At 39.5% G+C, this 240016-nt stretch overlaps 3 protein-coding genes and 3 pseudogenes across 10 annotated transcripts; 4 read left to right on the plus strand and 2 right to left on the minus strand.

The window, feature by feature from the left end:
* Positions 1-41825: 41825 nt before the first annotated feature.
* Positions 41826-43568, plus strand: Gm19587 (annotated as a pseudogene).
* Gm8241 (predicted gene 8241) lies at positions 51966-55806 on the plus strand (annotated as a pseudogene).
* Gm26352 lies at positions 56769-56893 on the plus strand (annotated as a pseudogene).
* Positions 56894-87810: 30917 nt separating this feature from the next.
* Positions 87811-156841, plus strand: Tpp2 (tripeptidyl peptidase II). 4 transcript variants are annotated; one of them, XR_373249.4, is made up of 30 exons: positions 87811-88094; positions 93951-94079; positions 103153-103248; positions 104948-105052; positions 107098-107222; positions 108418-108581; positions 110312-110466; positions 111277-111353; positions 113925-114052; positions 114709-114808; positions 122723-122871; positions 124242-124357; positions 125405-125573; positions 126371-126528; positions 127285-127361; positions 129257-129363; positions 131048-131202; positions 132254-132370; positions 132576-132676; positions 134149-134245; positions 135571-135708; positions 136913-137157; positions 137355-137433; positions 139257-139295; positions 144352-144503; positions 145104-145200; positions 146105-146246; positions 153469-153676; positions 155160-155279; positions 155945-156841. XR_373249.4 is itself a non-coding variant. In NM_009418.3 (30 exons), the coding sequence occupies exons 1-30, from the start codon at positions 87930-87932 to the stop codon at positions 156032-156034; spliced, it is 3789 nt and encodes a 1262-aa protein (NP_033444.1). In that variant the 5' UTR covers positions 87835-87929; the 3' UTR covers positions 156035-156841. The 4 variants fall into 4 exon arrangements, 2 of the variants coding, with proteins under 2 accessions (NP_033444.1, NP_001297469.1); NM_009418.3 differs by having other exon boundaries at positions 87835-88094; positions 146105-146235; XR_001784011.2 differs by lacking the exon at positions 139257-139295.
* A 6398-nt stretch (positions 156842-163239) lies between these two features.
* Mettl21c (methyltransferase like 21C) lies at positions 163240-196461 on the minus strand. 4 transcript variants are annotated; one of them, XM_006496128.3, is made up of 5 exons: positions 196107-196461; positions 171027-171117; positions 167463-167614; positions 164373-164490; positions 163240-163874 (listed from the first exon to the last, which is right to left on the minus strand). In XM_006496128.3, the coding sequence occupies exons 2-5, from the start codon at positions 171106-171108 to the stop codon at positions 163480-163482; spliced, it is 747 nt and encodes a 248-aa protein (XP_006496191.1). In that variant the 5' UTR covers positions 171109-171117; positions 196107-196461; the 3' UTR covers positions 163240-163479. The 4 variants fall into 4 exon arrangements, with proteins under 4 accessions (XP_006496191.1, XP_006496190.1, XP_006496189.1 ...); XM_006496127.3 differs by having other exon boundaries at positions 171027-171253; XM_006496126.4 differs by lacking the exon at positions 196107-196461 and adding an exon at positions 173749-173906 and having other exon boundaries at positions 171027-171253.
* A 13248-nt stretch (positions 196462-209709) lies between these two features.
* On the minus strand, positions 209710-236288 carry Gm8251 (predicted gene 8251). 2 transcript variants are annotated; one of them, NM_001376984.1, is made up of 4 exons: positions 233216-233587; positions 233052-233088; positions 232739-232781; positions 209712-229296 (listed from the first exon to the last, which is right to left on the minus strand). In NM_001376984.1, exons 1-4 carry the CDS (start codon positions 233402-233404, stop codon positions 209793-209795), a joined length of 19773 nt encoding a protein of 6590 aa, NP_001363913.1. In that variant the 5' UTR covers positions 233405-233587; the 3' UTR covers positions 209712-209792. The 2 variants fall into 2 exon arrangements, with proteins under 2 accessions (XP_017168559.1, NP_001363913.1); XM_017313070.1 differs by lacking the exons at positions 232739-232781; positions 233052-233088 and having other exon boundaries at positions 209710-229352; positions 233216-236288.
* Positions 236289-240016: the final 3728 nt, after the last annotated feature.

Here is a 240016-nt window from a genome sequence, read left to right on the forward strand (position 1 = left end):
GCTATTCATCTCTCATGTTGATAGCCCCTTCCTCTCTGGACCACAAACAGCGGTACTCAGGCTCTTCTGTAGACTCCTCTCATGCTGGCATGTCACTCCTCCATTCATCTTCTGAGAGCTTTACTTTTCTCATATGAACAATAGGTATTATACTACTCACATCATATTGGCCAATATGTGCATTACTCTAAAATAACCTGCAATGAGACTGCTACACTAATGTTAGTTATCTGAGGTACAATTTTTTAAAGATTCAATGTGCTAAAATATGACGTTCATATAACATTTTTAAAGTTTTTGGCACAATTATTAATGTTTACTGTGTGTATAGTGTATGATGAATGTGTGGGCACATACATTTTATGGTACACGTGTGAAGATCAGGACAACTTGTGGAGTTGGTTCTTTCAATGATTTATTATTTTATATACGTGAATATGTTGTCACTCTCTTCAGACACATCAGAAAAGTACATCGAATTCCATTGCAGATGGATATACACCACCATGTGGTTGCTGGGAATTGAACTCAGGACCTTTGGAAGAGCAGTCAGTGATCTTAACTGCTGAGCCATCTCCCCAGCCCCAAGTTAGTTCTCTCTTTTTATCTTTGTATGAGCTCTGGGATTCACTCTCAGGTCCTTAGGTTTATGTGGTCAATGCTTTTTTTCCCACCTCTGAGTTGTGTTGCCAGCCCTCACATAGGTTTCTAGAAGTGTATTTTTTAGGAATAAACATGGAACAATCTTCCCAGCCTAAACCCTGACCAGGGACCCATCTGCTGCTTCTACATCGTCAGCATTCGTCCCTAAGCCAGCCCTCTCCAAAGACTCAGACACTCCAATTTCTTTCTCACTTTTGAGATTGAGCCGCTGAAATACCAGATCCTCTGTGCTGTAGAGTGGACGTTTATGTCCTCCTGAAACCTGTGTATGGTAACTAGGACCACAGGGTAATGTAATTAAGAGCCTCTGGCAGATTATCAAGTCACAAGTATGTAAGGAGTACTCATGAATGAGGTTCTATCCTTAGACGAGACCCTGAGAGCTCATGTATTCCTTCTGCCATGGGAACACAGCAAGAAGGCTGTAGTCAGGGACTGGATCTTTGGACCTCAGCAGACACCTAACCTGGCATCCTAACTTGGTATTTCCAGTGTTTCTGTGCTGGAAATTTATGTGACTTTTTTTTTTATAATGACAGACAATTTCTGTTGGGTTCCTGAAGTGGAAATATGCATGAGGCATGCACCATCTGCAAAAGAGTCTGTGGTGATGTGTAGATGGCAGCTTTGTGAAAGCAAAGACCAATGTCAATGTGGTCCTGTACAAGTGGGACAACACCTTTTGTCCCCAATTTCACGTTATTAGCTCTACTCCTTCTAGTAGCTGTCCTGCTAAAGTGGAAGACACTATTTCCCTGCAACTATATTTCTGTTATTATTATCTTCTATCAGCTATTTTTTTCCATTTTTATTAGGTATTTAGCTCATTTACATTTCCAATGCTATACCAAAAGTCCCCCATACCCACCCACCCCCACTCCCGTACCCACCCACTCCCCCTATTTGGCCCTGGCGTTCCCCTGTACTGGGGCATATAAAGTTTGCGTGTCCAATGGGCCTCTCTTTCCAGTGATGGCCGACTAGGCCATCTTTTGATACGTATGCAGCTAGAGTCAAGAGCTCCGGGGTACTGGTTAGTTCATAATGTTGTTCCACCTATAGGGTTGCAGATCCCTTTAGTTCCTTGGGTACTTTCTCTAGCTCCTCCATTGGGAGCCCTGTGATCCATCATTTGAAGATTTATTTATTTATTTATTTATTTTTCCATTTTTTATTAGGTATTTAACTCATTTACATTTCCAATGCTATACCAAAAGTCCCCCATATCCACCCACCCCCACTCCCCTGCCCACCCACTCCCCCTTTTTTGGCCCTGGTGCTCCCCTGTACTAGGGCATATAAAGTTTGCAAGTCCAATGGGCCTCTCTTTCCAGTGATGGCCGACTAGGCCATCTTTTGATATATATGCAGCTAGAGTCAAGAGCTCCGGGGTACTGGTTAGTTCATAATGTTGTTCCACCTATAGGGTTGCAGATCCCTTTAGCTCCTTGGCTACTTTCTCTAGCTCCTCCAGTTCTTCCCCAGAGGGACCTACGGCCTTTTACAAGGGTAACTGTACACTGGGGAAAAGGAAATAATCAGACTTTTCGGGGTCTGCTGGATACTGGTTCTGAGTTGACACTGATCCCAGGGGATCCCAAGAAACATTGTGGCCCTCCAGTTAAAGTAGGGGCTTATGGAGGGCAGGTGATTAATGGAGTTTTGACTGATGTCCGACTCACACTAGGTCCAGTAAGTCCCTGGACACATCCTGTGGTGATTTCCCCAGTTCCAGAATGTATAATTGGGATAGATATACTCAGAAATTGGCAGAATTCTCATATTGGTTCCCTGAACTGTAGAGTGAGGGCTATTATGGTTGGAAAGGCCAAATGGAAGCCTTTAGAGTTGCCTCTGCCAAAGAAAATAGTGAATCAAAAACAGTATCGTATTCCTGGAGGCATTGCAGAAATTACTGCCACTATCAAGGACTTGAAAGATGCAGGGGTGGTGGTTCCCACCACATCTCCATTTAACTCTCCTATCTGGCCAGTGCAGAAAACAGATGGATCATGGAGAATGACAGTTGATTACCGAAAACTAAATCAGGTAGTAACTCCAATTGCAGCTGCTGTACCAGATGTAGTTTCCTTACTTGAGCAAATTAACACATCTCCTGGCACCTGGTATGCGGCTATTGATCTGGCAAATGCCTTCTTCTCAGTACCTGTCCATAAGGACCACCAGAAGCAATTTGCTTTCAGTTGGCAAGGCCAACAGTATACCTTCACAGTTTTGCCTCAAGGATATATTAACTCTCCTGCCCTGTGTCATAATTTAGTTAGAAGGGATCTTGATCGTTTGGATCTTCCACAAAATATCACATTGGTGCACTATATTGATGACCAGGAATAGCCACTACAGGAGCCCTATGATCCATCCATTAGCTGACTGTGAGCATCCACTTCTGTGTTTGCTAGGCCCTGGCATAGTCTCACAAGAGACAGCTACATCTGGGTCCTTTCAATAAAATCTTGCTAGTGTATGCAATGGTGTCAGCGTTTGGATGCTGATTATGGGGTGGATCCCTGGATATGGCAGTCTCTACATGGTCCATCCTTTCATCTCAGCTCCAAACTTTGTCTCTGTAACTCCTTCCATGGGTGTTTTGTTCCCAAATCTAAGGAGGGGCATAGTGTCCACACTTCAGTCTTCATTCTTCTTGAGTTTCATGTGTTTAGCAAATTATATCTTATATCTTGGGTATCCTAGGTTTGGGGCTAATATCCACTTATCAGTGAATACATATTGTGTGAGTTTCTTTGTGAATGTGTTACCTCACTCAGGATGATGCCCTCCAGGTCCATCCATTTGGCTAGGAATTTCATAAATTCATTCTTTTTAATAGCTGAGTAGTACTCCATTGTGTAGATGTACCACATTTTCTGTATCCATTCCTCTGTTGAGGGGCATCTAGGTTCTTTCCAGCTTCTGGCTATTATAAATAAGGCTGCTATGAACATAGTGGAGCATGTGTCCTTCTTACCAGTTGGGGCATCTTCTGGATATCTGCCCAGGAGAGGTATTGCTGGATCCTCCGGTAGTACTATGTCCAGTTTTCTGAGGAACCGCCAGACTGATTTCCAGAGTGGTTGTACAAGCCTGCACTGCCACCAACAATGGAGGAGTGTTCCTCTTTCTCCACATCCACGCCAGCATCTGCTGTCACCTGAATTTTTGATCTTAGCCATTCTGACTGGTGTGAGGTGGAATCTCAGGGTTGTTTTGATTTGCATTTCCCTGATGATTAAGGATGTTGAACATTTTTTTCAAGTGCTTCTCTGCCATTCGGTATTCCTCAGGTGAGAATTCTTTGTTCAGTTCTGAGCCCCATTTTTTAATGGGGTTATTTGATTTTCTGAAGTCCACCTTCTTGAGTTCTTTATATATGTTGGATATTAGTCCCCTATCTGATTTAGGATAGGTAAAGATCCTTCCCCAATCTGTTGGTGGTCTTTTTGTCTTATTGACGGTGTCTTTTGCCTTGCAGAAACTTTGGAGTTTCATTAGGTCCCATTTGTCAATTCTCGATCTTACAGCACAAGCCATTGCTGTTCTGTTCAGGAATTTTTCCCCTGTGCCCATATCTTCAAGGCTTTTCCCCACTTTCTCCTCTATAAGTTTCAGTGTCTCTGGTTTTATGTGAAGTTCCTTGATCCACTTAGATTTGACCTTAGTACAAGGAGATAAGTATGGATCGACTCGCATTCTTCTACATGATAACAACCAGTTGTGCCAGCACCAATTGTTGAAAATGCTGTCTTTCTTCCACTGGATGGTTTTAGCTCCCTTGTCGAAGATCAAGTGACCATAGGTGTGTGGGTTCATTTCTGGGTCTTCAATTCTATTCCATTGGTCTACTTGTCTGTCTCTATACCAGTACCATGCAGTTTTTATCACAATTGCTCTGTAGTAAAGCTTTAGGTCTGGCATGGTGATTCCGCCAGAAGTTCTTTTATCCTTGAGAAGACTTTTTGCTATCCTAGGTTTTTTGTTATTCCAGACAAATTTGCAAATTGCTCCTTCCAATTCGTTGAAGAATTGAGTTGGAATTTTGATGGGGATTGCATTGAATCTGTAGATTGCTTTTGGCAAGATAGCCATTTTTACAATGTTGATCCTGCCAATCCATGAGCATGGGAGATCTTTCCATCTTCTGAGATCTTCCTTAATTTCTTTCTTCAGAGATTTGAAGTTTTTATCATACAGATCTTTCACTTCCTTAGTTAGAGTCACGCCAAGATATTTTATATTATTTGTGACTATTGAGAAGGGTGTTGTTTCCCTAATTTCTTTCTCAGCCTGTTTATTCTTTGTATAGAGAAAGGCCATTGACTTGTTTGAGTTTATTTTATATCCAGCTACTTCACCGAAGCTGTTTATCAGGTTTAGGAGTTCTCTGGTAGAATTTTTAGGGTCACTTATATATACTATCATATCATCTGCAAAAAGTGATATTTTGACTTCCTCTTTTCCAATTTGTATCCCCTTGATCTCCTTTTGTTGTTGAATTGCTCTGGCTAATACTTCAAGTACTATGTTGAAAAGGTAGGGAGAAAGTGGGCAGCCTTGTCTAGTCCCTGATTTTAGTGGGATTGCTTCCAGCTTCTCTCCATTTACTTTGATGTTGGCTACTGGTTTGCTGTAGATTGCTTTTATCATGTTTAGGTATGGGCCTTGAAATCCTGATCTTTCCAAAACTTTTATCATGAATGGGTGTTGGATCTTGTCAAATGCTTTTTCTGCATCTAACGAGATGATCATGTGGTTTTTGTCTTTGAGTTTGTTTATATAATGGATTACATTGATGGATTTTCGTATATTAAACCATCCCTGCATCCCTGGAATAAAACCTACTTGGTCAGGATGGATGATTGCTTTAATGTGTTCTTGGATTCGGTTAGCGAGAATTTTATTGAGGATTTTTGCATCGATATTCATAAGAGAAATTGGTCTGAAGTTCTCTATCTTTGTTGGATCTTTCTGTGGTTTAGGTATCAGAGTAATAGTGGCTTCATAAAATGAGTTGGGTAGAGTACCTTCTACTTCTATTTTGTGAAATAGTTTGTGCAGAATTGGAATTAGATCTTCTTTGAAGGTCTGATAGAACTCTGCACTAAACCCATCTGGTCCTGGGCTTTTTTTGGTTGGGAGACTATTAATAACTGCTTCTATTTCTTTAGGTGATATGGGACTGTTTAGATGGTCAACTTGATCCTGATTCAACTTTGGTACCTGGTATCTGTCCAGAAATTTGTCCATTTCGTCCAGGTTTTCCAGTTTTGTTGAGTATAGCCTTTTGTAGAAGGATCTGATGGTGTTTTGGATTTCTTCAGGATCTGTTGTTATGTCTCCCTTTTCATTTCTGATTTTGTTAATTAGGATTTTGTCCCTGTGCCCTTTAGTGAGTCTAGCTAAGGGTTTATCTATCTTGTTGATTTTCTCAAAGAACCAACTCCTCGTTTGGTTAATTCTTTGAATAGTTCTTCTTGTTTCCACTTGGTTGATTTCACCCCTGAGTTTGATTATTTCCTGCCGTCTACTCCTCTTGGGTGAATTTGCTTCCTTTTTTTCTAGAGCTTTTAGATGTGCTGTCAAGCTGCTAGTATGTGCTGTCTCCCGTTTCTTCTTGGAGGCACTCAGAGCTATGAGTTTCCCTCTTAGAAATGCTTTCATTGTGTCCCATTGGTTTGGGTACGTTGTGGCTTCATTTTCATTAAACTCTAAAAAGTCTTTAATTTCTTTCTTTATTCCTTCCTTGACCAAGGTATCATTGAGAAGAGTGTTATTCAGTTTCCACGTGAATGTTGGCTTTCCATTATTTATGTTGTTATTGAAGATCAGTCTTAGGCCATGGTGGTCTGATAGGATACATGGGACAATTTCAATAATTTTGTATCTATTGAGGCCTGTTTTGTGACCAATTATATGGTCAGTTTTGGAGAAGGTCCCGTGAGGTGCTGAGAAGAATGTATATCCTTTTGTTTTAGGATAAAATGTTCTGTAGATATCTGTCAAGTCCATTTGTTTCATAACTTCTGTTAGTTTCACTGTGTCCCTGTTTAGTTTCTGTTTCCACGATCTGTCCTTTGAAGAAAGTGGTGTGTTGAAGTCTCCCACTATTATTGTGTGAGGTGCAATGTATGCTTTGAGCTTTACTAAAGTGTCTCTAATGAATGTGGCTGCCCTTGCATTTGGTGCGTAGATATTCAGAATTGAGAGTTCCTCTTGGAGGATTTTACCTTTGATGAGTATGAAGTGTCCCTCCTTGTCTTTTTTGATAACTTTGGGTTGGAAGTCGATTTTATCCGATATTAAAATGGCTACTCCAGCTTGTTTCTTCAGTCCATTTGCTTGGAAAATTGTTTTCCAGCCTTTCATTCTGAGGTAGTGTCTGTCTTTTTCCCTGAGATGGGTTTCCTGTAAGCAGCAGAATGTTGGGTCCTGTTTGTGTAGCCAGTCTGTTAGTCTATGTCTTTTTATTGGGGAATTGAGTCCATTGATATTAAGAGATATTAAGGAAAAGTAATTGTTGCTCCCTTTTATTTTTGTTGTTAGAGTTGGCATTCTGTTCTTGTGGCTGTCTTCTTTTTGGTTTGTTGAATGATTACTTTCTTGGTTGTTCTAGGGCGTGATTTCCGTCCTTGTATTGCTTCTTTTCTGTTATTATCCTTTGAAGGGCTGGATTCGTGGAAAGATATTGTGTGAATTTGGTTTTGTCGTGGAATACTTTGGTTTCTCCATCTATGGTAATTGAGAGTTTGGCCGGGTATAGTAGCCTGGGCTGGCATTTGTGTTCTCTTAGTGTCTGTATAACATCTGTCCAGGCTCTTCTGGCTTTCATAGTCTCTGGTGAAAAGTCTGGTGTAATTCTGATAGGCCTTCCTTTATATGTTACTTGACCTTTCTCCCTTACTGCTTTTAATATTCTATCTTTATTTAGTGCATTTGTTGTTCTGATTATTATGTGTCGGGAGGAATTTCTTTTCTGGTCCAGTCTATTTGGAGTTCTGTAGGCTTCTTGTATGATCATGGGCATCTCTTTTTTTATGTTTGGGAAGTTTTCTTCTATTATTTTGTTGAAGATATTAGCTGGCCCTTTAAGTTGAAAATCTTCATTCTCATCAATTCCTATTATCCGTAGGTTTGGTCTTCTCATTGTGTCCTGGATTACCTGGATGTTTTGAGTTAGGATCCTTTTGCATTTTGTATTTTCTTTGACTGTTGTGTCGATGTTCTCTATGGAATCTTCTGCACCTGAGATTCTCTCTTCCATTTCTTGTATTCTGTTGCTGATGCTCGCATCTATGGTTCCAGATCTCTTTCCTAGGGTTTCTATCTCCAGCGTTGCCTCGCTTTGGGTTTTCTTTATTGTGTCTACTTCCCCTTTTAGTTCTAGTATGGTTTTGTTCATTTCCATCACCTGTTTGGATGTGTTTTCCTGTTTTTCTTTAATGATTTCTACCTGTTTGGCTGTGTTTTCCTGCTTTTCTTTAAGGGCCTGTAACTCTTTAGCAGTGCTCTCCTGTAATTCTTTAAGTGACTTATGAAAGTCCTTCTTGATGTCCTCTATCATCATCATGAGAAATGTTTTTAAATCTGGGTCTAGATTTTCGGTTGTGTTGGGGTGCCCAGGGCTAGGTGGGGTGGGAGTGCTGCATTCTGATGATGGTGAGTGGTCTTGATTTCTGTTAGTAGGATTCTTACGTTTGCCTTTCGCCATCTGGTAATCTCTGAAGCTAGCTGTTTTAGTTGTCACTGTTAAGAGCTTGTTCTTCAGGTGACTCTGTTAGCCTCTATAAGCAGACCTGGAGGGTAGCACTCTCCTTAGTTTCAGTGGGCAGAGTATTCTCTGCAGGCAAGCTCTCTTCTTGCAAGGCAGGTACCCAGATATCTGGTGTTCGAACCAGACTCCTGGCAGAAGTTGTGTTCCACTCACTAGAGGTCTTAGGATCACGTGTGGAATCCTGTGTGGGCCCTTGCGGGTGTCAGGCGTCTCAGCTGGCAAGGTAGCCCGGGGCTCGAGTCGAGCGGAAGGGACTTGTGCCCCAGATCAGGCCCGGGTAGCCTGCTTCCCTATGTGCCGCAGTCTCAGGTTCTGCGCGATTGGATTGGGGCAGGCGCTGTGTTCCACTCACCAGAGGTCTTAGGGTCCCGTGGGGAGTCCCGTGTGGGCCCTTGCGGGTGTTGGGCAAGACTCTGCTGGCAAGGTAGCCCGGGGGTCGAGTCTCGAGTCGAGCGGAAGGGACTTGTGCCCCAGATCAGGCCCGGGTAGCCTGCTTTCCTATGTACCGCAGTCTCAGGTTCCGCGCGATTGGATTGGGGCAGGCGCTGTGTTCCACTCACCAGAGGTCTTAGGGTCCCATGGGGAGTCCCGTGTGGGCCCTTGCGGGTGTTGGGCAAGACTCTGCTGGCAAGGTAGCCCGGGGGTCGAGTCTCGAGACGATTTATTTATTTATTTCATGTATGTGAGTACACTGTTGCTGTCTTCAGACACACCAGAAGAGGGCATCAGATCCCCATTACACATGGTTGTAAGCTACCATGTAGTTGCTTGGAATTGAACTCAGGACCTCTGGAAGAACAGTTAGTACTCTTAACTGTTGAGCCATCTCTCTAGCCCCAGCTATTTTTTTTCTTTAAATTAAAAGAGCATTCTATCTTCAATTTTCTAATCAAACTATATATTCCGAACTCAAAAAGAAAAATAAATTCAAGACAGTAGCATGAGACAAATGCCTTTTTATTACAAAGAGCATCTCCTCCAACAAGGAACTAATAGAACAGTCAAATTATGTGTCCCCCAGAATTACATTTATGTGTCTGAAGCATTAAAGAAAAGCATTTTGCTTTCCAAAACATATATTCTGTATTTTATAAGCACTAGTTACTGGTACTTGTAAAATACAGCAGAGCCAGCCTGTGACAAGAAGTATGTGAGGTTGAACGCAAGCCAAATTGTTTGTTTTTTTTTTTATGTTGAAATACCCAATCTTTATTTAGCTTTCATATTCTTAGCCTTTCTGTAAACTTTGGCACTGTTTACAATTCATTTCAACCATTAATTTATAAGAGCTACCCCCACTTGAAAACAGTCCCCTTCCCTCCCATCTTTTTTCTTCCCCCTCTTGTCTCCTTCTCTTTTCTGTTCTTTCTTTTTTATTTCTGAAACAAGGTCTCACTATGTAGCTCAGGCTGGTCTCAAACTCTCCACTCTTCTGCCTTAGCCTCCTAAGCTCTAAATATGCAGGCGCGCCATACCACATCTTTTCATTCAAACAGATTTTCTTTTCTGTAGCAGTGATGGCTTTTTCCTTTATATAATAGGAAAAACTTAACATTCTTTTCCTCTCCAATTATTTTTAAATTTTTAATTTAATTAATTACTTTATTTTCACGATTTGCTTCTATTCCCAGGACCTCTCCTAGGAAAGACAGAACAAATCATGGCTCCCACAGGCTCAGAATGATTTACAGATAGCAATCCCAAGTGTTTGCTGTGGTGTACAAGGCCCTTCAAGCCCTCTGGAAGGGGGTTTTCTGTTTTCTGTCCATGATTTCCACCCACATGGGTCTGCCTCCTCTGTTGAGTGCCCACAAGGAGCCCACAGGCACTGAAACTCTTCACTTGCTCATTCTTCTTTCTTCTCCATCTGGACTCTCTCCTCTAGGCCCCATGATGTCCTGTAAAGTCTCCCATCCTCTCTTGCATTCAGTAATTGCCCATCCATTGCACTCTCCTTTCCAACTTTCCCACCCAACACTCCTTTTTAGTTCAGTTCTATTGTGGGTTGGCCTGGTGCTGTTCGAATTATGATGTTAATTCTGGTTCCTCAGGAGAGCTGCCCCAGGCATGTGAACCTTCTCCCCATTTTAACTGGTCAATAAAGGCTAGAGTCTGTGATTGGGCAGTGGAGGGGAAAGGTGGGACTGGAGGTTGAGAAGGAGAAAAAGACAATAGGGGAAGGAGAGAGGACTCAAGAGGAAGAAGCATGATGGACCAGAATCATGTGGCCAGGAGAAACCACAAGTAGGAAAGGGGTCTTATAGCTAGGGAATAAGTTAGTATAGTGTTGTATCTGTCCAATCTAGACATATAGCTTAAAACTATAATAACTGAATTGTGTGTTTTTTATATGGGCTTATTGGAGTTGGAAATTCCAACAACACTGTTCATCTCAAATTCTAGATGTTCTTTCTTCTACCTTCCTCAAAGGATTGTTGCACACCTACTTCCATTCCCCCTTGTTGCTTTGTAAGTTATAGATGTTTAAAACATTTTTGCTAGATCTGGAAAGTCACCAAATGTTATGGTTGAGAGAAATAGGCCCCAACTCAGGTCATAGAGTCTTGTAGGAATAAGAAGTCAACTTTACCAAAATAGGCTACTTTAATAAAGCAGCCTGGTCTTATTTTTTTCCCTAAACAGAAAGGTTCACATACGTATTATTGAACTAGTCTATTAGTGTAGAATCTTACAAACATGGGAAAATCCAGTGTTTTCCAAATAAAACATGTCCATCTACTCAAATATAAATCATCTTGTCAGCTTAATATAAGAGCTTAATAGATCATATATTCACATATTTAAAATATACCATAAATAGTATGGTAAGTGCTTAATAGCATATGTGTGTGTGTATGTGTGTGTGTACATACACACACACATACATATATAGCTTTCATTTAAATCCATTGAAAATGGACTCAAGCTAGTAATGTATCATAGCAGTAGAAATTTTGTCTTTACCCATTACTTGATATGCAATATCTCATTTATAGTATATACGTGACAGCACACTACTTACTAGAGGAACAACAGATAGAGGTGAAGAGATTATGATGACAACAGATCAAGGTGTGTAATGCCCAAAATTAACCTGTATGCTTCACCTGCTCAGGGACCAGGTAACTTCCTAGAATACTGGAAATTGTATTTCTTGAAAAATAACAAAGTCCTATGGTTTGTCCTTATAAACCTCTGCAACACATGGCTCAAGGTCGTTCTCAGCTGGGAAATTCCAGGAAATGGTCCTGAGTAAAGTCCATCCCTTGGTCAATATTTAATATTTAAAGCTTGCTTTAAATTTGGCCCAAAATGCTGGAGCTGGTTTTTCTGGGCAATCTCAGGATTAAGAGTTGATGTAGAATAGTTCTCCTACCATCATTACAATTGTTCACTTGGTTACCAAAGACACCTAAGGTCACAGGTAAGGAGTTCTGTTATCAGGTGAAATGATACTATAGGAGAAGAACCCCAATTAAATGACTGTAAAGTATAATACATGTCAAAATCCCTAGGAGTCCTGAGAAAGGGCAAGGCCTTTCTCAAGCAGTAGCTCCCTGATCTCTCTGATTTTATTAGAAATCAGGAGTCTGTCTTCTCACTGTGCTTGGCTCTGGATGGGTTTTGTCCAGGGCTATGTAGCAAGAGGGCACCATCCAAGCTTGACAAGGATGGCTTTAGACAAGCTGTCTTCTGCCGTGGACTTTTTAATGCACCGAAGTGAAGAAGCCCATTCCTAAAGGCTCTACAGCAGATCTCCATCCCTTCCAGGCTCAATTAGCCAAGCTTAGTCCAGCTTTTGGTAAGGGATTGTCTAGTGAGAACCAATCATCATTTATCTGATTCTCAGAGCACACCCGGGTTTTGATAACAGGAGAGTGGTCATCTAGACAATAAATGTAGCTACATCAGGGTCATGACATTTAGGCTGCCCCAAGAGGTGTGTTACAAAATAGCACATAAGGCAAATGGTCCTGAAGGCAACCCCTTGGCGAATTGTTTGTTTTGAATAAAAGTTGCCATGCCTCTTCTTGCTTGTGAATCTTCTTGCTTGTGTCAGGCACTTAATCATCCCCTCTCTGCATATAGTAGACTGCAGCTTTAGTAATTCATTTTAATAGATTCCCACCAACTTCTTGGAATCCATTTCTGTTTCAAAAATAAAAGATAAAAATAGATTGTAACTGACAAGACCATGGTCATATTTTCAGTAGTTGTGCCAGAAGCATTTTATAGTAAGTGGATTTTTAATGTGGAAGACTGTACGAACTCTGTGGCTAAATAGGGGTGAGATGACTTAATGGAGGGTGCTGTGTACTCACATTTGAACCAACTTAAGGTCTGTCCCATAAAAATGTCCAAACTATGCCTGGGTTGCTTGTGTTCGAGTTGGAACCTCCCATTTTTCTGCTTGGGTTAGACTTGAATGATAAGAAACCTCATGAAGTTTGAAAAGACAAGCTTGTCAGAGGCCGTTTATCTTGGATGTTGTGACTTAGATGTGTATACAAGTCTTCCCACACTGCTGGCTGCGTGTATACAGAAGCTATGAAGCTTTCTTAGCAGCTCTCATTTTGTGGACATGGCAGAAATCTAGTGCTCCCTACTGTTAGCCCATTTGGCCTTTCAGGCAGCTGTCCTGGCAACCGTGTGCTCCCTGCTCTCGGAAAAGTCTTTCAGACTTTATCTTAGGCCCTTAAAACTCAGAATGTGCAGAATGACTACTGTTGTCCTCATCAAATCCAGACACACACACACCCACACCCACACCCACACCCACCCACCCACACACACACACACACATATATACTCACACACACACACATATATTTATACTCACACACACACAAACTCATACGTGTGTACACCTTCTTGATTCTGTGAGACTGGTGTCCAGCCAGCTCTAAGATCTGTCTGTCTCCTTCCCCTCCCACAGTACTGAGGTTACAAACACATAGGCACTATTAGCATTCTGTCTAAACTCTACCCCACAGTTACCTGGCAACAGCCAGGTAGGCCTGCCCCACTATAAAAGGGGCTGCTTGCCCCCTCCTCCCTCTCTTGATCTCATGTTCCTTTCTTGTTCTTTTGGGCTCTTTCTCTTCCCCTCCCCCTCCCCTCCTCTCCCTGTCCCCTTACACCCTATCTTTCCATGTGCTCATGCTCTCTCTCTCTCTCTCTCTCTCTCTCTCTCTCTCTCTCTCTCTGCCTCTACTACCCTCTTAACTCCCCTCTCCTTGCCCTGAATAAACTCTAGTCTATACTATGTACCGTTGGCTGGTCCCTCAGGGGGAAGGGATGCCTTGGCATGGGCCTGCTGAGACACACCCTTCCCCATACCTGACTACTCCCCATAGAATGTATCCTCTCTCTTTTTATCTTTATATAAACACATCAGGCACCATGCCTAATTTTCAGGTGGGTTCTGGGCATTTGAACACAGGTTCTCATGCTTGCACAAAAATCATTTCACCACTGAGCCATCTCTTCTGTCCCTCTAAATTGTTGACCTTAGACGAAAGCCTGGCAGCTTAAAACAAAGGTTTTGTAGAACGCATTCTTCCACCAGAAGACTTTCAAGATTTTTCCGGCCTTGTAATTCTTTAATTGGTAGAGAAAATGAACCTGACCAAGTCTCCTAAATGGTAAGGTAGGGTGCTGCTTACTGCGTTGTTCACTGTGGCCTGCTTAGCCTGCATTCCTATAGCACAAAGGACCACCAGCCCGGGAATGGCCCTCCCACATCAGTGACTGATGAAGAAAATGACTTACAGGCTTGCCTACAGCCCAATCTTACAGATCCTTTTTTACACTGTGGCTCTCTCCTCTGAGATGACTCCAGTTTGTGACATAAAACTAGGCAGAACATAAATGTTGACCCCCCCAAAAAAAATCTAAAAAAAAACCTAATAATGAAAATCTGATTTCTTAACTTTTTAAAAAAGATTTATTTATTTATTATATGTAAGTACATTGTATCTGTCTCCAGACATTCCAGAAGAGGGAGTCAGGTCTCATTATGGATGGTTGTGAGCCACCATGTGGTTGCTGGGATTTGAACTCAGGACCTTCGGAAGAGCAGACAGTGCTTTTAACCACTGGGCCTTAACTTTCTCTCTCCAATCCTTAACTTTCCATCTTAAGTACCAAATTTTTCATTTCTAATTCAGTATTCTTGGCTCTTAGCCTGAGAGTCTTTCAAGAAGGGATTTATAATATTCTTTTAGTAGTTTAGTGTTAGACTGAGCCGCATAAAATTAATGCTTTCTAGAGTTAAAGGCAGCTTAATATCTATAATGTATGGTTCATCCTATTACCAAAGTACAGGTGACATGGTCTACATTGAACAGTTATTGTACACACAAGGCTCTGTGTAACACGAAAATGATGTTGGAAAAGTATAAAGATAGAACAAGCATGAGGAATTCATGGTAATGAGAGCGAATGACAAGCTGTTTGGGTCTCCTGTTTGAGAGTTGAACTGCTTCCGCACAGATCCACAGTACAGAGGTGAAGCCAGTGTCCATTTGTTCCTTCTTTGGCCTTCCCAAATAAATTACACACACACACACACACACACACACTCTATCCTGCCCCTTTTCCCCATGGCAACTTCCCTGGCCTTGGTTCTTGGTGCCAGTGAACTTGCCCGCCAGAAAGCATCTTCCCAAAAAACTTGACTTTAATATAAAAAAAAGAAAAATACTCGAAGAAGCAATTGCTGATAAATTTTAAAAATTAAGATTGATACCAGCTACATAACTTTAAAATTTATAAAATATTTAATAAGATAAATAGATCTGGAAATTAAAAATATAAAGCCCTATAAATCAGAAATCCAAACAGCTACATCTGTAACCAAAACAACGAGCCTATCAAAAACCTAGGTGTTCCATATTTGAACTTCTGAGAAGAGAAAATTTTGAAGGCAACCAGAGAAATAACAGCAACATTAATACAGAAAAAATGAAAATAAGAATTATAGTAATTGTCATATCAGAACTTATAGTAGCTTGAAGGTATCTTTAACATGCCTACAGGAAGAAAGAAACTACTAATCCATAACTGTACATTCAAAGTAAAGTAAGGAAAATAAAGACGTGGACAGGCAAACAAATGTTGAGCACACATCATCTGTGTACTCAATTCAGTCAGAGGATCTACTTCACAAAAAAATACTTTTCAGGCAGGGAAGACTGTGCACCAGAGAGAAACCTGGCTCTATACTGTGCAAAACAAACAAACAAACAAACAAACAAACAAACAAAAAAAACCAAAAAAAACCCCCACAAAACTATGAATCAAATAAATGAAAGTTTAAATAACTTTTTATTTTAACTTTCTCTAAAAGAAAATTGGCGGTAGTAAAAATAGTATCAATAGTTTATATGTTTACAGAACATATAGAAGTAAAATATGTGCTAATGCTAATAACAGCACCACAAAGTTAGGAAGGAAAATTGAGAATGTATTATGTTAAGTGCATATAATTTGAAGGTAGATTCTGAATTTGCACCCAACCAATGGACAGAAGCAGCTGACCCATGTTGTTGAATTAGGGAAGGCTGAAAGAATTTGAGAAGAAGGGCAATCTTATAGGAGGACTAGAAGTCTTAATTAATCTGGACCCCTGAGATCTTTCAAACACTGGACCACCAAACAGACAGCATACACCAGCTGATCTGAGGCCCCCAACACACATACAGTAGAGGACTTCCAGGTCTATGTTCATTCAGAGATGATGCACCTAGCCCTCAAGAGACTGGAGGTCTCAGGCAGTTTAGAGGTCAAGTGGGGTGGAGGGTGGGGGCATCCATGTGGAGAAAGGGTGTGGTGGGGAGGAGGTGTGGGATGTGGAACAGTTGGAGGGTGGGAGGGGAGGGGCAGGGAATGGAATATGGAGTATAAAAAATGAATTACAAATAAAATTAAATTTAAAAAAAAGAAAAGAGTATACACTGTAAACACCAGGACACTACAAGCATTAAAAATAATTGTGAAAACATGTCCTGCAGATTAGGAAAGAGCTGGAACTTTAGAATCGTGTGGTCCCTTACTACAGGGACAAGCACTGGAGTCTCCTGGGAAGTCAGAGTAGAGCTGGCTGCATCACCTCAGGATCAAGTTTAGCAAATGTCATGTCATTTACTTTGGGCAAGTTAATAGAAGATAGATGTTGATGAATCATGGAATTCATTTGGCAGGCAGACATAAGTAAATGCTGCCAAAATCAAGTTTGTGTCTGTTCCCATTTAATGTGGTATAATCAGATGACTACACTGGTCTGAAAGAAAAGAAAATTTCTTAAATACACTATCATCATGAAGGACAACTATTTTGCAAAGAGCTACAGAAAGTTTAAAGTGGGTGTGAGGGTTTGAATACGATCGGCGCATGGGAAGTGACACTATTAGGAGGTGTGGCCTTGTAGGAGTGGATATGGCTCTATTGGAGGAAGTATGTCACTATAGAGGTGGGCTTTGATATCTTATGCTTAAGCTTTGCCCAGAGCAGAAGAGAGACCCTCCTAGCTGCCTGTAAAAGACAATCCCTTCTTGGCTGCCTTCAGATCAAGTTGTAGAACTCTCAGCTCTTTTTCCAGCACCATGTCTGCCTGCAGGCTGCCATGCTTCCTGTTAAGATCATCATAGACTGATCATTATCTGAAATTGAAAGTCAGCCCTCATTAAATGTTTACCTAATGGAATTTCATTCAGACATAAAAAGAGTGAAATTGTGACAGATCTTTGCAAGAAAATGGGGCCAAATTGAGATCATGTTAAGTAAATTAAGTCAGACTCAGAAATACAAATCTTGCGTTTTTCTCTTCTATGCCTAATCAACATTTCAACAGGAAGACATGGAAGTAGAAGGGCCTAAGTGGGGAGGAAGGCAAGAGAGGTAGTAGGTGGGCACTTATTATTAGTGTATGTAATGGCTATTCCTGGTTGTCAATTTGACTATATCTGGAATTAACTACAATCCAGAATTTTAGGGCTCACCTGTGATCCAGATCTTAAGGCTGGAAGACACAACTTTCTGACCTGGATCTTAGGGAAGAGATCTCTGAGTTCAAGGTCAGCCTGGGACAAAACAAGTCCTAGATCCAGGTGTGGTGGTACACACTTTTAATCTGGGTCACACCTTCTGCTGGAGACCTACATAAAGACATTGGAAGAAGGAATATTCACTCTTCTTTACCTGCTTGCAGTTAACTTACCAGCACATCTGTTGGAACCTGCTTCTACAGAAGACCAGCTGAAACAACTAGCTTTGTGGGGCTAAGCAACTACTAGATTCTTGGACTTCCCTTTCACAGCTGCCCATTGTTGGATAGCTGGACTACAGACTGTAAGTCATCATAACAAATTCCTTTACTATATAGAGTCTATCCATAAGTTCTGTGACTCTAATACAGTGTACACTGTCCACATGAACCAAAAATTATTATGAAACTCAGTGATGTAAGATTAACATATACTAATAAAATGGCTGTTTCTACAGATCTGTGTCACTTTCAACCTATCACATTACAGTAGTTAATATAAATTAGAGTACTACCTAAGTTGCAATGTCTTAGAGTTGGAATAAAGAATTGGATTCTTTATTTCTCCCTAGCCACGGCATGCTGCTGATAACCACTGTCTCCAAGACTCCTTCAAAGGTTCTTTGCTTCCTTCAATGCTTCCTGCCATTTTTCTTTTATCCTAGAGAAATGTCTCCAGCAGTCCCATTCCTTCTTGCAGGGTTGTGTTTGATCTACTGTGCATGGTTATTTATTCTTACTAATGCAACTACAAAATGTTTGTAGTAGTCCAGTTCTCTCAGGTCACCTTTCTTGGGGAAAGATGCCTTTGTGGTTTTGCAATGAATGACGGACTCCCAAGCTGATGCCATCAGTACAGCTTGTTCACCAAAAGAGCCACCCTTTGAGAAAAGCCTAGATGATGTGTTTTACATTTTTAAAATAATTTTTTAAATACTGACATTTTAAATAACTTAAAGTAAGTGCACAGGCACTTACCAGAGGCCTGTCCCAGCCTTAAGGAAACAGTTCTGGGGTAGAACATAGAGTTGGATGAAGGCTAAACAATTGAATGATCTCTGGCCTTATAATCTTATGAGTTGTGCTTTAATAAGCTCTGGTCTCTTACTCTCTAGCTTTCTTATTATTTGTGCTTAAATAAGTGTTGATTCCTTCCTCTGTAATTCTTAGTATATGTGCTTTAGTAAGTGCTGGTTTCTTATTATTTGTGCTTAAATATAAATGTGGATTCCTTTTGAATAGTACATGCTGTTTAGCAGTGGGGAATTAAGTAAAAGATTAATTGATAGTGTTCCTTTCTCTGGCAAGCCAGCCAGCAGCCCCTTACTGGCCAGGCAGGAGGCTCAGAGCTTGTTAACTCTTACTGAACCAGGGAGAAAAAGAAAAGGAAATAAAGAAGTCACTTACACAGACAACACACACACCAGATGAAACTGGAAATGGCTACACCATCTTTTTTTTTAATTATTACTTTCAGCTTTTTATAGCTTTTAGACAAAATGTTCTCTGTGTAAGAAAGAATTATCTCATACATAAAATGTTACAAAGAAAGGAAAAGAATTAAAATCATTTACACAGGCAAATATGCACAGACAAACACACACACACATTCTGCTTGGGTTTGACCACCTGTTTCATCTACCTCACAAGTATTCATGTATACCTACACACAGACAAACAGACATATATATATATATTCAGTGGATGGAGCAGAGCCCCAAATGCCATACACATACATTTTAATGGATGGATGGATAGGGCAGAGCCCCCCAAGCCACAAACTTATTTCTATTCTCTGGCCTTTTTTATAGACAAAAATTCTTAGAAAATTACCTCATAGATAAAGTGTTACACAAAAGGGAGTTACAAAAGGATGTTGTTATTAAGTTCAAATCAGTGTTCATCCTGTGAGTTCATTATAAGTTCAAAAGTTTCACTTTATCATAGTGCACACCTGTGGCTTCATCCTTGGGTCTGACCTTGAATGAATATTTTTCCTTGATCACAAATTTGTCCCAAGCCTATTTCTCTTTTTAGTGTAATCATGAAAGCTTATTGTATTCCTTATAATGCAGCCTTTACTATTATTTTATGAGGAGTGGGCACATTCTATTCTTGACTCTATCTTTATTATATCTTTCTGGTAAAGCAATTAAAACCATTTCTTAAGACTTTCTTTCTGTGTGAACACTTTGCCCCTTTTTAGAATTGGCAACAAAACACCCATGGAAGGAGTTACAGAGACAAAGTCCAGAGCTGAGATGAGAAAGGATGGACCATCCAGAGACTGCCCCATCCGGGAATCCATCCCATAATCAGCCACCAAACCCAGACACTATTGCATATGCCAGCAAGATTTTGCTGAAAGGGCCATGATATAGCTGTCTCTTGTGAGGCTATGCCAGTGCCTGGAAAATATAGAAGTGGATGCTCACAGTCAGCTATTGGATGGATCACAGGGCCCCCAATGGAGGAACTAGAGAAAGTACCCAAGGAGCTGAAGGGGTCAGCAACCCTATAGGTAGAACAACAATATGAACTAACCAGTACCCCCCAGAACTCGTGTCTCTAGCTGCATATGTAGCAGAAGATGGCCTAGTCGGCCATCATTGAGAAGAGAGGCACCTTGGTTTTGCAAACTTTATATGCCCCAGAAGTGGGAGTAGGTGGGTAGGGGAATGGGGGGGAGGCGTATAGGGGACTTTCAGGATAGCATTTGAAATGTAAATGAAGAAAATACCTAATAAATTGGAAAAAGAAAAAAAAACTTACTTTCTAAAATGATTTGAGTCGAGTCAGGAATACTATAATTAATTCATCTGAACAGTATTAATTCATGAAAGGTCATCTTTATGTTAATCTGCAGGAAATCTGCTCAACATCGTGGGCTAATGCCAAGGAATCCTTAGGTGATGTAATATTGACAGAAAAGGCATATTAGCAGCAAGAAGCAATCCTGGGAGGAAGTCTCTTGGGACCTAGCCTCTCAGAGCTCACCCATCTTAGGCCATGCAAAAAAGTGGGCCACCTTCAGCACAGCCACCTGCTAGCCTTAGCCTCTCCTAGATAGCTCCTGACACACTTAGGCTCATTCCTTAGCCAGAAATCTTTATCAACTGGGAATCCTTAGTAGTGACAAGTTGATCATAATGTGTGTCAATCTTTTTGGTTAATATCTAAGATATTCTATAGTCTGAATGTAATGTATTACTAGTATAAAGTTTCATGAGTCATTTTCCTCTTACTTATTACTATTTTAAACAGTAGGGGTTGGGTGTGCATGCTATGGTGCAAGATGAATAAGTTCTTTTCTTCCCCCTTTATGTGGGTCCTAGGATTGAACCCTGATCTTGTATCTTCTGACAAGAACAGTTTCTACCCTTTGAGCCATTTCACAGGCCCAGGTTCAGTGGATCAATACCAACTCTTATAGATTAAATCTTTATTTGGTGAAACTTAAAAGGTAGTCTGTTCCTTTCTCTGGAAAACAAGTTCAAGGAAGGTTTGTTTGTTTGTTTGTTTGTTTGTTTGTTTGTTTGAGTATGTGTAGTTTTAGCTTTTGGGTAGATGAAACTTTTAGAAGCAGAGGCCTCTTAAGGGTTGTGGGATCTTAAAAAAAATTCTCATCAGTGTGTAATAGTAGTGTTCCAGGTACCACTTAGTAACAATCAATGCTTGAAAGAAAAGTTTCATTTTAAGCCCATTCAGAGGCACAGATACAGAGCAGTGCTTCCCAACCAGGGAGAATTTCACCCTGCAGGGGACACTTTGGCAGTATATAGAGAAGTTTTTTTCCTTTCTCTCATGTGTATTGGAGGCTCAAGGTTGATGTTGTAAGTCTTCATATTTGTTGAAGCAGAGTCTTTCAGTTGAATTCATAGCTCTCAGGTATGCCTAATCTAGCTAGCCAGCTTGCCCAGGCAAACCATGTCTGCCTTCCCCACTTTAGAAATATAGGCAGATTGCCAACACCTACCTAGTGTTTATGTGGATGTTGGGGATCTGAACTATGGTTCTTATGTTTGTGTGTGTGGCAAGATCTTTAGCCATCAACCTATTTCTCAAGCCCCAAAAGACATTTTTTTGATTGTATGGCACAGAAGGGGATGTTGCTGGCTCCAGTGGCTAGAACCCTAGAAGTGGCTTATATTCTGCTCTTCCATCCCTAGCCCCACCCAGTGAAGAATCACTTGGTACACAGTGACCATAGTGCAGCTACTGAGATACTGGTGCAGGACACAGAATGACTGAAGACTGTGCTTTCGTCAGAGATTGCTCAGAACTTTTGGGTCATGTTCAACACAGCCTCTTGAGGAAGCAAACATTAGGACATAACGGTACAAGAGCTGAGTGTGAAGCACGGTCTTTCCAGTTCTTTCTCTAATGCAAGCCTCACCAGAAATATTCTGTGCTTGAGTTTCATTAAAACTTAATTGTTTCAGACTCCTTCTAGGTGTGTGTGTGTGTGTGTGTGTGTGTGTGTGTGTGTTTGAAGCATTTGGGCTTCAAATTTTTCCTTTGGGCTGGCTACAAAGTTTCCTTAATTTCCCTTCAAAAATTGCTCTTGTAGTTTGACATTTGTGCATAGAGATGAAGAAAGAAAGTAGACTGAATGGTAGATCATTTCCAGATAATCTTTAATCTGAATACCTCATCAAAGAAAGCAACAACCATTTAACAATTTGTATCATAAATGAGCAAAGAGAGGCATGTGAAAATCCTGCATTATGTAGAGTTTCAGATCCTTATTTGCTAAGGCTATGTGTCTCTAGAAGGAAGAAGCTAGGGATAGCAAGATCACAGACAAAGACAAACCAACCTTAAGCAATGAGAGGTGAACGATCCTCTCCATAGACCTTGAAATCATCTTGATTACATCATTTGCATCTGTTGCCTTTAAAACACACAGCAAAGCTAACAAAACCCCTAAGAACATTCATAAAGCACTTTTGGTTCCTTGGGGGAAAGGCTTTCAACAGAGACTGTGATATCATTCACACTGGAGTCAGCACAGTCATGAAATAAATATGAACATGTTGGACAGAGCTTAGATGAGTTCTTCTTTTCACCAGCTGATAGCCATCAGCAGCCCACAGAGGACCATACGGGGAGACTGTCACATGGTTCATATTATACTTTTAGCCTGGTATATTTATCTCAATTCCTCTATTTTAAACTGAAACAGAAAAGATGGACATATGATAATTTTTAAAGCATAGCATAATATGAACACCAGATATAAAGGCCTAGCAAATTGTTTTTTATCTAAAACAATTCAACTGAGGGGCTTGAGGTAGCTCGAATAGACTAAAGACCCTACTGTGAGTTGCATCTGATTGGCTCCTGTCTGCTTTTGGGGGTGGATCGCTAACACTTCCCTGGCACTACAGTTCCCTGTCAGCTTGAAAACATAAAGCACCAATTTAACTGTTAATCACACCAACTATGAATTTAAGAATAGTGAAGAAACAGGAACAAGAGTCACAGACTGGTTCTGGACCAACCTGATCAAGCTTGGTCACAGGCACTTCAGTATTTGCCCAATTGGATCCACAGTTATTTAGAGACATAGCCAAGAGACTCTTAGGGCTTTAAATAAACACAGGTGGCATATAAAAACACCATTGGTGTTACAGATCAAAACCATTGGGTTCTCAAGTTCATTCATGTGGAAATGGAAGAATCGAGAGCTGATGTCTAACTCTCCCACAAAGCACTTTCATTTATTCCTGTTGGGATATTTTGTTGATTAAACATCATCATTCTTCTTAGGGAGAATCTAGGGAGAATCATTCCTAGAATCATGATTCTAGGGAGAATCTAACAGTAGGAAACACCTTCCCAAGTACAGAGCAGGGCAGTAATAAGACTGGTTCCTATGCATACATCCTCCTGGCCGTTCATAATTTATTCAGAAAAATATTGTTGTTACTAAGAAAGTGTCTCCTGTGGAAGGTGAACCATCCAGAGACTGCCCCACCCGGGGATCCATCCCATAATCAGCCACCAAGAACAGACACTATTGCATATGCCAGCAAGATTTTGCTGACAGGACCCTGATATAGCTGTCTCCTGTGAGGCTATGCCAGTGCCTGGCAAATACAGAAGTGGATGCTCACAGTCATCTATAGGATGGAACACAGGGCCCCCAATGGAGGAGCTAGAGAAAGTACCCAAGGAGCTGAAGGGATCCGCAACCCTATAGGTAGAACAACAATATGAACTAACCAGTACCCTCCAGAGCTCATGTTTCTAGCTGCATATGTAGCAGAAGATGGCCTAATAGGCCATCATTGGGAAGAGAGGCCCCTTGGCCTTGCAAACTTTATATGCCCCAGTACAGGGGAACGCCAGGGCCAAGAAGTGGGAGTGGGTGGGTTGGGGAGCAGGGCTGGGGGGAGGGTATAGGGGACTTTCGGGATAGCATTTGAAATGTAAATGAAGAAAATATCTAATAAAAAATGTTAAAAAAAAAAAAAGAAGAAGAAGAAAAGAAAAGAGAAAGTGTCTCCTGGTCTGATTGTTTATCTCCCTCTAGTGTCCCTGTTTTACAATTTAGAACTGTTGCTATTATTGCCATGAGGTCAATTCTGTAAGTGTTCCAGGCTCAACAGGCTCAATTTAGTCTAGAAGTGTTCTCTCCATTGTCCCTGTAGAACTGTAGATGGATAGATACAGATTACAGATCTTGAGAGTTCTGAGAAGTTTTAAGAACACATCTCTTCACCAATGTTACTGAATGCAGACCAAAGTAGAAGATTAGAGCAATCTATCCTATGCCTGAGAGAGAAGTCAGAGCATACTTCCCTCAGGACTAAGCTATCTATCTATCCATCTTCTATCATCAATTCATCCAGCTGATTGATTTATCTTCATACTTTTTTATCAATTCATCCATTTTTCTAAATGTCTCTATAATGTCTTTCTTTAGCTAATTATTTGTTCATCTGTCTATCCATCTATTTTTCTCATTTACCTAACAATGTATTCTCAGTTAGGTATGTCCAATCTTTGGCCCATAGGTCATGTGCATAGCATGGTAGCAAAACAAATGAGTGTGTCTCAACACAGAATCATAGATGTACTTAAAGCAGTATGAGATTTTTGTGCTATTTTTTAAAAATTCAATTGTGCTGTTCTAGAGTGTAAATATTGCAGGTGACAAAAGATTGAGCCAGGCAGTGGTGGCACATACCTTTAATCCCAGCACTTGGGAGGCAAAGGCAGGGGGATTTTGGGTTTGAGGCCAGCCTGATCTACAAAGTGAGTTCCAAGACAGCCAAGGCTATACAGAGAAACCCTGTCTCGAAAAACCAAAAAAAAAAAAAAAAAAAAAAAGATTGCAAATTCCACTGTGTGTGTGTGCATTCTCTCTCCCCCCTCCTCAGTGTGTGTGTGTGTGTGTGTGTGTGTGTGAGAGAGAGAGAGAGAGAGAGAGAGAGAGAGAGAGAGAGAGAGAGATGAAATACCCTGAGTTACTCTGCTGACCTCAGGTTTAACTTGAATCCCTTGAAATCTCTCTGATGGAACTACTTTTAAAATGCTTTTCTGGGGAAACCTCTCTAAAAAGAGGGGAGGGGTGCCCCCTCCATTCCCTGCCTTGAAATTTTAGAGAGACTCAGCACTAGTTAGAGCAAATTCTTCAGGTCTGCTAAGCCTTTGAGTTCTGTTCTGGGCAGAGTGGCTGACAGGCAGATGCAAGTGACCTCATTCAATTGCTGAGGGGGAGTCACCAGCTGTTAGCTTCATGCTATTATTTGCTACTTACTGATTTCTTTTTCCTGAAAGAACTCAGAGTTACCTCCTCTCTGACCCTCACTCAGAGCCTGCACCTGACACCTACTGAGGGGGCTTTCTTTCTACTCTTTTCTCACCTTATGCTTAGAGTAAGTTAGAAGCTGGGTCTACAGGAGAAATCAAAGGAAATTAAATCCTGTGCAACTCCTGTGATTTCCCCACCTAGGTTTCCTCAGAGGGGAACAGCAGCTAAAGACTTTAATCTTACTATCTCTTTAAGGCATGATTCAAGGCAATTATCCTGGGGGAGTAGACTGATACTAAACTTCTATTTAAAGGAGAGAACAGAGTGTTTAATTTCCCCCTATATTCCAACAAAATGATACAATCAGGTTATTTGGTGACTCAGCTACTCAGACGATACAGCTAGCACATCACTCACATCTAAGGAAAAGAAGTGCAGGTCAGGGCAGCATTGTTGCCAGCTCCAGAACAGGAAATGTCAGGCTATGGCTTTGTTTCAGAAATATATTTTCCCCCAGAGCAGAAGAAAAATGTATTAGAGGCTGTAGAGAGGTAATCCTTACTGGCAAAGGAAAGGTCTGTGGGTGCCCTGAGGCCCTTAGCTTACCTTCCTCTTCCAACTTTACTCCATCTCCTCACGAGGTGCTGGGGCCACTAAGCAGTAGTGAGGACATTCTGGAGATGGGGACTTGAGGAAATTAGTAGTGCGCACCAGAATAACACTCCCTGCCTTTGTTTTCTTCAGACTAGGGAAGGGGTCAAGCTGTTTTGTGTCTCTTCCACTAAGCCAGAAAAATGTTTATGATTGCTTTCTATTAAATGACCAGTCTAAATCCTGACACTAGGTCATATAGCTTAAATTTTAGCTTTAAATTATTAAAATAGTTTGATGTTGGCAAAAGAATACATGGATTATTAGAATAGCATAGAAAGCCCTAAAAACACCAAATGCTCAAGGGAATTTATATTGCAATAACGTCAAAACTGTTGGAGAGGAGTGGGCTATTTAAAAATGATTAAGACACATGAAAAGAATCAGAACTCTCTTGACGCTAAATCTACCCCAAGTGTATTAGAACTTTAAAAAGTAGTCATGTGTTTGTGTGTGTCTGGGTGTATGTATGTGCACCACATGTATGAACGGGAGCCCTTTATGTCATAAGAATGGGTAGATCCCCTAAAACTGGAACTACAGGTGACTGTGTGCAGGCATTTTGGTGCTGGGAAGAACTGGGTGCTCTGCTCATAACCTCAGAGTCATCTCTCGTGCCCACAACTTAGGACTTAAGTGTGAAAGAGCTCTAAGCATGAGAGAACATTTACAGAACACTAAAAGCTGTGCAGCTCCCTTTAAACAATACTCAGAACCAAGATGGCGTAAAGAGTAAAAGTCAGTACACACGAGTCCATTAAAAATGTCTACATGGCTCTGCAGACAATGTGCAGAGGGAAGGTAGAATCCCACAGGACAGAGACAGCAGCATTGGCTTGGAGAATTACATGGCTCTGTGACGTGGCACTGGGGGAGCCCAGGTCTCAGGACATGTAATGAAGCTCCTGAGCTACAGGAAGCAGCTGTGGGTGCCAACTCTCTACTGTCCTTCAGGTTTATGCACAAAGCTGAGGTAGTCTGAATCCCTTTTTTAACTTAAGTCCTTCAAAGAACTCTATACCAAAGTGGAGCCTCTCACTCAGCAACACTTCCCTCATTATCTATCTGGTACATCTCTCCAGGGCTTCTGTTGTTCTGGAAAGGACATACACTGACCCGTAACTCACATTTCTCTGTTTTATTTTTCTTTTTGGAAACTTGCTGTCTCTATTATCATAGAACCCGAGTGTCATGTCTTTTTTTTTTTTTTTCTTTTTTTGGTTTTTCGAGACAGGGTTTCTCTGTATAGCCCTGGCTGTCCTGGAACTAACTCTGTAGACCAGGCTGGCCTTGAACTCAGAAATCTGCCTGCCTCTGCCTCCCAAGTGCTGGAATTAAAGGCGTGCACCATCATGCCCGGCTGTCATTTCTTTTTTTAATAAATTCACATTGTATCTCTTTTTAAGGTGTCCTTGACTCCACTTTTAACATGTGACTTCAGTGCCTGAAACATCACCCTCCTGCAATCCAGCTACATCTGTCCCTACATCCTGTCTCAGTTTTCTTTACTGTACACACTGTGTAGTAGTTACTTTTCTGTTGCTCTGATACCACATCTTGGCACTCCAACTTATAAATGAAAAAGTTTAATTGGGCTTATGGTGCTTGAGGGTTAGAGTCCATGATGACAGAGTGAAGGCGTGGTGACAGGGACAGCTGAGGGTTCACATGGACCAAAAGCAGGAGGCAGAAAACACATTGAGAATGTCAGGAGTCTTTGGAAACCTCAAAGCCCACCCCAAGCGACATATACATACCTCCTCCAACAAAGCCATACACCCTATTCCTTCTCAGGATTTCAAATATAAGAAGAACCTAAGAGCACATGTGCGCCATTCTCTTTCAAGCCACCACTACCACCTGTCATTCCAAGTCACATCCAAATGTTTGCTTGTTTTCAGTACCCTTTCCCCAGAGGCAAAATCCATGATGTAAGGCTCTTACCTCATTTTCTCAAATCCCCCTTACCTAAGACAAGTGTCTGTGTCCAGCTATTTTAGAATTCAAGTGAACATGTAACTCCTTTCCCTCCTTTCCCATGTAGCATTTGATAGGAAGCACTGTGTTTTGTCACTTTCTTCCCCCATTGTCTGTTTTATTCTTAGCAGCAGGCAGTGCAGAATGGGACTAGGTTTGATCTTACAATTGTGTTGCAACAGGAAACATTAAATATGAGTGATGCAGGGACAGGCTTTCTTTTTACCATAAGCATACCAAAGGGAATTTTATTCAATACAAGTCAAATACGTTTCAAAGGAACATATTCTTGCTGCTGGTGGTAGTAGTTTTGGTTTGTTTTAGTTTATTTTTTCTTGAGAGAGGGTTTCTCTGTGTATACCTAGCTGTTTCAGAATTCACTTTCCAGACTAGGTTGGCCTCAAACTCAGAAATATACCTGTCTATGTCTCCCAAGTGCTGGGATTAAAGATGTGTACCATCACGCCCAACTAGGAACAGGCCCTTAGCCCTAACTGGCAAACAAAATTTTGTGCTTATAGCAGCCGCTCTGCAGAAAGATTCTCCCAAAAATCAAAGCTCTCCTAAAGAGCTATAAAATCAAATTCTACTCTTCTTCCCTTTGGCTCTTTCCCCTGCAAGGTGGGCTGGTCATTTATTAAGTGGATCTAAATATGCCTTTCAGTAAGCCTGAAGGACAAACAGTAATTTTACAGTGATGTCATTATTTGTCAGTTTTGCAAAAGTAACAGTGGTTCTTCTTGGTCTTTTACAATGTTATAAGATAGTGTCTGAGAATGCACAGTATATAAAGAGCTTTCTTTTCCATGTGGGTTTTGAAATCCCAAGGCAAGGAGCCAGCCTATATTCTGCCTTTGGTGAGAGTCATCAAAGTTCTGTGAGCAGTAAAGAAGAAAAGCAATGTGTGGACAAGGGCACAGGGTGACAGAGGACTCCAGAATGTAAGGAAACTTAGCCTTTTTATTTATTTTTTTTTTTTGATTTTTCGAGACAGGGTTTCTCTGTGTAGCTCTGGCTGTCCTGGAACTCACTCTACTAGACCAGGCTGGCCCTGAACTCAGAAATCTGTCTGCCTCTGCCTCCCAAGTGCTGGGATTAAAGGCGTGTGCCACCACTGCCCGGCTTAACATTTTTTTATATATATATATAACAACCTATTGTTGCCATATGAGCTTGGTTTAAAGAGAACAACACTCATTTCTTTGTGATAACAGAGCCCACATGACCCATGATCATAAAGATACCACCACCTCTGGATGTTGCTACATTGGGTACCAAGCTTTAACATCAATTTCAGCAGGGACATACCACATTTAATCAGCAGTGGTAGGCAAAGCTACTGATCCCATAGTACAAGTCACAGCATCAGCACCCCATAGTCACATGACCTTGGGAAGAACCCCTACATGACTGATTTGTCAAACTCTGATTTTCTGTATTAAACACCACTGTTAGTAGAATTGGCAAACCATGGCTACTTAAAATTGACTATCTGGCAGATATTTTTTCAAAAATAAGCACCATGTCACTTCAAGGAAAATAAGTAGTTATGATTGTTGCCAACAATATTCAAAGTCGTAACTAATAACAGGAAACTTGGAAAACTTGAATGGCTCTCCAGTACTTGCAGACTTTTCTGATGAGATCAGTGGTGACTTGGGAGACCTGAGTAACTTGGTGAAGAGGATTTTCCACACAACCAACGCCTAATGTCACAGAGTCTTGTGTGGATGAAGAGTCTGATAATACATAAGACAGATGGAGGAATTTTCATGCCACAATATAAAAGTCATTGCTCACAGGTATTCATTGCACTATCAATATCCACATATACTTTAATAAGGTATGAAAATATTTCTCCAGTGTCTAATAACAATCTTGTAATCCTGCAGGTGTGGGCTGAGTTCATCAGCTTCAATCAAAACATTGTAAATGTAGCCAGCTCCCCATGGGTGGAGATGTCATACATCCTAGAAGAAAACCTAACTACTGCCATTTTTCTAAAATAATTAACTTATAACTGTATTTTAAATACCCTTATGTCTACCAGGAAGAGTACCTCTTATCCCTCACCTAAGCAATTTCTTTGACAACAGATGGAGGCAAGTAGAGAAATTCCAAACTGGTCAAAGTACAAAGAATATGATTCTGTGGGTGCCAATCCCAGATGATATGTCTACAACTCAACCCCTGTGCCTATGGCTCAAGAAAGATTACGGAGAGGGAAGAAAGTATTTTAGGAGCCAGAGGACCAGGGTTCCTGCTACTAGAAGTGCCCCATAGACATGACAGAGAAATGTACCCATGGATGCTCGAACAAGAATGCCATAAGAACAATAGTTATCATGCCAACATGGATGGTGGAAACATCACAAGGTCTCATTCCTCAATAAAGAGCTACAGGTGATCAATAACCATTGGGACTGGAAGAATCAGTTTCCGCCAGGGATGAGCTCCAACACAGGCTACCCTACCTCAAGTGGTCAGTCATGGACACATGTAGGTACAAGCAATGTGAGCAGTCCTTAATGAATTAAGTAGGTTTGGTGTATGTGTGTGTGCATGTGGGGTGTGTGTGTGTGTGTGTGTGTGTGTGTGTGTGTGTGTGACAGAGAGAAATTAAAGAAGTCATGAATTTAGAATGGAATGGGCAAGGCAGGAGTGATGTAGAAGCAGTGTCATGTATGGAATTCTAGAAAACAAAGTTGAAAAAATATATATCAAAGCAGATATGGGAACCCAGCCATTGAATAGATTCACAAAGTGTAAGACCACTATATTCTTCTTGCTACATTATTTCTTTTTGAAAAAAAAATCATGTTTGTATATTACAAATTTTATTTTTTAATTAAAAAAGTTTATGCAAATAAACATTTTATATTCTTTAAATTGTTTTTAATTCTGATGAACTCACAAAGACATCACACAGCTAGATCAAGGTAGCCACTCACAGGGAAACTTGTATACTCATTTAGATGTATAGAATTTGAGTCTGTACAATTATTTATCAATGCAGCAAGCTTATTGCATTTATGCTTAAATGCTTTTATGTACATGCTTTTAAATGTTTATATTTTCATTTATAATAAGGTAGATGCTGGTAGATATATTCCACTTACAAAAATCTTTGGAATTTTTAATAATTTTTAAGGAGAAAGGAGGTTGAAACTAAGACACCTATGAACTACTGACTATAGATAGCCTCGAATTTACTAAAGATGTGGGTTTATGCTTAGCCTCGCCTTTTGAGGCCATGTCTGACTCCAGAAAGCTGCTTTGGAAGAATAGTTCCTGGTGTTCTGGAAGCCAAGAAGAAGGCGGAACAGATGGTCCAGACCTGTTCTGGGAAAAATCTGGGCTTCTGTTTGAGGCACTGAGTGCCTTCCATATGCCTAGCTGAACAGCACATAAGCCATGTCCTATGGAAGCAGAAACGGTCTGTCCCGTAATCTCATCCTTACATTTCTAAAATGTTAGCCTTCAAGCGAGTCTGAGTTTGGAGTCTGAGTTTGACAGTGTAACTTGTTGCCACATACTAAATTTATGCTCAAGAATCATTCAATCCAGTTACAAAAATAAAGCACATGTGTGCACACACGCGCGCGCGCGCGCGCACACACACACACAGTCTCATAATGTTCCCAGTAAGTTGATGAGTTGGTATACCCAGCCTACAGGACCAGGGTTGAACATGCCTGAGGACATTTGTGGATATTAATTTGCTTTTAATACTAAGTTGAGTCAGGATGAATTTGCAATACTATTCATGTTGGCTGGGATTCTCTGGAAAATGAGGGACTGTTGTTAATAAGCAACACATGAAAACAGAGAAGCTGAGAACTATGAGACCTCTCATCTTGATGATAACCAATGAGGTTAATGCATTCACCCCAGGAAATTGCACTTTGCCCATATGTCAGCTATGATCAAATGATGGTCAGATTACATAACCTCCCACCCCCCCTTTAGGTTCAATTTTCTTGTTTCAAAAAAAAGAACATTCAGGAAAGGTATTATAGAAACAGTTTCTTGTTTCTCCTTTTTACATGTTTGTCTTGTGTAATTGAATTTAAAATATTTGCAACTTCACAGATCTTAGCCCCACAAACCTTGCTCTTTCCCAGGAGGTGACTAATCAGATCCTCCCTGGCAGAGGGAAGAGGAATAATCCACCAGGAAAGACCCTGAGATCTGCATGCTGTAACATCTTTTTTGCTGCACCAGGGTAAGTAGGAGCACACCAGATCCTGTCTGCCAAATCCCTGGAGCTTACATTCCTCAATGGATGGCTTCCCTGAAGGAACTCAACTTCCAGCCAGAAATTTTCTGACTTTGCCTCATGCACTGACACCCTGCTAATGGCCTGTCATAACCCCAGTTAATTTTTTACAGAAGTCTCCCTATTCTCTGAGCAGGTGGATACCACGGGAAGGGCTGCCCATCAGTTACTCTGATCTCTGAAGTCCCTTTCCGCCCACTTTTGGGATGTTCTACCATCATTAACAGTGTTGATAGAAAGCCTAGGATAACTATTTTTTGGAAATTACAGAGGATTTATGAAATGTGTCAAGATAGCGAAGGGCTTCTGATTTGATAAATCCTGACAAAGAATCCAGGTTCAGAAGATGATTTTACGATCAGTTTAATCCAAGGAAAGTTGATTCCATGATTTGCTTCAGGTCTAACTAAAATAGCTGAGCTGACCTGCCTAGCATCACCACTGGGAAAGGAGAATTCATACTCTAAAGCTGACGTGTGCTGAGGAGGACTCTCCCAGATCTGAATAGAGAAATGTATTCTTTCCTGAGCTAACTTGTAATACTCTCCAGGCCCCAGTTCCCTTATAGCAACACGTTATCCCCCCCAACTCCCACACTTCATGTTTGTTGTATTTTCTCTTACTTTTAGATTGCTAATTAAGGACATGGCTTCTTGTCTCTGTCCTGACTCTTAGCACAATATGAGACAGAGAAACTTCTTCAGGTGTTGCCTGAGTCCTCTGTCTTGCTCTGTGTCCCCCTTGGGTGCCTTGGGTGAGAAGGCATGAAGCTCAGACACCTGGAGCAGGTGAGAATGGGGAAGCAAACTCTTCAGGAGAGCTCTTTGTGCCCTCTACCTGTGTTCCATTGGTCCCAAGCAAGCGTGTCCTCCAAGTGGCAGTTCCCGAATCTCTGGGCTCTCAGGCAGGTTTCATTTTGGCTCTAATGCTGAAGTTACCTCTGCTGCTGTGCTGGCCCTACTCCCCGCGACTACACAGTCCCACTCGCCCGTTTATGCGGAAGTGGCCATCCCTGTGAGGTCTGCCATTCCTCCTACATTCAGGAACACTGGCTGAATGCCCATTTCTTTATATGGTGGCTCAGATTAACTTGAAAGACATACATGTTTTTCCAGTTTGAAACGTAGGCATGTTGACACACTTCCTCAGTGTAAAGCAAGAGCCCTGAAAATCCAGGTTAGTGGATTCAGGAGAAGAAACTGTGAATGATTTTTCTAGGAAATGTTTGCAGCTTGCAATTATATATCAAACTTTCACCTAAATTACAACCAAGTTAGTATGTGCTTTGAAATCTTTATGATTGTTCTGCGTACAGTGTATCCAACCTGTTCATAATTAACCTTTAAGAAAAACAATGTATTCAATCTTACTATGCTTTGACCTCCCTAAGGTATGATTTACTCTGTTTCTCCTTAATGATTCATTGGTTCCTAGCTCAGAGCCATGCATTTGTGCAAAAGATGTAGGGGCTAGAATTATGATCATTTGCTGGAAGCAGTAAGGTTTGAATCTCTCCCTCCAATGTTGAAAGCAGTATGTGGGCATAGATTAATAATACTGGGTTTTGTCCTTGGGTGATATTCTGAGTCAATAGGGTCAGAGAAACAGTTTTTCACTTTATGAGACCTCTGTAAAAACGCTGTAAAAATCTGTGGTGTTCCCTCCAAGATGAGTTGGAATAACAGTCAAGTCCCTATGCGCTGGAGGGGTGTAGGGATTCGAGGTACTGCCTTTCATTGAAGCATTTCCTGTTCACCCACTAATCAATGGTTGAGCAATGTCATATTATGTTTGAGGAACTCTTCTGGGTCCCAGAAACAGCAGTTAGATATGTCCCTTCTTCCATGCTCCGTGTGTGTGTGTGTGTGTGTGTGTGTGTGTGTGTGTGTGTGTGTGTGTGTTAATTATTTTAAAAATACTGGAAGGAACTCACAAGTAGACTTGTATTTAGATAAACTAAAAATTACTTTTAAAATTTTATCCCAAGACAGCCTCAGGATGTTTTGGATTTACAATAGTATGAACACAGTACAAATTCAGGAGAAACACACTTTGCATGTTGAATTTTCATCTTTTATTGGGCTAGTATTGTGTCTCTTTTAGGTTCTTGACAATATGCTCATGATTCTTTCGTTTTCCCTTCATGTGGCATCTGTGTTTGATATTACTTTGAAATATTTCAGCATCTGAGAAGGATTTGTGTCTAGTAGTTCTGTGAAAACTTGAGTTTGTGGTATTTTAGCTTCGCTTCTTTTGCTTTTGTTTGATCTTGAGGAAGAGAGAAGTTTGCAGACGGGTGTGGCCAGGTGTGGGGGCCTCATTTCCTCTTGAGTGGATTTCCTTTTCATCAACAATTATTCATACTACACATTTTTTCCTGTATCTGCTTTGTCATTTTTCCCCCTAAGATTTATGCATATCACTGTATTAGGCTTCTTTTTGTCCCTGGGACAAAATACCTTAGAGAAACTATTTAAAAGGGAGTAAGTTTTATTCTGGCTGATTGTTTTAGAGGTTCAGCATGTGGTGAGGTGTAGCATCATGGCCGAAGGCTGAGGCAGAGTAAAGTTGCTCACCTCCTGAAGGTCAGGAAGCAGAAAGTCAGCAAACACCAGAAACAGAAGATACTTTCCAAAGGCCTGTCCCCAGTGAACTGCTTTCTCCAACCAGGCACACGTCCTAATAAGCCCTGTGGGCTGTGTTGTCATCAATTACTTATTGATGAAATCAGAGTTTCATTACTCAATCATAAAAGCCCCTAACTGACATCCAAGATTTCATCAAGTGGAAATGTGGAGACATCTCATATCTAAGCCGTAACAGTGGGCTGGACTCATTTTCCTGTCTTCTGGTTTTTGTATTCCTGATGAGACGCCTGTGTTCAGTTTTGTTGTAATGCCCAGTGACTGGATGCTTTTTCTCTGGCTCTCTAGAGAAGCACCCCCCATGTCTATTTCTCTTCATATTCACTCACTAGGTCTTTGCATATTCTCTATCAATTTTTATATAAACCCCATCTACTCTGTAATCATAGTTTGAGAGTATATTTGATGATATCTTTCTCCAGACCAAAAAAAAAAAAAAAAATCTCGTTTGCTTTTTTGGACAGTGGATTGCTTAGTATGGTGATAGATTGAGATGATGATAGCCTGTTTCCGTGATGGGGGACCTCCCATTTCCGGCACTACTGAGTTGCAGTCTTTCTGAAATCTGAACTGGAAACATGAATATTTTCTAGATTTCTTGGTGAAAGAAAATGGCTTAGGTTATTTCCTTCGTGCCCCCTGGACTCTTGTGGAGCTATGCGTTCTTTTCAGCTGCTGCTGCTCACTCTGGCGTGTGCTTCACAGGATCTGTGGTCTCATTGGCAAACATCTTCTGGAAAAAAATAAGATCAGATGGTGGGCACCCTCCTGAGCTTCCCAATTCGAGTAGCTATTTACTTAATATTTATTTTATTTTTGTCTGGCATCTCTAGTCACATAGAGTGAGAAAACTTGCCTGGAGCAGTTTACTCTACTGCAGAAGCAAGCATCACACTGCTAAGCTGATGCGAATGAAGAACAGTTTTTCATATATAGGTACAGTTGTTCCCTGAACTTTACATGTGAGGGTAAACAGAATCTACCCAAGCTTCCTGTCATCCTGGTTTAGTACACACAGAGCTAGCTGTGTCCCCGCGGGAGGCTGGGCTAGTTGGCATCGTGGCTGGATGTTCTCACCCAGAATTAAGAGAGAAGTCCCTTGCGCATAACAACAGCCCCAGGACACATGTTCATCCAAAATCTGAAGTACCGGTTTTGTGGCTGACACTTTTCATAATTTTGTGTGGGGTGGTGAGCTGTGCACAGACAGCCTCATCCCCAGTCCAGCACAGGCCTTGAACCCCGGTGACCTTAAGGGACAGCAGGTGTTTGGCCATGCACAGCCCCCCCTCCCCCCAGAGAGGTGTGTGGCCATCAGTCATGTAGGCAATGCCCCTAGCTCCTGGTATTCTGTCTGGACTCCACCCCCACAGTTACCTGGCTGTTGCCAGGTAGGCCAGGCCCACTATAAAAGGGGCTGTTTGCTCTCTTCTCTCTCTCCCTCTCTCTTATTCTCTTGCTTTTACTCTCGTTCCCTTGCTCCCCCTCTTTCTGCCTTCCCTCCCCCCCTCTCTCCATGTGGCCATGACTGGTCTCTACTTCCCTACTCTCTTCCTCTCTCTTTCTTTCTACAATAAATGCCTTAAAACCATGGATTGATTGCCTCTTCTCATGAGGACCCGCCATGCTGGAGCAATGGAGCAGGTCTTTCCCTAATGAGCTGTGTGTCTAACCTCTCAGCATTCCCAGACAGTCTCCACCGCTGCCCGCCAAGCCTGCCTAGGATTCCACTCCCCGCAGGACCCAGCTGGAGCTCTCCCCCCACCCCCGCCCCGCCCTTTTCCCTTTAACCCTGTGCCAGAGACCGCCCACGAGTCTCCACTCTGTTCTCAGCTCCTCTGTGACATCCAGTGGCGTCTGAGGTGTCTAAGACTAAGAACCTGACATCCCTGGCCTCCTTTCGGCTCAGGGACCCCAGAACTGGCTCTTCTGTAGCTCCCAGCAGCATCTGTGGTGCCGAGAGTCTGAGCCTGACTGTCAGGTCCACTGGAATCCCAGACTGTGCCTTCCCTACCCTCTGAGTGGGATCCTGCAGCTTCTCACAGCCTGATGCCTGCCTGCAGGTACCTGTGCCATGTGGGGTGCGCACAGTCAAACTTCCTGCGTCCCACCTTGCTCAGGGGCCCTAGCCCGGAGCAGACGTGGGACTCCATTTTTACCCCACAATTTTGTAAGCTTGAAACATCAGTCAGACTATTGGAATTAGAGGGCCGATTTGTACTCTTTGTTTACTTATTAGTGCCAGACCATGAATCTCAGAAAAAGACAGATTTAAATTCCATAATTTCAATTTCCACCGTGGGTAACACAATCCTAAATAATAAGAAATTAGTACCCTGTTGAATTTTTTCATCAAAAAATAGAGACCAGTTGTTCCAAAGATGATACATAATATATAGGCATAGTCTGCTGGAATTCCTAAGAAATAAATTGGGGAATTTTGGATAATAGTAATCAAAAGAGATGGGAGATGTCTGGGCATATTTAATTGTAAAGTAGAATAGGAAAATTTATAAAAATATAACTGTGTAAAAAAATGTCCAGTTGGTTCCAGAGTTGCCGTGGGCCTGGGGAGGTTTCTCAGAAAGGAGATAGATAGATAGATGAATAGACAGACAGACAGACCCTGGCAAAGACAGAGCCACAGAAAAGCAGCAGTATACTATCATCAATCAGACATTTTAAGAGAAATAAGGTGCAGGAGGGAGGAGGCCAAAAGTACATGCAGCAGTGATGGGGTAAGGGAGACACTGGGACGGTACCTCCCCAGGCCTGAGCATCAGCAAGATATCTTTTTAAAAGACCACTACTATGTCAACAGCTCTCTGTCTCTCCTTGCTCTCTCTCTCTCTCTCTGTGTGTGTGTGTGTGTCTGTCTGTCTGTCTGTCTGTCTCTGTCTCTCTATCTCTCTGTCTCTCCTTGCTCTCTTTCTCTCTGTCTGTCTCTCTCTGTCTGTCTGTCTGTCTCTCTCTTTCTCTCTCTCTCTCTCTCTCTCTCTCACACACACACACACACACACACTCTTCTCTTGCTTTCTCTTGCTCTTTTTCTCCCAACCATCCTGACATGCCAAATGCTTCATGAAGAGATAGGAGAAAGTACGAAGGCACTTCGTTCTGGACACTGACAAACAGGTGCCCCTAGAGCAGTGGTTCTCAACCTGTGGGTCATGACCCCTTTGGGCAATGGTTCTCAATCTTCCTAACTTTGTGATCCTTTGATATAGTCCCTCATGTTGCAGTGACCCTGAACCATACAATATATTTTGTTACTATTTCATAAGTATAATTTTGCTACTGCTATGAATCATAATGTAAAATCTGTGTTTTCCAATGATTTTAGGGAATCCCTGTGAAGGGATCATTGAACCCACATAAGGGTCATAACAACTGCCTTTGGGGTGTCTCCAGAGTCAAACTGGTCACCTATCTTTATCTTTCCCTGGCAAATATTAAGCTACCATATGGAATAGATTTCTTTAAAAAATACCATTCCTATGACTAACAGATCCCAGACACCTCTAACAGTCTGATTAGTGAGTGGTTCTGCTTTCCTACAACCAGAGCTATTCCCCTTTTCTTGATTCATTTTCTTCCAGTTACATTTTTTTTCTGAGTGTTTGAAGTTTAAGAAAACAAGACATTGTTTTACATATTTCAAAGAAGGGCTGGTGAGATGGCTTAGCAGGTAAGAACACTGACTGCTCTTCCAAAGGTCATGAGTTCAAATCCCAGCAACCATATGGTGGTTCACAACCATCCGTAACGAGATCTGACTCCCTTTTCTGGAGTGTCTGAAGTCAGGTACAGTGTACTTACATATTAATAAATAAATAAATTGAAAAAAAGAAAAAAAAACATATTTCAAAGAAATAAATCACGTGACAAAAATAAAACCACACTGTATGTCAACAAATAGAGACCATAGAGCTGCATGAAATATATCTAAGATATTTCTTCTCTCTTGTTTCATATTAAATGTTTCAAACTTCTGTGCATATTTGCATTTATTAGAGGCTTAACATACTTTACAAATATTTATCTCCTCAAATCATTTCCTTTTCTCAAGTAAGGCCACCTTCTCTTCTAATGAATTGATTGAGTACTGTGTATTAAGCCCTCTGGGTGTCTTAATTTCGGGTAACATCTTTCCTTACCATTTTCTGAAACTTGTCTGTTAGCTTTCTGCTCTGTCCTTTGTGGTTTGCTCCAACCCAGTCAACAGCACAGAAACAATGAAATTGGAGGAAGTTCTGGACTCCAGTCCTCCCTCAGATTACCAAGTACCAAAGTACCAAACAATAATGGCATTACTTTATTCTTTCCCTGGTGACAAACAAACAAACAGGTTCCTGAATCAACCTCAGTGCTTAGAAAGAGAACCTCACCTTCCAGAGTGGACCGTTTGAAGTTAGGGTTTCACTCTAGTTGCTTATTTCACTGTCCCAGAGAGCAGTAGAACTTGATATAATACAAACAGCTCATGTGCATGCTCAGCACGGTCCCAATGTGTAGTTTGAAATAAAATTGTGTGATTGTTGTGCTTGTTGCTTGGTATCTGTCAGACAGTTTTATTTGTTTGTCTGTCCTCTTGACTTTTAAAAATGCTTTACCCCAGTGCTGAGCTGTTTTTGCAGAACAGATTTGGTCTTTCTGACAGTTTCTGTCTCTATTGTTGGTTTAGTTATGTTTCCATGTGTAGTAGGCATGCATGGCTTTATTCATCGATTTCTGTTTCCAAATCTCTATTATCAACTGCTTCTCCTCTTTCTTAGAAGCAGCTGAATTCATATAATCATGTGTTTCTAGATGTTTGACACACCGAAGAGAACTGTGTTCTACTGTTTGTGATCTTAAGCCAATCTAAGATGTACTATTAAAAATAATATATGGCCTTTCCCCTTGAAAGGTTATTCATGAGAATAAAAATCCTGTAAACATACTAAAGTTTAAAAAATAGTTAAGCTTAATGTATGTAAATATGGCAAAAATCCTACAGGATACTTTTAAGAAATCATTTTCTTACATTTATATGTATAATTAAGATAGTTATGAGTTAAGGGTAATTTCGTCTGCTTTTAAAAACAATGCATTTCATGTGTGTTGTGTGGTGGGGGGGAGGATACATCTGTGAGTCCTTGTTTGCTGTGCTACATAGAGCATCTAGCCAACAGGACCCCAAGCCTGCACACACTCTGCACTGCCCTAGTCCCGGCCAACTGAACTTCTTAAGCTTAAGTGGAAAAAAAAATAGTGCATAACAAATATAACAAATGTGCCTTTAAGATAAATGAGGAGACTTCTTATACAATATAGATAAGTAATTATAAAGATCTCTATAGGATTTACAGTTGAGTGAAAGGGGCTAATATGCTTTCATATTCAGAGCTCCTCCTGGGTGGAGCTGGGTGGGATCAAGCTGCCTCCAGGACCCTGAGATCTTGGTGTGACCAAGCTACTGGGATCCTTAGATCCTGTGGACCTGCATGTGTTAGAGCTCCTGAGAGTGGAGCTTTTTCTTAGTATTGTGGTACTGGCTGCAGAGTTAGAGCCCAACGTCTGCTCAGGACACCTCTGATCCTATGATACTCAGCATGTTAGAATGCCTGGGAATGGAGTTTCCTCTGGGTGTTGTGGGACTGGCTGCGAAATTCAAACTCAAGGTCTGTACAGGGCACCTGCCCAGACCAGAAGGAACCCGTGTCACTGGTCGGGCAGAGTTCCTGGGTTCCTAGGTCTTGCTGGTACCAGTTCCTTCTGGTGATGGGGCAGGCAGATGTGTCCTCCTCCCCTCTGATCCTGTAAAGTACTTTTCCTCCACCTATAATGCATTGTACAGTTTCACATTGTGCATGTGAAAATACAGTAAAGAAAAATAATTTAAAATAAGATCATAAGGCATTTTGAAGATGATGTCTTGTACTTGCTGGTTTTGTATTTCAACTTAAAATCAGCTGCAGTTATTACAGAGAAAGGAACTTCAGCTGAGGAAATGCCTCTAGCAGACCCAGATGTAAGGCGTTTTCTCAGTTAGGGTTCAAGAGGGGAGGTCCCAACAATTACAACACAGAACTTACTTAATGCATTTGGAAGATTCTATTGTAAGCAACATTCTTGTTTTCTTCTTTAAAACACACCTTTACTGCATAAGATGTTTAAAGCTAAGAGTACACGGGAACACTAAAACAAACACTTCTTGTTATTAGCACAGAGAGGAACACTCAGACATTCACGTTGTACTGTGTTTTGTGTAGCATCTATGTTAAAGTACTTTTCTTCCAGCTATATCAAATTGTACAATTTTCTGTGAAATGTGCACGTGAAAATACATTAAAGTAATGACATACAGTGTTGCAGACTAAAGAAAATCCAATAAGAATAAGAACTGTTTAATGCCTTTTGAACATGACGTCTACTGTGAGAAGATTTTCTGTTTTCTTCTTAACAACATTAATTTACCACCTAAGATGTACTCAGGAACACTTAAAAAAAACACTCTTCTCGTTATTAGCACACAGAGGAACATGCATTCATTCACGTTGTACTGTGTTTTCTCTAGCGTCTATGTTAAAGAACTTTTTTTTTCCAGCGGTAGATCATTTTACAGTTTTCTGTGAAATGTGTATGCAAAAATATATGAAAGTAATGACATAAAGTACCCCATATAAAGTAAATTAATTATAAATAAGAATGTTATGCAATTTGAATATGACATCTATTGTGAGTAAAATTCTTGTTTTCTTCTTAACAACACACCTTTACCTCCTATGATGTTTAAGCTAAGTATATATGGGAGTTCTAAACTAAACACCCTTCTGATTTCTAGCACAGCGCAGAATACACAGGCATTCACATTGTACTGTGTTTTGTGTAGCATCTATGTTAAAGTACTTTTTTAAAGCTATAACGCATTGGACAATTTTCTGTGAAATGGGCATGTAAAAAAACAATAAAGTAATGACATACAGTGTTGCAGACTAAAATGCAAGTAAGAACTTACTTAATGGAGAGCGAAACCAATGCCTGGCTGGGAGCAGCCGCCACGGAGGTCTTTGGCCAATATCGATTCCACCTGTCCACAAACATGGGGAATATCTTTGCAAACCTCTTCAAGGGCCTTTTTGGCAAAAAAGAAATGCACATTCTTATGGTGGGCCTGGATGCTGCAGGGAAGACAACAATTCTATACAAACTGAAGCTGCGCGAAATTGTGACCACCATTCCCACTATTGGTTTCAATACAAGAATACAAGAATATCAGCTTCACTGTGTGGGATGTGGGCGGCCAGGACAAGATCCCGCCGCTGTGGCGCCACTACTTCCAGAACACCCAAGGCTTGATCTTCGTAGTGGACAGCAATGACAGAGAGCGTGTGAACGAGGCCTGTGAAGAGCTCATGAGGATGCTAGCTGAAGATGAGCTCCGAGATGCTGTTCTCTTGGTGTTTGCCAGCAAGCAGAACCTCCCCAATGCCGTGAAAGCGGCCAAAATCACAGCGGTCACAAGCTGGGGCTGCACTCTCTACGCCACAGGAACTGGTACATTCAGGCCACCTGTGCCACCAGCGGGGACAGGCTCTATGAAGGACTAGATTGGCTGTCTAATCAGCTCCGGAACCAGAAGTGAACCAGACCCCCTCCATCCCCCTCACTTCCTCTTCTCTGCCCTCAGCTTTCCTCTCATGTGGCAAACGTGCAACTCTGTGGTCCTAAGTGCCAGAAGCTGTCTCCATGGGTTGGTCACATTGTGCATCGCACCGTGCTGTACATGTGCAGACGCAGCCTGCAGCCAGGTTTTTATTTAATGTAAATAGTTTCTGTTTCCACTGAGGCAGTTTCTGGTACTCCTATGCAATATTACTTAGCTTTTTTATTGTAAAAAGAGAATCAACTCACTGTCAGTACTGAGAAGGGATTTGGGTGTAGGGGCACCTGGCCTCCGGGAGCCATTGGGCTGTAAACTGGTGTCGGTATCCATTTGGTGGTTGGTTTTTAACCCAAACTCAGTGCATTTTTTTAAAAAAATAGTTAAAAATTCAGGACAAGAACACTTGAACACACAGAACGGAGACTATGCCTAGTGTAGGTTTTGCAGTTAATGGCCTGAATGCTAGTTATCAGATCACCTGTCTCGCTGTGGGAACAGGAGAGAAGGTGACAAACAAACCATCATCCGCCGCATGGTCACAGTAGAGCCCCCGTGACTCGCATGTCTTTGGGTCACCTGCATTCCATAGCATTGTGCTTGTACTTGTGCTCACACGATTACGTAGGGTAGGCTGGGAGCCATTGTGGGGTGCAGGGCCTGGCTTGTACTTGGTGTGTGCAAGGCCCAGTGGCAGCCTGCATACCCAGCCTACTCTTGGGCCCACTTGGACGCGCTGGCAGGAGGCCTGGGTCTCACCAGCAGGAGTGCGTGCAAGGTGGGAGGGTCGGCCCATTACAGACCCACATCCTGGAGCACCCCCATCTCCATGTGTGAAGTAGCTTCCTCCCTCAGCCTGCAAGGGTCCGATTTGCCATCGAAAGACGACCTCTACTTTTTTCTTTTGCATTTTGATAAACACTGAAGAAGCTGGAGCTGTTAAATTTATCTTGGGGAAATCTCAGAACTGGTTTATTTGGTGTCGTGGAACCTCTTACCGCTTTCAATACACAATTAGTAATCAACTGTTTTGTATACTTGTTTTCAGTTTTCATTTCTACAAGCACTGTAATTATAGCTGTTAGAATAAAGTCTCTTAACTATTAAAAAAAAAGAACTTACTTAATGTGTGTTGAACATGACATGTCTTGTGAGAAACCTTGTTTTCTTTTTTAAAAACACACCTTTATTGCCTAAGATATTCAAAGCTAACTGTACACGGGAACTCTGGATATCTCTAGTGCTAGCTGCACTCACTGTCTCTGCCTGGGGCCTGTCCCTCCGGTTATCTTGTTTGTGTCAGGACTCCTCAGGGTCCAGTTGTCTCTGTGATCCTGTGATCCTGAGATCCTGGGTATAAGAGCTCCTGGGAGTCAAGCTGCCTCTGGGATGCTGACGTCATGGTGTGACAAAGCTCCTGAGATCCTGTGATCCTGTGACCCTATGATCTTATGATCCTGGGTTGTGTGAGAGCACCTGGAAGTCCAGCTTCCTCTGTGTGCTATGTTCCTGGCATGTTAGAGCTCCTGGGGGTCCAGGTTCCTCTGGGTGCTGTCTTGTTGTCTTCTTAGAAATACATGTTTACTACCTAAGATATTTGAAAGTAACTGTACCTGGGAATATTTAAAGAAACACTCCCTGATTTTTAGCACTGACAGGAACATACAGGCATGCATATTGTGTTGTGATTTATGTAGCATTTATGTTAAATTACTTTTTTTTTCAACTATAATGAATTGTATGGTTTTCTGCAAAGTGCATAAATGAAAATACAGGAAAATAGTGACAAATTATATTACCATACTGAAGTAAATCCGTTAGAAAGCAGAACTTAGCCAGTTCCCACCTGTGCTTGCCAGGAGCAGAGACCCATCCCCACACATCCCACACCCCAGAAGCAGCTCGACTTCTCAGGTATGCAGACACATTCAGCTTCATAGCTGAGACTTTATACCCTGCCCCGAGACCTGGCTTATCAAGATCCCTGTGACCTGGGGAAGCAGATTCCCTGCCCAGTCAGAGTCACAGGCACCTTCTGCTTCCCAGCTCTGCTTGCTGGTAGCAGAGACCTGATCCCACAGAGCACAAACACCAGTGGCAGCTGGACTCCCCCAGGATCACAGAATGGACAGGCCCCAGTAAGAGACGAGGAACCCAGATAACAACAGAGATAACCAGATGGTGAGAGGCAAGCATAAGAACATAAACAAAAGACATCAATTTGGCTTGGCAACATCAGAACTCAGTTATCCCACTACAGCAAGTCCTGGGTACCCACACACACCCTTAAAACAAGATTGAGATCTAAACTCTCATTTCATGAAGATGATAGAAGGCTTTAAGAAGGACATAAATAGCTGCCTTAAAGAAACACAGAAGAACACAGGTAAACAGCTAAAAGCCCTTAAGGAGGAAACACATAAATCCCTTAAAGAAATACAGGAGAATGCAATAGACAGGTGAAGGAATTGAACAAAACCATTTAGGATCTAAAAGTGGAAATAGAATCATTAAAGAAAACTCAAAGGGGAAATGGAAAACCTAGGAAAGAGTACAGGAGTCACAGATACAAGCATCACCAGCAGAATACAAGAGGTACGACACCCTTTAAATAAATATATATATATATATATATATATATATATATATATATATATATATATATATAAATCACATATATAAAAAATACCTTGGTGTAACTCTAACTAAGCAAGTGAAAGATCTGTATGGCAACAACTTCAAGTTTCTGAAGAAAGAATTTGAAGAAATGGAAAGAACTCACATGATCGTGGATTGGCAGGATTAATATAGTAAAAATGGCCATTTTACCAAAAGCAACCTACAGATTCAATGTAATTCCCATCAAAATTCCATCTCAATTCTTCATAGACTTAGAAAGAACATTCTCAAATGCATTTGGGATAACAACAACAACAACAAAAACAGAATAGTGAAAATTATTCTCAACAATAAAATCTTCTGGGGGCATCACCATCCCTGACCTCAAGCTATACTACAGAGCAATAGTGACTAAAAGCTGCATGGTATTGGTACAGAAACAGGCAAGCAGATCAATGGAATAGAATTGAAGACCCAAACATGAACCCACATACTTATTTTTTTTAAGATTTATTTATTTATTATATGTAAGTACACTGTAGCTGTCTTCAGACACTCCAGAAGAGGGCGTCAGATCATGTTACAGATGGTTGTGAGCCACCATGTGGTTGCTGGGATTTGAACTTCGGACCTTCGGAAGAGCAGTCGGGTGCTCTTACCCACTGAGCCATTTCACCAGCCCAAAAACCCACATACTTATGGTCACTTGATCTTTAACAAAGAAGCTAAAACCATTCATTGGAAAAAAGACAGCATTTTCAACAAATGGTGCTGGTTCAACTGGAGGTCTGCATGTAGAAGAAAGCCAATTACTCCACAACTATCTCCTTGCATCAAGCTCAAATCCAAGTGGATCAAGGACCTCCACATAAAACCAGATACACTGAATCTAAAAGAACAGAAAGTGGGGAAGATCCTAGAATACTTGGTCACAGGGGAAAACTTCCTCAACAGAACACCAATGGATTATTCTTTGAGAGAAACAATTGACAAATGGGACCTCATAAAATTGAAAAGCTCCCAGCACTTGGGAGGCAGAGGCAGGTGGATTTCTGAGTTCGAGGCCAGCCTGGCCTACAGAGTGAGTTCCAGGACAGCCAGAGCTACACAGAGAAGCCCTGTCTCAAAAAAACAAAAAAACAAAAACCAAAAAACAAACTAACAAAAAAAGTGACAACCCACAGATTGGAAGAGGATATTTACCAACCCTACATCTGATAGAGGGCTAATCTCCAAAAAGAACTCAAGAAGGCAGACTCAGAGAACCAAAGAATCCTATTAAAAAGTGGAGTACAGAAGTAAATAGAAAATTCTCAACCGAAGAATCTCGAATGGCAGAGAAGTACTTAAAGAAATGTTCAACATCCTTAGTCATCAGGGAAATGCAAGTCAAAATGACCCTGAGATTCCACCTTACACCAGTCAGAATGGCTAAGGTCAAAAATGCAGGTGGCAGCAGATGCTGGTGAGAATGTAGAGAAAGAGGAACACTCCTCCATTGTTGGTGGGACAGCAAGCTAGTAAAACCACTTTGGAAATCAGTCTGGCGGTTCCTGAGAAAATTGGAAAGACCCAGATATACCGCTCCTGGGCATATACCCAAAAGGTGCTCCATGATATAACAAAAGCATACGCTCCACTATGTTCATAACAGCCTTGTTTATAATGGCCAGAAGCTGTAGGCAACCAAGATGCCCCTAAACAGTCGAATGGATACAGAAAATATGGTACATATACACTATGGTATAAAACAGGTATTAAAAACAATGACTTGGGCTGGAGAGATGGCTCAGTGGGTAAGAGCACCCGACTGCTCTTCCGAAGGTCCAAAGTTCAAATCCCAGCAACCACATGGTGGCTCACAACCACCCATAATGAGATCTGACGCCCTCTTCTGGTGCATCTGAAGACAGCTACAGTATACTTACATATATTAATAAAATAAATCTTAAAAAAAAAAAAAAAAAAACAATGACTTGCCAGGCGTGGTGACTCATTGTGGATGATTTTCGCTATTTTTTCCTTATTTAAAAATAAAGGTGATGCCGGGCGTGGTGGCGCACGCCTATAATCCCAGCACTTGGGAGGCAGAGGCAGGCCAGCCAGAGTGAGTTCCAGAACAGGCAGGGCTACACAGAGAAACCCTGTCTTGAAAAACCAAAAAAAGAAAAAAAGAAAAGAAAGAAAAAAACAATGACTTCATGAAACTTGCAGGCAAATGGATGGAACTAGGAATATCATGATTGAGGTAACCCAGACACAAAAGAACACACATAGTATGTACTCACTAGTAAGTGATTATTAACCTAAAAGCAGAATTTACTGAATACGTTTTTGAAGATGACATCTTTTGTGAGAAACGTTCTTGTTGTCTTCTTAAAAACATACATTCTCTGCATAAGATATTTAAACCTAACTGTATATGCGAATACTCACAGAAACACTGTTCTGTTTGTTAGCACAGAGAGGAACACACAGGCACGCACATTGTACGGTGATTTGTGTAGCTTCTATGAGAAAATATTTCCCTTCTGCCAAAATGAATTGCACTGTTATATGTATATCAGAACCCAGCCCTCCCACCACAGCAAGCTTTCAAAGTTTGTTTAATTGTAGTCCGTAAAACAGAGCATATGCAGCTATCCTGTAACCTTCGTGAGTCTGAACCCACTTCTTAAGGTCTTTCTCCACTCTTTCCCAAAGTTTTATACTTAGTGTTCCTTCCTCAGGAAACCAAGGGCTAACTTCTTGGAAAAAAATTCATAAACTCTTGAGGGAATTCAAAATGCAAAGAAATTCCCTTCTTTTTCATAGCTTGCTGCAATATTTTATAATCTAGAGCTCTCAGCGTGGAGCCTGTCTGTCCCATGATTATTCACTCTTCCTACCTGGCTTTATCTCTTACCAGGGAGTCTGCTACACTCTGAATGCAAGCCTTTCTAAACCTTATCTGTGCTCAATATATATATATATTTTATGTACCTTCCCTTATTTCAGGTCCCTGTCTCTGGGCACCACTTGCCAGAGGCCCAGCCTAAAGGAGCAATTCAATAATGACTTGGCGTCACTAGTAAACTCAAGCAGTTCCAACAATTCTCAGTATTTGCTTCAACTTCAGCTTAATTGTTCTTCAGCTTAGTGACTAGAGAGAGCCTATCAGTCTTTTATTTACTAAAGCTACAACATGAAGGCTTTCATCATTGTTAATAATTATCAAGAATTCTTAAATTTACATGAACATATGAGTCCTGGATCAATAGTCCCAGCACTCGTTTCCTTCAAGCAGAACCAAGCACAAAGCAAAAGCTCATTTACTTATAGGTTTGCACAGCCTGTTCTTTGTGGGGAGCTAGGCACAGCTCTTCCAGTTTTCTGGTACAGCACACAGCAGCCTTTAGTAACTACTCTCACATAAAAACAGAAAAATAACAGACTACTAAAATGAAATCGATTCCTTACAAAGCGCTGGATTTATGTAAGTAAAGTGGTTAGCTCTGTCTAATATCTTCCCAGGCAGTGTTATTTTCAATTGGCTGAAAAACAGAGTACTACTTTTGTATATACTTCTACATCCTCATTTCCTCATGCTAGCAATTCCATAACTTCATGTACTCTCCTCCTGATACTGTTTATTCCTAAATCATATATAATTTCTTATTTTTCTATTCATACCTTTTCTTCCTAAAAGCCACTCTAACTCTCTATTCCTGATGTTCCCAAGTTCACCCTGGCTAATCAATGCAGCAGACATTGGACCAGAGGTTACATGTGCTTCAGTATGAGTCCAAAATCAAGGCCAAGTCTGCCAATGAACCATTTCCATAAAGGACCATGTAGGCCTTTATGGCCCTTGTGGTTATATTGTCTAGATCCTTTCCCATGACCCTAAAGGCCAAGCAGAAAGCCTGTTTCTCATCCTCCACAGCCTCATGACCATTCCTCGTTCCTGAAAACTGAATCTGCCTCATTTACCATGATGTTAGTAGCTCTGAGTAATGGGGGAAGTATATTCCCAGAAAGAAAGATTGAAAGTAGAGTAATAAAGACAGCAGATCAGCTTTTGGGCAACAGCAACCATCAGCACATGTGGGGATCATAGGATCAACAATGTGGCAATGCACCAGGGGCAGGAACTGTGTTAGTCCTCCTTTTACACAGCCATGCTGGACCCAGCATAGATCTACCTGAAGACAGCCAACTATACCACTCACCCACAGCCTGTCAGTCAACTACAGAACAAGGCCTCATCTTCACAGTCATCCACAGTGGAAGGCAACAGCCTGTCTGTCATTCATCCACAGGAAAAGGTCAAATCTTGACAGTCGTCCATAGTAAATGCACACAGCCTGTCAATCATCCATAGGACATGGCTGCAGTCTGTTGATCATCCACAGGAAAGGTGCTCAATCTGTCAATCATTCATAGTAAACAATCCATAGCATGTCAATCATCCATAGAAAACACCCATAGCTTGCAATCATCTACAGCAGAAAGCCACAGCGTTTCAATTATCCACAGGAAAAGGACAAAGCCATCAGTCATTCATAATAAACACCCTTAGCCTGTCAGTCAGCCATAGGAAATCCCCAGAGCCTGGCATTTATCCACAAGACACAACCACAGCCTGTCAATCATTCATAGTAAACACCTGCTGCCTGTCAGTCATCCATAGGATACACCCACAGCCTGTCAATCAATCATAGTACTAGCCCAACTCCTGTCAATAATTCAGAGGACAAGGCCACAGCCTGTCAGTCATCCACAGGACAAGTCCAATGACTATTAGTCATCCACAGGAAATGTCTACAACATGTCAATCATCCATGGGAAACATCCACAGACTGGCAATCATCCAAAGAAAATGCTCACAGCCTGTCAGTCATCCACAGGAAATACCCATAGTTTGTCAATCACCCATAGGTCATGCCCACAGCCAGTCAATCATTCACACAAATGCCTATAATTCATTATTTATACATAGGAAACTCCCAAAGCCTGTCAATAATGCATAGGAAACCGTCACAGCCTACCAGTTATCCACTACACAAGCCCTCAGTGTGTCAATCTTCTGTAGGAAACACCTACATCTGGTAAATCATTCAAAAGGAACACCAACAGCCTGGCAATCATCCATGGACTATGCCTGCAGCCTGTCAATAATCTGTATAAAATGCTCAAAGCCTGTCAGGCATGCATATGACATGTCTACTGCCTGTCAATTATCCAAAGGAAATGCCCACAACAACTAAATAATCCGTAAGATAAGCCCAAAGCCTGTTAGTCATTCTTAGGACACACACACATGGCCTACAGTCATATACACAGGACATGCCCACAGCCTGACAATCAGCTGTGTGGAACACCCAGTCTGTCAATCATCCATAGGAAACATCCACACCCTGTCAGTCAACCACTGTACAAAGCCAAAGCCTGTCAGTCATACATACTAAGTGCCCTCAGACTGTCAATCATCCATAGGAAATGCCTACAGCCTGTCAATCATCAGCAGGTCAAGACCTTGTAATCATCCAGAAAAGAAGGCTCATCCTGTCAGCCACACACAGGACAAGGAAAAATCCTGTTGGTCATCCATACTAAATGCCAAGAGCCTGTCAACCACCCATCGGAAATCCCCACAGACTGTCATTTGTGCATATAACACACCCACAACCTGTCAACCATTAATAGTAAACATCCAAAACCTATCAATCATCCAGAGTGTAGGAACACGGCCTGTAAATCATCCATAGTAAAGGATCGCAGCCTGTTAGTCATCGACAGAACACGTCCACAGCCATTAAATCATCCACAGGAAGCACCTTCAGTCTGTCAATCATGGGCACAGGACTTGTCCAAACATTCTAATCAACCACAGGACAAGGCCGCAGCCTGTCAGTTATCCACAGGAGAAGTCCACATCATGTCAGTCATCCACAGGATAAGGTCACAGTCTGTCAGTCATCCACAGGACAAAGCCAAAACCCGTCAGGCATCCATAGTTAAAGCCCACAGCCTGTCAGTTATTTATAGGAAATCCCCACAACCTGTCAATCATCTATATGACATGCCTACATCCTGTCATTCACCCACAGGAAACACCCACAGCCTGTCAGTCTTTCACAGAAAGTGACCACAGCCTGTCAATCATCCACAGGAAATGCATACTACATATCCCTCATTCATAGGAAATCTCATCAGCCTGTCAATCATCCATATGAAATGCCCACAGCTTGTCAATCAACCCCAAGACACGACAACAGCCTGTCCATCATCCATAGTAAAAGAACACACCCTGCCAGTCATCTACAGACAATGTCCAAAGCCTGTCAGTCACCCAAAGGACAAGACCACAGCCTGTCAGTCATGCACCAAACAAGACCCAAGTCTCTCTGACACCGAAAGTAAACTCCAAAAACCTCCCAGTCATCTGTAGGAAAGGCCCACAGCCTGTCATTCGTCCAGAGGACATGCCCACAACCTTTCTATCATTCATAGTAAAAGTAAACAGCCTTTCAATTATCCACACAATACACCCACCGGCTGTCAGTCAGACTATCATCCTTAGTAAAGGAACACAGCCTGTCAGTCATCCACAGACAATGCCCACCGCCCTGCAATCATCCTCAAAACAAGGCCACAGCCTGTCAGACATGAACAGGACAAAGCCAAAGCCTGTCTGTCGTCAAAAGTAAATTCTCACAGCCTGTTAGTCATCCACAGGAAAAGGCCAAATCCTGACAGTTATCTATAGTAAATGCACACAGCCTGTCAATCATCCATAGAACACAGTCACAGTCTGTTGATCATCCACAGGAAAGGCCCACAACCTGTCAGTCATTCATAGGAAACCCCGATAGCGTGTCATCCATCCATCCATAGAAAACATCAACAGGCCCTCCGCGGCTCACCGCTTCCCAACAGCCCGCGACTGTCGAAGCCAGGCAGCATTGGGGATTAGTGCGGAAAGCCAGGGTGGTGACCAGCGCAGCGGCTCCGTCATTGGGCGAGGAGCCTGAGGTGCATAAGGACACCACAACCTGTGGCCCCCCGCAGAGGAGGGCGATGGAGTCCAAGATGCCAAGCGGAAGGAGCCCGCCAAGTCCCTCCTCATCAAAGTCATCTCCATGGGCAACGCAGAAGTGGGGAAAAGCTGCATTATAAAGCGCTACTGTGAGAAGAGATTTGTGTCTAAGTACCTGTCAACCATTGGGATTGACTATGGAGTCCCAAAGGTCCAAGTCAGAGACAGAGAAATCAAAGTTAACATCTTTGACATGGCTGGATACCCCTTCTTTTTTGAGGTCCGAAATGAATGTTACAAGGACACACAAGGTGTGATACTGGTCTATGACGTTGGGCAGAAAGACGCATTTGATGCCCTTGATTCATGGCTGACAGAAAAGAAGCAGGAGCTTGGGCCGCACGGGAACGTGGACAACATTGTCTTTGTTGTATGTGCCAACATGATCGACTGACTGCTCCAAACACTGCTGCATCGATGAAAGTGAGGGGCGTCTCTGGACTGAAAGCAAAGGTACTTTGAAACATCAGCACAAACTGGCGAGGGAATCAAAGAGATGTTCCAGACCTTTTACATGTCCATAGTTGACTTGTGTGAAAATGGCGGGAAGCATCCTACGGCAAATAGCAGTGCTAGTTTCACCAAAGAACAAGCAGACACCATTCGCAGAACCTGAAATAGTTAAGGTCAGCTGGGAGATGCTGGGAGTCAGACCTGGGGCCTCAAGGGAGGAAGTTAATAAGGTCTACCGGAAGTTGGCTGTGCTGCTTCACCCGGACAAGTGCGTAGCACCTGGCAGTGAAGATGCCTTCAAAGCGTTGTGAAGGCTCAGACAGCCCTCCTAAAAAGCATCAAATAGAGGCAGAGGAAACTGCAAAGGAGCTCAAGTGCAAACAGACTCCCCTTGAGCCACCAGGGGGAGACAAACCAGTGCTAAGAGAGAGAGGCAGTGCCAGCCACAGGAGCTGGAGAACCTGAGGCTCATCCCAGGTCTTTGCTGTGCCCTAGAAATAGTTGCTAGTATCAAGCAGCAAGGAATGCTGTGTCCCTGGGAATGAGGGGCCCGACACCAGAACAGAAGCTCTTAGAGGGTGCATTGTAGGTTACTCGGGAGTGTGCGCTCAGTCACCCCGTACAGACGGAAAGGCCAGCTCGGGCCTTTCCTGAGCTCAGGCATGTTGGGCAGTAGGAGGGGCCCTGCATGAGACTCGTCCCTGCATCAGTCCTCACTACGGGTGGTGGGAGAGGCAGGGGGGTCCTCTTCCACAAGCCGATTTCTTTCTCATGTAAATCTGCTTCTCCTCTCACTCCACTCTTTGTTACATCCCGCATCTGCGACTGCCTTTCTTCTTGAATTCCTGGCATTGCCCTGGGCGCAGTTGACTTGAAATAAGTAGGATCCATTTGGGGCACAGCGGGACGTCTTGGGTCTGTGTGAGACAGAATCCCTACAGTTTCTGCTTGGACTCCAAATTTCTGAATAGTATTTTAAAACTACAAGTATGAAAACTCATGTTGCATAGAGAAGCCTTCCTCGTGCCTGGTCCACAGGAGCTGATGGAGTTGATGGAGCTGGACTCATGGCAGCCTTAGGGGAGAAGGCTCGTTACTCGACTCCTGTGATCCCTCTGAACTGTGGTATTCTTATTTTGAGCTGCAGCCATCTGTGTTACCCCCGACTTGAAGGATGACTTTTAAATACCTATCCCATAATGGTTGCCGGATAACATCTCTCCTCGTGCCTAAGAAGACGAGCTCTTGTCTTCCTGTCTAAACCCTTGCAGTCCTCTGGGTTTTTCCTTTCTCCATAGTGGTCTCACTTTGCATGGCTGTGCTGTACGCAGCTGCTCTGAGATTTAAAATGTTGTTCTTAGTGAACTCAGATCTATATAAAAAGATAAAGAGATCTGGTATATGGCTTTATGGCTTGAATTAGCTTCTGATTGAACTCCACCACCTCGTGCAGAACGTACCTGATTATCCAACTGTTCTTGGAACAGAAACTGGGAATCATGAGGATGAGGGATTGTGTGTGGTGCTGTCAGCCTGAGTGTGGGGCCCAGTCTGCGCCTCATTCAACAACAGGGACAGGTGAACAGTTACAGCAGGGCGCTTTAGTGTCCCATTCTGATCCCTCAGGTCCCTTGCTGATTCTTAGATCTTGAGACTTTATTCCTGACATCTTAGTTACTAACGTTCAGGGTGGCTGCATAGTATTTATTTATTTATTTATTTATTTATGTAATAGTAATGAAATGAAGAAGTGAAGCCTCAGGGTCCCAGAAATTTTCTGATTTCTGTAATCCATCAGCAGAGAATTAGGAAACAACAGAGCATAACTCAGGATAAAAAGCATTCTGAACCCTGGCTTCGTGATCCAGTACAGACCTCTGCATTTGTTTAAATTCCTGATGCAGGCGTGTGCTTTGTCCTTCGACATTTTGAAAACTATTTGCACAGTTAAGATCTTAGAACATCAACAGGAGTCGCAAATCAGTCATTTCAGCGGCTGAAAAGTTTTTATAATGAACCTTGCCCCCCCCCCCCAAAAAAAAGAGGGATAAAATATTTGAACAACTGTTATTTTAAAAAGCTGTGTCCTTTTCCATCTGAGTCACTAACCGGTGTCACCTCTTCGCCTTGTTGGAACTCCCTGGAGGCATTTCAGAGTCGGTCTTCCAGCCTTCGCAAGCACTTTAGAGCATCCTCCCCTTGGTGTCTGTGTCCTCTTGTGTCTCCCTGGGAACTGCTAGTCTTCACTCTCAGTATCTTACTAAGCAGTGCTTCTTTATTTTTCCATTTAAATGTGTCTGTGGCTCTACCAGCCTGTTAACTTACGAGTCCAGATGCTGAGGATAAGGCTGCTGTCCTTCTGTACGCTGTACACCATTCTTTAAGGCTTGTGTTTACCTCAGGAAACATATTCTAGTATCTTCTCACTGATTGAAATCTCAAGTGATAAATACTTCTTTATACCTGCAAAATGGTACCTGATTCTGTCTTAGTTCAGTGAGCCATAGGTCAGGCAGCTAGGTGGTTAGGTGGCTAAATGGCTTAAAGGTTGTCAGAGTAGAACAAGGAGCTCCTGACAGCACTGAGTCAGGGACAAATGGAGGGAAGACAGAGGGATTGCCACCTGAAGCTAGGAAGCAAGGAACCGGCATATCGCCTCTAGTGATTTACAGTGCTTCCTTCCAGGTCAGTTCAGTAGGTCCTATAAGGTTCTCTCACGCTGCCACCCATGGAGCTAAGTCCCCAGCGTTTTTTGTAAACCTTTTGAAGATGAATTTAGTCGCAAAATTAAGCTAAGCAATTTCCACTTCAGGCTTTGCAAGCAAAAAGCTATTGATCCTTCTCATCCTGGTGCTGAGCAGTTTTAGACCTGGTTAGTGCCCCTTGGACACTGATTGCTCCATTAACCGTCCCTGGGGAGGATGGATGTGCTTACTTGTGGTATGGGCAGGCAGTGGGTCTGTGTCTTAACACACAGTGCGGTGCTGGGCAGTCTGGAGAAGGCCCTTGGTGAAAGGCTGTTACTGAAGAGTTGGACAGTTTGGGTTAGCTCCCTGCACTGGTGCTGACCGCTCCCTGCACATCCTTTCCCTCGACTGTGAAAGCTCGTACAAGGTAATTTACATATTTGCTTTCTGTTGAAATAACTGTAAGGGTTAAATCTACCAGTTGTTTATGTCTTGTATACAGAGTGTCTTATACCTCATCTCAATTGCTCCATACAGTATCCACATTTCAGTTCCAATTAATATTTGGCATCTGTGTTGATATCTAGGAAACACAACTGCCCCATGAGGAATCATGACATCCTATGACCTGTCCAAAATGCAAAAGTGGTATGCAAACCTACCTCTCAAATTAAAAAATGTGAATCCAGTTTGCTGTCAAACTCTTAAAATGTATCATGATAGCCAATGAAATTGGAACACTACTCTAGGCTGCTTGGGAGAGGCCTTCAATATTGAATCTATTATTCCAACACAGCTATTATTTTGGAGATGTCCTTCTTAACATGGTGTTAAGGTGTGTCTCTGTATTTTAAATTGTTAGTTCTATACTGGCAGAGAGCTAAGTGCCAGTAGGATTTGCTATTGTAATTTCTATGATCCATCACCTGGTTTTCAATTTTGTAAATGTTTGTCCTTTCTCAGTTGCCTAAAGGCTATTTAAGATTTACCAAGTGTTGTCTCACTGCCGATTGGTTCTAAGAAAGAGCTGAGGACTGATAGCTGGGGCAGGAAATATGAAGATAAAATTTCCAGGCAAAGAGTATACCATAGGGGAAGGCAAGCTGAAGGAAGAAATTTGAAAGCAAGGAAGAAAGGGAACTGATACTGACTTCAGAGGGGCCAGGAGGTATAGAGCTAGCCATGTGGTGGGTTGTTGGCTAGAACAGTCAGGTTAAGTTTAAACAGTAGCAGAAGGCCTAAGCTTTAAACTGTATTAAAAGTATTCATGTCATTATTTAGACCACTAGTGGGCCCAAGAAAGTCCAGCATTACATTATTTTAGCCTAGGATAAACTTTTTCATGTCCATTCTTCTTATCACATAGTATAAACTCTTATCTAGCATGAACTCAAGCATGGCTAGTGCAAATCCTGATTAGGAATAATTTCTCACTCAATTAACAAAGTATCACTAGAACATTAAAAAAAAAAGGATTATTTCATTTCAGGTTTGGCTGCTTTGTCACTTTTGTGTCAGTAGGTGGCAGAGAGGACACATGCTATGTCTACTTTCAGTGTTCTGACCTATGAACATCTGAATGATTAGTAGCCTAAAATCCCTGGAAAAAAGTAAGCCTGAGATCAAAGACCGGTCTATCACCAGGGTTCCCAGACAGAGAGCTAGACTGTGGTCACCACTAGTCTGGCGCCATGCAGGCCTGAATGTTCAGACCATGCCAGAGTTGACGCCTACACAGTACATGAGTGGGGCATAGCACACCTGAGACCAATTCTGAGATGACTCCAAGTACTCAGCGACCCAGACCATCACTAAGAGGAGAAAGTAAGTCACGGAGAATGGAAGAGAAAGAGAAACAGAAGGATATGGGCACAGTGATTAGACAGAGAGAGAGAGAGAGAGAGAACTGGAGACTCAAGAATAGTGAGGACCAACCTCATGTGAGTAGTAGGTGATGCTACATGAGGCCATGTGGGGTCCTGGCCTAGGCTACCACCAGGGATCACATCAGCTCTTTCTAACTCTGTGAAGAACTGAGTTGGAATTTTGATGGGGATTGCATTGAATCTGTAGATTGCTTTTGATAAGATAGCCATTTTTACTATTTTAATCCTGCCAATCCATGAGCATGGGAGATCTTTCCATCTTCAGAATTCTTCTTTGATTTCTTTCTTCAGGAATTTGAAGGTCTTGTCATTTACATCTTTCACTTGCTTGGTTAGAGTCACACCAAAATATTTTATATTATTTGTGTCTATTGTGAAGGGTGTTGTTTCCCTAATTTCTTTCTCAACCTTCTTATCCTTTGAGTAGAGGAAGGCTACTGATTTGCTTGAGTTAATTTTATATCCAGTCACTTTGCTGAAGTTGTTTATCAGCTGTAGGAGTTCTCTGGGTGAATTTTGTGGGTCCCTTATGTATACTATCATATCATCTGCAAATAGTGTTATCTTGACTTCCTCCCTTCCAATTTGTGTCCCTTTGATCTCTTTTTGTTGTCTAATTGCTCTGGCTAGAATTTGAGGACAATATTTAATAGGTAAGGAGAGAGTGGGCAGCCTTGTCTAGTTCCTGATTTTAATGGGATTGCTTTGAATTTCTCCCCATTTAGTTTGATGTTGGCTATTGGTTTGCTTTTTATTGCTTTTATTATATTTAGGTATGCGCCCTCAATTCCTTCTTTCTCCAATACCTTCAACATGAATGGGTGTTGTATTTTGTCACTGGCTTTTTCTGCATCTAATGAGATGATCTTTTTCTTTGAGTTTGTTTTTATAGTGGATTACATGGATGGATTTTCATATACTGAACCATTTGTGCAGCCCTAGGATGAATCCTACTTGATCATGGAGGATGATCATTTGATGTGTTCTTGGATTCAACTTGGGAGAATTTTATTGAGTATTTTTGCATTGATATTCATAAGGGAAACTGGTCTGTAGTGTTCTTTCTTTGTTGGGTCTTTTTGTGGTTTAGGTACAAGTGTAACTGTGGTTTCATAGAAAGAATTGGGTAGAGACAACCGACCACCTTCCTGGAGAGAGCCACAGAGCTTCTGAGGTGGCGCCACCTTTGGCTCCAGACAACCGACCACCTTCCTGGCCAAAGCAACACAGCTTCTGGGAAAGATCCTGTTTTGGGCCTTCATCTTCAGCCAGGAGGAGGTGCAAACACCAGATAACTGTGCACCTTCCCTGAAAGAGGAGAGCTTGCCTGCAGAGACTGCTCTGACCACTGAAACTCAGAGGAGAGAGCTAGTCTCCCACGTCTGCTGATAGAGGGTAACAAAAGCAACAGAGGAACAATCTCTAAACAAAGACAACTATAACAACTAACTCCAGAGATTGCCAGATGGCGAAAGGTAAACGTAAGAATCCTACTAACAGGAACCAAGACCACTCACCATCATCAGAACCCAGCACTCCCACTTCGCCCAGTCCAGGACATCCTAACACACCTGAAAAGGTAGACCTGGATTTAAAAGCATTTCTCATGATGATGGTAGAGGACATAAAGAAGGAATTTAATAACTCACTTAAGGAAATACAGGAGAACACTGCTAAAGAGTTACAAGTCCTTAAAGAAAAACAGGAAAACACAACCAAACAGGTAGAAGTCCTTATAGAAAAACAGGAAAACACATCCAAACAGGTGATAGAAATGAACAAAACCATACTAGACCTAAAAAGGGAAGTAGACACAATAAAGAAAACCCAAAGTGAGGCAACGCTGGAGATAGAAACCCTAGGAAAGAAATCTGGAACCATAGATTTGAGCATCAGCAACAGAATACAAGAAATGGAAGAGAGAATCTCAGGTGCAGAAGATTCCATAGAGAACATCGACACAACAGTCAAAGAAAATGGAAAATGCAAAAGGATCCTAACTCAAAACATCCAGGAAATCCAGGACACAATGAGAAGACCAAACCTACGCATAATAGGAGTGGATGAGAATGAAGATTTTCAACTCAAAGGACCAGCAAACATCTTCAACAAAATTATTGAAGAAAACTTCCCAAATCTAAAGAAAGAGATGCCCATGAACATACAAGAAGCCTACAGAACTCCAAATAGACTGGACCAGAAAAGAAATTCCTCCCGACACATAATAATCAGAACATCAAATGCACTAAATAAAGATAGAATACTAAAAGCAGTAAGGGAAAAAGGTCAAGTAACATATAAAGGCAAGCCTATCAGAATTACACCAGATTTTTCACCAGAGACTATGAAAGCCAGAAGAGCCTGGACAGATGTTATACAGATACTAAGAGAACACAAATTCCAGCCCAGGCTACTATACCCAGCCACACTCTCAATTACCATAGATGGAGAAACCAAAGTATTCCACGACAAAACTAAATTCACCCATTATCTCTCCACGAATCCAGCCCTTCAAAGGATAATAACAGAAAAAAACCAATACAAGGACGGGAACCACGCCCTAGAAAAAACAAGAAGATAATCCCTCAACAAAACTAAAAGAAGACAGCCACAAGAACAGAATGCCAACTTTAACAACAAAAATAACAGGAAGCAACAATTACTTTTCCTTAATATCTCTTAATATCAATGGTTTCAACTCCCCAATAAAAAGACATAGACTAACAGACTGGCTACACAAACAGGACCCAACATTCTGCTGCTTACAGGAAACCCATCTCAGGGAAAAAGACAGACACTACCTCAGAGTGAAAGGCTGGAAAACAATTTTCCAAGCAAATGGTCTGAAGAAACAAGCTGGAGTAGCCATTTTAATATCGGATAAAATCGACTTCCAATCCAAAGTTATCAAAAAAGACAAGGAGGGACACTTCATACTCATCAAAGGTAAAATCCTCCAAGAGGAACTCACAATTCTGAATATCTACGCTCCAAATGCAAGGGCAGCCACATTCATTAAAGACACCTTAGTAAAGCTCAAAGCACACGTTGCACCTCACACAATAATAGTGGGAGACTTCAACACACCACTTTCATCAATGGACAGATCGTGGAAACAGAAACTAAACAGGGACACAGTGAAACTAACAGAAGTTATGAAACAAATGGACCTGACAGATATCTACAGAACATTTTATCCTAAAACAAAAGGATATACCTTCTTCTCAGCACCTCACGGGACCTTCTCCAAAATTGACCATATAATTGTCACAAAACAGGCCTCAAAAGATACAAAAATATTGAAATTGTCCCATGTATCCTATCAGACCACCATGGCCTAAGACTGATCTTCAATAACAACATAAATAACGGAAAGCCAACATTCACGTGGAAACTGAACAACACTCTTCTCAATGATACCTTGGTCAAGGAAGGAATAAAGAAAGAAATTAAAGACTTTTTAGAGTTTAATGAAAATGAAGCCACAACGTACCCAAACCAATGGGACACAATGAAAGCATTTCTAAGAGGGAAACTCATAGCTCTGAGTGCCTCCAAGAAGAAACGGGAGAGAGCACATACTAGCAGCTTGACAACACATCTAAAAGCTCTAGAAAAAAAGGAAGCAAATTCACCCAAGAGGAGTAGACGGCAGGAAATAATCAAACTCAGGGGTGAAATCAACCAAGTGGAAACAAGAAGAACTATTCAAAGAATTAACCAAACGAGGAGTTGGTTCTTTGAGAAAATCAACAAGATAGATAAACCCTTAGCTAGACTCACTAAAGGGCACAGGGACAAAATCCTAATTAACAAAATCAGAAATGAAAAGGGAGACATAACAACAGATCCTGAAGAAATCCAAAACACCATCAGATCCTTCTACAAAAGGCTATACTCAACAAAACTGGAAAACCTGGACGAAATGGACAAATTTCTGGACAGATACCAGGTACCAAAGTTGAATCAGGATCAAGTTGACCATCTAAACAGTCCCATATCACCTAAAGAAATAGAAGCAGTTATTAATAGTCTCCCAGCCAAAAAAAGCCCAGGACCAGACGGGTTTAGTGCAGAGTTCTATGAGACCTTCAAAGAAGATCTAATTCCAGTTCTGCACAAACTATTTCACAAAATAGAAGTAGAAGGTACTCTACCCAACTCATTTTATGAAGCTACTATTACTCTGATACCTAAACCACAGAAAGACCCAACAAAGATAGAGAACTTCAGAATAATCTCTCTTATGAATATCGATGCAAAAATCCTCAATAAAATTCTCGCTAACCGAATCCAAGAACATATTAAAGCAATCATCCATCCTGACCAAGTAGGATTTATTCCAGGGATGCAGGGATGGTTTAATATACGAAAATCCATCAATGTAATCCATTATATAAACAAACTCAAAGACAAAAACCATGTGATCATCTCGTTAGATGAGGAAAAAGCATTCCACAAGATCCAACACGCATTCATGATAAAAGTCTGGGAAAGATAAGGAATTCAAGGCCCATACCTAAACATGATAAAAGCAATGTACAGCAAACCAGTAGCCAACATCAAAGTAAATGGTGAGAAGCTGGAAGCAATCCCACTAAAATCAGGGACTAGACAAGGTTGCCCACTTTCTCCCTACCTATTCAACATAGTACTTGAAGTCCTAGCCAGAGCATTTCGACAACAAAAGGAGATCAAGGGGATACAGATTGGAAAAGATGAAGTCAAAATATCATTTTTTGCAGATGCTATGATAGTATATATAAGTGACCCTAAAAATTCTACCAGAGAACTCCTAAACCTGATAAACAGCTTCAGTGAAGTAGCTGGATATAAAATTAACTCAAACAAGTCAATGGCCTTTCTCTATACAAAGAATAAACAGGCTGAGAATGAAATTAGGGAAACAACACCCTTCTCAATAGTCACAAATAATATAAAATACCTTGGAGTGACTCTAACTAAGGAAGTGAAAGATCTGTATGATAAAAACTTCAAATCTCTGAAGAAAGAAATTAAAGAAGATCTCAGAAGATGGAAAGATTTCCCATGCTCATGGATTGGCAGGATCAACATTGTAAAAATGGCTATCTTGCCAAAAGCAATCTACAGATTCAATGCAATCCCCATCAAAATTCCAACTCAATTCTTCAACGAATTAGAAAGGGCAATTTGCAAATTCATCTGGAATAACAAAAAACCTAGGATAGCAAAAAGTCTTCTCAAGGATAAAAGAACCTCTGGTGGAATCACCATGCCTGACCTAAAGCTTTACTACAGAGCAATTGTGATAAAAACTGCATGGTACTGGTATAGAGACAGACAAGTAGACCAATGGAATAGAATTGAAGACCCAGAAATGAACCCACACACCTATGGTCACTTGATCTTCGACAAGGGAGCTAAAACCATCCAGTGGAAGAAAGACAGCATTTTCAACAATTGGTGCTGGCACAACTGGTTGTTATCGTGTAGAAGAATGCGAATCGATCCATACTTATCTCCTTGTACTAAGGTCAAATCTAAGTGGATCAAGGAACTTCACATAAAACCAGAGACACTGAAACTTATAGAGGAGAAAGTGGGGAAAAGCCTTGAAGATATGGGCACAGGGGAAAAATTCCTGAACAGAACAGTAATGGCTTGTACTGTAAGATCGAGAATTGACAAATGGGACCTAATGAAACTCCAAAGTTTCTGCAAGGCAAAAGACACCGTCAGTAAGACAAAAAGACCACCAACAGATTGGGAAAGGATCATTACCTATCCTAAATCAGATAGGGGACTAATATCCAACATATATAAAGAACTCAAGAAGGTGGACTTCAGAAAATCAAATAACCCCATTAAAAATGGGGTTCAGAACTGAACAAAGAATTCTCACCTGAGGAATATCGAATGGCAGAGAAACACCTGAGAAAATGTTCAACATCCTTAATCATCAGGGAAATGCAAATCAAAACAACCCTGAGATTCCACCTCACACCAGTCAGAATGGCTAAGATCAAAAATTCAGGTGACAGCAGATGCTGGCGTGGATGTGGAGAAAGAGGAACACTCCTCCATTGTTGGTGGGATTGCAGGCTTGTACAACCACTCTGGAAATCAGTCTGGCGGTTCCTCAGAAAACTGGACATAGTGCTACCGGAGGATCCAGCAATACCTCTCCTGGGCATATATCCAGAAGATGCCCCAATGGGTAAGAAGGACACATGCTCCACTATGTTCATAGCAGCCTTATTTATAATAGCCAGAAGCTGGAAAGAACCCAGATGCCCCTCAACAGAGGAATGGATACAGAAAATGTGGTACATCTACACAATGGAGTACTATTCAGCTATTAAAAAGAATGAATTTATGAAATTCCTAGCCAAATGGATGGACCTGGAGGGCATCATCCTGAGTGAGGTAACACATTCACAAAGAAACTCACACAATATGTACTCACTGATAAGTGGATATTAGCCCCAAACCTAGGATACCCAAGATCTAAGATACAATTTGCTAAACACATGAAACTCAAGAAGAATGAAGACTGAAGTGTGAACACTATGCCCCTCCTTAGAATTGGGAACAAAACACCCATGGAAGGAGTTACAGAGACAAAGTTTGGAGCTGAGATGAAAGGATGGACCATGTAGAGACTGCCATATCCAGGGATCCACCCTATAATCAGCATCCAAACGCTGACACCATTGCATACACTAGCAAGATTTTATTGAAAGGACCCAGATGTAGCTGTCTCTTGTGAGACTATGCCGGGGCCTAGCAAACACAGAAGTGGATGCTCACAGTCAGCTAATGGATGGATCACAGGGCTCCCAATGGAGGAGCTAGAGGAAGTAGCCAAGGAGCTAAAGGGATCTGCAACCCTATAGGTGGAACAACATTATGAACTAACCAGTACCCCGGAGCTCTTGACTCTAGCTGCATATATATCAAAAGATGGCCTAGTCGGCCATCATTGGAAAGAGAGGCCCATTGGACTTGCAAACTTTATATGCCCCAGTACAGGGGAACACCAGGGCCAAAAGGGGGAGTGGGTGGGCAGGGGAGTGGGGGTGGGTGGGTATGGGGGACTTTTGGTATAGCATTGGAAATGTAAATGAGCTAAATACCTAATAAAAAATGGAAAAAAAAAGAAAAGAAAGAATTGGGTAGTGTTCCTTCTGTTTCTATCTTATGGAATAATTTAAGGAGTATTGGTACTAGATCTTCTTTGATGGTCTGATAGAATTCTGCACTTAAACCATCTGGCCATGGACTTTTGTGGTTGGGAGACTTTTAATGACTTCATCTATTTCTTTGGGGGTTATGTGGCTGTTGAGACAGTTTATCTGATCCTGATTTAACTTTGGCACCTGGTATTTGTTGAGTATAGACTTTTGTAGTAGGATCTGATGATTCTTTGAATTTCCTCAGTTTCTGTTGTTATGTTTCCCTTTTCATTCCTGATTTTGTTAATCTGGTACTCTGTGCCCTCTCATTAGTCTGGCTAAGGATTTGTCTATCTTGTTGATTTTCTCAAAGAACCAGTTCCTGTTTGGTTGATTCTTTGTATAGTAGTTCTTTTTGTTTCTACTTGGTTGATCTCAGCCTGAGTTTGATTATTTCCTGCCCTCTACTCCTACTGGATGTATTTGCTTCTTCTTCTTCTTCTTCTTTTTTTTTTTCTAGAGCTTTCAGATGAGCTGTTAAGCTGATAGTAAATGATATCTCCAGTATCTTTGTGAAGGCACACAGACCTATGAGTTTTCCTCTTAGCATTGCTTTCATTGTATCCTATAAGTTTGGGTATGTTGTGCCTTCTTTTTCATTGAATTCTAGAAAGTCTTTAATTTCTTTCCTGACCAAGTTTTCATTGAGTAGATAATTGTTCAGCTTCCATGTGTATGTGGGCTTTCTGCTGTTTTTGTTACTGTCGAAGACCAGCCTTAGTCTGTGGTGGTCTGATAGAATACGGGATTAATTCAATGTTCTTGTGTCTGTTGAGGTTTGTTTTGTGTCCAAATTTATGGTCAATTTTTGAGAAGGTACCATGAGGTGCAGAGATGAGGTATATTCTTTTGTTTTAGGATGAAATGTTCTATTGATATCTGTTAAATCCATTTGGTTCATAAATGCTTTTAGTTTCACTGTGGGACTCAGTAAGTTATGGGAAAGGAGGAGGAGAGGAGAGGACAGAAGAGATTGAGAGAGAAACAGAGATAGAGTCAGAGACAGAGAGACACTGAGGGTGGAACTCATATCCTTGAATATGCTATGCATGCTCTCTACCACTGGGCTCCCTTTTGGATTTTAATCTTTTTTTTTAATTCAATTTTATTATATGAGTGTTTTGTCTGCATGTGTGTACCACCTGCATTCCTTTTGCCCAGGGTGCCCAGAAGGTATCAGATCTCTTGTGACTGGTGTTAGAGATGGTTAAAAACCTCCATGTGGGTGCTAGGGAGCAAACCTAATTCCTTTAAAAGAGCACCCAATGCTACAGCCACTTGACCACCTCTCCTGCCCCAGTGACTTTTAAGCTTTGGACAACATCACTAAATTTCCTATGATAAGCACGGACTCATGCTGTAGTCTAGACAGACCCTGAACCTATTAGCTATCTCTCAGCCATAGCCTCTGTATAGCAAAAATAATAGCTGAGCCTGTGCTACTAGCTCCAGATACTTAGAATATTTTAAGAAAGGAAATTAAGAACAAGAAACGAAAGGAGAAGTCTGAGAGAGGATCATCTCAGCCTTCTTCCATATGATAGCAGTGAAGCTATTGACATGAAGCAGCATTAACTAAGATGCTACAACAAAGCAATGTTGGAGGCGAGTGGGAGAAAGGTACAGTTAGGGCTTTGAGGACTCCAAACTGTTCAACTTTTATTCTGTGTAACGTAGCCTTTAAAAAGTTTTGAACAGAAAAGTTATAGCCAGTCCGTGATTTTGGAACAGCATGACTTACTGCTTTGTGAAAATAGATAAGTCAGGCAAAAACCAACTCAGGAGCACAGGTTTGGAGATGTGAATGATTCTTCCAGAGGGAGGGTAACACTGCCAAATTGCCCTGTTTGTTGGGTGTGTATTTTTAACCTACTTCCTAAAACTTATTTGTCACTATGAATCCAGTATGCAAGAAAGAAAAAAAAAAAAACCTTAAATACAAAACAGCTAAGTTCCCATCTAAGGTCAGATGGGGCAATATCCTATTTTTGTTTCCACCCTCATACATAAACACGTTGTATTTCCAAGTTCCATTTATTGACTCAGTATTTTGTTTTGTGTACAATGTTTGTGCTTTTGCTGGTTGATTTTGCTGTTTAAACTGATCCTCAAGTATAGATTTTAAACCAAAGAAAACTGAGATGTATGTGGAGAAAATACACCCATGGATAGGCTTCATTCATGCACAAGTTCTACTGCTATTGGCTGTGAATTCAGTGTTAAGGAATCAACAATTAGATCTTTCTAGAAAAAGAAACAGGAAGTTCCATAAGGTCTGTGTGAAGGCAATGCTGAAAGTGATGAACATAGCATTAGAGTGTAGAAAATGGAAAAAGATAGAAAAGCAGTTAAATTTATGGGTGAATGAAATGACCACAGATTAAAAGCCATAGCTGACTGGATTATATGGGTGCTGAAAGCCAAAGAATTTTGGGTCATGTTCCCTGGCATGGACATTGCCAGAAACCTGGGATGGAAGAGGCTCCAGAGAGTCTATGAGGGTGACTCTAGCTGAGACTCTTAGCAGTGGGGGATGTGGAGCATGGAATGGCCATCTCCTCTAGTCATACAGGACTCCCAGTGATAAGGATACCAAAACACCCACAAAAACTTTGGCCCAAAATTTGTCCTGCCTACAAGAAGTGCAGGAAAAAAGATGAAGTAGAGACAGAGTGAAAGAATGGCCCAAATTGAGACCCATCCCATGGGCAGGAACCAATCCCTGACCATTAATGACATTCCGTTATGTTTGCAGACAGGAGCCTAGCATAACTGTCCTCTGAGAGGCTCCACCCAGCAGATGACCAAATCAGATACAGAGACCCACAGTGAAACATTATATAGAGCTCAGGGAGTCTTGCGGAAGGGTTAGGGGAAGTATTGAGGAACTTCGAGGATAGGGACTCCACAAGAGGACAAACAGAGTCAACTAACAAGGCCTAGACTAGGCCCCACAGACATATATAGCAGATATTATCTTCATGCAGGTTTCCTAACAAATGGGACAGGGGCTGTTCCTCACTCTGTTGCTTGCCTGTGGGTCCTGTCTCTAACTGGGCTGCTTTGTCTGGCCTCAGTGGGGGAGAATGTGCATAGTCCTACAATGACTTGATGTGCTGGGGTGGGTTGGTACCCAGGGGGGCTCCTCCTTCTCAGTGGAGGTGAGAGGGCACGTGGAGAGGCTGTGTGAAGGGAGTCTGGGATGAGAAGGGACAGCAATGGTCAGTGTGGCAGAGGGAGGTAGCAATTTGTGAGTCATAAGATTTAAGAGATAGATGTCACTACAACATAGCCTATCTTGTACAGATACACCTTAACCAAAACATTCTGTTGGCTTTGATATATAAGTTAGCAGTAAAGAAGATATAGAGCAATACAGCCAACACATTTTCCTGATAGAGTGAAATAGAATGACAGCGTCAGGAGGTAAGAGTTGGGATCTGAACAACAGAAAACACGATGTTCCTAGGGACTGATAGTAGGAATGATGCTAGAAGAGAAAAAATATTGGGGAGGAAATTGACAATTAAGGTTTGTATGTACAAAGTTTGATATTCTCATTTGGTATCCAAGTGGAGATAACAAATAGTCAGCTGACATTTTGAAGATAAGACCAAGTAGATACTTGAGTTTTGTTATGTTCAGGACAGTGCTGGGGGCTATGCAGCCAAATTTCAACATCAGAGAAGCTAGGTGTACGGAGACTAAATTCCAGAGCTTGCAGGCGTCAGAGGTCACAAGGGAAGGACAAATTAGCAGAGGCATCAGATTGTTCTGATGGCCAGCAAATGAAAGCCTTCCAGAGTAAAAGCAGGGATCAGCCTGACTATGGGGGGTGGGGTGGAGGGGGGGGGTGTTCCAGCTTCAACGTGAGTCATCAAAGACTAGGGATACCTGGTAGGCAAATAGGAAAATGCATCAATTGAGGAAGCTGACAGGCTTGCTCATGCAGTGAGAGCTTCTGAGCTCAGGAGTCAGAGTGCTCTATAGATTTGACCCAGCCCCAGTCTTTTATTGAAATCATACAAGAAAGTTAGGTTACGAAGGTCATAGCGGGTGGGGTGGGTAAATGCTTCTTTATTTTTCTGTGCCAACATTTTCTTGTGATTCAGAGTAGTACAGATTTAGAACAGAAAAAAAGGAACTATAAAATCTCAAACATAAGGGTTTTATAGCAAGCTTTTTTTTTCTTTTAATATATCTCCTGACCACCAGTCTCCAGTGAGATCAGAGGCAACAGTACTGTGGTTACAAAGTCAATGTCTTTCAGACATGTGTGAGACAGTATGGTTTCATAAAAGGGCAAACATGAGGTCATACTGCTGACCCTGCAGTCTTTACAGTCCCATAGCAAGGTGCTCCAAGGTGATCTTAAAAATATAGCAAAGGGCACGTCCCTTCGCCAATATCCCTTTCTTGTACTGGGTCCCATCCCCTAATCTCATAAGATCTCCAATAATGTGTCAAACATTCACGATCCCATCTGTCTGTCTACAAAAGACATCCTCACTTAACCTCTATGGAGAATTCCTAGGGAGATGCCACATCGTCCCTGAACCCAAGGAACCCATTGCTGACTTTCTAGGAAATATCTGTATATAATTCCATCCTCAGTTTTGTAATAAAAATGTCCTGCTTCTATTAGAGAGAATTAAGAATAAGACTGGAGGAACAGCTGCAGATTTATTCATCTCTGCCAATGGCTCTCGGCTACTTTCATTTTCACCTCAAGCGAGTGACTGTAACATATCAAACTTTCCCAAGATGTTTTAACTATCATCATATCCAACTTTACATTGGGTGCAATTTCCCCAAATTTGTAGAGCTTCCTCTACAGTTAAACATCTAGTTCCTGGATATCAAGAGGGTTTCTACAGGTCACCAAATGCTAGTTTAATCAAGGGAGGAGAAAAGAGAAGGAACAGTAAATAGGTAAGGAGGATGATAAGTACACAGAATTGTTGTAGAAATGACATCATGAGGTGCTTTCGCCAAAGAAGCAGGCCTTGGGGCCTCTCGTTACTCATATTGGGCCCACAAGAGGCCATAGCTTCATGCTCTGAAACACAGTAGCCCCAGGAGGTTTTTCTTCCTTGTCACCAGGGGTCCCAGGCATCTCAAGCTTAATGTGGGGTGTCTCCTATACTTGACTATCAAATCTTCCCAATAACAGCCAAGTTAAAATAAAAAAAGATGAGAAACAACATTAAGGCCTCACAGGATGGTTATCTTTGAATGAACAGTTTCAAAGAAAAAGTTTCATCCTCCAGGGTTTCCAAGAAAACACAGTTTCAAAGCAAACTTTGTTTCTGCTTTTAGAAGAAAAAGACAAAAACAACAAAAACAAAATTAATCCCAGTGTTCTTAAGAAAACAGTAAAGACTAATTGTAGAAAAGCATGTAAATTTGTCAAAGTTTAAAAGTGAGGCAAAGAAGAACAAAAGAGAAGGGTAGATTTGCAACTGAGAAGTAATAAACAGATAACTGGCACACTACCCAATGGGATTCCTTTACATTTTAAAAAGAGATGGGGAGATAGCTCAGTCAGTAAAATACTCTTCTTGAAAACATGAGGAACTGTGTTCACTCTTTAGAATATATATAAACAAAAGCTAAGCATCATGCTGTATGCTTGTAACCCCAGCTCTGGAAAGCAGGGAGATCCCTAAAATGCCATGGCCAGCATTTGGTGAGTCTTGGTGAGTCTCAAGCCAATGAGAAACTTGTCTCAAAGAAAAAAAAAATGGTGATCAGCACATGAGGAAGGACACCTGATGTTGTTCCCTGACGTTCATATGTACATAAACATACACCATGCACCAACACACACACACACACACACACACACACACAAACACACATAAACACACACATACACACACACATACACACACATACATACACACACATACACACACACATACACTCACACACACACACACCTGCACACCTATGAACTCAAACAAATACACAGAAAAAGTTTCCATTTATTTTTCTCTATACACAACAGAGCTCTCTTAGATATACATTTAATGGCTAAGTAAAATTGAACTCAATGGCCCTCAACTTCTCCTAATGATAAAAATTACCTGGAATCTTTGTTATCTTTGTTTAAAATACAGATTATTGTGGACCTTCCTAAGAGACATTGATTTGGGATGTCTTAGCAATGCTTTCACGCTTTCTTTTAATCTCTCTCTGTGTATTGTATTATATACATGTATATGTATTCATGTAAGTATTAGTATTTTTGTGTGTAATCACTCTCACACACAAGAGTCAGGTTCTCTTACAGAAACCAAATTGGCTAGATCAACTAGAATACCTCATCAGAAAGCCCCTGGAATACACTTTTGTCTGCTCACCCCAGTAGTGGGATTATAGGGGTACATGCCGTGCTTTTATCTGGGTGTTGGAATACAAACTCAAGTTCTTCATGTTTGCAGGACAATTACTATGCTGAGTCATCTCTTAAGTCCCTTCTCTGTACTGTTAATAAGAGTATTGCATCATTTAGATCTTTGGGCAAGTTTGGAAACATTATTTGAGGAACTAGTTCTCTCAGTATTCAAATGTACTTCATTTTAATATACATATGATATGTGTGATATTTATGTGTATACATATGTCTAAATGTTATTTATCCTTTTTGTTTGAAATTGATAAGTATGCATTAAAATTCGTGAGAAACCCCACTAATTAGGAAATGAAAATTCATTTATCTTAAAATGTCTTGTTTCATTTTTTTACCTTTCACTGATTCTTCATCTTCAAACACCCCAAAAGGCTTTATGAATTGATTGGAATTGGATTGACCTAAACAAATACAAATAATTTCAGAAGATGAGAGAATTCTCAGCCTCCTCAATGCTCTGCCACTATATTTCACACACACACACACACACACACACACACACACACACACACACACACACACACACACAGAGAGAGAGAGAGAGAGAGAGAGAGTGAGTCATTTCTATAACCAGTTCTCCATTAGACATTCTTTCATATTTTATTTTTTATTTTATGTGTTTGGGTATCTTGTGTATGTTCAAATGTGTATATTGTGCTTACAGGCATTAGACCCCTGGAACTAGAGTCAAGAGACAGTTATGAGTTTACATGTAGTTTCTGGGAACTGAATATGGGCCCTCTAGAAGACTTGGCAGTGTTATGAACCACTGAACCATCCCTCCAGCCCTAGATATTAAAATGGTGCTGTGAAATTTGAGGATTATTTTACCACAGCAAATTAAATTATAGGAACTGAACATTTGTCAATAATATTTTACAAATTATAAACTGATTTAACTCACAGAGGAATGTAAAAATGCCTTTACCATATGCTTAAACTTACTTTTAAAATAACTTCTATCAAATGTAATAGTCCTTTAAAAATCTTACTGCCTATTAGCAAAATCTCACCTTGGAGTAACATAATGCTAACTGACTCATTTATTTATTGTCTAAACCATACACCAGGCACTACATGATAATAACAGCTATGCAATGCCATTGTGAAAAGTTTTGCATGTCATTGTTATAAACCCCCAACTTGTAGTTGAGTAAACAGAGACCTTGTTATAGGTCAGTAACCAATAAGTGACAGAACTAGGCTCAAAGGCAAGGTCTTTCAACTTTTGCCTAAATGCCTTGCAACCTACTTCCTGCCTCTCTGGGTCAACCTGCCTCTGCTTGGATCATTACTGAGATGATTCTTAAGTGGAGTCATAAGTCAAACATATTACTCTGCTACTCCAAGGTGTGGATCATGGTATGTAAAAAACTGTGCAGGACCACAAAAGTCAACAATTATACTTATGCAGGCACAGGCCTGACCCAAAGAGAGGTCCAAATCTCTGAAATACTTTCTGCAAGTAACCCAGGGACAGAAAGAATGATACCATGAACAAATCCCTCATTGTCATAAATAATACAGGTGTTGTCATCATCATAGTAATTACCTGCCTCCCCCCACCCAAAATCAGTGGGCATGTTTTTGCAGGCTAATATATACATCAGGGATTTGGATGAGTCCCAAAAAATACAATGTTGTGCCTTAGATCCTATGGCCTCGTGCTAAGAGCTGGTTATCACCCTCTTCCTCCCTATTCCCTTCCTGGCACCTGAAGCTGTAAAAGCTGAATTATAGTCCCCTCTTCCCTATCTCTTCCTGAGTTCCCATGACATCCAAGGACATGAGTCACGCCTGAGCCCAGCCTGACACCCAAGGCTGTCAAGGAGGATCGATGTTCCGGAGATAAGATGCAAAGTGCCCGCTGCCTGGCGCCTGACTTCGGCCCCCATGTCAGCAGTTGCCCACTTCTTTGTTCTTTGTATAATCCTCCCTCGACCCCTCCCATATTCCCCGAGATGTATGCTTTAAAAAGAAGGCACCTCAGCATAATAAACGAGACCTCGATAGGTACCCTTCCTGGTCTCCTATTTCTCTTTTTCTTCCTCCCATCTCCTTCCAGGTTTGCGGTCCCCCTCACACCCACGAATAACTGATTCCCGCGGGACGGGATAATTCAGACTACCACAACTAGTGTCCTAATACAGCTAATAGAGACTATGAACCAAAAGAGAACTTTTCTCTTTGTAAGTTGATCACCTTAGGTATTCACTATGGTAATGGAAAACTGCCTTGTTCTTCTTAAAGTTGTTTTTCGTCAAAGAAAATTAAATAAGAGTATTAAGTGTTACAAGGTAATCATATGCCAATCCAAAAGCAATCCTCCCTCGGTTGCTCTAAGAATAGAGCCATAGGTCAACAGTAGTCCTGGAAATCTTTAACTTCTGGGAAATTAGAACTTCTATAATCTGCACTCTATGAATACTCTGCATACTACATACTTTTCTAATTAGTCCTATCTGTCTCACTTACTGTCAGAAAGGATATGGAGCAGAGCCTTCCTGACCATTTAGCAGGGACCACATGGTCAATTCCTCTAAGAACAGAATGGGATGTATGTAAGACATATGTGAAAATTTGACTTTGTCAACACTGAAATAAATTAAGATTATTTTTGCATGAAAGATTTATGTTTTAAAAACCACTGTCCTTCAAGAAAGCTCTTGTTACCAACTTCACAACATTAATGGGGTTAAAAACATAATAATTAATTAATTATATTACAAATTAATAATGTACATGATCCAAAAACAAATAAATGTTTGTGATAATATTCACTGAGAAGTACTGAGAAGCAATTGCTATGTATAAGTTCAGGGACCATTGTGGGAGAGGGGGCAAAAGTATTTTAACAGTCAAGTGATCAAGACATCTGTTACAAGACAGTGTCTTGTAGATATGACACAAATCCTGCACCCATGAAATCTCAAAAATATGGGTACCTACACAATGATAATAGTAGACATGCCAACATAGATTGGGGAAATTTCACAAGGCCCCATCCCTAGATGGAGGGCTACAGATAATCAATAGCAGCTGGGAGAGGGAGAAGCAGTTTTCTGCAGGGAAATGATTCGCCTGGGAGGTTGTCCAAGCTCAGGTGGTCACTCTAAACACAGCTATAACAGCTACACTAAATAGGATCAGTAGGTGTATATATATACACATATATGTATGTAATAATAATTACAGAAGAAGAAGTCATGAATGTGAGAGGAAATAAGGGAAGGATATGGGAAGGTTTGGAGGGGAGAGGTTAAAAATATATAAATATAGTTTTTATACAGGAAATTCTCAAAAGATTAAAATAAAAATTAAAAACTCAGAGAAAGCAGGTATTGAGAAGTGAAATAAAAATGAAGTCAGTGAGAAAAATATAATATTCCAACATCTATGTAAAAGGGGAAGAGGGATTACAAACACACACATGTTCCTTGTACATGTAAGGTATTTCTAGAAAGATATATAATTTATCTTTATGTAATTTTAATCTTTGAGCTGAAGTGTGCTTTTTCTATGAAAGGGCAGAAATTATAATCTTTTGAAATTTTCTAACATGCTAATTTTTCTGACTTATAAAAATACCAAAGAAATCAAATTCAAGAGTACAAAATTGATAATAGCCAAATATCATGAACACTGAAGTATTAAAATGAAGTTGACTTGTGTACAGAGATTTTGAGAACTTATTCAGAGTTCAAGTAATGTGAAAGACACATGAGTATTAACGGAACTCAAATCCAGGAAAGATCTGTCATAGTTGAACTATTATTATTAGTGATAGGTGGTACATACTTAAAAACATATGACTCAGGAAACCTTGAGTATTTGATGTAGTCTCTTTAGGCGACCATTCATGAGCAGATACCAATCACAGTCTGCTTAGAAGTTCATGCAGGGGAACTAACTACAGAGAGAGTTTGCTCCCTTTTTTATGTTTTATACTTACTATCAATGTTTCACTGGAGTAAAAACAAGAAAATGATGATGGAATTATGAAAGTACAAAGACTGTTCAAGTAGCTTGTTTGCTATTTTTGCCATAGACTGTGTTTGTCCCTGACAGTCATACCTTAATATCTAATCCATAAAAGAAGCCGTGATTGGAGGTGAACTTTTGGGAGGTTATTAAGTCATGAGATGGAGCCATCATGAATGATGGTGAATGATTTGGTGAACTCCCTATGTAAGGCTATATTGAAAATGCAGCAGCCCATGAACTAGAAACTGGACGTTTCCCAGGCACTGAATTTTTAAAAATAAATCACTACTGTACTTCTCATCTTCTAAAATTATGGGAAATTAATGCTGTTTATAATCCACTTAGCCCACAGTAGTTTCAAATAGCCCACACAGATTAAGAGGTTCCCCTCGATCACATGATGAAAGGACACTTTTTTGCCCTCTTGAATTTGGGCTTGGTTGTAATACTTACTCTGACCAACCCAATATAAGCAGAATAAAAGTTTTAGAAGCCAGCACATGGTCCTCGTGTTATTTCCTCTGGCATGGCACCTAGCCATAATACAGATAGTTCTGCTCCTTCAGCCCAGCATGAAGACTTAAGAGAATCTAGATTTAGACCTTCCAATCTACCCAAAATGGAGATATAGTATTAATGAGAAATAAGCTTTGCATCCCAGAAACTTGACTTTACATGTTTCTACAGCACAGTCTATGCTATCCTGAATGACTAGGGATTCAAAGTAGTTCCAGCCTGAAGACCCATGAATGTTTACCTAGAAATGAGGCTCAAAGTACTGACCACTGTGTCCATTATGTAACACTTGGAAATCTGTGTTGTACAAAGAAAATAGCCTCCTACCAAAATTTTTTCTGGTTTTCTGAAGACACACTACTGATGTCATTAAACTCTTATATTGGTTGGTAGTTGTGGTGATTTGAATATGCTTGGTCCATGGGAAGTGGCAATACTAGGAGGTGTGGTCTTGTTGGAGGACATGTGTCAATGTGTAGGTGGGCTTTGAGGTCTCCTAGTACTCAAGTTCTGCCCAGTGCAAGAGAGATTCTTTTCTCCTGGCTGCCTTCAGTTCAAAATGTAAAACTCTTAGCTTCTCCAGCACATGTCTGCCAGCATGATGCCATGTTTCCCACTGTGATGATGATAGACTAATCCTCTGATCTGATTATAAAATATCTGTCAATCATAAGGTGAAGTAATACTGCAATGCAATGAGCTTGCATTCTTACATGGGCAGGTATTGGAAGAAGGCACATTACATCTGACTCAGCACTTCCTGCTTTAAGCAATCCTCCTCAGGAGTTTTTGGGAATCTTGCTTGTTACTTAACCTCACATAGGAGACAGATGCTTTCATCTAATGACCTGTTTTAGCATATCCCCCTCTTCCTTCTTCTCTAACATCTAGGCCTTGTTTTGTTTACTTAAATTTTATTGTTTTCTCACACTCAAAGTATCCTCTACTTATTTCCTTCCTATATCCAATGATCCAATTGTCCAGAAGTGCAAACTAAATATCTAAAAAATTCCTTCTATCTAGAAATTTCATTGCACCAAAGGAAGAAAAAATAAAACCATATAAGCATGTGTAACATGAGCTATTTTATAGATTGCTAATGAGCAGAAAAGGATTTTGAATTGAGTTAAAGTGGCTTCAGTCAAACTATGGTACAAAGTCATGGTTGTTTAACACAATTTTCAGATGCTTCTGGAACATTTTTTAAAGTTAACTTCCTGACAATGTCCTTATGGTAGAAGGACATATCTATTCTCCATTACACCTCTGTTTCATGACTAGGTCTACTTTTTTTTTTTTAAATGGGGGTATCATATATCCTGAATGTTGCTCATTGTTACTGCAGATGTAGTAGCCTTGGAAGAATACAAAATGGACAAACTGAAATACAGTAAAACTTAAAAATTGAAGTCCAATATCCTATACCATATAAAACTTAAATCAAGGTTTCCATCTGTGCCCAGGAGCTGACCTGTTGCTACAGCCCTCCACACCCCAATCCTGTCCAAAACAAGCTTGACTCCCAGATGTGCTGACACACCCAGCATCATAGGCTCACAAAGGGACAAGCTCTAGTTAGAGACAACAAGGCAACATAACACCAGAGATAACCAGATAGCTAGAGGCAAGTTCAAGAACATAAGCAACAGAAACCAATTCTATCTGACATCATCAGAACCCAGTTCACCCACCACAGCAAGCTCTGAATATACCAACACACCTGAAAAAGCAAGATTCTGATCTAAAATCAAATGTCATGATGAAAATGCTGTCTTTTTTCCACTGGATGGTTTTTGCTCCCTTGTCAAAGATCAAGTGACCATAGGTGTGTGGGTTCATTTCTGGGTCTTCAATTCTATTCCATTCGTCTACTTGTCTGTCACTATACCAGTACCATGCAGTTTTTATCACAATTGCTCTGTAGTACAGCTTTAGGTCAGGCATGGTGATTCCACCAGAGGTTCTTTTATCCTTGAGGAGAGTTTTTGCTATCCTAGGTTTTTTGTTATTCCAGATGAATTTGCAGATTGCCCTTTCTAATTCGTTGAAGAATTGAGTTGGAATTTTGATGGGGATTGCATTGAATCTGTAGATTGCTTTTGGCAAGATAGCCATTTTTACTGTATTGATCCTGACAATCCATGAGCATGGGAGATATTTCCATCTTCTGAGATCTTTCATTTCTTTCGTCATAGACTTGAAGTTCTTATCATACAGATCTTTCATTTCCTTAGTTAGAGTCACGCCAAGGTATTTTATATTATTTGTGACTATTGAGAAGGGTGTTGTTTCCCTAATTTCTTTCTCAACCTGTTTATCCTCAACAAATGGTGCTGGCACAATTGGCAGTTATCATGTAGAAGAATGCGAATTAATCCATTCCTATCTCCTTGTACTAAGGTCAAATCTAAGTGGATTAAGGAACTCCACATAAAACCAGAGACATTGAAACTTATAGAGGAGAAAGTAGGGAAAACCCTTGAAGATATGGGTACAGGGGAAAAATTCCTGAATAGAACAGCAATGGTTTGTGCTGTAAGATCGAGAATCGATAAATGGGACCTCATAAAATTGCAAAGCTTCTGCAAGGCAAAAGACACCGTCAATAAGACAAAAAGGCCACCAACAGATTGGGAAATTTTCTGTACCTATCCTAAATCAGATAGGGGACTAATATCCAATATATATAAAGAACTCAAGAAGGTGGACTCCAGAAAATCAAATAACCCCATTAAAAAATGGGGCTCAGAGCTAAACAAAGAATTCTCACCTGAGGAATACCGAATGGCTGAGAAACACCTGAAAAAATGTTCAGCATCCTTAATCATCAGGGAAATGCAAATCAAAACAACCCTGAGATTCCATCTCACACCAGTCAGAATGGCTAAAATCAAAAATTCAGGTGACAGCAGACCTGGCGAGGATGCAGAGAAAGAGGAACACTCCTCCATTGTTGGTGGGAATGCAAGCTTGTACAACCACTCTGGAAATCAGTCTGGCGGTTCCTCAGAAAATTGGACATAGTACTACTGGAGGATCCTGCAATACTTCTCCTGGGCATATATCCAGAAGGTGTTCCAACTGATAAGAAGGACACATGCTCCACTATGTTCATAGCAGCCTTATTTAAAATAACCAGAACCTGGAAAGAACCCAGATGCCCCTCAACAGAGGAATGGATACAGAAAATATGGTACATTTACACAATGGAGTACTACTCAGCTATTAAAAAGAATGAATTTACGAAATTCCTAGGCAAATGGATAGACCTGGAGGGCATCATCCTGAGTGAGGTAACACAATCACAAAGGAACTCGCACAATATGTACTCACTGATAAGTGGATATTAGCCCAGAAACTTAGAATACCCAAGATATAAGATACAATTTGCTAAATGCATGAAACTCAAGAAGAACGAAGATCAAAGTGTGGACACTTTGCCCCTTCTTAGAATTGGGAACAAAACACCCATGGAAGGAGTTACAGAGACAAAGTTTGCAGCTGAGACGTAAGGATGGACTATCTAGAGACTGCCATATCCGGGATCCATCCCATAATCAGCTTCCAAATGCTGACACCATTGCATACACTAGCAAGATTTTGCTGAAAGGACCCAGATATGGCTGTCTCTTGTGAGACTATGCCGGGGCCTGGCAAACACAGAAGTGGATGCTTACAGTCAGCTATTGGATGGATCACAGGGCCCCCAGTGGAGGAGCTAGATAAAGTACCCAAGGAGCTGAAGGAATCTGCAATCCTATAGGTGGAACAACAATATGAACCAACCAATACCCCCCTGGAGCTCGTGTCTCTAGTTGCATATGAATCAGAAGATGGCCTAGTCGGCCATCAGTGGAAAGAGAGGCCCATTGGTCGTGCAAACTTTGAATGCCTCAGTATAGGGGAATGCCGGGGCCAAGAAGTGGGACTGGGTGGGTGGGGGAGTGGGTGTGGGAGTGTGGGTGGGACTTTTGGAATAGCATTGGAAATGTAAATGAAATAAATACCCAATTAAAAAAATGTCATGATGATGATAGAGAATTTTAAGATGGACATAAATAAATACAGGAAAAATACAGGAGAAGCAATGCAGGAGAACACATGTAAACAGCTAGAAGCCCTTAAAGAAGATACACATAAATCGCTAAAAAAAAAAAATACAGGAAAAAAGCCAAACAGGTGAAGGAATTGAACAAAAACCATCCAGAATCTAAAAATAGAAATAGAAACAGGGGCCTGGCGAGATGGCTCAGTGGTTAAGAGCACCGCCTGTTCTTCTGAAGGTCCGGAGTTTAAATCCCAGAAACCACATGGTGGCTCACAACCATCCTTAACAAAATCGGATGCCCTCTTCTGGAGTATCTGAGGACAGCTATAGTGTACTTACATATAATAAATAAATAAATCTAAAAAAAAAAAAAAAAGAAAACAAGAAATAGAAACAGTAAAGAAATCTCAAGAGACAACACTGGAGATAGGAAACCTAGCAAAGAGAACAGGAATCATAGACACAAGCATCACCAACAGAATACAAGAGACAGAAAAGAGAATCTCAGGTGCAGAAGATACCATAGAAAACATTGATAACAACAGTCAAAGAAGATGCAAAATGCAAAAAGCTTTTAACTGAAAATATCCAGGAAATCCAGGATACAATGAGAAGACCAAACCTAAGGAAAATGGGTATAGAAGACAATGAAGATATCCAACTGTGATGGTTTGTATATTCTTGGACCAGGGAATTGCACCATTTGGAGGTGTGGCCTTGTTGGAATAGGTGTGACCTGGTTGGAGTAGGTGTGTCATTGTGGGTGTGGGCTTAATACTGTCACTCTAGGTGCCTAGAAGTCAGTCTTCCACTAGCAGCCTTTGGATGAAGACATAGAACTCTCAGCATTGCCTGAGCCATGCCTGCCTGGATACTGCCATGCTCCCACCTTGATGATAATGGATTGAAACTCTGAACCTGTAAAGCAGCCCCAATTAAACCTTTTTTATACAACTTGCCTTGGTCATGGTATCTGTTCACAGTAGTAAAACCCTAACTAAGACACCAACTTAAAAGGGCCAGTAACATCTTCAACAAAATTATAGAAGAAAACTTCCCTAATCTAAAGAAAGAGATGCCCATGAACATACACAAAGCCTACAGATCTCCAAATAGACTGGACCAGAAGAGAAATTCCTCCTGTCACAAAATAGTCAAAACACCAAATGCATTAAACAAAGAAAGAATATTAAAAGCAGTAAGGGAAAGAGGTCAAGTAACATATAAAGGCATACCTATCAGAATTATACCAGACTTCTCACCAGGGACTATGAAAGCCAGAAGATCCTGGGCAGATGTCATACAGACCCTAAGAGAACACAAATGTCAGCCCAGGCTACTATACCCAGCAAAACTCTCAATTACCATAGATGGAGAAACCAAAGTATTCCATGAGAAAAAAATTTACACAGTATCTTTCTACAAATCCAGCCCTACAAAGGATAATGAATGGATGGAAAACACCAACAGAAAGACAGAAACTACACTGAAGAAAAAGCAAGATATTAATCTTCTTACAAGAAACCCAAAAGATGAGAGTCACAAAAATATAATTCAACCTCTAACAACAAAAAGAACAGGAAGCAACAATCCTTGGTCCTTAATATCTCTTAACATCAGTGGACTCAATTCCCCAATAAAAAGACATAAACTAACGGACCAGGTATGTAAACAGGACTCAACACACAGAAACACACCTCAGTGATAAAGACAGACACTACCTCAGAGTAAAACGCTGGAAAAAAAAATTCCCAAGCAACTGGTCCAGAGAAACAAGATCGAGTAGCCATTCTAATATTAAATAAAATCGACTTTCAACCAAAACAGGCTGAGGACGGATATTTCATACTCATCAGAGAAAAAAAAAATCTACCAAGATGAATTCTCACTTCTGAACATCTATGACCCAAATGCAAGGGCACCCACATTTGTAAAAGAAATGTTACTAAAGTTCAAAGTACACATGGCACCTCACACAATAATAGTGGGAGGCTTCACCACCCCACTCTCAGCAATGGACAGATCTTGGAAACAAAAACTAAACAGAGACACAGTGAAACTAGCAGAAATTACTGTCTAAATGGATTTAACAGTTATCTATAGAACATTTTATCCTAAAACAAAAGAATATACCTTCTTCTCAGCACCTCATGGTACCTTCTCCCAATTAACTATATAATCAGGCACAAAACAAGCCGCAACCTCAACTTATAGAAGATTGAAATAAACCCATGCATACTAGCAGATCACCATGCAAAGCTGGTCTTCACTAACAACAAAAGCAACAGAAATCCTACATATACATGGAAACTGAACAACTCTCCGCTCAATGATAACATGGTCAGGGAAGAAATAAAGAAAGAAATTAGAGACTTTTTAGAATTTAACCAAAATGAAGGCACAAAATGATCCAACTCATGGAACACAATGGAAGCAGTGCTAAGAGGAAAACTCATAGCTCTGAGTGCCTTCACAAAGATACTGGAGATATCATTTACTAGCAGATTAACAGGACATCTGAAAGCTGTAGAAGACAAAGAAGCAAATACAACCAAGAGGAGTAGAAACCCAGAAATAATCAAACTCAGGGCTGAATCAACCAAGTAGAAACAAAGAGAACCACACAAAGAATCAACAAAACTAGGAGCTAGTTCTTTAAGAAAATCAACAAGATAGATAAGCCATTAGCCAGACTAACCAGAGGGTAAAAAGACAGTATCCAAATTAACAAAGTCAGAATGAAAAGGAAGATATAACAACAGAAACTGGAGAAATTAAAAAAATCATCAGTTCCAATTAGAAAAGCCTATATTCAACAAAAGTGGAATATCTAGATGAAATGGATGATTTTCCAGATACTTACCAGGTACCAAAGTTAAATCAGGTTCAGTTGAGCCATCTAAACAGTCCCATACACCCTAAAGAAATAGAAGCAGTCATTAATAGTCCCCCCACCAAAAGAAAAAAAAATCCCAGGATCAAATGAGTTTAGTGTAGAGTTCTATCAGACCTTCAAAGAAGACCTAATACCAATACTCTTCAAACTATTCCACAAATTAGAAACAGAAGGAACACTACCTAATTCATTCTATGAAGCCACAGTTATGCTGGCACCTAAACCACACAAAGACCCAACAAAGAAAGAGAACTTAATACCAACTTCCCTTATGAATATTGGTGCAAAAATATTCAATAAAATTCTACCAAACTGAATCTAAGAACCCATCAAATGATCATTCAGCATGATCAAGTAGGATTCATCACAGAGATGCAGGGATGGTTCAATATATGGAAATCCACCAATGTAATCCACTATATAAACAAACTCAAAGGGAAAAAAAAACAAGTAATCATCTAATTAGATGCTGAAAAATTATTCGACAAAATATAACAGCTCTTCATGTTAAAAATCTTGGCAAAGGGCCAAGAAGTGGGAGTGGGTGGGTAGGGGAGTGTGTGGGGGACTTTTGGGATAGCATTGGAAATGTAAATGAATAAATAACCAATTTTAAAAAAAAGTAAAAAGTGAAAAAAAAATTTACCTCAAAAGAAAAAAAAAAGTCTTGGCAAGTTTAGGAATTCAAGGTCCATACCTAAATGTAATAAAAGAAATATACAGGCAAACAAATAGGTAATATCAAACTAAATGGAGAGGAACTTGAAGCAATCCCACTAAAATCAGAGACCAGACAAGACTGCCCCCTCTCTCCCTTTCTATTCAATATAGTACTCAAAGTTCTAGCCTGAGCAAATAGACAACAATAGGTGGTTAAAGGGATACAAATTGGAAAGGAAGAAGTCAAGATATTCCTATCTGAGAATAGAATAAGTGACTCCAAAAATTCCACCAGAGAACTCCTAAACCTGATAATCAACTTTAGCAAAGTGGCTAGATATAAAATTAACTCACACTGATCTCTACTCTAAAGATAAGTGGGCTGAGAATGAAATTAAGGAAATGACACCCTTCATAATAGTCACAAACAATATAAAATACCTTGGTGTGACTTTAAGCAAGTGAAAGATGTGTATGACAAGAGCTTCAAGACTCTGAAGAAAGAAATCAAAGAATATCTCAGAAGATGGAAAGATCTCCCATGTTCATGGATCAGCAGGATTAACATAGTAAAAATGGCCATCTTTCCAAAAACAATCTACAGATTCAATGCAATCCCCATCAACATTCCAACCCAATTCTTCACAGAGATAAAGAGAGTAATTCTTAAATTCATCTGGAATAACAAAAAAACCTAGGATAGTGAAAACTATTCTCAACAATAAGAACTTCTGGGGGAATCACCCATCTCTGACCTCAAGGTGTACTATAGAGTAATAATGATAAATAGAGCATAGAGACAGACAAGTAGATCAACTGAATAGAATTGAAGATCCATAGTTAAACCCACACATCCATGGTCACCTGATCTTTGACAAAGAAGCCAAAATCATACAGTGGAAGAAAGACAGCATATTCAACAAATGGTGCTGGGTCAAGTAGGAGTTGACAAGTAGAAGAATGCAAATTGATCCATTCTTATCTCCTTGTATAAAACTCAAGTGGAAGTGGATCAAAGACCCCCACATAAAATTAGATACACTGAATCTAATAGAAGAGAAAGTAGGATAGAGCCTCAAACATATTAGCAGAGGGAAAAATTTCCTGATCAGAACACCAATGGTTCAGGCTCTAAGATCAACTGTAGACAAATGGGATCTCAAAGAATTGAAAAGCTTCTGTAAGGCAAAGGACACTGTCAATTGGGGAAAAAAAGGCAACCTACAGATTGGGAAAATATCTTGACCAACCCTACATCCAATAGAGGGCTAATATCAAATATATAAAAAGAACTCAGTAAGTTAGACTCTAGAGACCCAAGTAACCACACTAAAAATGGGGTACAGAGCAAAACAAATATTTCTCAACTGAGAAATCTCAATGCAAATCAAAACAACCATGAGATTCCACCTCAGACCAGTCAGAATAGCTAAGATCAGAAACTCAGGTGACATTAGATGCTCGCAAGGATGTGGTGGGATTGCAAGCTTGTACAACCACTCTGGAAATCAGTCCGGTGGTTCCTGAGAAAATTGGACAGAATACCACTTAAGGACCCAGATATATCATTCCTGGGCATATACCCAAAAAAAGATGCTCCAACATATAACAAGGACACATGCTAAACTATGTTCATAGCAGCCTTATTTAATAATAGCCAGAAGCTGGAAATGACCCAGATGTCCTTCAACTGAGGAATGGATATAGAAAATGTGGTACAATTACACAATGGGGTACTACTCAGTTATTAAAAACAATGACTTTATGAAATTCTTAGGCAAATGGGTAGATCTAGAAAATAACATTCTGAGTGAGGTAACCCAGTCACAAAACAACAACAACAAACAAAACAAAACAAAACAAAACAAAAAACCACACACAGTATGTACTCACTGATAAGTGGATATTAGGAAAAAAGTTAGGAATACCCACCATATGACTCACAGCTCATATGAAGCCCAAGAAGACTAAAGTGTGGGTGCTTCAGTCCTGCTTAGAAGATGGAACAAAATAATCATGGGAGGTAGAAGCAGGGAGAGAAGAGGGATGAAGAAAAAAGAGATCAGGTGTGGGAGGAGACAGAAGAGAATTCAGGAAATTGAATGGAGCAGTGTAGCAATAGGGAATGGGGAACTGGGGGGAGCCACTAGAAAGTCCCAGATGCCAGGAAAGCAAGAGGCTCCCAGGACCCAACGGGGATGACTTTAGCTAAAATACCCAAGAAAGAGGACAGAGAACCTGTAGAGAACATATCTAGAGGTAGGCCTGCACCTACCTCATAAATATTAACCCAGAATTGATTCTGTCTAAAGGAAATGCAGGGACAAGAGTGGATCAGAGCCGGGCGTGGTGGCGCACGCCTTTGATCCCAACACTCGGGAGGCAGAGGCAGGCGGATTTCTGAGTTCGAGGCCAGCCTGGTCTACAGGGTGAGTTCCAGGACAGCCAGGGCTATACAGAGAAACCCTGTCTCGAAAAAACCAAAAAAAAAAAAAAAAAAAGAGTGGATCAGAGACTGAAGGAAAGGTCATCCAGAGACTGCCCCACCTATTGGTCCATCCCATCAGGAGACACCAAACCCAGACACTATTGCTGATGCAAAGAAGCATTTGCTGACAGGAGTCTGGTATGGCTGTCTCCTGAGAGGCTGTGCCAGAGCTTTAACAAGCAGATGAGGATGCTTGCAGCCAACCATCAGACTGAGCAAGGAACCCTAATGGAAGAGTTAGGGGGAGGACTGAAGGACCTGAAGGGGTTTGCAACCCCACTGGAAGAACAACAAAATCAACCAACAAGACACCCCCCCCTTCCCCCCCAGAGCTCCCAGGAACTAAAGCACCAACCAGAGTACACATGAAAGGACCCATGGCTCCAGCTGCATATGTAGCAGAGCATATATGCCTTATCTAGCATACATGGAGGGAAGACCCTTGGTCCTGTGGTGGTTCCATGCCCCAGTGTAGGGGAATGCTAGATCAGTAAGGTGTGAGTGGGTTGGTGGATGGGTGGGGGAACTCGCTCATATAAGCAGGGGGCCAGGGGGATGAGATAGGGGGTTTGCTCCAAAGGGTAGCAGCTGATGGCTCTGATTTTATAAGAGACATACACGTGGGAATCTTATACTTATAACTAGAATAGCCTGGTTTTTTTTTTTAAGATTTATTTATTTTATGTATAGGAGTACACTGTAGCTGTCTTCAGACACACCAAAAGAGGGTATCAGATCCCATTACAGATGGTTGTGAGCCACCATGTGGATGCTGGGAATTGAACTCAGGACCTTCAGAAGAGCAGTCAGTGCTTTTATCCGCTGAGGCATCTCTCCAGCCCTAGAATAGCCTGTTATAAATGGAAATATGTCTAATTCTCATCAAACTTCTAGGGAAAAGCTGCCTTTTCTTTCCTCCCTTCCCTCCCATCCCATTTTTTGTTCATTTTAATCTTAAGATTTACTCATTGTTTTCATCAACTTTGTAATTGTAAGTTAACTTAATCCAAAAGAAAAAATTAACATTCTGATCCCAAGAAATTCTTTCAAGTTACAATTTAATATATTTTAATATATTTGCTCATAGAGCAAAGTATGAGGAGTCAATGGAAATGCTGTGGTTTGAAACAAATGGCATACACGGGATTCTAGGAACCTGCCTCTTAAACTGGAGACCATAGAAATGCACAGGGCCCATGATTGAATAGGAAAAAATTATTTTCATCCTCCACATGTTCTTAATTATGAACACAGGCAACCTTTGTTATTAAAGTGTGTAGTTTAGATATATTCAAATGCCATTTACAATTGTTTTCCAATTTAAAAATAACATTAGTTATTAGACTTGACGATGGCTCTGTTATTTAATTTTAAAAAGAGCACACATGTAATTACTTACATATATGAAACTATTGCAATACAACAAAAATTAAGTTGTTATAATTCTTTCAACCGTCTACTTCCTGTATAATCCTATATATTTCATCTTATGCATTTAAAGACATCTCTGTGGTAAGGTGTCTTGAGTTTGTCAATGGGATAATTAAGATTACTCTGGGCGCCTTCTTGCTGCTGGGACTTTTGGAGTAGACACAGCAGTCGCTGCCACTAAAGAGAAGAATTACCACACTTATGGCTGTGGTTCGGTGCTCAGTATTTCAGAGGCCTCCAGGCAGGCTACACACTGAAAAAACGTGCAGAATCTCTCACTGGTACAGAGTAGATTTGTCACAAATAGGAAAATATTAATTCACCCCCACAATATTCTTAATTATGAATGTTGGCAACCTTTGTTACTGGATAATCTGTGTAGTTTAAATTTCAAATGCCATTTACGATTGCTGTCACTGTGCATCCTAATGGGAAAAAAACCCCGCAAACTATGGCTCGGTAACTGTGTTACAAAGAGGAACTTCACTGGAGAAAAGGCAGGTATTTTTCTGAAATTCCGGATGCCAAGGGTAAGTAAGCCACGAAGACAGGAGGGAGCTCATTTCTGTCACGTGTTTTGCTTTGGGGACTCTGGCGACAAAACAGCCGACAACCCACTTCCTGTTGACTAAACAGCACCTCACCCTGCCAGAAAGGCCGGGCCGCTAAATCTGAGACTTCCGCGCTCGACTTTACAGGCTTCCGGTCCGCAGCGGGTTAAGCCAACCTCGGCGGCGTCGCGAGGATCCCACGCCTCAGGCAGACAGCCCGTTCCTCTCGCTGCTTCTCACGGAGAGTGACAGCTCGGAAGGCAAGAACCTCCCTCCAGTGCGTTGTCATCCGCAGCAGCGCACACTCCGTTCCAGCTCTGCAGCCTGGGTAACATTCCCTCGTCGTGACTCGTAGCGGCGCCGTTAGCTTACGTTGAAGCGTATGATTGGCTAGACACCTCTGACCGCACACGATTGGGTACTGGTGGCCAGGCTCCGCCCCTTCCCCACCTCCGTCCCGCGGTAGCCGGGTGTCCTCGCGCCGCTCGTCCGCGCGCTGCCTGGCAGTTTGCCTCTTCCTCGTCTGTCCTCCAGCTTGCGTCCATGGCCACCGCCGCGACCGAGGAGCCCTTTCCTTTCCACGGTCTTCTACCAAAGAAGGAGACCGGGGCCTCCTCCTTCCTGTGCCGCTACCCGGAGTATGACGGGCGCGGGGTGCTCATCGCCGTCCTGGACACAGGGGTCGATCCCGGGGCCCCGGGCATGCAGGTGAGGCGGCGCCCAAGGGCCCGTAGCCCAGAGGGCCGAGCCTGGAACAAGGCGGGGACCGGACGGGCCGGGGCGGCCCGGACAGCTCTGGGAGACCTCCAGGCCCTGTTCCCTGTCCACACAAAAGCGGTGTGGTCAGCGTGGCTGTTCGGGATCGGGGGCCGCGGGGAAGCTTTGCTGGTCAGCCTGGGCGTTCCAGGCCCCACACCTCTTCAGGGTCCGCACCCGACCTCGGCATGGGAAAATTTTACAGTTTTATAGGTCTGGGAGGGCGCGGGAGCGTGGGGGGCACCAACGATAGGGGTAACAGCCTTGAAGAGATCCTTAGTGATGTTTAAGAGATACTCGTTTTGGCAAGGCCAGCAAAGTGAGTTCCCAGAATTCGACCCAGTCCGCTTCCGGAATGGTTTCTTCTGATACTTTTGTTCTATTTTTAAGTTATTTGCTGGTGTTTGTTCAGGGTCCTTGAAATCTTTTGGGTTAGTCTTTTTTTTTTTTTTTTTTTCAAAGGGCCCGACTAATTTGTTTCGGGCGAACTTTTCAGGCCTTATAAAATGTGCATTTTAAACGAGAGAACATACTTTGATTACGACTTCCTAAAAATGACTTCATTTCCTTTATTCAAGTTAGAAGTCTTTAAGAGCAGGGACCTTACTGATGTTAAAAAAAAATGCCTGAATAAAATGTATTCTGTGTTTAAATAGCCTCTTACTAAAACCCCCTCATAAGTACTCTCTAACCTTTGTTGAAGAGCTTATCTGACTAAAACTAGAGTTTATTTACCCTCTTTTCGGTCCGTGGTCAGTTTATCAAATAGATAGATTAGATCACATTGATACCATCTTATCCTTGTTCCTCACAAAAGAGGGATACTAATTCCTCTCCTCCTAGCCCTTGATTTGTTTCCTCCAATCTTTAGTTTTCTCATTGTGCTGCCTAATAATTGACATAAATGGATGGGAAGGTAATTGACGTACATGTTAGAGGTTATTGGAAAGGATAGGAAAGAAGCCTGTGTGGACACTCTGGGACTCTCAGGGAATCCTGCTTCCAAGTGTTTGTTACTTCTTCCCCTTTCTGGTGCACACCTGAGCCCTGAAGCACACAGTGTCAGAGTCTCTGATTAGAAGTTCAAGTGACTACAGTTATTTTATTAATAGTAATTGCTAAGGTTTAAAACTTGGTAACAGCAATGACACGTTGTGAATTTATTACACAGTGGAAGTGCTTCCCAATACACAGGAGTGTGTGTTTACTTTTTGTAGGGTGTGGGAGAACAACTAGGGTAAGTGGCTCACTAGTTCTTAGCGTTAGAGGTTCAGAAAATCCTGAAGATTTTGGCGTAGTACTACTCAGTGGACATTTGTAGAATTTTTGGTTCTGGTTAGAGTATTTTGTTTCTGTAAAGTAACAGTTTTTACCCCATAGGATTACTTGATAATTGAGCAGCCAACACACATGATTTTACAGTGCTAAAGTGTTAAGTACTTTTTTTTTTTTTTAAAGTCCTGAATAAACACTAAATGCTAGCAGAAGGAGTTCATGTTGGGTCATTGTCTGAAGGGAAAATATGCTTGATATTTACACAAACATTAACATTTAGTCAATAAAACATTGAACCAAAAGAAAACATAAGATCATCCAGCATTTATTCTCAGATTCTAAACATGATCTTTTGTTTAAATTCAGCAAGGAACTTACATGGGTGACTTTGATTTTTTTTTTTTTTTCTTACCTGAGGAAATTATTTTGTAGCTCTGTGTGTACATCATTAAGGTAAAAAGCAAATAGAAATAAAAAGAGAAGGAGGCCTTTCTGGCTATTTGAGTTGTCAAATGGGATCTAAGTAAAGGACTAGAGGTTACAAATGAGAACTTGGAGAAACCAGCCAGTGTCTCCTCCTTTAACTTCCTTAGACCAAGTCCTTTTTTGTCACAGCTTCTGGGTGTATGCAAAGTAGAGGGCAGAGTCAGGTGTGATAGCACACTCCTGTATACAGACTGCATGAGGAGATTAATAATTACCTAAATGTTTAATATTCTCTCAGCAACCATTCAAGTACCTAGTATGTGGCTACAATTCCATTGAATAATGAAGTCCTGCAAACTATGACTGTTATAGAGATGCAGTGAAAATGACAGGAAAACTGACTGAGATCGTGAGTGAGTTTCCTGACAAGATGAAATTTGGTTTAAGCCATATAGATACAGAAGCAGTGCTCACTGCTACTAATCTCACCACTGATCCATGGTTTGCTTTTCCAAACCTACTATTTATCAAGAGCAAACCAAGTATCAACATCTTTGCTCAAAGTTTGCTTTTTTAATAAAACTCTAAAATTTCAAATTTTATTATAAGGCCCTTCCCCTACTAACGCTAACCTTTGAGTGTAGCCTCAGCAACACCCTTCACTCCTATACTTCACTCTTGAATATTTGATTTCTCTCTTTCCCAGGTACCCAGATGTCTCAGGTCCTAATACGTGTGTTTGCATGTGGTGTTTAAATTGCCCAACAGTTTTCTATAGTCACTTGCAAGCTGCTGCTTCATTCTTTTAAGACATCACAGATTTAATTCAGCCCTTTGCCTGCTCTACTGTTAAGGTCTGTGGCTTCAGAGAAAATATTTCCACTATTACCGATTGTATTTCCTACTTATCCCAAAGCTCGACTGCAAAATTTTCATGTGGTTTTTGCCTTTACATTCTTTTCTATCCCTCAATTTTGTGGTCTCTTTGAAAAATCTCCAGTGGAGCATATGTATTTTGCTTGCCGTGTGTGTGTGTGTGTGTGTGTGTGTGTGTGTGAAGTGCAGGTCACTTCTTATAAGTAAAACTTATGGAAATAGTACATGGTAAATAAACCATTAAATCCCGTCTGGCTTTTTTTTCTCTTACTGTTTTTGCTCACATACTGATAATGAGGATTTATTTTACTAGTTTAATATGATTTTGATACTTACTTTTTTTCCTGATTTGTGGTATTGAGCCTTCTGGTTATCATCAGTCTTCTAGTATAAATACTTAAAAAAAACTAAAGAATTGTTGTTCAGAAAAAGAATAGCTGAACCTGTCAGGCCCTTTGAAGCTTCATACTATCATGCTCTCGTTTTTTTGTTTTTTTTGGGGGGGGTGTGTGGTTGTTTTGTTTTTTTGGTTTTTCGAGTCAGTGTTTCTCTTTGTAGCCCTGGCTGTCCTGGAACTGACTCTGTAGACCAGGCTGACCTTGAACTCAGAAATCTGCCTGCCACTGCCTCCTGAGTGCTGGGACTAAAGGCGTGCGCCACAAAGCTCTCGGTTTTTCAAGGTGACAGGACAAAGAGTTTGGTGTGGGATCCACCAGCTGTACCTTCTTTGCCCTATCAAGAAAATAAATTCTGTCCTCCTATACGAGCCACTTCTTCCTTGAGTATATGTTAAATACAAAGCTTTGCATAGGCTATAGAGGGAATACTTTGTGTGGGAGAAAAGGTTCATAGTGGTAAAAAAGACTCAGTAGTCATGGCCATTAACTATGATTTTAAAGACTTACAGATTTTCTAGGTTGAAGAAAAGTCTAAAGAGTTTGTGGTTGTTAATTTTTGATATTTTTTGACATTTGGTATTTTTTTCTTTTTTCTTTTTTTTTTTCAGACTTTGTGTTTCCATACCTTATTCCAGCTAGTTTGTGTGTGTGTGTATGTACATGCAAATACAGTTTTTAACTAGTATGTGACTATATATATATATATATATATATGTACAAAATGATGAGTTTTTCATGACAGTTTTATATATGTATATCCCAAAAGACTTCAAGTAATAAATGGGAAAAAAGTTAGCTCTCAAAAGAACAGGACTTTTGAGTTGGCTCATTGAATAAGTATGGTTGCTGTCAATCCTGACAGTGAGTTGAATCTCCATGACCCACATGGTAGAAAGAGAGAACCAATTCCTACAAGTTGTCATCTGACTTATACTCAAACTCTGTGCTATGCTTGTTTTCACACCATACCCATACATACAAAATAAATGTGATTTTTTAAAATATTTGACTATTCAAAAAATAATGAAAAACTATTCAGCATCCTTAGCCATCAGAGCAACAAATGCTGTATTGAGACTTTAGCTTAACTAACTCAGAATTTCTGTCATCAAGAAAGCAATAGATGCTGATGAATTGGGACTGCAGAGAAGATATTTATATATTTTGGGTGGAAATATATATTAGAACAGCCACTGTGGAAATTAGTATTGAAGTTCCTTAAGTATATATTGTGTTTTCCTTAAGTATATATTGAATGCAACAACTTGCTTTTCAAAAACAAGCCCAAAAGAGCTCATCAATTGCTCAATGCGAGTACACCACTACAGTTACCCGTAGCAATAATATTGTGTCTCCATGAAAGTTTATGGCTAATAAAGAAACAGACCTTACCAGAATTAGAGCTAATGGCAAGTAATCAATGCTGGATCACTCAGTAGTCAACAAAAGAAAAGCACTGTTGTTGAGTGTATGTTGGCAAGTTGAATTGCATGGAGATATCACCTGTGCCCTTAGAACTTAAACTCTAATAGAAGAAACTGATGAGAGTCCCCCTAAGGTGTATTCATTACAAGTTGGATTATGTCTTATGAAGTGAAAAATGTATGAGAATCAAGTTTAGGATATATTAAATAATCATTGGAGAGTTTTTTTTCTGAAAGGGTGATCAACTTTTAATTTGATATTTATGTGCTGAGGAATGATGGAAAATATTACAAATTTTGTTTTTTGGGAATTGGACCATTAGGTTTCTATAAGAGTAGAAAATTTCATGCAGTAAAAATATTACAGTCTGTAGACTACAGTAGGGTCAAGTCAGCCTGAGGTGTTTCAAACAAGTATTCAATGAACTTTGTGGTATAATGGCCTGCACAGTACAGAGTATGTATGTTGACTGTTTAAAGCCAAGACCACAATGTTTATACAGTGCAGCTGGCATTAAGTGCTGCCACAAACATAGCGGATTCATTACACATGTAGTTTTGAATTAAGTTTTAGTTGTTGTATATTAGTGACCGTATACTGTTGCCAGGGTTTTTTTTGTGACACCACAGGAGATTGTTACAGGACCCTCACAAAGAGTGAGTTTCAACTCAGTTTAAGAAGCTGATACATGCTTTACGAAAGGAAGAAATGCTATTGGTTTGGCAAGTTGGCACAATGGTGATAAAAAGTAGAAAAATAGATTTAAATTTTGTTAGAGGAAGTACTTCCTCTTAGCTGTGATGCAAGGTGTAAGCTAGATAAACAGAGAAACACTTCTGTTTCTGCCTTGAACAACTGTGTCTATGATGATACCTAATAAGAGCATTTGAAGAAAAACAAATTTGGGAGTGTGCTACCTTTGAAGTTGGAACTTAGTAAATTTCAAGTACTGGTGTGACATTCAGTAATGAAATACTATTTTCTTTCTATTCTGAAGCTCACATTTTCCAGATATTTGCTCAGAATTCACCTCAGCAAGGCCTTCTTTGACCAACCAACTTAAAATAGAAAAATCCGTACCACTCTTGTCTTCTTGTTTAATTTCTCTCAGTATATTACATCTTTATATATTTGTCTACTTCCTCACTCTGCAATATCTAAGGGATTTTTGTGTACTATCAGCTGCTATATCCAACACCTAAAAGGTTGTAAATATTAAAGAAATAAATGAAACCACTTGAGTTGTATATTGTTTCTATGACTAATTTTTTTCATTAGTATTATACTTCAATTAAAGTTTTAATATAATTTTTTTCAGAGGCAATTTTATTTATATATATGTACATAGGGATTTGCATTGCATTTCTGTAAAGACAATAACTAATATTTTATTTGCCTCAATTTTTAGGTTACAACTGATGGAAAACCAAAAATCATTGATATCATTGATACAACAGGAAGTGGTGATGTAAATACTGCTACAGAAGTAGAACCAAAAGATGGTGAAATTATTGGTCTTTCTGGAAGAGTGCTTAAGGTTGGAACATTTCTCTTCTTACCGAATGTGTTTTTTTGTTTGTTGTTTTCTCTCCCTCTTTTTGTAATGTTGCCTCAAAACATGTTTTTTTTTTTTAAAAACCTAAGCAGGATAGTAGTGTTTACCTGTTACTTGCAAGCGAATTATTTCCAAACCCCATGGTTTAAAATAAGGAGGTGTTCCATTACTGTGTTCTAGGAGCTTAGGTGTGATCTTGATGGATGTATATAGTTGCGGATTTCTAATGAAGTTGTAAATTGTTGCCCAAGGCTGTGCTTTTATTTAAAGGCTTAGTTAGCTTACGTGCATTGGGAAGTTAAGCTGTTGCATGGATGTTTTGTTTTGTTTTGTTTTGTTTTTTTGAGACAGGGTCTCTCTGTAGTCCTTGCCATCCTGAAATTCTAGGTAGACCAGGCTGGCCTCAGACCAGATCTGTCTGCTTTTGCCTTCCAAGTGCTGGGATTAAAGCTGCAACACTACTATGTCTTGTTTCTTTGCCACATGACCTTCTCCACATAGTTGTTTTGTAGTGTAGCTACCTTCTCTCAGGGCAAGAGGTGTGAGAAAGTAAGGTGAAAGTCTTGGTCTTTTTATAAGGTTAACTTACAAGTGACAGTCCATCTCTTCTTGTATTCTACTTATTGAAAATGGCCAGTAAATAATCAGACACATGGAAGAGGTATCTCATAGCTGCATGCATGCATGCATATAGTAAGATGTGGATCATGAGGGCCATCTTAGAAGTTATTTGTTCAAGAAAGTACTTATAGTAGGGGTTGTTTTCTTTAATTGAGTTCAACAAATGGTTTTAACTTTTAAATAGAAAAACAGAAAGTAACCACCTATACAGTTTTGCTTTCATCTTTTTCTCAGTGACCCCGACCATGAAGAAATATTTAGACCCTAATCTGATTAATTTAAATGACTGGCTTTGTTTTAATTTTGTCCTTGGTATTCATGAGTTACTGGTTAATAGATTTAGAGAATGACAATTAAAAAATAGATTTAGGAGTGATTTTTTAAAAAATCTTTTAAAACAAGCAGACTTAGTTTTAAATGCGTTAGTTTATTTATTCTAAGACAGTAAATCACATTTCTAGTGAGCCTTGCAGATTTAGATCTACATAATTATTCTTAGTTGCTAATTTTTGGATAGCGGTAAACACTTAAACTTTAAATAAACCATAGAAACTGTTGTCACTAGTGCTCAAAAGGTAGAAATTGTAGCCGCCTGCGGCCACGTGAACTAGGTTCCCCAGAAAGGCGGGCTGGAGCTGAAAGAGATCAGACAGCAAAAAGAACGGGGCCAAGACAAACCTTGCTGTTCAAAGCCTCTGAAGTTTACTGAGAGAGTCTGTGCTTATAAAGAGGGTAGGTAGGCCCATCCCGCCAGCCCATTCTTGGTGCCTGGAGCCAGCCCATTCTTGGTGCCTGGAGCCAGCCCATAGGCGATCTCCAGGGAGTGTCTCAGGACCGTCCCAAGGATCTTTCAGCAGGAAGCAGAGTCTTGGAGAAGAGCAAATAAGAGCCATCAAGATCAGAAGGCTTTACCCTAGGTAATCTCCTTCTTAGTGGCAGCAAGGTCAAAGTCTGGATCAGCCTGCTTCAAGGCTGAGGGAGGCTACAAGAAATTATGTGTAATATATCATTCCTTACTAAATAAGATAAATCAATTAAGGCTGATAATTTTGCTTTTTACCCACATGCAGTCTGATATTCAGTGTGTTTCATTGCTTCATTTGCTCTGCACATTCTCCAGGAAGTTGGCATCTAAACCACCTTCTGAGTCTACATTGGGGTGTGTCTGCTGATGATTGGTTAAGTATAGATAGCTTGTGGAATGGAATGGTGGAAACTAACTGCATTTCATACACTTTTCTGCCAGCCTTTCCCTTCTTCATCCATGTATAATGCACTTACGGATGTTTTTCAGTAGTCAGGAAGGAATAATTATTAGTCACTGGTACCATAGCTACTTGGATCTCCTAAGCTCTTTAGGATACCTAAAAGCTCTTTAGGATACTGAAAGTAGCACAATAAGTTTCTCTGACTTAGCCATGTGTTCTAGTGAAGTAAATAACTGTCTCTTTTTCTCCTTCTTCCAAATACCCTTAAACAACCAACAGAACCTCATCTTGTAGTTTAAGACCAGGTACAAGGTAATGCTTGAACACATTGGTAGCCATTGTCTATAGATGACAATCCTCTGTACAATCCTTCTTACTCTCTTCTTCCAGATCACAACCTTTTTTTTTTTTTTTTTTTTTTTTGGGTTTTCGAGACAGGGCTTCTCTGTGTAGCCCTGGCTGCCCTGGAACTCTGTAGACTAGGCTAGCCTCGAACTCAGAAATCTGCCTGCCTCCGCCTCCCAAGTGCTGGGATTAAAGGCATGCACCACCACGCCCCGCTGATCACAACCTTTTTAAACTTACATGATAATCATTTCTTTTTCTTTCATTGTACATTTATATAAAATACATTATTAATTTAACCAACCTTTCATTAATGTCTTCATTTCTATGTCAGTTCTTCCTGTTGTTGACGTTGTCAAGATTTGAGATTCTTAAGACTGGCCTTTATTATTGTTGTAACAATAGTTTGTTCAGTTTCACTGTTGAGCAGTATGTTATGGTTTCTATACAGCATATTCTATTTGCTTTGCTGTATTAAACTGTTTCTTACAGTTTGGAACTGTTAGCTAACAGGTATTTCAAAAGCATTAGGCACAGTTCCTGTACCTTTGTGCAGATGTTTCCAGGACATATGGCAGAAATAGAATTGCTGAGTCATGGAGATACAGCTTTACTAGGTCATGGCTAACAGCTGTATCGTTTAGCTGGCCTTGAACTCTTCTGATAGTCCTGCCTCCACCTACCAAATTTGGGGATAACGAGTATATTCTACCATGCCTTGCCTACTATTAACTTCTAATACTTGGAATTTTCAGACCTTTTTTCAGTTTTTTAAAATAGGATGGCAATATTAGGATGGCAATATCAGTGAATCATTTTGTAGGTTTAATTTGCATTTATATAATGAAATCAGTCATTTTTTTTCCACAGAGTTAGGCTTTTAGGTCACCTCATAGTGCTCTTAAAGTTCACTTACCTTTTTCATTTTTCTGTTTTTTTGTTTTTTAATACTGCTAAGTTGGCCTGGCATGGTGGTGCATGCCTTTAATCCCAGCACTTGGGAGGCAGAGGCAGGCGAATTTCTGAGTTCGAGGCCAGCTTGGTCTACAGAGTGAGTTCCAGGACAGCCCAGGCTATAGAGAGAAACCCTGTCTCAAAAAAAGGCGAAAGATTTATACGATCTGAAGAGAAACCAGAGTGAGCAGAAGATGGCCTAGTCGGCCATCATTGGAAAGAGAGGCCCTTGGTCGTGCAAACTTTATATGCCTCTCAGTAGAGGGGAACGCCAGGGCCAAGAAGTGGGAGTGGGTGGGGGAGGGTATGGGGGACTTTTGGGATAGCATTTGAAATGTAAATGAAGAAAATACCTATTTAAAAAAAAAGAGAAGAAAGTCAGAAAAGCTCAAAAAAAGAATACTGCTAAGTTGTTCATTGCTTTGACTGGTGAGTTTTTTTTTTTAATATATCCATTTTCTATTTTATACTTGAAATTTTCAATTTTTACATACCAATTTTACATATATATACATATTTAATCAATGAAAACTCTTTTTAAATTAATTAAGTTTGTAACTGTATTCCTAGAAAATTGTGGTTTTTCTTACTTGTTCTAGAGAATTTGACTGGAAGTGATTTTTATGCTTAGTTTGAAGTTGGTGTCCTATTTTTCCCATAAGAATAGCCCATGTGCCAACATCACATTAACATTCCATTAGTTCCCCAGTAATACTCTTGTCTTTCTTTTTACATTGCAATCTTCAAAGTGTGTTAGCAGGTGTGTCCAACCTGAGGCACACAGGAGGCATTTCAGCCAAGAGAGCTATTGGTGTGACCCCAGAGAAAGATTTATGTAAGGTATCCAGTGAGGGCTGGGGTAGGGTGGGTTCTGGGTTGTTAACTTTGTATACAACAGTGTTGTGTAAGCAATAGCAAAAGGTTGGGCACACCTGTATGAAGTGAAAACTTAAGAACTCTTTGTAAAGTCAGTTGGATAGTGTTTTGTTGGGGCAAACATGTGAAGGCAAGTTTCGTTGAAGTGGACATAGGCGTGAAAGACTGAGGCAGACTCGTGAAGGAACATTTCGATGAAGCAGACACAGGAGAGAGGATGTTCTATTAAAGCAAACACATGAAGGGTTCTTTGCTAACAACATGCATGTATTGGTCCGTCTTACACTTCGTAGTTGAGCTCCATTTATCTGGAGTCCTTGGAATGGAGCTGATTGGATGCACATACTAAGGCAAGACAGGTGCTGAGAACATGTGATCTTTGGAGGATATAAATAGGACTTGATGGAATGATGGAAAGGAGCTTGGCTTGCTGGTACAGCTAGCTGTTCAGTGTGGGTCTCTGGTCTTCTCTGGCACAGCCAAGAACTTCTGGTGTTCTTCCTAGTCCCTCCTGATCACCAGAGCTGAGAGGCAAAGGCCTGGCTGACTTTGCTAGGTCATGTTGCTAAGCTGACTGTACCCAAACTGGACTGCTGCGTATCCATGAAGTGTTTGTGAGTGGATTGAGCTGCCGCTGCTAACTTGTAAAGTGAACTGCCGATTTCCAGACAACATAGATGGCAGTTGCTCCAAAGAACCTTTCTAAACAGGTCCACTTCCCCCCACTCCCTCCCATCCGTTCTTTCCCACTACCTCTGGTGGGTGGATACAAGGGAGGTTACAGCATTTAAGAGCTAACATTAAAAGTAAGGTTTGAAAAAAATTAAAGTTTAGTTCTTTTTGTCCTGTAGTTTTCCAGTAGTTTCTCTACTCCATTCTAACATTCGAAGCATTTTGGAAGGGAGCACCATGCTGTTTTTTCACTTTAACACACTAAGTTAAACATTTTTTAAAATCATCTATATTTGGTTTCAAATATTGACAAATCTTTTAAAAAGCTAATGTAGGCATACAGAATAGTGGTACTAGATATAGTATAGCCAGAGCAGATAGAATCTGAGTATACAAGGATGTGCTTGCTATTATAAAGCTGGAAAGACTGAAATAACATGGTCATGATGACACTTGATTCATTGAGAAAATCATCCGATTTATTAGGGACATCTCTTTAAGAGTTTCAGAAATGAACTGTAATTTGTAATTAAAGAGATTATGTACTCCAGACATAGGGATTTTGAGTTCCAGGCAAAGTGGATTTACATATACAACAATATATTATTTTTAAAAGAAGAGACAGCAATGGGGACCTGGGGAGATAGCTAAGTAGATAAAATATCTATTATGTGAGTATGAAAACGTGAGTGCAGATCCCAGCACCTATGTAAAATTGAGGTGTGGTAACATATGTTTATAATGTCAGCGCTTGAAGGTAGAATTAGTAGTAGAATTAGTAGTAGAATTAGTAGTAGAATTAGTAGAATCCCTGGATCTCAGTGGTCAGCTAATCTTTGAGCTTCGGTTTAGGCAGAGACTGTCTCAAAAAACAAAATGAAGAGCAATAGAGGAATTCTCCATCAACCTTTAGCATCCATGTGCTCCATGTGTGCAACACGGGCATAACCCCCCCACACACACACACATTACAAAGAGAAGAAAATCATTGTGATTATGATATGTAGTTTGATCCTTTTTAAAGATTTCTTAAAATGGTGAAAACATGAACTTTTGCTTCTTAAAGGTATCACACATAGCTTCAAAATGTGAACTAAATATATGAAATGGCATTTCATAATTGCCTAAGTTTAGATAGCATGACTTTAATTCTCTGAGATTTTTTTGTATAATTTTTAAAACTAGTCTACCTTTAAGGAAAACGTATAGTCATTGTCTTAGCCAGGGTTTCTATTCCTGCACAAACATCATGACCAAGAAGCAAGTTGGGGTGGAAAGGGTTTATTGGGCTTACACTTCCATACTGCTGTTCATTACCAAGGAAGTCAGGACTGGAACTCAAGCAGGTCAGGGAGCAGGAGCTGATGCAGAGGCCATGGAGGGATGTTCTTTATTGGCCTGCCCTCCCCTGGCTTGCTCAGCCTGCTCTCTTATAGAACCCAAGACTACCAGCCCAGAGATGGTCCCACCCACAAGAGGCCTTTCCCCCTTGATCACTAATTGAGAAAATGCCTTACAGTTGGATCTCATCGAGGCATTTCCTCAACTGAAGCTCCTTTCTCTGTGATAACTCCAGCTGTGTCGAGTTGACACAAAACTAGCCAGTACAGTCATAAATTTTAAGATGTATATGATCCCATGGATCCTGTACATTTTTTTTTGTTTTATTTATAGTTAAATATAAATCAACAACTGAATTATTGTCATTGTGTCATATATATGCTAGCTAGTGTGATTAAACATGTCTAATGGCTTGAGAGTTTTTCTTTGTTACATTTCAGGGCCTTTTGAATATTGTGAAGTTGTTCCTAGGCAGAGGTCACAAAGGTACATGTACAATGGCAATACTTTTTTGTTATGTCAAGAGCACTGCAAGACTATGAAGAACATGTTTTCTGAAGAAGATGGAAGGGGTCATTAGACAGCCGATTGATACAGAAAGTTTTAGTTAAAACATAGGCCTCTTAATAATTTTCATACATCTAATTGTGTGAAATTTTCACCCAAAAGTTTTCTACCTGGGAAATAATTCCTATGGAACATGGGAGTAAGCTGTGATACTATACAAGTGAGACAAGTGAGGATTCTTTTTAAATTATTTTTCTTTTGGGTTTTTAAAAACAGGGTCTCTGTCTATGTATCTCTGGCTATTCTGGAACTCATGTAAACCAGGATGGCCTCAAACTCACAGAGATCCACCTACCTCTGCTTTCAAGTGTGGAATTAAAGGTGTAAGCCAGCCAGGTGTGAGTTATTAGTAGTCAACTTTGTATTTATATTTAGTACATAGATAGCAGTTTTTTTATACTTAGGATGAATAGAAATTTTGAAATTTTAAAATAGTTGGTGCTCATTGCTCTTATTCATATAAGTCATAGAGTTATGACTTTTTAGCTTCGCTGTTTGGTAGAAGATCAACATGAGTGGTAAGAGCTAGACAACCAGGGTGATGTTCTCTGAGCAGCTTACCTGTCTATTGCGAATCCCAGATTTCATGATAAATTAAGCTTTAAATAACAGATGATCTTAATCCTGGAGAGGTAGAATGTATCAACCAACAGAGAACATGAGAACAGTCGTGAACATTTGAGTCAGTCTCAAAGGGAGTTAACTAAGAAACTGTGATGTATCTTGGCATTTGAATTTTCATAATGCTCCATTGTGATTAAATAACCTTGAAGCTGCTGATAGATAGATTAGTTGTTCCCACTGTGATAGATAGGTTGTTCTCAGTATATCAGAAACTAACGTTCAAGGGCATTTTCCCATGCATGCACTAATGAAGGGCCTGCATCCTCAAAAGACCCTAGCTTCATTACTTCACTTATTTTCTGGTTTTGTGTTTCCATGATTTGGGAAGAGAAGATGATCTCTTTACCCCATGAATATGCCACCCACCTCATAAATATTCATAGAAATGTCTAAAGCGTATATGTTAGCCCTACAGTGCTGCTAACTCACTTTTTAATGTTTTTTATTTTTAATCATTTTATTCATTTACATTTTAAATGATATCTCCTTTCCCAGTTAACTCTCCACAACTCCCCCATCCCACCCCCACCCCCACCCCCACCACCTTTGCCTCTGTGAGGGAGCTCCTCCACCCACTCACCCACTCCTGCCTCACTGCTCTAGCATCCTCCTACACTGGGACATCAAACATCCCAAAGAACCAACGGCCTCCCCTCCCATTGATTCCAGATAAGGCCATCCTCTGGTATATATGTGTCTGGAGCCATCGGTCCCTCCATGTATACTCTTTGGGGGTTTAGTCTCTGGGAGCTCGGAGTGGTCTGGTTAGTTGGTATTGTTCTTTCTACGGGGTTGCAATCCCCTTCAGCTCCTTCAGTCCCTCCCCTAGCTCTTCCATTGGGGTCACCAGGCTTGTCTGATGGTTGCCTGTGAGTATCTGCATCTGTATTGGTCCTGTGCTGGCAGAGCCTCTCAGGGAACGGCCATACCAGGCTCCTGTCAGCAAGTGCTTCTTAGCATCAGTGATAGTGTCATGGTTTGCCGCCTCACTTTTGAGTCACCCCAGTCTCCCCACTTCTTTGGAGTGCTTCCTTGCTTTGCTGTATCAGCTTTCTTTAAACTGTGTCTTGCAACTGGTATATTTGCTTCCAAAAACATTAGAGAGACCACATACATGCCCCCTGCCCCCAATAAATGGTCATTAGGTTTGGATTATGGAATAGTTTTCCCTTGTACAAAGAAGGAAATCATTGTATCCTCCCTTCCCACACTAGTGAAGTTTAGAACAATACCCACATTTATCTAATTTTAAATCTCATATCCTTTGAACTAAATTTTTTGGTTTCTATGATGGAACTAGATTCCAATTTTTACCTTCCTGTTGTTTATATAAGTGGTTTAATTTCATCTTTCTATTAAAAACTTTTTAAATACTATGAGATAATTTGAGAGAGTGTTATAGATCTTATATGAAATTAACATGATTTTATAGTGCTTTGTCTACAAGAATTCAAAGATCCTTGTTTTATATCTGTGCATTATCTATACGGTGCTGTTATAGAAGAATGACACTCTTACTCTAAATAGGAAATCAGATTGTGAAGAAAGTCCTGAATATTGTTCTTCCTCCCTGCTACTTAATTCACTCAAGTGAGGTAAAAGGAGAGATGAGATGTCAGCAATGTAAAGAACTGTTAAATGATCATGGTGGTTTAATACATTTTCAAAGGATTTTATAAACTATGAAACCATAGTGATACTTTAGTGACCACTTAGAATATTACAAGTATTTCTCATATGCATAAGCCTGTTTACCCAGTGTGAGCCAGTAGATAGATGTGAGTTTGTTCTCGCAGTGGTGTATCATTGGCATTGGAAAATGAGTGAACAATTTGTTTTACCTACAGATTCCTGCAAACTGGACAAATCCTTTAGGAAAATATCATATTGGCATTAAAAATGGTTATGACTTCTATCCAAAGGCTCTCAAGGAAAGGATACAGGTAATGACATTCATTATCAGCTTGCAAATGTATATGCTTAGATTGGATTCCTACTTGAAGAAAAACGATACTCTCATGAGGTCTTAAAGTCTTTGAGGGACTTGGACTTTGAAAGACTGTCCAAGAGTATGTTTTTTCTTAAAGTGGTTCTTAGTCTTCGGTACATGGACTAGTTTGTTTAAGGAAGGTTAAAACCAAACTAAGCTAAAGTTCAAGCGCTTGTCTTTTGAGGCAGGGTGTGGGTGGGCAGATGATATAAACTGAGCTTTAGGGTTTTTTTTCCAAGAGTTAATGTATAGACCTCTATTTTGTTTTCTTATTGTCTAGTCTTTTTCCTCTGAGGTTGTCATCATTTAGTATTATTCTGTTAATCAGATCTAATGCTATTGAAGTATGTGTATAAGAAACAAGTCTGGAACTGGAGAGATAGTGTAGCAGTTTAAAGATCTTATTGCCTTTGCATCAAACCATGGTTAAGTTCTCAATGTGCACATTAGATGACTCATAACCACCTGTAACTCCAGTTCCAGGGGATCTTATGCCCTCTTCTGGTTTCTGTGGGCATCACCATGCATATAGTGCATAAAAAAATAACAGACACACATACATGCACATAGATGAGATAAAAATGTATAAAGAAGAAAGTATGTTTAGGAGTCTGCTGTAAAGAGTCTATTCTATATAAAGTGGAACTTTCTTTGATGATGAAGATTTTTGAGTTTTTTTTTTTAATTTTTGTGTTTTTTTAGAGAGAGAGGAGAAGACAGGAGAGGAGTGAGAGCAATTTTTGAAGTTTTAAATATCTGCTCTATTAAGGGAAGTGCTATGGGTTATTGTATTGCATAGCACCATTTCTGAACACTGTGACACTAATCACTGATGTGAGTTCAGTACTTCAACAATGAAACAAAGTATCGTTTTTGACAGTAATCCTGATGTGTTGATATTGTCATCTAATCACAGTGTATTCTTCCTTTTAATATCCATGAACCAGGACTTATTTTAATGCACTTAGCTTTGATTGAATATGAAAACACAGATGTAATGACATTTTTAATTTAGTGTATTATACTCAGTTTTGGTAAAGACAATATCAACATGTGAATATAGATCAAATAGTTGAAGTAGAGTCTCCCTAGATAGTCCAGTTTATTAGTTTAATGAAAGGATTCTTTTATCTAGCAGACTCTTTTTAGGAGATACTATGTGATGAAGAATGGAGATAAGACAATTTCAGAAGCTTGGAGCCCTGTCCAAAGAAAGAGGATGAAGCATTATGGACAGGAGAATTGAGGATATCTACCCTTTCCAGTGAAGCTGTAGCCTGTCTTTAGTCATCACCTTGTATTTACCTATTTGCATTTTCCAATTTTGTATGGGCCCAAGATCATTATTTGTACTTTAAGTGATAGGGAATTCAGTTTGTTTCCTGATAGGATACACTGCATTTTGGAGAAGTGTGGGTATAAGTTGAGGAATAACGATATAAAACTATTTTGGTATGACTTGATTAAACTTGTTCTCTTAACCAATTTCATTTATTGATCCACTACTTTTACCTTCACGAGAAATGGTTTTGTAAGCCTTTGTTTAATAACTTTGTAGTATCTGAATTGCTAGCAAGGCAAAAGCATAACCATGTAGGTTTACCTGCTTATTTTGCCTGCCTGATTGTGGGGTGATTTTTTTATCTTTGCAGAAAGAACGGAAGGAAAAAATCTGGGATCCAATTCACAGAGTTGCACTTGCAGAAGCTTGTAGAAAACAAGAAGAATTTGATATTGCCAACAATGGCTCTTCCCAAGTTGGTGCTACTCATTTCTGTTTACATGTTTCATAGAATTAGAATGCTAAAGGGTTCAATAGACTGCATTTTCATAGGGTGCATCTGTTGACATTTTTTTCCAGTGAGTTACCAGTTCTGACATTATTTATACCAGGTCAATTTACATATGTATTTATGAATGTTTTAAAACATGGTCATGAAGACTTTCCTACCAGCTCACATAGAAATTCCTCTGTACCTCTTCTTAGCCACCATCTCAGTTGTCCTTGAAATAACCATGATTTTGTTTTCTAATGATATAGAATGGTTTTCCTCTTTAAAGTTTGTAAAATGAAACCATATAAAACTTTTATGCAGTTTCTTTTGCCAAGAATGTTAGAATATCTTCTGTGGCTTGGGTTTTAAAGTTTATTTTACTTCTATTTTTATAACTATAATACAGCTTGCTCATCTTGCACATAGGTACAGGTTTGTTTGTTTGGTTGGTTTTTTTGACAGTTATGTATAATGTTATTTTAGGAGTTAAAGAGATTGCTCGGCAGTTAAGAACACTTGCTGCTCTTGAGGATGGCCCAAAAATTAGTGTGTAGCTCTAGTTCCAGAAGATCCAATGTATTCTGGCCTCTACAAGCACCATCAGGCATGCAGGTGGTGCACATATATACATAAAAAACATACACATAAAATCAAAATCTTTTAAAAAAGAGAAAATCATTCTAAATATTGTTGGCTGTAGCTTTTCATAGACCATAAGGATTATGCCAGTTTATATTCCCACCATAGGCATATAAATGTACCTGCTAATGTTTTTAAAGATTTTGTTTATCTTTGTTTTATATGTATGAGTGTTTGTCCACACCATGTGTTCATGGTGCCCTCAGAGACCTAGAGAGGGTAGTGCATCACCTGGAAATTCAATTAGATAGTTATGAGTTACCATGTGGATGCTGGGAAGTAAACCTAGATCTACTTTACAATACTCCCTCACCCCTATTAAGTTTTAAAGTAGTCAAGTAGTTTATAGATGAAAAGAGTGTTCTTCTAGATGCTTTTGGTTTTATGCTTTTTCTTTAAAAAGAAAAACCAAGGAATGTTTATGCATCAACAGTGTTACAGTTTAGACTACAACATTGAAAGGGCAAACAGGCTTCTCAGTGTTTCCAACTTCCTGGGATTTTACTCTGAGATTCAGGAACAATAAATCAGTATTCCAGTTAAAACTATATTTTAAACAATTCTAGCAGTTGTCGTACTATAATTTGAATAGCTATAATTCTTCTGTTTTTTTTTGTTTTTTGTTTTTTTTTTTTTTGGTTTTTTGAGACAGGGTTTCTCTGTGTAGCCCTGGCTGTCCTGGAACTCACTTTGTAGACCAGGCTGGCCTCAGAAACTCATAAATCCGCCTGCCCCTGCCTCCCAAGTGCTGGGATTAAAGGCATGCACCACCATACCCAGCTATAATTCTTATTTAAAGAATAAAATACCCTTACATTTAGTATGACTTACAAAGAACTAGACCCTATGGAAAAAGTCAATAAAAACATTTAAATTTCCCGTCTTTCAGTAAGATAACAGCTACTCATGGTATCAAAGGTAGACAGTGCTGATTTTAGGGGCTTACCTTGCAGTGAAAATGTATTAAACCTTGAGAATGAATTCAAGGGACTTCCATGAAAAATACTATATATGTGAACTCATTAATAGTAAATATTTTGTTGTTATTGTGAAAATAATGTACTAGTTGCAGCAACTTTGGACAATCCAGGCATGAAAATAAGTAACAAAAAGTTTTTGAATTGTTCTTTTATTATGAATATACACTTTTCTTAATCAAAGGTGGAATTACGGACTAAGGATATAAGTTAGTGGTAGAGCACGTCCCTTATATATACAACACCCTAGATTCAGTCTCCAAACACTGCAGAAACATTTTGTTTCCTTATTATTTTTTCAAAGTGAAGTCATTTTTTTCTGTTTGTTCAACACTGTCTTTTGTCATATGTTAATACAACTGTCATGTATACAGAGTTTTATCTAATGTTAATCTGTTTTCTGACTAATAGGCCAATAAACTAATCAAGGAAGAGTTGCAAAGTCAAGTGGAATTACTTAATTCTTTTGAGAAAAAGTATAGTGATCCAGGCCCTGTATATGACTGCTTGGTGTGGCATGATGGTGAGACCTGGAGGTAATCTCAAGTATTCTGCAGATCTTCTTTATTAAAATGTTTTAATTTACCCTGAAGAACTTTAAACCCTCAGAGCTTTATATAGTCTGGTTTATATAGTCATATCACTTAGCAACATTATGTGAAGGACATACCAGCTTTTGTTAGTTGTGGACAAGCCTTTTGAACTTAGTATTTTTCACAGTAAACATTATGCTTATCTATTTTTTAAAAACTTACTTCATTAGCCACATTTTGGCAGATTGATCACTGATAAATACAGAAATGCTCCTTGTTAAGAACTGGACAATTTGGAGAGTAACCACAAATATTGCAGGATTTTTACTAAAAACATGTTGAAGGTACAAAAAAGAAAATTTGGGCTTAGAAGTTTTAAGTAGAGATAGAATAGCTAAGTTAACTTGGCAAAATAAAACAGTGATTAAATATTCACTTCTGGCTCAGGCAAAATGACTCATGTGTGCAGCCTTACTACTTGGTAGGCTAGGCAGGAGGATTACACAAGCTGCTTACTGAGTGTCAGTCCATTTGGGGCTGTGCAGCAAAACTGTCAGTAATCACCCAAACATGCACATACAAACGTACGCAAGGAGGGTTGGTCTTTACGTAACATGCATTTCATCTGTGACCTTTAGATGCAGTTAAACAGTCTGATAATGTGTTTAAAATATGTATCTTTTAATTTTTAGCAGTAATAAAATAGGTAAAGAGCAGGTAGAAAGAAAAACATAAAATTAGGTAGAAATTGTATTTTGTTTAAAAAAATATGTTTTCCTAAAGCTCTATGTGACTAAAGTTTAAAGTTTATAGTCATGTGGTGTCAGAAAGCTCCAAAGGCTGCTGGATTCACTATGGCAGCAATAAAAATAGTAGCAGGAAGTAAGATCCTTCATGTGGAACCATCCTAAAACTAGTCTACACTCCAAGCTAAGCTTTAGTATATACTTTTCACTTGCCCTGATGGTTCTCTGTATCATCTCTGACCATCCATGTCCTTGTGTGTGGGTTAGCATTGACTTCTGGGGAACTTCTGACCTAAGCCTAACTGCTTACTCTGTGAAACAAAGGAATGTAGTCATTGGATTTGAGTGGTGGGAGAGGAAAGCAATGAGAAGGTGACTGAGAAACTGTATTGTGTGATCTTTAAAAAGGAGTGGGAGGATAAATTTTAATGCCTATTTCTCCTTCCCAACAGAGCCTGTGTTGATTCAAATGAGAATGGGGACTTGAGTAAATGTGCCGTATTGAGAAACTACAAAGAGGCCCAAGAGTACAGTTCTTTTGGCACAGCTGAGATGCTGAATTACTCTGTGAACATTTATGACGATGGGAACCTGCTCTCCATTGTGACCAGCGGAGGTATCTGTCTCAAATTTACTAGTGAGATAGTCATGCAGTAGCTGAAGGATAAACTCCTGCAGCACAGAGTAAGGCTCTAGTTAATTCATTAGAGACATTTTTATTGACGGATGAAGCCTAGAAATTTTGTGACTTTTTTTAAATTATACACTGTGTAGAAGTAGTCCATAAATAAAACCAAACCTTAACATCTGAAAATCCATGAATAAATATGAAATGATTTTACTCGCAAATATTAACCTTTGAGAAATTCAACCCTAACTGTGGATATTTAAATAAAAAGACTCTCATTATAGTATTCTATGCAAGTTTTTAAAAATTGTCTACTAGCTATTTGTACTACTAGGTAACTATCCAAGACAGATTCTGCATACTTACATTATGATGTAAAATATTACATAATCAAAAATAATATATACAAAATGCTAAATAAATGAGTTTTAGTGAGAATATATCCATCATAAAATGCTTGTATAAAGTGGAAGAGCATGCTGAGTAATATTGTGGGCTGCAGATAGGCTTGGGTGCTTTTATGCTGAGACTGTAAAAACAAGTGGAAATGCCATGCTGCTTTTAGAATTGGGCAGGTGAGGAGAAAGGAGAATAAAGTCAGTTATGACTGTTAAGAAGAAAGACCAGAGAGATGGGAGTTCAAAAGAAGATAATGAAGACACAGTGTAATTAAAATACGATGAATATATACAAATATCATAATGATGTTTATTATTTTGTGTGTTAACATTAGAAAATCTAATAACCTTAATTTCATTCTCCCAAGGTAACTATCTTGATTTTCATTACTACACTCTTCATATGGGGATATTTATGTTACATCACAAGTGATAAAATAGTTTCAGTTTTCACATGATTTATCCTTTTTCCAATTACATAAATGGAATAAACTCAGTTTTTATATGAGACTAACTCAACCTTATGAACTTTATTTCAATGCATATTAATTCATATTGATTGTCAACTCTGTGGGTTAATATATTAAATAGCCATTTACTTTCCATGTGCCCTAAGTTATTTGGAATTTTGAATTATATAAATAATGCAGCCATGAACATTTTTGTGAATGTCTTGGTAAATATGTTTATACGTGTTTGTTGGATACTGGGACAAAGGTGAGACTACTAAATTAATAAGTATGCCTCTTCAGATTTCTTGAACAAGAACAGTGTGTGGTATTTTCTAAACTGTTGTCAACCTTTAACATCTTAGTTATGTTGTAAAGTACATAGGCATACTGCCTTGTGACAGTAATTTGTAATTCTCAGATGACTGATAAAGCAAACCATGTTTCCATGCTTTCTGTGCCTTGTGGACATCCTGCTTGTGAGATGACTTTTTCACATGTTTCACCCACTTTGCTTGGTGGACAGGGTGTTTCTACTCATATCTTCCTTTGTTGTATTTGAAAGATTTTTTTTTTATATACTTTGGATAACATGTTACTTGTGAATTTTATGTATTACAAATATGTGCTGTGTTCTGTCGCTTACATTTTTTTTCTTTTACTACAGAGCTGTATCCAGGGTAGACGAAAAAATAAACATGTAATTGAAATTTATTTTGTTTGACATGAATATATTTGAGATAATATTAGATATATAATTGGGTTATGTTTTTATAGATTATTTTGTCATAATGCACATGTTGGAATGGTTAAAATTTTCACATGTGATGACATTTTTTGTCATGCACTAACACCCTATTTCTGTTTATAGGAGCTCATGGAACCCATGTAGCAAGTATAGCCGCAGGGCATTTTCCAGAAGAGCCTGAACGGAATGGAGTTGCTCCTGGTGCTCAAATTCTATCCATTAAGATTGGTGATACACGGCTAAGCACTATGGAAACAGGCACAGGCCTCATCAGAGCTGTGAGTGTCTAGGAGTTCTTGCTATAGGTTAATAATGTAGGGGATTAGAAACTTGTGTTTATAAAATGGTGCTGGTTTATCAAGAGTATATGTGACAGTATCTTGATGTACAGTGTTTTCAGATGCAAACCAATGCTGATTAGTTGATCTTAAACTTTTTAAAGCTGCTAGGTGGCGGTGGCGCTTGTTTTTAATCCCAGCAAGGGATTAAAAACCAAGACAGGTGAATCTCTGAGTTGGAAGCTAGTCAGATCTGCAGTAAGTTTCAGGACAGCCAATACTACACAAGGAAACACTGTCTCAAAAAAAAAATAAAAACAGCAAAATTTAAAGTTAAAAATTGCCAAGAAAAAGTTTCTTGATTTAAAGTCTTTATAGAAAAAAAAAAAAAAAAGAATACTTTATACTCATTGTAGTAAATATCTTAGCAAACTTTTAAAGGTCATTTTTTTAAAAATATATAACTTGATCCAGTACTCTAAAAGAAAATTAAAGCTCTAAGTAAATTTAATATTTTGTATATTTGTTTGTCATATAACTTAAGTACTTTTAAAATCTAATCAGATCATTGTATTGCCTCTACCCATTTTCATCTATGGTTCTTACATTCTTAAAAGAATAGCTTCATTTTTAACTGGCAGTTTACTGAATTTGTTCCCCTGCTACCTTTTGGCATTAATTAGTGTATGCCTAAAAATACTTTATAAATTGGGATATGATTAGTCTGGACACTGTAGGATTATAAACTATTTCTTGGTTAATCTGTTTCTAAAAAAGACTTCCTAAACCAGAGTCTTAATCTTTTAATAGATGATAGAAGTTATAAATCATAAGTGTGATCTTGTCAACTACAGTTATGGAGAAGCAACTCATTGGCCAAATTCTGGGTAAGTATTTTGTGGGGGTAGGAGTTGTTACATCATAGAACCTACCTAATGAAGATGAAGATGATCAAATGTTTTATGTAAGTGAACTGAAATTAAAATAAAATAATCATGATCAGAAAATTGTGTTTTGTAAGTCAGACTCTCACTTGCATGTTATGCCTTTGATACCGGGTCTCATCAGTGCACTTTGCCAGACCATTCCAAGCATGGTCACTCCTCCATAATGGTGGGTCTGAAACTCAAAGCCTTCCAGGCACTCTGGCATTGGTCATTGATTCTGCATTTTCCTTCCTTTCCAAACAGTTTGGATTTGTTGGGCCATCCATCACCAAAATAGCTCATTCACAGAGATCCTGGGATTTCCCAGTGGTACTTACCTGACAACTGCCCAGATGTGCTCCTTGTTACTTCCTTTAGTCACTCAGCTATAAACCTTTCTGTTGTTACACACTGGCTCCACTTAAGCTGCTCAGTCCCCTCAGTCTGTGCTACTTCCTGTCCTGCTTCCCCTCCTTTCATGTAATTTTGTTTTGTGACAAAGGTTTCCTAGGAAGATGGTACACATAAGACCAAAATTCAGACACCATCAAAGTCCACCTTGGTGAACCAGTGAGTTTAATTGGGGTTATTTACAGGAGTATGGGTGAGAGGGTATTTGCAGGAGCAGAAATACTCAAAGACAGCTGCATCACCAAAGCCCACTGTAGCATGAGTGACAACTTAAGAAATCTGGGAATTTAGAGCATTCACAATAGCCTGCAAGCAGCTCAACAGGTTGGGAAATCTCTTCCAGGCACTTTGGCTGGTTTCTGCTTATCCTACACACAGCTGTTCTGGTCTGAGTGTACTTTGCAGTCTAGCTCTTCTGAGCATCTTCATAGCTGTTTAGCTTCATTCCTCTGGGAGGGACTCCCAGCTTTCTTGGCTTACTCTGGCAGGGAGGGGCCTGGTAAATTTAGTCAGGTTACTGCCTTCCTGAAGGAAGCCTTTTTGAGTTGTTTACCTTCCTGCTTACAGAGGAGCTTCACTTCAGGATGAAACATTTCAACCTCAGAGGAAACTCTTGCATATGTCATCTATATCCTTTCTTCTAAGTACAGTGTTGGCCTTAACTTGATATACCGTAGCTCCTTTCCTTTATATTTTATGTATCTGAAATATTTAGATCATTTTCTTAGTGATCAATGTATCTATAACTCTCAGCACCAAAGTATGTGAAGCTGTTTTAAGGTCCTATCAAAAGGAGAGCTCTATCAACCTAGATGCTGTTTATTGTTACCAAATGGTTCACCTTTTTTTTTTTTTTTTTTGCAGGTAATTGGGTTTCTTGTGAAGTATTTTTTTTATTGCCCTTGTAATATGTACGCTGCCAGTTTTCACCATTTCTTTCTATACTGTGCTCTTTTACCTTGTCATCTCATTAACTTTTTCACCTGAGTGATCTTTTCTCCTTTGTCAGTTACACTTATTCTCTCTGTCTCTGTCTCTGTCTCTGGTGTTGTTTGTGTGTGTGTGTGTGTGTGTGTGTGTGTGTGTGTGTGTGTTTCTCTTGTGCATAACATCTATGGAGGTCAGAAGAGGGCAGTAGTGTGTGTGTGTGTGTGTGTGTGTGTGTGTGTGTGTGTGTGTTTCACTTGTGCATAACATCTATGGAGGTCAGAAGAGGGCAGTAGATCCCTGGGAACTGGAATCATAGGCAGTTGTTAGCCACAATGTTGTGTGTGTGTTGGTAACTGAACTTGGATCTCTTGTTAGACATCACACATTGGATTTTGCAAAACTGTTTGGAGCTGGGTAATTTATAATCTCCAATTTCTTCATTAATCTTAACAGCATGTCCCTTATTTAATGCCAGTAAACTTTCTTGTTTGTTGTCGATCTTTAACTTGATTTCTTTGATTTTAAATTTCTTAGGTTTTCTATTAGTCTCTCCCCATCCCATCCCTCGTGGAACTTTGTCAATGAAGATACTAGCTAGCTTTTTTAGTCAATTAATCCATAGTCAAAATGTATGCAGGAGTCATTTCATTGTTTTGTTTTCTTTTGTTTGGTTTTCATTTTTCGCTCAATGTTACCACTTTACAACCCCTTTTAATATTTTAATGCTCTGTAGGTTTGAGGTTTTGTTTGTCTGTTTTCCACATTGGGTATTGTTTGTTTGCTTGCTTCTTTTGAGACAGGGTCTCACTATTTACCCTTGGCTGGCCTCAACATCTCTGTGTAAACCATATTGAATTCGAATTCATAAAGCTACTTTTCTTACTGCCTCTGGCGGGCTGAAACTAAAGGTGTGCACCATCACCCAGGCTATATCTTGTTTTTCTTGCATTTAACCTGATTTTACAATTCCATGAAACTTAACTAGGATATACTAGTTGTAATAGCATTGTGTCTTACTACAAGCCTACCTGTCCATGTATAGTTAATCGCATAACTGAATGTACCTGATACACATCTCCTCTCCTCATTTAAAGCTACTGTCAGTTACACAGCTTGGAGTCAATGTGATTTGTTTGGTTATAAATTAAATATGGAAGTTGTATTTGCTCAAAGTAATTCTTTCTTTTTCAGGAGAATTTGTGAAGTAATTAATGAAGCAGTATGGAAACATAATACAATTTATGTTTCAAGTGCTGGAAATAATGGTCCATGCCTTTCTACAGTGGGTTGTCCAGGAGGAACTACATCCAGTGTGATAGGTTAGTAAGCTTTAAATACAAGCAAAACAAGAGACTAAAGGAGGAAACGCACACATTTGATATTAGCCCATGATACTAGAGAGACCCCGTATCTAAAAATATATAAATTAAACAATAAACCACTGTTTAATCAAATATCATATCCTATCCTTTATATAAAACACTGAAGGCCCAGGTATTTTCAGTCACTTTACATTGTGACAGGAAGTTTTCATGTATAGAGTCAAGTTACATAAACAAACCTTCATAATGTTTTAAGTAAGCTTACAGTTTTGTGGGCTGCATATGTCCTGTGAGCTGTGGGGTTGTACATACCTTCACATAGACCTTAAATGTGTTCCTAGGAAAGTCTGAGGAACTGTGTTACCTAGAATTTATTGTAATTTAGGGAAAGTGGTTTAATGTGCACACAATTTGGCAGGTTTTCTTTTTTTTAATGCACATAATAATCCTGGAAGTTATGTGCCCAAAAGCAGTGTGCATAGTATAACGTAAACTTACTTTGTTTCTGTATTAAATGTTTTCCCTTAACATTTACAAGAGAGAGAGTGTGCTAATGATCATGTTAAGCATAGTGTTTTTCACTGGGGAAAAAAATTAGGATGCATGAGATGAAATGTGTTCCCCTTTGTTAATGGCAAAATCCATCCTAATAGGTGTTGGAGCTTATGTTTCCCCTGATATGATGGTTGCAGAGTATTCACTGAGAGAGAAACTGCCTGCAAATCAATATACATGGTCTTCTAGAGGCCCAAGGTAAGTATAAGTAATTATTGGGAGTAATACATGTATTTGATTAAACTTTGTACTGTTTGGAGGGTGGCTTATAGATAATAAATATTGATAGCCTTGTTTTGACCAGATTTGATATTTAAACTTTTGTGAAACAAATGTTGTGCTTTTATAACGGATCATAGCAACAGATCCTATGTTCATTTCCACATAAACTTCTTTGAGCATTTTGGGTGAGATCTATAAGTAAGCAAATTCTGATTGACAAGTTTTGGTTCTCTAACATCATTTGAAATATATGAGAAGCTTTTTTTTTTTCAATATGTTTAATGAAAGAGCATCATACTTAACACCCTGGATATAGTGTAAGTGAATTACAATACACTAAAGAAAATAATCAAAGGAATTCACATGAGTGTTTTGATTCCAGTTTTGATTATAAGAAAGTCAATACCATAACAACTAAAGACAGATCAATATCTGTCCAGAGTTTAGGGTGGAGAGAACAAAGGAAGATATCAGTCATCAAATGTAGTTTAAATTGATTTTGATTTCATGAAAACGTAAGTGACTATAAAACAAACTAATAAAAATTAATATATAATCAAAGACTGAAAAACATTAATATATAATCAAAGTCAAATATTCTAATACTGTAACAGTAAATTACTTACAACCCTAGTATGAAAAGGTGACAACATTTTTGAAAGGAAATTTAAACACATTTTACAAATAGTTTTTTAATATTTTCATACAGAATAATTATTTTAAGATATATTTTGTTGCTATGTCTCCATTTTCATTTCTGATTTTATTAATTTGGATACTATTATCTGTGCCTTCTCGTAAGTCTGGCTAAGGGTTTATCTATCTTGTTGATTTTCTCAAAGAACCAGCTCCTGGTTTGGTTGATTCATTTTGTTTCTACTTGGTTTATTTCAGCCCCGCTTTTGATTATTTCCTGCCGTCTACACCTCTTGTGTGTATTTGCTTCTTTTTGTTCTAGAGCTTTCAGGTGTGCTGTCAAGCTGCTAGTGTATGCTCAATCTAGTTTCTTTTTGGAGGCACTCAGAGCTATGAGTTTTCCTCTTAGAATTGATTTCATTGTTTCCCATAAGTCTGGGTATGTTGTGCCTTCATTTTCATTAAATTCTAAAAAGTATTTAATTTCTTTCTTTATTTCTTCCTTGACCAAGTTATCATTGAGTAGAGCGTATTTCAGCTTTCATGTGTATGTGTGCTTTCCATTGTTTTTGTTGGTATTTAAGACTAGTCTCAGTCTGTGGTGATCTGATAGGGTACATGGGATTATTTCAATCTTCTTATATCTGTTGCAGCATGTTTTGAGACTGATTATATATGGTCAGTTTTGGAGAAGGTACCATGAGGTGCTGAGAAGAAGGTATATTCTTTGGTTTTAGGATGAAATGTTCTACAAATATCTGTTAGATAGTTCATAAATTCTGTTAGTGTCCATGTGTCTCTGTTTAGTTTCTGGTTCCATGATCTGTCCATTGCTGAGAGTGGGGTGTTGAAGTCTCCCATTATTATTGTATTGGGTACAATATGTACTTTGAGCTTTGGTAGTTTCTCTTATGAATGTGGGTGCCTTTGCATTTGGAGCATAGATGTTCAGAATTTAGAGTTCATCTTGGTAGATTTTTCCTTTGACCAGTATGAAGTGTTCTTCCTTTGCATTTTGGTGACTTGGTTGAAAGTTGATTTTATTCAATGTTAGAATGGCTACTTCAGCTTGTTTCTTGGGATCATTTTCTTGGAAAATTGTTTTCCAACCTTTTACTCTGAAGTAGTATCTGTCTTTGTCATTGAGGTGCATTTCCAGTATGCAGCAAAATGCTGGGTCCTGTTTATGTATCCAGTCTGTCAGTCCATGTCTTTTTTATTGGAGAATTGAGTCCATTGATATTAGGAGATATTAAGAAAAAGTGATTGTTACTTCCTGTAATTTTTGTTGTTAGAGGTGGAAATAGGTTTATGTGGCTATCTTTTGAGTTTCTTGAAAGATTACTTTTTTGCTTTTTTCTAGGGTATAGTTTCCTTCTTTGTGTTGGTGTTTTCCATCTACTAACTTTTGTATGGCTGGATTTATGAAAAGATATTGTGATTTTTGTTTTGTCATGGAATACTTTGGTTTCTCCATTTATGGTAATTGAGAGTTTTGCTGCGTATAGTAGCCTGGGCTGGCATTTCTATTCTCTTAGGGTCTATATGGCATCTGCCCAGGATCTTCTCGCTTTAGTGGTCTCTGGTGAGAAGTCTGGTATAATGCTGATAGGTATGCCTTTATATATGTCACTTGACCTTTTTCCTTTACTGCTTTTAATATTCTTTCTTTGTTTAATGCATTTGGTGTTTTGATTATTATGTGTTGAGAGGAATATCTTTTCTGGTCCAGTAGATTTAGAGTTCTGTAGGCCTTCTTATGTGTTCATGGGCATCTATTTAGGTTAGGGAAGTTTTCTTCTATAATTTTGTTGAAAATATTTACTGGCTCTTTAAGTTGGGAATTTTCTTTTTTTAAAGATTTATTTATTATATATAAGTACACTGTAGCTGCCTTCAGACACACCAGAAGAGGGCATCTGATCTCATTATAGATGGTTGTGTGCCACAATGTGCTTGCTGGGAATTGAACTCAGGACCTCTGGAAGAGCAGCCAGTGCTCTTAACCGCTGAGCCATCTCCAGCCCTTAAGTTGGGAATTTTCACTCTCTTCTATACCTATTGGTCTTCTCATTGTGTCCTGGATTTCCTGGATGTTTTGGGTTAGGAGCTTTCTGCATTTTGGATTTTCTTTGATAAAGAACTCTTGTCAGTGTTTTTTCTATGTTATCTTCTGACCCTGAGATTCTCTCTTTTATCTCTTCTATTCTGTTGGTGATGCTTGTGTCTATGACTCCTGATCTCTTTCCTAGGTTTACTAACTCCAGGGTTGTCTCCCTTTGTGATTTATTTTTTCTATTTCCATTTTTAGATCTTTGATGGTTTTGTTTCCTGCACCTATTTAATTGTGTTTTCCTCTAATCCTTCAAGGGATTTTTGTGTTTCCTCTTTAAGGGCTTCTAGCTGTTTACCTGTGTTCTTCTGTATTTCTTTAAGGGAATTATTTATGTCTTGTATCATCATTTGGAGAAGTGATTTTAGATCCGAATCTTGCTTTTCTGGTGTGATGGTGTATCCAGGACTTGCTATGTTGGGAGAAGTGTGTTCTGATGATGCCAAGTAACCTTGGTTTCAGTTGCTTATATTCTTATGCTTGCCTCCCACCATCTGATTATCTCTCATGCTACCTGCCCTTGCTATACCTGTCTGGAGCCTGTCCTTCTTGTGATCCTGGTTGTGTCAGAACTCCTCTTAGTTCAGCTGTCACTGGGATCCTATGATTCTGTGATCCTGTGATCCTGAGATCCTTGGTGTATCAGAGCTCCTGGGCGTCAAGCTGCATCTGGGACCCTGAGTTCCTGGTGTGACCAAGCTCCTAGGATCTTGTTATCCTGTGGTCCTGTGTGTGTGTTAGAGTGCCTGGGAGCATCTTTTGGCAGTTGTAGGACTGGCTGCAGAGTTCATACCCAAGGTGTACTCAGGGCACTAGCCCAGACCTGAAGAAACCAGTTCCACTGGTCGGGCAGAGTTCTGCGTGCCTGGGTCCTGCTGGTCCCAGTTACTTTTGGTGTTGGGACAGATGTTGTATCCTTCTCACCTCTGATCCTATGATCCTGGGTGTGTTAGAGTTCCTGGGAGTGGAGCTTCCTCTGGGTGTTGTGGGACTGGCTTCTCAGGGCGCTGGCCCAGAGGGGAAGGCACTCTTGCCACTTGTCAGGCGGAATTCCTGTGTGCCTCAGAACTTGTTCTTTAATTAAGAGATTATATAAGTCTTAATTTTTAATAATACCTCATTAGGACTTCAGTGAGTACTGGCACCTGATTAAAAAATAATGTCCATTTTAATTCATCTCTTTATTTCTTTAGAGAAGATTTAGAAGAATTTTGATTTTGATTTACCAACTGACATTGTCAGATGGTGGAACAATAGGAGTAAGATGATTTGGTTAAACTGGTTCTAGAGGAGGTGGTCATGGTCTTGAAGGATGGATTAAATGTTAAGATACAGGAAGAAGTTCTATATGCAACAGTGCATGGAGTCAAAGATAAGTAGGTTTTTGTGTAGAACTAATTTACTATACTAACCTAATTTCTTAAGTATCAGGAAAGTTTGTCTTGTACCATCATCATAGGCTGCCCTCCTCCAACCATATGGTGTCAGTAACAATAGGTATAGATTGAGAATCCAAAGTATGAACTGAAGAGATGTCCCAGTATCTCAGAATACATAGTAAGAAGAACCCTTACAGAAGATCTGTGTTCAGTTTCCCACACCTATGTCAGGCAGCTCACACCAGGGTGCAACTCACCAGAGAACATAATACCTCTGTCCTCCAGACAGACAGTTACACACACACACACACACACACACACACACACACACACACACACACACACACAAATAATAAAATTCTTTAAATTTTTCAAAAAAAATCCTAAGTTCACAAAGGTTGTATGTTCAGTTAATACAAAAAGTTTATGTTCAGTTAATAAAAAAGTTATTAAATTACTTCTGAATCTGATTTCTAAATTACAAGTTTTATGTTGCAATTTAAAATGAAATTATGTTTAAAATAAAAACAAAGTATTATGGACTTATTTAAACTAATCTTTGCAAATGTCACTTGCTGTAGAAAATTTAAGGAGTTTCTTCAGATGATTGGGGTATAGTGCAGTGATAGAATATATGCTTAGCATATGTAAGGACTTAGATTTGCCCTTTAGCACCAAAACCAAAACTAATGCACAAAGAATTATTTTAGTAAAATCTACAACAAACTAATTGATCTAAGAATTGAGTTTGTCTTTATCTGGTATATAACAAGAAATACCTTAGCAGATATTTGGTTAAATTATCAAGGTATAAAGTAAAAGATGTGGGCTAATTATTACTGCGAAAAACATGTTTGATAGTGCTCTCTGAAAAACTGTCCTACCTCTCCCTCAGCATTAAACACTGGATATATAGATCTGATTTTGATTTCTTGTGTTCTCTATTGCAACTGAAACTTCAAACAGTGGCATATGGGAGCCTATTTGCAGGATTGTACCCCTATCACAGTGTCTGGTGTCAGTTATTCTCCATGACTCCCTCATTCTTGGCATTTAAAAAAAATTATCTTCAAAACCACCTGCACAATATTTATTACACTGCCATTTTCTGCTGTACTCTAAAGAGGTGGCCCATGCTTTGGACTACAACTATATCAGCCTCTGTGTGCTAACTCTAGAGAAATGTTTCTCATGCAGTGGTTTTCTTGTTGTTGTTCTTGATTATTATTATTATCATCATCATCATTATTTATTAATTAATTATTTACATCCTATATATCCCTCTCAGTCCCCTCTGACAATACCCCTATCTCTCCTCCCCTTGGCCTCTGAGAGAGTGCCCAACCCCAGGCATCCCCCTTCCCTGATGCATCAAGACTTTACAAGATTAGGCAAATTCTCTCCCACTTTGGCCAGGCAAGGCAGTCCTCTGGTACATATGTGCCAGGAGTCTTGGTCCATCTTTGGCTGGTGGCTTTGTCTCTAGGAGCTCCCAAGGGTTCAAGTTAGGTGACACTGTTGGTCTTTCTATGGGGTTGCCGTTCCGTTCAGTTCCTTCAGTCTTTCCCCTAACTCTTCCATGGGAATTCCTGACTTCAATCCAATGCTTGGCTATGAGTTTCTACATCTGTCTCAGTAGCTGCTGGTAGATCCTCTCAGATCCAGAGGCTCCTGTCTGCAAGCACAACATAGCATCAGGAATTGTATCAGGATTTGGTGACCTCCCGTGGAATGGATCCCAAGATGAAATCACTGGTTAGCCATTCCTTCAGGTTGTGCTCCATTTTTGCCCTTGCATTCTTTTGACAGGAACATTTTTCAGTCGAAGATTTTAAAGGTTCTTGGTGTCCCCATTTCTCCACTAGGGGCACTAGCTACGAGAGGTAGTCTCTTCAGGTTTCATCTCCCCACTGTTGGTCATTTCGGCTAAGATCACCCACATTGAGTCCTGGAAAAATCCTCCATCCCAGGTCTCTGGAACATTTTAGGGGTTCACCCCACCCTTGGCAGCTGCATATTTTCATTCATAAACATGGCCCTCTGGGCTTATCTCCTGTCTCCCCATATACTTGATACAGTTCCAAGTAAGGTCCATCAGACCAGGGAAGTTATGGGTTCAGAAGCTTGGGAGAACAGAGAAGAATACATGCTTCTTTGTAGCTCTGTTCACTATTTTCATTCCAGGGCACTGCCACAGGAAATGGTCCCATCCACCTTTAGGCTGGGTCTTCTCTTAGTCACCTACAAACATTCCCACAGTCCAACCCAATCTAGACAGTTACTTGTTAGAACTTTAGCCAAATGATTCTAGACTGTCAAGTTGACAATTAAAAGTAACCACAGAAAATATTTTTCCAAATTTTAAACATTTGTTGGTTCTTACTTAAACTCATTTTTAGATTAGCAATTTCAACAATTAAAGTCACTTTATGATTAGCTACTTTACAAGGTAGTCAGAAATTAGTTAAAAAACCAATAGGAAATCATTACATTTTTAACTCTTTGTAATTACTTTCTTCTAGTTGCTAGATACCTAGTCCTCATTGTGACTATTGGTTGATAGATACTGTAGATATTGTGAGCAAGAATGTGAAAATTGTCCCTAAATCTTCATATCTTGTATATAAATTTATGGATGACATTGTGAAGAACATAGTGTTATTTTTTTTATTATCCAAACACTGTTGTCTTTCAATAAGTGAATTATTTTGCAGACTAACTGCACCTAGCCTAATCATATTTCAGAGAGGTTCTGAAAGCACTGCCACCCACCCATTTGTGCAGTGGTGGAGTGCATTCCACTTTCTAGGGAACTGAAGTCAAATCACCCTAGTGTTCTTAGCTAGGAGTTTTTTAAAAATATAACAAGCATCACTCACTTTGGGTAAGAATCATGATAGGAAATCCAACAATCTCTGTGGGGAAATAGCATGTCCTTGTATCTTTCCATGAGACAGAGAATAGAGCTGTGCTGGGTGCTATTGCGATCTTACAGCTGATAAGATAATTGATTAAAGGTGTTCACTGCCTATACAGACCACTGGAATTTAATACTTAGGTCCCAGTCATGGAGAGAGCCAAATCCTGTAAGTTGTCTTCTGACCTACACAGATATACCATGATGCCAGTTTATGGCCTGCTCCCAACAGCTTATCTTTCTATTTCCCTGTCTCTCTTCTCTTCTCTCCCCATCTCCCTCCTTTTCTTCCTCTGTGTGAGGTTGCACACATACACAGGACGATTTTAAAATTCTTTAATGTGCCAGGTGGTGGTGGTGTTGCATGCCTTTAATCCCAATACACAGGAGGCAGAGACAGTCAGATCTCTGTGAGGTTAAGGCAAGTCTGGTCTACAGAATGAGTTCCATGATAGCCAGGGCTACACAGAGAAACTCTCAAACTTTAAACTTTAGAACATTTAAAATTAGGTATAAGGCAATGTTATGTTTCTGTTAGACAAAGTGAAATTTTTCTGGTATAGGTGAAAGAAATACCCTCATTAAGGGTTAGATTAGAGCATTCAAATAACTGACCCCTATGCCTTTCTCACATAAACATAGATAGCTACACACAGACATTTCACTTACAAGGAAAAAAGTAAGTGTGTTGAGAAATGAGCAGTGTTTGGTCATTTTCCTTCCATTATTGTCTCATAATAATATCTTTGTCCTTTTATAACTGCAATTATTATATCATTTAGACTATAATTAGGACCTTTTAAAGATTGTTCATGCTCAGCTACCCTCACCTTTTTTCTGTTTAGTGCTGATGGAGCCCTCGGTGTGAGCATCAGTGCACCAGGAGGTGCTATTGCTTCTGTGCCTAACTGGACATTGAGGGGGACTCAGCTAATGAATGGGACATCAATGTCTTCCCCCAATGCCTGTGGTGGCATTGCCCTGGTACTTTCAGGTAAGGATATTACATACTACTCTCTTTATTGTAGGCTATACTTTCTGAAGTTCTCATGGTAAGAGTGTATAGAATAGAAATGTCCTGGACACAAAATAAGATGTAAAGTAGAAAATGATTTATCTATTGAGTGTGTATTCAATCATTCAGGAAATAAAATCTATTGACTACTACTAATGATTTTCAAGTAATAATTTAGTTCTGGAGCTAAATCATTGGATAGAACATCAAAAGTACTTTGATGAAAAAGAATTTATTGCAGAAAGCAGACGACTATAAACAAATTGAAAATACTAATACTACATTACCAGGTGTTGAATAGTGTGCAGTATTAAATAGGGTGTCACCAGGTTACTTACAACTTAGACTTCTGCCTGAAGCCTGTCCTCTTCAAGTCTTACCTCCCACCTGCCTCTTCTAGTTCACTCCTTTTCTGACTCGTGTAACTTTCTCCTCTGCCCAGTATGGATGAGTCGTACTGGGGAGTAGTCTGCCTCCATCCCCAGTCAGTAATCACCAGACAGTGAGTCAGACCTCCAGGACAGATCCTAGTCTCTACTCATTTTTACTCCTTCAAACTCACCAAATAGCTCAAGGTCAGATGTCTGTCTCTCTTTGAATACTCAGCTCTCTCGCCTGCAAATCCTTTCTGCCATGTTTCAGATTTGAAAACTCATACATTCTACAAGAATCAGCTCATCTACCAGTTGTTCCTAATGGACTTTGATCTTTTTAGAATTCTCATGGAGGTGATTATAGCGTCCTTGGTTTGCATCATGGAGTATTTATTCCTTTCTTTTTTTTTTTTCTTTTCTTTTTTTTTTTTTTTTTTGGCACATTACAATATATTACTGGTGGATAATATATTGGCAATAGCCTTCTGTGTTTGAAATCTGGTTCTACGCTGTAATCACATGGTACTTAAGTCATTGAAGAGTCTGGTCTGCTGTGAAACATGACAGGTGTTTTTGATTTGTTTAAGTTCCACTGGTAATTATAAAATATAATTGAGTTGAAAATTGCTGTTACCAACTATAGTGCTGAATCTATGATATTTTAAAGAAAATGCCATTACAATGCCCCTAAGATGCCTGCTTGGTACATCCATGTCATATCTACGTAGCCTGCATTGATGTGATTGTGGGTTGGCATGCAATGAATTTTTTTCTTAAAGTACTTGTGTGATGCAAGCAGTTTAAATCAACTTTAATTTTTTTTTTCAACTTTAATTTTTAAGAAAACATTTAGAAGTGAGTGTTAAAAGAAAACAGCAGAAAAGAATACATATTAACATCTTGGTGAAGGGAGAGTGTTTCAACTAGTGAGTTCATTAACATTAGTTTCTTAGGTGTTTGTTTGTTTGTTTTTAGGGCTGAAAGCAAATAATGTTGACTATACTGTACACTCAGTCAGAAGAGCTCTAGAAAATACTGCAATAAAAGCTGACAATATAGAAGTATTTGCCCAAGGACATGGAATTATTCAGGTACTTGTTGTCTGTGTACTAAAATAACTAGAAAGCATTGAGATAATGTTGTAAATATTGCTCTGTAATAGTGATTCAGCATGTCTAAACTTTAGATGTGGCCATTATAGAACTATAATCAAAAAGGGCACAAAGGCTCTTTGTAGGTAAAAGAGATTAACTGCATTTAAGTAAAAGAAACATTTGGAGTATATAGAGATTAGAAAATCAAAGTGTTTAAAAGTCAGACGTAAGTTACCGAGTGATCTTAGCTCATGTGAGAATAACTGTGAATGCAGACTGAAGTAGAAACTATGCATCAATTAAATTTCAGAATGGTATTTTCTTTAAAAGCACAAATTTACTTTTCCTTTCCTTTCTCTTTCCCTCCCCACCCCACCCCCCTTTGGTTTTTGTTGTTGTTGTTGTTGTTGGTTTTTTGAGACAAGGTTTCTTTGTAGCCCTGGTTGTCCTGGAACTAGCTCTGTAGCCCAGGTTGGCTTCAAAACATAGAGATCTCCCTGTCTCCCACATGCTGGGATTAAAGGCATGGGCTACCACTACCCAGCTGATTTGCCATCTTAACTGTGTTATTGATTTATTTTAGAGAAATGAATATAGAGATTAGCTTTGCTACAGCTAAAATTTAATTGATGCATAATTTGTTGGTTTTAATTTAATTTTATTTGTAATTCATTTTTTACACTCCATATTCCATTTCCTGCCCCTCCCCTACCACCCTTCAACTGCTTCACATTCCACACCTCCTGACCACACCCTGTCTCCACGTGGATGACCCCACCCTCCACCCCACCTGACCTCTAAACTCCCTGGGGCCTGCAGTCTCTTGAGGGTTGTTAGGTGTATCATCTCTGTTTGAACACAGACTCGGAAGTCCTCTATTGAATGTGTGTTGGGGGCCTCATATAAGCTGGTGTATGCTACCTGTTTGGTGGTCCAGTGTTTGAAAGATCTCGGGGGTCCAGATTAATTAAGACTGATGCATAATTTGTAATAAAATATTTTCTTTACCTAGCCATTTACATGCTACCATTTATATTCTTTTAGGTTGACAAAGCTTATGACTACCTCATTCAAAATACATCATTTGCTAACAGATTAGGTTTTACAGTTACTGTTGGAAATAACCGTGGTATCTACCTCCGAGATCCTGTCCAGGTGGCTGCTCCTTCAGATCATGGTGTTGGCATTGAGCCTGTATTTCCAGAGAACACAGGTAAGTACTAGGGTGGCAGTAAGCAGAAGCATTTGTATTTGTGGCTTAAATGAATGGTAAATAAAAGAAGAATGCTGCTTTGCTTGTCTGATGTCTAAAGTAATGTTTACCCACCTTCCTAATACTGTTACCCTTTAATACAATTCCTCATGTTGTGGTGACTCCCAACCATAAAATTATAACTATAATTTTGTTAGTTATGAATTGTAATGTAAATATCTGTGTTTTCTGATGGTCTTAGGCAGTCACTGAAAGATTTGTCATGACCCAAACCACTCACTGTTCTTAGGAGAAAATACAAATTAACAAGTGATTATTTTAAAATTTAATAGATTTGGTGGAAAATATTTATTAGAGACCCCAGTACCATGGCAGTTCATTCAGGATCTTGACAATGAAGGAAAAGAGTGGGCCCCGGCCTTCAGTGGCCCATAATTTATTAAGCCTATAATAAAATTATAGTTTATTTTCTTTCCATATCTCATTCCTTGGATAGAAGGCAGAGCTTTAGGTGAGTGTGGGAAGTAAACACAGCTGTGAGTTGGTGAGGAACTGTTGTTTTGTATCTGGCAGTTTATTTTAGTCAGCTGCTTGATCTCTACGTGCAATGATACAAAAGGTCCACTAAACTGTTTATAAGGCTTAGCAGTGATGGATGAAAATATGTGTGAATCACAAGAAGATTCTGCATTTTTATTTAAGTTATAATTTTGGTATCCTATCTAATGTATTATACAGTTGACCAAACTAGAAAAAGAGGAAATGCTGAGTCTTAATTTTTTTTTTTTTAATGCCAGAAAACTCTGAAAAAATATCCTTTCAGCTTCATTTAGCTTTAACTTCAAATTCATCTTGGGTTCAGTGTCCCAGCCATTTGGAACTCATGAATCAGTGTCGGCACATAAACATACGTGTGGACCCCAGGGGCTTAAGAGAAGGGTTACATTATACAGAGGTATTGTAACATCTATTGTTTTTCTTTTCTCTTTGAAATGTTTGAGAAGGTGAAAGTAAATAATCTCTGATGTGTTTTCTCTCATTAAAAATCTAACCTTTTCACTTACTAGATTTTCTAACTTTTCTGTATCCATTTAAGCAGTTAGTTATATAGTGTTGCATTCTTCTGTGAAGAAGGCTGAGGGAGATAGAAATAGCAAAGCCTTTTTTTTTTTTTTTTTTTTTTTTTGGTTTTTCGAGACAGGGTTTCTCTGTATAGCTCTGGCTGTCCCTAGAACTCACTTTATAGACCAGGCTGGCCACAAATTCAGAAATCTGCCTGCCTCTGCCTCCCGAGTGCTGGGACTAAAGGCATGCGCCACCACGCCTGGCTACGCAAAGCCTTTTTGATCAGGCCTCTGTACTTTGTTAATTATGCAGTGTAGCTAAACTTGTGCTGTAGTTAGCTTTACTATTTAGAGGAAACATTTGTTAAACCTGACAGTTGTAAATAAACACAGAATAGTGTCATATAGCTAATCTTTATATTTTTTTAAACTTGATACCTTGTTACCTGTTCATCTCAGTCATGATTTGCTATTTGGTTGCTATTTGCTTTGGGTTGTTATATGAATTAATGTCAGTAATCTAGTATTAACTTACCTGCTAGATCTTTAAATTTTAAGACTAGATTATTCTATGCTTACATTACACCTTTTACTTATGTTTTGCAACTTTTTTCATGGGTGTTGAAACTTACCATTCTTTCTTCAAGGTATGTGGCTATGATATAGCATCCCCCAATGCAGGTCCTTTATTCAGAGTTCCAATCACTGCAGTTATAGCAGCAAAGTAAGTAAGATGTTTAGTTTATTATTATGTATACATTGTTAATGCCTATATTGTAATACAGTATTGATTTTTGGAGGATTGCTTAGAAGCAAGTAACTAGAAATATTAAGACAGAAGCAGGTAACCAGTTTCTGCTTCTAGCTAGCATCCTAGTTGGCATATAGTTAGCAATGCTTTCTATTAATTATTAGTTGAGGGTATCTGGCATCTGCCCACCTTCTATTGAAATGTCTTTGCCCATCCTACCACTGACTCCATATTGCCCTGTTGAGAGGCTATTTCTGCCTTCATTGTACCTCTTTCCTCACTTACTCAGGGATTCTTCATCCTCGTCCTTTGCGCCCCGCTTACCTTCCCGTGTCTGTGATTCTGCTGCCCTGATGCTTCTAGTTGCTTTCTATTTCCAGCCTTATTCTTTCCATCTCAAGCATCCTGGAATCGGGGAGTTTACTTTGGTGTATTAACTTCCTGCTTCAAACACACCAGCAGTGTTCCTTAAAGATCCGGTTTCATTCCTTTAAAAAGCCCACAAGAACAACTTAGAATTAACATCTCAGGTGGCTTCCTATCACTGAGTATACCAAAGTACACATTTTTAGCTATCTCCCTCTCTTGACACTCAATGGTTTCCTCAGTATTTATGCATTTGTTCCTTTGCCTCGTTTGCTCGTATGTTAAATAGCCAGACTTACTTCTGGGCATTCTCCGTGTGGGGATTTCCTTCCTTCCTCACTCTAACACTTTTTACAAGCTCCTGGACAGGCTTCAGCTAATGTGTTCCAATTTGTTTTTTAATATAATATATATCATTTGATTGCAAGCTGTATTTACACATTCTAAATTAATACCTTTGGTGGGGGTTATTTGAGTTAAATATTAATTATGTAATAGGCCTCAGCCAATGAGGCCTACAGGATAAAATTGATGAGATTAAAATATCCATGCACATGGGAAATTTACATCACAGTTAAATTCTCTGTTACATGTTTTGTGTAAGTTCAGTGGGAATTTGGACAAGACTTTTCAACCATCTGCAGGCTCACTCTTAGGATCCAAACCATTCTTCTATTTTTCTGTAACAATTCTTTTATGGAGCTTGCTATATTAAATGTTTTTTCTTTCCCTACCAGTTGTTATAGAGCAAAGAAAGGGTTGTTTTTTACTCATTGGAATATTTCTAGCTACAAATAACAGTACCTCATACACAGTAGGTATCCATTGCTTATTTGTAAAATTAAAGACAATGTAATTGCAACCCGCATTTTATTTCCATAGCACATAGTTACCCATTTGATGTTTACATTTCTTTGATTGCTTATGGAAGTAGTTTGGAGCATTTTGAAACTTCATGTGGGGATTCAATTTATTATGTTTTACTCATACATCTGTAAGACTATTGCTGACACAAAATATAGTGTGATTTTAACATTCAAAAATCATAGCTGGGTGTGGTGGTGCATACCTTTAATCCCAGAACTTGGGAGGCAGAGGTAGGCATATCTCCTGGGAATTTGAGGCCAGCCTGGTTTACAAAGGGAGATCCAGGTCAGCCAGGGGATACATCAGAAACCCTGTCTCAGAAAATTTTTATTTTTTAGAAATCAGAGTTGAGAGTCTTTGAATTTTGTAAAATTCCTTTAACAGGAGACAGCATAAGCTTTTTACTGTTTCTGTTACAATGTATAAAAATAGGTGAGTAGATCATCTGTGTGCTGCTGTCAGAGGTTATATCTACTGCTGTGGTACAGAATGAGGGAGTATTGTCCAGGGTTTATTTCTAGCAAACTCTTCACTTGCCTCTGTTGGATAACATCTAGAGTGTTGATGAGTGTATTGTTTATATAGAGTTTTATTTTTAGAGTATCATGTTTAATTTTTTTTTTTTTAATTTTCAGAGTAAATGAGTCATCACATTATGATCTAGCCTTTACAGATGTACATTTTAAACCTGGTCAGATTCGAAGACATTTTGTTGAGGTTCCTGAAGGGGCAACCTGGGCTGGTAAGTAAAATTTGTTTCTTATCTTTTTATTTTTTAAATCTGTTAGAGAATTTGTAAACTGGTGGTGATGTGCTATTGCTGTGTTGATTTCCTGCTAAGAGTTCTCAGGAATTACTCTTTGTATATCTATGTCTATGCTAGGCCCTTAGGAGGGCTGCTTCTAGAGGGTTTTTCTATAGAATACCTTACCAAAACTGACCGACTTGTTGAGAAAGAGGTAGAATGAAGTGGGAAGACACCACTTTAGGGAATGAGTCTGGGCTCCGGTATAGACTACTACTTAACTTGGAATACCTAGTTTTACATAGCTGACTTTCTATCTTAACTGATACTGCTTACCCTCATCTGTAAGAATAGACAATCATAAAGTGTTTCGTCTGTGTTAAATTAATCTCCGTACTCTTTAACAGTTTGGTGTACTTCACTCTTAACAGTTCGGTGTATTCAGTGACAGAAAGCTATTTACAGCTATAATTGTGAGTTGTCATTATAGGCTATTTTATGGTCAAGTTGTGGAGCTTCCTGTGCTGCAGTATTTACATAAAGCCTATTGGGGTTCTATAGCTCAGGGCTCTGATAAATTCATTACTAGTAGTACTAAAGAGTAAAACTCCTACCCATAGAAGTTTCTTGTTTCTGCCTAGCCCTTGCAGTTTACCCAGAGTCTGTTTTCTTTAATTACAAAAAGAAAAAGAAAAACACTTTGTTAGTTATGAGTCAGTAAATATAATCTTAAGAATGTAGAAATGTAGAATTTGAGAATGGTGGGTATTGTTATAAAACATTGAATGGGATAGAATGAACATGTCACATCATTTCAGTGTTAGCTTACAAATGTTCTGATGGCTTCTATTTCACATCATTCAAAATACTATCAAAATATATACGTCCTCGTAGCAAATAGTTATTTTCCCCTCTGTGCTCCCTGGTCTGTAAAAACCAAAATGAACCAAACCTTATTTTGATGCCCTTAAATTAGAGCAGGTGTTCCTTAAATAATCTTGCCTCCTCATGACTTTGGTTTACATCTGGCCATGCAGTACAGTAAAGCTAATAAATGGTGAAACTTCGGGGAAAGAAGTAGGAATACATACACGAGTAAGCAGGGATGACAATTTTGGCATGGTAAATAAGGTTTTCTAAAATTATAATCTTTTTATTGGGAATTAATTTGTTTTCCAATTAAAACAAGAAAAAGGGTTGGTTGGTTGGTTTGTTTGTTTCAAAGTCCTGGTTATAATTGTGTATAGATCCAGAAACAGTTTTGTTCTTTCCTAATGCCTGCAGTAAGCATTGAGAGTGGATTATTTCTTAGTTCTGTATCACCTATACACATACTTTGTTCTTTGTTTCTTCACAAAGCTTACAGCTTTACTTTGAAGATCCTAGTTTAGGGATTGGAGAAAAGAATGGTTAAGAGCACTTGCTGCTCTTCCAGAGAGACCTGGATTTGATTCTCAGCACCCATACAGAGGCTCCCAGTGTTCCTCCAGCAGGCACCAGATATGCACATGTTGTATAGACATACATGAATACAAACTCATATATAAAATATAAATAAATCTAAAACATAATAAAGAAGATACTATTTTTATTATCACCTAGACAGATGAAATTTTAATAATTAACCATTTTATGAGCATTTTAATTCTTGCCAGTTTAAAATTTAATTTCTTTATTTTAGAAGTTACCGTGTGTTCATGTTCTTCTGAGGTATCGGCAAAATTTGTTCTTCATGCAGTACAGCTTGTGAAGCAGAGAGCATATCGAAGTCATGAATTTTATAAGTTTTGTTCCCTTCCAGAAAAAGGAACACTTATTGAAGCTTTTCCTGTTTTGGTAAGTTTATGTAACAAGAAAATCGAGAGCACTCCCAAGACATTTCTATGTTTTGCCTAGACCATGATACAGATTCAGGTTCTTTTCATGCCTGTCAGATAAGGTAGGATGATAGGTAATTTAATGAAGAATACTGAAATCCAAGGCTGGCGAGAAGGCTCAGGGTTTAAGAGTACTTGCTGCCCTTGTGGAGGAGTCTGCGTCAGCTCACAGCACCCACTGGGCAGCTTACAACCATCTGTAGCTCTAGTTCCAAGGGATCCTATGCCCTCTCTGATCTGTGTTTCAGAAGTGAATTTTCCTTCTCTAGTCTCCTCTTCTTAAAGTGCTATGGTGGAACTCGGGGTCTGGGCATTCAGGGCAAGTAGATGAATTGTACCCCATCGAATATTCATCTCTCTTTAATTCTGATACTTCTGATAAAGAGATGTTCTAATCTTGGACCTTCATTTACATGGCACTTGTTATCTTACTCAACGTCCTACTGTTAAGAATCTCTATAAGGTAGTTTAATTTGCAGACAGAATTGTTGTCAGGTCTCTGCTTTTCCCCATGTTTGGAATGATAAGTCCTTCTTCATGGAAGGCGAATGCGCAGCTGTGCTTGCCGTGCTTGCTTCTTTGTGCTTTCAGTTCCTTTAGTAACATTATGTCTCTCATGTCTCTGTTCCTTTGAAATGGGGTGGTGTTAGCTTTATTCATCTCCTTAAATGTACTGGTACAACAGAGCTTAGGATACTCTTTTAAAATTGATCCTAAGAGTAGGATATGACTGTAACTTTATTGATACATACTCATGGCTATTGAGCATGCCTTATAAATTTTATAATATTTCTTCTCATTATGAATGTTAATTATGTTTAAATTGGGTCCTAGGGTTTTTTATTACTAATGTGCTATGTGCATAAATAAGTAAATATAAATAGATAATGATAAAATATTTTGTTTCTTGCTACAAATAAAAATTTTGTTTTGAAACAGGTAATATTTGGTGATATGAGGAAGAATTAGAAAACAGATTCATTCTTTAACATTCTCATTTTTATTTCCAGGGCGGAAAAGCAATTGAATTTTGTATTGCTCGTTGGTGGGCAAGTCTTAGTGATGTCAATATTGATTATACCATATCATTCCATGGGATAGTGTGTACTGCACCACAGTTAAACATTGTAAGTGCTATAACATTCTCATTATTTTTAGTGTCATTTTTGTTTTGAAAAATGACTTCTGTGGTAGATGTAAAACTTAATTAGAAACTAATCTATAAATCTGAATATATTCATTCATGGATATTGAAAACTTGCATTTATGAACATATATATAAAATATTGTCTATTAATATTCAAGAAATTAATTTTTAAATATGTTTTGTAGCATGCATCTGAAGGAATCAATCGTTTTGATGTTCAGTCCTCTTTAAAGTATGAAGATCTGGCTCCTTGCATAACTTTGAAGAGCTGGGTGCAAACGCTACGGTATCTCATTTTTTTAAGAGCTACAAAAGTTAAATGTTAATGCAAGAATTCTTTTAATTGCTTTTTGTTTGTTTTTCTAATTTTTATCTATGTGATAGTATATTTTAAAAAAAAAGTTTTATTTTGCTGTCTAGGAATCCTCTTGAGTTTCCAAAACATGGTTCAGTATTGCTTTCTACCCTCACTGATCCTATCATCAGTAGTGTCCCTATATGTTAGCCATTTCATTAGCATTTGAGACTGAGGCAGGAGAAAAGCAAGTTCAAGGCTACCTGGATAACTCAAAAAGTTGAGAAAAAGGATTGAGGAACTGCTTAACAATAGTGTTCACTTTCCATATGCAGTACCCTCAGTTTAATCTCGGATATTACACAAAGCAAATTAACAGTGTCAAATTTTTATTTTGTGAATTCATTCTTCATTGTTTGAAAAATTCAGAATCAGAAACTCTCCTTGACAATAAAAGAAATTTGTGTCCTGAGTGTGAGCCATAAGCGCCCTGCGGAAGCAGGGTTTGCCAAGGTGGTGTTCTGCTGCAGATACCTTTGCAGTGTCATCTCCTTAGGACAAGGACTAGCTATACCCTGCATACGATGTGGCCCAGGCCACGCGCATGCCCAGCACCAGCAAGTATGAGTGAGTGTACACATCAGAAATGTTCTTTAACTCTTTTGGTAATTGTCTTAGTCAGGGTCTCTATTCCTGCACAAACATCATGACTAAGAAACAAGTTGGGGAGGAAAGGGTTTATTCGGCTTACATTTCCACATTGCTGTTCATCATCAAAGGAAATCAGGACTGGAACTCAAGCAGGTCAGGAAGCAGGAGCTGATGCAGAGACCATGGAGGGATGTTCTTTACTGGCTTGCCTCACCTGGCTTGCTCAGCCTGCTCTCTTATAGAACCCAAGACTACCAGCCCAGAGATGGTCCCACCCACAAGGGTCTTTTCCCCTTGATCACTAATTGAGAAAATGCCTTAAAGTTGGATCTCATGGAGGTATTTCCTCAACTGAAGCTCCTTTCTCTGTGATACCTCCAGCTGTGTCAAGTTGACACAAAACTAGCCAGTACAGTAATCATCGCCCAAGAGTTGAGATTTGGTTCTGCTAAGAACTCTGTGGTAACATTTTTAAGACTTCTGTTCATGTCTTTGTAGTATTGTAGCAATTTAGTTAATATAGACTATATATTAATAATTGCAAGATTGTACAGTTTACTATAAAAGACAGTTTAAGAAGTGGTCTTCACCTTGCATGTTTAACTGCTTTCTTTAAATGAAGTCTTAGCTGGGCAGTGGTGGCGCACGCCTTTAATCCCAGTACTTGGGAGGTAGAGACAGGTGGATTTCTGAGTTTGAGGCCAGCCTGGTCTACAGAGTGAGTTCCAGGACAGCCAAGGCTATACAGAGAAACAAAAAAACAAAAACAAAAAGTCTTGACTTAATTCAGTGATGCAGTTGCCTTGTTACAGCCCAGTAAATGCAAAAACCAGACCTTTAGGATCAAGAGATGTTTTGCCAAATAATCGCCAGCTTTATGAGATGGTCCTTACATACAGCTTTCATCAGGTATGTGTTTTCTAGTAAAATATACCTGTGTAGTAAATTCTCATCTTATGTACTATGAAATCACAGTTGGAAAGATGTGACTGGTCTTTGAGGCTTCGTTTTTATTCATAATTTATTGAGGTTTTTTTGTTGATAGGACAGGTAACAGGAAGAAAGAAAAACATAAAGGAAGGACTTGCTACTCTGCCACACTGTTTCAGAGGGTACTCTCTGGGCTCTATGTGTCTGGGCTTGTAGTCCAGCAGTACACTGTACCGGAGCTCACCAGCACAAGTTGAACAATCTCTGAGGAGAGAGCAAGGATTAAAGATAGGAAAGGCAGAAAGAAGACAGAGGAGGACTGCTGGTCAGTACCACAGTAGCAGCAGTAAGACCTCTGTTCCCATCCAAATGCCTTTCTGTTCCTACCACTAAGGTCAATAGAATCTTCAGCCCTTCACTTGAGCCTCAAGTGTACCACCTCTTATCATTCCATGCCTCAGTAGGTCAGGAAATATGCCAACAAATGCTGACCCACCTTGACTCTGTCTGGCAGGCAGACTATTTTATTCTTTTTTTCTTTCTCTCTGCTTCAGAGAAACAGGCAAACTATTACTCTGCTTTTAAAAATAGGCAAATGGCTCCAGACAGTATACAATGGCAGTATGAACATTTAGTAGACTCAGCTCAGTTGACAAAGGACAGAGAGAAGGTACCAAGAAAAAAAAATTTAGAGCATGGCCCCTGCCAACCAACTTCCTCCAATGAAGCCCTGCCTCCTAGAATTTCAGTGATCTCCAAAACAACACAACATCACCAGCTGGGTATCAAGTATTCAGCATATGTGAGAGATACTACACCTCTTGACCATAACACAAGTCTCCATTTTTAACACCCAGGCCTGATTATGCTTTGCAAAGAGTTAATAGTCAGAGTACTTGAGATCATTGTAAATGTTGGATCCAGGGGGGTTTTAGAGTCAATGAGATTTCAGTTCATTTTATGCTTACTTTATTAAAGCATAATGTGACTTTAGTCTTAATGTTACATACTGGTAGATTTCAATAAATTGTTAGATTCCAGTTATATAAAGTAATGAGACTGTTTTAGAACTATATGTATTTGTTAGAAATGTGTGTGTGTGTGTGTGTGTGTGTGTGTGTGTGTGTGTGTGTGTGTGTAGGAAGAGCACTAGGTTATAGATTTTAAAGTGCATCTATTTAATGCCAAGATAGTAACTCTCGTATACTTTGAAAAGAAATAGTTATAAGAATGTATTTTGGATACTTTTTTGAAAAGTGTTATTGGTATTATGTATAAATCATATCAATAATTTTTTTTAATAGCCCAAGAGCGGAGAAGTAACACCTAGTTGTCCACTCCTTTGTGAATTGTTATATGAGTCAGAATTTGACAGTCAGTTGTGGATTATTTTCGACCAGAACAAAAGACAGATGGGCTCAGGCGATGCCTATCCACATCAGGTATAAATTATAAAAAGTAATAAATCCCAAATTTCTCGTTAAGGTGTAACATTTAAAAGGTTTTTTAAAAAGTACCATAAAGTCACATTCAATTTTCTGACACCTATAGAAATCTCTTTTGCTCATTGTAGTTATTAAGCAACAGACTTGACAACTTTTCTGCCATGTGACTAGAGGATGTTGCTTACAAGTACTGGCCAGCAGTGCACTTTTAGCTGAGAAGGGACTACACTGGTGACTTTGCACATGCTCGGCATGCACTCTTCCACTAGATTAGACCTCCAGTCCTAGTGTGTCTACCTGTTGCATTACTTCTCCCTCCTACGCACTGCTTCTACTCAAGATAGACAGTGAATGGGAGAGCGTAATGTGACCCCAGGTCTGAGTGGAACACAAGGGCTTGTGAGTACCTTCAAATCTGAAACCGTACTGAGCATTGACTGCGTGCTCTGGACTTTGTTTCCCACTGATACTAAAGGACATGGAACTACTTGGCAATTTTGTCTCTGGTTAAAATTGTATTTGAAGAAATAGGAGATATTTTTCTGAAATGCTCATGATTTTTTGCTGAATAATTAATTAAGTAATAAAATAATAAAAATTGTTTATGGAAGCTTTTGCATTTAAGGAATGGTCCAGTTTTCCCGTCAAGCAAGCAGCAATCTCATCACTATAGTCTGGAATGTTACTTGAGTTACACTTCACATTGGCTCAAAAGACATTGCTTCTGCAAAATACTGACAGTATCCCCATTCAGTGAGCATTTTAGCCGAGAGGGATGTAGTAGCTTTACAATCCTTGATCTCTACTGGCTCCTTGTTTTCCCTGCTTGTCATAAAGGGATGTGACACTTCACAGTTAAAACGTAACGTTTTACAGAAGTCACACATGTGCATACACATGAATGTTTATTTTAGATAATATACAAATCTAATTTTGACTTTTTTGACTACCACTTCATGTTTCTTACAACCTATAAACAAAACTATACTTGCTTTTCTTATGTATAACACTGATTGTGTGAATATGTTGATACGCTTGGGGTCAGGCGAGCCACTTAATACTTCAAATTCTGCCCCGCTCACTAGCACCTTAGATACTTTGAGTATAGATGTCTCATACCTTGTACACTCTGTAAATGGAACTGTGTCTTTTATCCTTTTACTGAGCTGAACTTACTTTTTCCAAATGTTTTCTTTTTTAGTATTCTCTGAAATTGGAGAAAGGAGATTATACAATTCGATTACAGATTCGTCATGAGCAAATCAGTGATTTGGATCGTCTCAAAGATCTTCCGTTTATTGTTTCACATAGGTTGTCTAATACCTTGAGCTTAGATATTCATGAAAATCATAGCCTTGCACTTCTAGGAAAGAAGAAATCAAGCAGCTTAACATTACCACCCAAATACAATCAGCCATTCTTTGTTACTTCCTTACCTGATGATAAGTAAGTGCTGATGTTGATGTATGTTACTCTACATCTATTATAATTTGCTATCATTTTAGTCTGAAGTTGTTTCTCAGTTTGATTTTTGAAAATTTGGACATGGGAAATATTTCAGTTTGATTTTGATGGTTTTCCTCTAAGTGTTTTTGTGAAACTTTTTCTTTTGTTACTTTTTCCCCTTTTAATTCTCTCATTAGAATACCTAAGGGGGCAGGACCCGGATGCTACCTTGCAGGCTCCTTGACATTGTCAAAGACTGAGCTTGGAAAGAAAGCTGTAAGTACTAGTGTTTTACACTGAAAGTACCTGTTTAAAATTTTCCATCCCTTTGAAGATGGGCTTTAAGTCCATCGTTCAGAAGGGGTAAAAGAATACTTGCAGGGAGGGAACAGTAATTGTTTTTCTTTTTCTTGAGCTGTTAATGAAGGTGGATTAATATTTGGTACCTTTTTAAATGTGTCATTAAAAAGTATTTTATGTTCTTTTCCACAAGCCCCATGCCCTAACCCTATTCCACCTCAGTCCCTAAAGTTCTTGACATCCAGATCACAATTGGTTGAAGCAAATGGGATGTGTAAAATTATAGCATACCCTAGCATTTCAACCAACATGTTATAGATACTGGAATAAGTCAAGTTCTCTTCATTTGTTTATAAAAACCAATCTGAAGGATATTTATTAATGGATATTGGCTCTCACATTTGTGAAGGCTTGCTGTGGTCTACAAGACCTCAGCAATTACGTGGATAGATGTATGGTGTTTCTTGTGATTCTGCTTTTTATAGTTTCAAAATGATGCTTTTTGTTTCTAGTTTAGAGATAACTTATTTAAAGCTTAAAGGTATTTATTTCAGGTTTTTCCATCTTGTTTTTATTACAGATTTGTTGCAGAGAATGTTTTTTATGTGGATCTGTCACCCTTTATCATAGGTCATTTTGGTGTAATACAATTCTTACATCTGTGCATTTCTCATTTAGCATTAGTTCATACAAAACTATGTAAGTCTACTTAACCTAATCCTGGGATCTATAAATGCTGTTGTCAGAGTGAATTCATCTCATTTATCTTGAAATGTATTTTTTTCTTGTCACTGTTCAACCAAGGTCATATATTCATAGCCATAAGGAGTAATTTGGGGATTTTGTGCTTGACATCTCTCAGGATGCATTTCATTGTGTACTCTTACTCACACATACTTCAGTGTCATTTGGAGTAAATCAGCACTTGATACTGGACTTTGTTCTTGAACTGATTTAAGAAATCCTCATAGATCTTTTTGGAGATTTACCTAGGTGGCTGCTTCTATGGGACTTCAACTGAGTTTTTCACCCAGATGATAGATAACTCATCTCAGAAGTCCACTTCTCATGGAAAGTATAGCAGAAAAGAATAATTGGCAGAAATATTCTTATAAGAATTCAGAAATAGTACTTCCTGACAATACTATCAGAGGCAATATTGAAATTATAAGTGCTTGGAATTGACTGTTGCTAGCTTTCTATAGATAGAAAGGTTGTTTATAAGAAAATAGCAATAATCTAAAGTTATTGAGTATAATTGCCTTTGGGTTCTTTATTTAAACTTTCCTCAGCAGTTTTATACTTCCTACATTTTGGTAGTTGGAAAGGAAGTGCCATTTTACCTTACTTTGCCTTTCATTGTAGCCCTGGTTTTTTTCTTTTTTCTTTTTTGTTTGTTTGGCTTTTTTTTTTTTTTTTTTTTTTTTAAGAATGATTTAGGCTTGTGTAATGGTCATGACCTCCTGTATACAATCAGACTCTGCAGACTGTCAGCTAAATTTAAATGTTTTTTTAATGTTTTAATGATAATGGAATTTAATCACTAAATATTTTAACCAAAATGCTGAAAGAATTTTGCCTTAAAATGGCATATTTGATTGCATTTTTGTTTTTAAAAATTGGCATGGTAGTGCTGCTTTCTTTAAAAGCATGCCATTTTGGTCACAGATCTGACCCTTCTGAGTACTGTGACAACATACAGATGGAATGTTAAATTGGAAGAAAGTTAGGCAGAGGTGGTATCTCCATCCTGTGTAGATTATGCATGTTTTCTTACAGAATGTCGTTCTAACTCCCAGGGGCAGTCTGCAGCAAAACGACAAGGAAAATTTAAAAAGGTACTGATTGTCAGTTCTTAAAAACGATGTCTTAAAGCCTTATTTACATAGTTATTAAACTTTTTTCTCTCACTATTATAAATCTTTATTTTTAAAGAATCTCTCCCTTAGTTTCCTTTCTTTATATTCTGCAGTATAGTTCTCTTAGTTAATACCTACAAGCAGTATTGACATAGTGTCTTTCTGAAAAAGGCTTTTTAAACCATACCCTATGGTTTATTTTCCATATTTATGGAATATGGAAACCATATTTATTAAACCATATTTTCCAATGGTATGGATGATTTTTATTGCTTCTCATTTGTTGGTATAGATAAGATATCAAATTTAAAAGTTTGAAGTTTTGCATATCCAAAGTCATAAAGAGATGAATGCAATGGAGAGCAAAGTCATTATTTTTAAAATCTAGGACTGACAAGATGACTCGATGGGTAAAGGTACCTGCTGACAAGTCTAACAACCTGAGTCTCATCTCCAGGACTCACATGATGGAAAGAGAGTTGTATTCTGACCTCTCTATGTATACCATGGCACTCACCTGTGTATACACACACACACACACACACACACACACACACACACACACTAAATAAATAAATAAATATTTGAAATTTGAGAAAAATGTAAAAAAAAAACAAACTTCTATATGTGTACCATGGCGCTCACCTGTATATACACACACACTCAATAAATAAATAAAAATTTGAAATTTGAGGAAAATGTAAAAAAAACCTTAAACTCTAAAAGCCATTTTAAGTAAAATGATTTTGTTAATAAACTAGTCTCTGCTCTTGCATCTATCCTAGTTATGGGAGGACAGATACAAAAAATAGTGAATAAGAACTTCTAACTAAATAAAAGTTGAGTCTGTAATAAAAATACAGACAGATTTGATGCTATGAGTATTGATTCTACTTGATTTCTGTTAACATATGAGAGTCTGTATTGACTGCTGGACCCCCATTTAACTTGAAGATCTCTACTCCGAGTACAGAGAAAGGGATACATTTGAGGAAGAGCCATTCAGTGGCCTATTTATCCAAGAGGTATTGTAATAGAAGAAACAGTTGTGTTTTATAGTATTGAAATGTTGTCCACAATGTTTTTTTTGTGTGTGTATTGATAAGCTCTGGTTCACCATGAAAAATCTTCTAGTTAACAAACTGAAGATGAGTATTTCTCAGATGGTTTGATTTGACCCATTTGTGCACAATCATAATCCATTTAATAGATCATAACTGAGCATTTAAAAAATCTTATTTAATGCATTGATATGTGCCTCTGAGTTGCCATGAAGACAGTTTTAAAAAGGTTTGCCAGGAACTCAACTACAAAAGGAAGCATATTTCAGTAAGGTTTAGGCATTGCTTTTCTTCCACTTGTATTTTTTAGTTGGCCTACAAAGTCTTGGGCTAAGGTTGTACAAGGTATAATAGATAATACTGAAGTGTGAGATTATTATTACTGGAAGCTGAATAAAGCTTGTGTAACAAACTTGGAATCTAGAATTACTTCTGTCCATCCCTTCCTCTCAGTACAAGTACATGGCATAGTACAGCTCTTTTATAAAAAACAAATACAAAGTTACAAAGAGAAATACTTACACATATAATATAAAATAATTTAGATACTTTCAATAAACCATAATTGCACCAGTGATATTAATCTTTAAAATAGTTGAGCTTTTATAAATCTTTTAGTTTCATAACTAAATTAATAATTGAAGCACTCAAGAAACAGCCTTTTGAACCAGATCTAAGTGATGTGTTATGCTGTCCACTGGGCAGTTACTGATTTTACAGGTAGCATTGCTTCTGAAAAATATTCTCAGTTTGAACACTGTTGAAATCTTTATGGATGGCTTACAAAGACTTTTTTTTCTTCTTCAATTTTAATACTAAGTTTCTTTTATTGAGAACTCCATAGCTTTTCTTCTATGAGTATTCTTGAATATCTTTTTTAAAACATCACAGTCGTTCATGATTTAAGGTACAAAATCATTAGTATTAAATTAACTATATATTGGTCCCTTAAGTGAGTTGAAAAAAAAATTATTAGAGAGTGTGATCATGGTGACACAATCTAAAACAACTCTCATTTTCCTTTTGATTAGGGTTTATAAATACTGCATTTATAATTTTGATAATAGAAAATTCTTGTGAAGTATTTTTATAATGTTTTACTATATTTTAATTGTACTGGTTATTGATTTTTTTCTAAGATCATAAACTTTTTAAACTCATTTTTAATGATAGTTCAAGCTTGCTATAATAGGATTTTATATTTTCTTAGGTGGTACCTTTTATCCTACATTAACATATTACTCATATTAAATTCTATTTTCCGTTTTCCATACTAAAACAGTAATAAAACATGCCTTATCTTTGAAATTCAGAGGAGAAAATGCCTTCCAAAACATAGGTTTCTCTATGTGGAAGTGTTTCCCACTTTCTAGCCTGCTAAATGAATAGGGACTGTCAGGCAAGTGGTGATTTATAGTCTGTATATCATGCTGTGTGAAGAACTTGATTCCAAAAGTGATAAAACTATATTTATAGTAAATGTTGGAGACTCCTTATATCCTCCTACTTAGACAGTTGTGAAGCTGCTTTCTTGAGAATTTGATACTATAGGGTCAGGTTTTTCAAATACCTTTTACTTTGTTTGGGGCAATACCCACTCAAGAAAGCAATCTGCAAGCAAGCAGTGGAGAAGAAAAAGAGCTGAGCATGGTGGAGCATGCCCATAATTCCAGCACTATCAGAGTTTGGGAGGAAGGACTCTGAGACAAAATCATGAATTCAGAGTCAACATGGCTTCTATTGCATGTCCTAGAGCTGGTCTCAGGAATAGAAACAGGAGTGGTGTTGAGGAAAGAAGGAATGGTTAGGTGGCAGGGTCCTAAAGAAGCAAGCCCAACAGTAGACCTGTTTCTTTTTCTAGTCTTGGATCTTGTGTGAGTTTTTCTTCTTGGGCTTTGGCTCCCTTACCCAGAGAATATAACAGTGGGCTGCAGATAAATTTCTAGGGCTTTCTCATTTCTGTTTTCTGCTTTTTAAATGGGTCATGAAGATATGGTGGTGTTTATTTTATAGTGAATTAATAATAAAGCTACAACAGTCATTCCTCATATACTATTGTATCATTTTATACCCCAGAATTGAGTATCAGATAGTGTTAAAATAGATGTCTTGCTTACACATAAAAGTCCAATTTGTGGGTCTCATGTTTTTCTGAAATAATGTCAAAAGGGTAGTATATATCCCTTTGGTAATATGTTTGTTCTAATGTTAGAAACTTCATTAAAATAAATGTAGATATTAACTTAGCAGCATTTTAATATAAACTTGAAAACAGAATTTGAAAATTAATGACTTACTTGAGGACAATCAGTTTGTTGCTAGAAATTAAGTCTAAGCATTGGTCAATATTTCCCAAGCGATGTATGTTTATAGGAAAGATTTATACTCCATAGACAAAGTAATCAGCTACCTTTTTTCTGCCATCTTCAAAGCAGAACGTTCTCAGAGTTGTAGGCTTATTCTCCTCTTCTCTGTATCTTTAGTTTTTGTCTCAGGATAGTACTCTTGCCAAGGTGATTAGCAGGCTCCTTGCAGCCAAGTCTCTTCTACATTATTCACCATCTTCCATCTGGTTTAGCAGTTGATCACCCCATTCTTTCGTTTGTTTGAAACTCATTTATTTATTCTGTGTGAGGAGTGGAGGAGAAAAAGAAAAGAAAAGGAAAGGTAAGGATGGCAGGAAGGAAGTCAGTTTTCTCCTTCTATTAGGTAAGGCCAGGAATCAGATTCAGGTTTTCATGCTCAGCACCAAGCACCTTCCCTGTCTCAGACATCTTGCCATCCTTACTGATTCTTTCTGCATGGACATCCTCAAGGATTTCAAAAACCCACATTCCTTTTGGTTGTTCCTGTCTTAGAGCATCTTTGGGCCAAGCAATAATACCAGATCTACTCTATTCTATTCTCTTACTTCTGTTAGCCTTATTCATGTCATGACTGTAAGCACTATTGGCAAACATTCTTAGCTCTGCCTTCAAAGAATATCTGTTCATTTTCTTTTGTTTTCTCAACTTATTATTTAGTTCCACACAATGTAGGGAGTCCTAGGCTTGTTTGCTGGTTTGTTTTCCTACCTCTACTTTTCTATAGTCTGTTCTCAAGACTTATACCATCAACAGTTATAAAACATAGCCCAATTTTTAACATATATATAAGATCAAATCATTAAAAAGCAAAGTCTTTAATCACTGCCTTACATAAAATATTTGATAGGCTTCTTTATAGATTTCAAATAGGATCTACATTTTTAACCATGTCCTATCAAACTCTCTGTGCCTGTAGCCCCCTTTCTTGGTTTATATAACTTTTCATATACTGGGTTCAGGTTTTTGTACTTGTTCAGTTTCTACTCCTAGGCTAACTCTTGGGGAGGGGCTTTTCATCTCTTCAGCTAGGTAATTCAAATGTATTCATTTATCTTCGCTGACCTTTCCATTACCACTTTGTTTGCATGGTTTTCCTATCTTACCCAACAGTCACTGTGTGTCCTTTATTGATTCATTTTTGTGTATTATATGTCACTATCAGAAATTATTTACTTGTGTGTTTGTCAGACTAACTCTAGGTAGAACATGTATTTATAAATAAGTATGTGTCTTCTCTGCCCTCTTACTAAGAAAAAAAATCTTATTTTAGTTTTAACTTGTTTTCTTCTGTTCAGCTTTAATTGTGAAAGTACAAGGTACACTGTAATTAAGGTGTCAAGTACAACTAAGAATGAGAAAGACACTCATAGAGAAAAATTCTTACCTCTTTTATTTTAATGGAATGGATTAAAACTTCAGTGTTTTTAAGGTTCAGAGGGAAAACTCTAGTAATTACAGATTGGTATTCTTTATATTTTTGACCTTTCAGATTTGGAATATAATTCAGGCAGGCACAATCCATGTTACAAAACTCTTAGCTTTTGACAATGATTTTTAAAGTGTGTGAAATGAAGTGTATTAACCTAAAACTTTCTTTCACCTTCCTAGGATGTGATCCCTGTTCATTACTATCTCATACCTCCACCAACAAAGATTAAGAATGGCAGCAAAGATAAAGAAAAGGATTCAGAAAAAGAGAAAGACTTGAAAGAAGAGTTTACTGAAGCATTACGCGATCTCAAAATTCAGTGGATGACCAAGTAGGTCATTTTAGTGGATTCCAAGACATTATCTTCTTTTGACTTAGCTTCATTGTACCATTACTTACTTACCCTGCACAGATTCTTATTGTTTGCTGGGGGCTTAGGTCCAGCCTAAAGACCTTATATGTTCTCCCTCCATCAAAAGTGCTCAGCTCATAAGCTGGGAAAATAACTCAGGAGTTAAGAGCATACACTGCTCTTCCAACAGACCAAAGTTTGGATCCCAACACTATATTAGGCAGATCAAAACTACCTGGAACTCCAACTCTGTATATATATATTTTGACCCCCCTCTTCTGGCTTCTGTGGACACCCAAATACATATGATAGACATCCACACAAACACAAGAGCATTGTGAGTTCCCACTGAGCCATGTCTCCAGCCCATGTCAATGCCTAGTTTCATCTAAATGTTTTATAGGACTCTTAACTGAAGTAATTTTCAGGTAGATATATTATGTGTAACTAGTCCCTATAATAATTATAACTTACATTATAAGATATTTTAATGACTACAACTGTAAAGCAATGTTTACATTTATTTTTAACCAAAATTTGCTTGTAATTGAAAATTACTAATAAGACTCTTTTACATAGGCTTGATTCTACTGACATTTACAATGAATTGAAAGAAACATATCCTGCTTACCTTCCTTTGTATGTTGCACGTCTTCATCAACTGGATGCTGAAAAGGTTAGATATAGTAGTTTTTTACTAATTCGCTTTTTGTACAATAGTAGCTAAAGTGTGTAATTTTGAGTAAAGGTATATCTCTTTCTGTCTTCTTTTTCTGCCTACTGAAAATTAATCTCTTCCACTTGATATGCCATTGAGATAATGATAAGAACTGGCCACTCCTGAGTTCAGTTTTGGTAATGAAGTGCAGCATGCATATGTAATAATGATGTAATGACGGGACTTGAATGGTTAATACAGGAAAAAGTATAAGGTCTGATTTGATGAGTTGTCCTGGGCAAGTGGAAATCTAAGCACTGTCAGTAACTACTTTGTTACGAAAATTTTTATAATTCCAGGTTGTCTAATGTGGACCATAGGCTAGCTGTTGTTACTCTTAATGGAAGTTGGAACATGCCAAAATCATGAAGATTTAGAGTGAATTAAAATAGAATATTTAAAGGAGGTCTCTCAAAAGCAGTTTGACAAAAGGGAAAATAACTAAACTATTGAAGATGGTTATAGTTAAGTAAGAGTCTTGGTTATAATCCTCTTATCTTTCTTATTTTAATGATTATTAGCTTGGAAATGAGGATTTGGGGGAATTTTACTTTCTGCTTTTTTGTGTGACAAGGCATAAAATAGAGATTGTTATCTCTAAAATCTTAATGATATGATAGAAAGGCACTTTCCTTGTTTAAAAATAAGTCATTTTGGTAAACTTTATATATTTGTTTTATTTTGAGTTCTGAACTACAGACTTAAGTTAGGTATTGTTACCCCTCAGCCTGTTTCCCAGGAATACTGGAAATGGTAAAAGTCACATCAGAAGATAGTACAGACATGCAGTTTCACGGCTGGGACAGTAGAAATAAAAATATTTCAATGCACTATTTTATACACTTCTTTTTTTTCTACCCAGGAACGAATGAAAAGACTTAATGAAATTGTTGATGCTGCCAATGCTGTTATTTCTCACATCGATCAAACCGCTCTTGCAGTTTACATTGCAATGAAGACTGACCCCAGGCCTGATGCAGCTACTATAAAAAAGTACCTAACCAGTAAATAATCTTTCTTGCATCTCATTCTTAGTTATTTGTTTTTAATAATTAGGGACTAGTATTAAAAATTTTTTTTAATTATTAGGTATTTTCCTCATTTACATTTCTAATGCTATCCCAAAAGTCCCCCATACCCTCCCCCCCCACACTCCCCTACCCACCCACTCCCACTTTTTGGCCCTGGCATTCCCCTGTACTGGGGCATATAAAGTTTGCAAGTCCAATGAGCCTCTCTTTCCAGTGATGGCCGACTAGGCCATCTTTTTGATACATATGCAGCTAGAGTCAAGAGCTCCGGGGTACTGGTTAGTTCATAATGTTGTTCCACCTATAGGGTTGCAGATCCCTTTAGCTCCTTGGCTACTTCCTCTAGCTCCTCCATTGGGAGCCCTGTGATCCATCCATTAGCTGACTGTGAGCATCCACTTCTGTGTTTGCTAGGCCCCGGCATAGTCTCACAAGAGACAGCTATATCAGGGTCCTTTCGATAAAATCTTGCTAGTGTATGCAACGGTGTCAGCGTTTGGAGGCTTATTATGGGATGGATTCCCGGATATGGCAGTCTCTAGATGGTCCATCCTTTTGTCTCAGCTCCAAACTTTATCTCTGTAACTCCTTCCATGGGTGTTTTGTTCCCAATTCTAAGAAGGGGCAAAGTGTCCACACTTTGGTCTTCGTTTTTCTTGAGTTTCATGTGTTTTGCAAATTGTAAATTATATCTTGGGTATTCTAAGTTTCTGGGCTAATATCCACTTATCAGTGAGTACCTATCATTTGAGTTCTTTTGTGATTGGGTTACCTCACTCAAGATAATGCCCTCCAGGTCCAACCATTTGCTAGAAATTTCATAAATTCATTCTTTTTAATAGCTGAGTAGTCCTCCATTGTGTAAATGTACCACATTTTCTGTATCCATTCCTCTGTTGAGGGACATCTGGGTTCTTTCCAGCTTCTGGCTATTATAAATAAGGCTGCTATGAACATAGTGGAGAATGTGTCTTTCTAAAGATTTTTTTATTTCTTTTAAAACATACAGTTAGGATTGACAGTTTTTTCCAACTCCCTCAGAAATTTCATAAATTTCTTCAGCTTTTTAAAACCCAGCACAAGAAAATAACTCATGCTCAGCCTTTGGTTGGTGGTTTAGTTTCTGTGAGCCCCGATGACTCCAGGTTAGTTGGCTGTCTTGTGGTGTCCTTGACACCTCCAACTTGCTCAGTCCTCTTCCCCAACAACTCATGATGATTAGATAGGGCTCGCTGCATGTTTTCCATTGGCTGCTGGATAAACCATCTCAGGAGACTCTGCAAGCATAGCAGACTATTAGTTTTAATGTTGTGGCTAGGCTCTTTCCCATGGGATGGGTTTCAAGTTGGGCCAGCCATTGGTTGGCCATTCCCTTAAATTCTGCTCCATCTATATCCCTGCACATCTTGTAGGCAGGATAAATTTTGGGTTGAAGGTTTTGTGGGTGGGTTGGAGTCCCCCTCCATCCACTGGAAGTCTTAGAAGTGACCAACCACTACAGTCTTCATGTCCCCAGCTGGTAGGAGTCTCAGATAGGGATACTCCTATAGACTCCTGGGAGCTTCCTTGTTCCAGATTTCATTCCAGAGATGTCCACCATTCACCGATTTACATTCTCTCTCCCATTCCCCAAACTTCCACAATGCTCTGGAGACCTGTTCCCCAACCCATGCCGTCCACCCAGTTCCCTTGCTTCTTCCACCTCCATAGCCTATTTTATTTCCTCTTCTGAGTGAGAGTCAGTCATCCTCCCTATTACTTAATCTCTTTGGGTCTATGGATTGTATAACATGGTTACCCTGCACTTTATAGCTAATGTCCACTTATAAGTGAGTACATACCATGTTTGTCTTTCTGGGTCTGGGTTACGTCACTCAGGGTGATATTTTCCAGTTCCATGTATTTGCTTGCAAATTTCATGCTGTAGTTGTTTTTAGTAGCTGAGAAGTAGTCCATTCTTCATTTGAGGGACGTCTAGGTTTCTTGCTATTGCAAATGCAGCTGCTGTGAACACAGTTGAGTAATTGTCCTTGTTGTATGGTATCTTTTGGGTATTGCTGAGGGGGAATATAACTGGCTCTAGAGGTAGAATTAGTCCCAGTTTTTTGAGAAACTGCCAAATTGATTTCCAATGCAGTTGTACAAATTTGTACTCCCAATAACAATGGGGGAGTATTCTCTTTGCTTCACAATTTCACCAGCATGTGATGTCATGTCACTTGAGTTTTTAATCTTAGCCATTCTGACAGGTATAAAATGATCTCAAGAGTCATTTTGATTTCCATTCTCCTCATGATTAAGGACGTTGAACATTTCTTTAAGTGCTTTTCTTTGTAGAGAACTCTGTTTAGTTTTGTACTTTATTTTTTAATTGAGCTATTTGGATTGTTGATGTCTAAGTTGAGTTTTTAGTATATTTTTTAGTCATCTGTCAGATCTTTTCCCATTCTGTAGGCTGCAGTTCTGTCTTATTGATGGTGTCCTTAGCCTTGCAAACCCCTTTCAATTTCATGAGGTTAATTCAGTTAATTTAGTTTTTCTTAGTGTCTGAGCCAGGAAATTGTCTCCTGTCCCAATGAGTTCAAGGCAGTTCCGCACTTTATCTTCTGTTAGATTTAGTGTATGTGGTTTTATGGTTAAGTCTTTGATCCATTTGGACTTGAGTTTTGTGCAGGGAAATAAGTATGGTTCTATTTGCATTCTTCTACATGCAGACATCCAGTTATAACAGCAGTATTTGTTGAAGATGCTTTCTTTTTTTATATTGTATGGTTTTGGCTTTCTCAAATATTAAGTGTCTGTTGGTGTTTGGGTTTATTTCTGCACCTTCAATTGTATTACGTTGATCAACCTGTCTGTTATTATGTCACATGATTTTTATTACTGTTGCTGTGTAATACAGCTTTAAGTCAGGAATAGTGATGCCTCCAGAAATTCTTTTGTTGTACAGTATTGTTTTAACTATCCTGGGTGTTTTTTTTTTTTTTTTCTATATGAAGTTGAGATTGCTCTTTCAAGGTCTCTAAAGAATTGAGTTGGAATTTTGGGAGGAATTGAGTCTGTAGACTGCTTTTGGTAAGACCGATGTTTATTCTGTTAGTCCTGCAGGGAATGAGCATGAGAGATCTTTCAATCTTCTGAGATTTTCTTTTTTAGAGACTTAAAGTTCTTCTCATACAGGTCTTTCACTTGCTTGGTTAGAGTTTACATCGAGATATTTTTATAGTCTTTATGACTACTGTAAAGCATGTCGCTTCCCTAATTTCTCCCTTGGCCTGTTTATCATTTGTATGAAGGAGTGAAGGCTAATGATTGTGTGTGTGTGTGTGTGTCTGTCTGTCTGTCTGTCTGTATGTATGTGTGTATGTGTATGAAGGAGTGAGGGCTACTGATTGTGTGTGTGCCACTTCACTGAAGGTGTTTATCAGCTAGGAGTCCTCTGGTAGAATTTCTGAGGTCCCGTATGTATACCATCTTATTATCTGGGACTATCTGTACTTTGACTTATTCCTTTCCAATTTGTATCCTCTTCATGTCTTTTAGCTGATTTATTGCTCTAGCTAGAACATCAAGTACTATATTGAATAGGTAGGGACAGAGTGGACAACTTGTCCCTGATTTTAGTGGAATTGATTTTAAGTTTCTCTCCAGTTAATTTGATGTTGGCTACTAGCTTCATTTTGTTTGCTTCATTTTGCCTTTATTATGTTTAGGTTTGTTCCTTAGGTCCCCTGATCTCTCCAAAACTTTTAACATGAAGGGGTATTGTATTTTGTCAAAGCAGTCTGATAAGATGATCATGTGATTTTAATCTTTCAGTTTGTTTATATGGTGGATTACATAGATGGATTTTTGTATATTGAACCACCCCTGCATCCCTGGGAAAAAAACATAATTGATCGTGGTGAATGATAGTTTGGATGTGACCTTGGAGTCAGTTTGCAAGTATTCAGTTTATTATTTTTGCATCTATGTCCATAAGCAAAATTGGTCTGAGGTTCTCTTTCTTTGTTGACTCTTTGTGTGGTTAAGGTATCAAGAGTAACTGTGGCCTCATAGAATGAATTTGGTAGTGTTCTTTTGTTTCTATTTTGTGCAATAGTTTGAGGAGTATTGGCATTAACTCGTCTTTGAAAGTCTGGTAGAATTCTGCACTTGGAACCGTCTGTCCCTGTCCTTTCTTTTGGTTGGCAGGTTTTTAGTGACTGCTTGTATTTCCTTAAGGGTTATTGGACTGTTTTGATAAGTTTCCCTGATCTTGGTTTAACTTTGGTACATGTTCTGAAAATCATCTATTACATCTAGATTTTCCAGTTTTGTTGAATATAGGCTTTTGTAGTAGGATCTGATAATTTTTTTAATTTCTTAAGTTTCTATTGTTATGTCTTCATTTTCATTTCTGAGTTCCTCTAGTTAGTCTCTGTGCCCTCTAGTTAATCTGGATAAAGGTTTATCTATCTTGAATTTCTCAAAGAACCAGCTTTTGTTGATTCTTTATATTATTTTCTTTGTTCCTAATTGACTGATTTTTAGCCCTGAGTTTAGCTATTTACTGCCCTTAACTCCTCTTGGGTATATTTGCTTCTTTTTGTTCTAGAGCTTTCAGGTGTGCTTTTAAGTTATAAAGGCACTGAGTGGTAAGATAGTTTTTTTTTTTTTTTCCTCTTAAGACTGCTTTCATTGTGACTCATAAGTTGGGTATGCTGTGCCTTCATTTTCATTGAATTCTAGAACGTCTTTAATTTCTTTATTTCTTCCCTGACCAAGTTTTCATTGACTACAGAGTTTATGGGCTTTCTGTTGTTTCTGTTTTTATTGAAGTCCAGCCTTAGTCCATGGTGATCTGATAGGATTCAAGGGATTATTTCAGACTTCCTGTATCTGTTGAGGTTTGCTTTGTGTCTGATTATATGTGTCAGTTTTGAAAAAGGTTGGGCAAGGTGCTGAGAAGAAGGTATCTTGTTTTGGTTTTGGGTTAAATGTTCTGTAGATATCTGTTAAATCAACTTGGCTCATAACATGTTAGTTTCATTGCATCTCTGTTTCGTTTCTGTTTCGATGACCTACCCATTAGTAAGAGACAGATGTTGAAGTCTCTCACTATTGCTTGGGGTTCAATGTGTGTTTTGAGCTCTAGTTAAGTTTCTTTTACGAATGTTGGTTCCCTTGCATTTGGGTATAAATGTTCAGAATTGAGACTTCATTGTGGTGGATTTTTTTCCTTTGATGAGTATGAAGTGTCCTTCCCCACCTCTTTTGTTGACTTTTGGTTGAAAGTCTATTTTATTGGCTATCAGAATGGCTATCCCAGCTTGTTTCTTGAGACCATTTGCATTGGAAACTTTTGTCCAATCCTTTACTCTGAGGTAGTGACTATCTTCTTTGTTGCTGAAGTGTGTTTCTTGTATGCAGCAGAATGATGGATCCTGTTTATGTATCTAGTCTGTCTGTTAGCCTGTGTTGTTTTATTGGGGAATTGAGTTAATTGATCTTGAGACATATTAATGCCATATTTTGTTGTTGGAGGTGGTAGTCTCTGTGTGTGTGTGTGTGTGTGTGTGTGTGTGTGTGTGTGTTCCTCTTCTTTTGGGTTTGTGGTGAGATAGTTAATTTTGTGTGCTTTCATGGGTGTTGTTAACCTTCTTGTGTTGGAGTACTTCCTTCTAGTATCCTCTGTAGGGCTGGATTTATAAAAAGATATTGTTTAAATTTAGTTTTAGTTTTGTTATGGAGTTTCTTGGTTTCTCCATCTATGGCAATTGAGAGTTTTGCAGGGCATAGTATCCTGTGGTCTCTTAGGGTCTACAAGACATCTGTCCAGGATCTTCTTGGTTTTAGATTCTCTGTTGAGAAGTCAGGTATAATTCTGATGGTCTGCCTTTGTGTGTTACTTGGCCTTTCTCCCTTACAGCTTTTGATATTCTTTCTTTGTTCTGTACATTTAGTGTTTTGATTATTATGTGGTGAGAGGATTTTCTTCTTTTCTGATCCAATCTATTTGGTGTTCTGAAGGCTTCTTGTACAGTTTATGCCCATCTCTTTCTTTAGGTTAGGGAAGTTTTCTTCTATGATTTTGTTGAAGATGTTTTCTGGCCCTTTGAAGTGGGAATCCCCTCCCTCTTCTATTCCTGTTATTCTTAAGTTTGGTCTTTTCAGTGTCCCAAATTTCCTGGATGTATCTGCACTAGGAACTTGGCAGTTTTTTGACCGATGTGTCAATATCTTCTGTGTATCTTATATGCCTGTGATGCTCTCTTCCATCTCTTGTATTCTGTTAGTTAGTGATGCTTTTGCTATAGTTTGCATTGCCTTTCCTAGGTTTTCCAGCTCCAGGGTTGCCTTCCTTTGTGATTTCTTTATTGTTTCTATTTCCATTTTTAGGTCTTGTACCATTTTGTTTTGGTTGTATTTCCTGTGTTTAATTAAGGGATTTGTTTCCTCTTTAAGGGCTTCTAACTTTTGCCTGTGTTTTCCTATATGTCTTTAATGGGTTTATTCATTTCCTCTTTAAAGGCTTTCTTTCTAAGACTTGATTTAAGTTCATCCCTTGTGCTTCCATTGTGTTGGTGCCATATGGCCTTGGCTCTTGTTGGTTGTGTTCTTACCCTGACTTAGCCATCTGGTTGTCCTAGTTGGTCCTATGTTCCTGATGCCAGCAATACTCCTCATGGAGTTGGGGAGAGCCATGGACCTGTATCTTCCTGGGTCCTCGCATGCCTCTTCAGGATGGTAGACAGGCTCTTAGGCCAGACATTGGAGGTCAGGGTACTGAGTGCCGTTCAATGTTTGTTGGCTCTACCCCAGGTAAACCAGGTAGTCAGGGAATTGTTGGGAGGGCGCTCCACTTTTTTTTTTTTTTTAAATGGAAAGACTTAACTGCCCTTCTTAAAATTTGTGTAGCTGGCATAACAACTGAATAATCCTTCAACTCTGACATTCTCCTTTAACCAAGTACAATTGCCTTAACTGATTTCATCTCTATATATGATAAGCCTTATGATACTAATAACAATGTCTTTTGATGTATAACACAATTTTGTTACACATCATGGATGTTAATTTTGTTACACAATATGGATATATAAAATTTATGCATGGTAAGTTTTAGAGAAAAGAATGTCTATACTTCAAGTAAAATCATCCTTTGGAAAACATTTAACTAACGTGTGAAAAAAAATTTTTATTTGCTCTCCAGTGATATGGACAAGCAGAAATCCACCCTGATAGATGCCCTCTGCAGGAAAGGATGTGCCCTGGCAGATCACCTTCTTCATACACAGCCTCACGACGGGGCAGCAGCTGGAGATGCTGAAGCAAAGGAAGAAGAAGGAGAAAGTACCATGGAATCTCTATCGGAAACCTATTGGGAAACTACAAAGTGGACAGATCTTTTTGACACTAAGGTAACTCACCCTTCTGCTATTGGTCTTGGTAGTGATCTTTCATTCCTTCTTGTGCTCTGTCTGCCAAAGAGGATGAAGATGAGTCTCCACTCTCAAGAAGATGCAGTTTAACCAAGTACCTTGCATTTGTCCAAACTGTTTTAAAGTGTTCAACAATGATTTTGAAAACAATTTTGATGATATTCATAGTAGCCTTTTAAGATATATATATGATCTTCTAGAAAGTTGTCCTTTTTCTTCCCTAAATTTTTTAATGTTAATTCTGAGGGTGAAATATGCTCTTTAGATATTATTTTCCTGAAAACTCTGAACTCTGTAACTTCTATATGTCTCCGTTTTTAGCCACCAGTTTTAAACAAATGTTTGGAAAAGCAAGTTGAAACTCTTTGGATTTGGGTTTTTAAAAAATACATTTACTGTCGTTTGTCTTTTTTTTTTAAGCTGTATTTACTCATATATGTGCGTACACTGTTGCTTTGTCACAAGTTACTGAACATTGATGCCTATTTCTTACCTGTAAGTTATGAGTATATATTAAGTTAATGGAAAGTCCTTGGTCGTATTGATGGTATTGCTGTTAATTGTTAACAGTTATTGAAGGTCTACTCTTTTCTAAATACTGCTTCCTCCTTGAAATAGAAATAACTAGTCTCTGTCTTTGAGAACTGTAACAAGGTGGTAAATACTTATAATCACCATAGTGAGATTGTTACACATACTTCTGTCTTCATAGTGACACTGCTGACCATGGGTAATGCACTACAGTACTGATCTGTTTACCCTGTTAATTGAACATTTTTTAATACATGTCTTGGCCCTAAAGGAACAAATTAGTATAACAGAATTTCTTTCTTTGAAGATAGTTTCCAGACTCTGCAGTTCAGGCAAAACATAGAAACAGTGTGACAGAAAGATATGTTTATGTAAAACATGTCCTTTAAAAATTTAATGATTGGTGTTGTCCATTTTTATTTCTACTGTTTGTTTTCTGTAATTATGTAAACTATGGTTTATTTTGCACAAAGTAATGGTTTAAAGTAGATTTTAGTAGCGTATGTAATTATTTGCCCATAAAAGATGCCTTTTTAAATTTTTCTGATACAACATACTCAGATTAAAAGCTATACTTTCAGAGGCTGGGGAGATGGCTCACTCAGTAAATTGCCTGCCACAAAAGTATGAGGACGTGAGTTCAATCCCTTGCACCAACGTAAAAGAAAAGCCAAGCACTATGACGTGCACCCATAATTCCAGAGCTGCTGCAGCAGTATTGGAATGATCTGTGGGACCACCACTCTGGCCAAACCAACCTTAATAAGGTTTCGCAATTAAGAAAGAGACCTTGTACTGATTTCTGGCCTCTACATACACATGTGTGCCCACACACAAAAAACTATACTTCTGTGAAAGCCTCATTTCATTGTTAAAGCCATATGCCTTAAAATGTATGTATGCCATAAATAATCTCTATTTTATTTTATAGGTTTTGATATTTGCATACAAGCATGCATTAGTAAATAAGATGTATGGGAGAGGCCTTAAGTTTGCAACCAAACTCGTAGAAGAAAAACCAACAAAAGAAAACTGGAAAAATTGTATTCAAGTAAGTAATTATACTGTATATTACTTCCATACTGTGTAGTGACTAGAACACTGGGGGGGGGGGGGGGGCCGGGGGGACCTGTGTGCATTATAAAAAAAATACTTATTCTACTGTGGTCTGTTGTTACCATTACTAAACCAGTTTCAAAATTACTTTCTGTAGTTAGATGATGTTTTCTCTTTTGAAGGAAGAAGCATTCCTTCTTAATGTATGTTGCATTGGTTCTAAAATCATTGAATTTGTGGAGTTAATATTTTCTTTTTTGTCTGAGATGATTTCTAACTTTATTAATTTACCATATATTGCATATGCAAAGGAAAACTAGTTGGATCTTTTTCTGTGAGTTAGCTTGAGATATGAAGGAAATTATTTTAATGCCATCTTGTTTTCTGTCTATGTTCATCACTCAGTACAAATGGTAAGACAGTTTAAGTCCTTTGGGTCTTGATTAGATTAAAGAACCTCTTTCTGGAGTTTGTGTCCTATGAAAAAGATTGTGTTTTGTTAGGAAGGGTTAGGAAGGATATTCAGTGGGTAGATATACTAATGAATGATAGCCTAATAGAAGGAAAATTTATGTTCATTGTGACTGTTACTATTAAATTATTCTGAAATTTGGGTTTGGGACCTGTCACGTTCTTTACTAACTCTTTCTTTCATTATAGCTCATGAAATTACTTGGATGGACCCACTGTGCATCTTTTACTGAAAACTGGCTCCCCATCATGTATCCTCCTGATTATTGTGTATTCTAAAATAAGAACCAAAACTTTACATTTCAAAACAGAAAATTTTATAGTGAATGGATATATGAAGAATTGTGTGGCATTTTTAGTCTGACTAATGCATGTTTTCATCTACCATTCAATACTGATCATTAAAACTATATGTATTTATCAGAGAACTCAGTGGCGTGTGGCTTAATACATGTAATACAGACCTCTGACATCATGCTGCTTTCCTACTGCCTCCGACACTCGGCAAGTAGAGAGCACTCCCTGCCTGCCAGCCCCACCTGAGTTGGATGCAGCTGCACACTGCATGAGAGGTTTTCATGTTTTAATTTTAGCTGTAAAATGTCATCCTGTTTTTTATTTTATAAATCACAAAGGTTAAAACATGCTAAATTTTTCCAATTATATAGAGGCCTTAAAAATGCTACATTAGGTGTAGCTAAATTATTTATTTGACTAAAAAATATGGGAACATAATTTCCAGACTTTTTTTCTAAAAATAAATTCAATTAGTGGGGATGGTGGGGGGCATAAACAAATGGCAACTGGGAAAAGAAACATGTTAAGGAAATCTCCATAAGGAGTCATAACAAAAACAAGGTGTTTTTAGAGCACCCTCAATTACATAGCATCAGAATGAGTTAAAATTTCTTGTGTTGGTGACAGACAGCTGAATCTATCTGGTTTTGTAAAGAAATACACAGTATGTTTATAACATTGAAATCATGTAAAATACATGAATAAACGTGCAAAACCACAGGCACAGTACACCATATGCACTCTGATACCTTATTTTTTTTTTATAAATAAAAGTAAATATTAAAGCTATTCACAATTGGTCTTAATTTTTCATAAAGTTTGGGGTTAGAACACAGACTTAATTTATTACATCTGTAGACCAAAAAGTGAGGTGATTTATTTTATAATGTTTCCTATGGGTTTGCAGTTATTTGAATATATTTCCAGTGCTCAACATGTGGTTAAGTCTTATATATGTTTAATTTGTGTGTGTGTGTGTTTTTTTGTGAGATCTTTGTTTCTTCATTTACTGCTATAAAAGATCTAGTTAATCTTGTCATTTGTAACTTTTTTTAATTAGAGCTTTATGAAAAATACAAATATGCTTTAAAATGTTTTGCATGCAGTTTTTGCAGGATCTAGAGTCTTAACATCCTTCTGTGGATGCTAGCTGAGTGCATGAGCTCTCATATGTGTTTTTACCTGTACACATACAGGCACATAATCTAGTCTTAGATCAGAAAGATTATAGCAACTTCCAAAGATCACTTCAGACCAATTACTAATTTCAGAATCTGTTTTACCAGCCAAGTCTTGCCCCTTCATCTAAAGTACCTCAGCGAGGGTCAGTAAACTATGTCCATTGAGCCATATGTAGATAGTTTTATTGGTATAGTTCTGTAGTTGGGAGAGACAGGGTGCTACCATGTATCATTTCCTGTCTGGATCATACAGTGCTTCTCGATAACAGATGATTTCAAGTAAGCTCTACACTAGACCGTATCCTCAAACCAAAAAATTTGTAGAATGATGCATGGATGAGGTGGTGACAGAAAGTCATTGTATCCAAATGCCTACACTACTCACACTGAAAACAACTGGAGAACTAGGGAAAGATACTTCCTAAAGAAACATTAGAGCTGCAGAGTGTGCTTGGGATTGCTTCCTGAGGACATGTCCAGCTATAAGCAGTTTGTCATGGGATGTTCTACTCCTTAATACTGTTACCTACATCCTAGAATTACATATTCTTTATTTACCTTTGAAAAGGCCAGTTCTACCTTAGACACACAAGACTCAATCTCCCTTGTGGTGCCCATTGCCTTATTGCATTAACTAGAGACTAGATAACTTGACACCTACCTTCCCTTGCAGTCTAATCTGTAGGCACTCAAAAGCCCTTGAATTGACCATGTCCCATGAGAAAGTCATGGTGCATTACGGGTGCTGTCCATTCAAAAACTGCTTATTTGATTTAACTTTAGCTTTTGTGCCAGGTTTTTTTCAATAAGCCAATACTTGAAAAAAACCTGCATCTTTATCCTCTGCCTATAAGGTATAAGAAGCCTGCATGTAGGGAGGTGGGTAAGGTAGCATGCACAAAACTTCTTGAATGGACTTTCTCTTTGAAGAATAAGAAAGTAATAAATAAGCTAGACTTGAGTCTAAAACCAAAAATAGAAAGACATGAGTACTGCTCTACCAGGGAGGGTTGGTGGCAGACAACTCTCCCTGACAGAATTTCTAACTGCCCTCCTGGCCCTCTGAATCCAGAGGGAGAATTGTTCTTGCAAAGTAATGACTACTCACTGGCCTAAAAAGGTGCTGGTTTAATTTCTTGTAGAACATTCACTATTGTGAGAAGATCTTGAACAGCTAGTCATTATATGGTTTATTCAATACGTCTTGTCCATACAACAGTTAATATGCAATGACACTTCTGCAGTGAGTACACAGCTGTCTCTTTTCCATGTACACCAAATATGTCTCCCCAGCTGTGTACACCCAATGAATTCAGGAATCAGACTGCCAACTCTTAACAAAAATGTGCACAGGATATAGAGGAGCTGTTTAATTCCCTTTGTTTTCATTTGTGAGTTTACAAGTTATTACATAGCACATATCGGCAATGATTCCATGATCTAACTGCCTCAAAACTCAGCTTATAGCAGCAAATTTTGTTACTAGCTGATTCCAAGTCTGAGCCATCAGAATGTATGATTTACAAGAATAAAAGCATATGGAACAGTATGTAGAAATCGCCTAGCCCAAAAAGAAAAAGAAACAGACTTTTGGGAGTCTCTTGAGATAACTATGGATGCTATGTAATGGGGCAATGGAATTTGTACACTATGTTTTTATTGCTAAGTTATTTTACTTAAGAAAAGTATTTTAGAGTCAAGAACTGGTGGCACAAGCCTTTAATTCCAGGACTCAGGAGGCAGAGACAGTTGAGTTCAAGGCTAGCCTGGTCTACAGAACAATTTCCAGTATAGCCAAGGCTGGACAGCGAAACCCTGTCTCAAAAAAGGTTTACATCTCATACTGTACTTGGAGAAGAAAAGGTTTTCCTGCAATTTTCTTCAACTTTGTGACAGTGAAAAAGTTAACTGGAGGTTTAGAGGGGAAAAAACGACTTCCAGTGAGTTGAAATCCTATGGGGATGGGAGGCCCGGAGGCTGGTCTACGTCTGGTGTTACGGTGAGCTGTGGTGGTGGCTCTGTGATGAACAGTATATGAGAGACCAGGCCGTAGTTTTTCTCCTTACTCTAACTATAGTCAGTCCAGCCTTTCTGTAAATATTCTGTCCGGTTACAGAATAGCATGGAATTTGTGTCCTACCCTAGAAATACAAATAAGGAGTATCTGTAAGTCCAAGAAGATGCTTAGAAGACAGGATCCATTTGCTATCATTTTATTTCTCTACATTATATACTTCAAAGGTAGTGCATCTAAAAAGAAATGGGCTCTATTTGAGAGACTTTTTTGTTGTTTTGTTTTTTAACATTTTTAGTGTTTTTGTTTGGTTACATTTGTGTGGCGTGTGCACCCATTCAAGGCAATCAACACCTAGTGGGGGTGGATTCTTAGCCACCGGTTGATTGTGAAGGTTGAACTGAGGCCATCAGGCTGGAGGCAACCTTGGTTACCACCTGAATCACGTCACAAGCCACGAGCACAGCCTGTGTTGTTTTAAACTAGTCATTGGTCCATAATGTAGTCAATTTCCACTCTTACCCTGTCCCTAAACAAGCCATGGCCTGCTTCTAGTCACTACAATTTTGAGTTTTCTTCCAGTTTTGGACTGACAAAATGGAAAATCTCTTTAGTCTTTCTTAATGCAGTATTCTTGAGTTTAATGCACACTGTAGGCTGGCCAGTGGTGAGTGGGGGATACACGGTTAACCCTGATATATAATTACATAACATAATACATAATGTACTCATTCTGGCTATCTGCTTACCCAGTGTCAGGATTTATAGTTACTTTGGGGTAAATATTTTGGAACAAAATTGCTGTTTATTGAGTTGTTTGTTTGTTTAATGTAAGAAACTTTCAAATTGTCTTCCAGCGTGGATGTGCTGATTTAAATGTCTTACCTGCCAAGTAAGAGGCATGGGCTTCTGAGGTCTCCTGTGGTGGCGATGCTTTTGGTTTTCAGTCTTCTCAGTACTTAATGATGTTACTTTTAAAACTAGGTAGTGCTTGTCTTAGCTCTTTGTGGTTTTAATCTGCATTCCCACAATGAACAGTGTGTTTGTTAAACATGTATTGCTTCTTTAGGGAAGGCTCTTCCAAATTTTGTCCACTTTTTTGTTTTATTGTATTTCAGTTCTTTGCATATATTTGGTACATAAAGTGCTTTATTATATAGGTGTAAATTTTTTAAGTTTTCTGCTAGTACATTTTAAAAGGCAAAGATTTTTGAGGTTGGTATAGTCCAATTGCATGTTTTTTATTTTATTTTTATTTTTATTGTATTTTATTTAGGTACTATCTCACTATTTAATCCTGACTGATCTGGAACTCACTATGTAGGCCAGGCTAACTGGAGATTCCCCTATCTCTGCCTCCTAAGTGCTAATATTATAGGTGTGTGCCACAGAATAGTTTTTTTGGTTGGTTGGTTGGTTGGTTTTTATACGTTGTACTTTACATATCATTTCTAATACATCTTTGTTTAGTCCAAAGTTACAGAGATTTTTACCTTATGTTTTACATTTTTTAAAATTATTAGTATTTCAGTGTATATTTTTGTTTGTTTAGTCTATGAAGTTGACCAAGATTCAAAGGTGTATTATATAGGTGTGTACAGGGTATTTATTCTTGTATCTGGGGTTTACTGCTTTCCCATTGAATGACCATGACTTTGTCAGAATTGGTTGACTGTGAGACTTTGTGAACTTGATTTTGTTCCATTGACCTCACCATCACCACCATGGCTATGCTGTGGCTCTTTCATACTGGTTACTGTAATTCACACTGAGAAACCAATGATTTCCACATTGATTCTCCCACCCATCCTCAACAGGGAAACAACAGCAAGTAAAACCAGAGTTTTGTTGTAGATTCCCAGATAAATAACCCTGTGCTTGCCATACGTTGTGCAGTTGCCAAAAACTGTCCTTTTCTATTTTCTTCTGTGAAGCTTGATCCTGTAACTTTTGTATCTTAAAGAAGAGGACTCCAAAATAGAGAAAGTACAGTGCTGCACTGGCAAAGATTGTTTTATTTGGTAAAAGTAGAGAATACATTGTGTGTGTGTGTGTGTGTGTGTGTGTGTGTGTGTGTGTGTGTGTGTGTTTTAAGAGTTTCAGAATTTCGTGTATGTAAGTGTGTTCCTGCATACATGCATGTGCACTGGGTGCCAAGCTTTGGCCCACGGAGACTAGAAGAATGTTGAATCCTCTGCAACTGCAACTCCAGTTGTGAACTACCATATGGGTTCTGGGAACTACACAAATACCGTCCTCTGTTTGAGCAGCAAGTTCTCTTAACCACTGAGTTGTCTTCCTAGCCCAGACACTTTTTATTTTTATTCTTTTAGAATTTCATACAGTGTATTTTGATCATATTATTTCTCCTCCCTGAACTCCTAGATTCTGCCTTCTACCCAACTTCATATTCTTTCTCACTTTAAACCCACTTGTGCACACACATGTACACACACACACACACACACACACACATACACACACACACACACACACGAGCTGTGGAGTCTGGTGTGTGTTGGTCAGCTGTTATAAACCCAGTGTGACCTCATTGAAGAAAAGTGTTTCCCTCTCCAAGTAGCTATCATTTGCAAGTAGCTTCTTGGCTAGGGATAGGACTTTGTCAGGTTTTATAAAGCAAGCCTTCCCACCATATTCTTGAGTATCCTGACACCTCTTGGCCTTTTCATTTTAGTGTAGTTCGAATCTACAGAACAAGTTCATCGCACAGGAATGTATGTTGGGAATTTGACAGTAAGTGACTTCACATCTATTGATAGAGCTTAGAGAAATTAATCTTTGGACTGCCTTCTAGTGTAGGAATTTTTGTTGTCATCCCATTTACTTACTGTCTTTAGTTTTTCTCAATAATTCTGTAAAATTGGGTAGGATTCTAGCATATCTGTTAATAGACCATCAAGTATTTGGCACTACTGTGGTAAGGGGAGTTGTAGTTCCTGAGATGTACAGCTAGAATATATAATGCACTTTGCATTCTGATGTTTATCTTTTTGGCTAAACTATTAGAAATCCTAAGTCCTGCTGCATATGACTTACACATCCATGGGCTGTCAGGGTGCCCTGAAAGCCATATCCACATACACGCAAAAATATAGTTAAGTTTTTATAAATGATGGTAAAGGAAAAAAAATGTTGATGCTGTTGTTCTACAGAAGTATTAATCTGATCCTGACCCAACACCATCCCATCAGGCGTGAATATTGTATGTGTATTTGTATTTAAAGTTTTCTTTGCCACAAAAGCTAAAGTGCATACGTACACATATCAACATGTATATATGAAATAATGGTAGTCAGAATTGTGTTTTCCCTTTCTCAAGCTCTGCTCTATAATTGCAATATTGCATTGGGAGTAGTGTACATATTCATGTATGTGCATATGTATGTGATAGCTAGAAGTCAACACTGGATGTCTTCCTCAATCACTATCTACCTTTTTGAGACAAGTCTCTGAACTTGAAGCTTACCAATTATGATAGGTAACCATTCCTATCCTGGCTGTCCACCAAGCACCAGGCATTCTCCCATCTTTACCTCCCCAGCACTGCGATTTCATAAGTGTGCTGCTGTGCTCAGCTTTTTATATGTGTGTGTGAGTATGTGCACCTGTGGTACTCAGAATCCTGAAGAGACCATCAGATCCCTCAGCTATAAAGAGTTGTTTGCCGAATACCAACTTGTTATGTTGGTATTGAGATCTTGTCACCGTGATTGCAAACCAGTTAATCTTACCTGCTAAACCATCTTGCCGATGCCTCAGGGGAGGTTCTTAAGACATCTCTTTCCTCATTCCATCAATTTCCACACTTCCACCTTTTCTAGCTACAATAAGGCAATCACTGTGGCACACGGCTGTAATCAGGCAGGTGCATATCTATTTCAAAGCTGCCATGGGCTATACACAATGAGACCCTGTCAATCTCAGCGTCAGTAATTATGACAAGCATGTTGGCACATGTACAATCCAGGGACTAGAGCAGAAACAGAGGAACCCACCTGTTTATTTACTTCTTTGTATAAACTCTTATTTAAGTGCTTAATACATTGGAAAGTCATGTATCTATTTACTTTCTATAGATACTTTGACCACATAATCTTATCATCTTAGAAAGTTGTATATTGAATTGCATTTATTTTAGCCATACCAGTGTGGCATGGTGCACCTTCGAATATCTTCACAAGACACTGATGGTTTGAAAGACGCTTCACATTTCACTCCCACTTTAATATCCCTTTAAACAGCTTGACAGATGATTCTGAATATTCAGCCAAGAGAGTGGTATCAAAGGCTTGCTTAAACTTACCTAAAAATTCATAGTCAGCACTAAATCTGAATTTGTTTGCCCACAGCACCACAGTGCCTGGCTGGGAAAGGTACACCATGGTAGCGAGCAGCTTGTCCAGGAAGTAGTGGTGGTAGACAACATCAGAGGCCAGCACGTAGTCATAACAACAGGTTGACTTAGGGAAGCTCTGCTCCAGGTCTTCCCCCCATACCAGTTCTCTCACTTCAGGTAGATGAGCTGTGCATTCTAGTGTGTTTTTTAAAATATTGTATTGAAGATTTCCTAGAACATCAGGCAGGTCTGTTGCTGTGACTTGAGCTCCTATGAGAAAAAGAAATGGTAATGCTGCCTCGAGATGTGGGCAGCCACAAGTTCCTTTCCTAAGAGTTAGATAGGAACCGTCTACATGTCTGACTCCTGCCTCTGTCGGTATATAGGCTGAGAAAACTGATGAAACTTAAATGAGGCAGCTTCCTCCTGTAATCCTGACCAAGGATGATTAGCTCCACATTTGATGTCAGGAGCACCCCAACTTAAACCCCCACCCCCACTCATGAATGTCAGCGGGATTCAGTTTCATACCTTTGAACTCTGAACTTTGAACTCTGAACTTCCATGCATGAAAACTAGGTAAAGTAACTACTTGAAGACTAATCAATGTCTCCAAGACTATTTGAATAACTAATGATGCATGTCATGTGACATTTAGAGGCAATTCAATATAATTGTGGCCAAGCCACACCCTATCAGTAGTAACAAATCAGAATTGTCACAGAAGAGGTTTTTTTTTTTTTTCAATGAGAACAAGACAAAACAAACCTAAAAGACTGGATACAATGGAAACAAGGCCTGCTCCAGCACCAATTTCAAGTATTTTAGCATCTTGGAGATTTAATTCCTCTGTATGGTCTTCTAAATATTGACACAGAGCTGTAGCCTAAAAGACATTAACAATTTTTCTCTTTGAGATTGGATCATTAGAAACCAGGAGCAAGTCATTGTTGCTTGAGTTGAACATTAAAGCATAACCCTAAATATTTTCAGTTTAATAAGTGTTATATAAGAAACAGTATAGCCAGATACAGTGGCTCAGACCTGTAAGCACTAGGAACTTGAGTGAGCCTGAGTTACTATGCGATTCTTCCCCCCGGTCCAAAAACAAGCAAAACAGAAAGAAAAACTTAATATAATACCCATCTCTACCATGAATGCTGTAATTCTACCTAAAAACCTGGAGAATCAGTTCCACTCTTAAATCAGGAATGTGCACTGAAAAATAACAAAATCTTCCCAGCGTTTTCATGTTGGTTCTCTTAAGTGCTTCATGTAAGTTATATAAATTTGAACACTTTTCTCCCAGCTCTTTTATGAAACTATGGATTAATTAGTTTCTTACAATAGACAACTGACCACTTCCTCTCTCTCTCTCCCCTCCCTCCTCTTGGGTGACAAACATTGCCAAAATAGTACTTGTCAAAGTGTTCGGAGTAGTTTGTTAAAGACTCAGATCCTTGGCTTCTGCAGGTCTACATGTCTAGATCAGCCCTGGCAAATTCGTTTTAATTCATGATACTAAAAGTCCTTCTTATTCTTTGTTTCTAGTTTTCATAACTTTTCTGTAATGAGATAAACCATTTCATTGATTCATAAAAATGTTATTTATGTCAGATATGCATGGTGGCGCACACCTTTATTCCCAGTACTTGGGAAGGAAAGGGACAAGGATCCCTGGGAGTTCACGGCCAACTTCAGCTACATAGTAAGTCCCAAGACAGCCAGGGCCTTGTTGCCAAAACAGTATTTGGTGTGGGGAGTGGAAGAGACACACATATATACATGTGCAGATGAAATATCAGCAAGCCCCGGGAAAGACTGAAAAGGTAAGTACTCACAAAAGAGTAACAGACCCATGTATACACACACCAGGGTGTGTGTGTCTAAAGGTGAGGACATGGAGGTGCAAAGCAGTTGAGCTCTGATTTGCACTCTGCTTTTTATTTGGACTAGGCAGAAAGTTAGTGACCAGGGAATTCCTCAACTCCTGCTCTCACCATTGCAGGTCATAGGGTGAATAGCACAGTAACCCTATCCCAATGCATCCTGTGTTCTTGCTGAACAGATAATCTAGGCTGTCAAGGTACTCTAGTGATGGGTAAGACATGTGAACCAGTTACAAATTACTGTGTTCTATGTAGCATAAACGAGGCATACAGGTGGGACTGGGCAGAATAGAGATCACTCGGAAGTCAGTACTGCCTCCCTGATGCAGGGAGAGGTGAGCCAGCTGAGGAAAGATGAATGTGGCCTGCCAGGTGCAGATGCCAGACAGAACCAAAGCAAGGGAGGGGGTTTTGGTTGGCAAGGAGAAAGTTCTTATATGGACCTTTAGTACTGAGTGTCGCCTACAGTGTTCCAGAGAGTACTCTGAGCAGTCTTGTGAAGATTACTGAAGTCAGCCTCCCTCTGAGCTCTGGAAACACCCTGCCCTCCAGTGTGTGTCACCTGGAGGGTCATTTTGACATTGCAACGCCCCTACTTTATCTCTCAAAGCAAATTCTGATGTAATCTCTCTCCATGGACAGCTGCACCAGAAATCATATATTCACTTTGTGCAGCTGTCTGAAATCTCAGTGCAGGCCCATTTGGTATAGGACAGGCTGGAGCCTTAATTGTTATAAAGTCTTACCATCACTATAGTTATGTGTTTGCCTGGTGTAATAGGTTGGTGTTTTTAAACTTCTGGTTAGGCAAAAGACCACTGCTGGAAGAAAATCATACCTATGTATAAATAACTAAAAGCACCCATACCTGAAGCCCTGGCTCCAAGACCACCTGGAGAGTCCAATGGGGCTCTGCTCATGACTACTCAGTGTTCCACAGTGCCACCATCATGACTTTCTAGTTCAGAGTCCCTTTACCATGTATATGTATCATTGGACAGTTTTTAAGAAACAGTCACCTCCTTTCCCTACTCAGTCATCAAAATATTTAAAGATCTCACTATAACTCCCAAACGTCTGCAAACTTAATGCTCTGGACCCTTTTCTAATGTGAGCAGCCTCACACTGGAGAAAATGGTAATATTGGGCCTCAGACCACTCAAGAGTTGAGGTTTGCCAAACCTATGAATTTCACTGGAGTTGTGGTATGCTCAGCTGTGAGGTAGGAACAATGTTTCACCAGTCACTACAGCTAACATGGGCCTAGGAATAGTGCCTCATTAAATCTTCACAATCGTGTTAGCAACTAATGGTTACCAGTAGTTCACATTTTAAATATGGACACAAGATAAATGGACAGTGCCTGGCCATGATCACACAACCTGAAAATACAGAATTTTGTACGTTTCAGGACCATCCTTACAAGAATGGGAAGCGAGATGTAGAGAAATGACTCCTGGATGTTTCTTCTGAATTATTTACTGTTTACCATGTGAAAGAGTCTGAAATCACTGAATGCCTGAGAATAAGGGGGAGCCCAAAAGTGCCTATTGCAAATTCTAAACTATAAATTTTTAACGTTTTTCAAATAGTAGTTGTATCATTTTTACAGCCCATTTCCAATGTATCCTACTATGTCAGCTGAAAATATTTCAATAAATATTGATTAGGGCTAGGGGTGTGTGTGATGGATCACTGGTCTATCATGATGAGGAGGAAGGGAGAGGGTGGGCAAGGAGCAAGGGGAGGAAGGTACAGGAATGGGAGAGAAGGATTTTACTTCAAAGCCAGTGCTGCTGGGAGAAATACTGTATGTCTGAAGAGCCCAAATTCCTGGGAAACCAGGCAGTTATTCACTAGCTGTGAAAGCACAGAGGTAAGAAGGCACATGGCCAGTTGTTGTAGGCAACACAGAAGTACAAAATGTTTTATCTCCAGAAAGCTGGACCTCATAGGTAGCAATTCTCACCCCTGGCCACACCACTGTGCCATAGTTCTCAATGGATTCTTGAATGATGATCTTCTTGCCTGCGAACTGATAATGCTCTTGTGTGTAGCTGGCATAGTCTGTAGGAACAAATTTCTGGATGCTACGAAGAGATGATTCTATCCTGTCGAACTCTGTGAAGCAGAAAAATCAGATGGGCATCAATAAGATGATAATAGATGAAACTTTCTCTAACAGGAGAACAACCATCAATAGCTGTGACTGTAGATAGAACACAAAACTGAATTACATAGGGTGATAGGGACATGGAATTCACATGTGACAAAATGACAAAGTATGCCCCTGGTCTTTTCTTAAGAGAGGACAGAAGAGGTGACACCCCATCCCCATTTTCTTGCCACCAAGAGGAAGTGATGTTACCTGGTTACATACAAAGTGGCCTGAGTGAACTTTGTGAACATGGAGGAGCTAGATAAATATGCATATGGCTGTGTTTTGGATTTTGGGGTGAGATACATTCCCACATGTTAGCAGGAGTATGTTCTCTTAAATCCACAACTACCCGTCAAAAGGCCTAAGCTACCCACAGTGGAGCCAGCTTTCCAAGCCTGGGAAAGCTATTAGCCAAACTGCAGATATTAAATTACAACTGCTTTAAATACTCCTTGAGCCCTATAAACCATGATGGCAGTTCTCACATGTCATAAAATGGGAAGAGAGCACCTAACGGGGCTATCATGCAGTCACAAATCTTCATAGGTTTTCCAGTGTTTAAGAGGAGCAGTGAGGTGAAATGTCAGGGAGGCTGAGGATACTAAGCACGTGATCTACTGTTGGCTAAGAACTAAAGTGATACCAACAATGGGGATTCTGGCTTGGAGCAGAAGGGTCATGTATGGCCTTTGTCTTTGTATCCTAGGATATGATAGATTTTGACAGTAGAATCTGGCCTCTAGAAAAGATATGGGAGAGCAATCAATGAGCATTTGATGTCTTTCAGAACAGCCACTCGAGGTAAAAAGGAAGGAGATGAGTTTGGAAAGAACCCTACATAGTTGTAGCTTCCTTCAGGGCAGGCCCTACAGTGACTTCAGATGACATTAACTGTTGCATGGAATTTTAAAAATAAATCCACAACTACACGTCAAAAGGCCTAAGCTACCCATAGTTTATGTGAATATATATGTTTTCATTTTTATTTCCTAGAAGTTTGTTGCATTTTAAGATGGTATCAGTGTGGGACATATTAGGAACAGTTTCTTACCAATAGTAAGGGTGATTGAGTCGTTTATATATTAACCTAGGGGAAACCTTGGTTCCTTTGATGGTATCATGGTTGTTAACAAGCAGGCAATTCTGACTTACACCACTCAAAAGAGAGAAACTTCTATACTGACTCAACAGCTAAGCTTCAATAAGCTTGTAGGAACTTGCTCATCAAGAGCCAGCGTGGTCATTGGGCCACTCTTTCCACTGTAAAGCTGTAACACATAGACCCACAGCCTTCACAGTTACCTGACAAATAAGCCCCATCTTTATGAATGATTGATGAAGCCCTAGAATCATGGGACTGTGAGCTGATCTTGAATCTAGTTTAGACAGATAGAAAGCCAAGGAACACAATGGAAAATGTTTTACTCCCAGATTCTACAAAGAAGAAGAGACACTGATTCACAAGTATTTACAAGAATCCCGTATAAACCTAACCCACCCACCATGAGTGGTGTGTGTTCCAGCAACAGAGAAAATGGAAGTAACATGAAAAGCATATGTCACAGTGAGATGTGTAAGATGACTAAAGGTGAGATTTGAGTAGTTTTTAAAATTTATTTTCATGTCTGGGTATTTTGCCTACAAGTATTCAGGTATGTCTGTGTGCCATGTGGGTACAGTGTATGGTGTAGTGTCTACAGAGGCCATAAGAAGATATCAGATCTGGAACTGGAGTTAAGATGGCTATGAGCCACCGTGGGTACTAGGAATCCAACCTGGATCCTCTGGAAGAGTACTCAACACTCCTAACCAGTGAAAGGTCCCGCCAGCTTGAGATTTGAGAGTTGTAGTTAACTTTGGTCTTTAGTGTAATCTGTCTGTTAGTTACATAACATCAAATGTTTCTTGGCCACAAGTAACAACCAGATCCAAAGTTCATGACATTCACAGCCAGAATAGGCTGTCTCCAGTACACCAGGCCATCAGGGATTCCTGCCAGCTCCATCAGGTTCCTCTAATCCTACCTACCACACCCAGCATATACCTCTATCCTTTTCTCCCAAGGACCACCATTGTGGCAACAGTTTTGTCTCAGTGCTACAGATAAGTTGGTGGGTTGATTTTGTAAGTAAACAAGTATTAAGCTTGGCAGTTACACTATCAATATCAATATTATTCATTTTATTTATTTACTTATTTTGAGATATGTAAAACAAGTGGATTTTGATTTCTTGATTCCCCTGTCTCAGCTTCTCCTATATTGGAAATACTGGTGTGCACCACTGTCCCTTGCTTCAGTCAATCAATATTACTTTAAAAATTGATTGCTGCCGGGTGTGGTGGCGCACACCTTTAGTCCCAGCACTCAGAAGGCAGAGGCAAGTGGATTTCTGAGTTCGAGGCCAGCCTGGTCTACAAAGTGAGTTCCAGGACAGCCAGGGCTACACAGAGAAACCCTGTCTCAAAAAACAAAACAAAAAAAAACAAAAAAAAAAAACAAAAAAAAGAAAAAGAAAAAAAATTGATTGCTACAAATTTTTCTCTGACCTCTACACACATACTGTGGCATGCACAATCTTGTACACACATAATTAAAAATGTATTAAAAATAAAACCAGGCATTGGTTGCATGAGATAGCTCAGCAGTTAAAGGTGCTTGCTTCTGAGCCTGAGGACCTATACTTATTCCTGAACCCTCACGGTAGAAGTAGAGAACTCACTCTGGGCAAGTTACCTCCTGCTTTCCACATGTGTGCCAGGACATGCACAGCAAAACACAAATGTAATACAAGTTTAAACACAAGCATATAAAGAGTTTTATGTAAGACCCTCTGAAGGTCTATAAAGAGAAAAATATCTGTATTATACTTTAGTTTCATTTATTAATAGTAAATAGATCAGAATTCTAGAAACAGTTATATTTTATGAAAAAATATGGAAAAATAAGTTAACACCCTCTTTAGCAGAAGCGAAACTTTTTTTTTTACCACTGTAAATGGTTCTCAGGACATCCTTGGTTATGTCTATTATTTATTTGCTTCTGAATCCATGCCTAGACATAATTTTAAATTTTCACATGGCTCTAAGAGGAAATACCTCTGACAGGGAACCACTGTCAGAAAAGGATGCCAGGAATATATCTGAGTGAGAAGCAAAAAGCAACTCTAAATTCCCTTTTGATGGTTTTAAAAGTTGTTCAAACATATAGCACTCTTAGACCTGCACACATGATAAGACATTGTGGAAGTGATAACAATGAAAACTAGAAGGTAATGGATTCTGTTTTCTGCTCCTTTTTATTGTAGTTTAAAAAATCATAGAGTTTAAAAGGAACACATATTCTTATGGCTGAGAAATGCTGTAAGAGCTTACCTACTGAGGGTCCTGCAAAACCATCTTCCTGTGGAGTCCCCGAGAGTAGGGGCTGCTGGGCTATGTGGAGATGCTGATCCATAGCCAGAGCCTGGTGAGAGGGAAAAGACACTCGAGGCTCAGCCTTGCAAGGTTCCCAGGAGCACTGCTCATCAACTTGGTTCCTCAGGGTGAGTAAAGTAAGGCAGCCACCCAAGGAGCTAGTTTCACAGTGTAAGATGCAGCCCCTGTGATCAAGGAGAAATGTAATCCAGAGCAGGTACACCTGGGAGCATTATGTTTCTGCTCCTTGTCACAATCTGAGACTGTATAGCTCACCATTAAGTTCTGAAGTTAAAATTATTTCGGATTACATTTGGAAGAAATGTCAATGAAGAAAGCCTGTCCAAAATTGGATGCCACTGGGGACACTTGTGAAGAAACCCAGCTTGGATCAGACTCTGAGACTGTGTTGGAACACAGCTCTAGCTAGGAGACTGATCTGGCTCCCCACTTTAAGTACTTGGAGTCTCCTTAGTCCCCTCACTCACATACAAGAAGACTGATTTACAAGAGAATTGGCCAGAGACCACTGATAGGCACAAAAGCCATAGGCCTATTGGACCTGGGAGATCCAGGGCACTTGGTGTTTGCTGAGTATAAAAGCAGATGCTGCCGTTTGAAGGTTGGTGAGATAAATAGAAACATTACCAGCACTAGGAATGTGTGGATCCTCACTATGTTCAAAATCACAATAACCCCTATCACTATCCCACCTACCTAGGAGGTGAGGCAGATGATTCACAAGTTCAAGGGCAGCCCTGGCAATATAAGAGGTCCTGTCTCAAAATTAAAACAGAATGGTAGCTGAGTAGTAGACCATTAGCTTGCACCAAGCTAATGTTCAGTCAACAGTTAAGAGGTGGGTCAGGGAAGAGAATCCCAGATAAAGATGAAGTTGATCAGTGACAGAGGCAGGGGTCTAAGTGGATATACAGCTGCAACCCACTTTGCTGCCTATTTCAACATGGCTTTTCTTTTTTTTTTATGGATATTTTATTTCCTTTATTTGAGAAACTTAAGTCTTGGGTACATCAAAACCAATTTCTGGGATGAGGGAAAAAAACCAGAACCCACAATAGGAAAAAAAAAAGTTATCATCTGGGTCACAACAGAACCCAGAGAATATATTCTTATAATTGAAAAATTATAGGTGCTTCATAATTGACCTTCTGATACAAAATGACCTATTGAATTTGCAACTTGGTTCTTGGTGTGGCGGTCCACAGACAAACTAGGACGTCTTCAGACCTTAGCTGGATGCCATGAGGGGTTTTTGGCTTTTGACTTTTCTTCTTGTCTAAGAGGTAGTAGCAGCAGCAACAGTGCCCACCTCTGGGCAGCTTCTTTCTTGGCATGGTGAGCCTGCAGGACTGCCACAGCTTCATCTACTTTGGAGCGGAGGGACTCGGGGGACTCCAGCACAACATGGTTTTTCTTAAATGACTCCCAGTGTTTAGTGTCTATTAAGTCCACACTGTACACTGGCATTTTTATCTTTCTAACAAGTTTTTGTAGATTTTTTTGTCATCTGCATTTACTATCTTGAGTTTATTGCCATGTGCAAAAGTTGCCCCATTCTACTGTTTCAGCTACTGAGGACACCCCAGCCAAAAGCACTCCTACAGAACTTGCTTAATTCCAATCACTCAGTCCTATGAATGAGCAGTATATGCAGACGCACTCCAGCCAGGAAGCATCTTTTAACATGTGCAGAGGATGTGTGCCCCTGGAGTCCCTGTCCATGTCAAATGAGATTGTGATGGATGTGATGTGGCTGCATGTTTCTGGCATCTCTGGTGAAGGAAGTGTCTAAAAAACTAGACTGCCATGGATAGGTGTGATATGGTATTTTAATCAGCTCACGCACTCAAGCCATCAAGTAATTACCTTAATTCTCCAGTTTACCAAGCTACCCAACAGTGTTCCACCCATGTGCCTCACAGAAGCATCTTTCCCCTTGCAGACACTTTCTTAGCTTTTAATTTTTCAGCTTCTCAATGACCTCAGGAAGTTAATGGTTCTACCTTTTAAAAGTAGAAAACATTACTGTGAGGTTCAGAAACTATCCTTGATGTGATGAGAAGCTGTGTTAGAATGTTGGCTCTATTATGCAGAACCTGCTTTGAAAATGAGTTAATTGCGACACCACGTGAAGTTGGAGGATTGAGAGCTATAATCCAGCAAAGCCTCTCTCACACATGCAGTCCTCCACTGCTGTTGCCACCTCCAGCACAATAGAGTGGACATTCAATATGACTACTTCCAGGGCGATGGAGTGGACACACTCACTGTATAACCACCTCCAGGATATGAAATAAGAATGCAATATAACCCTGTAATAAAGTGCCTGTCTGTCACCATGGGATACCACAAATATAATCTAAGACGATGTTTTATTTCACATGCAAAGGAGGGAGAACATGTTTCAGATAAGGGATAGGTGACAGTTCCTGAGAAGTCAAATGACCCCTCCCACCACTGTTGTTGGTGTCAACAAGGTAGCTTGTGTATTGAAAAATCAATCTAGTACAATTACTGTTACCTTTTTAGAGTCTTACATTAGTTTTACATACGTTAGTATTTACTATTAAAGAATTTGATCTTTCTTAAAGCAACTCCTGGTTATTGCCTTCAAACCCCTCAGAACCTTTTCAAATTATCAGTTTAAACATGCCTTTACCTTATGAAGCAGAGATCGCAGCTTGTGTGGCCTCAAGTCCCCAGTGTTTTTTATATAGGTCCACACTTGAAATGATGAGCTCTTTATGATCAAAAGCCAGCTAGTTGGAGTTCAAGTTATTTATGGTAGCATTACCCAGACCTCTCACAGACACATTACTAGACTGACACCTCTCTCTCCCTCCCTTTTCCCTCCCTCCTTCCTTTCCTCTTTCCTTCCTCTCCTTCCTCTCTCCCCACCATTTCTCTCCTGCCCCAACCTGAAATGGAATGTCCCCCAAAGATCCATAATGTCTAGATAGAAACAAGTTCTCTGTGGATGGGGGCAGGGTAAAATGGAAATTTTTGTTTCAGTTCTAGAAAGAAATGGGAGGTCAATAAATGGGATCAAAGTGTAGCACATGAGTATGAAAATCCCATAATGAAACCCAGGACTTTGTAGCTAACCTAAAAGAAATGTAATTAAAAATAAACAGGAGTATAGCTTGAGTGGTTAGGGTTTCACACAGACCTGCAAACACTCCTGTGGTTCAAGAGGCATGCCTGCCCAGGGCACTGCCCAAGATGCTGAGCCTAGCAGCCAAGAACAACAGGAGCCACTACCCAGAATAAAGCAAAGTGGTTTCCAGGAAGAGAGAACTGCTTATAGGAAGGGACGAAAGTTAAAGCTTTAAACCTCTCTGCAGGGTGTTTGAAGTTGGGTCAGAGGGAAGAGAACTTAAGAAAGACTTCATCTGGAAAAAGCTATGGCGAGAAGCTCATGAAAAAGCTCAGGGAGGAAGCTCCAGAACTCTTAAAATAGAATCCAGGTCATGAAAATTAAAGCTGCAGGCAGATGGGACTTAATGAAGTATCCAGAGTAAAAGTGATTAACTTGCATACACATAAAAACCGACGTTCACTTCTCTATACAACCTTAGTACACATTCTGCTATCATCATCATTATTGCACTCTGTCACATTCTCTGAACTTGGGGTCCTTGCCTAACTCCTAGGGTTCCATGCATGCTGGATCTTCTTTCTTGTAACTTGAGGGGACAAGATGCCCTAATATTTTCCCAACCCTATCAGTTGGACATTCTCTTCCTCCCAATAATACCTGTTTTCTGGCTACACTGTTGTTTCTAATACTTATTTCTACCAGTTTCCTTCATCTCCACGAAAACAGTATCAACATGGTCACAATTTGGTTTAAGAGATATGGGAAATTTTGGAAAATGGATTGCTTGGTGTCACACAACTGTAATCTGGTTGAAAGAAAGAGGATCAAAAGTTAGAGGCTAGCCTGAGCAATTTAGGGCACTTTATTTCAAAATAAAAATAAATAAATAAAATAAAATAAAATAAAGGGTTTGAAGTGTTGCTCAGTGGTAGAGGACTTGCCTAGCCTGTAAACTTTAAAACTGACTGCAGTGCATATGTTGTAAATAATTAAACATATTCATTCTAAAAGTTTCAACATGAAGAAAAGGGAATAAAAGGGAAATTAAATATACTTAATCCTAATATAAGAAAAGATCAACATAACTAGTACTTTTTGTATTGTCATTTCTATATACTTTTTATATAAAATTTTAAACTACATTAAAAAGTAGGTTTTTTTAAACTGTAGAAAAATGGCTGGATGGGAGTGTGTCTTTTATTTTAGGATTTGTTTGTAATAATCTCTTTGATAGCCTCTAGAACTGCTTTTAATTTATTTGTTCACTTTATCTCCTGATCACAAGACCCCTCCTTGCTCTCCTCCCAGTCCCCCTATTATCCTCTTTCCTTCTCCTCAAAGAAGGGGATGCCCTGCTTAGATACCATTGAGGACTAAACTCATCCCCTCCTACTGAGGCATAACCATGCAGTCCAACTAGAGGACAGGAATTCAGAGGCAGGCAACAGTCAGAGATAACACCCCCACACACACACACACACACACTCCAGTTGTTAAGGGACTCACATGAAGACCAATGTGCACATCTAACACAAATCTGTAAAGCCTAGATCCAGCCTATGCATGCTGTCTGGTTGGTAGTTCAGTTTCCATGAGCCCCATGGGCCCAAGTTAGTTGACTCTCTAGGTCTTGTGGTGCCCTTGACATCTCCAGTTCATTCAATCTTATTCCACACTCTTCTCTACAACTTCCTAAGCACCACCTGATGTTTTGCTGTAGGTCTCTGCCTCTACAGGTATGCTAGGTGCCTGTCTGCAAGCATAACAGTATCATTAATAGTGTCAGGTTTGGTTTTTCCCATGGGATGGGTCTCTTGTTGGGCTAGTCATTGGTTGGCTATTCCTTCCATCTGTGCTCCATCTTTACCCCTGCACATCGTATAGGCATGAGATATTTTGAGTTGAAGGTTTTGTGGGTGGTTTGGTGTCCCCCTCCCTCCACTGGAAGTTTTGCCAGGATAAAGGAGATGGCCACTTGAGTCTCCAAATCCCCAGCTCCGAAGCCTCCCCAGTTTCAGGTCTCCAGCTAGTACTGGAGATGCCCCCCACTGAAATATGTTCTCTCTCCCACCCCTCCTCTCAGCACCTGATCCCTATCCCTGTTCCCCTCCTCATCCACTCTCCCACCCAGTTTCCTCCCTCCATCCACCAATGAAGATGAAGGCACAACATGCACTATGGGAACTTTGAGAAGTAAATCATAACTGTTTCCTGGATCTCAAATGAGTTAGATCAGAGTTTCTTAAACACGAGACCATTGAGACCATTGGAAACTATGTCAGAAATCTGTAGAAGCTTTAAAATCCCTGGTAAGTCTTGCTTAGAGGCTTGGAAAGGAGCCTGGAGGCTTGAATTTTCCAACCAAGAATTATCCACTGACCTCCAGGCAGGTGCAGTTGCTATTTTTGCTCTTGAACCTTGGAGTGCCAGGGGTTCACAGCAATCTAAGGGAGATGACAGGGACACACTGTTTTGAGTGCCAACCCATGGAGGATTAGGACTTTGTAGGGCACACTGATGAAGTAAGATCCCTGAGTTGGCTTCGGGCTCAATAGGAAAGAACTTTCAAACAAGCACTCCTCAGAACAGCTGTTCATGGGAAGCCCTACAAAATGGAAAGTGGGCCAGATCTAGAGTGAGAAGATACTGAAGGCTGACAGACCTAGACAGGGCCAATAGGCATTGTCACTTAATCTCTCCCTCAGCACAAACCTGATTTTTATTTGCTTTTCTGGCCTAACCTACCTCTGTCACCTCTGGTGCTCATAGGAATCCATCCTCCCCTCCAACAGAGGACAATGAACAATTTGTAGAGGTATGCTTACTTGTCACATCAGTGGACAGGGGTGGTATTAGCATTGAGTGGCTGGAATCCAGAGTGTGGCTCAAACTCCCACAACAAACAGGGAAGCACTGAGAATGATTATCCGGCCCTAAATGTCAACGGGGCTAAATCCAAAAGCTCCACACAGGCCATGGATCAGAATTGTGATATGGGAAGTTTGTAGTGGGCATCCTGAAAAAGCCATCTACTGTCTGGGTAAGCTTGGTATCCTCTCTCCCCTGCCCCTCAGTGTCCTCATGTATGAAATAGAGATGGGTTGGCATTCACAGAGCAGTTAGCACATCAACAGTTGTGAGCTAGCTATTTCTTCCAAGTATCCAGCATCCCTGATATTAATGAGTGTCCATTCTCCAAGAAACACAGAGACTGTAATTCAATTGAAAGCATTTTATTTGTAAAGTGTAATTAACACAGTAAAGAAGGTAAAAAATTAATACCGTATGAGTTATCTGCCACTAATATAGAAAACAGTACTGAGAGTGGGATTGTTGGAGTGATAAACCTGACCATTTCCCACATGGATGAACTTTCAGTTTCCATGACCAGGTCCAGGTAGAGCCTGGCCTCCATGCACCACAGTTGCAGCAGCTTTTGTATACAGTTGCCTTTTGTTGAAGTATTTTATCCCATCAACAGAAAAGTACAGTGTTTGCTCACAATTATTTTAGATAACCTGGATCTTTTTCATTTCCATACAGTTTTTAAGATTATTTTTTTCTATTTCTATAAAAAAGATAGCATTGGGATTTTTAACTTATGTTGCTTTGGATCTGTAGATTGTTTTGGGTAGGATGGTTATTTTCGCAATATGAATTTCTCTGATCCATGATCATGGGTTGCTCTAGTTCTTAAAACATACTTCCATACTTTGTTATAACTGTAAATAGTAAAACAGCTTCAGTTTTATATAAATAACAACTGGCAATCACCAGGTTGCCTATTACCATAGTAGCCAAGAATGCACTGCAACTGAATTATAAGCCTGAGAATTAATTACAAGGAGGATGCCATGATTGGGAAACAGGTTTGGATGAGAAATTCTGATAGAACAATTTCCAGTGAGCAGCGAGATGGCTCAGCAGCCACAAGTACGGCCTGAAGACTGCAGGTGACCTGAATTTGATCCCTGAAACCCAAAGTAGAAGAACTCAGTCCTGAAAGTGGTCTTCTGTCATAATGTGACCTACATGCTTGTGTGTTCATGCATGCACATGAGTGTACATACATTGGGTGGATTCCAGCCACTCAATGCTAATACCACCCCTGTCCACTGATGTGACAACTAAGCATACCTCTACAAGTTTGTGTGTGTGAGCATATATAATATATATGATATATAATATATATGATACATTTTTAATATTTAAAGGGGTTTTAAAATAAGATTGAGTTTGATAGCAATATTTTTTCCTGTCTTATACTTTAATAAATGGCATGTTTCTGACTTAATCCTAACCAAGCACATGTTATGCCAAATGTATACAAGAAAACATATTTTCTACTAAAGCCATTTTTTTGGTGAGCTTGAGAGCACAAGCTACTCACTACCCTGATGGAGCCAAACACCTCCAGCAACATCATTGTTTCCATAATGCCACCCATGGCTTGGAAGTACAACTTTTTAAAAGACTTAATTGTAGCTGTTGAAGCTCTGATTTTAGCTACATCTCTTGATCACTGTTCAGAAAGATAATTTTTCCCAACAGATTTCTATTAGGAAAGAATGTGTTTATCTGGCAGAACTATCCTGGAATGTTCCATGGTATGACATGCCTTGCATTCCCCCCCAACCCCACCCCTTCTAGAGTAGACTTAGTTTGAGGAGCAGTTCTGTGAGAGAACACTGTCAGAGCTCCGAGGGGTTTGCTTAGTTTTAGTCAAGCACCAATCCTGGCTTTAAAATCTGAGAAAGCTTCTGTCCCTTGGAAACTTTGTCTTCCACATTCTGACTTTGTAACCTCAGACAAGCCAGTCTCTAAGGATCTCTCTCCTTCTTCTATCAGAAACATAAATGCCTGAAGTATATCTACTCCAAAATGTTCTGAAAGGAAACACCTCTGGGCCAATGTCTTGTTTTTCTTTTCATCCCTAGATGAAGCATAAGCCTTTGTTTTTCTTTTCATCCCTAGGTGAAGCATAAGCCTGGGCAGAGAGATGATGGGATCTTTCCATCAAGCTGAGCTGCCTCATGAAGAAGGCTGCCCCAAAGAGTTAGTTTCACCACCATCCTATATGGTCAACACAAAAAATTATGAGAATACATGAGCACAATAATTATCACAATTGATTCCAGGGTAAACTGACTTATGATTCATATGTGTGCAGATGTGTGTATGGTCTTCTCACTGTAACTACGTGAACATGAAGAAAAGCCAAAGATATTAGTGGGAACTGATATTAGTGGGATATTAGTGGAAACTGATAAAGAAGAAATTAGGTGGAAGCAAGGAAGAAACTAATAAATAGTCCAACATAATAAAAATGATGATGATAACAATAAAACCTACAGTTATACAAATTATTTGTGGTGTGATCCCATGCATGCATGAATAAATAATAATCCAAATGTTAATCCTCATTTCATCTGGATGGTTGCATTTTGAGTAGATTTCTTTGCTTCACCATCTTAGCCTGTGCTCCTCTTGAGGATGAGTTAGAAGTGGTCTTTAGGACCAGGGAGAGAAATACAAAGGCATATGGGTGGATGGATTTCAAGTTGCTTATTGCTACAAGCAATCAGAACTCACTTCTGATGAACTTCATAAAATGTACATCAAAATTAATGTCCCAGAGGACCTGTTGAACAGGGCTACACCAGGAGCAAATTCTGCATGTTTCCAGGTTGCTCAACCAAGGGAGCTCCAGCTTGACAAGAGGGCTCAGTTATCTTGCATCAAAAAACACCGTGTAGAGGAGCATGTCTGCTGTGCTGATCAATCTTGACTATCAACTTGCTAGGATTTAGAACCAAACCCAGAACAAACCTAGTAGACACACCTCAGAATGAAGGTCTAGATTGAGTTAAATGAGGTGAAAGTATCCATCCCCTGACCCCAGTGTGAATGACACCAGTGTATGGATTGATCCTGAACTGGTTAGAAATGAAGAAGTAAGCTGATCATCAGAATTCGTCTCGGTTTGCTTCCTGGCTACAGATGCAATATGGCCAACCACCTGAAGCTTCTACCTCCATGACTTCTCTGCCAACGTCTATGCCCTTGAACTGTGAGCCAAAAAGAAACCCTTCCTTCCAATAATTGTCTTTTGTTAGGTGTTTTGTTACAACCAGAAGAAAAGTAACTACTTGATGTTTCTTGGGGCAACCAGAAAGCAGAGAAATGGGGGAAGGTACTAGGGTCAAGATACATCCTTAAAAGAAACACACTCCAAGTATTGTCATTGTCTGAATATTAAACATGCCTAGAAGTACCTTTGTTGAACATTTGGTGATCTCAGCTTACAATGCCTAGGTAGCTAGAGGAAATGGGCTTGAGGGTGTTAACTCTTTCTGATCCTCCATGTTATAACAAGTCTGAAAAAGCTCCTGCAGAATATCTCCCCATTTTGATGGCCTGGAAGTACCTGAAACTGAGAGCCAAAATTAGTCCTTCCTCCCTGGAGAGCTTCTGTCAGGCTTTTTGTTGTCATAGTATAAAAGTAACCAATGAACCCATCTAGTCATGAACTTGTCAATGGGTTAATTTACAGATGAGGCCAACACTTTCATGCACCAACTACCCAATACTGGACACAAAGCTTTCAGCACATGGATCTTAAGGGTAAACACTTCATATTCGAACCATAACGGGTGGTCTGGAAAGGCAAAACAACAGAGAGAACAAAAGAACTACTGGCTGTTAAGTGGGGAGAAGTGGGGGCTGGGGGGACAAACAGAACAGGGGAAGTTTAGGACAGTATAATTACTCTGTAATACTGCAATAGTGAATATATGCCACAACATTTATCCCAACCAGAGAATATGCAACATTGAAAGTTGTGAAGAGCCGTGCCGTGAGCAATCGCCATTATAAGATGGCGCTGGCTTCCACTGCGCCTAACTAGTAAATAAGCCTTATGCACAAGTGCAAGAGTGAATTCACGCCCAGTCACTGCCCATCTTGCGGCGTAGTAATGGCGTGATGGGCAAGCAACGAATCAGGAGCTGTCACGCCACATCAGGTGCTGAAACGTCACGCTGCGGGCTATATAAGCAGCGCCATTTTCCCGGTTCGGTGCCAGCAGGGACAAAAGCTCGGGCAATAGAAAGTGAGCTGCCGTGTGCACCAGAGACTTTACTCCTTAAGTCCTTAATGATGTTAATGTAGACTGATTGTAACAGTGTGCCCCTGTGGTACTGTCAGAGCTGTGAAAGGATATATCACACAATTATGCTGTGACCTAAAAATTCTATTTTAAAAATCCATTTGAAAACAAGGTTTCACGTTTTAGTTAAGAGGTCTTTACCATAATAGTACAGTACATTCTGTTGTAATTCTCCAGGAAAAAAAAAAATCTTGCAGGTTAATATTCTGTGGATTCTTTCCTCACACTCTTAGTAGAAAACCCTGAGTAGCAATCAAAAGTCAATCATAAACTCAGTACAAGATGAAACACTAAACTGCAGGGCAGCTTAAGTGCTTTACACATGTAAAAAGATCAGCTGATTGGGTCCAGGCTTGGTTCTCTGCCTGGCACAGAAATAATGGTGGCATCAGCAGGAGCTCTCACAGAGGATCATCTTTTCATTGCTCGCATGTGAGTCACTCTAGATATTGGAATAAAAACACAGTGGCTCTTCCTAAAAGACAGGATTACAACATACCTTAATACATAGACAACAGGATCAGAAATACTCTATTGTACACATATGGAAAGCAGGGCCTTTATTTTTAAGAGGCTCCAGAATCGCAGTGTGATCAGGACAGAGCGTGAAAATGGCACACTCATTTTCCTTGAGAGGATGAATGCAATTAAATGTGCATTTGACTAAGGTGATCCGCATGACTAACCTGCCCCCACATGGGCCACCTGTAGCTGTAATGTCCAGTTATCCCAACCATGCAAACCTTCTACATTAGCAGACAGCGTAGGAATGGACTAGGACCCAAATACAGCATCTCTGTTTTTTGCTTTCCTAATAGAACTAGAGCAGATGGATCTTTGATCTTTCACAAGTGCTTTTCATACTACCCATCTTAAATTGTTTTAGTTAGACTAAAGCTCATTTTTACTAACACATCTTACTTATGGGGCATCTTTTCCTAGTCTTGCAGTTTCAGTATTTCATAGGTGAAAAATTGAGCTTCATGCCTTTTCTATAAATAGCTATTTTCTCCATACCCTGCACTGAAAAATTCTTGCATTTCTTTGCCTAGATAATTCTTACAATTTCCTTTATCATGGGTAAATTTCTTGATGTTCATCATAATATACACATATACATTTTATTTGTTGTATGTAATGTCATTTAACATCTTTTTAAGTAGTTGTTTTTATTAGATTGTTTTTCAAATGTTATCCCCTTTCCTGGTTTCCCCTTGAAAACCCTGTATCCCTCTCCTCCACTCACAAACCCACCCACTACCACTTTCTGGCCCTTGCAGTCCCCTCTTCTGGGGCATAGAACCGTCACAGGACCAAGGGCCTCTCCTCCCACTGATGACCAACTAGGCCATTCTCTGTTACATATGCAGCTAAAATCATGAGTCCCACCAATGTGTTTTCTTTGTTGGTGGTTTAGTCCTGGGGAACTCTGGGGGAATGTTATGAGGTCCCATTTGTCAATTCTTGATCTTAGAGCATAAGCTGTTGGTGTTCTGTTCAGGAAAATTTCCCCTGTGCCCATGTATTGAAGGGTCTTCCCCACTTTCCCTGTTAGATTCAGTGTCTCTGGTTTTATGTGAAGGTCCTTGATCCACTTGGACTTGAGCTTTGTAAAAGGAGATAAGAATGGATCGATTTGCATTCTTCTACTTGCTAGCCACCAGTTTGACTAGCACCATTTGTTGAAAATGCTGTCTTTTTCTCACTGGATGGTTTTAGCTGCTTTGTCGAAGATCAAGTGACCATATATGTGTTTCTGAGTCTTGAATTCTATTCTATTGATCTACCTGCCTGTCACAGTACCAATACCATGCAATTTTTATCACAATTGCTCTATAGTACAGCTTGAGGTCAGAGATGGTGATTCCACTAAAAGGTCATTTATTGTTTTTTATTATTATTAATAGGTATTTTCTTTATTTACATTTCAAATGTTATCCTCTTTCCTGTTTTCCCTCCCAAAAATACCCTATCTCCCCTCCCTGCTCACCAACGCACCCACTCCCACTTTCTGTCTCTGGCATTCCCCTATACTGGGGCATAGATCCTTCACAGGACCAAGAGCCTCTCCTCCCATTGATGACCGACTAGGCCACCCTCTGCTATCTAGATCTGCTATCTGGGTCTGGGTTTGATGGTTGTAAATTGGATGGATCCCCAGGTGAGACACCTGAGAGAAACAAAAGAAACAACTTATGGCTTCATCACTTTAGGCCTGAAACCAGGCAGAAGATGAAGGTATAAGTTATAAATGGATGTTTTAAGGTTGGTAATAGCAAATTACAAAAGTTAGAGGATTAAAATTCTTAAGATGATAATGAGAAAATGATTTAGATACAGAACTCTGAACTCACCAAGATAGGATAGATAATAGAATATTTTATCCACAGATTGCCAAATACAAACAGACTGGACTTTTTAAATGTAACTTTTACCTAATAGTTTTCATAATTGTTCATATTATAGATTCTTATTATTATAAGAGAAAGAGCCTTTTTATTTAGACAAAAAGGTGCAATAGGGATTGATCTGGCGCTGCCTTTATTTAAATGCTAAATACCACAAGATCTAGTTGCTCCAAGATTAGTGGTTCCTCATGTATACCAGCCTGTGTGTGTGTGTGTGTGTGTGTGTGTGTGTGTGTGAACTTTGCTCCCCAATTTAATTTGTCAATAAAATGCTAAAGCCTGTGATTGGGCAATAGGTAGAGGTAGGCAGGTTTTCAGTTACTTAGCTGGTGATTGCACGTAGAGAGGGGGAAAGGAGAAAGGACAAAAAGAGAGAAGGAAGCTGCCATTAAAGTAGATGGACAATGAGCACAGGAGAAACAGCAAGTAACAAGGGACACATAGCTGGGGTGTAAGTTAAAATAGCTCCAAAAGCTGCCCTATCTAGGCTTCTAGCTTGTAAATAAATACCAGGATTCAGTGTCTTTTATATGGGGTAGCTAGAATTTGTAATTTTTTTTAACAAGGATATCTTGTATAGGGATATCTGACAGAAAGAGCCTTCAGTGAAGATGAGAGGAGGGGGCAGTTTGAATGTATATGTTATCGGAATCCTATCTCTATCTAGCTTTTTATCCCTCTGGTTCCTAACTTGTTGAAAGGTGCTGCCCACAGTCAGGGCATGTCTTTCTTCCTTCCTCAGGAGCTGTCCCACATTTGAATACTCTTTGTAAATACCTCTTTGCACAACCATAAGTGTGCTTTACTAATGCTACACATCTCCTAGTACATTCAGGTCCACACAGTGTTCTGTGGGTTGACCCTCACAGGTATCTAAGAGGAGTATTCCCAAGGACACATTCCTAATGACTAAACTATACATTGACTTTAAATGACTAGAAAATTAAGTACTAGAAACAAGCATAGGTCAATTTCTTTGTGAGTTTGAATTAAAAAAAACATTTTCACAATGATTTAGTTCAAAGTCTATTTACAAAAGATGATTACACTTAACCACATAATATTTAAATAATACATGAGGATACAATAGGACTTAGCAAGCTAGGAAAGAAATTGTTAAATCTCTGACAAATAACTTTTAAAAGACACCTAAAATTGACTAGCATTCAAGTTTTAGAAAATTTAGAGAAATATGCAAAATATGAAGTTAAAAACTTAAAAAAAAAATCTTTAAAAACACTTAAACCTGGCTGTGATGCCTTTAATTACAGCACCCAGGAAGCACAAGCAGGCCAATCTCTGGGTTTAAGGCCAGCGTGGTCTACTGAGTGAGTTCCAAAACAGCCAAGGCTACACAGAGAACAACTGTCTTGAAACAACAAATAAATAAACAAATAAGTGACTTTACCCATAAAAATGCTCAAATTCATGTAGATATGATAAACATATTCATTTTCAGTGCAGAATTCTATGAGAGTTCACACACTAGCAGATTTACAGCACATCTAAAAGCTCTAGAACAAAAAGAAGCAAATACATCCAAGAGGAGAAGACAGCGGGAAATAATCAAACTCAAGGCTGAAATCAACCAAGTAGAAACAAAGAGAACTACACAAAGAATCAACAAAACAAAAAGCTGGCTTTTTGAGGAAATCAACAAGATAGATAAACCCTTAGCCAAATTAACTAGAGGGCACAGAGATAGTATTTAAATTAATAAAATCAGAAATGAAAAGGGAGACAACAACAGAAACTGAGGAAATTAAAAAAATAATTAGATCCTACTACAAAAATCTATACTCATCAGTGGAATAGAATTGAAGACCCAGAAATGAACCCACACACCTATGATCATTTGATCTTTGACAAAGAAGCTAATATCACTCAGTGGCAAAAGACAGCACTTTCAAAAAATGGTGCTGGTTCAACTGTTGGTCTGCATGCAGAAAAATGCAAATCAATCCATTCTTATCTCCTTGGTCAAGTCCAAGTTGATCAAGGACCTCCACATAAAACCAGATACACTGAACTTAATAGAAGAGAAAGTAGAGGAGCCTCAAACATGTGGCACAGGAGAAAGTTTCCTGAGCAGAACACTAATGGCTTATGCTATAAGATCAACTATAGATAGATGGAACCTCATAAAATTGCAAAGCTTCTGTAAGGCAAAGGACACTGTCAGTAGGACAAAATGGCAATCAACAGATTGGGAAAAGATCTTTATCAACCCTACATCTGCTAGAGGGCTACTATCCAATATATACGAAGAACTCATGAAGTTAGACTCCAGAGAACCAAGTAATCCCATTAAAAATTGGAGAACAGAGGTAGACAGAATTCTCAACTGAGTAAACTCGAATGGCTGAGAAGCACCTAAAGAAATGTTCAACATCCTTAGTCATCAGAGAAACGAAACCAAAACAACCCTGGGATTCCATCTCACACCAGTCATACACCAATTGTAAAAGGATAACATCACTGAGCAAAGGTGGGAAATTACAATAGAGGTATTAGGCTGTCACCACTTGAATGCTTTGATCAATCTTAGTACCACTAAAAATAGAAACCAGGCATTAGTTGTCTCCTGGTGTAATTGAACATGAGGCACAGAGCACCAACTATGATGTATTCTTGCCAAACAAAACAAGAACAAAATGAATTTGAACTTGATCTAGTCAAGTGTCTGGGGAAACACAAGGGAAAGAGAAAGAAGTTAAATTAAACCACAAGTGAGCAAAGAAACAAATCAAAATGTAGAATATTCTATAAGACAGTTGGTCTGGTTGCTGGGTAGACAATGTCAAGAAGGGAAAGTCGTAGTATTACTGGGAGCCCACCCAAGGTGACCACTGAAGTCTTTATTCCAGCCAGCTGCGACTACACCTAAGGATTTTGGGACCCAACTGTAACTTCAAATGTTTGGATATGGGTTTGTTTGGTTTGTTTGTCTTGTATTTTTTTAAGGCAAAAACCATATCCTTATATCTCACATCGGTGATGCAGGAGAGATTTTACAAAAGCAAGCAGTTTGAGAAACATAAACTGAGATAAGCAAAGACCTGAAAGAGGTTTTCACAAGCGGACAGTGTGACAGAAGCTAATACAACTTAGCTGGGACATCTCGACTTTGGGTTTCTAAAGTAGAGTTCAGTAATTTTGCACAGAACTCATTCTCAAGGAGGTAAAATTTTAGTAAAACCTAAATAACCTCAGAAAGAGTACAAGTTGAAGGAAACTTCATTCTTACTGTCTTGCCCTTTCACAGCAGCGGAGAGAGTTTCGGTTTGATTCATAGAGATGACTGTAATAACTGAGTAGAATAAATGAACCTTAATCTAATTTTTTGTTACAGTTAATATTTTTATTTATTGGAAGGGGATATGTTATCAGATACTATAAACAATTTTGAATAAAAGAAAGACGAACAGTGAACACCACCTTGTTTTTTTAAAAGAAATTATAGTGTTTGGGGAGTGTAGCTCAGTCAGGGGCTTGCTCAGTGTGCACCATGTCCTGTGTTTAGTCCTCAGCACCAGGTAAAACTAAGATAATAGGCACATGCCTATTACCACAGCATCCCAGCAAGGTTCGGCAAGAGGGCCAAAAGTTGAAGATTGCCTTTGACTACCTAGCAAATGTGAAGCCAGGATGGGCTACATACAAGAGGCTCTGGCTCAAAAATTACATGAACAATTCCCATAAACATAAAAATTATCAGTTGCCCATATGGATATGATTGCACCAACAGGCAACACTGGCCATAGCATTATCTACATTTTTTTTACTTATTATTTAGGCCCCAATTTTGATAATTGTGTTTAGGGAGTGTAAGACAATAGCCATGCTGTAAGGTGCACAAGTGGCCAGGCCTTCTGCTCCCTGGGGTTCTCCATCTATGAGGTTCAACCCACAGAACACTAACTGCTCTAATGGCTGAAACCCAGACCCTACCCTAAGAAGTAAAGAGTCGAAGCCTGGGGCTTGAAATACCAGCAATGCCTGGGTTTACCCCAAGCTCTGGACTTGAAATCATCCACTAATCCCCACCCTGGAAATCTCCATCCTGGAATGCTCTGCCCCCAATAAATCCTATATATATGCCCTGTCTTCTGCTAAGTTCTTTGCTGCTTCTCACCTGAACGGAGGCAGCCATCCTCTTGGGGCTTTCCTTCCCAATAAATCTCTTGCCTGAGGTTTGCTGTATGGTATGAATTTGTAGTATGCTTTGGCTCTTGACTGATAAGATACCACTTCCCTCAGAGATTACATCATATTACCATATAAAAAGATGAAAGATCAAGTTCTAAGCCAGCTAGTGATGCCCAGTGAGGCCTTGTCTCAAAACAAAACCAATAACAATAACCACAATAGAAGATTAGTAATCTTTCAGATAAATACTGAACAGAGAGAAACAAAAATGGAACAATTTCAAACTTCAATAACTACACAAGAATTAATCAAAATTCTAGAAATGGAGTGAATAAGAGGGCTCAAGGCACTCACTATCAAGCTTGGTGACCTGAGTTTGATGCCAAAAACTCAGAGAAGAAGTGGAAGTGGAACAGGGAACTGCTTTCATCCAGTTACTGCGGGTTGTTCTGAGGCCTGTGTATGACCCTTCCTTCAAACGTACACCAATGAACTAGTGAGCAATCTGAAATATGGGCGTCTGGAATGTAGCTCAGCTGTATTGTGTTTGCCTGGAGTGCATTTAATCCAAATTAGAATAAATAAATTGTGCAAATGTTTTAAAGATAATTGTAAGAATTCAAATCATAATCTGGGTATAATAGTTTGAAGATCTATTAGGTGTGATAATGACAGTTATTAACATTCTTATATTTTGAAGATAGTGTTCTCACAGTTTAAGAACAAGAGTATGCAAGAAAGAAAGTCTTATATAATTTTCCTAAAAACCTTTGGCATGCGTGTGCACGCATGCATAGGACACAATCACCATTTACCTTCTGTGGGGCAAAAATTGGGGTCCTGTGTCCACTCAGGGCCGCTGTGCAAGGCGGACGCAGGAAGTTTGACTGCGTGGACCCCAGGCTGCCACAGGGCAGGAACCGCGGAAGAGCCAGTTCTGGGGTCCCTGGGCCTGCCCAGAGGCCAGGGACGGCAGGTTCTCACTCTCAGACATCCTATATGTAGTGGAAGAGCTGAGAACGGGTGGGGATCCTCAGGCCGCCTGGGGACAAAAGGATAAGGGCAGGAGGAGAGAGCTCTGGCAGGTTACTGCAGGGAGGGCAGTCCTAGGCAGGTTTGGCGGGTGGGTTGGTTTGGTGGAGACCATGGCTGCAGCACAGGGAAGCTTCCCAGAGGGAGGTTAGATGCATGGCTCTGTAGAAGGAGACCTGCTCCATTGCTCCAGCACAGCGGTCCTGGTGAGAAGAGGCAGTCCATGGTTTTAAGGCATTTATTGTAGAAAGGCAGAGAGAGGGAGAGAGTGGGGAAGGAGAGGCTGGCCATGGCCATGTGGAGAGACGGGGAGCAAGGGAGCAAGCATAAGAGCAAGAGAATAAGAGGGTAAGAGAGGACCTAGAGAGCAAGGAGGGCCAATCGGCTCCTTTTATAGTGGGCCAGGGCTACCTGGCTGTTGCCAGGTAACTGTGGGTAGGAGCACACCTGGTTGTTGCCTGGTAACTGTGGGGATGGAGTCCAGACAAAATACCAGGAGCTTGGGGCATTGCCTACATGACTGCTGGCCACACACCCTTCTGCAGGGGGCTGTGAGAGGGCTGTGGGAGGCTGTAGCTGGGACAGGAGCCAGAGGTCCAGGAAGCATGGCCAAACACCTTCCTTTCCTTAGGGTCACTGGGGTTCCAGGCCTGTGCTCAACTGGGGACCACGCTGTCTGTGCACAACAGCTCACCGCCCCAGAACCTTATTGACTTGAAATAAGTTCTCCTACTGAATTGGAAGTTTACCATTTCTTCTGAGCTACCTGCACAGTAACTTTCTGGATCCTCCATTCTCTGCCCTTCACCTAGTACCAGGCATGTGCAGCAGTGCACAGCGTTTCATGTGGGAGCTGGATATTCAGACTCCGGTCTCCACACTTTCAGAAGTGGTTTTTATACCTTGAGCTGTCACCCCAGCCCTCCTAAAAGTACTTTAACATAGATAAAGAAAACAAATAGCCGACATAAATGTGCAGGGAACTTGGTAACTTTGGTTATCTGAGAGAATGGTAGTTTGGGGTGATAGCCTCCAGTCATGAGGAACTGAGTCAGGCTATACTGAACAACAGGCCCTAGCCATAAGGAATTGCTTGGTGCCAGTCTGACCCTTCCAGCTCCACTTGCAAAAATAAACACACACACACACACACACTGTAATTTCTTGGTAGCTACCTATGTATGTCCCTCAGCCCCTCTAAATTCCCCTAACCTTTATTCTACAGAGATTGGAGCCTCTCACTGTTCCAATAAAGTAGTCTCGGACTGTTAGATCATGTCTGTTTTACTCTGTCTCATCTTAATTACACAGAGTTCCTTATTAATTTTAATTTTGTGCCTGTTTAAAATATTTTTAGTCAGTTAAGATGGTTTAAAGCCTTTATAAGATACATGTTAAGATACAAATTATACACTATTGAAATAATCAGTAAAGGAACTAAATATATAAATATAGGGAACAGAAAATTTGTTCCCCCAAATCTCTAAATACAAAAGAAATCATCAATGTTGAGTAGACACAGATATTTAACATGATTTCAACATTATGCAGTGTATATATGTATTGAATGGTACTTCACAAATATATCTATCTTCTATTTTTGTGTAAAATAAAGTAATAACACTGAAGTAGTGACAGTTTTGGAGAGTATTTTGGTAATTTCATTTTCAACAAAACTAAATTCTTGTCTGCCTAGCATATCATTAAGAAATTGAAAAATCAAGGTGGGGGGTTTAGATCAGTGGTGGAATACCCATGTGAAGGTTACAGTTGACCGTGAACTTGACAGGGTCTAAAATCCCTTTAAGAGATGGCCCTTTGGTATAGTCATGAGGGAATATGTAGATTGACTTACCCTCTGGGCATGAGTTCTAATCTCATTCTGTTGCTGGGACAAACACCATGACCAGAAAAGTTACAGCCATCTTTGAGGGAAGTCTAGCAGGAACCATGGAGGGATGATTCTTGCTGGGGTGATTCCAGGATTCATGCTTATCTACCTTTCTTATATAAGGCCTTGAACCACCTGCTTACAAAATGGTGCTGCCCACCATGGGCTGGTGCTGGCTCCTACTACATCAATTAACAATCAAGGTAATCGCCACAAACAAGCCAACCCATCCGGGCAATCCCTCAATTGAGATTCCCTTCTCAGGTGACTCTAGGCTATGTCAGGTTGGCAGTCTTAAAGCTAACTAAAGAAGTATACCTATGAGAGATTGTCTTGTTTAGGTTAACTGAGGGGTGCAGACCCATCCTAGTATGTAACACCATTTCCAGTGTTTGGATCCTGGGCAATATAAAGAGCAGGAAGTGCTAGTACCCATCACTCTCTCTTCTTCCCTTCCTCGGATGGGTGCAATGTAATCAGCTACCTCAAGTTCCACCAAGATGGCAGACCTGCTCCCTCAAATGTGAGACAATACTTAAGAAATATTTAAATATTTAAAGACAGTCTGACTAGCATGTACAAGACCTTGGGTTCAATCCCCAGAACGACATTAAGTAAAGTAAAAATTAGCTTGGGTTTAAAAAAATTTACAGTGTTATTCAGGCCTGCTCCATTCACGAGCTATTCAGATGTCTATGTGATTCTGATTGTTGTTGATTCTGACATCATGCAGAAGGTTTTTTGAAACTGTCTCAGTACACCAAGTAAATAGAACATTTTCTTTTTCTTTTTCTAAGTAATTCTTTTCCTGCTTTTAAATAGGGGAATGTATGTCCTTGTTTCTGAAATATGGTGATGAGACAGTTGTGTTAACTGTCTATAGATACCACAGGCTAGCAAAGGGGAGAGATGTGTTGCTCATCTCCCAATGGTAGTTGAGAAGTTGGGGCTGTATTCATATTTCCAGTATTGGGCACAGTAACCAGTAGAGAAGAAAATGGGTGTGGTTTATTTGCAGTATTTGTGTGAAATAACCTATCTACTGCCCAGAACTACTCCCATATGCTCAGCTCCCCTCTTTTGGTCCTGGCTAGAAAGAACAGTCTTTCCTAAGGGTTTCTTGCTTTTATTTTTATGACTATTTCCTTATCCTTGGGTTTGCCAGTCATGGGCTAGAGGATAGAAATGAAAAACAAAATAACTAACTTCCACCCAGAGACTGCATCCATCCCATCTGCAGACACCAAACCCAGACACTATTGATGAAGCCAAGAAGCACTTGTTGACAGGAACCTGGTATAGCTGTCCCCTGAGATGCTCTGCCAGAGCCTGACCAATACAGATGCAGATGTTGGCAGCCAACCATTGGACTGAGCCTGGGAACCCCAATGGAGGAGTTAGGGGAAGGACTGAAGGTACTGAAGGGGTTTGCAACCCAACAGGAAGAAGAACAATATCAACCAAGCAGACCCCCCAGTGTTCCCAGGGACTAAAATCAACCAAAAAGTACATGTGGAGGGATGCATGGCTCCAGCTGTATATGTAGCAGAGTATTGCCTTATCTGGCATCAATGGGAGGGGAGGCCCTTGGTCCTGTGGAGGCTCAATGCCCCAGCATAGGGGAATGCTAGGGCAGTGAAGCAGGAGTGGGTGGGTGGCTGGTTTTGTGTCAACTTGACACAGCTGGAGTTATCACAGAGATAGGAGCTTCAGTTGAGGAAATGCCTCCATGAGATCCAGCTGTAAGGCATTTTCTCAATTAGTGATCAAGGGAAAGGGTCTCTTGTGGTTGGTACCATCTCTGGGCTGGAAGTCTTGAGTTCTATAAGAAAGCAAGCTGAGCAAGCCAGAGGAAGCAAGTAACTAAGAAACATCCTTCCATGGCCTCTGCATCAGCTCCTGCTTCCTGACCTTAGTTTTAGTCCTGACTTCCTTTGGTGATGAACAGCAATGTGGGAATTATAAGCTGAATAAACCCTTTCCTCCCCAGTTTGCTTCTTGGTCATGATGTTTTGTGCAGGAATAGAAACCCTGACTAAGACAAGCAACTCATAGAAGCAGGAAGGAATGGAGTGGGATAGGGGATTTGTGGAGGGGAAACCGATAAGAGGGATAACATTTGAAATGCAAATAAATAAAAGAACCAATTAAAAAAAAGATTTTCAGAATCTTAAAATCCCTACCTAATTTGCCTTATTTTACTACCTGTTAGAATCTCCTGATATATACAGAAGTGGATGCTCAGTCATCTGTTGGATGGAGCACAGGGCCCCCAATGGAGGAGCTAGAGAAAGTACTCAAGGAGCTGAAGGGGTCCACAACCCTATAGGTAGAACACCAATATGAACTAACCAGTACCCCCAGAGCTCGTGTCTCTAGCTGCATATGTAGCAGAAGATGGCCTAGTGGACCATCATTGGGAAGAGAGGCTCCTTGGTCTTGCAAACTTTATATGCCCCAGTACAGGGGAATGCCAGGTCCAAGAAGTGGGAGTGGGTGGGTACGGGAGCAGGGCGGGGGTTGGGGGGGGGAGGTATAGAGAACTTTCGGGATAACATTTGAAATTTAAATAAAGAAAATATCTAATTAAAAATAAAAGAATCTCCTGATATCTACTTTACAGATTTTTGTCTAGGGTATTTAGCTATTATTAAAAGTTAGAGTGATGGCATAGAGGAGATATGGCTCAGTGGATAGAAATGCCTACCACCCAGAATGAGGACCCAAGTCTAGCCAAATTGGTGAAGCTATGGGTTAAATAACAAAATAAGGTGGAGAGCACTAGAGGAAAACACCCAACACTGACCTCTGGCTTTCACACAGGTGCCCACAGGGGAACACACATATGAATATGCATATCCTCATGCCCCACACAGATATACAGTCAGGAGGAAGAACTGTCACCAAATAGGATTACTCCATCATACCTGGAACTAGAACTCACCAACTCGAGGTTTTCATTTTTAACTTCTATAAAGATGAAATTACCATCAACCGAGTTAGAGAGGACAATGGATAAATAAGACTACACATAATGTTTATTAGTTCAGTTTTTCTTTGTTAGGTTTAAAATATCTATTATTCGAAGAAGTATCAGTATTTTCTAGGTAATTACACAAGCTAAGAATTTAGCAAGGATATCTGGGCTGGTGATGTAAATTTGAGTGCAATATAATATCCAAAATGCCATTGCAGCTGTGATATTGAAAGGCTAAAATACTGGTGGAGGAAACAAAACAAACAAACAAATGCAACCGAGAAGCAGAAAGCAGTAGGATGGGAGTGGAGCCAAAAATCTGTAATGTCACAGAAAACCAACCAAAGAAAAAGGGATCAAAACCAAAGGAAGCCATCGTCTATGTGAAATTCAGCTAATTAATAATGGTATCTGTTAGCTGAATATAGAATGGGATTTCAAAATGTAGACTGAGGATAACCTTAGTATAAAGGATGTATTTCAGCTGAGAGCTTCAGAGGTGTGTTTTCATCCTTGTGGAAGTTCGTGGAAATATACATCCTGACTGCAGTTTACCCTCTGTCTACTCTTCTCAGTGACCCCCCCCCCCCCACACACACACTCAGATCCACTCCTCCTCGGTTTCCCTCCAGAAAGGAGCAGGCATCCCATGAATGTAAACCGAATAGGGCAAAACAAGATAAAATAAAACTAAGCACGAATCCTCATGTCAAGACTGGGCAAAGCAACCAACTAGGAGGTAAGGGGTCCCAAGTCTGAGATACTCCTACTCCCACTGTTAGGAGTTTCATAACAGTGCCAAGGGAACAGCCATAACATATGCACATGACCTAGCGTAGACCTAGCTGGGCTCTGTGCTTGCCAGTTAAATCTCTGTGAGCCCTGCTTAGTCGCTTCCATGGGCCATGCTTGCCAGATGTCCTTAATTCCTTCGCCTTCTACAATTCCCTCTCTCCCACAGGGTCCCCCGCCGGCCAGCCCTGAGAGGAGGTCCCCCAATTTCTGACTTTTCTTCACCTCCAATGTCAATATCTATGGACCCATTAAGGGATTAGCCCATGGTCAGTGGACTTTTGTTGCAAAAAGGATAGAATATGGAAGTAGTTGGCAGGGGAAGAAAAGTGAAGTCAGTTTTAGATGATGGAAATGACAGTAAAAATGTTCTGAGAAATGACTTGGTGATGGGTTTCTTTTTAAACAATAGTGCTGTGGAGAGAAAAGAGAAGTGTCAGGGGGTCCCTGGAGGAGATGATGGCTATGGTTTGAGTGTTTGTGTCTCTGGGATGTTTGTGTTGGAGTCTAAGCCCAGTGCATTAGTTTTGAGAGGAAGAGTCTTAAGGAGATGTTGATGAGGGGTGCTCAGGAATTGATGACAGCCTTTATTAAAGGGACAGAAGTAGTTTGCTAGCCTGTATGCTGTGTCCCATGAGGAAACAGAAAGAAGGCAGCTCATGTGTGGAACAGGCAGCCACCTCACACTGAACTTGCAATGTGCTCAGATCTTGGATGTCACAGACTCCAAAGCTGCAGGAAATAAGCTGACCAAGTCAAAGTTCTGTACTGTTGCAACCTCTAGGGACGAGTTCAAAGAGGTGAAGATGTGTGTGTTAGGGTAGTCAGTCCATTATGTGTCTTCTTTGTGAAATACAAAGCAGGTTGTCTTTGTGTGTGGTGTTCAAAGTTTGTTTAGGTGAATTGGGCAGGGAATAGACTGTCGTGATGCACTAAGGCCAGCCAGAGTTTGTCATATTGAAAATAATTCCAATTAAGTAGGCTGCATAAGGGTGATCTTTTGGCAGAAAGCAGGGAATCCAGCTCTAATGACTCATTCTTTTCAAGTGTCTCCGTGATACAGTCTTATACTACCTTTTGTTTTCCTCTTTTTCTAGAATATATGCTTGAACAAAGTACAGAAAGAGGGGTACTGTATGAGACACAAGACAGAAATTGCAAATGTGCAATTTCTAAGGCCAACGGATCCATTTTAACTCGTAGGAGAAACGCAGTGCCATCTGCTGGACAGGCTATAGATTGCATTCTTGGAATCCTTTGTCTTAGCAATCAAATGCCAGTACATTTTAGCCTTTGCTGGGATAGGAACACTGAAAAAGAGTCAACGCGGCATTTCAAGTTATTCCAAAGCATGAGAATTGTTTACTATCTAACAGGCACACATTCCATTTAGCAATTTCACTTAAGAATAAAGCTTTAAAATTTTACCTATATTATCTTTTTCAAGCTGTTAAGATGCTAAAGCATGGGAGTTTAATGATTGTCAACTTAGACACACACCTGTAGGTTTGGCTTGGAGGGTATTTCCAGGAAAGAAGGTCTTCCCCCGGCGTGGGCGGCAGCTTTCACTTCCGCGCAAAGCTCAGATAGTACAGGAAGAGCAAGGAGAACTCCGTGCTGCTTTTGTCTGTGCACCTTAATTAGCTTCCTGCTGCTTAGTGCACCACCCTGTTGCTTCTCCTGCTGTCCCTCACTGACGTCCCGAACCAGCTTCTTCAGTATCACTATGTACTAATGCGCCAAAAGCTCACGTCGAATCCTTTAGTCTGGCTTTTAGTGCCAGACTGGGAAGCTCCTAGCCTCATGAATTCCCTCCCCTTCCCCATTTCCCAGCGTAGATTACCGCCCCCACCCCCACCCCGCCTTTCAGAGAGCCCAGCCTGGCATCAGAATATTGCAATTCCCCTTTTCACGGTGGCACTCCCTTCCCCCTACCACCACCACCACCCACCCACCCAGAGCGGCAGATGCAGGGTTTAGGAACAGACAAATGGCCACACATCCCAGCCTCTGTGTCAGACACTCTCTGAGGCAGGCACTCTCCTTGAGAAATAACTAACACTTTTTTTTTTTTTTTTTTTTTTATACAGATGGCTCCTGTCCTCGAGGGAAACAAGGACCAAACAACCTTGAAAAGATAAGTGGCCCTCTCTTGGGCCATGAGAGAAGGGCAGTTGTTCCCAGACAGCTGTGACCAGTTTGTAAAAACACACTAGTTCCTGATAACACCATAAAGTTACTTCCCTGGTCAGAAGAGTCCCCCTTCCAACTACACGATTCTGCACACACAAACACACACACACACACACACACACACACACACACACACACACACACACACACCGATGTCTGAACAAACAATATCAGGTTTGAAGGATGGCTTCCCCTTGTCTGTCACCTTCCCTGACACATAACCCCAAAGCCGGAGGATCCCTGCTTATGCATATGCGAGTATAAAAACTCCAATCCCATGGATTCCAGCAGTACATTCCTAACCTAGGCAGTGGGAAAAGTTTGAGATCCGGGTCTGACTCGAATAAAGGCTCTCTTTGTTATGTTACATTGGATTGACAATTCTTCTTCTGGGGTTCCCAAGAACTGAGCATAACACCATGGTTAGACTACATACCCCATATGGTTTAAACCAATCTAACAGATCCCTTTTCATAATATACATTCTTTCTATCTCCTCTTCAGAGAATACTGAGTAGCACAAGGTGTAGATTTGAGTTGAGTCTTTTGGACTGAAGTTACTTTAACATACAATTGTTACTTACTCTTGTTTAGAAATCCAGCAGTAAAGTTCAGACTGTAAATAAGTGTTTTGTTTTGTTTTTTTGCTCCCCCACCCACCTATCCTCTCCCGCCCCTCTGCTTCAGCAGCTCCCTGTGCTGTGGCATTAAACCTTTACAGGATCAAAGGCCTCCTGTCCCATGGAAAGCAGAAAAGAGAGACACCAACCAGAGACAGAAAGCCCCTTGAAAACTGCTGGGGACAGCATACAATGACAGGGACTGCCTGCAGTAAGCCGGGATGGAGACATCTCAGTAGCCCTCAGCAGCTCTTTGTAAAAAACAGTTGTTCCCATTTTTCCTAACCTTAGCCCTGGACAACGGCTGTATAGACTTCATCTGTACATGAATGCTTTTCAGTTGGCCTTGGTGTGCATAATTATTCTAGTCTATCTGACTTTTGTACTTCTCTCTACTTCTTCTTTGGTGAATTCTGTGAAACTAGATGTTCCTTGATGTAATGGTTCTTAAACAATTAAAAAATTGAGGCATAGGGAAACAGCACAGCACAGTCCTAATGGCCCAGGTGTATGTTGCGTGTTCTCATCTTGGAAACAACGTAATAACTGCAGAATGGTAGTTGCAGATTAATGCTTGCTTTGCAAAGAAAGTTTAAAGAAATATTAGAAAATTAAATAGAGCCAACATTGGGACCCCAAGAAAGAAAAAAAAAACTATTGAAGTCATGAAATAAGTTTTGCACAACATTTGAGAGTGGTTTCTGGATAAGCAAGTATAGGATATGTAAAGTCTTATATTAGTAAAACTAAGTTAAAACACTGAGACTCTTAGGAGAGCCATTGTATGTAATGTGCAGAAGCAGAAAGCTAGCAGAACTACTGAGTTAAGGGTTAACTTGATTCCTTCTGGCCACTGCCTGGCAGCTTTACCTATGTCGTTTATCATTAGAACTTCACAAGAAAATGCAAGGAACTGGCCTCAGAGCTCTGAGCTCTGAAGTATAAGTTAAAATTTAAATAATGATAACTTTGCAATTATTATTATTTTGGCTATAGACCTGGAAATAGGGAAGCTTGAAACTTTGGGGAACAACTGTAATTCTTGATTCTTTGTGGGACATGGTTATTCTTTTGAATTTGATTTGGCAATGATTATACAATGTCTTTTTCTACCTGCTTTTGGAGTATCAATAAAAGACTGAGCAAGAAAAAGGCGAGCGAGCATGAGAAGAGAATGTGAACAGTGAGTGAGGAGAGAATGTGAAGAGTGAGTGAGGAGGGAATGTGGAGAGTGAGTGAGGAGAGAATGTGAGGTGTGTTTGGAGAGTGTGTGTGTGTGAGTGAAAGGAGAGTGCATGTGGGGTGTGTGTGTGTGTGTGTGTGTGTGTGTGTGTGTGTGTGTGTGAGAAGAGTGTATGTGAGAGTGAAAGGGGAACACACAGAGGTGTGTATGAGCATGAGAGTTCAAGAAAAGAGAAGTGCATAGGAGAAAAGCAGAGAGCACAAGAGAAAGCAGAGTGTGTGCAGCCTCAAGCTGCGAGTGAATGAGTGAGAGAGAAAGAGAGCAGCGAATGAGAGAGAAGATACAGAAACTTTAAGCCATGAAAAATTGCCTGTCAGCTTGAACCCAAAAAGTAGTCTGTATATATTTATTATGCGCCTTCCAGATAGCCCTGCTTCCAGTTGAGATCTCTGATCCTGTGTCAAGGCTGGACCCCAACAGAAAAGGACTAGTGAACATATTGCAAGGAGAGAGACCACTGGGCCCGAGAGTGCCCCAAAAAATGGAACCTGGGAACAGGAAATCTGAGGTCTTTGAAAAATGTGCCCCAAAACAGCAAAGGTGTTAACTCTGGGTGAAGACACTGATTAGGGGAGACGGGGTTCAGACACCCTCCCCAAACCCAGGGTAACTCTGAGAGTGGAGGGGAAACCCACTCAATTCTTGGTGAACACAGGGGCTCAACACTTGGTCCTCCAAGATAATGGCCCTGTTTCCAAGGAAAAAAATCTTGGATTCAAGGAGCCACCGTCACCAAAATGTATTCATGGGCTACCCAAAGAACAGTGTACCTAGGGATGGGCCGGGCATCCCATTCATTTATGGTCATCCTAGACTGTTCCTACCCTCTGTTGGGGTTAAACTTACTCTCTAAGATGGGGGCCCAGATACACTTCCTGCCTGATGAGCCACAACTAACTGGCCCAAAAGGAGAGCCCATGGGTGGAGGAAAGACCTCTCCAACCAACCCCTGCTGGGAGCTGAGGCTGCCTGGTTTACAGACAGGAACAGTTTTCTCCATGAAGGTCAGATATGAGTGGGTGCTGGTGTCGTGGATGGCACAAATGTCATCTGGGCAGAACGTCTACCCCCTGGCATGTTGGCACGGAAAGCAGAGCTAATTGTCCTTACCAAGGCCTTGGAACTTGGGGCTGGCAAGAAAACTAACATCTACATGGTATGCCTTTTACATGCCGAAGCTTACACAGTAAGCAGGTATGCCTTTGCCACAGCCCACGTCCACAGGGCTATATACCAAGAAAGAGGACTGCTCACATCAGAGGGAAAAGAAAAAACAAGCAGGGAATCTTGGATCTCCTGGATGCCCCGATGAAGCTGGCAACTCTATTATTCATTGCCCAGGGCATCAGAAGGAAAGAGATTCAGTGGCCCAGGCAATAACCAGGCAGATTAAGTGGCTTGAGAAGTGGATATGCAGGAGCATATCCTGGTTATGGGCCTAAAAGAGACACCAGCTGGGGAATGGAACTGGACTAAGGCATGGCCTCACTTAGAATATATGGAAGAAGAAAGGACTCAGATTGCTAGTCACCCTCCAACTATTACTTAGAGAAGGAAGGGCAATGGTGCACACAAGAAGGAAGATCTATACTCCCCAGAAAGCAAGCAAAAGACTTACTAGGCCAAATGCACAGGATGGACTCATTTAGGAGATAAAAAGCCCCCCAAGAGTGACTTTTCAGGCTGACAAGAATCTTATGTCTTGATTGCAAGCTTTCCAGACCAGCCACCAGGAATTGTGGCCTACACTTAGTGCCCCATATAATGCTGGTACCCCTGAGGTTCCACACGAGCACTAAGTTGGAGATTGGGTATATGTTAAGAGACATCTTGCTGAAAACTTGGAAGCAAAGTGGAAAGTGTTCCTGGTGTTGTTGAGTAACTGCCTGGGTTCACATAACTCATGTCAGACCAGCACGCCTGATGCCAAATGGATAGCAGCCAGACACTCAAGCAACCCCCCTTCAAGCTCAAGATCACCACCCTCTGGAAGGCCAGAGAAGCCATGAGATGGCAATGGTGTATCTTCCTTCAGGCACTGAGCCTCAGCAACCCCTCACAACTCTACCAAAGAGACTTGACAAGTACTCTAAGCCACTGGGGATGTAGCTTGGTCCACTACAGAGGAACACCTGCCTCATATCTGGTGGCTGGATCTTGTCTTTGATCTCTGTAAGTCAGCGTGGGCCTTGATTCCTGGGATATTCCCACTCTAGAGACACAGGAGAAGGGATTACTGGAATGTGGGGGATGAGGGATATGTGAATCTAAACTGTGTCCCAAAAGCAGCTTGGAGGGTGTGGACAACCAAAGTTGAGAAATGTCCTGCGAGAACCCCCCCCCCATATATGTGTTCTGTCAAAATGGGAGAATCCAGCAGCAGGCCCATCAGTGCTGGGGGGGCCAACCACTTTTTCTGTGCTACCTGGGAAGCATATAATGGAGACCATTCCGGAGGTAGTTAAAGATTCAGTGGCCAAGGTGAGAGAAGGGCTGGCCAAGTGGAAGAGAGAAAGAACAGAGTTAGGGCTGGTTAGAGTCTTGGTTTAAGTCCTCCCCTTGGTTAACCACCCTCATCCACCTTGTTAGGACCCCTAATTGTTGAGCTTTAGACCCTGCATAGTGAACAAACTTAAAGCCTTCATAAAAGAGAGGATAGGAGCAGTGCAGCTGATGGTCCTGCGCCAACAATATGAGACCCTGAGGACAGGACCTGAAGAATATGAGTTAGTTACTCAAGACCCCTGAGCATAGCTCTAGGATTGGAGCTTGTACAAGAAAAAAGGGGGAAAGAGGGACCCTAAGGGTTTTTTTCCCCCCAGTTCACATCCTCCTTACCACTTCCCCCTCCCACCTAGGATTAAGGCTAGGCCCAGTTCTCTTCTCCACCCACAGGAACATTTTGAGTAAAAAAATTCTCAGAATGTACTGACTGATAGTTACCTACCTGACCCTCTGAAAAGTCCCAGCTAGAGTTCAAATGTGTGTCATGCTTGCTAACCAGTAGATTTAAAGGTCAGTATGCTTAGCTAAGTTTGAACTCTAGGTCTGTGCCTGGAGCTGATCCTGTGCCACAGTGCTCCATTCACAAATATCGGCAGGAGAGACTTGGTCTCCCAGAAGGGCCAGCACACCCGTGAGCACAAGTAAGACCACTGCTTCTGCTCAAATTCCTGGCCCAAGAGGAGTCCACCCAGAGCAATCAGGACACAGGAAGCAAGGATCCTTCCGGTTTCTGTCTGCACACCAGAGCTGACCCTGTGCCACAGCTCTCCATACCTAAATTCCTCCCAGAGAGAACTGGTCTCCCATGAGTACTGAGACACAGGCTTGAAGGAGGGACAAGCCACAGAGACAGCAAGACTAGCTAACACCAGAGATAACCAGATGTCGAGAGGCAAGGGCAAGAACTTTAGCAACAGAAACCAAGGCTACTTGGCATCATCAGAAACCAGTTCTCCCACCACAGTGAGCCCTGGATACACACCAGAAAAGCAAGACTCTGATTTAAAATAACATCTCATGATGATTATAGGGGACTTTAAGAATGACATAAATAACTCCCTTAGAGAAATAAAGGAGGACACAGGAAAACAGCTAGAAGCCCTTAAAGAGGAAACACAAAAATCCCTTAAAGAATTAGAGGAAAACACAACCAAACAGGTGAAGGAATTGAACAAAACATTTCAGGATCTAAAAATGGAAATAGAAACAAAAAAGAAATCACAGAGGGAGACAACCCTGGGAGATAGGAGATGTAGGAAAGAGATCAGTAGTCATAGATGCAAGCATTACCAACAGAATACCAGAGATAGAAGAGAGAATCTCAGATGCAGAAGATACCATAGAAAACATTGGCATAACAATAAAAGAAAATGCAAAATGAAAAAAGGTCCTAACCCAAAACATCCAGGAAATCTAGGACACAATGAGAAGATGAAACCTAAAGATAATAGGTATAGAAGAGAGCAAAGATTCCCAACTTAATGTAAATATCTTCAACAAAATTATAGAAGAAAACTTTCCAAATCTAAAGAAAGAGATACTCATAAACATGCAAGAGGCCTACAGAACTCCAAATAGATTGGACCAGAAAAGAAATTCCTCCTGTCACATAATAGTCAAAACACCAGAATATTAAAAACAGTAAGTGAAAAAGGCCAAGTAACATATAAAAGCTACACCCTAGAAAAAGCAAGAAAGTAATCTTTCAACAAACCCAAAAGAAGATAGCCACACAAACAAAAATAACATAAAAAATAACAGGAAGCAAAAATCACTATTCCTTAATATCACTTAACATCAATGGACTCAATGCCCTATCAGAATTACACCATACTTCTTATGAGAGACTATGAAAGCTGGAAGATCCTGAGCAGATGTTATACAGACCCTAAGCGAACACAAATGCAGCCCAGGCTACCATATGCAAGAAAACTACCAATTACCATAGACAGAGAGACTATTCCATGACAAAACCAAATTTACACAACATTTTCCCACAAATCCAGCCCTACAAAGGATAATAGCTAGAAAACTCCAACTCAAGGAGGGAAGAAACTACACCCTAGAAAAAGCAAGAAAGTAATATTTCAACAAACCCAAAAGAAGATAGCCACACAAACAAAAATAACATAAAAAATAACAGGAAGCAAAAATCACTATTCCTTAATATCACTTAACATCAATGGACTCAATGCCCTAGTAAGAAGACATAAAATAATAGACTGGATAAGTATATAGGTTCCAGCATTTTGCTGCAGACAGGAAACACACCTCAGGGAAAAAGACAGACACTACCTCAGATTAAAGATCTGAAAAACAATTTTCTAAGCAAATTGTTCCAAGAAACAAGCTGGAGTAGCCATTCTAATATCGAATAAAGTCAACTTTTAACCAAAAGTTATCTAAAAGGATAAGGAAGGGCACTTTATACTCATCAAAGAAAAAATTCTACCAAGATGAACTCTCAATTCTGAACATCTATGCTCCAAATGTAAGGGCACCCACATTCATATAAGAAACTTTACTAAAGCTCAAAGCACACATTGTACCTCACATAATAATGGTGGGAGACTTCAACACCACACTCTCATCATGGACAGATCATGGAAACAGAAACTAAACAGAGACACATTGAAACTAACAAAAGTTATGGAACAAATGAATTTAACATATATTTATAGAACATTTCATCCTAAAACAAAATATGCCTTCTTCTCAGCACCTCATGATACCTTCTCCAAAACTGACCATATAGCTGTCACAAAATAGGCTTCAACAGACACAAGAAGATTGAAATTATCCCATGCATCCGATAAGATCATCATGGACTAAGGCTAGTCTTCAATAGCAAAGAAAAAAACCAAATCAAACCAAACCAAACCAACCCAAACCAACCCAAACCAACCCAACCCAACCCAACCCAACCAAACCAAACCAAACCAAACCAAACCAAACCAAACCAAACCAAACCAAACCAAACCAAACCAAAACCAGAAAGCCCACACACATGTGGAAGCTGAACAATACCCTACTGGTCTAAAATTCCAACCAAAAGAATGCAAGACACACATACATGTGGAAGCTGAACAACCCTCTACTCAATGATAACTTGGTCAAGGAAGACATAAAGAAAGAAATTAAACACTTTTTTTTTCTTAGAATTTAATGAAAATGAAGACACATCATACCAAAACCTATGGGACACTATGAAAGCAGCGATAAGAGGAAAACTCATAGCCCTAAGTGTTTCCAAAAAGAAAGTGGAGAGAGCTTACACTAGCAGCTTAACAGGACACCTGAAAGCTCTAGAACAAAAAGAAGCAAATACACCCAAGAGGAGTAGACAGCGGGAAATAATCAAACTCAGGGCTGAAATCAACCATTTAGAAACAAAAAAGAACAATACAAAGAGTCAACAAACACAGGAGCTGGTTCTTTGAGAAAAACAACAAGATAGATAAACCCTTAGCCAGACTAAGCAGAGAACAGAGACAGTATCCTAATTAATAAAATCAGAAATGAAAAGGGAGACATAACAACCGAAACTGTGGAAATAAAAAAAAAATTATCAGATCCTACTACAAAAGCCTATACTCAACAAAATGAGAAAATTTGGATGAAACAGACAATTTTCTAAACAGATACCGGGTACCAAAGTTAAATCAGGATCAAATTAATGATCTAAACAGTCCCATATCCCCCAAAGAAATAGAGACAGTCATTAATAGCCTCCCAAGCCAAAAAAAAAAAAAAAAAAAAAAAAAAGAAGAAGCCTAAGACCAGATGAGTTTAGTGCAAAGTTCTATCAGACTTTCAAAGAAAACCTAATACCAATACTCCTCAAACTATTACACACAATCAAAACAGAAGAAAGTCTTTCCAACTCGTTCTATGAAGCCACAATTACTCTGATACCTAAACCACGCAAAGACCCAACAAAGAAAGAGAACTTCAGACCAATTTCCCTTATGAATATTGATGCAAAAATACTCAATAAAATTCTCGAAAACTGAATTCAAGAATACATCAAAATGATCATCCATCATGATCAAGTAGGCTTTATCACAGGGATACAGGGATGGTTCAGTATATGGAAATCCATCAATGTAATCCACTATATAAACAAACACAAAGAAAAAAATGATCATTTCACTAGATGCTGAGAAAGCATTTGACAAAATCCAACACCCCTTCATGATAAAAGACTTAGAAAGATCAGGAATTCAAGGCCCATATTTAAACATAGTAAAAGTAATATACAGCAAACCAGTAGCCAACATCAAACTAAGTGGAGAGAAAAGTGAAATAACTCCACTAAAATCAGGGACTAGACAAGGCTGCCCACACTCTCCCTACCTATTCAATATAGTACTCAAAGTCCTAGCCAGAGCAATTAGACAACAAAAGTAGGTAAAAGGCATACAAGTTGGAAAGAAGTCAAAATATCACTATTTGCAGATGATATGATAGTATACTTAGTGGTCCCAAAATTTCCACGGAGAACTCTTAAACCTGATAAACAACTTCAGCAAAGTAGCTGGATATAAAATTAACTCAAACAAACCAGTGGCCTTCCTCTACTCAAAGGATAAACAGGCTGAGAATGAAATTAGGGGGACAACATCCTTCACAATAGTCACAAATAATATAAAATACCTTAGTGTGACTCTAACTAAGCAAGTGAAAGATGTATATGACAAGAACTTCAAGACTCTGAAGAAAGAATTCAAAGAATATCTCAGAAGATGGAAAGATCTCCCATGCTCATGGACTGGCAGGATTAATATAGTAAAAATGGCCATCTTGCTGAAAGAAATCTACAGATTCAATGCAATCCTCATCAAAATTGCAAGTCAATTCTCCACAGTTTTAGAAAGGGCAATTTGCAAATTCATCTGGAATAACAAAAAAAACCTAGAATAGCAAAAACTAGTCTCAACAATAAAATAACTTCTGGTGGAATCACCATCCCTGAACTCAAGCTGTATTACAGAGCACTTGTGATAAAAACTGCATGGTATTGGTACTGTGATAGACAGGTAGATCAATGGAATAGAATTCAAGACTCAGAAATGAACCCACACACATATGGTCACTTGATCTTTGACAAGGGAGCTAAAACCATCCAGTGGAAAAGACAGCGTTTTCAACAAATGGTGCTGGTCCAACTGGTGGCTAGCAATTAGAAGGATGCAAATCGATCCATTCTTATCTCCTTGTACAAAGCTCAAGTCCGAGTGGATCAAGGACCTCCACATGAAACGAGAGACAATGAAACTTATAGAGGAAAAATTGGGAAAGAGCCTCAAACATATAGGCATAGGGGAAAAATTCCTGAACACAACACCAATGGTTTGTTTTATAAATTCAAGGATTGACAAATGGAACCTCATAACATTGCAAAGCATCTGTAAGGCAAAGGAACCTGTCAATAAGGCAAAAAGGCTACCAACAGATTGGGAAAAGATCTTTACCAACACTACATCTGATAGAGAGCTAATATCCAATATATACAAAGAACTCAAGAAGTTAGACTCCAGAGAAACAAATAACTCTAAAAATGGGGCTCAGAGCTAAACAAAGAATTCTCACCTGAGGAATACTGAGTGGCTGAGAAGCACCTAAAGAAAATTTCAACATCCTAAGTCATCAGGGAAATGCAAATCAAAACAACCCTGAGATTCCACCTCACACCAGTCAGAATGGCTAACATCGAAAACTCAGGTGACAGCAGATGCTGGTGAGGATGTGGAGAAAGAGCAACTCTCTTCCATTGCTGGTGGAATTGCAATCTGGTACAGGCACTCTGGAAATCAGTCTGGTGGTTCCTCAGAAAACTGGATATAATACTACCTGAGGATCCAGCAATACCACAACTGGGCATATACCCAGAAGATGCTCCAACATGTAATAAGGACACATGCTCCACTATGTTCATAGCACCCTTATTTATAATAGCCAGAAGCTGGAAAGAACCCAGAAGTCCTTCAACAGAGGAATGGATACAGAAAATGTGGTACATTTATACAATGGAGTACTACTCAGTTATTAAAAACTATGAATGTATGTAATTTTTAGGCAAATGAATGGAACTAGAAAATATCATCCTGAGTGAGGTAACCCAATCACAAAAGAACACACATGATATGCACTTACTGACAAGTGGCTATTAGCCCAGAAGCTCAGAATACCCAAGATACAATTCTCAGACCACATGAAGCTCAAGAAGGATGATCCTTACAAGGGGGAACAAAATACCCATGGTAGGAGTTACAGAGACAAAGTGGAGAGCAGAGACTGAAGGAAAAACTATCCAGAGACTGTCCCACCTGGGCATCCATCCCATATATAGTTACCAAACCCAGACACCATTATAGATGCCAACAAGTGTTTGCTGGCAGGTCACTGATATAGCTGTCTTCTGAGAGGCTCTACTATTGTCTGACAAATACAGGGGTGGATACTCTCAGGCAACCTTTGGACTGAGCACATGGCCCCCAGTGGAGGAACTAGAGAAAGGAGCCAAGGAGCTGAAGGGGTTTGCAGCCCTGTAGGAGGAACAACAATATGAACCAACCAGCACCCCCAGAGCTCCCAGGGACTAATCCACCAACCAAAGAGTATAAATGGAGGGACCCATGGCTCCAGCTGCATATGTAGCAGAGGATGGCTTTGTTGGTCATCAGTGGGAGAAGAGGCCCTTGGTCCTGTGAAGGCTCTATGCTCCAGTGTAGGGGAATGCCAGGGCCAGGAAGTGGAAGTGGGTGGGTTACTGAACAGTAGGAGTCGGGAGGGGATAGCGGGTTTTCAGAGGGGAAACCAGTATATTTTGAAATGTAAATAGAAAAAATGTCTAATAGAAATGTTATAAGATTATCTATGAACACTAATACAGTAAAAACTATAGAGAAATACATCAAGCAGGTAACTAAGATGATATTTTCGTGGTTATTTTCTTCAGTCAGCTTTTAAAAATTGGAATGTGGGGCTGGTGAGATGGCTCAGTGGGTAAGAGTACCCGACTGCTCTTCCAAAGGTCCGGAGTTCAAATCCCAGCAACCACATGGTGGCTCACAACCATCCGTAACGAGATCTGACGCCCTCTTCTGGTGTGTCTGAAGACAGCTACAGTGTACTTACATATAATAAATAAACAAATCTTTAAAAAAAATTGGAATGTGACTTTTTTGTCTTTTGTATCTAATTTTGCTCTTAATTTTTGTAGTATTTTTGACAGAGTTCTGCATCATGCCTGTACCTATCAGGGTTATCTAGATGAACAGAAAATACAGAATGAATTTATCAATCTGTCTGTCTGTCTGCCTTTATCTAGAAAGGTGGGTGATTAGAATGGATTACAGGCTGTGGTCAAGCTAGTCCACCGTTATCTGTCTACCAATAGAAGGATCAAGAATCCAGTAGTTGCTCAGCCCACAAGGCTGGATGTCATAGCTGATCTTCAGTATACTCTGGAATCCCAAAGAAGTAGGCTCTAATAGTGGTGAAGGAATAGACTTGCCAACAAAATCAAGAAGGCAAAGCAAGCTCCCTTCATTCATGTTTGTTATATAGACTGTCAACAGAAAATGTGTCTCAGATTAAAGGTGTATCGTGTCACCTCAAAAGATCTGGATTTAAAGTGGATCTTTTTATTTTAAATGATTTAATTAAGAAAATGTGCCTCATAGGTGTTAGTTCCAAATGTAGTCAAGTTGACACCCAAGAATAGCCATTGCAATGCACCTAATCCCTCAATTCTTTCTTTCCTATCATTCATGACTATGAATTAAACTCATGATTACCGTTGTGTTTTGTATCACCAAAAGTGGCATGCAGGCTTTTGAAGCATACATTTTATTTTAAATATGTCACTACTGTCATATAGTTGGGTTTTAAGAAACAGTTTATGTTATTTTTAGATGTGACAGAGGCATGTAGTCATCTTAAAAGCCCTTATGCTGAGACATAATAAAAATGTTTATGGACCAAATGATGTATCGAGGATTTGTTCCAAAATCCTAATGACAAGAGAAGTGTGACGAGATATGGATGAGGTAGGTTTTCATTAATGGTTGTTTTTCTGGAGTGTGGTTAATGGGTACTGGTCTTCTTGTTTGAGTGTTCAGAGTTCTCTATCATAAAAAGGATTGAGGTATTCAGTATGGCTGTCAAACTCAGTGGGCACAATTCTTGCAGTGGGTTTTGTGTGCTGCTTTACAGTGTGGACCTCGTGCTATTTAAAAAAAGCTCCTCTTTATCTCCATGTCCCTCCTTCTCATCTCAGCTACCTATTCTCCACCTTGTCCAAAATAGAATGTTCTTCCCACTCATCCTTCAGCCATAGGGGAAGGGTTGGAAAAAGGCTTCTGGTCTATGAACCTCTCACTTTAGGATTATGAAGCAGCAGCGCTTCCGGAAGGGAGAACTCTTACCTGCTAGCATGGAACAGAGCCACGCCCCACTCACAGCCTTCAAGAACAATTGCATGAGTCTACCTTTACAGGAGCTGAGTTGAGCAAACACATCTCACATCTCAAGGAAATATGACATTCTATTATTTTATTTTCATAGAATATCACAGTAGCAACCAGTGTTCCGATTCAGAAGAATCCACGTTAGCTGATACTAACCATAACGGATTGCATTAAAGGCCCCAGTAAGTGACCCCAACAACTTTTTGGATGAACTCCATAAATTCCAAGATTTTGAAATATTTGCCACTTGAGGAATTTGGAAGTTTCTCTTCCCTAAAATTTTATTGGGAATAACCCAGCGAACAGTTTTGGGAATAACATCCATTGAGTCTGCTGGTACACAGACATAAAAAAAGGGCTGGTTTTCTCTTCTTTCTGAATAGAATTTGATGTTCTGCCAATGAGCATTTGGCTCTGGCATCTGATTGGTTTGTCTCTTCTTCTTTGTCTGTCTCTCTTTACTGCGTAAGTGGCTGTAATGTGAGTTCTGGTAGATTCTGGACTTTTTCCATAAATCAGATCTAGCCTTATTTCTATCCATGAGTTGTGGATACATGTGAGACTTGCCATGGGTTTTTGCAAGACTCAATTTAATACTTGATTCTGTTGTTGAAGAGGTTAAAGAGTAGCTTGTTCTTCTCCATGTGGTCTTAGTCCAATGCTTTTCATCACTGAACATTATGGAAGACGATGTAGACTCTATTTCTACAGTACTGGATGAACTGTGAGACAACCAGTCAGGAGGCTGCATTTTGGAGTTAGACCTACATTTCCTGCTATTTTGAGACTGATAGAAAGGTTGTGCCACAGGGAAGATATGCTGTCTATGGGTTCTTGTATGGCTGTCATTTGGATCTTTATGGGAAAATGGTTTCAAGTAAGTTTCTTTATCTCCTATGTGAATATCTGTCAATGGAATGCCTTTAGGTACCTCAGAGAGAAAATTTTGTGAATCCTGAGTTAAGTAAAGATTGGCTTCTATAAACACACATTCCTCGCTGTTACTTTCTTCAAGAGCTTGACATTCTACCGTGTCAGTTGAAGTCTCAGTATTTAGGGAGACATTCGTCCCATCAGAAATCCAAGATGAAAGTGAACTGGCTAAATCAGCAGTATTTTGTTGAGTTCCTGAAGCAGAATGCTTGTATGCACTGGTTTCTTGAAACCATACATGACATTTTTTATTTTTTTCTGGTGTCATCTGTAATTTTAAATCTGAAAGAAATACATCATTTTGTTCAGTGTCTCGTAGGCCAGGGTAAAAGTCAGGCACATTAGTTGGCTCCTGGAATTTTCTGAAGCATAAGGAGCTTTCTTGTGGAATTATCTTTGGGAGAGAAACATGTTGTAAAAGTTTCTTGTCAAAGGAAAGAGTACTACTTTCCTTACTGCCATGTCCTGTTTTACATACTGAACCTGAACCCTTGCTTATCCTGGAAGTGTGTTTGGGAGGTGCATTTGGCATAGAGACCACAGTGACAGAAGGCTTAGAGAGGGAGCGGAGGTATTTGTGTTGCAAATCACAGTCAATTTCACAAAAAGATTTTTCATCAAAAAGTACTAAAACTTGGTTTGTTCGTTTTGGCCCTTTCGTGGCAGTATGGATGCACTTAAATAAGGGTTTTGATTTATCCTGGCCATTGGCTATTGCATAAGATTTTGTGGCTATGCTGGGAAGGCCCATTGTATGTATCTCCACTGTTTTTGTACAAAGATGCCCAAGAAGGCTGTCCTTTTCTTTCTCTGAGAACTTGTTGAGAACATGAATAAAGGGGAAATTACTCAAACTTGCTAATGGTGTTACACTTTCTTGCTTTTTGATGTCTTTTGGTTCTGTCAAGGCCTTCCTATTGCTACTTGAAACATTAGTTGTCGGTGTCTTCACACAACTGAGAGAAGGAAAATCGCTTTCATAATTGTTTTTTAAGTTGGCATGTATAGTATCAACTTTTGGAGACTTAAGATTCATTTTTATATGTTTCAGATAAAACGGGTAACTGTTATCTTTTGAAATAGTCCCTTGGGGGCGAGAGTCACGGTTCTGTAAGGATGTGTTCACCATGTCTGGTATCTGATTCAGTTTTATCTCAGATGCTTTGGAAACTAAATGCATAGTAAGCTTATTTTTTAATTCTGGAGTAGGCTGTTTTAAAAGAGGTGTATGTAGCAATGTGGCACATATTTTTGATGATGTGTCTGAAGTCTCTGGCAAAGGAGGTGCCTTTGCAGCACCAGGCTTGTAGGCTTGTACTTCCTCCAGTATTTCAGAAAGAACTCGGGTTTGGATCTTATTTTCAACAGGGACTTCAAAGACACTTTTAAGAATTTTATAAATGGGAAACAAATGTTCTGCAAGTGCTTTGTTTTCATTGTTTTTATCAGGAAATATGTGCACAGTTCCTGGAGCAGCTTCCCCAGTGTCAAATGAGTTTCTATGTATTAAGATATCCTTAATTTTACTAGCATCTGGTAATTTCTCCTGGAATTCCCTTCTGGAATTTGGTTTTGATTCAACTATTTTTTCATTGGGATTTATCATGGAAACAGAAAGACTGCTGATAATGATTTCTGAAGGGATATCATTACTCCTTGGAACCACGGTTTTTGGTTTGTTGAAGGCATATTCCAATTTCCTCTTCCTGCTCGGACTACCAAGTATCTTTGAAATTGGGTACTTTGGGATTCTCATAGTTGAATATTTGGGTCTCAGTTCTCTTTTCAGATTTGTTACTGTGAATCTGTTTTTCTGGCTTTTAGGACAAATAGGAGCATAGGCATACAATGAATTGAGATTGTTTGTTTGAAACAATTTTTGTCCTTGAAGGTTTTTCTTTGCAGTAACAGTCAATGGTGGACCTAATTTCCTTCTTTTGTCACAAACCGCCTTATTACTCATGCGTACCCTTGACTGTGTCTGTGGACTGATATTCACTACAGGTTTTCTACCCACATTTATTTGATTTCTGTTGGGAACTGGAACATTCAGAAAAGGGAAGGCTTTTGGCTTTCCCTGCTCTATCATCATCACACTTTGGTCTCCCTTACCTTGAAATTTACTAGAATGGACACTGCTTAATTTTTTAAGTGGTATCTTTTCTAAAGAAAAGATTGGAGAAACTGAAAACTTGGCTTTATAACTTAAATTATCTTTGATTTCATTTTCCGTCTTCCAATTTAAATTTTTAGTTAACAGTTCTTTTTTATATTTTCCTAGCTGACCCTTTTGCCATTTGAAGGACATGTCCAGCACCTTTTCCCCTATTATGATACCTAACCTTGTGAAATCGATTTTATGATGTGGAAAGGTTGGCTTACGTTGTGATTTAATATGTGGATGATGACTTAGTCTCAGGGCACTGGTCACACACTTTGACGTCTGTGACCTGTTTTGTTGCAGTAGCACATTGTGTTCGGTTGCCTTAACAATACACTTATAATCAACCTCAGTTAACTCGCTGGTTGCTGTGTCCTGGGCATCTGATGGTTCTTGGAAATTTTCTTGTGGATGAGGGGATTTTGTAAATCCTGCTGTGTCTTTCTGTGTTTTGTCCTGTGAATATCTAGAATCTGGTGATGGTATGGACAAGAAAGTCCGTGATGCAACCGTAGTGAGTTCACTTTTATTTTCGTGTACTTTTTTCTCCAGAACCTTCATATTCAGGACAAATTTGTTTGTATTAAGAAGAAGTGAAATTGGTGAGACCTTTGCCTTTTTGAAAGGCATCTCAACTGTCAAGTCTACTGTTTTTTCTATCTGTTTTGAATATTGTTTTCCTTTTCTGACATTAGTACACATGTCCTCTTTGTGTGTCATTTTTTCCATATCTGATAATGCTGTCACAATTTGTGGGAGTGGAGAAGGTGGCTTGCTTTCTAAACCATCGAGAAGATGATCCCCGTCAGCTACGTGTACACGTTCACACCGTGTGATACTGACTAAAGAGGCTTTGGAAGTATACATTTTCCTCAAAACTCGAGACTCGCTCTCGTCGTCGTCATACTTCTTTGGTTGGGGGGCTTTAATGTTCATGTGAAGTTCTGATCTGTGGAGCTTCTGGGACAGAAGAGATTTCCGTGATTTCAAAGTTATATCTGTGCCTCTCCTGTCTATTATTTCTATTTTTTCTTTTCTATATGTATCTTCTCTCTGGGGCATAGGATGCTGTTTAGCATCTTTCATGGTCCCACCAACAGTGATCCCTACCTCCCTCCGTTCTGTTTTTCCTTCAGTTGATATGCTCTGCAAAGCAGGATTTGTAAGTCTTAGCTTTGTGGTACTGAATTCTGTTTTCTCACACAGTTGGGGATGAGGCAAATCTAGTAATAAAGGAGACTTAATCAAAACCAAGCCTTGTTCATCTTTAAGTTTCTGCACCTTTGCTTGTTGATATTTATGAGCTACGGGCTTTGCTATTTGCATCCCAGCTTCTCCCTTTTCCTCTGACATATGTTTTTCACTGTGTAGACTAATGGAAGAACTTCCAGCAATGGACTGAATGTAAATGCCTTCTTCAGAATCTTTTGATTTCTGAAAGTATCCCATTGAAACAGAGGGGCTTGTTAACATTGATACACATGCTTCTTTGATTCTTGTATTCCCACTATTAGGCTGGGGAGATGTAGCGGTCAGCTTCTTGGTTAATGTTCTTCGTGAATCACTTCTATCTTCTCTGACCTTTCCTCCCTGCTTGCTAGCTTTCCACTGAAAGTCACTCAAATTCTGCATAGGTAAAATAGGCGAGCTCTTTGTCTTCAAATGTATATTCTTGGGATGCACAACACTGCTCACACCCACATGCTTTTTTTTACCCACCTTTTCTTTCTGTGGCACATGTTCTTTCAGTAATTTAATTTCACTGTAAACTTTTCTATCAGCTATCTGTGAATCTAAAAATTTATTGAGTTGCAATTGTGAGGTGCACAGTTTTAGAACTATCCTTGCCAGATCTGAAAGTTTTTCTCCCTGGGTTTTGCTCTGCAACTCTTTCATAGTGAGTGTACATGATTGTGGTAGCTTTTTTACCTTTTGATCTATTGATTTAGGGATCTTTTCATCTTTCACGTCTTTTCTGAATCTATTCCTTCCTTCTTCCTGTGTTGGCTTTTTTATGTTTTTTAATACATAACCCGATGATTTCATGTATGTTGTTTTGTCTGAGGCTGATGCATCTTTAACCTTTGATGGTGGAAGAGAAAATTGTACTTTTCCAAGTATATCTTTCTTTTTACTCGCTCTAGAAGGTATAGAAGAATCAGTCTTCATTACATACATATTAAACTTTCTTGCTTTTTCCTGTTTCTGTCTTATCTTTTTTTTAATCTTCCCATGGGGAGTCTTCCTCTTTCTTGGGGTACTGTGCTCGCTGAGACTGAACACATGAATAGGTGCAGATATCTTTGCCTTTAAAACTATATCACTAGAGTATGTTGAACCATCTGTGGTTGGGGTTTGTACTTCTTCCTGTACTGGGAGAAGAATTTTTCTCTTAGAACATTCAGAAATTTGCTTTGTGGATGCTATTTGCCCTGTTGTAAGCAATGGTATAGAAGCATCACGTTTTGTTGCAACTACATTACGGTGTCTTGTTCTTTCTTGTTTTTGACCTGTTTTTTCATTACTATTCCACTGATGAGTTTTCTGGCTCAAGGTTCTGTGTTTCTTGACACTGGACACACAAGGAGGTGCAGATATCTTCGTCATGAAAATTGGGCCTCTGAGGTAAGTCAAATTCTCAATGGCTGAGGTTTGTACTTCCTCTTCCCATGGTGGATGTAGTTTTCTTTTTGTAAAATTGTTATCAATGGTCTTTGTAGATCCTACTTGCCCTACAGGCAATGGTTTTTGTAGCACAGGGTAGGGCACATGGCTTTGCATTGTTTCTGTTTCAACTTCCTCTGATATATCTAATTTAAAGACATCTGAAGAAGTGATGACAGAACATGTTTCTCTCAGAAGCATGACTTTTCCCCTACTACTTTCATGCTTCTTTTTACTTTGCTCTTCAAGATCCACTTTAAATCTCTTTATTTTGGGTGCACATGAAAGGGGTGATTTCTTCCTGTTCACATGTTTGGCCGTGGGGTGCATTGATATTCTTTCAAATATATTCACTCCATCCTCTTCTATATATGACAAGCATCTTGACCTTTTTGGATCACTTACGATATCATTCAAAGAAGATGCTGCAAAATATAGTTTTTCTGTATCTGAAGATTCCATACTCTGTGAGTGCAGAGAACATGGTCCTATTTTTATGCATGTTTTTTCCTTGCCTTTTATTTCTATGTCCAACTTACTGTGAGGTAAAGATGCCAAGGCTAAACTCTCACCTAGTTTGCATTTTCTTTCCTGCAAATGTTCCAAGTTTTCATTTACATCTGTCTGTGTCCATGTGCTGGTATTGGTTACAACTGCATCTTTTCCTCTCTCTTTGACGTCTAGCTGAATTTTCTGTGAAACTGATTGGTTTTCTTTCAAATGTATGTTTTTTTCTGTTTTTGTACTCTCTTCTTTCTGGATTACAGATTCCAAGGGACATTTTACACTGTTCAAGACAGGTTCAAAAGTAGACTTTTTATAAACAATCTCCCCTATATCTGATGGTGTTTGGAGCTTTGAGCCATGACTAGAAGATTGGGTTCTTATTTGCATAGTTTCCTCTCCACTTACTCCTGTGTCCCCTTGAGAGTAAGAAAGAGAATATATGGAAGGTTTATTCCAATTCTTCATTTTTTTATCTTCATGTATCTTTTTTCCCTTTTCTTCAATATTAAATTGTAACTTCTGTGGTGCTGAAGACATTTTCTGTCTCAAAGATAGTCTGCTTGAGTGTGTCACTTCCTTGAACTCTGTCTGCAATCTCTTTTTCAGTGGCATATGATTTGCTTTTTCAGTACTGCTTAAAAGACCATCAGTTAGCTCCTGGTGCCTTCCTATTGCACCTGACAATTCTAACACTCCTGGTGATCCAAGGCAGAACTTCATTATTCTTTTTAAGTATGCCTCTTTTGTTTTAAGATCCCATTCCAGAAAATGTGAAGGAAGAGAATTCCAAGGTTTATTCTGAACTACATCTAGATTATTTTTGTTGCCCTGGAGAAATTTTTGTATTTTATTGTGCCACCATAGTTCCTTTCCATGTAACAAATGTTTAAGAGGTGGGTTCTCCTTTTGAGCAATATGTTTGAGATCTATTATATCTTTCAAATGTGGTATATGATTCTTATATTCTTTCTTCTGTGGAAGATAATTTAATTCTATTAAGCCACATGCATTATCTCTGTTAAATGGATTTGAAAATGAAACTTTTCTGTCTCCCAGTGATGGCCGGGACTTTAGTGGTGGAAGGCAATCCTTTAGTAGTCCTGACTTATCTTTTCCTACTTTTATTCTTGAATTTAAATTAGGATGTGATAGACATGGTAATGAAATAAAAGATTTTGTTGCTTTCATGTCTGATTTACTTAACTTTTCTTGTACTTTGTCGTGTTTTGTAGTGTCGAAGTATAAAGTCAATTTCTTTCCACTAGATGAATAAGACAGTGTTGAATCCTTTGTCTTTAAGGTAATACTAGAACCTATTATTTCTTCCATCTTCATTTCTTTTATGCCAGTCTCTTCTTCCTGTGATTTACATTTTTCTTGTCTTAGATTACTTGAGATGATAACATCAACTTTTTCTTTATCCAGTTTGAAATGAGGTAAAGGGATGGGTTCGCATACTTTTATTACAATCGAACCAGGTTTATCGTTTCTATGCTTCATGCATATCGTTTTCTCCTTTTTGTAACACTGTGGTTCTGCTTTACTGCTTTGAGCAGAGTCAGTGGACCTACTAGGTGCAGAGTCAGTGGACCTACTAGGTGCAAGTTCTAACCTCTTCAAGTTTATGGCTTTTCTTTCAAGGCATATTATATCTTTCATAACCCCGTATTCTACGTTACCCTTCAGTTTTTCATTTTCATGCAAAAACTGCATGTACAATGAAAGGCAATGTAAGAACAGCTCAGGCAGATAGAGCTCCTCTTGCTTCTTTTTGATTGCTTTATGTGATAACAGTTCCTTTTCGCTGATTCTTAGCTTGGGTGAGCTATCATTTAGCACTGATTCACTTATCTGTAATCCACCACATGATTGCTTTCTTTTCGACAACAAAAGGCTTGGGCGTCTTATAGTTTTACTGCTGGACTCCAAAAGCAACACCTTATCTTCTTTTTTTGTTTGCTCTGAAATAACTGAGGGGGAAATCATCCACTCTGGTTTACATTCACACACAGTACTTAGTTGATCTTTAGGTGACAAAGGTAGCTCCTTTGTCCTGCTTGACATGTTGCCTACTTCTGACAGTGCTTCCTTTGTCTGAGGCTCTAAATGGGACTGGACATAAGAACAATTTGGGGAGTAAAATATTCGTTCCTCCAGATTCTTGAGGGAAAATGACAGGTGGTGCTGGTTTAATTCTTTTATCCTTCTTTTCTGTTCTCCATTTTCTGTATTTAAAGTGCGATAATCCAAATTACCTACTGTTTTTAGTGCTTTCTTTACCTGTGGTGGTGTAATCCTATGTATGTCCATCAAAGATTGAGTATTAGACATTGGGAAAGCCTTGCATGCATTTTTTGGGCAATCTTTTCCTCGTTTAGTATGCAGGCTAGCTCCTTCTGAACTTGAAGACTGATCTCCTAGACGGTTTACGTCACTGAATGCTTTTTCTACCACTGGCTTAAAAAGTTTTGAATGTAGAGCTACTTTTGCTGAGATTTGTTTCTGTGTATATGCAGTCTGAAGTTGAATTAATATACATGATAAAAAAAATTCCAGAATTTGTTCTTTGTTCTGGATAAAAATGGTCAAATATTTTGGCCTCAATTTTTTGGAACTGTTCACTTTCTGTCTGATTAATTTTAATAGACTGTCAGCTGGTTCTGCCTTTTCTTTTCCCTTGAGATCCCTTTTGGGCCCTACACCACTGTCCTTCATTGGTGTACTCAAGGTTGGTTTTAAGTAGAAAGGCGCCCTCTTGTGGCAATGTGCAGAATTCAGAGTGACTCTAGGATTCTGAGTGGACTTTGTATAGTTTCTCTGTGCAGTACCTGTTTTTTGTAGATCCTTTAGATCTGTGCTGAGAGATGCCTGTGTTTTGGAACCTAATTCTGTGTCAGTTTCTCTTCCAGAGAGATGGGAAATATTTTTTATGCTATGATACATACCCACTTTCTTAGATACCTTAGTGTTTTCTGAGTCAAAGGGCTCCGTAACTGAACAGACAACAGACCCCAAGCCTACCTTGGAAGTGCTTTGTTGAAGGAGTTCTTGCACGTCACGTGTCTTTTTCTGGAAAGTATCCTGCTTCATGAGAAATATGGCATGCTCTTTGGAACTTGAAATATTTGTTTTCTTGGGTCCTCCTCTTCTGGGTGGAATTGAAAGTGCATGTTTGATGGAGTCTTTCAAAACTCCTTGCTTTATGCTTTGTGCAGTGGAGAATTCAAGATCTGTAACGTTTCTGGGTCTTTGACCCTCAAATCTAATGTAATCAGTTTCTCCAGGCTCTGAAAAAACAACACGGTATGCTTTTTGTTCCAAATGGGGAGTGAAGTCGGTATGTCTAAGCTCGTCCACCTGTTGAACAGCCAATAATGGATCTTTATTTAGAGGGATCATATCTAGTAAAACCATTTGGTGTTCTTTGTGCTTTATAGTATATTGTGATGATTTTCTAACAGTGCTTGATATTGAATTGTTATCAACTGGCTGTCCAGATAACCTTTTACTTGTATTCGTTTTCTTCAGCGACATGTGTGGAGGAATATATGGCTTTTGTGGTCTTACTTCCATAAGTTTTTTTATTTGAGATGCAATGTAGCCAGAAGCACACAACTTCTTCCAAAGTAAATCTGCCACCATTTTTTCTGGTGGCAGTTCCTTCTGTGTCTTCATGCTATCTCTTAGTTCCTTTCTGAAGCTAAGGGCTCTATATCCTGTAATGTTAAACAGCCTTCCAGAGGTTGTCTTCCTCACCTTCATATTTATCCTTTTTTGATATAGAACATTTTCTGTGGATGCTGTTCTTCTTCTGTTTTGACGTATAACTTTGGAAGCAAGCTCATCTGTATAAACATAGTCTAGGCTGATCCCTTGTACACACAGCCTTTGCTCTCTACACAATGTGTCCATTCTCCCCGTTGGCTCTGTCCCATATCTTTGCATGAACATACCACTGCTCTTTATTGTATCGATCAATTGTGTTCTTGATGGTGAATAATTTAGAAATGGAATGGACTTCCTAACTGTTGTTTTTATGTCTTCTGCTACTTCAACTTTTTTACCTCCTCTACTTTTTTTTCTTCTCTTTTCCTGTTCTTTAATAAGCAAGAGTAGTTTTTCAATACTTCTTGGTATGTGATCCATATCGGAAAAAATTTCTTCATTTGAGATTTTCTTCAGCTTTTGGGTCAAATTCTTTAAGATTTTGTTACTCATTTTCATATCTTCCTTTGGCTCTTCAGTATGAGGCTGATGTGGCACATGAGAGGAAATGGATCCCTGAAGAGAATCTGTGAAAAGATTTTGTTGCTGTACCATAAGCCTGGGAGTAACCAACGGTTCCTTCGAATCTAATGGCTTATCCATTAATTTCAGGCTTCCTAACCTCTGTGGGCTTGATGGTTTGATGTCTTGTTTCATTATGAATTCATTTGCCATTCTAAAAGGAGAAAACTGTTTCACAGGCTGGATAACTATTCCTGGTCCCCATGTCCCTTTCTTCAGGGGATGTTCATGTTGTAGGCTGACTTGTGGGACACTGTAGATTTTTGTTCTTCTAGTTCTTGAGTTATCTAGTCCAAGACTATCAGTTTCCACTTTCTGTGAAGTTAACTCGGAGCTCATTCTTCTTTGTAAACCAGAAGTTTTGGAAGAGTGTTCTGACTTAACCCAAAATTGCTGGCGAATGTCCTTGAAAGAGCTATGATCATGTGCCTCCTTAATATTTTCTGCTAGTTTTCTAGATACATCAACACTTCCTGACCATGACATTTGCCGTTGGTTAGATGGTTTCTTCAGAATTATCTGTGGAAGAATGTCCTTTGTCTCCTCCAGCTTGCCTTTCTCCAGTTTTACATTGGTAAGCTTTTTAACTGGGGTTATAACGCACCCAGGGTCAGAATTAGCTTTTAGAAGCAGGTTTTGTATATTTCTCTTCAGCTCTAATGTGCTCTGATGCTGCATGCTATGTCCTAGTTCTTTTTTATTGCTTCTGCCCCCGGGTCCAAGAAAGAGAGAAACTGGTATTGTCTTTGCCTTCAGCTTTATTTTTTTGGCACACATAGCACTTTTCACATTTGATATTTTTGCCTTATTTTTTCGTCTTAGAGTTTCAAGATAGGCACTGTCGCTGGCATAAGACCTCCACATAGGTCCTAGGATAGTAGGCTTTTCCTGTTTCTTGAGCAGGGCAAAAGATGAGGATGTTGTTTTCCAGCCTGTTTGAAATTCGTTTTTCTGCTTTTCAATGTGAAGAGAACATGCATTACAAGCAAGGACACTCTCTTGACTAAACTCTTCTCCAGCGTTTGTGGTTCCTTCTTGATCTATTAAATAAATAGCTTTTTTCTGAAGCACAGTGTCCTTGGGGTGCACCATGTTAGCTGAAAAGACTTCTGGTTTGAAAGGATCAGGTTTTCTCTTTTGATCTGCTTCAAATGTCTGTCCTCCCTGTGAAGCTATTTTAAACAAAATCGGCTGTCCAAACTCCTCTTTCCTCTTCTCTATTGCTTTGTCCAAGCAATTTCCTTTTGCAGATTTTCTATACATATTACATATTTTATGTGATAACTCTGTTTTTATATGTTGGACTGGTATACATGGATAGACGAATTTTATGTCTGTGTTTATCTCATCATTATTTACTTTTATCTCTGGGGTTCTAAAGTCCTGTGTCTCAAATTCTACCTGAGGTGACTGTGAATCTGTGGACTTCATTATCTGGAAAGGTACACCTTTGTGAGCTGACAGCTTAGGCACTCTCATGCTACCAGCTTGTTTTTTAAATTCTTTGGAAGTCAATAAACTCCTAGCAATAGAAGTGACAATTTCTGTCAAATAAAGTGGAGACTTTTCTTTTAAAACAGACTGGTCAGTTTTGGTTTTGCCAAGTTTGGTAGTGTTACTGACCAGCTCACAGATTTCTAAGCAACTGTGTGATTTTCTCACAGTTGAAAGTGAATTTTCCAGGCTTACATGCATGGTGGAACCATCTTTGTCAACAGAACCATAGTTCTCAATGATGCCTTCAACCGACAGCTCCCCATGTGTTGACATTGTCTGAGTAAACTTTGACATTCCCAAACCTACCTCTGCTTTGAGTTTATTTTTTCTGTTAGAGGTGGTTGACATGAAGTGAATAAAGTTTTGAAGTTCATCAGCTAGGTTTTCACCGAGTTGTATGGCTCTCATCTTGGCTCTTAATTTATCCTTCTTATGGTTTGTAATAAAGTATTTATTTATTTTAATTATCTTTGAAACGGATGGCTTCTTTTTTTTCGTAGTTGAAAATCTCCGATTCAACACACTCCTGTTTTTTTGTAATTTGATCAGGTTTTCCTGGCTTTTAAAGTCCAATAAAACAGGTATGAAAAAAGTGTCAGGTCCCAAGGAAGTTGTGGCTAAGTTTGCTTGTAACTTTGGATTTTCCTCTGCCATAGATCTTTGAGGTATTCTGCTATAGAAAGCAGTCCTTTCTGCTGTATCAAGTAACAGTTCATCAGTTATGAATTTGAGTGGACAAATCTCAACATCTTCGGTAGCACGAGTCAGTGCCTCTTCCACATGCACGGTCTTTCTCAGCTGCTGTTTACTATTATGGGACCTTTTCCTTCTACGGATTCCCGTGTTCTGCCTTGCAATATTAAGCAACCTTGAATCTTGTTTTGTTGTGGGACTCAACATTCTTTTGCTTGGAAACTCTAGTGTGCAGTTCTCACTTTTCTTTTCAGTTGACATAAGGCTGGGTTTCTGTAAAAGTTTCAAAGTTCTCAAGTTCTTTTGAGCCCATGCTTTTTGTTTAGACATGGGGTAGTCACCCTTTCTCCTGGGATTTCTATCCCAGGTATTGTTGCGTGGTATGGAGCCAATCTCAGGTTCCTCTGTATTTAGAAGTTGCAACATTCCACTCACCATGCTGCTTTGTTGGTTATTTATGTTGACCGGCTGTGCTTGTCCATCATATAGAGCTCTATCTAACTCAAAACATGTTGCTGAATTAATCAGCTTTAAACCAGATTTCACAGAATTAGGCCCTGCCATACTCCGAGAACTGAAATTGAAGTGCTGGGAACTTAGTGGGTTTCCTTTTTCACCTTGACTTTTTATAGTTTTGGTGCCATTTGAAGTAGCATCCTTGTCAGTGGGATGTGCATGACAAGATCTCTCTTCATGTACTGACTGGTTATGAAGTTCATGACTAAATCTTGTTGTCCACATTATATCCCTATTTTTTAGTCCATTACACGTGCTAACATCAAGAGACATAGGCATAGAAGACAAGCTAGCATTTAGGGCTGAAACTGCCACAGGTTTACGTTGTTTTGGTGTTCCACATCCTGCAGTAATATGTGTCTGAGAGATTGCCGCGTTACTTGCTTTAACAGTTAGATAATTGGTATTCATTTCATCTCCCTTGTCCATGAATTTTAATATCTTACTTTCTTTACATGTAGGTGTGGACAAACCCAAAGTCTCTAACATCATTGCTGTCAATTTCTGTGTTAATCTTTTATTTTTCTCCGATGTTGGGTCTTTCAATATGATTACATTAAGGCTATCAGGTAAGACACCAGAATGTACTAATAATTCAGAAATCTGTGATTTCAAGGTTTTTCGAGATAGATTTTTTCTATGACCACACTGTGGAATAGTTAATACCTTTGAAACAAATGCTCTCCTTCCTTTCATAGTTACACCAGCTGAACACATTTTACCTTGTAAGGCTTTGTATGTAAACATCTTGCTCTGTCTTTTAGATCTTGGTACCTCAAGAGTTGAGAGATTCAAAGACTCTGAGATGGTTGCTTGTAGATCATTTTCAAGCTCATCTCTATCCAATCCATCCCAACTGTTCAATTCCTGTGCCAGAGTTCCATCAGCTGGACTGTGGTATTTTGTTCTAACAGTCTTAACTGCATCTATTTGTGAGTCTTCTGATTTTAGGGAATGAAGCTTTGAAATTGATGTATAAACATCATACTGTCCTTGCGTTTTATCTGCTGACTGACTCTGCTGTGGGACATCTTGTTCCACAACGAACAGAATGTTCCTCCCTCTTTGTTCCACTACTTTATGAGAGTGAGGATCCCTGCTTGGATGTGAATAAAATACAAAATGTTGGCTCTGTTGTGGAAGTGACAGTGATACTGTGTCACCATCATTTTGCTTTTCTTCTTTATCTTGAATATCAATTTCTTTGATATCATCTGAAGTAACCTTCCCTTTATGACACATTATCTCTGACTTCATTTGCATGAAACAGGGTGTTTTTTCACTCAGTAAGCGGTTTTCTATCTTGCTGCTCATATTAATATCAGCTGCAGCACTTTTTGAAGAGGAAGTTTCATCCGCAATTTTTTTCTCCTGATATGTGTGTTTCATTTTGGTTGAGTAACATTTCATTTCCCCACTATGGTTTGAATTAATGCATGAGACTGATAGTTCCTTTGCCTCCTTTTCACTGTCACCAGTGTGTTCAACGTGTTGTCTTTCATGAAATAGATCACATTCTTTTTCAGATAATGCATTGTCCTTGGCTTTCCCAAATTTTAAAGGGGAAACACTGAAATAGGCCTCTAGCCTTTCTAATTGAAATTCATCACGGATGGGACATGTTGCAGAACACAAACTAGCTTCTGTGAGTGTTTGTGGTTGTACCTGAGTGGTGGTTCTCCATAGTTGGTTCAGTTGTTTGTCTGATCTAACAAGATTGTGGTCTTTTTCTTGATTCATACCAAATATAAAGCAAGGGCTATTTTTTGAGATCAGGAATTCTTCTGGTTTCTCTTTCCCCCCTCCTTCATAGTTCTTCATGCTAGAGAAACTACTTGCATCAGCAGAGCTCGAGCAGTGTGCATTTCTTCCATTTGGTGACTTCTCTTGCATTAGTTGCAAATGACCAAGTCTTCTAGTTCTCTGTTTTTCTGTCCATGATTTTGAGCTTCTAATTTTTTTGTTGGGCAAAATATGTACCTTGGAAGGAACAATGTCCAAACCGGCATCTGCTATGTTAGCCCTTTCCTGTGGACCTTTAATTTCTTTGTTACATTTTAGGTTTTTGCTGTACCTGAAGTTCACTATCTGTGGTAGTTTTGTTTCACTCATAGTTTTCCATCGTTGTCTCCGACTCACTGGTGTCTGCTTCTTTGATCTTAGTGTTTTTCTCTTTCCTTTAGGTCTAGAAACAAAGGACTTTGTAACGGAGTCAGACGACTGCAGGAATGTCATCTGCAGATATGTTGATGTCTCCGAGTCGTTTACAACAGGATACAAACCTAGTTCACGTTCAGAGATTCTGTTAAATTCTAAATCATCATCTATCATGTTTGCATACTCACCAGGCGAAGAGGTCCCTACTTTAGGAAATAAACTTTCAGGAACCACAGGGAAGGTGAAAGCATTTTCTGCTTTGGTAGTTTTCTGTAATTCTGGAGTGTCTAGGGGATCCATTTGGAGGTTAGCCTTTAAAGCATTTTGCAGGGCATCTTCTTGGACTTTTATCCTTTGACTGTTAACAGGCTGTTCTTGACTTGTAGAGGAGGGTGATAGGTCTGGGAGAGTTTCCTTCCTTTGATCCACATCAGCCCCCAGGTGTTGGCCAGGCTGAAATACCTGTAAAGAGGGGTTTTGTTTCCCTCTTTCAGGTTTCTTCTCTTTATTGTAGAATGCACTACTTTCAGCAGTGCAAGCAACACATAGTTTGCTTGCTAGTTCTCCTTGCTTTAGTGGAGCATGATGGAATAGCCCCTGCCTTCTGCTATCGATGGCTGCGCAAAGAGTGTTTTGATATTCAGGTAAACATGCTTTAGCTTGGCTTATCTTTTTAAACTTAGCCTTGAAGTCTAATTTTGACTTCTTTTTATTGCCTCTGATATTGAATGGTTTTGAAGCTGGTGGTTTCATCTTATTCATATACTTCAGCCTCACTATACTTCCATTTGTGAATTTTGTCTGGTCTTTTTTCTTTTTAGAACGAGGCAAAACAGGCATGCAGTGACTTAAAAGCCACAATAAAGCTTCGTGGGTAAAACCACAACTAATTTCCCTTGTATCATTTCCATTATTTGGAACATTGCTTTCTCTTGCTTGGCTCAGAGAGGTTCCCATCAGTAATTTTTCTGGTGTTGGAGAAACCAACTGGAATTCTGCAGAATTTAGGAGCTCTGCTTGTGTAGATGTGTTGTTCTTTATATTTGCAACATGAAATGAATCCATTCTTGAGTCAGCTGGCTTCTCAATTGTGTCTGTGAAAGATTCTGCTTGAAACATTTCTTCCTCCATTTTAATCTCCTTCACTGGCTGTGCACTGCATCTGAAGCTCCTCTTACTGTGAGCCCCTCTCGCCCGCAGTGCCTGCTTCACCACTTTCACACCATGGCACGATTGAACTTCTAGAGTATCTTCAGCTCCTTTTTCTTTAATAAGGGAATTGAAATTATTTCCTTTCTTTTCATCTTGGGGTTTTGGGTCTGTTATTTTGATATTTATTTTGTTATTGGAAATGCGAGACCTCTGAGGGTCAACATTCAGAGGCCTGGCTGCCAATGTTGCACAATACAGCATTTGTTTAATAATGTTTCTGAAACTGCCTCCTACTCTTCTCCTATGGATCAGAGGGTCATATGCCCTAATACAAAATCTCTGGGAAAATGCAGCTTTCTTCACTTTTATAATTTCATGTTTGACGCTGAGTACATTTTTTGTTCCTGATGATTTTTTTCTGGTTTTGAAAGGTCTTGTGGCGACTGCACATAAGTCTTTTTTCCAATCTTCTTTGTCTTCTGTAATATGACTGTCCAATGTCTTTGTGGACTTTCCATTAAATGGAATGCCACATTCTGTCGTTTCAATTAAACATTCACTAGTGGGCAAGTTCTCTGGCATTGAAGGTGGGTGTGTGGGACCTGCAGCCTCTTCTCTGTCTGTAGGTTTGTCTGCCCTTCGCCACACTTTCTCAACTTGTAGTGGATCTCTTGAAGGACATGAGCTAGTCTTCCATACTGTCTGTGTAGAAATACTCTGTGACTGTACTTCTTTCTCTTCACTTTGAATTGTTCTATTTTCTGAATGTATCTGCCCTATTTCACATTGAACATTTTCAACCTTTTGCTTGAGACACACAATGACTCTCAAGTCTTCTGCCAGTGGTGGAACTATTTCTCTACTTTTTCCTTCTTTATCTCTGTCAAACTCTTGTGGCTTTCTAAATATGGAGCTCTCATCGATATGATTTAGTTCCTGAATTTTCTTTTCATCTAGTAGTTTCTCTTGTAGTGCAGAGTGACTAGAATTTATTATTGGTGTGCCTGACTTGGCTTTTAATTTGCTATATATTTCCATACCAAAGGGTTCAGAAATGGTAGCCTGCATAGCATTATGAGAGGTATCTGACATCCTGTCAAATTGATGTTTATTTTTCTTATTGCTTGTAGTGTTGCATTCTAGCTTTTCACTGTCAGCTGGTTTATCATATTCTGTAATATTATTCATTAGTGGTTTCTCTTCCTTTAGATTTATGCTTCCTGTAATCACTTGAACATTTATGTCTTTTAATTCATTTTTCTCTTGCTTTTGGGACCCTAGGGAAATAAGTAAATTGATACCCGAAAAGCTCAGAGCAATTTCCATTGAATTTTTGCCATTCTGTGTTATTTCTTCTGGAAAGCACCTTTGTGTGTTGGGTGTATTGACTATTAACTCATCTACATTCTCTATAGTTTGTATGCCCTTCTGGACTTTGATTTTTCTGTGTGATTCTATTTTGGGAAATGAAACGCCTTTCTGTAGAGATTCGGATAACATTTCAGAAAGCCCCTCATGCTTTGGAATGTTCGGGTCAAGTGTGTGCTGAACTGAGTCCTCACTAGTCCTCTCTCCATTTGTTTCAAGTACTGAACAAGGAGCTGACATCTCATTAGTGTTGACCATGGATGAGCGTTCTATGTTTTTAGCAATGCTCAGGCTTACTCTATCAGTAGAACTTGCATCATTGATTTTTTTTGTATCTGGTGATCTACAGTGCTCCTGCAGAAAATGTTTATAATTTATTAAGTCTAGAATGACCATCACTAGGTTTTTTAAGAAATACTTTTTAACACGGGGAGTGATGAGCTTAGAGATTAGCTTAGAAATAAGGTACAATGCTTTATCTGACATTTTCCTTTGATGTACTATTTTCTTCTTCTTACACCTTAACTCAATCTTATTTTCTGAAGTATGACATACTATGGTTGGAAATACCCGTGAACAAGACATTTTCTTTGCTTTTAGAGATGGAACTTTAAGACTTAGTTTTCTTTCATTGTCTGGTATTTTTCTCCTTTGTCTTTTAACGGTGGGTGAAAGAGACATTGAACTGTGTGTATAATACTGCCTTGAATCCAGTGAAGCCTTGAGCTGCTGGGCTTCTGGCATTATGCTTTGTTGTGTCTCAGCTTCAGCAAATGAATTTGCACTTAAAGATAGTAATTCAGCAGTTTGGAAATCACTATGTTGTTCTTTAACTAAATAGTTTCTCTTGTTTGGGTCATTAAAAGAAATAGAATATTGGGCTTCACTTAAATGTTTATCAGACTTTATGCCCTTGGTTGAGTCTTGTATTTCAACAATGCATGGGATGTGGATGAAATGTTGGCTCTTATCATTCTGATCTATATGTTGAGCCTGGAAGGAGTTTTGCATGCTGCTAGAAAATGGCACTCTCATAAAATCTAGAGGTTGAGCAAAACCATGCTGGCTGCTGACTGACTCTTGTTTGTAAATAAACTGTTGAGTTTGTCTAGTTAAATGTGCTTCATGAATCATTTGATTTTGCCTGGCATTTTGGTCCTGGAAAGTATCTTGGGCTTTGGCAGGAATAAATATTTGATTAGAATGTAGATTATAAATCAACGGCTCCGGAAATCTGTGGTGCAGATACTCAGCTTCCCTCAGTAACATAGCTTTGGGGTTCACAGGGATTTTTCTTCTTATATTTTCTTCTACTTGTTTAATTTGGTCGCCAGAAAGAAATAAATGGACAAGAGGGCATGGTGTTACATTGAGATCCTTATCTCTTATAAATTGAAAAGTGCTTTGAAAATTAATATCATCAGGAAGTGAGTTTTTTGTACTGTTGGTTTTCATTATTGAAAACAAGTTACTAGAGGAAAAGTGTATTGCTTGATATTTACTTTGTGGATCTTTTTTGTGTCTTATGAGAATTTTCTTTACTTCTGAGTGAAACATTGACAAAGGTGCACTGGTCCCACCTGAAGATGAATGACTTTCACAAAAATGGCTTTCTTGAACTTCACAGTCATCGTGTGAAGAAAAAGCTCTTTCTCTACTGTTATCTCCATTCTCTTCAGATGGAGAAGTAGTTGCAACTCTTCCTGAAAAGGTTTCAAATCTGGAGATAAGAAAACAGTGTGAGTTGTAACTTACAATAAGTATGTTTATAGGGTCTCATTCTAGACTTAAGAAAAGTCTACCATAGAAGAAAACAAGACTGTTTATAAACATAAAGATAAAGGTGAAACTACCACCCACATTGTTAAGGAACTCACCACCTCATAATTTCCTTTAGTAGACCAATCAGTTACTAAAATTAAGAAAAAAACATTTATTTAAGAGTAAGAGAATTTCTCTCTCAATCTCTCTAAAAATGTGTGTGTGTGTGTGTGTGTGTGTGTGTGTGTGTGTGCGTGTGTGTGTGTGTTTTAACAACAACGAGCCATCGGGTGAAGACTATATGCTTTTATAAAGAATATGTTTCTGTTTGTTACATGAAAGTTGTTATAAGGAACAGTGTTATGGACTTTAGTAGATACAACAGCAGAATATCTCATCAAGTGTAGATTTTCTACAGATAGTTAATTTAGCCAGCTATTTACTGGGAAGAGAAAAGCCTACATTTGGGGGAAGTGCTTCTCAGTAGACCTCTGGATCAGAGCAATGATCATAGTAATGAACATAAAGCAAAGATGTTGCAATTTTCTTCTACTGTTTCCTTGTTTGTCTACTCTGTCAAACAAGAGCTCAGACCCTCAACATCATCTTACAACATCATCATGTTCAAGGAGTCATCTAAATGACCCTAGGCATAAACTGAGCAAGAATGACTTCTCCACAGCAAGAAGAAGTTTTGCCAAGGTAATACTTAGACTTACACTACAGATTTTAGATTTGCCAGTAAGCATAACTGCTTAGGCCAATGTTCTGAACACCAGGCTAAACAACAAAAGGCAGAACTATGATACTAAGCAAGGCTTTAACAATATATGGTATTCTCATGAGGCTGAGGCAGTACATTCCTGAATTCAAGCCCAGTCTGGAGCTACATGGGAAGACACTGTCTCAAACAAACAAACAAACAAACAAACAAACAAACATAACTGATGGACTAATTAACTAAACGTCCACCATTGTAAACCACAAATGGTGGGGTTTTCACCCAGGTATATGTCCACTGGAAAATATCCTCATTAAGCTTGTTCCTCTAAAACACTTACCCTACCACAGTTACATTGCTTCCCTTCTCAGGGATCCAGTCCCAGCCACAACAATGCTTGAATCTGTAGGTGTCACCAAATACTGGGTACACTATGCTTTTTCTTCTTATAATAACGGTTAATTATTAAATCATGAATTAATTTTTGCAGCCCTAAGGTATTGGACCCAAGGTCTAGAACATAGGAGGCAGGCACTCTATTACTGAGTTCCCTGGAGTTTGAGTTGTGTTAGGTAAAGGATTAAAAACAACAACTAAGAGAATATTATAATACTCCACAATGAAAGTTACATAACTCTTCTCTGTCTCAAATGTTCTATCGAATCTTCACTTTTCACTGAGAGTGCTTTGCAGCTTCTGTTTTGATGTCTGAATTACCAGCACCAATGATGGCATGCATTTGAGCCACGGTTAAGTAAAACAAAGATTATGTGAATACAAGTACAGCAGGTGAAGATAACAAGCCAGAGAACCGGAAAGAGCCAGAACATTAGAACACATGGCCAAAGCGAGGATGCAGCCAACCAGAGCAATTCGGTCAGAATATGAGTGCTAGTTGGGATCAGTCAGCTTGGCGAGGTGTTTGAGCCAGGAGAGCTGAGTTGAATCAGCCACCCAGAGGTCAGAAAGAGCTAGAAAGGGTGAGCTTATTCAGCAGTAAGCCTTAGAGGCCGAAAACATTCTAGGCCTAGACAAGATTGTACCAATGCTAGAAGCTTCCAGGCTAAGCCTAGGTAAGCAGAAAGAGGCAGTAAGCCTCTGAGGTGACAATTACTTCAGATTATTAGATATTTTTACACCTCCCAATTCTCCCTAAACATTCTACCAACTGGAAACCAAGCATTCAAATATCTGAGCCTATGGCGGCCATTCTTATTCAAACCACAACAGCATATTTCATCATGCTCCTCAGAATGGCAAACAATTTAAAAGTCATAAATTGTTTATTTCTAGAATTTTCTACTGAATATTTCCAACTATAGCTGGTCTCAAGTACCTGAAACCATGGGAAGTGATACTTTTGATTAGAGGTGATTGCTGCATCTTTCCTTAACGTCTCCTAGAAACTCCACCTAAGGCTTAGTTCCTGCTTAAGTAGAAAGGAGTGAATAATGACATACAGAATGGATATCTGAAAGTCCCTGTCCTCATACTTTTAAGACTTCCTCTTTCCTGCCAATATTCTGCTGAGCCTTGGAGACAGTGCACACCTTACACTGCAAGCCCCAGTACCTTAAACAGTCCCATGGTTGTCTGATAGCACTACGGAGTTTCCCCAGCCTGTAATGGCAATTCTGCTGCCAGCCACTCTTGACAAGGATTCCACTAACCTGGACCCTCCACACAGTGTTTCTGCTTCTTGAGGCACCTACCTTAGGACTAAAATCCCTAGGACCTGATGCGATAAGAAAGCAACTAGACTTTAAAATTTAGAAGATTTGAAATATTAAAGCAACTAAGACTATCAATCTCCAGATTCATTCTGCACAAAGAAATGAGTGATCTCATGGAAAGACAAAACATTACTTATAGCCAGGCATGGTGGTGCACACTCAATCCCAGAACTCAGCAGGCAGAAGCACCACCAATCAAACAAACTAACAAATTAATACCTAACTGTAATTTTAAAAAGTGAAATCCCAGCTCTAATGTCTCCTTCATGCAATTATTCTCAAAACCCTAGGTTGGTTTAGATGTCTTTTAAATGTTTGTATACCCGGAGGCAATTTTCCTGTAGCTATATGTCTTTTTGAGATCAGAAACTAGCTTAAGTGTTTGTATTCCAGCATCAAGCAGTATCTATTGCATAGATGTTTAATAACCATAGAATGAGTTTTTAAAAACAATTAAGATAGTAACACAAAGAGTAATGATAATGTTGGTGTTTAATCCACAACAATAAGGTAGTTGTGAGATGACAGATTTTGACCTACACTCTGAAGTACTTGTAGCCAGCTGATAGATTCAACTTACATTGTGAATTTCAGAACAGCCTGTCAGTTTTACAGCACCTCCCTCACTGCTGGCTCCATCCGTGGTAGATGGTGTAAGTAAGTTTTTTCCAGCTGAATGATATGAACTGGTGGTTATTGTTTCTTTGTGAGTAGTGAAGGGATTTTATAAGAACCTGAGTCACTTAAGCTCTATAAGCTTTGTCTACTTTAAAGGACAATTTTACCCATATATGAAACATCCTCATTAGAGCTTGGAACAAGGCAGCCACTTAAAAACAAGATTGGATTAAATTACAGTTTACCACGCCTTTGGGAAGAGCCTTCTCTTGCATTCAGAGACAATCTGAACGGAATGTAAACAAGTTAAGTTGCTTTGCCTCACTTACCTTTCTGCTGAAGATGTGTGGGTAATTGACCAGCTCTCTAAAGCTAGATGGGAACAAAAAGTTACAGGATCAGAGGAAGACACTTAGGCTAAATAAGTTTATATTTAAAAATGAAGTTGTAAACAGACTTGTGGTGACTAATGCATTTAATCCCAATACTGAGAAGGAGGCAGAGGTTGTGGATCTGTATGAATTTGAAGCCAGCCTGGTCTACAGAGGGAGTTTCAGGACAGCCAAGGCTACATAGAGAAACCCTGTCTCAAAAACCTAAATAAATAAGTAAACAAATAAGATGAAATTGTGTGATATTTACCAAACGTCATGCCTTTTGGGAACCTTTCTTCATTCTGCTTCAAGGGGAGAAGATAAACATGTTAGAGAGTAAACCAGCTATCAAGTTAAATGTTTTTTAAATAAGTTATTCTAATGAGTGTTTTTTTTTTAAAAATTGGAAGCAAGTGGTCAGTTATTTCTTACCTTCTGAGAACCTGAACTACCACTTTCCCATAGTTCAAGCTTCTTCTTAAGGAATTCACAAGTTTTTACGAGGATTATCTCAAAAGTAACTCCTAGGAAAATTATGAATAAGATTGGTACCCAAGCATTGCTAAAGATCCAATAGTCTAGAAAGTCCCATAATGTGTAGAAATTAGATGTTTTTGCCATAATGGGTTGGTATCTCTTTCAGAAAGCATTGGCTTCATAAGTCCTTCAAATATAAAAAGCTCTTCTCCCCATCTATCTAATAAGCACATGCAAAGCTGTACCAGAAAAAAAAAAAAAAAGAAAAGAAAAACAAGAGAAACACAAAAACACTTCTGGTGTCATTCAGTGCATGTGTCCAATGGCGCAGTGCTTGCTCTGGGACTGAATAAAGTAAGGTACGTGTCACAGTGGGTGTTTAACTCACAGCAGCTCTTGCAGTGACAAAAGGTCACAGGTGAAACATGTACAGTCCATGTATGGAAGTATGTTGGTCACTATTTACTTAGCAAGGCCTTGCCCCTATATGGCCTGTGCTGGCCTGACACCCCTATGTAATCTGGGTTGCCTTTGAACTAGAGAGCTTCAGCACACATGTGCATCACCTCTGTTGGCATCATTAGGTAGTTTTCTTTCTCTTCCTTCCTTCCTTCCTTCCTTCCTTCCTTCCTTCCTTCCTTCCTTCCTTCCTTCCTTCTCGCTCTCGCTCTTTCCCTTCCCTTGAGACTGAGAATTCCACTATAACACAGGGTACCCTGGCATGGAACTCATGGAAATCCTTTGCCTCAGTCTCCCTAGTAATGGGATTACAGGCATGAGTCACCACACTCAGCTTTATAATTTTTAATTTAACCAATAATTTTCTATTAATTTAATAAAAGCAACACTGTTCTATACACAATTCCTTGACATATTTGATTTGTTACCCTAATGAAAAAATATGTAAAATAAAGTTGAAGTTTCTTAGAAAGCCATTTAATCTAGTAATTTCTCTTCCTCTCAGCAGGAGTGGTATTATGCTTCCTTGTAGTCAAGAAAACATAGTCCTTTCTTAGAATAAATGTTAACTGACAGGTGCAATCACTTTGTTCTTCAAGTATGCCTTCATTTCTGTCCTTCTACACATGTACTGGCAGTGATTATTTTTTAAAAAAAGACTCCTTTTTCTTAGATTTTTAAGTCTTTTAGGTTTTTTTGGGTAGCAGGGATGGTGGTAGATTTTTCTGATAAACTTTAAAACAGCCGAGCAGAAAACCTGATTTTTCTTACATGATTGTAGAAATATTTAATTCAGGCCTGAGGTTTCTACCCTACCTTTGCTACTTAAGTTCCCAGATGTAAGGTACACACAAGAGCTGGGCCGATACTACTATGTTGTTAGAATCTACTTTCCTACTGATGAACCCGAGTTATTTCTTACTATGCTTCATTTGGGGTGCTCTTAACTCCAATTGGTCAGCCCTGGGGGCCATGTACTCTTAACTCCTAACCAATGGCAGCCTCTCCTTCCTCTGGTCCTGCACTTTTCTCCTCCTAGTGGTTCCTCTCCGACCCTAAGTCGGGGAAACCTAAACACTACCTATGTCTCTTCTGCCTAGATATTAACTGTTAGCATCTTTATTTACCAGACAGAAATAACTTGGAGACAGAGTCACTTAGCACCTACATGTGGACTCTCTTGTCTCTGGGGCAACCAGTCTTGGAAGCCCCAAATTAACATTAGAATACAAGCAACACATGATGGCACATTTTCCCAAGTTCTCTTAATGTTAAGTAACTCACAGGGAATTCGTTTACTGTCCTTTGTATTCCATGTTACCAAGTTTTATGACACTGAAAACTGTAGTGTTCTCTTGCTAACTGTGTTACCCCAAAAACCTGCTTGCAGTGTACCAAACATAGGCTAAGGGAATTCTGTCCCCAGCTGGCTCTGATTGGTAATAAAGAATTGCTGTACAGCCAATGGCTGGGCAGAGGGAACCTGGAAGGGACCTTTAGATTTGCAAGGGCTTAGAACTGGGAAAAAGGAAGAGAGAATCACCCAGACTCGGGGGAGAAGGATGGGACATAGGAGCTGCAGGAAAGAAAGACAAGTCATGAAGAATTTAGGTGGGTGGCCACTGGCGACTTCCGGTTTGGGCCTGGGATAGCAGGGGCAGGTTTGGGAGTTCCCAGCCTATAAACTAGCCAAAGCATTTTAAAATAAACTGGCATGCATGCGTGTGAGCTGTGAGCTGTGAGCTGTGCGTGCGTGCGTGCGTGCGTGCGTGCGTGCGTGCGTGCGTGTTTTCCGTTTGAGAACTTCATAGTTCCTGGTCGGATGCCAGTGCATCCCAGTGGGATGCCGAAGAGGTGCAGGCCGTTACCGCTACAGAAATCCTAGCTCTCCACTGAGAGTTCTTACACAAACCACACATAGACACACCAAACAGGCTTGGAATAGCCTCTAGAACTTTGTGGTTTGCTGCCTATGTAAATGCCTACTGGTAAGAGACTATTTTGCCACATAGATGCTTCCTTGCATAGGAAACTTCTTAGATGAATCGTGAGCAGCACAAAAATACATATATTCTTTATAATCATAAAGGCAAATGTTAGAACACCAGAGAGATAGTCCATTACCAACAGTATTTGATGACGCAAGAAGATACTCAGAGATTCTATTAAAGTTTTAAAATCTTGTCTAAAGATTTTATATTCTTTGAACCTTTTGGACAACGCAAGACAAGGCTTTCATTTTAATAAGAACTCTCAGTAATAAATGTATAAAATAAGCAGGGTTTCTCATATTGATAAGAAATAATCAAATTGTTCAACACAACAAATGTTGGTTCAATATAGTGTAAGGCCAGAAGTACTTAAAGAACGAATGAAAAACCTTTGACAGGAGTTTGTAATGGATATGGGATGGTGTCAAAGGAAGTACATACCTTCAGGCTTTAACAAAAGATACTCTGGAAATCAGAGAAACCTGAAGGAATGGGGAAAACTGTTTTACATCCAGTCCTTGAAAAGAAATACAATTTGGAAAAGATATAGATCCACAAAGTGAAAAACCACAGTAGGAGACAGATTTTTTTTTTTTTTTTTTTTTTTTTTTTGTCACAAAATTGTAATTCAAGTTGGCTGCAGTAGGGCTACAGGTTTAGATTTTGGAAGGGGCCAAGACCATCAAGTGAGGGATGGGGTTGCCATTCCACAATCAAATCTCTGACCCATAATTGTTCCTGTCTGAAAGAACTGCAGGGATGCAAATGGAGAGGAGCCTGAGGAAAAGAAGGCCCAGCAGACAGGCCTCTAGGGGAGGCCCCAAGACCTGACACTATTACTGAGGCTATGGAGCACTCACAAAAAGGGACCTATCCTGACTGCCCTTTGAAGGACCCAACAAGGCTTAGAGTCAGATGCACATATTTGTACCCAATCAATGGACAGAAGCTGCTGACCCCTGTAGTTGAATTAGGGAAAAGCTGAAAGAAGCTGAAGAGGAGGGTGATCCTGTAGGAGGACCAGCAATCTCAATAAACCTGGACTCCTGAGATCTCTCAGATAATGGAACACCAACCAGGCAGCATACAACAGCTGTTACGAGGCCCCCAACACACATACAGCAGAGAATTGCTGAATCTGGGTTTAGTCAGAGAAGATGCACCTAACCCTCAAGAGACTGGAGGCCCCAGAGAGTTTAGCAGTCTGGTGGCGTGGGGGCGGAGGATGGGGACATCCTTGTAGAGACAGGGGGACAGGGAGGAGGTATGGGATGTGGTATGGGGGTGGACCAGGTGAGGGATACAATCTGGAGTTTAAAATAAATAAAAAGGAAAAAATGATTAAAAGAAAGAGAGAGAGAGAAAGAAAGAAAGAAAGAAAGAAAGAAAGAAAGAAAGAAAGAAAGAAAGAGAGAGAGGGGGAGGGAGGGCGGGAGAGGAGGGAGGGAGGGAGGGAGGGAGGGCGGGAGAGGAGGGAGGGAGGGAGGGAGGGAGGGAGGGAGGAAGGAAGGAAGGAAGGAAGGAAGGAAGGAAGGGAGGGGCCAAGACTACAGTGTTCATAGGGTCCTCTCGTGAGGCTTCTTTTGGAAACTCATGTTTTAATTTATATTTTTTTTTATTCTTTAATCTTCTTTTACAGTCCAGACTTTATCCCCCTCCGACTGTTCCACATCCCACACCTCCTCCCTCTCCTTCCCCCAACCCTCAGTCTCCAAAAGGATGTCCCTACCCCACCCCCAACCTCACCAGACCTCCCCACTCCCTGGGGGCCCAAGTCTCCCAAAGGTTAGGTGCATCTTCTCTGACTGAGTCCAGACCTGGCAGTCTCTCTTGTATATGTGTTGGGGGCCCCTTATTAACTGGTGTGTGCTGCCTGGTTGGTGGCTCAGTGTCTCAGAGATCTTGGGGGTCCAGATTGAGACTGCTGATCTTCCTATATGGTCGCCTTCCTCCTCAGCTTTTCCCAGCTTTTCCTTAATTCAACCACAGGGTTCATTATCCCCTGTCCATTGGTTGGGTGTAAATATCTGCATCTGACTCATAGCTGCTTGTTGGGCCTTTCGGAGGGCAGTCATGCTAGGTCCCTGTTTGGAAGCACACCATTGCTGCCCCCCTGAGCTGGATCTCCATTTGGGCCTGTCACTGGAGGAGGCTCGTGTTTTAAAAGCTGAAATACCAACTGATCAGAGCAAGAAGACAATTAAGTGGAAACACCACTTAAAATACTGTAATTAGGTAAGAATTGAAAGAAGCCTCAATTAGACACAACACATCCCAACCCTTTTCCCTCTTGGATACCTTTGTAGCACCTGACTACTAAGCCCTGACAAATTCTGTTTGAGTCAGGTAAGACGCCTGGTCATTGTTGTAATGAAACCCACTATCACATACACTAACTAGAATAAATAGTCACTGTTGTATAAGTGGGTAGGTGTCTGTGATGCTTTGATTAGGAATGGCCAGCAAAGATTCGTGTGTTTGAATGTTTAGCCATAGAGAATGGCACTATTAGGTGTGGCTTGTAGGTTTACCTTGGTGGAGGGTATATACCATGGTGGAGTCATCATTCCCACTAAATGTGGCAGTAAAGAGGGAAGTATACAGGGTCTTTCCTTCCATATTCATTTCAGCTTTAGAAATGAATGAGTTACATGTTCTTACCAACCAAAATTAGGCACATGGTTTTCAAATGGCAAGCTATTACATAAAAAGACCACAGTAATTTCTTAAACACCACTGATTTTTGAATGATTACCGTTCCTGTTTAAAGTAGTATTGTTGATTGCTGCCCTGGGGTTACTACTGCTGTCATCAAACAGTATAACCAAAAGGGAGTTGGGGAGGGAAGGGTTTCGGTTTATACTTCAGGTAACAGTCCATCACGGAGGGAAGTCCTAGCAGGAACCTGGAGGCAGCACTGATAAAGAAGCCACGGAAGGGTGCTGCTTACTGCCTTGCTCCCCATGACTTTCTCAGCCTGAGTCCTTAAAGAATCCAGGACTACCAGGCTAGGGATGGCACCACTCACATATTTTACCTTTACAGTTTGTTCAATTTAAACATTTTATAGCCAGCTGGGCATGGTGGCGCATGCCTTTAATCCCAGCATTTGGGAGGCAGAGGCAGGCGGATTTCTGAGTTCGAGGCCAGCCTGTTCAACAAAGTGAGCTCCAGGGTAGCCAAGGCTATACAGAGAAACCCTGTCTCAAAAAACCAAATAAATGAATGAATGAATGAGTGAATGAATGAAATAAAATAAATAATAAAAATAAAAATTTTATAGCCTTACTACTGATTTTTTAAACCTACTTTATCATTATACTTCTATATGCTGATATTTGCAAGTTTCCTTTTGTACTGTCATTTTCCTTTTATAATTTTCTGTGGTGCAGATCGAATCCAGAACCTCATTCATATGAGGCAAAAGCTCTACCACTGAGCTATATACCACTTCTTTCTCATTATTTTAAGTTGTAGTTCCTATGATTTTTGAATGGATAGCTTGGAGTACTTTTTGCTGTTGTTTGTTTGTTTGGTTTTGGTTTTTTGGCTTACAATGTTTTGACACCATATTTTTTAATTTTAGATATTCATTCTATTTACACATTTAAAAAGATCTGTCTTGTTCAGGAAACGAGTTAGTCAAAAAGTATTATATACAGTGATTAAAAAAAAGTTTGAAATTATCGTTATACATCATTTTCTACTATAAATGACCTGAACAGTTACCCCGGATTTTATTTATGTAATATTTAAGGTGGAAAAAAGTAATAGGGCTGGAGAGATGGCTCAGTGGTTAAGAGCACTGGCTGCTCTTCCAGAGGTCCTGAGTTCAATTCCCAGCAACCACATGGTGGCTTACAACCATCTGTAATAGGATCTGATGCCCTCTTCTGGTGTGTCTGAAGACAGCTACAGTGTACTCATAAATAAAATAAATGAATATTTAAAAAAAAAGTAATAACTAAAATTGATCTACTCTACCAGAATGGGAGAACTGAAGGACTTCAAAGATACCTGGCATCTTGAAGCTTAGCAGTAGATGAGTTACTGATATAATTTAGCATAGAACCTCATTTAAAAAAAAATTTTTTTTTTTTGGGGAGGGAAAACTTACTACTGAAGCTTTACCTAATAGACATTAAGTACACAGTTTATGAATGAAAGCTGCTACTACTTCACTCTTAAAAACATGCAGGGTTGTTTGAACTGCACCTCTAGGACATGTCCACCTGTTTCTTTTAACTGTGTTGAGCCCAGGGTTTGAAGCTACAATCAACCCGATAATTTATGTGTGCACATGAGT

Source organism: Mus musculus, chromosome 1 (assembly GCF_000001635.26).
Source record: "Mus musculus strain C57BL/6J chromosome 1, GRCm38.p6 C57BL/6J".
Taxonomy (NCBI): domain Eukaryota; kingdom Metazoa; phylum Chordata; class Mammalia; order Rodentia; family Muridae; genus Mus; species Mus musculus.

What these genes read in the sequence shown, in the direction of transcription:
- Tpp2 (NM_009418.3), top strand. Translation starts at nt 87,930, where the DNA reads ATGGCCACCGCCGCGACCGAGGAGCCCTTTCCTTTCCACGGTCTTCTA. An exon ending in GCGATGCCTATCCACATCAG is followed by an intron (nt 135,709 to 136,912) that starts GTATAAATTATA and finishes TTTCTTTTTTAG; the next exon opens with TATTCTCTGAAATTGGAGAA. An exon ending in ACTGGAAAAATTGTATTCAA is followed by an intron (nt 155,280 to 155,944) that starts GTAAGTAATTAT and finishes CTTTCATTATAG; the next exon opens with CTCATGAAATTACTTGGATG.
- Mettl21c (XM_006496128.3), bottom strand. Translation starts at nt 171,108, where the DNA reads ATGGATCAGCATCTCCACATAGCCCAGCAGCCCCTACTCTCGGGGACT. An exon ending in GCACAGTGGTGTGGCCAGGG is followed by an intron (nt 164,491 to 167,462) that starts GTGAGAATTGCT and finishes AATGTCTTTTAG; the next exon opens with GCTACAGCTCTGTGTCAATA. An exon ending in CATTGTATCCAGTCTTTTAG is followed by an intron (nt 163,875 to 164,372) that starts GTTTGTTTTGTC and finishes TTTTTCTCATAG; the next exon opens with GAGCTCAAGTCACAGCAACA.
- Gm8251 (NM_001376984.1), bottom strand. Translation starts at nt 233,404, where the DNA reads ATGGCAAAAACATCTAATTTCTACACATTATGGGACTTTCTAGACTAT. An exon ending in GTAGTTCAGGTTCTCAGAAG is followed by an intron (nt 233,089 to 233,215) that starts GTAAGAAATAAC and finishes CTCCCCTTGAAG; the next exon opens with CAGAATGAAGAAAGGTTCCC. An exon ending in CACACATCTTCAGCAGAAAG is followed by an intron (nt 229,297 to 232,738) that starts GTAAGTGAGGCA and finishes TCTTATCTCCAG; the next exon opens with ATTTGAAACCTTTTCAGGAA.